The sequence below is a fragment of the Stomoxys calcitrans genome, chromosome 1, assembly GCF_963082655.1.
Source record: "Stomoxys calcitrans chromosome 1, idStoCalc2.1, whole genome shotgun sequence".
Lineage (NCBI taxonomy): Eukaryota > Metazoa > Arthropoda > Insecta > Diptera > Muscidae > Stomoxys > Stomoxys calcitrans.
The window spans coordinates 132450826-132739183 of NC_081552.1; the positions used below are offsets into that span (position 1 = coordinate 132450826).

Sequence of the window (288358 nt, forward strand, 5' to 3'; positions counted from 1 at the left end):
TATTTGGCCCCAAGCGACCTGACATATATCAATTCCAATCTGTGGCCAGCTGTTTCGGCCGCGTTGCCAACCAAATGAACATCATGATATTCACAATAGTGTCAATATGGGGACCTACTAACGCCCTGACATCGCGCACACAACAAACCCAACCATCCTGCCGATATCACTATCAAAGGATGGGAGGGAAAAAAGGTGCGATTTCTCGCAGTGTAGAAAGGTTAAAAATCCGGCTGTTTACGAATGGGCAACCCTAAAATGTGATCCGAACTGGCATCCCTATCGACTAATCGCTCAATTAGTGGAATCCGCCGTTCAATTGGTGGAATTAATCGTCGCCCTAGCTCAACTCTTTTAAGAACTTTTATTCAACACAACTCAATTCCCGGGCCGGCCTCTCACTGGAGAAGGTGTCTAGGACACGTCAACGTATACCACATTACAAGTCTTTACCTTAAATAGCTGATTTTCACAACTAAAATTTGCACTTCCATACGTGTGTCCATCCCTTTATTTTATATCGCAGCGTGTGAACCCCCTAATACGAAATGACATACGCGCTCGTCACTAGGGCCGGGCCTATGGATATCAACTCGTGATGAATGAAATGGATAGCTAAAGGCCAAAGAAGAAGAAATTACTTCATTTTGTCAATGGGACGACCGCAGCAGCACCAATGGAAACAAATGGTAAGTATTATTTGTGAAAAAAAATAAATGAAAATAAACCAGTGACCCTGCTAGGGCAAAATAAAACGTGTTCTAATAAAAAACAGGTGCGGGCGTGTTGGAAAAAAAAAATAAAAATTGCGTATAAAATCTATGAATGAAACCGGCGAGTGTGTGTGTGTGTGCGTGTGTGTGAATAAATAAAAGAAACTAAAAACCCATAAATACCTTAAAAAAAAAGATGGACAATTCAAAGAAAATGTTGGGGAAAGTTCACGGAATCTCAAAAAAAAAAACATACAACCCCAAATCAAAAAAAACTTCAACCGAAATGTTTCAGAAAACTAATTTGCCCAACCCAACAAACCACCCATTAGCCACCAGTAGCTAAGGCCACTAAGCTATACGGGGTTAATTGTGAGGGCGAAAAATAATGCAAATTGCTAAAAAGGTGACAAATAAAATAAATTAACAAATAACTTAAGAGTGCAGTGCCGAAAAAAAAACAGCGTGGGTTCCAGAAAAAAGTTGGCGTCAGTCCAATACACCCACAAGAGTTCATGCATAAAACCAACATGCACCCACCAATACCGATGGCGCTAGTGCGTAAGTGTGTAATCGTGTAGTGCAATGGTGTCAAACGCAAGTGTGCGTAACCCACTCAAATAATGAATGGGGGGTGGGGGTACGCATAATAAACGCGCCAATTAGTTTAGTGGAGTGAAACAAAAGTAAAGTGCACGCCGAACAATAAGTGAAACGCCTGAATTAAAACACCAAGTGCAATAAAAATAATGTGATGAAGTGAAAAAGGAAGATGAAAAGAAAATAGACTTCGGACGGACAGAAAATTAATGACTAGAAAATTAATCGAACTTAGTGAGTGAAATACTTAAAATAAAAAAATAAAAAAATTGGAGTGTGCAAAATAAAACAATTGGAAAATGAACTGTGTTAAAGCGAATAAAAAGAAAAACGAAGTAGGGGCCTGATAGCTGTGAAACAAAAGACAAGGTTCGAACAAAATCCAAATTGGTTTGCGACTTTGTGAGTGCCGTAAAGAGTTCAATGAACTGAGAAGTGAAAGTGTAAGAGAAAGTTAGTGCGAAAAATCAAAAAGGATTTACAAAAAAAAATAAAATGCCGAAATTATAAGTGATCGTGAATATGCGATAAAAATTATAAATTGGCCTTTAGGAAAATTTTGAAAAATAAAACAAAAAACATGAGATTGAAGCAGAAATGCAATGCCAGAATCTATGTTAAATAAAGCATTTAGTGCGAAATGGACAAACTAGAAAAAAAAGCAAAAACTTTCAAAATTTTAAACATATAAAACCATATCAGGTGAATGGTACTAAATGATAATTCCTCTTTTTCCACTTGCAGGTCCCAAGGAATACATCACAGGGATATGGACTACTACATCATCGAGGACTAAGGACAAAACCGGAGAGGATAAGACAGGACAGGATGGAAAGGCCAGGTAAGTATACATGAACTACCATAACTGATCCGCACTTACACCCCTTTACGATTCCAAACAGGTCTTCGCCCAGGGACTAATAGGAACCCCACACACAAGGAACAACCGAGTACCAGAGGAAACAGGTAAGTCCGTTTCTCCTCTTCTATTCCTTCCCAAACGCCTGTCGGCAGATAGAAAACTGCCCCTAGAATCGGGTATAACAAAAAGCTCCTGACCCATTTCGCAAAAAAAAAACAAAGAATCGGGGTTAGTTCTAGGTAAGGTCCAGGACTTGTGTGAGAATAAGACTGGAAGCACGTAGGCTGTAACGGACTCGGATTTGCTCTCAGAAAACTTAGAAATTGAGAACTTAAAAAAAAAGAAGTAAAATGAACAAGTAAAAGCGTGCTAAGTTCGGCCGGGCCGAATCTTATATACCCTCCACCATGGATCGCATTTGTCGAGTTGTTTTCCCGGCATCTCTTCTTAGGCAAAAAAGGATATAAGAAAAGAGTTGCTCTGCTATTAAAACGATATCAGGATATGGTCCGGTTCGGACCACAATTAAATTATATGTTGGAGACCTGTGTATTTCAGCCAATTCGTATAAGAATTGCGCCCATTGGGGCTCACGAAGTAAAATAGAGAGAACGGTTTATATGGGATCTGTATCGGGCTATAGACCGATTCAGACCATAATAAACACGTTTGTTGATGGTCATGAGAGGATCCGTCGTACAAAATTTCAAAAATCAGGCATATCGGATAGGAATTGCGACCTCTCGGGGTCAAGAAGTCAAGATCCCAGATCGGTTTATATGGCAGCTATATCAGGTTAGGGGCCGATTTGAACCATACTTGGCACACTTGTTGGATATCATAACAAAATACTACGTGCCAAAATGCATTCAAATTGGATAAGAATCGCGCCCTCTAGAGGCTCAAGAAGTCAAGACCCAAGATCGGTTTATATGGCAGCTATATCAAAACATGGACCGATATGGCCCATTTACAATACCAACCGACCTACACTAATAAGGGTCAAGGACCAAGGGCATGCGCCAAAGCGTACGTTTGCCTCTCTTGTGCCCACCCGGGTCAACTTCCTTGGCGGCTAACCCCCTCCCCAGACCGTTTACTTCCACCAAAAACATACGTGGTGCTCCTGACCACCAATCTGGAGATGTGCACCAGAGTCATCGTCACCGGTTACTGCGTTACCGGCTTATTCACCGCGGTGAATCTGCCCTGTGTCTTCCATCCACTGTGATTCCATCCGCTATAACCGTCCTCTGGCAGCTCATATTCCTCATTCGTCCTCCCCCCTTACTACGATGTGCATCCTAATGTCATAGTTTCGCTGGGGCACAGGGGGGTAGGCTCCGGAGGTCTATGACACGTCACAAGTTGGCCGCCCATTGACGTCCGCACACGTTGGAATCACAACCTGAGGGAGCTTCTGCGGTACTTTGGTCACGAAAACTCTGGCGTCCATCTCCAAGGTCCGGTGTAGAAGGTTCATCACTGACCTTTTGGTCGGCAAACAAAGTGGGGAAGCCGAAGTCGCCAACTGAGCCCGCTCGTGTGAAACACCGCGCTTTGCGCATGAGCCTAGGAAAATTAATTAGAAGAAATAAAAACAACAACTGAAAGAAAAAGCTAAAATAAGTGCTCAAACAAACCAAAAACTAAAACAAGTTCGCATAGTGAAGAAAAATCTGGCTCAAGCCAAAAAGAAAAGATATCGAAATTCGGATAGAATGGTTAAGACGCAAAAGAAGGAAAACAATGTAAAAAAAAAATGTTGCCAAGAGTGCTACGCCACTCTGGCTTAGGGACACTATGCTATCCCATCTTAAAATAATAGTATACCCAAAAGAAAATTCTCTATAACGACCTAATATCTATCCTAGCCTATAAAAACACAAACCGCCTACCATTTAAGGCAATTCAAACGAATAATAGAATCAATAATAATAGTAATAATAAAACAACGAAATTCATATGCCTTTCAAAGCAAAAAAAACAATTCAACTACCTAACCTAAAATCCAAAAGAAGAATGAACTTCATATACTTAACCCTAAAATCCCAAAAAGAAATAGCAATTCATATACTTAAATCTAAAACTAACGCTAGCTAGAAACTACTCAGGGCCCAAATTACTGCCTCAAGTCTTTGGCGTGAAAGACGCCCAAAGATTTCCCTTGAAGATCTTCCACTTCGTACAAAGAATTCCCTACAGGCCGCACAATTCTACACTTGAAAAACTTTTTGTTCAGCTTCGCGTTGTAGTTGTTAGAGAAACTACTTTGCCGAAAACTACGGCGAAACACTTCTTGTCCGGGCAAGAATTTAACTTTTCGGCAGCGAAGATTATAGGATTTTTCTCCCCTAAGGTAAGCTTTGTGTAGGTTTTCCTGGATGAATTTCCGGGTATGATCCATTTTCTCCGAATTAGGTACGATGTTCGCGTCGGGGTCTTCCAATACTTGGAGCTTACGCGCGATTTTGTAAACACTTCCGTGGTTAATCATGTTGACCCCAAATAAGGCGTAGTACGGCGTCACATTTGTCGCGCTATGCACCGACGAGCGCAGTGAACATTCCACCTCCGAAAGGTGCTTATCCCATTCGCGGTGGTCTTCGCCAAGGTAAGCTCTTATCGCGGCAAGTACCGACTGGTTAACGCGCTCCGACGCGTTGGCCTGTGGCGAATGGGTAGCGGTCTTCATGTGTTGCACGCCAAAATTCTTAACCAAGTCCTGGAATTCCCTACTTACGAACTGTTTGCCATTGTCGGAGACAATGACTTCTGGAGTGCCAAACTTATGGAAAACTTCTGAAATCAAAAACTTTACCACATTTTTGGCACTCGCCTTAGCCATTGCCTTCAACAGCACGTACTTAGACAGATGGTCTAAAACAATAAATATGAAGGAATTCCCCGACTTGGAGCGCGGATAGGGGCCGAGGAAATCCACGTAGATGCGCTGGAATGGTCGTTCCACTTCGAATTCTTTGCCCATGGGTGGACGTAAAGTTGTGGTTGCCAGCTTCGTCTCCTTACAAACTCGGCATTGTTTCACAAAACTTCGCACCTGCACCGCCATGTTTGGCCAGTAAAAGTACTCTTTTACACGGTGCAAAGTTTTGTGAAATCCGCCATGAGCCGAGGTAGGTGGGCAATGAGCCCTTTCAATCACTTGTTCAGTCAGCTCGGCCGGCATCCACAACTTCCATGCGAAATCCTCACGCAAAGGGTCACCGTCGTAGTGTCGCGTCCTTTTGTAGGCGATACCGTCGACAACCCGCAAGTCGGGTAAACTTGCTGCGTTCTCTTCGATATTCCGGGTAAGATCTTGATAGGCGTCAGACTTAAAGGCTGGCGAGGAGAGATCCAACAACTGTCCTAAGTCCGTAGACAGTTCGTCCATATCGTACCTAGACAAGGTATCCGGAACAATGTTCTGGGTACCCTGCCTATGTTCGATATCGAACGTAAAGGACTGAAGATGGAGACTCCACCTCGCCAGTCTCCCGCTTAAATCCTTATGGGACATCAACCATTTGAGACTGCTATGATCAGTGATGATGGTGAAAGCCATTAATTCAATATAAGGCCTGAATTTCTTTATTGCCATAACCACAGCCAAGCACTCTCTCTCCGTCACTGAATAATTCCTTTGAGCGGATGTTAACTTCTGTGAAAAATATGCAATGGGATGCTCTCCGCCCTCGTCATCCTTCTGAAATAGGACTGCTCCTATTCCCAGGTCGGAGGCATCACATTGCACATAGAAATGTTTCTCAAAGTTCGGGTGAGAGAGTACTGGGCTGGTAATCAGAGCCTGTTTCAACTGATCAAAAGCAGCCTTCGCCTGGTCGGTAAACACAAAAGTCTTACCCTTTTTAAGAGTATCGAAGATCGGGGTAGCTACCGTTGCGTAGTCGGGAATAAACCGCCTATACCAGCCGGTGGCGCCCATAAAACTTCTTACTTGCTTCGCCGTCTTTGGATAGTCAAATCGCGCTATAGTTTCAACTTTCGCTGGATCCGCCTTGAGGGTACCTCCACCAACAATATAGCCCAAGTATCGGAGCTCTTTGAAGCAAAATTTTGATTTTGCCACATTTATTGTGAGCCCCGCATTGGCTAACAATTCGGCCACACGCTTCAGCAACTCCAGGTGAGTGTCAAAATCTGGTGAAACCACCAAGAGGTCATCCAAGTAAACAAAAACACGGTCTCTTAGTGCTGCGGGAATCACTTTGTCCATTAACCGGCATAACCTCTGGGCCGCATTACACAACCCAAAAGGCATGACGGTAAAATGGTAAAGAGGCCTCCCCGGCACCGTAAAGGCTGTTTTTTCCTTACTGGCCTCATCAAGGGGTATCTGCCAGAAAGCATCCTTAAGGTCGACACTGGATATATAAAAGGTGTCACCAAGCCGGCTGAGTAGACCTTCAATATGCGGAAGAGGATAGGCGTCCTTGACGGTGAGAGCATTTAGTTTACGAGCATCAATGCATAGTCTATTTTTCTCGCCCTTGCGGACTAGGGTCACTGGATGACTCCAGGGACTATCGCTCTGCTCAATCACACCCAAGGCTAACATCCTATCCAACTCCGCATACATTAATCTCTGCACAGCTGGTGACACTGGGTAGTGCTTACTTTTAACTGGAGTTGAATCACGTGTGTCGATTGTGTGTACCTCAGACTGTGTCCTACCCAAGCCTTTCTTAGAAAAGCAAGGGAATTTCTCAATCACTTCTTCCAAGCGTTTCCGCTGGAAGTAGGACAATACATGGACTTTTCTGTCATCATTGACCCAGCCGTCAGCGTCATCACAAAGGCTGACATTGTTGGTGGACAAACTCTCAATTTGGGCAAAGAGCTGAAACTTGCGCATAAAATCTATGCCAAGAAAAAGCGACCTTCCCAAAGACGGCACCAAAAAGAAGGTTATTTCATGCGACATTTTATTAAAAGTAACCGTGGCCGTGACGCGACCTACTATTTTATGAGGGCTTTCATCCGCGGTATGTATATATGAGTGGAATGGATGTACCACTAGATTCGCACGGCCGACGAAGTCGACGCAACCTTTTCCCAAACAGGATACCGTGGCACCGCTGTCGAGCAGACCCTCTATTTCTTGACCATTAATAACTAACCGTGTATAAAAGCGAGTGTCGTCACCCTCGTAGAGCGATGCGGCCGCAATTTGTCGCCGTAGAGCTTTCCTCTTTTTGTAACGCTCGCGCGCTTTCTTTACCTTATTGGAGATCCCAAAAATCCTCGCCTTTGCCTCGTTATACTCTTGTACCCGGACATGTAAAGGCTTTAACTCTCTAAGCTTTGGGACAAGTGTAGAACTATGCTTATGCTGTTGGGAATTCCTAAGAAGGGTGATCTTTTCATCAGGGGACGGGACTGGAGTTAAACTGGCGTCGACCGCACCTCTCCAGTCTGAGGTGGGATCCTCTGTCGGTTTCCCTGACATTTAGGGCAGTTTCTGACGGTTACTCCATCATGACCACACCTGTAGCAAAAGAATTTTCTAGGCGCGGCACAATCCACCCAGCTATGACCTTCCAAACCACAATTCCAGCATTTCAGATTTGTTTTGCCTTGAATTGCATCCACTTCCATGGCCTCCGAAGGCAACTCTTCCTCCCAGGCTAATTCGTGAACGCGCTGCGGCCCTAGATTAGGGCGTTGATACTGTTGACGGTGGCTTGCAAGAAGATTTTCTGCCCTTTTGACTTCTCTGTAGAAGCTCCCCAAGTCGTCAACTCTCACTGAGAATATCATCTGTGCCAATGATGTTTTCAGGTTGCCCCTCATAATTTCCACCATCTCCGCCTCTCGATAGGGTTGCTTCTGCTGGTTTCGCAACTGAATCACCGCATTATAAAAATCTTCAAATGTTTCTTGGGGCTGCTGGCGACGATTGAGAATTTGTGTTTGAATCTGGAATTCGTTTTCAAACCGCTGGTATTGCGTCAGCAGAGCCCTCTCAATTTCTTCCCAAGATCGAAATTGGACAAACTTGCGGTGGTTCCAGTACCAGTCTAGCGCTGGTTTCTCCAAGAGCTGGTGAAACTTAGTTAGGAATTCGCCTTCCGGGCAATCATAATCTCTTTTAAGCTCTCCTACTCGAAAGATAAACTCCTGCACGTTCATGGTTTTGGAGGTGCCATCAAATTTTATACCCCACTTGGCCAAATTTAGCTTACTGGTCGACTCAGTGTGTGTGCTGCCTCCAGGCCTTCCAAACTGTGAAGAAGGACCTGGAAAATGCGCCGGTTGCAACGGCGGCTGCAAATATGGTGGTGGCTCACTTATGTTAGGCTGCTGTGGCCTCTCATTCAATGGCGTGTAAAAGTTTGGCTGGGTTGAACCCCAGGAATTTCGGTACACCGATGGCACGCTGAGACCGCCGGCCTCCGAAACTGGTGGTGCTGGCATAGATGAGTGTGGGACAGTGCTGGTGCTTGGTACAAAAGGCGGTGGTTGTGAGTATAAGGCCCCCGCCTGTTGATATGACGAGACTGGTGGAGCTACTGGCGCCTGCATATATGACAAACCCCTAGGCGGATGCGTTTGCCCCAAAGACATATGCGGTCCCTGGCCTAGTAGTGGTCTTCCAGGCTGTCCTGTTGCCAGCTGAGCCATTGGTACATTGTTCGTAGGAACGGAATTACCCACTCCTAACGATCGTTTAGTAGCCTCAACAATGGTAGGTATCAAGCTGTTGATTCTTTCCGTCTGCTCCCTCTCGAACTCTATTCGGGCTAGACCAACGGCTGAAGAGATAATTTCGCGCATGCCAATACTCATAGTCGGGTTTGCTGGAGGCGCTGGGACGTTGAGACCAGTGAGTGGGCTAAAAGTTGGAGATGATACATGCCCTTGCGAGCTGAATGTGCTATTCAATAGCCGTGACAAATCGTCCATGCCCTGTGGTAGTGGTGGAGCGACGGATGAACGCGCAGATGCGATCGGCGCATTGCTGGCTGCCATTGTGGTTGTTGTCGTTGTGGTAGTGAAAGTCACAGCTGGTTGGGTTGTGCTCACCGGAACATTCTGAGAAGTTCTTGGCTGCATCCTGGAATGGCCAGAATCTTCCCTACTTGCTGAGCGAGTGTTAACCATTAGAGTAATTTATGACTGCAAATGCTGAATGTATAGCCAAAAGGAAAACCTTTTTGCGGGTAAGAAGCTAAAAGTTCGTAAAATAAAGAAAACTCCAAAAATAAAAAAATTAAGTGTCAAACTTTAAATGACAGAAACTAATAAGAAAAACAAAATTCTCTAAATAAAAAAAACAGATTTGGTACCTCGAGATATGAGATAGATAATCTCCTGCTACTAAGGGAATAAATCTACCAAAGCAAAAACAGAAGAAAAAAAAAAAGACTACAAATTCATGTAATGGATCGGTGGTAGGTAACAAACTATCAAAAAGGTAAGTACAGGTAAAATAATGTACGTATCGTATAGTGCCAGTGTATGCATGTTCTAATATAGGTATTTATTTTGATTCCAGGGTTTCGTGAGTGTAAACGCGAAAACAAGAAAAACGATGAAACATGGAAAGCTAGCTACGGTGGACAACACGTGGAAACATAAATCTTTGTCTGGCCTTACAGCCCATGGACTAAGCCACGAATGCGTACGAAGACGAAGAAGAACGTGTATCCCGTGATAAAAAAAGGTAAGTCCACAATCAGATAGGCTATAACTAACTTTAATAATATTGACTCTAAATATGGAAAGATGTAGGCCGAAGTAGACATTTTCCTCCAAGTCCAAAGGCCTTTGATGACACTAGGTATCGCTACCACTAGTCACCAAGACCACGGACACGGAGAAAGCTGTCACTTTAATGCACATCCTGTAATCTCCAAGTATCTATCGCCTCCTTTGATGAAGCTGCTCGTCCTCCAGAGTCTCTAAACTCGACCGGGCGGGACTTCACCAAATGAGACGTCTTCTACTTGGTGATTACATAATGTGCAGGACTGATAGAAATAAATGAATGGGCTATTGTGATGAAATTAAGGATAAACTAAATTAAAATCCAAAAAGCGATTAAAAGCTTACTTCCAAGAAGCTATCACGACTTCTGGATTAAAATAATCGCACCCCAAAGGAAATTCTGTTTAGAAAAGGACTGCTTAACTTGGGTCTTAAATGTAGCAAACGCGTTAGGGACTCTTAAATGACCTAAACGGGACTCATTTCTGACTGACAAGTAAACCAAGACATTCTCTACACAAAACAAAAGCTATTGACACTAAAAGGACTTATTTCGGGCCCCACGTTGGGCGCCATTTTGTTAATGGTGGTGTTTCAAGGTTGGGATTTATCTGACGATAAAACCCCGTTTGTGGTGCCATGAATTGCCTTGCCGGTATGCTGGCGTTTAGCGCGGCTAGGGCTCGCCGGATGGGGGTGGTTCTTGCAACCATGACATCTATCACACCATAAACCAAAAAAATCATACCGGTCTTTGCGTAAGAAAGAAAGAAAAAGGTAGGCCAAAATAAGTCCATGAAAAAAAAGGAACAGGAGACAATGTCGAGAAAAAAACAAACACGTTCACTCACGAAATTAATGGACAAATAACCTACACTGCACCGGACGATACGTGGCTTGGCGGCTGGTATGCCAAGCACTTGGCCCTCCCACAGAAGCCACGATCGGGCTTCACCATGATACCTACACCATGCCCTAGGTATCCCAACATCGGTACCCCTACTTACCTCTTACATGCTCCCTACCACCTTCCTAAAATCGGCCTAAGCCAAACACATTTCTAATTCCGTATTCCAAACGTTATAAAACTGCCCTCTTTATTGTCACAAGTACAAAGAAATCTTAAATAGAATTCCAACAATGACATCCACCGTTCGCCTTCGATCCGATCATTTCTATCCGCTGAAGTAAGGTTCCCGGTTTGCTTCGGCCGGGCTGCCGCTGATGTCCGTCCGCGTATAAACGTCGGTAGTTGGTTCTGTCCGTCCGTGTTGTCTATATGAATATATTCCGCCTTTTCTGTTTTCTTTCAATCAATTCCTTTTTCTCCTTTTAGGTTTGACAAGCTAATATCCCCACCTAACGGGCAAAAGCTCCCTGATCAACGTATTGAGGACCTACCCGGATTAGAGCTCTGATCCTAGCGCCTACGGTTCCTCTAAAACGGAACTCACTAAATTTAAGTTGGGACAGATAACCCTTCTTGTCTCCCCCAGGTAAAAAAAGAAAATTAATATATATATATATATATCTAGATAGTATTGGGCACAAATATATTTATATATGTAAGTATTTACTGTAAAAAAAAAAGGTCTGTCTTTATAGGTCGTCCGTTTTGGTCCGGAGTCCGGCATTTACCCTTGCAACCCGGGGAGGTTGCAAGCATCAGGAGCTCCCACGTTGATTGGAGTGGCGATGGTGACTGGGCGTGGCTGATGACCGACGATAGGTGTATTGTAATTATTCCTTATTTTGCTTATACTTCATATATTTTCCAGACTCTCTATTTAGGCTATAAATCCAATTCAGTTTGTAGGTTAAGCCTTTTTTTTATTTGTAGGTTAAGCTCTATTTAGTTTGTAAGTTAAACTCTATTTAGTTTGTAAGTTACACTCTATTTAGTTTGTAAGTAACACTCTATTTAGTCGGTAAGTTTTAATCTCATATAGTTTTTAGGTTGTAACTTCCTGATGCACGTAGTTTTTAGGATTAATTCGCATGTAGTTTTTCAAGATTAATTGACACGTAGCTTTTAAGATTATTCGGCATGTAGATTTTAGCCTTGTGTTTTTCTTTCTTATTTGTAGTTGATTAATTAATTTAGGTTGTAGCCAAAAATGCAAATTTTCTTGAACACAAATTCACGGCAAATAAAAAACTCTTTCGCTACCACTGGTGTTTTATTTTCTCTTTTCCTTTTTTTTTTTTTCATAGCGTTTATATTAAGGTAAAAGTGGTTCACACTGCTTTGTGGCACCGGGCATTTCACTTAACCGCAGACACTTGCAGAAAAAACTTTCTTCTCCAATCTCTCGCAGACAAACTCTTTCCTCTCCATCCAGCCAGCTCCAATATCCAGATCCAAAAGAAAGGGAAAAGCCCAGGAAATCGGCCATTTTCCCTAAATTTCCTAATATGGCTTTTTCCTTTCGCTTTTTCCCTTATTTTTGATATTTGGCCCCAAGCGACCTGACATATATCAATTCCAATCTGTGGCCAGCTGTTTCGGCCGCGTTGCCAACCAAATGAACATCATGATATTCACAATAGTGTCAATATGGGGACCTACTAACGCCCTGACATCGCGCACACAACAATTGTATGGCAGATTTATAAGAGTTCGAATTCGCATCATTTTTCTCTCTCAACATCTTCTCTTGCAGAATTGAAATCACCAAAAGAAGAAACAATCTTTTTCTCATTCCATCTGGCATTTAAATTAAAATATTTTTGAAAAGAGTCATAATATGTATTATCAATATCAGATTGAGTAGGGAAACCGTCGTCAATTTCTGGATCAACTGGATCATCAGATCGTCTGGTTTTTGGAGTACCTGATGCAATGGAAGTTATCATTCGAAGCAATTAGTTCAGTGTTGTCCTTACCCAATATCTCATATGCCTTGGTAATACAAGTAAAATAGTCGTCATCCGTTTTAACTTCTTCGCCCTTTGCCTGTCGTCTGTCAAGATGGTGCTGTAAAACCCATTTACGGTCTGCACGTTGTTTTTCACCATCAGTGGCATTAAACCTAAAGAATTAACAATTTCACTACACATTGCAACTCACCTAAATTTTTTCAGTCCCAAAACAGCATAGTGGTCTTGATCTTTCCATTCTTTTGGATCCAAAGATTTAAGATAATTAACGTCGACATCAAACTCATCGAAAAGTTGTTTCTCCGATTCACTTCGTTGGATTACGAAGTGCCGTTTCTTTTTCGAACTTAAATAAGCAGGGTCAACTTTTTCGACCTTTCTACGAAAAGTTGCAAACGAACAGACTACCTCCTCGAAACCTTTCATTTCAGCCGACTTCAGATCTGTCTTATGTCTTTTATAATATTGGGTTGCCCAAAAAGTAATTGCGGATTTTCATATAGTCGGCGTTGACAAATTTTTTCACAGCTTGTGACTCTGTAATGGCATTCTTTCTTCTGTCAGTTATCAGCTGTTACTTTTAGCTTGCTTTAGAAAAAAAGTGTAAAAAAATATATTTGATTAAGGTTCATTCTAAGTTTTATTAAAAATGCATTTACTTTCTTTTAAAAAATCCGCAATTACTTTTTGGGCAACCCAATATATGATAATGACATGAACACATGTCAAGAGTATGTCAGTAGAATGAAATTGAGAGGACGAGTTCAGAAATCGAACGAAACGCTACAGGATTTCGCAACAGAGGTAGAGCGTTTTGTGTTGCTGACATACCCAGGAGAAAGCCATCCGTTGTTGGACCGTACGAAGATCGAGACTTTCGTCAACGGTATCCGGGACCCAGAAATTAAGTGTGCAGCACATGCATCGCAAAAGGCTACGTTCGCCGAAACTGTGTAATTTGCGCTTGCACAAGAGACGGCGAGAATAATTCCAAAGCCCCATATTTACAAGGTGCGTGTGTTGAATACTAATAGATTCTATCAAAGAAGAAATGAAGCAGGCAATGGACGAATAAAACCGAGAATCAAGCAAGTCCAAGATAAAATGCTACAACAGTTATAAAGTTGGGCACTTCGCCCGAGAATGTAGAGCGAGACGCAAACGTTCCAGGTCGACATCGCCACCTCCAACACAGGGTAGCAAAAAAGTAACTCAAAATTCATCAAATGAGTCGCCTTTAAACTAAATCGAGCTAGTCCACAAGAGCATGAGCTGGTTCCCATATATTATGGCCCCACAATCACCATAGCCATAGTTCAACAGGCGACAGGCGTATTTTGACGTTGGATACGGGCGCATCAATATCTCTCATTAGGTCAGATTTGGTTAAAGGAATGATATCACCTTTAATTGAAGTCAGATTGCGTAGATCAGTAGTCAGATCGCGTAGATTAGTTGAACTAGCAGAAACTAAAATACAACAACGTCTTAATAGAATGTGCTCTAGTAACGACCAACGATGAGGGATTAATCCCAGTACGAGTTTAAAACTTGTCAACCAATTATGGGAAAATTGGCGAATTCTGCGATGTTGGTAATGTACACCAGCCGAAGCAATAGTGAATTTAAAAAGCAACTCAGAAAATTCATCGTTTAAGAAGCATCTAGAGGATTATGTCAAGAGTTGGACAAGCAGACTTTCTCCTTCTGAGAAGAAAAAGGCTAAGCAATTGCTTTTTAAACACGTATCCACTTTTGCTTTACGAAAGAAAACCGAGGAAGAACTTCGGCAGTAAAACATGAAATAAATACCACAGAAGCAAGGACGACAAAACAGGTTCCAAGGAGTGTTCCCTTGGCAAAGAGGGACGAAATTCAGTGTCTTAGAACTATCATCAAGTCCATAGAAGTCGTGCTGGATATACATAGACGATACCATAGTCATGGCTAAAATCTTTGAAGACCATCTTAATATCTTGAAGGATGTTCTTCAACAACTGTCACCAGCCGGCCTGAGACTTCCAGTGAGAGGTGAAATATCTGGGACATCTTATCACGGCCAGGATTCACTAATAGAAGGTTAGGTCACATGCAAAAACACAAAGTGGATAGGCCCCATAAACATCATTAAGGATGTCAAATCTGACGATTGAAAATGTCATCATATAGGAGAAAACGTAAACAAAGAATGAATGTAATAAGAGAACAAGTTGACATCCTCAATGCCAAGTACTGCCAAATATTAAAAAAAAGTATATCGGCTGATCGCTTGGCTTAACCTTATTCAGTGAATCCTGTATCACGGCGAAGGGTATATCAACGGATAACGACAAAGTCCAGACTGTAAAAGATTGGCCGCGTTCCCGTTCCCTACACGAACTACGGAGCTTTCTTGGTCTCTGTACTTAATACAGACGATTCGTCTCAGCTGTACGTTATTTAAGCCTGAAAGAAATTACGGCGTATCGAGCAGAGAGTTGCTGGCAGTTGTAGAAGCAATAAAACACTGCCACAAGTACCATCAGGGCTAGCACTCATTGGATTGAGCGGATTCAAATCTACGACCATGCAAGATTGAATGCAGGCAATGCTCTAACGCTGAATCTAAGGAAAACATCGTTAACATCAGACTACTGACGATTGAATTTGGTGAAGATTGGGCACAAGAACAGCCAAAATATCCCATTCTGGACAAGATAGTTTTGGCAAAGGAAGCAGAGAAAAGACCGACCCCAAGGGAAATAGCACCGGAATGCCCTCTCCTGAAATCATATTGGGCCCAATGGGACAGTCTGTTTCTCATGAATGGATGTCTGTACTGAAAATGGGAAAGCGGATGGAAAGGCCAGCCGAAATCTAATTATTGTACCAGATTCCAAAATTAAGAACGTATTAGCAGAGTTCCATGATGGCCCTAGCAAAGAACACCTTGGAATAACAAAAACAGGCTAACAAGTGAAACAACGATTCTACTTGGTTGGATGTCAAAAATCTATCGCTGAATGGGTAGCCAATTGTGAAAGGTGTATGAAAGCTAAAGGTCCAAAACGGAAAAGTCGAGGTCATATGTATAATAATAGGTCACAGTATAATTCGGGAGCACCGTTTGAAAGGATAGCAATGGATGCGGCTGGACCATTCCCATTTAGCGACTCAGGAAACCGTTATGTCCTAGTGGTCATGGTCTATTTTAGCAAATGAACTGAGTTTTATACCATCCCAAATCAAGAGGCAAAGACAATTTTGGATGCTTTCTGCAGAAATTGGATATGTCACTACAATGTTCCATCAGAGATTCATTCTGATCAGGGTACAAATTTTGAATCTGCAATTTTTAATGAAATGTGTGACTCATACGGAATCAGGAAAACCAGAACAAAAGCTCCACATCCACAATCTTACGACATGGTGGAAAGGTCTAATCGAACACTGGAAGAGTACTTTCGGAAAGTGGTAGACAATGGCCAGAAAGACTGGGATGTGCACATACCGTAATTTTTGTTGTCATAAAGATCTGCGATACACAATTTATTTAAAAGGGAGTTGAAATTGCCTGGTGATTAAATATTCGGATTTATTGGGATTTATTAGTTTTAAGGTCCCTTAAGTTTAGTTTCCGTTAATTTAAATTTTAAATTGTAAGGAAATTTCTTATTGCGTCGTCACACATTGGTTCTAGTATTCCCTACAATTTTTATATTGTTCTTTGTTATCATTCTTTTATGCATAATTGTTTCTGTTTTGTTTAACACCACGCTTGGTCAATAGATATAGGTGTTTGCGCTTACTTGTCGAGTATCATGTTATGTATGTGTTTGTGTTCGTCAACGATGGTCTGAGGTTTCTGTTCAGCTTTTCAGGCGGAATGCTCCATATAAGAAACGTGTCTCCGACTTCCTCGGAGACATTGACTACGCGGATAATATATGCTCTTTGCATATCGCTTCGAGAACATAAAGGTTTCACCTGGAACGACTATATGAAAATGCTTCCAAAGTAGGCCTGATAGCCTTGATAGCCAAATCTGACACCGCTCACTATTAATCATTGAAGACGTTGACAACTTTTCATATCTTGGCAGCATTATTTTGCAAAGAACGGAGTAATAGAGGCAGACAAACGCGTACGTATCAATAAGTCTAGAAGCGCCTTTCGTAAACTCAACAAAGTTTGTAGACGGAGTGACATCTCACATAATACAGAAGTCAGGATCTTCAATAGTTGTGTGAAATCTACTTTATTATATGATTACACAACTTGGAGTTTGACGCAAACTACTACCCGCAAAGTCCAATTTTCATAAATCGCTGCCTACGACGAATACTTTGAATTTTCTGGCCAAATCCTATTTCAAATGAAGAATTGAAAATAAGAACAAACACTTCTCCTGTCGATGTAGAAATCCGGAAGAGAAATCGACTTTGTTGGGTTATATCCTACGCCGACGTCTACTTCGTAGTCTGGAACCTGCAAAGACAGCGGGAGCTTGTTAATGCCCTATGTTTACACTGAACAGTTTACTTTTGGTAATTTTTATTGTATTATATTTAATTTACTTCAATTGTAAATAAATAAATACCGTGTAAACTCCGCTTTATCAATTATCAATCAAAGAAGTATCGACATCAATTTATCGATAATGATTGCAGTCCGTCGATAATGATAACATAGGAACGCATTTTCCGGACTTTTGCCTTCTCTATATCTAAGGTTTTCTGTCATTCCCGAAGTTATTGTCCTATGTTCTATGTTGCAACATTTATTTTGTCGTGTTTTAAAATTTTGCATTTTCGGTGAAAATAAACCGTTTAAACTCTGCTTTAATTTGTGGATAGCATTACGCAAATAGTTCACACACTTAGTTTTTCGTCCTTTTAATTGGTGTTGAAAGAAATGGATTTGTACGAGGAAGATGAACAAATTATTAGCAGTGATGACGAATATAGTGAAGATGATGATGATGCTCTCATGAATGATGCTATCAGAGCCCAGCAAAGCTATAAAGCAAGGAACGTTCCTTCACTAAGTGCGAGCTGTAGAGAAAAGCCTAACTGGTGCATCGATCGAAAACAAAAGCAACTTAGCTCCCTCATACGGAGGAATAAGATTTTCATTATTTACAAGAACAAATCTATAAAATGGTAAATATTTATGTGTATGTGATCGTAAACTTACAATTAAAATATTGACAAATTTTCTTTGAAACCCATCGAATGCTTTTTTAAACCGGATACAAACTACATTCATTTATATATGATTTTGCACCAGTTCAAGAATGATTCCTAATCCTCATCAAGGTCAAGTCCTGAGTGAGCAAGATCGTTACGGTCCAAAGGACCGATCGCCACGGGAACATCATGGTCATTGGTTACTTAAAGGTGCTCAAAGATATCCCGTGCCGGGTATATGACACACATTCGCATTTGTATGGAAAAGTGGTGATCCTCGTCAAACTCGTTGTTGTTGTAGCAGTTTATTGTGTTCTATCTTTCGCCTGCTTGATTCTGATGAGTGTCAAGACCCAGGAACTGCGACTAAGATGGGGTGCGTCCACAGGGATCTGGGTCTGAGTCGAGTGGATCTGGCCGGGCAGTTAAACAGGTGACGTGTATCGTGCGGACCCTGGTTACAATCGGGACATACATCTTGCACGTCGGCATCATTCCAAGCTCTGTGGGAATTGAGGCGGCTGCATCTGCCGGAACGTAATTGAGCCAGAACCACTCTGGTTTGCCGGGGGAGGTCGATTTCTTCGGGTGCAATGGGAGGCGGTCGTTCTCCAAGGACTACATTCACCCGGTAGCCAATTACCGCATCTGCTACCGTGTCTGCATGAATTTTGTTTAGACCCGCTTGATATGCCGCTTGATCTAGAGGTTCTCTCTTGTAGCGCTGAACCTCACGCTCTAGATCGTGTAGATCTACCTTAAGGCTTCTGGGCGGTGGATATCTATCCACAAGATGATGATTTGGATGGTTTCTGCGATAACAGCCCAAAAGGTATTGCTTAGACAGCATGTAGTTATGTCTTCGCATTGGTAGGATCTTTATCTCCTGATGGAAGTGGTCCACATGAGAACTGAGGAGACAGCCCGTCGCAGTTCGGAGGGCGGCATTCTGACAGATCTGAATATTATTCTACTGCCACAAAGTTAACGAGACCACACTGGCGCTGCATAACTTACCACAGACCGGCCAATTGCTTTGTACGTGCTCAACAAGGTTTCTTTGTCTGCACCCCAAGAGCTGCCAGCGAGTGACTTGAGGACCTTGTTTCAACTTTTGACTTTATTGCAGATTACTGTGGTATGTGAGGAGAATGTGTAAGAGCTGTCAAATGTGACGCCAAGTATTTTGGGATACTTGATGGTCGGAATCATTTCTTCATCGACCATCACAGTCAGCTCAGTATTCACCTCACGCGTATTTGTAGTGAACAGTGTGGCTGAAGATTTGGTGGCCGATATCTTCAGATTTCTTGCAGCGAAATATGAGGCAAGCTCGTTGAGGTAGACGTTCAACCTATCGCAGATGTTAATAATGGGTGGGGGGCCTGATGCCATGATCGTTCAATCGTCCGCATGTGATACGATCTCTATGCCGTCTGGAGGGGGTGGAATGGAGGATAGGTAGAGGTTAAACAGTGCCGGAGATATCACACCACCTTGGGGAGCTCCCTGTTTCACTCTACGGTGTTTCGACATGGCCTGGGCTGATTGAAGCCACGGCAAATGTGTGGTGATGGCATGCAAAGCGGTTGTTGTGCTGTGCAGTCTCCGAAATCCATGTTGATGCTCGGCAAATGGAAATTTTCCTCCGAGGCTCGGAAGGAGTAATGCCTCAAGCGTCTGTACTACTGGTGAGAGAAGGAAGATCGGTCTGTACGACTCCCCTAAACTCGGGTCCTTTCCAGGCTTCAGTTGCGGGATCACTCTGCCCATTTTCCAGACATCGGGAACTATAGGAGTGTTCAGAGACTTATTGAGGACAGTAGTAAGGTACTCAACTCCAGGTTAATCCAGATTCTTCAACATCAATGTAGAGATTTCGTCGGGGCCCAACGCCTTTGGCGCCACGGATGACATTCGTAACTTCGCCCACGGTAAATTGTGATGGCTGTTCATCGGCTCGGAGACGTCGAATACGGCGAATGGCTCTCCTCGTTGCCTTGTCTCTCTCGGTATGGACAATAAATTGACGGTTGAACAACCTGGCGCATCTCTTCGGATCAGTCACGGTTATCTCGCAAAAAGTGACTGAGGTCCTGTCATCCCGTCTAGCGCGGTGCGAGAGTGACTTAACAGTGGCCCACAGTTTGCCTACACCGGTGCCTAAGTTACATTGCTCCAAGTGTTCCAGCCACAAATTCCGCTTATGTTAGTTGACTACCCTGTTTATTTCCAGATTCAGCTCGCTGATTCTGGGGTTAGCGGGGTCCATAGCACGAATCCCATCACGCTCGTCTGCGAGTACCACTGCTTGCGCCGGGAAATTGGGTCGCACTTGGGGTATTCGACCGGCTGGATAAGCGGCTGCTGCGTTAATGATGTGTCGGAATTTCCTCTCGGCCACAAGTACATCAGATGGGGGTGGCAGTTCACTGAAGCGGCGATTGGTATACTCTCTGAAACCAGTCCAATCGGCCTTCTTTAAACGTCCGGCGCTCAGAGGTTATGAAGTCGGGTGGTCAGTCGATGGTGAGAATTATGGGGAGGTGGTCTGACCCCAAAGAGATGACGGCTTGCCAGGATACGTCACTCAGGAGATCAGGGGATGCAATTGAGATGTCTGGCGAGCTGCTGCACCTCCTCGTAATCCTAGTGGGGGAATCCTCATTCACCGTGCAAAACGTGGAGCTATCTATCTGCTCTGCCAAAGCTATGCCACGCTGGTCGTTACCTAGGGGAGAATGCCATGACGTGTGATGCGCATTAAAATCCCCCAGAACCAGTCGATTATGGCCAGATTGCAACCCACTTATGTCGGGGTTGTAAGCCTGGCCATTAATCGGGACACAGCTACCAACCGGCGGTATATTCACGTTCTATCTCGGCAGTACCAGACCTGACAGCTATCCCCATACATTCCATGTAGGGGTCACTAGCGCCAAGCGCAGGCTAGATAGGTCTATACTGCACGGAATAGTGTATAACGAAGGCCAATCCCCCACCTCCATTCCTTGAGCGATCCGTACGTAGCACATTGTAACCGTGACAACTGTGCAAGATGCAGGTGTTGGTCAGCAGCGATCCAGGAATCGCTGCGACCAATATGCTATTCCGACTCATAAAGTCCACGATCTTGCCACGCAGTCCGTTGCAGTTTAACTGCAAGAACGATATACTTCCCGGCACTGGCCTGACAATAGTAGGGCTAGGATGCTGCCGTTGCGTAAATTGCCGTACGGGAGAGGTCGGGGGGTCACATAGTCCGACGACGAGGACGCCGAAGGCGACGACGACGACGCTTGTGACCCACTGCTGGCCATGTTCTCACAGCACCTTGCGACATAGCCAGTATGACTATACTCCCGTAGTAAAGTTAGGCCAGAGCAAGATCGGAAATGTACCCACTCCATGCACCGGTTACACCTCACCGACACCGACCGATGATGTATGCGGTTCTGGCAAACCGAACAGAACCAGGGTCCGGGGTTCTTTTCAATCCCGGCACCACCAGAAGGGTGCGGAGAAGGCACTGCGGGATGAGCCTCTCCCATGACGAAAAAGACAAACACGTACACTGATGCGCCAGCTCTTGCCGATGACGATTCCATCGGGTCAATCCGGTGCGTACAACCGGCTGCCATGGGATTGTGTGAGCAAGCTCGTTCCGCTCCATAGGACCGAACGCCGTGGGAAGGTTAAGACCATTGACTATTTAAAGGTGTCAATAACTTGCCTTATCGTATCGGGTATCATATGTACTCTGTGTTTAAGCCGGTAGCGGCCGGCATCACTGAGATTCTCGATACCGCTGATTGTCCGCGACTAAAGTTCCAAACCGTGTGGTGCTCATGGTCATCCCATACCTGGCCGTGCGGGTTGTTGTAGCAGTGTGTTGTACACTGGTGCGGCAGCCATTGTTGATGAAAGACTCCATCGGGCCAATCCGGTACGCACAACCGGCTGCGATGGGATTATGCGGGTTGTTGTTGTTGTAGCAGTTTGTTGTGTTCTATCTTAAGTCTGCTTGATTCTGTTGGGGTGCGTCCACAGGGATCTGGACCTGAGTCGAGTGGGTCTGCTGTCCTGTGCGGTCCCTGGTTACAGTCGGGACATACATCTTCCACGTAGGCATCAATCCTGGTCTGTAGGAGTTGAGGGGCTGCGACTGCATCTGCCGGAACGTAATTGAGCCAGAATTACTCTATATATATATAACAGCGAGACTACAGAAATTAAATAAGAGAAGAGACTACAAAAAAGTGGCTGATACGGTGGGAAAACGAAGCATATTGAAGATAGACCTCGAAACTGATCCCAAATATCAACAACTTTGTATATAGGGGACAGGGAGATGTAAACTATTACATAACGCAAATAATGTCCGAACACGGATATTTTAGGAAATATTTCAACAAAATGGGGAAGTGTAGACCGCCTTTTTGCCTCTACGAAGATGAAGAACACCTAGTTGCCGCTGAACATACATTCTTCCATTGCGAGCGATAGGAGGAACCAAGCGCGTTCCTTGAAGACCAGATAGGGTCAATAACTTCAGAAAATGTTGTAGACAAAATGATCAAAAGTATTGACAATTGCACCACAGTAGTAAGATACGGCGAAGACGTCCTTAGACGAAAGAAATCTAATCTTGACGAGGCATAAATGATCACAACGATGGGAGCTTGGAGTTAATGAATCATTTTGCGACCATCAAACGAAAAATCAATCAACGATTCACCATCGCGATTTGCTCGTAAAAGATCGTGTCTCGATTTCTCACGCTCTCGGCTCGTTTTTCTGTTATTCGTAATATGGTTTCACCTCTCTCACCCTTAAACTGTATGTCAGCGAATGCTGATGCTTATCGATTGGACACCCCAGAGCGGTCACACATAATTGGAAACCGTGGTGTACTATATCGCAGAGTATACATTCTTCGCATGGTTGGTGTGTGGATATGTGAACCAGGAGCTTCATAGTTTTCCAATTCAAGCACATCAGATGCGGTTGCTTGAAATATTGGATCAGATATTTCTGTTTCGACTAGCAAATATTCAGGTATTGTAAGAATGCGTTCGTTATGTTAATTCAACATGAATTCATGGAGTCGGTCAGGAATTTTGCCACAATTACATACCTCTACATTTAATGTGTTCCAAGTTTGTATCAATTTGTGGCAAACGTGTGGGGTGAATGCGTCGTATGACAACACCTCATTTGCGTTGCGAGCGGCCAACAAAAAACAACGTTTCAAAATGTCGCTCGTAGTTGGAAGCGAAATATTGTCTAATTTAGCTTCTAAACCGAATGCCAATACGTTTTGCGAAGGTATATGTTCTAGATTTGATGATGACGATGATGGTTCTGACTGCGTCTTGATATCCAAATTCTCTGTATTATCAGAATCCAATAGTGTGTGCATATGTTTTATATCTTAAATAAAAACAATTGTTTTTATGAGCACTGCACAGTTTATACACGAAACAAGTATTTCTAAAACTTACATTTGCGCCAGATATCTTAAAATGTGTATTTAGTTTTAAGTGTATTTGATGGTGTAATCGTTTACAATAAACTAACGAAAACGGGTCCAATGACCTGAAAACAACAGATGAATAAAAATAAGGAATAAAATAAAAAATGGAATAAAAATAAGAAAAAGAACATTTTTATGATTTGCGCTATGAATAACTGAAAATGGTAATTTATCAATATTTTCACGAAAAATTTGTACTTTCACAAGGTCAAAACTGCCTGAAGGAGTGTTCCAATGCTTTTGCGACGTACTAGAGAGTTCTAAACCTTTGTCTTGGCTATAATTTTTGTGAATAATGGATCAAAAATCTCAATGGTTTGGCTGTTATAGGCCAAAATATCCAAACATATAAATAATATATAATACGAACGATATTAATGAAATGTGTGGCAATAGTTTATGAGATAATCATTATTTCATGAATCAATAATTAATGAATTTTGTTTTGATCTCGTCAATAGTGTCAAATAAAACTAGATCTGGTCCCATCTGTAATTCTATCTTGTACTAGATATAAAAATATCGATGCCATAGACCTATTTTCCCAAGCTTGGTCAAGTGACCTTTCTGAGTAAGGTGAACAGACGTTTATAATAATTAGTTAACTCTATCCCGATCCCACTGCAAGATTTGCTATAACGTTGTTTCCGCTTTGCAACACTTCCTGCTATTTTTATTTATATTTTTCTTATTTTAAGGCTTATGAATACAATTCATTCGTCAATATATATCTTCTTTCCTTAATATGTTGTATCAAATTTTATCAAATTAGATCAAATTGGTTCAAATCTTGTTTCTTTTGTTTTAATTAAAAATAATCAAAATTATATCTGTGTTACTCGGGTTGACAGACAAAATGTATCCAACTTTATAAATATTTGTACTCGGGTTGATTCTAATCCACTATATCTTATTATTCTAAATTCAAGGGAAATAAGTTTAATATGAGACATCTTCAAATTAAAATCTTTTTTCCTTTTTAGGTTGAATAGTAAGAAACAACGAGAAAAGTATAAAGATCAAATCATCAAAAACACCAATCAAGATATGGGAAATAATACAAAAAGTTCGCAGCTACAAATAGCAAATGATTGGAAACTGGGGTCAACAAAATCAGCTGTCGAAAAGCAAAACGTTGTGCGCTTAGAAGAAGACGAAAATAATTATAACAACAACAGGAATGGGGTGAAAATTGATTCAAGCGATTTATCGATAGAAAGGAAATGCCCATCAAATCCAAACGAAGAATATTCGTCCAGTCTAATGCCTCCGAAAAAATGTTTATCCATATCTGTGACTACCCAAACTCAAGATATTCTAAAAGGAATAAAAGCAAATTGCCAATCAAGCCAGGTGAGAGAGTTAATATGTTGTGCTATAATTTATGTCATTTTGAAAGAAAATTAATTAATTTTAAAACATTAGATATTGAAAATTAATTTCATTGCGGAGAAAAAAAAATTCGAGTGTGATCTGAATCAAGAGCATGATTAAAATCAATGTCAATTTAAAGGTACTAGGTTTTGGTCCCGGCGTGAGATGGCTATGAGCACCACACGATTTGAACTGTGAGCTTCGGTTTGTGTGATGTTCATCGTCATAATGAGAAGATCAGCTGGGAGTTGTTGGATGCTTCGTGTACGCAGTAGCTGCGATTGCAGTGGCGGACAATCAACTCAGTAAGAAGTTAGGCGGCACCGGCTCTTTTGGCGGCATTAAATACCCAATAAGCTCGGCGATTGGTTCCTTGGACCGGAATGGAGCGTATTTTAAGATCTGAACTCTTCGTTAAATAATACAACATTGTATGAGGCAATTGAGGACTGACTCAAAATGATAAACACGACACCAAGTAACGAGATGAGTGAATGGATAAAATAACGCCTTTCGCAAAAAGAAAGATTGATTTGAATTTCAGTGAGTGCACGTTGTACAATGCATGTATTCGGGTGCATTTTGCTTCATATATAGCTTTCATAGTACGAAGGCAACGTGGTTGATTTGACAAAATCATGGGTAAAACAAACACACACCCCAACCTTTTTTATATGAGAAAGCAAACAGTTTGCAAACGATATGTGTCATCAGTTTATATTTTGAAAATGACAGACGCTTTCATATACAGCGTGTAATTTCTCATAACTCACTGTAGCGGCTATGAATTCGAGATAAAAATACTCCCAAGTACTGAATGATGTTTATTTTTCAAGATTATCTACTTAAAAGCAACTTGTTTTTTTTTACTCTATCTTCAGTGCCTCGCTCTTCAGTAGTCTTGAAATACAACTCTTATGGGTGCAGTGCTCACGAGTTCGGCAAAAATAGCCACCAATGAATGGTTTCGTGTTATGCTGTGACATGTATCGACGTTTTGAAAGTTTACATGGAAAAGTAACCAAACAAGAAGGGGAAATTTCAAGATCTCTTTCTTAATTTTTACCGTACGATTACTCATAAAATTTAATTTAAGTTGAACTCGTATAGTGTATTCGGCAATATTTTACTGAAAAGACAGCAAGCAATTCTTGTGAAACATTTTAACCCTCAAGCGACTCTCTAAAGATATCTTTTTGGTCCCTGTTTTTAAAAAGAGCGTTAATAACTCCCTTCAAATCGGTTCGCTATGATGATCAATGGTATCGCTATGATATACAAAAATGTTCGCTATGATATTCTGCTGTAGGTCCAGAGCAGCAAAACCCAGAACTTAACCTAAACGCTAGTTGTTGTTGTTGTTGTTGTTGTAGCAGTTTATTGTGTTCTATCTTTCGTCTGCTTGATTCTGTTGAGTGTCAAAACCCAGGAACTCCGCGACTAAGATGGTGACGTGTATCGTGCGGTCCTGGTTACAAACGGGACATACATCTTGCACGTCGGCATCAATCCTAGCTCTGTGGGAATTGAGGCGGCTGCATCTGACGGAACGTAATTGAGCCAGAACTATTCTGGTTTGCCGGGGGAGGTCGATTTCTTCGGTCGTTCTCCAGGGACTACATTCACCCGGTAGCCAATTACAGCGTCTGCTACCGTGTCTGTATGAATGTTGTTCAGACTAGCTTGATATGCCGCTTGATCTAGAGGTTCTCTCTTGTAGCGCTGAACCTCACGCTCTAGATCGTGTAGATCTACCTTAAGGCTTCTGGGCGGTGGGTATCTATCCACAAGATGATGATTTGGATGGTTTCTGCGATAACAGCCCAAAAGGTATTGCTTAGACAGCATGTAGTTATGTCTTCGCACTGGTAGGATCTTTGTCTCCTGATGGAGGTGGTCCACATGAGAACTGAGGAGACAGCCCGTCGCAGTTCGGAGGGCGGCATTCTGACAGATCTGAATATTATTCTACTGCGTGCCACAAAGTTAACGAGACCACACTGGCGCTGCATAACTTACCACAGACCGGCCAATTGCTTTGTACGTGGTCAACAAGGTTTCTTTGTCTGCACCCCAAGAGCTGCCAGCGAGTGACTTGAGGACCTTGTTTCTACTTTTGACTTTATTGCAGATTGCTGTGGCATGTGAGGAGAATGTGTAAGAGCTGTCAAATGTGACGCCAAGTATTTTGGGACACTTGATGGTCGGAATCATTTCTCCATCGACCATCACAGTCAGCTCAGTATTCACCTCACCCGTATTTGTAGTGAACAGTGTGGCTGAAGATTTGGTGGCGGATATCTTCAGATTTCTTGCAGCGAAATATGAGGCAAGCTCGTTAAGGTAGACGTTCAACCTATCGCAGATGTCATCAATGGGTGGGGGGCCTGATGCCATGATCGTACAATCGTCCGCATATGATACGATCTCTATGCCGTCTGGAAGGGGTGGAATGGAGGATAGGTAGAGGTTAAACAGTGCCGGAGATATCACCCTACCTTGGGGAACTCCCTGTTTCACTCTACGGTGTTTCGACTTCCCTAAACTCCACAAATGACTGGCGACCATACAGATAATTCGCGACCCATCGTTTCAGGCCTGGCTGGAGGGACGTGTTGGCGATGTCCTCAAATAATTTGGCATGGTTGACCGTGTCGAATGCCTTCGATAGGTCCTGCGCCACGAGGACCGTCCTATCTCATGGCCTCGGCTGATTGAAGCCACGGCAAATGTGTGTGGTAATGGCATGCAAAGCTGTTGTTGTTGTTGTTGTTGTAGCAGTTTATTGTGTACTATCTTTCGTCTGCTTGATTCTGTTGAGTGTCAAGACCCAGGAACTCCGCGACTAAGATGGGGTGCGTCCACAGGGATCTGGGTCTGAGTCGAGTGGGTCTGGCCGGGCAGTTAAACAGGTGACGTGTATCGTGCGGTCCTTGGTTACAGTCGGGACATACATCTTGCACGTCGGCATCAATCCTAGCTCTGTGGGAATTGAGGCGGCTGCATCTGCCGGAACGTAATTGAGCCAGAATCACTCTGGTTTGCCGGGGGAGGTCGATTTCTTCGGGTGCAATGGGTGGCGGTCGTACTCCAAGGACTACATTCACCCGGTAGCCAGTTAACGCGTCTGCTACCGTGTCTGCATGAATGTTGTTCAGACCCGCTTGATATGCCGCTTGATCTAGAGGTTCTCTCTTGTAGCGCTGGACCTCACGCTCTAGATCATGTAGATCTACCTTAAGGCTTCTGGGCGGTGGGTATCTATCCACAAGATGATGATTTGGATGATTTCTGCGATAACAGCCCAAAAGGTATTGCTTAGACAGCATGTAGTTATGTCTTCGCACTGGTAGGATCTTTGTCTCCTGGTGGAGGTGGTCCACATGAGAACTAAGGAGGCAGCCCGTCGCAGTTCGGAGGGCGGCATTCTGACAGATCTGAATATTATTCCACTGCGTGTCACAAAGCTGACGTGACCACACTGGCGCTGCATAACTTACCACAGACCGGCCAATTGCTTTGTACGTGGTCAACAAGGTTTCTTTGTCTGCACCCCAAGTGCTGCCAGCGAGTGACTTGAGGACCTTGTTTCTACTTTTGACTTTATTGCAGATTGCTGTGGCATGTGGGGAGAAAGTGTAGGAGCTGTCAAATGTGACGCCAAGTATTTTGGGACACTTGATGGTCGGAATCAATTCTCCATCGACCATCACAGTCAGCTCAGAATTCACCTCACGCGTATTTGTAGTGAACAGTGTGGCTGAAGATTTGGTGGCGGATATCTTCAGATTTCTTGCAGCGAAATATGAGGCAAGCTCGTTGAGGTAGACGTTCAACCTATCGCAGATGTCATCAATGGGTGGGGGGCCTGATGCCAAGATCGTACAGTCGTCCGCATATGATACGATCTCTATGCCGTCTGGAGGAGGTGGGATGGAGGAAAGGTAGAGGTTAAACAGAGCCGGAGATATCACCCCGCCTTGGGGAACTCCCTGTTTCACTCTACGGTGTTTTGACTTCTTATCCCTAAATTCCACAAATGACTGGCGGCCACACAGATAGTTCGCGACCCAACGTTTAAGGCCTGGCTGGAGGGACGTGTTGGCGATGTCCTCAAATAATTTGGCATGGCTGACCGTGTCGAATGCCTTCGATAGGTCCAATGCCACGAGGACCGTCCTATCACATGGCCTGGGTTGATTGAAGCCACGGCAAATGTGTGTGGTGATGGCATGCAAAGCTGTTGTTGTGCTGTGCAGTCTCCGAAATCCGTGTTGATGCTCGGCGAATGGAAATTCTCCTACGAGGCTCGGGAGGAGTAATGCCTCAAGCGTCTTAGCCACTGGTGAGAGAAGGGAGATCGGTCTGTACGACTCCCCCAAACTCGGGTCTTTACCAGGCTTCAGTAGCGGGATCACTCTGCCCATTTTCCAGACATCGGGAACTATAAGAGTGTTCAATGACAGGTTAAGGACAGTGGTAAGGTACTCAACTCCAGGTAAATCCAGATTCTTCAGCATCAATGTAGAGATTCCGTCGGGGCCCAACGCCTTGGAAGATTTGGCGCCACGGATGACATTCGTAACTTCGCCCACGGTTGTTGTTGTTGTTGTAGCAGTTTATTGTGTACTATCTTTCGTCTGCTTGATTCTGTTGAGTGTCAAGACCCAGGAACTCCGCGACTAAGATGGGGTGCGTCCACAGGGATCTGGGTCTGAGTCGAGTGGGTCTGGCCGGGCAGTTAAACAGGTGACGTGTATCGTGCGGTCCCTGGTTACAGTCGGGACATACATCTTGCACGTCGGCATCAATCCTAGCTCTGTGGGAATTGAGGCGGCTGCATCTGCCGGAACGTAATTGAGCCAGAATCACTCTGGTTTGCCGGGGGAGGTCGATTTCTTCGGGTGCAATGGGTGGCGGTCGTACTCCAAGGACTACATTCATCCGGTAGCCAGTTAACGCGTCTGCTACCGTGTCTGCATGAATGTTGTTCAGACCCGCTTGATATGCCGCTTGATCTAGAGGTTCTCTCTTGTAGCGCTGGACCTCACGCTCTAGATCATGTAGATCTACCTTAAGGCTTCTGGGCGGTGGGTATCTATCCACAAGATGATGATTTGGATGATTTCTGCGATAACAGCCCAAAAGGTATTGCTTAGACAGCATGTAGTTATGTCTTCGCACTGGTAGGATCTTTGTCTCCTGGTGGAGGTGGTCCACATGAGAACTAAGGAGGCAGCCCGTCGCAGTTCGGAGGGCGGCATTCTGACAGATCTGAATATTATTCCACTGCGTGTCACAAAGCTGACGTGACCACACTGGCGCTGCATAACTTACCACAGACCGGCCAATTGCTTTGTACGTGGTCAACAAGGTTTCTTTGTCTGCACCCCAAGTGCTGCCGGCGAGTGACTTGAGGACCTTGTTTCTACTTTTGACTTTATTGCAGATTGCTGTGGCATGTGGGGAGAAGGTGTAGGAGCTGTCAAATGTGACGCCAAGTATTTTGGGACACTTGATGGTCGGAATCAATTCTCCATCGACCATCACAGTCAGCTCAGAATTCACCTCACGCGTATTTGTAGTGAACAGTGTGGCTGAAGATTTGGTGGCGGATATCTTCAGATTTCTTGCAGCGAAATATGAGGCAAGCTCGTTGAGGTAGACGTTCAGCCTATCGCAGATGTCATCAATGGGTGGGGGGCCTGATGCCAAGATCGTACAGTCGTCCGCATATGATACGATCTCTATGCCGTCTGGAGGAGGTGGGATGGAGGAAAGGTAGAGGTTAAACAGAGCCGGAGATATCACCCCGCCTTGGGGAACTCCCTGTTTCACTCTACGGTGTTTTGACTTCTTATCCCTAAATTCCACAAATGACTGGCGGCCACACAGATAATTCGCGACCCAACGTTTAAGGCCTGGCTGGAGGGACGTGTTGGCGATGTCCTCAAATAATTTGGCATGGCTGACCGTGTCGAATGCCTTCGATAGGTCCAATGCCACGAGGACCGTCCTATCACATGGCCTGGGTTGATTGAAGCCACGGCAAATGTGTGTGGTGATGGCATGCAAAGCTGTTGTTGTGCTGTGCAGTCTCCGAAATCCGTGTTGATGCTCGGCGAATGGAAATTCTCCTACGAGGCTCGGGAGGAGTAATGCCTCAAGCGTCTTAGCCACTGGTGAGAGAAGGGAGATCGGTCTGTACGACTCCCCCAAGCTCGGGTCTTTACCAGGCTTCAGTAGCGGGATCACGGTAAATTGTGATGGCTGTTCATCGGCTCGGAGACCACGAATACGGCGAATGGCTCTCCTCCTTGCCCTGTCTCTCTCGGGATGCACGATAAATTGACGGTTGAACAACCTGGCGCATCTCTTCGGATCAGTCACGGTTAACTCGCCAAAAGTGACTGAGGTCCTGTCGTCCCGTCTACCGGGGTTCGAGAGAGACTTAACAGTGGCCCACAATTTGCCTGCACCGGTGCCTAAGTTACATTGCTCCAAGTGTTCCAGCCACAAATTCCGCTTATGTTCGTTGACTACCCTGTTTATTTCCAGATTCAGCTCGCTGATTCTGGGGTTAGCGGGGTCCATAGCACGAATCCCATCACGCTCGTCTGCGAGTACCACTGCTTGCGCCGGGAAATTGGGTCGCACTTGCAGCTTGCAAAGCTGTCGTTGTACTATGCAGTCTCCGAAATCCTTGTTGATGCTCGGCGAATGGAAATTCTCCTACGAGGCTCGGGAGGAGTAATGCCTCAAGCGTCTTTGCCACTGGTGAGAGAAGGGAGATCGGTCTGCACGACTCCCCCACACTCGGGTCTTTTCCAGGCTTCAGTAGCGGGATCACTCTGCCCATTTTTCAGACATCGGGAACTATAAGAGTGTTCAATGACAGGTTGAGGACAGTGGTAAGGTACTCAACTTCAGGTGAATCCAGATTCTTCAGCATCAATGTATAGATTCCGTCGGGGCCCAACGCCTTGGAAGATTTGGCGTCACGGATGTCATTCGTAACTTCGCCCACGGTAAATTGTGATGGCTGTTCATCGGCTCGGAGACCTCGAATACGGCGAATGGCTCTCCTCGTTGCCTTGTCTCTCTCGGTATGGACAATAAATTGACGGTTGAACAACCTGGCGCATTTCTTCGGATCAGTCACGGTTATTTCGCCAAAAGTGACTGAGGTCTTGTCATCCCGTCTACCGGGGTTCGACTAGTTCGACTAGTGCCTAAGTTACATTGCTCCAAGTGTTCCAGCCACAAATTCCGTTTATGTTCGTTGACTACCCTGTTTATTTCCAGATTCAGCTCGCTGATTCTGGGGTTAGCGGGGTCCATAGCACGAATCCCATCACGCTCGTCTGCGAGTACCACTGCTTGCGCCGGGAAATTGGGTCGCACTTGTGGTATTCGACCGGCTGGTATAAAGCGAGCGGCTGCTGCGTTGATGATGTCTCGGAATTTCCTCTCGGCCATAAGCAAATCAGAGGGAGGTGGCAGTTCACTGAAGCGGCGATTGGTATACTCTCTGAAGCCAGTCCATTCGGCCTTCTTATAATTGATGAACTACCGGCGCTCAGAGGTTATGAAGTCGGGTGGTCGGTCGATGGTGAGAATTATGGGGAGGTGGTCTGACCCCAAAGAGATGACGGCTTGCCAGGATACGTCACTCAGGAGATTAGGGGATGCAATTGAGATGTCTGGCGAGCTGCTGCACCTCCTCGTAATCCTAGTGGGGGCATCCTCATTCACCGTGCAAAACGTGGAACTATCTATCTGCTCTGCCAAAGCTTAGCCACGCTGGTCGTTACCTAGGGGAGAATGCCATGACGTGTGATGTGCATTAAAATCCCCCAGAACCAGACGACCATGGCCAGATAGCAACCCACTTATGTCGGGGCTGTAGGCCTGGCCATTAATCGGGACACAGCTACCAACCGGCGGTATATACACGTTGTATATCTCTATCTCGGCAGTACCAGACCTGACTGCTACCCCCATACATTCCATGTATGGGTCACTAGCGTCAAGCGCAGGCTAGATAGGTCTATACTGCACGGAATGGTGTATAATGAAGGCCAATCCCCCACCTCCATTCCTTGAGCGTTCCTTACGTAGCACATTGTAGCCGTGACAACTGTGCAAGTTGCAGGTGTTAGTCAGCTTTGTCTCCTGGATCGCTGCGACCGATATGCTCATCCGACTCATAAAATTTACGATCTCATCAATCTTGCCACGCAGTCCGTTGCAGTTTGACTGCAAGAACGATACACTTCCCGGCACTGGCCTGGCAATAGTAGGGGTAGGGTGCTGTCGTTGCATAAATTGCCGTACGGGAGAGTTCGGGGGGTCACATAGTCCGACGACGAGGACGCCCATGGCAGCCGGTTGTACGCACCGGATTGACCCGATGGAATCTTCATCGGCAAGGGCTGCCGCCTCAGTGTACGTGTTCGTCTTTTTTCGTCATGGGAGAGGCACATCCCGGAGTGCCTTCTCCGTACGCTTCTGGTCCGTGCCGGGATTGAAAAGAACCCCGGACCCTGGTTCTGTTCCGTTTGCCAGAACCGCCTTCATCATCGGTCAGTGTCGGTGAGGTGTAACCGGTGCTTGGAGTGGGTACACTTCCGTTCTTGATCTGGCCTAACTTCGCTACGGGAGTATAGTCATACTGGCTATGTCGCTAGGTGCTGTGCGAACATAGCCAGCAGTGGGTCACAAGCGTCGCCGTCGTCGCCTTCGGCGTCCTCGTCGTCGGACTATGTGACCCCCCCGTCCTCTCCCGTACGGCAATTTATGCAATGACAGCACCCTAGCCCTACTATTGCCAGGCCAGTGCCGGGAAGTGTATCGTTCTTGCAGTTAAACTGCAATGGACTGCGAGGCAAGATTGATGAGATTGTAGATTTTATGAGTCGGAAGAGCATATCGGTCGCAGCGATCCAGGAGACAAAGCTGACTAACACCTGCAGCTTGCACAGTTGTCACGGCTACAATGTGCTACGTAAGGATCGCTCAAGGAATGGAGGTGGGGGATTGGCCTTCGTTATACACCATTCCGTGCAGTATAGACCTATCTCGCCTGCGCTTGACGCTAGTGACCCATACATGGAATGTATGGGGGTAGCAGTCAGGTCTGGTACTGCCGAGATAGAGATATACAACGTGTATATACCGCCGGTTGGTAGCTGTGTCCCGATTAATGGCCAGGCCTACAGCCCCGACATAAGTGGGTTGCTATCTGGCCATGGTCGTCTGGTTCTGGGGGATTTTAATGCACATCACTCGTCATGGCATTCTCCCCTAGGTAACGACCAGCGTGGCATAGCTTTGGCAGAGCAGATAGATAGCTCCACGTTTTGCACGGTGAATGAGGATGCCCCCACTAGGATTACGAGGAGGTGCAGCAGCTCGCCAGACATCTCAATTACATCCCCTGATCTCCTGAGTGACGTATCCTGGCAAGCCGTCATCTCTTTGGGGTCAGACCATCTCCCCATAATCCTCACCATCGACCGACCACCCGACTTCATAACCTCTGAGCGCCGGACGTTCATCAATTACAAGAAGGCCAATTGGACCGGCTTCAGAGAGTATACCAATCGCCGCTTCAATGAACTGCCACCCCCCTCTGATGTGCTTGTGGCCGAGAGGAAATTCCGAGACATCATCAACGCAGCAGCCGCTCGCTTTATACCAGCCGGTCGAATACCGCAAGTGCGACCCAATTTCCCGGCGCAAGCAGTGGTACTCGCAGACGAGCGTGATGGGATTCGTGCTATGGACCCCGCTAACCCCAGAATCAGCGAGCTGAATCTGGAAATAAACAGGGTAGTCAACGAACATAAGCGGAATTTGTGGCTGGAACACTTGGAGCAATGTAACTTAGGCACCGGTGCAGGCAAACTGTGGGCCACTGTTAAGTCTCTCTCGAACCCCGGTAGACGGGACGACAGGACCTCAGTCACTTTTGGCGAGATAACCGTGACTGATCCGAAGAGATGCGCCAGGTTGTTCAACCGTCAATTTATTGTGCATCCCGAGAGAGACAGGGCAAGGAGGAGAGCCATTCGCCGTATTCGTGGTCTCCGAGCCGATGAACAGCCATCACAATTTACCGTGGGCGAAGTTACGAATGTCATCCGTGGCGCCAAATCTTCCAAGGCGTTGGGCCCCCACGGAATCTCTACATTGATGCTGAAGAATCTGGATTTACCTGGAGTTGAGTATCTTACCACTGTCCTTAACCTGTCATTGAACACTCTTATAGTTCCCGATGTCTGGAAAATGGGCAGAGTGATCCCGCTACTGAAGCCTGGTAAAGACCCGAGTTTGGGGGAGTCGTATAGACCGATCTCCCTTCTCTCACCAGTGGCTAAGACGCTTGAGGCATTACTCCTCCCGAGCCTCGTAGGAGAATTTCCATTCGCCGAGCATCAACACGGATTTCGGAGACTGCACAGCACAACAACAGCTTTGCATGCCATCACCACACACATATGCCGTGGCTTCAATCAACCCAGGCCATGTGATAGGACGGTCCTCGTGGCACTGGACCTATCGAAGGCATTCGACACGGTCAGCCATGCCAAATTATTTGAGGACATCGCCAACACGTCCCTCCAGCCAGGCCTGAAACGTTGGGTCGCGAATAATCTGAGTGGCCGCCAGTTATTTGTGGAATTGAGGGATAAGAAGTCAAAACACCGTAGAGTGAAACAGGGAGTTCCCCAAGGTGGGGTGATACATAACTACATGCTGGCTAAGCAATACCTTTTGGGCTGTTATCGCAGAAATCATCCAAATCATCATCTTGTGGATAGATACCCACCGCCCAGAAGCCTTAAGGTAGATCTACACGATCTAGAGCGTGAGGTCCAGCGCTACAAGAGAGAACCTCTAGATCAAGCGGCATATCAAGCGGGTCTGAACAACATTCATGCAGACACGGTAGCAGACGCGTTAATTGGCTACCGGGTGAATGTAGTCCTTGGAGAACGACCACCACCCATTGCACCCGAAGAAATCGACCTCCCCCGGCAAACCAGAGTGGTTCTGGCTCAATTACGTTCCGGCAGATGCAGCCGCCTCAATTCCCACAGAGCTAGGATTGATGCTGACGTGCAAGATGTATGTCCCGATTGTAACCAGGGACCGCACGATACACGTCACCTGGTTAACTGCCCGGCCAGACCCACTCGACTCAGACCCAGATCCCTGTGGACGCACCCCATCCTAGTCGTGGAGTTCCTGGGTCTTGACACTCAACAGAATCAAGCAGACGAAAGATAGTACACAATAAACTGCTACAACAACAACAACAACGAGGACGCTGAAGGCGACGACGGCGACGCTTGTGACCCACTGCTGGCTATGTTCGCACAGCACCTTGCGACATAGCCAGTATGACTATACTCCCGTAGCGAAGTTAGGCCAGAGCAAGAACGAAAATGTACCCACTCCATGCACCGGTTACACCTCACCGACACCGACCGATGATGAAGGCGGTTCTGGCAAACCGAACAGAATCCGTGCCGGGATTGAAAAGAACACCGAATAGGGTCCGGGGTTCTTTTCAATCCCGGCACGGACCAGAAGCGTACGGAGAAGGCACTCCGGGATGTGCCTCTCCCATGACGAAAAAAGACGAACACGTACACTGAGGCGGCAGCCCTTGCCGATGAAGATTCCATCGGGTCAATCCGGTGCGTACAACCGGCTGCCATGGGATTGTCTAAACGCTAGTAATCAGTTGTTGTTGTAGTAACATTTGTATGTGGAGGTGGCTATCCTCGTCAAGCTCTGATAGGTGAACTAGCTCGTTCTGGTGCATACGATCGATCGCCGCGGGAACATTATGACCTTTGGCTATTTAAAGTCGTCAGCAACTCGCCTTGTCATATCGAGCATGAAAAGGCGAGCACTCAGTATTTAAGCAAGAGCACTCAGTATTTAAGCAAGAGCACTCAGTATTTAAGCAAGAGCCTGTGCCGCCCGGCCTCTCACTGAGACTCTCCACTCGATACCGATGATTGTTCGCGGCTGCAGTTTCAGCTACTCCGTGTGGACCATCCCACTATCAGCAACCTGTGGATGGCAAAAACTTGAAAAAATTAACCAAAATACTAAAAAATCAATTTTGCGTGAACCACTGTGCGAAAACAGAAAATAGTAAGTCGATGAGATCGACCTCAAACGACACAAACTAGGCTTCCTAAGCTGTAGTTTGAGGTCTCATCAACTTACTATTTTCCATTTTAGCATAGTGAACCATTCAGTTTTACAATCTTCTATATGTTGTTAGTACACATTACAGATATTATTATTTTCTGGATCTTATTTTTGTTATTTTTGTGTTGTTTGAAATTAACTTTTCATGAACAAATAATTTTTTTAGGAATTAATTAATTGCGTGCAAAATTGCTTAACAGTGTTCTGCTAATGCCAGTGTTGTTGTTGTTGTAAGCACATTTGCGGAGGTGGCGATTCTCGCCATGCTCCTGCAGATGAGTAAGCTCTTTGCGGTCCAAAGGACCGACCTGAAACAGGGTGGCCATTGGTTATTTAAAGACGCCAATAACTCGCCTTGTCATATCGAGCACCATAAGCACTCAGTATTTATGCAAGAGCCGGTGCCGTCCGGCCTCTCACCGAGACTCTCCGCTTGATACCACTCCGTAGTGAAATGCTCCCACTATCACACCACACGGATCGGATCTCAATGTTCCAGTATGTGTGGTGACGGGGCTAATGTCAGTAACAGAGGGCTGTTAAGTTAGTGTTTTGTGTCTCCACTAGTTAAATTCGTAATTTATCTTCACTCACATCAAGTGTGAACATCTTTAGCCATCAGGGTCGGTAAGGTCGCGAACAGTCTTGGAGTGGGGCATAGTGAAGTAAGGGGGAATAAAAAAGCACATAATTTGGCAGTGAAGGCCAGAGGACTGCCGTCAATAAACTTGGCTAACCCGAAGCCTTTTATAGGAAATAATAATGGCCGACAGTTTTTTTGATTCTTCTTTACACAAGCTTTATAGAAAATAGAGAAATGACATGACACAACAATGACATTTAACAGTTGCAAGAACAAGAAAACAACGATGACGTTACTGTTAAATGTTTATATATAGATTAGTGCGTGCGCAATGTTAACTGAATGTTAATTGTAGTTCAACACTCCTCTTCATTCACTTTTAATTAGGTTAAGTTAGGTTGAAAATAGGGTGCAGATATTAATCCGCCCCATGCCACTATGGACTTACACCTAAGCCAGTAATCGGCTTGTTGTGCGCTCTAAGAACAATAAAGTAACCTCTAAAAAGAAAATTTTAAGTTAAGAATTCCGTGCTACTTACAAAATCCTTTGTTGCTTTCAGTACCACTCCCCTAAGTTGGTTCATGTCTGGTATTGTGTCGCCACCTAAGTGCCGGTATCTGTTAGACGCGAAAGCCGGGCAATGACAAAGAAAATGCTCCAACGTCCCATCATCTTCCCCGCATGCCCTACACTGTTATCACTTGCCGCACCGATTTTACATAGGTGAGCTCGTGGTCCTATGTGTCCCGTCATGATACCAATAGCTATACTGACCTCCTTCTTGCTTCCTTTTAGTAATAGTCTCGTATTCTCACGATCTGGATCCCCCCATAGGATTTTCGTCGCCCTACCGACCGTTTCGCTGTTCCACAATGTTGCATGCGCATTCGTTGCCCGCTCTCTTAACTCGGACTGCGTCGACGCGAAAGGCTTCGGGTTAACCATGCTTATTGACGGCAGTCCTCTGGCCATCACCGTCAAATCGTCTGCCCTTTCATTTTCCCTTACTCCGTTATGGCCCGGCACCCAAACGATGCGGATTTTGCCATCCTCAGAGAAAGGGTTACTGAGTGCTTCTTACACTGCAAGACTGTTCGTGACCGTACCGTCCTGGTTGTTATTGCCCTTATGACAATTTTACTGTCGGTAAAGATGTTCACACTCGACGTCCTCGCGTCAGCACCACACCACTTCACGCATTCACTGATTGCCCCGATCTCCGCCTGCAGGACCGTATCATGGTCAGGCAGTCTAAAGCAGATCACAGCCCCTGGGTCCTCAATGTAGACCCACAGGCCCACTCTGTCCTCTAGCTTTCATCCATCCGTGTAACATGATCTTCCAGATGGTAATTCTAGGGTTCCGTCAATTCAAGACTGTGACGATGGCAGCAGTGCCTCGCAGTCGACCTAATGTTTCACTTTTTCTTCATGGCAGTCCACCAAACTACTGAGGCGTAAGTAAGTGTTGGTCTAATCACGCTCCTGTAGAGCCAGTGGACTATCCACGGATTCAGGGCCCATTTCGAGCCTACACCCCGTCTACATAGTGCCCAAGATCTGTGAGCCTTCTTAGTACGCTCCTGGATGTGACACTTCCAATTCAGTTTACTGTCCAAGATCACACCAAAGTATATGACCTTGTCAGATATCGAAATCGTCTTATGCTTTAAATTGGCCCACCCAGCCCAGTTATATGCCATATGCAAGACCTTTTCGGCCATTCTGCATAGCTCGTTCGGATCCTTACCCCTTAGAAGTATTATAACATCGTTGGCGTAGCAGACGGTTTCAAATCCTTCCTCAGTCAGCATCCGTAATAGGTCATTTATGGTGGTCACCCATAGGAGTGGCGTGCCCTGTGCCCCTTTCTATTGGAAGTCGCAGTCCTCCATGAAGACTCAGGGGCCGTGCGGGCTTCCTTCGTTCCTGTTCCGACTTTGCCAACCTCCGCAGGACACTGTCTGGAGTCTCCATTGCGGGATGGCTGGCTTGGTTTTCCCAGAGTACTTGAAAGCGGGGAGCTCTTTTTCTTCTGCAGCATTTTAGCAATGTTATGCTCTTCGGGAGATCTGATTCTTTTTCCAACTTCCGTAGAAGTGCTTGGAATGTCAGTTCTATCCCTTCCCGCATCCTGCACTTTCGCCCGATTACGCTGCCGGTACATACTCCTCTGTCTCCTTCGTCGTGCACCGGAACGCTTTCTCACGTCTGCCGTCATCCCGATGCCCTCATCTCTCGATGGGCTGGGGACGAACTGTGCATCCCTATGTGTGTGAAGATAAATTCCGAATTTAACTAGCAGAGACACAAACCGCTTTGTTAACAGAGTGCGAGAAAGAGTAACAGAAGTATTAACAGAGATCCATTGAGGGGTTAGCAGAGCTCTGTAAATACTTAACAGAACCAAAAAACAAGAGAAATTAATTAAATTTCTTACTTTTTATCAATTTTTGCAAATATTTGTAAAAAAAAAATAAAACCATAACAAAATTTGGAGTAAAATATCAATGCTTTGAATCAAAAATACCAAATTAAAAATAACTATTACCGTAGTACTGAGAAAAATGAAAAATTTATAAAAAAAAATTCTGGGCAGGATTATGACCAATGGTCCTGGAGGACATCTAAGAATTCTACAAGGTACTACCATACATCGTTGGAAAAGTCACGATGTGTGCTTTCCAAAACATGTCCTTATTCGAAAATCGAGCAGTTGGTTTTCTCAAATTCCTTTCTTTTTTTAAGAATTTCTCGAAAAAAAATCTGGACAGGATTATGGCCAACGCTCCTGGAGGACATCTAAGAATTCTACAAGGTACTACCATACATCGTTGGAAAGGTGGCGATGTGTGCTTTCCAAAACATACCCTTATTCGAAAATCGAGCAGTAGGTTTTTTCAAATTCCTGCCTTTTTTAAAAAAATTCTCGAAAAAAAATCTGGACAGGATAATGGCCAATGCTCCTGGAGGACATCTAAGAATTCTACAAGGTACTACCACACATCGTTGGAAAGGTCACGATGTGTGCTTTCCAAAACATGTTCTTATTCGAAAATCGAGCAGTTGGTTTCTTCAAATTCCTGTCTTTTTTAAAAAAATTCTCGAAAAAAAATCTGGACAGGATAATGACCAATGCTCCTGGAGGACATCTAAAAATTCTACAAGGTACTACCATACATCGTTGGAAAGGTGACGATGTGTGCTTTCTAAAACATGTCCTTATTCGAAAATCGAGCAGTTGGTTTTTTCAAATTCTTGTCTTTTTTAAAAAAATTCTCGAAAAAAAATCTGGACAGGATAATGACCAATGCTCCTGGAGGACATCTAAGAATTCTACAAGGTACTACCATACATCGTTGGAAAGGTGACGATGTGTGCTTTCTAAAACATGTCCTTATTCGAAAATCGAGCAGTTGGGTTTTCAAATTCCTGTCTTTTTTAAAAAAATTCTCGAAAAAAAATCTGGACAGGATAATGACCAATGCTCCTGGAGGACATCTAAGAATTCTACAAGGTACTACCATACATCGTTGGAAAGGTGACGATGTGTGCTTTCTAAAACATGTCCTTATTCGAAAATCGAGCAGTTGGTTTTTTCAAATTCCTGCCTTTTTTAAAAAAATTCTGGAAAAAAAATCGGGACAGGATAATGGCCAATGCTCCTGGAGGACATCTAAGAATTCTACAAGGTACTACCATACATCGTTGGAAAGGTGACGATGTGTGCTTTCCAAAACATGTCTTTATTCGAAAATCGAGCAGTTGGTTTTTTCAAATTCCTGTCTTTTTTAAAAAAAATTCTGGAAAAAAATTCTGGAAAAAAAATCGGGACAGGATAATGGCCAATGCTCCTGGAGGACATCTAAGAATTCTACAAGGTACTACCATACATCGTTGGAAAGGTGACGATGTGTGCTTTCCAAAACATGTTCTTATTCGAAAATCGAGCAGTTGGTTTTTTCAAATTCCTGTCTTTTTTAAAAAAATTCTGGAAAAAAAATCTGGACAGGATAATGGCCAATGCTCCTGGAGGACATCTAAGAATTCTACAAGGTACTACCATACATCGTTGGAAAGGTGACGATGTGTGCTTTCCAAAACATGTCCTTATTCGAAAATCGAGCAGATGGTTTTTTCAAATTCCTGTCTTTTTAAAAAAATTCTGGAAAAAAAAATCGGGACAGGATAATGGCCAATGCTCCTGGAGGACATCTAAGAATTCTACAAGGTACTACCATACATCGTTGGAAAGGTGACGATGTGTGCTTTCCAAAACATGTTCTTATTCGAAAATCGAGCAGTTGGTTTTTTCAAATTCCTGTCTTTTTTAAAAAAATTCTCGAAAAAAAATCTGGACAGGATAATGGCCAATGCTCCTGGAGGACATCTAAGAATTCTACAAGGTACTACCATACATCGTTGGAAAGGTGACGATGTGTGCTTTCCAAAACATGTCCTTATTCGAAAATCGAGCAGATGGTTTTTTCAAATTCCTGTCTTTTTAAAAAAATTCTGGAAAAAAAAATCGGGACAGGATAATGGCCAATGCTCCTGGAGGACATCTAAGAATTCTACAAGGTACTACAATACATCGTTGGAAAGGTGACAATGTGTGCTTTCCAAAACATGCCCTTATTCGAAAATCGAGCAGTTGGTTTTTCCAAATTCCTGTCTTTTTTAAAAAAATTCTCGAAAAAAAATCTGGACAGGATAATGGCCAATGCTCCTGGAGGACATCTAAGAATTCTACAAGGTACTACCATACATCGTTGGAAAGGTGACGATGTGTGCTTTCCAAAACATGTCCTTATTCGAAAATCGAGCTGTTGGTTTTTTCAAATTCCTGTCTTTTTTTGAGAGAGAATGTAGTTGTCTAGCCTTTCTGTTGTGTACTCTATGTCGCTCTTTTCAGTTACAAACATTGAATGTTAGATATTAAGCTTTCTGTAAAAATGTTAATTACATGTAAACATATACATGGGAATGTATACTTTTCAACTCTATAAAATAACTAATAAGTTTTCCCATAGAGGTCGCTTGTGTTATTAGCGTACTCGCATATTGCGTCTGCGCTGTTTACTTATTCCACTTCTGTTACAAGCTTTTTTGAACTTTTGAACATAGTGTGAGGTGTCTATACTTTACTTTGTGTAGGCCGGGCATGGACATATATTTTTGGCTGTGTCCGTGAGTACAATTGTTTTGCTCCACACGCGAAATAAAACTTCAAAGCAACCAATGCCAAAATCCACTGTGTAACATTGTATCTTATATTTTTTTTATTGTTTGATAAAATGCACTAGAATGTAAACCTTTTAAACTTAACAAAAATTTTCTTATTAAAAAATTGTATATACTTCTCTCTTTTTTGGTTTACTATGTAAACCGTGTTTTTTTATAAAAGTTCAGTCTTTCATGTTTAAAACTTAATCAATAGTAGATGATTTAAATGTTGGTTTCTTACAAAATATGTAGAACAAATTGTTATGAAAATATATATTTCTAAGCTTTAAAAATATATATTTCTAAGCTGATTGAGCATTTGTCGAACGATAACCAATAAGCATTTAGCAGACAGAGAGTAATTTTGCAATCTCACTACGCGCGAGAAAGCGACGTAGAAAAATTATGTGAAACATATGTGTGTGCCAGAGAACAGCAGCGTGCCACCTCAAAAATAAATGCTAATAATAAACTTGTAGAGAATGGCATGCTTTTAGCTAGGACTACGAAAAAGAAACAAGCAACGTAACAGCAAAAGCAACCAAAAAAATCAAAATAACTTTACTTGACTTCCTAAGCACTCAGTTTAAGCATCTACACACTATCAAAGCAACATGAATGGATTTTTTTCTTTAGCTTTGACTTTTTCCTTTGGCTTTCCATAGTCAAGCAACTAAACTTCTGTAGACCTAAAGCGGACTTTTATGTAGGGAATTTTGTGCACTATCCAGCAAAGTTTTTAAAATCGGACCAAAAACCAAGCCTAATCAACCAACTTAAGGGGGCTTAACGACCACCTAGGGCCATGAAATTTTGCACATGATCTCGCTAACATCTTACCTCTAACCACTAAAAATTCAGTGAGCTATCTTTAATCATTCATAAACGGTAGATTTTTTACTATTTTTTTCGATTCTATTCTATTGAGTGGTGGTGGGTAAAGCAAAACCATTGCATCTAATCCTGGACATTCTCCTCTTGAAATCATAAAACTATTTTTCGACCTGTTGTTAGATTACAACATTTTATTTTTGTTCACAACCAAATAAAATTGTGTAAAACATTTTTTCCAGACGATTATTACAATACATACGGTATATTTAAACAATCCATACAGCTCCAATTTCATTTGTCTATTTCCGACAAAATTGTGTAGAGTTTTAATATAATGAAAGTTATAATTTTTTTTTTAATAAAGTCTTCATATAAAACACTTTTTTTCGATATTTAAAAATTGTTTTATAGAAACTTTTTTTCTCTTTTAAATCCATATAAAATAGTTTCGCACTAAGGCGAAAAAGTTTTTTTTTTTGCTCCATAATGAAACCTAACTTGACGAATGCTTTCACTAGAATGATTCTATTGGGTTGCCCAAAAAGTAATTGCGGATTTTTCATATAGTCGGCGTTGACAAATTTTTCACAGCTTGTGACTCTGTAATTGCATGCTTTCTTCTGTCAGATATCAGCTGTTACTTTTAGCTTGCTTTAGAAAAACAAGTGTAAAAAAAGTATATTTTATTAAAGTTCATTCTATGTTTTATTAAAAATGCATTTCCTTTCTTTTAAAAAATCCGCAATTACTTTTTGGGCAACCTTTATATTTCTTTTTTTACCCTCCACCATAGGATGGGGGGTATACTAATTTCGTCATTCTGTTTGTAACTACTCGAAATATTCGTCTGAGACCCCATAAAGTATATATATTCTTGATCGTCGCGACATTTTATGTCGATTTAGCCATATCCGTCCGTCTGTCTGTCGAAAGCACGCTAACTTCCGAAGGAGTAAAGCTAGCCGCTTGAAATTTTGCACAAATACTTTTTATTAGTGTAGGTTGGTTGGTATTGTAAATGGGCCATATCGGTCCATGTTTTTATATAGCTGCCATATAAACCGATCTTGGGTCTTGACTTCTCGAGCCTCTAGAGTGCGCAATTCTTATCCGATTTGAATGAATTTTTGCACGAGGTATTTTATTATGATATCCAACAACTGTGCCAAGTATGGTTCAAATCGGTTCATAACCTGATATAGCTGCCATATAAACAGATATGGGGACTTGACTTCTTGAGTTTCTAGATGGCGCAATACCTATCCGATTTGGCTGAATTCGGTTCATAACCTGATATAGCTGCCATATAAACAAATCTGGGATCTTGACTTCTTGAGCCTCTAGAGGTCGCAATTATTATCCGATTTGCCTGAAATTTTGTACGACGGATTCTCTCATGACCATCAACATACTTGTTTTGCCTAAGAAGAGATGCCGAAAAAAGAACTCGACAAATGAGATCCATGGTGGAGGGTATCCAAAGTTCGGCCCGGCCGAACTTAACGCCTTTTTACTTGTTATTTTTTGTAACAGTACTTACGTTGCAAAAGATTAACGCATGTCGCAGTTCAAAGAAGGTAATGGTGCTTCATTTCGATGAATAAACTGTACCATCCGTGTAGCCATAAAGCAGCTTTTGCAATTGGAAAGCTGCAAGAGAAATTTGCTACGCTCCAACATTTCCCCATGTTCTGCACTGACAGATCAGAGAGAGAGAGAGAGAAAGAGTTGTTTTGATTGCCGGCTTGCGAAAGGAGCATTTGTCGAACGATCGCCAATAAACATTTAGCAGACAGAGAGTAATTTTGCACTCTCACTCACGACCAATGGTCTTGCTTACATTGCATCTACTACAGTTAGAGAATTATTTCAAACTCTGAATGACCAATTGTACTCACGCACAAATAGTCAAAAAGCAGTGCCAATGCCTGTTATAGACAATGACGTGAGTACAATTGTTTTGTCTACATGCGAAATAAAATTGCAAATTGCCTAACCTGCAATATTATTCACCGAATGTTCGTGGTTTGTTTTAATTTCTGCTTGTGGAAAAAGAGCTCGCTCGTAACAAAAAAAAACTTCTCTGCTGAGAGAAAAACCACAGGGTACCGATTTGGCCCTCGCTGGCCTAGACCAGGCATGGGCAAAGGAACTCTTTTGAGCATTTGCACTTAGCAGCTTATTCTCGTTTGGTGGATACTAGCTCTCTTTATACACGTTGAAATAGAAACAAACTACGTACATTATTAATTACTGATCAGGCAACATAAACACAAATAACGACGAATGAATGAAAACTCAATTTGTTCCTTACCAGACATCTTTTGGAGATGCTTAATTTGGAAGCAAACACAGTCATGTTCAAATTGTAATGAAACATTTGCTCAATAAGTATCTATCAATAGAAAGGCTCTCATCATTAAAGCCACAAGTTCAACCCAAAAAAAAAAACTCATTTGAAATTAATTGTAAAAAAATAACTATTTTCGAACCATTTTGTCATTGTAATTTTATTTCGCGTGTAGAGCAAAACAATTGTACTCACGAACACAGCCAAAAATGTGTCCATGCCTGGCATAGATAAAGAAAAGTATAGACACCTCACACTATGTTCAAAAAAGCTTGGAACACAAGTGGAAAAAGTAAACAGCGCAGACGCAATATGCAAGTACGCTAATAACACAAGCGACCTCTATGGGAAAACTTATGAATTATTTTATAGAGTTGAAAAGTATACATTCCCATGTATATGTTTACATGTAATTAACATTTTTACAGAAAGCTTAATATCTAACATTCAATGTTTGTAACTGAAAAGAGCGACATAGAGTACACAACAGAAAGGCTAGACAACCACATTCTCTCTCAAAAAAATTTTTTTTCGATACATTTTCAAAAAGGGCAGGAATATGAAAAAACCAACTGTTCGATTTTCAAATAAGGACATGTTTTGGAAAGCACACATCGTGACCTTTCCAACGATGTATGGTAGTACCTTGTAGAATTCTTAGATGTCCTCCAGGAGCATTGGTCATTATCCTGTCCAGATTTTTTTTCCAGAATTTTTTTAAAAAAGACAGGAATTTGAAGAAACCAACTGCTCGATTTTCGAATAAGGACATGTTTTGGAAAGCACACATCGTCACCTTTCCAACGATGTATGGTAGTACCTTGTAGAATTCTTAGATGTCCTCCAGGAGCATTGGCCATTATCCTGTCCCGATTTTTTTTCCAGAATTTTTTTAAAAAAGACAGGAATTTGAAAAAACCAACTGCTCGATTTTCGAATAAGGACATGTTTTAGAAAGCACACATCGTCACCTTTCCAACGATGTATGGTAGTACCTTGTAGAATTCTTAGATGTCCTCCAGGAGCATTGGCCATTATCCTGTCCAGATTTTTTTTCCAGAATTTTTTTAAAAAAGACAGGAATTTGAAAAAACCAACTGCTCGATTTTCGAATAAGGGTATGTTTTGGAAAGCACACATCGTCACCTTTCCAACGATGTATGGTAGTACCTTGTAGAATTCTTAGATGTCCTCCGAAGCATTGGCCATTATCCTGTCCAGATTTTTTTTCCAGAATTTTTTTTAAAAAAGACAGGAATTTGAAAAAACCAACTGCTCGATTTTCGAATAAAGACATGTTTTGGAAAGCACACATCGTCACCTTTCCAACGGTGTATGGTAGTACCTTGTAGAATTCTTAGATGTCCTCCAGGAGCATTGGTCATTATCCTGTCCCGATTTTTTTTCCAGAATTTTTTTAAAAAAGACAGGAATTTGAAAAAACCAACTGCTCGATTTTCGAATAAGGGTATGTTTTGGAAAGCACACATCGTCACCTTTCCAACGATGTATGGTAGTACCTTGTAGAATTCTTAGATGTCCTCCAGGAGCATTGGCCATTATCCTGTCCAGATTTTTTTTCCAGAATTTTTTTTAAAAAAGAAGTGGAATTTGAAAAAACCAACTGCTCGATTTTCCAATAAGGACATGTTTTGGAAAGCACACATCGTCACCTTTCCAACGATGTATGGTAGTACCTTGTAGAATTCTTAGATGTCCTCCAGGAGCATTGGCCATTATCCTGTCCAGATTTTTTTTCCAGAATTTTTTTAAAAAAGACAGAAATTTGAATAAACCAACTGCTCGATTTTCGAATAAGGACATGTTTTGGAAAGCACACATCGTCACCTTTCCAACGATGTATGGTAGTACCTTGTAGAATTCTTAGATGTCCTCCAGAAGCATTGGTCATTATCCTGTCCCGATTTTTTTTCCAGAATTTTTTTAAAAAAGACAGGAATTTGAAAAAACCTACTGCTCGATTTTCGAATAAGGGTATGTTTTGGAAAGCACACATCGTCACCTTTCCAACGATGTATGGTAGTACCTTGTAGAATTCTTAGATGTCCTCCGAAGCATTGGCCATTATCCTGTCCCGATTTTTTTTCCAGAATTTTTTTAAAAAAGGCAGGAATTTGAAAAAAACCAACTGCTCGATTTTCGAATAAGGACATGTTTTAGAAAGCACACATCGTCACCTTTCCAACGATGTATGGTAGTACCTTGTAGAATTCTTAGATGTCCTCCAGGAGCATTGGCCATTATCCTGTCCAGATTTTTTTTCCAGAATTTTTTTAAAAAAGACAGGAATTTGAAAAAACCAACTGCTCGATTTTCGAATAAGGGCATGTTTTGGAAAGCACACATCGTCACCTTTCCAACGATGTATGGTAGTACCTTGTAGAATTCTTAGATGTCCTCCAGGAGCATTGGCCATTATCCTGTCCAGATTTTTTTCCAGAATTTTTTTTAAAAAAGACAGGAATTTGAAAAAACCAACTGCTCAATTTTCGAATAAAGACATGTTTTGGAAAGCACACATCGTCACCTTTCCAACGATGTATGGTAGTACCTTGTAGAATTCTTAGATGTCCTCCAGGAGCATTGGTCATTATCCTGTCCAGATTTTTTTTCGAGAATTTTTTTAAAAAAGACAGGAATTTGAAAAAACCAACTGCTCGATTTTCGAATAAGGGTATGTTTTGGAAAGCACACATCGTCACCTTTCCAACGATGTATGGTAGTACCTTGTAGAATTCTTAGATGTCCTCCAGGAGCATTGGCCATTATCCTGTCCAGATTTTTTTTCCAGAATTTTTTTAAAAAAGACAGGAATTTGAAAAAACCAACTGCTCGATTTTCGAATAAAGACATGTTTTGGAAAGCACACATCGTCACCTTTCCAACGATGTATGGTAGTACCTTGTAGAATTCTTAGATGTCCTCCAGGAGCATTGGCCATTATCCTGTCCCGATTTTTTTTCCAGAATTTTTTTAAAAAAGACAGGAATTTGAAAAAACCAACTGCTCGATTTTCGAATAAGGACATGTTTTGGAAAGCACACATCGTCACCTTTCCAACGGTGTATGGTAGTACCTTGTAGAATTCTTAGATGTCCTCCAGGAGCATTGGTCATTATCCTGTCCCGATTTTTTTTCCAGAATTTTTTTAAAAAAGACAGGAATTTGAAAAAACCAACTGCTCGATTTTCGAATAAGGGTATGTTTTGGAAAGCACACATCGTCACCTTTCCAACGATGTATGGTAGTACCTTGTAGAATTCTTAGATGTCCTCCTGGAGCGTTGGCCCTAATCCTGTCCAGATTTTTTTTTCGAGTAATTCTTAAAAAAAGGAAGGAATTTGAGAAAACCAACTGCTCGATTTTCGAATAAGGACATGTTTTGGAAAGCACACATCGTGACTTTTCCAACGATGTATGGTAGTACCTTGTAGAATTCTTAGATGTCCTCCAGGACCATTGGTCATAATCCTGCCCAGAATTTTTTTTTATAAATTTTTCATTTTTCTCAGTACTACGGTAATAGTTATTTTTAATTTGGTGTTTTTGATTAAAAGCATTGATATTTTACTCCAAATTTTGTTATGGTTTTATTTTTTTTTTACAAATATTTGCAAAAATTGATAAAAAGTAAGAAATTTAATTAATTTCTCTTGTTTTTTGGTTCTGTTAAGTATTTACAGAGCTCTGCTAACCCCTCAATGGATCTCTGTTAATACTTCTGTTACTCTTTATCGCACTCTGTTAACAAAGCGGTTTGTGTCTCTGCTAGTTAAATTCGGAATTTATCTTCACACACATGTTAAAATGGCTTTAATAGGATAAAGATACAAAGAGACCTTAATGCATTGTATGCAAACAACTTTTGATAAATCAAAAGACTCACTTGGTTCGACATGGTGCAACAAAAAACATCTCTAGAATTTTAAAAATATATATGAAAGAGAAAAAATGCAGATTGCTGATTTCTTTCCCAACCCTACAACTGCATTCGAGAAAAATGTCGCTATAGCCAAAATTAAGCTCGTGGTTCGTATGATAATGAAGGACCAATCGTTTAAATCCATGGACAAGCTTTCAAAATTTCATTGCTCGATATATATAGATTCGTCTTTAGCGAAATCGGCAAGTTAATTAACCAATATTAATCAATTCATCTTAAGACCAGGTGACACCCGGGTCTTGCCACACAGTGTGGTGCTCACATTCTGAGTGCCTATGATGCTCGCTATGACAAGGCGGGTTATTGGCGCCTTTAAATAACCGATGGGCACTTTGTTCCCGCTGTGATCGGTCCTTAGGAACGGAACGAGTTTGCTCACCTACAGGAGCTTGACGAAGAGGTCACCTCCACATGAAAATGTGGTTGCAACAACAACAACCAGTGCGGGGTCGTGGGTTCGATTCCCACCAGTGCCTCCTCTGTCGCTATTGTGGTATCACAATTGACTAAAATTGTCTAAGTGATTCTGTTTGAAATAGACTGTCACTCTTTCCTAACCTAAACATGAAATATATTGCTTAGAAATATAAATATATACAAAAGGAGACAAATTGTCGTTTCCATTATTCTCCTCTCTTCATTGTCGGGGACACGGTCTATAAAGAGTACCAAAGACAAATTAATTTACATACTTATTTGAAATGAATCGCTATAAATACCAATCTTAATGGATAAAAAACTATTAAAAAAATACTATTAATAATATTTATATGTCATATAACCACGTTTGCATTGTACAAGAGAAAAAGTGCAACGTTAAGATAGTACAACAGGTTCAGAGAACACATTGTCTTGGCATAGGCTAAGCGATTAGGACCACTCCTACTAGGGCAATGGAGACCATTCTAGATATCCGACCCATAGACATACAGATTAAGTGTGAGACAGCCATTGCGGCTGTGAGACTTAGGGCAATGGGAGAATGGATAGAAGTAGGAGCAGGTCATACCATCGCGGTATAACCGAGGTGACGATAGGAAACCTGGAAGGAATGGAAGAAGTTTCCGATCAGATACCTGAGACGACATTTGAGGTCGAGTGCGAGGCACTGCTGCCAGCGGCGAAGTAGGAACCCTAGTATGGATCAAAGCTAGAGGACAGAGTGGGCTTGGGGATCTACATTGAGAACCCAGGGACTGAGATCTGTTTAAGACTGCCTGACCATAATACGGTCCTGCAGGCGGATATCCGTGTGATCACGGAATGCGTAAGGTGGTGTGGTGTTAACTCCAGGACGTCGAGTATGAACATGCTTACGAACAGTAAACTGGCCATAAGGGCAATAACAACCAGGACGGTAAGATCACGAACAGTGTTGGAATGTAAGAAGGAGATTAACGCCTTCTCTGAGGATGGCAAAATTTGGCACTTGTTTGTGGACACAATACCAGACATGAACCAACATAGGGGCGTGACATGGAAAACAATTAAATATTTTATAAGTAGCACGGAATTCCTAACATAGATTTTATTTTTCGAGGTTACTTTTTAGTATTTATAGCGCACAACAAGCCGATTACTGCCTCAGGTGTATGTCCATAGTGGCATGGGGCGGATTAACATCTACACCCTCTTTTCAACCTAATGTTGTCTTGTGTTCGCGAGCTGTTTCGGGGTCTTATAGGTTTAAGAAGTTGAACTTTGTGCTTTTTGTTTCAATCCTTTTCACGACGGCACGGCATAGACGTAGAGTGGCCACTAAGATCATGTGGTCACTATCGATGTCGGCTCCTCGTCTAGCTTTTACTTCCATCAGCGAACTCAGAATGTTAGGTTTAAGTGGCAGTCTGCCATTAGACGTTTTCGTTCATTGTGATACGCAGTCTCCACTCCCTTTTCTGGTCTAGAAGGGATAGACGTTGAGAATTTGTGCCGACGGGACCACTTCTGCAGTATTTTCTCCTAGGCTGAAGCTAATATAACGATGATCAGAGAAGCTGTGGTCATCCGATACAAAGGTAATATCTATTGTAGTACTTCCTATCTGTTCCTGGTAATAAAGGTCCGTTTATCCTATTTATTACGAATCTTTTTGGGTCCCGTTTCGATGCCATTCCCTCCTGGCTCGATTGTGGGAGGGAGATTTTTACTCTTCTGCAATCCGCCAGACTTGTGGTCGATATTTCCTCAAGTAAGTGTTCAGCAACAACTGCTGAGTCGTCTCCTGATTTCCCAACTCCACCGCTTCTATAGATCTTCGGTTTTAACTTGTTGAATCCGTAGGCTACAACCCCTTTAGACTTTTCGAGGTCTGCGCGACAGCCGGAGATTAGTGCGAATACTGCATGTCTCCGGTCACCATCAGCCTCATCGAATCTTCCAGTCGGTGGCTGAAAGATTGGGATTACATTCCCTTAGTCTTCCAAGTATATATTCGGGATCTGAGGGCATCCTTGGTATCCAAAAATGCGCCATTGGTCGAGGAGTACCTTCCTTGTTGGCTAAATCTAGTGCTGCACGTGGCCGATACCAGCCTGCATCGTCACAAATTGGAGGATACCCAGGAAATTTCGCAAGGACGTCGGAGTATACTGATGGCAGTCCATTGACTATCCCACTCCAATTATTCCTAGGTATGCAGCCCTGTTCTTCTCCCTTATCGACAACTGTCATCACCAAACTGTCCCCAGCGACAGTTTGGTGATGGACCCATCTTACTATTGTTTGCCCTAGTTCTTTTAGGCATGGGATGCCCTCCAGTTGGCCACAGCCTTTTGGCTGACTGCGGTGCAGTTTCCGAATATAGACGTGGAGAAGCATGTGCAGCGAATCCCCGAGTCCAATTTAGGGAGTCTCTTTCCCTATTAGTAAGAGTCTTAGGATCATTCGGTTCAAGCCTCTCAATAAACCTGAGAACGATGCGTCTTCTATTTTTCCAACCTCTTAAAGAGCGTGTTGGTTTGCCAGGGAAGGCTAATGGCCTAGGCAAATTATAGGCATGCGAAGATAGAATAGGTTTGACCATGTTCTCAAGATTCGAACCAGGTGTCTTCGTCAAAAGCCTCTGCTGACCAGTCGTCTGTCGGCTAGTGGAGGTTGGAGCAGCCGCTCCACCAGTCGAGGTTTCAGTAGCAGACAACATGATACGGCCTGATACCACCACAACAGCTGTTGGGTCTTTGGAGTCCATTCAAAGCCTACTACCGGGCTTTAGATCTGCCGCTGCACTGGAAACAACGCAGAAAATTTTTCTTCCAAAAATAATGACCTATTACGAGTTACAGGAAAATTCTTGCGGAGCGAAATAACCGAACGTTCGCTCCACACAACGGTTAAAACAGTTCCACGGACATCGTTAAATGGTCTTAGAATTTTACGATGATCAAGAATATATATTTTTAAGGTCGGAAATGGATATTTTGATACGTTGTTAACAAAACGACAAAATGAATTTAGCTTCTATCCTATCCTGGTTGTAAAAATGCAAAAAAAATCTACCAAAATCAAAATGGGCCATCCATCCGACGAATCCCTTAAAGTTGAAAGTAAATCCTATCAATTTTGTTAGTAAAAGCCTGCTTGCAATGCAATGCACGGCTTTCGTCATATTTTATTTCTATGAATAATGAAAACGGCATTCAAACCGTTCTCTCGTTAGAATGTTAACAATTGTTTTGTGTGGCAGGGTTGCCATCTCCAGCACAACCTAACATAACAAAAGGTTTGGCTTGAGATCTCAAATCGGCAGATCGAGCTTAACCTCCATATAGTAAAACAAGTAAGGCAAGGCAAAATTTGAGAGGTGCCGACGTTGGGAATTGGGCGCTGTACCTATGTTCGAACCCATTTTGATGGCCTTCGGCAGAGGTTTTGCAAAAGTGTAATTAAATAATCCTTACCAAATTTAGAGCAAATCCATTCAAAATTGTAAATAAAATTCATTAACAATTTCGACAGTCATAGGATAATGATATGTGCCAATTTTCAAAATCGGTCGAAAATACATGAGGGAGCTATATCTAAACCTGAACCGATTGTGAAAAACTATTCGTCATCTCAAGTTTAAAAGTGTTTATCAAACGTGTATACAAATAATTGTTTTAGCTTTAAGTCGATACGTAGATAGATTTATTGATTTTATTGATATAGACCATTTTCAAAAATGGTCAAATATACTTTCTGTAAACTATAAATATTGTATTTTTTAGACTGAGACGCCCAAAAAAAGAGCTAGATCCTACAGTCCCATCGCCTTTGTCAATAAAGAAGAACGCGAAAACAGCGAGAAGCGATTTAAGCCTGAAAGTTCACAATTTTACAATAGAATTAATGAGCTGTTTCCTGCATTTGACGGTGTTGCTAAGAACCACATTGAACACAAAACGAATAATAATTTATTAGCAACGGAAAATGAAATGAAAATACTTTTAAATGAAATTAATGCTCTTAATGATATACTTCATACAAAAGAAGTGGACTGGAATCGAACATTGCACTTAAAAATTGTTAAAAAAGAGATATATTTGCGTTTAATGAAGAAGAAAAATATTCTGGAAATGAACGAATCTTTAAGTAAAACTTGCAGTCAAAAATCGTTGTTGGAACTTAAGGAGTTAGATATGTATTTATCTGAAAAAAATAGCACGACGAGCACAGTTAACATCCCTACCATCCAACAAATAATAGAAAACCGTGCTAATATGAATACAGAAGATTTGGAACGAGAAAAGAAAAACACTAGCAGACTCCACAGGTAAACGAATTGTTTTTGCTTATGTTATAAATGTTTTTAGTTTTAAAATATGTTAAAAGAATTTGTAAAATGCTATTATTTATCTTTGCCTATTACGGCCGGTCACGTATTTGATTACATTAGTTATTTTTTTCTCTATAAAGCGTCGAGATTGATTACCATGTAAATAATGTTAGGAGGCAAGATTTGATTGTTGATAAGTTACCTAAAAGATATCTCCTGTCCAACAGATCCTTGGACATATACATAGCAGTCAATGGTATACGTTTCGAAAGGTATATGAAAATTGGCATATGTGATGCTGAACAACCACAGAGACTAGTATCCCCAGGTAAACTACAGGCCAATGTCTCATTCATAAACTTTTTCAACCTTTCAATCTTTGCAATCGTCTAAACATAGTGAACAAGAAAGTTTAGCCTTGAATTTCGAAACGTGTACGAGTGGCAGCTATGTTTTATGTCCAAAGATATGTTTATCAGGCATTTTTCTCAGTAACTTTTTAAGCTGTGGCCATAACAGCCAACACAGAAAAAAATAAAAATCAGTTTCAATCACGAAATTAGTTGATCTAATTAATTTTTTAATTGAAAATGCTTCAATCACGAAAAAGATAATATAAATCACAGTTTTTGAAAAAGGTGACTGAAAAAATTTTCAATTAAAAAAATTGCATAATCAATTAAAAAAATGATTGAAAATTCCAATCAACTTTTTTATTGATCTAATTAAAAATATTCACCCTAATTCTCGATGTCAAAGGCGAAAATCGACAGTAGTCGAAGGCGAATTTCACATTTCATGGTATTCTGTAAATTATTCGACTTCGACAGTTTGATAATAGAAAAACATTGTGGTAAATAATAAAATATATAAAAGTAGGTTCCATACTCTTTCGACTAAAAAGCGCGATTTAGTTTAGAATGCAAATAAGTTATATCTCGATCGTTTTCGTTTAATTTGACTACCGAATTCGACCTATGTTATACCAAAAAGTTTTCGATTCAATTAAAAAATTATGGAAAGACTTACTGCCTAGATACTTACATTTGTTTCTTTTCGCAACTCATTGGAAACAGCGATTTTTAAATGTTCGAACTAGACCATTTTCAGATTTGCAGATTTGATATATAAGATTCAATTAAAAATGATAGTTTCAATAGATTCAATTAAAAATGATAGAATGAAATAATTTTTTAAATTGAAAATTGCCTAAATATCAATGACGATAACGAAAACTGAATTCAATATTTTTTTCACGTAACCAAAACGCAAGGGTTGTCCCCTATATATGCAGTGCATTGCGTTGGCAATTCGGAAAGTTAAGGGTTGGAGGGGGAAAGAGGGAACAGTGTTTATTGATATTCGTCTTTTACTTCTGAACGTCAATGTCGGTGAGAAAGACATTAGCCGGAAGTCGATTCCACATGCGAATGGTTCGGGCGAAAAATTAATTTTTTTCTGTAATGCATGGTTCGGTCGACTGGCCAATCAATTACAAACGGGTGTGAGTTCGTGGCAAGTGTTGTATTCCTGGTGAACATCCTAACGACAGGGATATGAAGACGAATATTCCTGGAACACACGACATGAAAGTAACGATAGAGCAATACAACGCTACCCACACTCCGAAGATGTTCAAGAGAAACAATGGAGTTGGATACTCTTCTGTCCCCAATAAACACCTTCGGTTTCCGTTGAACCCGGGCAAGTAGCTCCAAGGATGATTTTGGAGCTCCTGTCCATATATGAGAGTTTTATTCCATCCTCGTCCTGATGTAGGTAGTATAGATATTGAGAATATCAGAAGAGGTGAAATACTTCCTGCACCGCTTAAGAAATTAATCAAAAACCGATCGATTAAATTTGGAAATTCGAGGGAAAATATACCTTTGGGTATTGATGTTTATTTTTGTAGTTTCGTTCAGGTATTGTAATTCTTTTGATATTTCTTTTTTTTTCTTATTTCGTTATAAATTCAGGCTTGTCTTTTACAATTAAAACTTAAAAACTATAGGGTGCCCACACGAATATAGGTCGGGTTTCTTATTCTCTGGTTAGAATTCTACATTCTTCAGGTTAAAGGTTTTTTTGGTTTTCTGAACATATGCTTATCCTAATGTTAAACCTTAACCGGAAAATGGGTGCCGGTTAGTGACTTATTGTCCCTATGAGTACAGCTGTTTACCAATTACAGTGTAATATTAGGTGTGTCCGCCTACTTATCCAGTAAAAATTTGCCTGTAAAAATTTGCAGGATAGTAAGAAACTTCTGCCGGGGTAAAACCTCCAACAGAAATTTGCAACCCTTTATTTACGAAACTCTCCACATGTTTTTCACTCTTACGCTCTCTCTTATTGGAAAAAGGTACGACTTTCCGCAAACGTTTGTGCAAATTTGTAGGTACGCGAGCACTCTAATTGCTGATTGCTGCGTAATGTTGTCATATTTTCGAAATTACCCTAAAAGTGTAGGAGAAAACCAAATTTATTAACAGCAGGTTTATTCCCCCGATAAATTAATGTTAGCTAACACGAACCTAATTTTTCCTACAAGAAACCCGCCCTTAATCTGTATGTCTGGGTCGGATATCTAGAATAGTCTCCAGTGTTCTAGTGGGCCTCATCGCTCGGCCTTTGCCGAGATAACATGTTCTCTGAACCTTACCTTGCAATTTTTCTCCATCACACACCAAACTACTGAGGCGTAAGCAAGTATTGGTATTATCACGCCTGTAGAGCCAGTGGACTATCCTCGTATTCAAGCCCCATTACGAGCCTACGGCCCGTCTACTTCTCAGTACTCTCCTGAATTTTCCGAACATATTGTCACATCTAAAAGCTCTGGTTACCAATGTTAAGTGTTATTGGGTCGTTAGTATTTTGCTGGGGTTTGGCCTCGCATATTATTGTTGGTTCTACCCCACGAAATGTGGTGAGAGTTCGGATCGCACCATATTAGTAACTCATTTCCTGTCTGTTTCGCTTCCTGACCACCCGTTGCAGCTCCGATGTGTTTGGCGGTGTCGGAGAGTAGAAAGGCAGATAAAGTGATGCCAGGTATGCTCCGACGTTGACAACTATGCCGAAAAGATCTAATATAACTTTTTATGACAAATTACGCAGTTCCTCGGCCGAATACAAGAGTTGCTCTTGAGGAGAATTTTTTACATGTCATAGTACCTCATAAATGTCGCCAGCATTAGAAGGGGATAACCACCGCTGACATTTTTTATGATGATCTCGCCATCATAAACCTCTGGGCTCCAGTACAAGAACAAGAGTTAGCATAGAATAATTGGTAGTTGATATGGTTCAGGTCTATAGAGGCGGTGGGGTTGGGAAATCAGGAGACGGCTCGGCAGTTGTTGCTGAAAACTTGTTTGAGGAACTATCGACCACATCGCTAACGTCTGGTAGACTGCAGGAAACTGAAAATCCTCCTGCCACAACCGAGACAGGAGGGGAAGGCATCGGGACCCGACTAGCCCTGTATGGGTGGGTTATCCGATTGGACTGGGCTAAAGGTGTGCGCCAGCGGGGAAGCAAGGGTCTCAGAAAACACTTCGACAGCAGTAGCTAGTGAAGCACCTAAGGAGGAATCGTTCACTCCGCAAGTGTCTTGAGGAAGAGTGGTTCCACAGCTTTCTCACCTGCCTTTGGATGCGTACGGGAGCTCATCATGACAAAATCTAACAAATCTTGTGAGGATGAACTCCTGGGGGAATGAGAGGATGAGGCCAAGACAACAGTGGTGAAAGTTCTAAATCCTGACTATGGTCCAGTTTCTACAGATAAATCTCCATCATTGTAAGGCCGCTTCGGCGGCACTAAAGGTCCTCCTGATGGCAGGGGGATTTGACGAAGTACCTATCCAGGAACCATGGGTGTGTGGAGGTGTTTCGTGGACTAAGAAATCCGGAATTTAAACTACTCATGGGTACGGGAAAGATCAAGTGGTGGGAGACACCTCTAAACTTGGTGTCAGAGATTTTAGAATGAGCGCAGTAGATCGAGGCGCTTGGAACGCTATTCTATCTTTGGCTAGTGGAACAAATGTTCTGTCATAGGCAATTAAAGTAAAGTATATTTTCGTCTTTTAAAATTTTTTTCGTAAAAATGCATCGCTTCTGGAGGCCATCCAAGATTTCCTTCAGGTACTACCATACCTTGTTGGAAAATCCATTTTCAGAGCTTTTTTATTTTAAAATCGAACGGTTGTTTCTCTTTTATTCCTGTCTAAAAGAAAATTTCAGTGAGTGCACGTTGCACAATGCATGAATTCGGGTACATTTTGCTTCAGATAAAGTACTATTTTTACTGTCGTCTGCTTTCACAGTACGAAATTCGTACGAAGGCAACTTGGTTGATTTGGCAAGATCATGGGTAAACACAAACACACACGCCAAGTTTTTATATGAGCAAACGAACAATTTGCAAACGATTTGTGTCATCAGATCATATTTTGCAAATGACAGCGAGACACTTTCATATACAGCGAGTAATTTCTCATAGCTCACTGTAGCGGCTATGAATTTGAGATAAAAAATACTCCCAAGTACTGAATAGTGGTTATTTTTCAAGATTATCTACTCAACATCAACTTGTTTTTTTTTACTCTATCTTCAGTGTCTAGCTCTTCAGTAGTCTTGAAATACAACATCATATGGGTCTTTTGCAGGGCTTTGATAGACACCTCAAAAGCATTGTACCTATCAGCGATTAGTACAGGCACACACCCAAAAAATGCGTCCACCTCTAAATCAAAGTATAACACAGAGGTGGGCAAATATTTTGGACCTGTATGTTAGTTAAATTATTTAACTCAACACGCAGAACAAAATAGATATGCGACCAATGCCAAAATGGTTCAAAGCTAATTACTTAATTAACTTTAATTTATTTTTTTTACTTGTGGCTTAACTGATTAAAAACTTTTGAGAAATGTACATATATACTATAGCATCTCACTCTGTGCTCAAAAAAGCTCAAACAGAAGAGACAAAGTTAACAGCGCAGACGCTCTTATATGCTAGTGGGGAAATACGTAACACAGGACAACTTATCAGTTGCATTATTGAGTTGAATAGTACAAAGCTGTAATTGTTTTAACATTCAGAGCATGATCGAAGGGATGCTGCTAATAACATTGTTTTAACAGCTTTACTGCAATGCTATGTAAAGCTTCAGCACAATAACATTATGTTAAAACAAAAAGCTAAATGTTCATAAAAGATGAGAATGTATTCTCTCAAAACCAACATTTTTTTCACGAAAATTTTCGAGGCAATTTTTAATAAATGTAGGAATTAATAAAACCAATCGCTCAAATTTCGAGAAAAAATTTGTTTTGGAAAGCTCTAACTGGGAGCTTTCCAACAAGGTATAGTTATACTTGGAGAATTTCTTGGATAGCCTCGAGGAGCACTGCAGCAATTTTTCGAAATCATTTTTTAAAAAAGACAGGAATATATGAAAGCCAACCGTAACTGTGAGCTTTACAATAAGGAAGTACCGGGAGGAATTCTTTTATTGCCACCAGGAGCCCTGCCAATAATCCTGTCCAACATTTTTTCGAATTTTTTTTAGAAAAGACAGGAATATAGGGCAGCCAACCTACCGATTTTCGAATAAAAACATGTTCTGGAAAGCTCAAACTGTCTTTCCAACAAGGCGTGATAGTACCTGGAGAAATTCTTGGATTGCCTGCAGAAGCACTGCCCATAATCCTGTCCAGCATTTTTTTCCATTTTTTTATATAAAGACAGGAATGTAAGAAAAACAACCGTTCGATTTTCGAATAAATATATGTTCTGTAAAGCTCTAACTGTGGGCTTTCGAACAAGGTGTGATAGTTCCTGGAGGAATTCTTGGATGGCCTCCAGGAGCACTGCCCATAGTCCTGTCCAGCATTTTTCCGATTTTTTTTAAGACAGGAATATAAGAAAACTAACCAGTTGATTTTTGAAAAGAAATATGTTTTGGAAAGCTCTTAAATGTTTTGGAAAGTTCCTGGAGGAATTCTAGGATTGCCTCCAAGAGCACTGCCCTTAATCCTGTCCAGCATTTTTCGAAAATTATGTTAAAAAATACAGGAATTTAAGAAAACCAACCGTTCGACTTTTGAGTAAAAGTATGTTTTCGAAAGCTCTAACTGTCGTCTTTCCAACGAGGTGTGATAGTGCCTGGAGGAATTCTTGGATTGCTTCCACGAGCACTGCCCATAATACTGTCCAGCATTTTTTTCCAAAAATTTTATTAAAAAGACAGGAATATAAGAAAACCAACCGTTCGATTTTCGATAAAAAAATATGTTCTGGAAAACTTTAACTGTCGGCTTTCGAACATGGTGTGAACGTTCCTGGAAGAATTCTAGAATTCCCTCCAGGAGCACTGCCCATAATCCTATCCAGCATTTTTTTTTTTTCAAAAATTTTGATAAAAAATAGGAATATAAGAAAACCAACCGTTCGATTATCGAACAAAAATATGTTCTGGAAAGCTCTAACTGTGGGCTTTCGAACAAGGTGTGGTCGTTTCTGGAGGAATTCTTGGATGGCTTCTAGGAGCACTGCCCATAGTCCTGTCCAGCGTTTTTTTTCGATTTTTTTTTAAGACAGGAATATAAGAAAGCCAACTGTTTGATTTTTAATGGAAATATGTTTTAGAAAGCTCTAACTGTGGGGTTTCCAAAAAGGTATGGTAGTACTTGAAGGAATTCTTGGTTGGCCTCCAGGAGCACTGCCCATAATTCTGTCCAGCATTTTTTCGATTTTTTTTTTAAATACAGGAATATAAGAAAACCAACCGGTCGATTTTCGAATAAAAACATGTTCTGGAAAGCTTAAACTATCGTCTTTCCAACAGGGTGTGGTAGTACCTGGAGGAATTCTTGAATTGCCTCCAGGAGCACTGCCTATTATCCTGTTCCGAATATATATTTTTTTTTAATTTTGACTTTACAGCTGGAGGTACAGGTCTGAAACTTCTTTAGAACTGGAGTTGCAGGTCTGAAATTTTGTATGTAGGTACAACTAGCACAAATATGATGGGTGACTAAATTCTATTCACAATTTGTATCTTTTGGTACCAAAATTTTTACCAGTTGGTACCTTCTTACAAATGGTGCTAGAGATCTGAAATTTGGTATGTAGGTACAACTAGGAAATATATCATGGGTGACTAAATGAGTTTTCTACAATTCGTACATTTTGGCATCTTCTTTAGAGCAAGAGGTGTGAAATTTGGGTGACTAAATGACATAATTCGTACATTTTGGTACCATTTCGTACTTTTTTAGTCCTAGCTCCAGATGCAGCTAGGACTAAGAATAAGAATATGAAATTTAGCATTTAGGTACAACTAGGAAATAATTTATGGATGACTAAATGTTCAATTCAAAAAAGATTTTTTTGAAATTCGAACATTTAGGTACCAAAACGTACAAAACTGTTCTTTCTTTGCAATTTGAGCTGAAGCTCTGAGATTTGGGATAAAAGTACATCTTGACAGTATATAGCGGGCAACTGGAAGATTTTTTTTTTTAATTCGCACACTTTGGTACTAAAACGTACAAAATGGTACTTTCTTTACGTATTCAGCTAAAGCTCTTAAAATTGGAATACAGTTACATTTTGAGAGGACAAACCGGATGACTAAAATGTTTTTTTTAATTGTACATTAAGGTACTTAAACGTACAAAATGGTACTTTCCTTACAGATTGAGCTGGAGCTCTCAAAATTGTGATGCAGTTGCACTTTAAGAGTAAATATCAAGCCACTAGAGGATTTTTTTGAAATTCGTACATTAAGGTACTTAAACGTACAAAATGGTCCTTTCGTTATAGATTGAGCTAGACCTCTGAAATTGAGAATAGAGATACACCTTGAGAGTATATATAGGGCGACTAAACGAATTTTTGGAATTTCATACATTAAGGTACTAAAATGTAAAAAACAGTACTTTATTTATGGATTGAACTTTAGCTTTAACATTTGGGTTATAGGTGCACCTAAAAAATATATATTGGGCGACTAAAAGAGTTTTTTGGAATTTGCCCATTTAATTACTTGTCCAATTTGACACTTGCCTTACGAATTGAGCTAGAGGACTTAAAGCTTGGCAAAGTATATACTACGACTATGAGATATTTTTGAAATTCGTAGATTTGGCTACTAAAAACGTACAAATTTGTACTTTCTTTATGCATTGAGATAGTGTTCCGAAATTTGGGACAGAGATACACCTTGACAGTCTTTATTGGGCCACTAGAAGAGTTTTATGAAATTCGTCCATTAAGGTACTAAAACGTACAAAATAGTACTTTCTTTACCGATTGAGCTATAGCTCAGAAATTTGAGTAAGAAATGCACATTGAGAGTATTCACCATGCGACTGGAAGATTTTTTTTCTAATTTCGTACACTAAGGTACTAAAACCTACAAAATGGAACTTTCTTTACAGATTGAGCTACAACTCTCAAAATTGGCATACATTTACACCTTCAAAATGTATTCCAGACAACTATAAGATTTTGTCATAATTTGTACATTTAGGTTCTAAATCGTACAAAATGGCACTTCCTCCATAGCTTAAGCGTCTACAATTTTGGATACAATTACACCTTGACATTGGGTGTAGCATCGGGGGTAGCGAAGCGGGGTATGCTAGTTTCTATATATAAAAGAGACGCATGATTGACTGACTGACTGATCATTGTCCAGCCCAAACGGCTAAAGCTAGAATCATGAAAATTTGCACGAATACAGGTCTTGGGTCGTAGGCGCGACATAAAGCGAGATTTTGTGATATTCGTACGTTAAGTTACTTCAAAGTACCAAAAAGTGCGAAATGTTGACTTTTTATCCAGCGCGAACGGGCAGGGCTAGAAATGTGATTTTGGGCTCAAAGAGCGTCTCGAAAAAAAAGTAAAAAGGCCTTAAGTTCGGCCGGTCCGAACTTTGGATACCCACCACCTCTGATATGTAAAACACCTTTCGTCAAAATCCGGTGAAAATGCATACCTTATGCCCCATAGCAGCTATATCGAAATATGGTTCGATTTGGACCAAATACTAATAAGTACAAGCCTTTTTAATATCTATATCAAAAAAATTAACCGATTCTGAACCATATACGATCTGAGGCAAATTGAAGAAGAATGTCGAAGGACCTAGCACAACTCACTGTCCCAAATTTCGGCGACATCGGACAATAAATGCGCTTTTTATGGGCCCAAAACCTTAAATCGAGAGATCGGTCTATATGGCAGCTATATGCAAATCTTTATCGATCTACGCCAAATTGCAGAAATATGTATAATTTAAGCCTGAAAATATATATTAGGTGACATGATTTTTTGTAATTCGTACATTAAAGTACCAAAACGAACAAAATGGTACTTAATTTCGAATTTGAGCTAAAGCTATGAAGTTTGGGATATAGGTACAACTTGACAGAATGTAGTGGGCAACTGGGAGATTTTTTTCAAATTCGTACATTATGGTATCAAAATCTTCAAACTTTTTACAAATTGAGCTAAAGATCTAAAATTTCGGATACATGTACACATTGACAGTATATAGTGGACATCTAGAAGTTTATTTTTAAAATTTGTCCATTTAGGTTCTTAAATATACAAAATTGTCCTTTTTATGGTTTGGTTAAGGTACACCTTGACAGTATGTATAGCGAGACTAAACTTTTTTTTTTGTAAATCATTCATTTAAGTGCCAAAACGTATAAAATAGTACTTTCTTTTTTATATATTGAGCTAAAGCTCTCAAAATTGGGATGCATTTACAAATGGATACTATATATTGGGACCTAGGCGAGTTTTTCGAATTTCGTACCATTTATAAGGCACTAAAACGTAAAAATTAATATATATATTGCCGATTGAGCTACAGCTCTCAAAATTTGGCAGTATTTATCGGGAGACTAGAATTTTTTTGAAATACATAAATTTTGGTACGAAATTGTACAAAATAGAACTTTTATTATGGATTGAGCTAGAGCTCTGGGGCCGAATACGTGATCGAGAACATTTTTGTAACGATTGAGATTTCGTCACGTATCAGCGTTGATTTGAGCATATGTTTGTGGCTAAACAAAACAACACAAATACACAAATGAAAATTAAAATTTACCCGACTTTTGCAAAAAATGTGAATATATAAATAAAAAATGGCTACATTCCTTTTGATGTTCTTGTCGTCCTCTGATTTTGAAGAGGACAATAACATTGGCGAATTCCTGGAGAAATGATTTGCTCGATATGACTACCCTTTGTTGTTGTAGCCACATTTGTATGTGGAGGTAGCGATCCTCGTCAAGCTCGTTCCGGTCCATAAGACCGATCGACGTGGAAATATTTTGGCCATTGGTTATTAAAAAGCGACTTGTCATATCGAGTATCACTGTCACTCAGCCAGACCCTTTAAGCCAGAGCCGGTGCCTTCCGGCCATACGATACCGCTGATTGTCCGCAACTGCAACTGCAGCTACTCCATACAAAGCATTTCACAATCTGTAGTTCCCAACTGAGCTTATAGTAATGACTAACACCACACAAATCGAAGTCCAGAATTCCAAACCGTCACCCGGCACGGTGACCCGGCTTAGAGTGATAGCCTCTTGCCTTGAGCACATGATCATTCGGCCATTCTAGGTTTACACAAGTTTTATATGTCAGTGCCGCGTCTTGTTGGTAACTCCATGATTTTCGACCAAAATGTTTGCGTGTCCACGGCTCCAAAGCAGCTTCCGAATGTTTTCCTGATAGTAAGTCGCATTTAATTTGACTTTTTTGAGCTAAACTTCAAAGGGAGTCATGTCTACCGCTGTACCACCAAAGTTGCATTTGGCTTATTCTTATATAACTCCAAGATTTGACATCATTTGTTGGTGGGCTATAGAAATTTAACTGCAGAGACCATTCCTCCCATCGGTTTTTAGATGTTGCCTTTCCTGGCTACAATTCGGCAACATATTTTTGACAAACTCGAATACCCGTGAAATGGGCCATTTCATCCATTTGTCTTCCATTTATTTTGTATAAATTAGTCCTTAACACGAAAAAGTTTTATTTCCTTTTTTCATATTGTAATTACATTCCAATACTTACATCTTAACATTTGTTTAAACTATTTCTCTCAAATCGATTGCTCCTGAGCTCACGAGTGGATTTCAAAAAGCTGATACTCAATTATGCACTCGTTAACGAATGTCATAATAGCGAATTTCGATAGTGCTTATTCGTTAACGAATACGGTAATTCCATAACAAAAATTTTCGAACAATTTTACTCGTTCACGTATGGGATACAGTTACACCTTGACAGTAAGTATTGAGTGACTAGAATATATCTTTCCAAATTCGTACACTATGGTACTAAAAAGTACACGAATTGAACTAAAGCTCTTGAAATTGGGATACAGTAACACTTCAACTATGTACATAGTCGACTACAAGAATTTTTTGATATTCTTGGATTTAGGTACGCAAAATTTATTTATAGTTACACTGTTAAGTTTTCATAACATGGCATTTGAAATTTGTAGACTTTGGCAATACCACTGTAATGTTATCTCGAATACCTACCAAAGGAGTAGCGAAGCTGACCTAGCGTATGCTAGTCTTTATATATAAAAGAGTCGCATGATTGACAACGTCCAGCCAAAACGGCTATAGCAAGAATCATGCAACTTGGCACGAATGTGGACCTTGAGTCATAGGCGCGTGATAAGACGGGATTTTGTGATATTCGTACGTTTAGGAAGGAAAAGGACCAAATAGTAAGAAATGGTGAATGTTTAGCCAGCGCGAACGGAAAGGGCTAAAAGGATGTAATTGGGTTCAAGTGATAGAGCGTCTCGAAAAAATGAGATTTGAAGAAAAAAAATGATAATTTGATACATTCTTAACTGATTGAGCTAAAGCTTTCATAATTAGGACACAGTTACATCTTGACAGTATGTATTGGGAAACTAAGAGATTTTTCTTGAAATTCGTCTATTAAAGTACTAAAACCTTCAAAATTGTATTTTCTAACGAAATGAGCTAGAGTTCTGAAATTTGGGATACAGGAACACCTTGAGAGTATATTCGACCGACTAAAAGAATTTTCGAAATTCGTACATTAAGGTATTAAAACGTACAAAATGTTACTTTCCTTACGGATTGGGATGGAGCTCTGAAGTTTGGGATGCAGACACACCTTGGCAGTATATATCGAGCGAGACTTGTTTAACATTAGTACATTTGGGCAGTAAAAAGGTACAAAAGAGAACTTTCTTTACGAATGCAGTTACAATTGTCAGTATATTGGACGGCTAGGATATTATTTTGAAATTTGTACATTTAGGTACTAAAGCGTAAAAAATTTTTTCTTTCTTTACTAAATGAGCTAGAGCTCTGAAATTTGGGATAGAGGTACATCTTGAGATGCCGGCCCACTAGACTAATTTCTTAAAATTCGTACAAAAGGGAACTAAAAGGTAAAAAATGGTTCTTTCTTGGCAGATTGATCTACAGCTGTCAACTCTTTAACAGTATATTTCGGGAGACAAGGTGATTTTTCGAAATTCGTACATTTCAGTTCTAAAACGTACAAAATTTTACTTTCTGTACGGATTGAGCTAAAGCTCTTAAAATTGGGATAAAGATACACCTTGACAATATATATTAGACGACAAGAATAGTTTTTTTTTTTTTAAATTCGTCCATTCAAGTACCAAAACGCTGTCCTTGCGGTTTCCAGTCTAAGGAATTTCTCGCTATATCATCGCGCAGTCGGCACAAGATATGGCCCAACCAAGTCCATTTTCTCTTCCGGATTTCTACATCGACAGGGAAAGTGTTTTTATACCCACCATTTTGTCATTTCGTTTGCAACACATCGAAATATCCATTTCCGATCCTATAAAGTATATATATTCTTGATCAGCGTAAAAATCTAAGACGATCTAGACATGTCCGTCCGCCTGTCTGTTGAAATCACGCTACAGTCTTTAAAAATGGAGATATTGAGCTGAAATTTTGCACAGATTCTTTTTTTTGTCCATAAGCAGGTTAAGTTCGAAGATGGGCTATATCGGACTATATCTTGATATAGCCGCCATATAGACCGATCAGCCGATTTAGGGTCTTAGGCCTATAAGCCACATTTATTATCCGATTTTGCTGAAATTTACGACAGTGAGTTTTGTTAGACCCTTCGACATCCTTCGTCAATTTGGCTCAGATCGGTCCAGATTTGGATATAGCTGCCATATAGACCGATCCTCCGATTTTGGGTCTAAGGCCCATGAAAGCCACATTTATTATACGATTTTGCTGAAATTTGGGACAGTGAGTTGTGTTAGGCCCTTCGATATCCTCCGTCAATATGGCCCAGATCGGTCCAGATTTGGATATAGCTGCAATATATACCGATTCTCCGATTTAGGGTCTTAGGCCGATAAAAGCCACATTTATCATCCGATTTTGCTGAAATTTGGGACAGTGAGTTGTCTTAGGCCCCTCGACATTCTTCGACAATTTGGCTTAGATCGGTCCAGAGTTGGATATAGCTGCCATATAGACCGTTCTCTCGATTTAAGGTTTTGGGGCCATAAAAGGCACATTTATTGTACGATGTCACCGAAATTTGAGACAGTGAGTTAAATTAAGCTCCTTGATATACTTCTGCAATATGGCACAGATCGGTCCAGATTTGGATACAGCTGCCATATAGACCGATCTCTCGGTTTTATGTTTTGGGGCCATATTGTCCGATGTCGCTGAAATTTGAGACAGTGAAATGTGTTAGGCTCTTCGACATTCTTCTTCAATTTGGCCCAGATAGGTCCAGGTTTGGGTCCTTAAAAGGCGCATTTATTATTATTTATTGGGACTGTGCGTTGTGTTAGGCTCTTCGACATATTTCTGCAACTTGGCCTAAATCGGTTCAGATTTGAATAGCTGTCATGTAGACCGATATCTCGACTTTAAGTCTTGGCCCCATAAAAGGCGCATTTATAATCCGATTTCACTGAAATTTGACACAGTGACTTATGTTAGGCTTTTCGACATCCGTGTCGTATATGGTTCAGATCGGTTTATTTTTAGATATAGCTACTAAAAAGATCAATATTTTGTTATACACAATTGAACAATGACTTATTCTTATTAGTAGTTGGTCCAAATCGGAACATATTTCGATATAACTACTATGGGACATAAGGTATGCAATTTTAACCGGATTTTGATGAAAGATGGCTTACATATATACCCGAGGTGGTGGGTATCCAAAGTTCGGTCCGGCCGAACTTAACGTCTTTTTACTTGTTTTTATTTGCGATTATTCATTTGAAATACGGTTTGGACAGAAAATTCGAAGTCTTTGTGGTAGGCTGTGCAAGGCATAAGTTGTACAGCCATATAATAAAATAGATTTCACACTACTGTTGAAGATTCTAACTTTTGTATTATGTGAGATGTCACTCCAAACTTTATTGAATTTAAGAAAGGCGCTTCTAGCCTTGTTGATACGTTCACGTACGTCTGCTTTCGATCATCCATCCTTTGTTATTTTGCTGCCAAAGTTAACAACATCTTCAATGACATCACCGTTTACAGTCTTGGTCTTTGTTATGTTTATTTGCAGGCCTATTTTGGCCGCGTTTTCCAATTTTGCCTTTATGCCCATCAAAGAGTAAATATCATCCCCGTTGTCGATGTCTCCAAGGAAGCCGTTTAGGCCCCAGCGAATGCCATAGGGTGCCTTAGCATTTGTCGCCTCTAAGACGGAATCGGGTAATATTAAAAAGAGCGTTGGCGATAGGATGCACCCCTGCTTCACGTCTATATCGATCCCCAAAGGACGGCTATCTTTTTATTGAAACGGACTGAAACTTCAGCATTCCTATACAACTTCCTAATTAGCTTCACAATCTTTTCTGGGATGCAGCGTGCTCCACATAGAGCTTCGCGAAACTATGTGAAAAGCACGCTCGAAGTCGATGAATAAAAGATAAAGGTGTGTATTAAGTTCTACAGACTTTTTAACGATTATACGCAAAGAGTTGATGTAGTCGGCACAAGAACCTCCTGGCCTGTTCCTTCCGCAAAATGCTGTCAAGCGCAGGTGAAATACGCTGCAGAAGAAGACTTACCATTACTTTTTTATTGTGTTCAGTGATCCCCTCCAGTTTCTACACTGGGATAGACTAAGACGTGTGCGAACCTTTGCTGCAATATGGTAATGATCCGAATTGATGTTGAATGCCTTCCATTTATCACGATATGATCTATTTGGTTTCTCGTGTTTTGATCGGGTGACAGCCATGTGGCCGTGTGAATCCTTCGATGTTGGAATCTAGTTCTGCTAACAAAAATGGTTGTTAAATTTGAGTCGTGTAAATTTAAAATAATACTTATTTAACTGAAGAAAAATCTTAAGCAGAAAGATGAAACGAAATCAGTTTATATCAATGATTTTTTAAGCAAAGCAACAATCAATATCCTTACAACATAGGACCAAAACTGACGCATGCATGTCGCCAAAAAATAATAGCTAAAAAATTACCCTTTATCTGCGGCTCTGGTAAGTAGATTTGGTTAGGTTAGGTTGAAAAGAGGGTGCGGATAGTAATCTATGCTGCTATGGACATACGCCAGTAATCGGCTTGTTGTAACTAGAAACAGAAAATTTAAGTGACGAATTTCGTTCATGTCTGGTATTGTGTCCTCACCTAAGTGCCGGTAACTGTGAGACGCGAAAACCGGGCAATGACGTAGGAAATGCTCCAACGTCTTATCACCTACCTCGTATGCCAAGACATGCTATCACTTGCCGCATATGTTACATTTTACATCAGTGAGCTCGTAGTCCTATGTTTCCCGTTATGATACCGAAAGCTATACTGACCACCTTCTTAATTTCTTTCAGTAATAGCATCATCTTCTCACGATCTGGATCTCCCCATAGGATTTTCGCCGTCCTAGGATCTCCGCCTGCATGACCGTATTATAGTCAGGCAGTCTAAAACCGATCTCAGTCCCTGGGTTCTCAAGGTAGACCCCCAGGCCCACTCTGTCCTCTATTGATCCATCCATCCGTGCAACATGATCTTCCAAAAGACAAGACTAGGGTTCCGCAAATCCAAGACTGTGCCGCTGGGAGCAGTGTCTCGCACTCGACCTAAAGTGTCGTCCCAGGTATCCGATCGGAAACCTCGTCCGTTCCTTCCAGGTTTCCTATCGACGCTTATAAGGCTTATAGGTCGTCCTCAACCAAGTCTCCCATCGCCCTAAGTCTCATAGCCGCAGTGGCTGCCTCGCACTTAATCTGTATGTCAATGGGTCGGTTATCAAGAATAGTCTTCAGTGCCCTAGTGGGCGTGGTTGTCATCGCTCCGCCTATGCCAAGACAACATATTCTCTGAACTTGTTGTATTATCTTTACGCTGGACTTTTTCTCTATCGCAGTACACCAAATTACTGAGGCATAAGTAAGTATTGGCCTAATCAAGCTCCTGCAGATCCAGTGGACTATCCTCGGATTCAGACCCCATTTCGAGCCTGCGGCCCGTCTACATAATGCCCAACATCTGTGAGCCTTCTCAGTACGGTCCTGAATGTGACACTACCAATTCATTTCCTGTCCAAGATCACACCTAAGTATTTGACCTTGTCAGATATCGAAATCGTCTTATTGAGGAAACGTGGTACGTTAAATTGGCCCATCGTCGTCTTCCTCGTGAACTGGTATATTTCAGTCTTCTCTGGATTAACATTGAGACCTCTGGGTCTAGCCCAATTATATGTCATATGCAAGACCTTTTCGGCCCTTCTGCATAGCTCGTTCGGATCCTTACCCTTTAGAAGTATTATAACATCGTCTGCGTAGCAGGCCACCCAAGGAGTGTCATAAAATGCCCCCCTGTGGCGTGCCCTGTGCCAATTTCTCCTCATATTTATGCCATGGGACACACAATTTATCCACCTGTTCCTTAGCATATGGTTTATCCAGTCTTTAAGGACCGGGTCCACCCCGGTACTGTTCTAAGGATTGGATCACCTCGTGCAGGGCAGTCTCCACCGACCTTCCCTTGACATAGGCATGCTGTTGGTATTTGAGCAGTTCGCTGGATGCTCCACTCTTTATCATGGTCCACAATTCGTTCCATGGTTTTGAATATAATGTCGCAGGCACGCTGTGAAAATATTGGCCGGGTGGGGCGCCAGATAGTCTGCCTACTTCTGTAGTATCGCCGGAAATATTCCAACAGGTTCGGGTGACTTAAATGGTTTGCAGCTCCGTAAGCATTCCTTCACCATAAATTCTGTAATGATAAGCTTGCGATCATCATCATTATTCCAAGATTCCGGTGTCCCCGTAATTCCCGTCGTATCCTGTGGTTAATGGGTTTTCGTCAAAAGCCTCAACATATCCTCCATTGACTTTGCTCTCACTCCCATGTTGGCTACTAACGTTTTAGTTTAGACATGGGTTTTTGAGAGAAACTTTTTCATCTTGGTGGCGTCGTTAACGCTATCGATCTGTTCGCAGAAAAGCTTCCAAGAGGTACGTTTTGCCGCTCTGGTAATTTTATTGCATTCCTTGAGCCGTGTGTAATATACATCTCAATATACTTCCGGTTTTTTACGACGTGTTCTGTTAAAAAGTCTGCGAACCTCTTTCCCAATATTGCGAATCTCCCGGTGATCCAGGTTTTTCTTTGGGTTGATTTCTGTTCCCGAAGAGGACAGTGCAATCGTAATCATGATAACAGATAAAGTGATGTCAGGTATGCTCCACCGAATCTCTGTCTCACCACTGTTGCTCCCGACGTTAACAACTCTAGGGAAAATATATAATTCAAATTTCTATAAAAAATAAAGCAATTCCTTGGCCGAGTACTAGTGTTAGCATAGAATAATTGGTAGTTGATATGGTTCATTCCAGAAACTTTATTCTGGGTCGTCCATGGCTCCTGAATTAAGGCAATATGAATCTTGGCCTTGCTGATTTTTTCCATCAGAGCCTATGTAGCAGTCTCGCTCCGGTGGAGGTTCATCTGGATTACCTCAATCATTGGTCCTCCAGTAAACGGGCATCTGGGAGTAGGTGATGATCTCATCGTCTGCTCCCTGTTCTTTAGACTGCATTAACTTTCCTGTCACTGCACTGCCTGATGTCATCGTTTTAGGTTCTTTGCCTAGTTTAGTCTTCCGACTCTTTATAAAGTCGGTAATGGTTCCCTCGTCGGGTCCCTGTTCGTTAGGCTGTATTGAGTTTCCATTCCCTGTACACCCTGATGTTTCAATACTACGATCTTTGCCTATCTTAGTCTTCCAACTCTTAAGTAAATGGGCTTCATGGAAGTAGGTGATGGTTCGTTAGGCTGCATGTTCGTCGGCTCCCTGTTCGTTAGGCTGCATTGATACTCCTGTCGCTGCTCTGCCTGATGTTTTAATAAGCCTTGTTCGCGTATTGAGTCATGACTTTAGTCTTAGCCAAACTTGTGACGGAGACGTGATCAATGCCCACCACAAGGAGTCTTCCTCCTCCTTCTCCTCCCTGATGAAAGCCTCCCACTTCTCTGCGACCAAACCTTTGTTTTGCTTGCTCCAGAATCCCAACATGAGTTCCGTCGCAAATTTGCTGCCCCATCCCTGAATGAAGACAGTCGCCTTTGTGAGCTGGGGAATGTCCATCTTTCTCACCAGGTCGAGTTTAGCGCCCTGCCAGGGAGCGTGGATGCCTTCAACGGGGTCAATATATTTCGCCGACGCAAGACGCAGCGTAAAGATGTCCCCTCTATACTTGCAGCTCATCATTTATATATGAGTTCCACACATGTTTGAAAATCCCCTCGTTAACCAGATCCTCACTTGGGACCGATGATCTGGTGGAATTCTACCGGATGCCTTGCCGATATTGATGACTGCATAAGTCAGCTCATCTCTGTTATGATTCCTTGCCACTCTGGGGAAAGAGGTCGGCTCCTAACCATTTTCAGCGACCATTTTCCTCATGGCAGCCGGTTGTACGCACCGGATTGGTCCGATGGATTCCTTCATCGGTAAGGGCTGCCGCCTCAGTGTACAACGTACTGCTACAACAACAACAACCATCTTCCCCTTCCGTGTCCTCCACGAAGACTCAGAGGCCGTGCGCGTTTGTTTCGTTCCTGTTCCGACTTTGTCTACCTCCGCAGTACACTGTCTGGAGTCTCCATTGCAGGAGGGCTGGCTTGGTTTTCCCAGAGTACTTGAAAACGGGGAGCTCTTCGGGAGATCGGATTCTCTTTTCAGCTTTCGTAGAAGTGCTTGGAATGTCATTTCTATCCCTTTCAACATCCTGCACTTTCGCCCGTTTGCGCTGCCGGTACATACTTCTCTGTCTCCTTCATCGTGCCCCGGATCTCTTTCTCGGTCTGCTTGTGAGCTTAGCAAAGCCATCGCTCACTTCTGACGTCATCCCGATGCCCTCATCTTTCGATTCGGCTGCGATGACTGTTTCATTGACACTGTCGCTATCTGAATCCGAGTCGGAAACACCACCTTTACTTAAAGGCTGTGGACGAACTGTGCATCCCTCTGGTTCATCCGTCTCTTCCTCATTAATTAGTCTGACGACTAGTAGTGCGCTTGAAGCATTACTTTCGACTAAAAGTGTCAAGGCTTCCACATCTCTAGGAGGGGAGGACAACATGCTACGGTCTGACGCCGCAAACGTAGCTGTTGGGTCTTTGGAGTCCATTTTGACCCTACTCCAAAAAGTGTTTAAAATTTTTCGTATTAGGTACTACCTATTCCGAGATACGAATATTTTTTTCTTTGAGGAGCGAAATGAAAACATGTCCGTTTCACTCAATGGCAACTTTTCGCTGGCGAGTATATTCAACAGTATAGGCAGGTACTACGTTCTGTTTTGCGGAAAATTTTTCGAAAATCGTTCTTTCGGCGGTTTGAAAAGGTTACCACATTTGATTTTTTTTTTGGGTTTCTTTGGCCAAAATGTTGCCATTTACAAATAAAAATTAATATGGCATCAAACAATTTATCAGCTGTTTACGCGCATGTGTACACACAAATGTGAGTGTGTGGGTCGTACTTAAATTCTTGTTGTTCTAATTTTAACCAAAACCCACCCCTTCGTAATTAATAAATAATGAAACACAAAATAGTTTAACAAGAGACAAATGCAGCAATTATTTGTAAAGATAATTAGATTTTCTAGTATTTTCACTGTTATAAGTTAAATAAGCGCAACTTTCCAAAAGCCTTTGTTAGCATCTTGCACTTTTATCCAAATATTGTTGTTGTAATTATAGACCAAAATCACAACACATTCTTTCACAAACCTTTTTATTTCGTGCAGATTGAATATGCTGCTTAGTTTTTTTAAAATTTGACCTTAAACCAGCGCTTTCATCTGGTGGATCATAAAATTTTAATACAGAAACTGCAATATTACGGACTTGGTGAAAGTGCATTATGTTTACTAAGTGCCCTTTTTGACAAATAGGAGGCAGTATGTTGAATAGGAAATTGTAGAAGTAGTGCTAATGTAGTTGAGCATGGGGTGCTAAAGGGTAGTAGTTTAGAACCGCTACGTTTCATGATATTTTTAACCGATGTCCAGAATATAGACTTATCAGAGAAAATGTATGTGTATGCAGATGATATATGTACTCTTTATGCTTATAAGAGTGAAATAGTTTTAAAGGTATACATGGAAAGAGATGTGTCATTGCTTTGCGAGTTTATTCGCCTTTATTAACTTGTTCTCAATGCTGGTAAAACAAAACTATTAAGATTTCGGCCATTTGCATTAAATAAAAGACTTTTTAGTATTTTCGGGGATGGAAGAGAAGTTTTTGAGAGTGAGACGATAAGATAAGTAATCTTTTATGGAACACGCATATAAGAAACCTTAGGAAAAAAATTTATCTGTTTTGGGAATATTCAACAAATTTAAAAATAAATTTAATATGAATACGATAATTATCGTTTACCATTCTTTGATACACAGCCATTTAAATTACTTGCCTATTGTTTATGCATCAATGAAGAGTAATGAGTTTAAATCGCTTCAAAGGGCTCAGAATAAAGTTTAAAATTAGTTTATAACTTGCCCTTACTATACCCCACGATCTCATTGTACAGGGATGTTTTGCAGTTTGTATGTTTTCAAGTCGTTAATTTATAGAGGTCACCATACAATACAACTGGAAAGAAATTAAAATAGATTCAATACAAGAAATAACCTGAATTTGAGAACAAAACGATGCCGATTGGAGTGTACCAAGTTACTTGTAGAATACCCCGGAAGTTTTAAGTTAATTGACTCAACGCCACTCAGTTGTCTTCCTGATGATATTAAAGGCACAACCACAATTTCTGTTAAGTTGAAAGAGTATATTTTATAAGATGTACTAATACTTCTCATATAAAGGGTGATTTTTTTGAGGTTAGGATTTTCATGCATTAGTATTTGACAGATCACGTGGGATTTCAGACATGGTGTCAAAGAGAAAGATGCTCAGTATGCTTTGACATTTCATCATGAATAGACTTACTAACGAGCAACGCTTGCAAATCATTGAATTTTATTACCAAAATCAGTGTTCGGTTCGAAATGTGTTCATTCACTATGTGGCCTAATCTAGACTTGAAGGGGTCTACCGCTTTGCAGTCATTGGCTAGAACATACGTCTCAGTCACTGCGTCCGTCGTGACAGGTCACTGTCTAATTGAAAAACATGCTGACAGACTAAAGGTTGCCAGCAACGACTTTTGCAGAAGCTGTGAGGACATCGAAGAAGAAGAGACTATAGAAGATCTTCTGTGTGTGTGTGTTCCGCACTAGCAGTCAGAAGGAGTACCACTTTAGGTTCTCATTACTTTGAGAACCTGTCTGATTTAGCGGATGTGAACATTCGCAAGTTGTTGGGCTTTTTAAAGCAAACTGGATGGTTCAACGGAAGAACTAGTTGGCATCTTCCTTCTTCTGTTCCTGTGGTATCACAATGGACGAAAACGTCTAAGTGAGTCTAATGGCAGACTGCCACTTAAACCTAGCCTAACGTACAGTCGTCGACTAGCACTCATTGCAAACAGTCACTCGACCGCTATATTGAAACAATTTATGGATTTTAACTTTTCTGAGCTCTAGTGAGATCTTTAGTGAATTACTACTTTATATTATCATCTCGGTGTGTCATATATTTGAGCATCGGATAGTTTGTATGAAACTTGTGCATTATGCCCTCTGGCCCCCCCCCCCCCCCCCCCCCCCCCAATTTAGGGGACAATCAATTTGCCATTCAGGCAGAAAGTCCCCACAGAAAAAGAAAAAAACGTGACAGAGGAATTTCTTATGATTTCCCTTCACTTTCACCTAAGTCGTCGCCCAACCCAAGGTATGTAGTTGTTTCAGCTGCGAACCAAGACAAGCCTTTGGATGAATACACTTGTGTTGCTATTCGGAAAGCGCTAGATCTGATAACTAAAGTTTTTTGTTGTTGGTCAAAGATAAAAAAACTGCGGACGAAATTATTAATACTAGAGAATTGATTGGAGTATGCAAAATAACTTCTAAATTACATGAACAGTTAAATTTTACAAAGGATACTATATTTGCACCCTATCTCGATAATATCCCTGAGAAAGAGATTACAAGCGAACTGTCTGATAAAGGTGTAGTTGATATTAATAAATATGAAAGAACAATTGATGGCAAAAAAATTAAAACTAGTATAATGTTCGTGAATATTATCCAAATCCAATGATATGTAAGCAATGCCAATTGCTGGGATATACAGTAAAAGGTTGTAGAAATTTGCGTGCACTCTCCTCTCCTCCTTGCATTGTATTGTGCTAATTGCTATGAAGAACATTCAGCATCATCAAACTCATGTTCAATGAGAGAGGCAATACGTCTCTACAAAAATAAACCGATTAACGCCGTAACGAATGAAGTTTCAACTCAGCAGGAAAAGCCTATCCCAGCTGCCTCTTCTTTGACTCCAAAGTCCGATAATGAACAAAAACATCAAAAAATTAATACAATAAAATCCCCATCCAAAATCCATAACAATAAAAATTCTACCACTCCTCCTCTAATAACCTCTTAATCTCACCGCTCTTCAAATAATTCCTTCTCCGCTGGTGCAATTTCAACTACAACAACAACTACTACATTAAATTCACACAAAGCTGTTTCCAGTTTCAGTACACAATCAATTCCAAAAACTATTAACAACAATAAACCACTCTCCTCATCCAACAGATCCTCTCATCAAAGTACATTTAGTTGCAAAAAAAACTAATGGTCAAATTGATACTACAAACCGACAAACAACTGATGCCTTTGACAATGAATTGCCGTCGACCTCCTCTTAAAGGGAGAGAAGCGACATTCGTCTCTGCAGAAAAACAATTTCTCTTCGTCCGAATTTCACAATGATGTCCAAGGTGATTCTTTACCGATTGTTTTAATTGTTTTATTGTAGCCGTTAAGTGAAGCGGACGTGTTTTTATATCGCTCCTCAAAGAAAATAAATATATATATCCGTATCTCGGAATAGGTACTACCTATGACGAAAAAAATTTTAAAGCCTTTGGCTATAAATGGACTCCAAAGACTCAACATCAGCGGTGGTGGCGTCAGACCTTAGCGTTTCCCCTTCCCTCCTATAGGTGTGGGTGCTTTGGCACCTGTAGTCGAGAGTAATGCTTCAAGCGCACGACTAGTCGTCAGACTAATTAATGAGGAAGAGACAGATAAACCAGAGGGATGCACAGTTCGTCCCCAGCCTTTAGGTAAAGGTGGTGTTTCTGACCCGGATTCAGACAGCGACTGTGTGAATAAACAGTCATCGCAGCTGAATCTAGAGATGAGGGCATCGGGATGACAGCAAAAGTGAGCAATGGCTTTGCTAAGCTCACAAGCAGACCGAGAAAGCGATCCGGTGCACGACGAAGGAGACAGATGAGTTGTTGTTGTTGTTGTAGCAGTTTATTGTGTTCTATCTTTCGTCTGCTTGATTCTGTTGAGTGTCAAGACCCAGGAACTCCGCGACTAAGATGGGGTGCGTCCACAGGGATCTGGGTCTGAGTCGAGTGGGTCTGGCCGGGCAGTTAAACAGGTGACGTGTATCGTGCGGTCCCTGGTTACAATCGGGACATACATCTTGCACGTCGGCATCACTCCTAGCTCTGTGGGAATTGAGGCGGGTGCATCTTCCGGAACGTAATTGAGCCAGAACTACTCTGGTTTGCCGGGGAAGGTCGATTTCTTCAGGTGCAATGGGAGGCGGTCTTTCTCCAAGGACTTCATTCACCCGCCAATTACCGCATCTGCTACCGTGTCTGCATGAATGTTGTTCAGACCCGCTTGATATGCCGCTTGATCTAGAGGTTCTCTCTTGTAGCGCTGAACCTCACGCTCTAGATCGTGAAGATCTACCTTAAGGCTTCTGGGCGGTGTGTATCTAACCACAAGATGATGATTTGGATGGTTTCTGCGATAACAGCCCAAAAGGTATTGCTTAGACAGCATGTAGTTATGTCTTCGCATTGGTAGGATCTTTATCTCCTGATGGAAGTGGTCCACATGAGAACTGAGGAGACAGCCCGTCGCAGTTCGGAGGGCGGCATTCTGACAGATCTAAATATTATTCCACTGCGTGTCACAAAGTTGACGAGACCACACTGGCGCTGCATAACATACCACAGACCGGCCAATTGCTTTGTACGTGGTCAACAAGGTTTCTTTGTCTGCATCCCAAGTGCTGCCAGCAAGTGACTTGAGGACCTTGGGTGGGGGCCTGATGCCATGATCGTACAATCGTCCGCATATGATACGATCTCTATGCCGTCTAGAGGGGGTAGAATGGAGGATAGGTAGAGGTTAAACAGTGCCGGAGATATCACACCACCTTGGGGAACTCTCTGTTTCACTCTACGGTGTTTCGACTTCTTATGCCTAAATCCCACAAATGACTAGCGGCCACACAGATAATTCGCGACCCATCGTTTCAGGCCTGGCTGGAGGGACGTGTTGTCGATGTCCTCAAATAATTTGGCATGGCTGACCGTGTCGAATGCCTTCGATAGGTCCAGTGCCACGCGGACCGTCCTATCACATGGCCTGGGCTGATTAAAGCCACGGCAAATGCGTGCGGTAATGGCATGCAAAGCTGTTGTTGTGCTGTGCAGTCTTCGAAATCCATGTTGATGCTATCCGAATGGAAATTCTTCTACGAGGCTTGGGAGGAGTAATGCCTCAAGCGTCTTTGCCACTGGTGAGAGAAGGGTCTTTTCCAGGCTTTAGTAGCGGGATCACTCTGCCCATTTTCCAGAGATCGGGAACTATAAGAGTGTTCAATGACAGGTTGAGGACAGTGGTAAGGTACTCAACTCCAGGTGAATCCAGATTCTTCAGCATCAATGTAGAGATTCCGTCGGGGCCCAACGCCTTAGATGATTTGGCGCCACGGATGACATTCGTAACTTCGCCCACTGTAAATTGTGATGGCTGTTCATCGGCTCGGAGACCACGAATACGGCGAATGGCTCTCCTCCTTGCCCTGTCTCTCTCGGGATGCACAATAAATTGACGGTTGAACAACCTGGCGCATCTCTTCGGATCAGTCACGGTAATTTCGCCAAAAGTGACTAAGGTCCTCTCATCCCGTCTACCGGGGTTCGAGAGTGACTTAACAGTAGACCACAGTTTGCCTACACTGGTGCCTAAGTTACATTGCTCCAAGTGTTCCAGCCACAAATTCCGCTTATGTTCGTTGACTACCCTGTTTATTTCCAGATTCAGCTCGCTGATTCTGGGGTTAGCGGGGTCCATAGCACGAATCCCATCACGCTCATCTGCGAGTACCGCTGTTTGCGCCGGGAAATTGGGTCGCACTTGTGGTATTCGACCGGCTGGTATAAAGCGAGCGGCTGCTGCGTTAATGATGTCTCAGAATTTCCTCTCGGCCACAAGCACATCAGAGGGAGGTGGCAGTTCACTGAAGCGGCGATTGGTATACTCTCTGAAGCCAGTCCAATCGGCTTTCTTATGATTGATAAACGTTCGGCGCTCAGAGGTTATGAAGTCGGGTGTTCGGTCGATGGTGAGAATTATGGGGAGGTGGTCTGACCCCAAAGAGATGACGGCTTGCCAGAATACGTCACTCGGGAGATCAGGGGATGCAATGGAGATGTCTGGCGAGCTGCTGCACCTCCTCGTAATCCTAGTGGGGGCATCCTCATTCACCGTGCAAAACGTGGAGCTTTCAATCTGCTCTGGCAAAGCTATGCCACGCTGGTCGTTACCTAGGGGAGAATGCCATGAAGTGCGATGCGCATTAAAGTCCCCTAGAACCAGACGATTATGGCCAGATAGCAACCCACTTATGACGGGGTTGTAAGCCTGGCCATTAATCGGGACACATACCAACCGGCGGTATATACACGTTGTATAGCTCTATCTCGGCAGTACCAGACCTGACTGCTATCCCCATGCATTCCATGTAGGGGTCACTAGCGCCATGCGCAGGCTAGATAGGTCTATATTGCACGGAATAGTGAATAACGAAGGCCAATCCCCCCTCCATTCCTTGAGCGATCCTTACGTAGCACATTGTAACCGTGACAACTGTGCAAACTGCAGGTGTTGGTCAGCTTTGTCTCCTGGATCGCTGCGACCAATATGCTCTTCCGACTCATAAAGTCCACGATCTCATCGATCTTGTCACGAAGTCCGTTGCAGTTTAACTGCAAGAACGATACACTTCCCGGCACGGGCCTGGCAATATTTGGGCTAGGATGCTGCCGTTGCGTAAATTGCCGTACGGGAGAGTTCGGGCGTGTCACATAGTCCGACGACGAGGACGCAGAAGGCGACGACGACGACGCTTGTGACCCACTACTGGCTATGTTCTCACAGCACCTTGCGACATAGGCAGTATGACTATACACCCGTAGTGAACTGAGGCCAGAGCAAGATCGGAAATGTACCCACTCCATGCACCGGTTACATCTCACCGACACCGACCGATGATGAAGGCGGTTCTGGCAAACCGAACAGAATCCGTGCCGGGATTGAAAAGAACACCGAACAGAACCAGGGTCCGGGGTTCTTTTCAATCCCGGCACGGACCAGAAGCGTGCGGAGAAGGCACTCCGGGATGTGCCTCTCCCATGATGAAAAAAGACAAACACGTACACTGAGGCGGCAGCTCTTGCCGTTGAGGATTCCATCGGGTCAATCCGATGCGTACAACCGGCTGTCATGGGATTGAACAGGTCGAAAGAGTTAATGACGCCGCCAAGAGTAAAAAAAATGTTCTCAAAAACCCATGTTCAAACTGAAACTTTAGTAGACGACATGGGTGTGAGAGTAGAGACAACGGAGGACATGTTGAGGCTTTTGATGAAAACCCATTTTCAACAGGATACGATGGGACTCCCGGAGACACCGGAATTTTGGAATAATGACGTTGATCGAAGGGTTATAATAACGGAATTTATGGTAAAGGAATACTTGAGGAACTTCAAACCATTTAAGTCACCCGGACCTGATGGAACATTTCCGGGGTTACTACAAGAAGAGGCAGACTATCTGGCGCCTCGTCTTGCATATACTCCGTGCCTAGGACTTGCATATACTCCGAAAGCCTGGCAGGAGGCAAGGGTGGTGTTTATACCAAAGCCCGGCAAGGCAAGTTATGCGACACCAAAGGCCTTACGTCCTTTCTACTCAAGACCATAGAACATATTGTGGACACCATGATAAAGAGTATGACACCCATCGAACTGCTCAAATACAAACAGCATGCCTATGTCAAGGGAAGGTCGGTGGAGATTGCCCTGCACGAGGTTGTGCATAAAATAGAAGAATCCTTCGATGCCAAAACGTACACACTGGCGGTATGCATTGACATTGAGGGGGCTTTTAACAATTTGAGGAGCGATACACTGATCCAATCCTTAGTACCATACCGGGTGGACCCGGTCCTTAAAGACTGGATAAACCATATGCTAAGGAACAGGTGCATGTGGCATATAACTGGGCTAGACCCAGAGGTCTCAATGTTAATCCAGAGCAGAATGAAATATGCCTGTTCACGAGGAAGACGACGATGGACCAATTAAACGTACCACGTTTCCTCAAGAAGACGATTTCGATATCCGACAAGGTCAAATACTTAGGTGTAAATTTGGACAGGAAATGAATTGGTAGTGTCACATTCAGGACCGTACTGAGAAGGCTCACAGATGTTGGGCACTTTGTAGACGGGCCGCAGATTTGAAATGGGGACTGAATCCGAGGATAGTCCACTGGATCTACAGGTGCGTGGTTAGACCAATACTTACTTACGCCTCAGTAGTTTGGTGGACTGCGATAGATAAAAAAGTCTAACATAAGGCCATACAACAGGATTAGAGAACATGTTGTCTTGGCATAGGCGGAGCGATGAGGACCACGCCCACTAGGACACTGGAGAGTATTCTAGATATCCGACCCATTGACATACAGATTAAGTGTGAGGCAGCCACTGCGGCTAAGAGACTTAAGGCGATGGGAGAATGAATTGAGAATGGGAGCAGGTCATACCATCGCGGTATAATTGAGGCGACGATGGGAAACCTGGAAGAAAGGGAAGGAGGTTTCCGATCGGATACCTGAGATGAACCTTGAAGTCGAGTACGAGGCACTGTTGCCATCGGCACAGTCTTGGATTGAAGGAACCCTAGTATTGCCATCTGGAAGATCATGTTACACGGATGGATCAATAAAAATGGTTAACCCGAAGCTTTTCGGGTCGACGCAGTACGAGTTAATAGAGTGGGCGACGAATGCACATGCAACATTGTGGAACAGCGAAACGGTCGGTAGGACGGCGAAAATCCTATGGGGGATCCAGATCGTGAGAGGACGAGGCTATTACTGAAAGGAAGCAAGAATGGGGTCAGTATAGCTATTGGTATCATAACGGGACACATAGGACTACGAGTTTACTTATGTAAAATCGGTGCGGCAAGTAATTGCGCGGCTTTCGCGTCTAAAAGATATCGGTACTTAGGTGAAGACACAATACCAGACATGAACCAACTTAGGGGAGTGGTATTGAAAACAATTAAGGATTTTGTAAGTAGCACAGAATTCCTAACATAAAATTTTCTTTTTCGAGGTTACTTTATAGTTTTTAGAGCGCACAACAAGACGATTACTGGCTTAGGTGTATGTCCATAGTGTCATGGGGCGGATTAATATCTGCATTCTTTTTTCAACCTAACCTTACCGATGTACACATATACTGATTATCTATCTAATAAATAAACGACATACTTCGATATCGCATATGTAAAACCGAGAAAACGAAGTTCTTGTTTTTTTCGATTTTTGATAATGGTCCTAAAAGTTCTACAATGGAATATTAGAGGTTACACGAATAATTTCTCTAATATCCAGTTATTACTTGCTGACTCTGACCCAGATATTGTATGCTTGCAAGAGATGAAGTGCAATCATAACTAGAACCCATTTACACCTAGACGGTACATCGGCTACTTCTCAAACAGCTGTAGCTCCTCCAACCAAGAGGTTGCCATTTTTGTAAAGTAAAATATTCCACACAGGCTTATAGACATTTCCACACCATTTTGCTTTGTTAGCAACAACAGGTTGATTGGTAGAAAGTCTCACAATTTCTTCTCTTTACATTCCCCCCTAGAGACCGTAACTGATCCCTCTCTTGACTCGTTATTGATCAATGTGTCGTCCCCTGTCCTGTGATCCCTGGGGATCTTCTAATACGATAGGTCCCATGATTGAGACATTTATTGATAATTCCGATTTGGCAGTTTAGAATAACGGTTCACCCACACATCTAAGCACTCGTAATACCTTGACCATATTGATGTTGGGATTGTTTCTAATGCATTATTTCCAAAATGTTCCTGGCACACCGTTGATGATCTGTATAGTAGCGATCATTTCCCAGCAATGACGACATTGGATATTATTTCTGACACATGGGTTGATTTTCGACCAAAATACAAGAATGTGCCTTGGTGGTAACGAGATATTTAATTTTTAAAGATTGAGAAACAGGTATTACGTCTTAATCGTTTGGAGTATAGGAAGAAAAATGATATATATATATATATATATATACAGCGGTCAAAAAAAGTATTCATCATTAGCAAAATTGATAATAAATTCACTTATTTTGGGTAATTGAAGAAAATTTAAAGTAAACAAATAATGCAGTTTTATGCAATAGTTTATTTTTCGTAATATGTTTTAAAATAAATTCAAAAAATAAATTTAATTAGCGCAAAAAATGCAATTTTATATAATAACACCAAAAACAGAACAAAAAAAGTATTCATCATTGATGTGCTATCATCAAAGTCAAATTCAAATATTATTTGGGAATCCCCCTTTTCTGTTTTATTTAGTAAAGGAGGCTTTGCCCTTGACAGCAAATATTTAATTTCATTGAAAATATAGTTTTTGTCAAAATGGGTCGTAAGCAAAACGAGGTTTCTGATGAGGTAAAAGTTTTGATAATAAAACACCACAGGAATGGTTTAACTCAAAAAACTATCAGTGAAATATTAAATAGACCACGATCTACTATACAATCCATCATCAGAAAGTGGACAGAAACGAAAACTGTTGACAATAAACCAAGATCTGGTCGACCAAAAGCACTTTCAGTTGGAGATGTGCGTTGGCTAGTGCGGCAAGTTCAGAAAACTCCGAAGACAAATGCGACCATTCTTCGTAAAAACACTATGGAATATTTAGGGAAGGAAGTTACTACACAAACAATTCGAAATACACTCAAAAGGCATAGTTACAGAGGAAGAACTGCACGTAAGAAGCCCTTTATATAGTAGCGATCATTTCCCAGCAATGACGACATTGGATATTATTTCTGACACATGGGTTGATTTTCGACCAAAATACAAGAATGTGCCTTGGTGGTAACGAGATATTTAATTTTTAAAGATTGAGAAACAGGTATTACGTCTTAATCGTTTGGAGTATAGGAAGAAAAATGATATATATATATATATATATATATATACAGCGGTCAAAAAAAGTATTCATCATTAGCAAAATTGATAATAAATTCACTTATTTTGGGTAATTGAAGAAAATTTAAAGTAAACAAATAATGCAGTTTTATGCAATAGTTTATTTTTCGTAATATGTTTTAAAATAAATTCAAAAAATAAATTTAATTAGCGCAAAAAATGCAATTTTATATAATAACACCAAAAACAGAACAAAAAAAGTATTCATCATTGATGTGCTATCATCAAAGTCAAATTCAAATATTATTTGGGAATCCCCCTTTTCTGTTTTATTTAGTAAAGGAGGCTTTGCCCTTGACAGCAAATATTTAATTTCATTGAAAATATAGTTTTTGTCAAAATGGGTCGTAAGCAAAACGAGGTTTCTGATGAGGTAAAAGTTTTGATAATAAAACACCACAGGAATGGTTTAACTCAAAAAACTATCAGTGAAATATTAAATAGACCACGATCTACTATACAATCCATCATCAGAAAGTGGACAGAAACGAAAACTGTTGACAATAAACCAAGATCTGGTCGACCAAAAGCACTTTCAGTTGGAGATGTGCGTTGGCTAGTGCGGCAAGTTCAGAAAACTCCGAAGACAAATGCGACCATTCTTCGTAAAAACACTATGGAATATTTAGGGAAGGAAGTTACTACACAAACAATTCGAAATACACTCAAAAGGCATAGTTACAGAGGAAGAACTGCACGTAAGAAGCCCTTTATAAATAAAATAAACCGAGTGAAAAGGCTAAACTTCGCAAAAATGTATGTAAAACAGCCCGAATCATTTTGGAAAACAGTCATTTTTGCAGACGAGAGCAAGTTTAATCTTTTTGGGTGCGATGGAAAGGTCATAGTGTACAGAAAACCAAATACAGAGCTTGAAGAACGAAACACAGTTGCTACTGTAAAACATGGTGGAGGTGGTTTAATGGTTTGGGGGTGTATGGCGGCTTCAGGAGCGGGAAATCTTGAAATTATTAATGGAGTAATGGATCATAAGTATTACATTGACATTTTAAAGAGGAATTTAAAAGATAGTGCTGTAAAACTTGGGCTTGGTAATAACTTTCAATATTATCAAGATAATGACCCCAAACATTCTGCTTTAAATACCAAGATGTGGATGCTGTATAACTGCCCCAAAGTCATTAAAACTCCTCCTCAAAGTCCCGACTTGAACCCAATTGAACATCTTTGGGAACATCTCGAACGCAAATTGAGAACGCGCAATTTTTCGAGCAAGAGTCAAATGCAACAGGTGATAATGGAGGAATGGACTAATATAGACCAAAATATAACCGCTAAATTAGTCCAATCGATGTCAAACCGTTTAAAAGAAGTTATAAGACGCGGTGGTCGAATAACAAAGTATTAATTTTTTTAAATTATGTTATTTATTTTTTTGTTTTTTTGCAATGATGAATACTTTTTTTGTTTAATTTTTTGTGTTCAGCTGTAAAATGGCCCTTTTTGTTCCAATAAATACTATTTTTTTCTTTAAAAACAATGAAATTGTGTACATATATATCACACAAGCACTACTGCATCATTAGTTTAATATGTTTTTATTCCAATTGTCTTTTGTAGACTTATTAAAAAAAAACATTGAATGATGAATACTTTTTTTGACCGCTGTATATATATATATATATATATATATCATTTTTCTTCCTATACTCCAAACGATTACGACGTAATACCTTGTTTCTCAATCTTTAAAAATTAAATATCTCGTAACCACCAAGGCACATTCTTGCCTCTAACCTTCTTCCTAGTTGTGGTATGCAATTATTTGCTGAATTGCTAATAATCATTCTGATTTGCGCGAATTTTTTTTAACATCCTTCGGGGAAAGAAATTGCGTCTGTTCCAATGACATGTTCCTACGGAACTTATTCCAATCAGCTCTATCAGTAATGTATTTTGGTCGAAAATCAACCCATGTGTCAGAAATAATATCCAATGTCGTCATTGCTGGGAAATGATCGCTACTATACAGATCATCAACGCTACTATATATATATATATATATATATATATATATATATATATATATATATATATATATATATATATATATATATATATATATATATATATATATATATATATATATATATATATATACATATATATATATATATATATATATATATACTATTTTTATTATGTTCCATGTATAGAGTAGAGAATCCAAATTGCAAAATTGTTAATCAATAAAAACAATTCCTTCCAAGTTCCGATTTTAACAAATGTTTTAATTGAATGCATAAACTTCTTAAATTAACTCAGTTTTTCATTTTTGTGCTTTTACATTTCTCTGTATTTTACTCATTCGCACTTCTTTTCCCATTTAGGTGTGAAAATGATATAAAAATAAAATATAACAAAATAATCTTGAGCAATGCACAATTTATACCTAGGAATAAAAATTTTATTCGTTGAATTATATATATGTACCAACATAGTTAAGTTTTGTGTAATCACTTTTGACTAAACGGGTTCTGTTAAAATGCTTCCATTTATATGAAGACAGATAAATCTACAATCTTGTGGCTTCATAATCGACAGAATACTAAAAATTGCAAAATTATAAATAAATACAACAAATATCTTATTTGACCCGTCATTTTAAGTTTTCTATATGGAATTTGAACTACTTTATATTTTTTATTGTTATTACATTAACATTACATTTTATATTAATTTATAATTCTTTAGCCTACTGATGTCCCGAAATATGTTGCCAGATGTGGAGTCTGTTGAAAATAAAGTTTGCACTAACGGAGATGTTAATATAAACTGTAATGACGTAATATTAAAGTTAAATGCATATCAACGCCTTAAGAACCTACCGTTACTGGATCAAGAAGTTGCAAATTTAAGGCCAAAAATAACTAATTTAACACATGTAAGTAAATGGTTTTATGAACAAACGTGAAATCATTGTCAGTTACATGTTTCTACAGGACAAAAATATCATTCAACAATCTAAGCATATGCCTTTTTCAAACCAAGACAATTTTCCAACTCGAGAGAATGTTAAAACTACTCCAACTGGAATCTTCAAAAAAAAAGTAATTGGACAGGAGCTGCCGTATACACCTGGTAGTCTGGTAAATATTTTACATCACTTACTTACTTTAATTGGCTATGACAGAACATTTGTTCCACTAACCGAGCGCAGAATAGCGTTCCAAGCGCCTCGCTCTTCTGCGCTCATTCTAAAATCTCGAGGTGTCTCCCACCACTAGCTCTTTCCATCGAGCTTATGGTCAAAAGACTTCTTTGCTGGAGCTTCTTCATCCATTCTGACAACATGACCAAGCCAACGCAGCCGTTGTATTTTGATACGTGTAACTATACTTTCGTCGTCATACAGTTCATACAGCTCGTGGTTCATACGTCGCCTATATTCTCCATTAACGCGGTAGGTGTTGATTTTCCTTATCGAGTCTTTTCCAGCATTCTGTGTCCGTTACCAGATTTCCTTCTTTGTCTATGCAGGAGGATGTGCCTGCACCAAAGCCATCGGTTTGATGTTTAATTATTTGGTAGAATTTCCGGACTTCATTTTGACTCCTGTACATCTCAATTCGTTCACACTCACGTCTTTCCATTTTCTTTATGTTTCTGTGGAATGGACCTTTCTCCTCTCTCCTTTTCTTCGGATACCTCTCCTTCATCTGGCGCATTCTTGGCTTCAGTAGCATCTCGACACTCTGGTCGAACCATGGGTTTCTTGGAGGAGACTTCCGGTACCCAAGTACGGATTTCGCGGCATTTTCCATTGAGTGGGCAATGGTTTGCCACTGCGCCATTATATCATTGGAACAAGGAGTGCTTTCATCAAGCAGTTGGGTCGCTGCCATCTTTTGTGTTTGCACCTTTTCAAAGTCGAGCTTCCGTGCAGAGTCAGATCGTACTTTTCTCGCCTTGTTCAAACGGGTGCGAACCTTTGCTGCAACAAGATAATGATCCGGATCTATATTCGCTACACGGATCGAACGTACATCTAACACGCTGGATGAATGCCTTCCATCTATCACAGCGTGATCAATTTGGTTTCTCGTGTTTTGATCGGATGACAGCCATGTGGCTTTGTGAATATTTTTATCTTGAAATCTGTTTTTTTTCCGCGGCAAAATCTATCAGCCTCAACCCATTACTGTACTTTATCTAGTGGAGGCTAAACTTTCCGACTATTGCACCAAAGATGTCTTCCTTCCCTATCTTCGCATTTAAATCTCCCAGAACGATTTTAATATCATGAGCGGGGCAGCGGTCATATTCTCTCTCTAGGCACTCGTAGAAAATATCATTGGTCTGCTCGTCCTTGTCTTCCGTTGGGACATGGATACAATGCGGATTGTGGCTAGCCTCTCATCCACCGGAGTAAAGCTGGAAACAAGGTATTTCAGCATGCAGCTATAATACAGTTCGTCACCGTTTGGTGTTGAAGTGACGCCATTCCCAGTCAATCGCACTTCCTGTAAAGCGGTAATATATGGCTTGTTCTTGTCTAATACATCCACCAGCGTGTATACTGCACCCTCTCTATAGAGGGTGCAGACAGACAGGTTCAGGTCCGTTTTTACTATTCCTTTGTTTCTCATAGTTTTTCCGGGGCGGGTTACTGGTCCAGCGCCCCAACCGCGTGGGTTTTGTGGGATTACACATGTATCCCTCGTTGTGGCGAACCGCTTGCTCCAAGATCCTGCAGCCGCCGATTTTATTTTTTTTTTTTTCCTTTCTATTATTCACATTGCTTTCTATTATTTAGTAAGTTTTAGTTGGCAATCTAGCTGGTTCCATAGGTTATGGGCAAGTAAAACATATTTCCCAGTAGGTAAGGTTAAAAAGAGAATACCGCGACGTGCTCTGTTATAAAGTCTGCGGACCTCTTTCCCAATGTTGCGAATCTCCCCGATCCACCAGGGTTTTTCTTGGGCTGATTTTCTTTCTCGAAGAGAACAACTATCCTGTTCACAATGTCGTCAATGTTTCTATGTTTGGGAAAAAAACACGGCAACTTTAAGAACAAACAGACGTATCCATTTTATCATGAAAATCAATTTCAATAATTCGTATTTTTTTATAAATAAACCTCTTATCAGGCATCCCATTCGCAATTATTGCAAATAGAATGCCTGTCTTTTTACCCCACGTCATGGACTGCAATGTCGTTGAGGAGGAGATTCACACTTCGCAGCATCTACCGACAGCAGGTCATATCAATAATACAGGTGCGCAAACAAATGCTGGCAAAAGAAGTGTATAGAGACAGCGTCAATCCCATGGCAGTCGGTTGTACGTACCGGTTTGACCCGATGGAGTAATTCATCGGCAAGGGCTGCCCCCTTAGTGTACAACACACCTCAGTGCCGTTAAAATCCGGGAAATATTGAAGAAGCACAAACAGATGGATGACAAACCGTTTGGTATATTGAATGTTCTACATCAAATTGATTTTGCCTCAACTTCCTAAGCGGCATCGCTGGTAACTCAAACCAGCAATAGTAATAAAAGCGACAACAACATCATCGGTGAGACGACAAATGGTGTCCTCCAATTTCTATTTACAACGTCAACACTAAGACGCTAGTTGACTCTTTAGGGGGAATAATATCGAAATTTTCTTTTAAGGTAAAAAATATTAATAGGCTTGGATAGGTTAGGTGAAAAAGTGGGTGCAGATATTAATTTGCCCCATGCCACTATAGACATACATCTAAGCCAGTAATCGGCTTGTTGTGCGCTCTAAAAACTAAAAAGTAACCTCGAAAAAGAAAATTTTAAGTTAGGAATTCCTTGCTACTTACAAAATCCTTAATTTTTTTCCACGCCACTGCCCTAAGTTGGTTCATGTCTGGTATCGTGTCTCCACCTAAGTACTGGTATCTGTTAGCCGTGAAAGCCGGGCAATGATAAAGATAAAAATATTTTTTTTTTAATGAACCGTCCGTCCATTCTTCAATGATGGCACTCTTGCGCGAGAAAGACATCCATTCTTACTCGTTTACGGCCAAGGAATTGAAGCAACCATCTTTCAGAGGTTTGACTTCTAACAGTGAAACGAAAGATATAAACGCTAAATTAGACGAAATTGTCTCATTATTGCCTGGGAAAAAGATTTCTGATATCTCTAACATAAGAGGTATATAATCTCAAATTGTTTCTTGGGAAAAAGCCTAAAAGAAAGGATTCCGAAATCCAATGCTGAAGGTGCCAACGTTGGGGATACATCTCGAAGAACTGTAATTCAGCATACAATTATGTAAAATGCGATAAAAAAAAACGGGGTCCAGGCGAATGCCAACATACTAAGGAGGATTCAACGGATCCTTTCTGTAACAACTGTGGTGAGATGGGTCATACGGCGAACTGGCGGGGATGCCCAACATATAGGAAATACGTTGATTCTCGTCAATCCCATGGCAGCCGGTTGTACGTACCGGATTGACCCGATGGAATCTTCATCGGCAAGGGCTGCCGCCTCAGTGTACGTGTTCGTCTTTTTTCGTCATGGGAGAGGCACATCCCGGAGTGCCTTCTCCGTATGCTTTTGGTCCGTGCCGGGATTGAAAAGAACCCCGGACCCTTGTTCTGTTCCGTTTGCCAGAACCGCCTTCATCATCGGTCAGTGTCGGTGAGGTGTAACAGGTGCTTGGAGTGGGTACATTTCCGTTCTTGCTCTGGCCTAACTTCGCTACGGGAGTATAGTCATACTGGCTATGTCGCTAGGTGCTGTGCGAACTCAGCCAGCAGTGGGTCACAAGCGTCGCCGTCGTCGCCTTCGGCGTCCTCGTCGTCGGACTATGTGACCCCCCCGACCTCTCCCGTACGGCAATTTATGCAAAGACAGCACCCTAGCCCTACTATTGCCAGGCCAGTGTCGGGAAATGTATCGTTCCTGCAGTTAAACTGCAATGGACTGCGAGGCAAGATTGATGAGATTGTGGATTTTATGAGTCGGAAGAGCATATCGGTCGCAGCGATCCAGGAGACAAAGCTGACTAACACCTGCAGCTTGCACAGTTGTCACGGCTACAATGTGCTACGTAAGGATCGCTCAAGGAATGGAGGTGGGGGATTGGCCTTCGTTATACACCATTCCGTGCAGTATAGACCTATCTCGCCTGCGCTTGACGCTAGTGACCCATACATGGAATGTATGGGGGTAGCAGTCAGGTCTGGTACTGCCGAGATAGAGATATACAACGTGTATATACCGCCGGTTGGTAGCTGTGTCCCGATTAATGGCCAGGCCTACAGCCCCGACATAAGTGGGTTGCTATCTGGCCATGGTCGTCTGGTTCTGGGGGATTTTAATGCACATCACACGTCATGGCATTCTCCCCTAGGTAACGACCAGCGTGGCTAAGCTTTGGCAGAGCAGATAGATAGTTCCACGTTTTGCACGGTGAATGAGGATGCCCCCACTAGGATTACGAGGAGGTGCAGCAGCTCGCCAGACATCTCAATTGCATCCCCTAATCTCCTGAGTGACGTATCCTGGCAAGCCGTCATCTCTTTGGGGTCAGACCACCTCCCCATAATTCTCACCATCGACCGACCACCCGACTTCATAACCTCTGAGCGCCGGTAGTTCATCAATTATAAGAAGGCCGAATGGACTGGCTTCAGAGAGTATACCAATCGCCGCTTCAATGAACTGCCACCCCCCTCTGATGTGCTTGTGGCCGAGAGGAAATTCCGAGACATCATCAACGCAGCAGCCGCTCGCTTTATTCCAGCCGGTCGAATACCGCAAGTGCGACCCAATTTCCCGGCGCAAGCAGTGGTACTCGCAGACGAGCGTGATGGGATTCGTGCTATGGACCCCGCTAACCCCAGAATCAGCGAGCTGAATCTGGAAATAAACAGGGTAGTCAACGAACATAAGCGGAATTTGTGGCTGGAACACTTGGAGCAATGTAACTTAGGCACCGGTGCAGGCAAATTGTGGGCCACTGTTAAGTCTCTCTCGAACCCCGGTAGACGGGACGACAGGACCTCAGTCACTTTTGGCGAGTTAACCGTGACTGATCCGAAGAGATGCGCCAGGTTGTTCAACCGTCAATTTATCGTGCATCCCGAGAGAGACAGGGCAAGGAGGAGAGCCATTCGCCGTATTCGTGGTCTCCGAGCCGATGAACAGCCATCACAATTTACCGTGGGCGAAGTTACGAATGTCATCCGTGGCGCCAAATCTTCCAAGGCGTTGGGCCCCGACGGAATCTCTACATTGATGCTGAAGAACCTGGATTTACCTGGAGTTGAGTACCTTACCACTGTCCTTAACCTGTCATTGAACACTCTTATAGTTCCCGATGTCTGGAAAATGGGCAGAGTGATCCCGCTACTGAAGCCTGGTAAAGACCCGAGTTTGGGGGAGTCGTACAGACCGATCTCCCTTCTCTCACCAGTGGCTAAGACGCTTGAGGCATTACTCCTCCCGAGCCTCGTAGGAGAATTTCCATTCGCCGAGCATCAACACGGATTTCGGAGACTGCACAGCACAACAACAGCTTTGCATGCCATCACCACACACATTTGCCGTGGCTTCAATCAACCCAGGCCATGTGATAGGACGGTCCTCGTGGCATTGGACCTATCGAAGGCATTCGACACGGTCAGCCATGCCAAATTATTTGAGGACATCGCCAACACGTCCCTCCAGCCAGGCCTTAAACGTTGGGTCGCGAATTATCTGTGTGGCCGCCAGTCATTTGTGGAATTTAGGGATAAGAAGTCAAAACACCGTAGAGTGAAACAGGGAGTTCCCCAAGGCGGGGTGATATCTCCGGCTCTGTTTAACCTCTACCTTTCCTCCATCCCACCTCCTCCAGACGGCATAGAGATCGTATCATATGCGGACGACTGTACGATCTTGGCATCAGGCCCCCCACCCATTGATGACATCTGCGATAGGTTGAACGTCTACCTCAACGAGCTTGCCTCATATTTCGCTGCAAGAAATCTGAAGATATCCGCCACCAAATCTTCAGCCACACTGTTCACTACAAATACGCGTGAGGTGAATTCTGAGCTGACTGTGATGGTCGATGGAGAATTGATTCCGACCATCAAGTGTCCCAAAATACTTGGCGTCACATTTGACAGCTCCTACACTTTCTCCCCACATGCCACAGCAATCTGCAATAAAGTCAAAAGTAGAAACAAGGTCCTCAAGTCACTCGCTGGCAGCACTTGGGGTGCAGACAAAGAAACCTTGTTGACCACGTACAAAGCAATTGGCCGGTCTGTGGTAAGTTATGCAGCGCCAGTGTGGTCACGTCAGCTTTGTGACACGCAGTGGAATAATATTCAGATCTGTCAGAATGCCGCCCTCCGAACTGCGACGGGCTGCCTCCTTAGTTCTCATGTGGACCACCTCCACCAGGAGACAAAGATCCTACCAGTGCGAAGACATAACTACATGCTGTCTAAGCAATACCTTTTGGGCTGTTATCGCAGAAATCATCCAAATCATCATCTTGTGGATAGATACCCACCGCCCAGAAGCCTTAAGGTAGATCTACATGATCTAGAGCGTGAGGTCCAGCGCTACAAGAGAGAACCTCTAGATCAAGCGGCATATCAAGCGGGTCTGAACAACATTCATGCAGACACGGTAGCAGACGCGTTAACTGGCTACCGGGTGAATGTAGTCCTTGGAGTACGACCGCCACCCATTGCACCCGAAGAAATCGACCTCCCCCGGCAAACCAGAGTGATTCTGGCTCAACTACGTTCCGGCAGATGCAGCCGCCTCAATTCCCACAGAGCTAGGATTGATGCCGACGTGCAAGATGTATGTCCCGACTGTAACCAGGGACCGCACGATACACGTCACCTGTTTAACTGCCCGGCCAGACCCACTCGACTCAGACCCAGATCCCTGTGGACGCACCCCATCTTAGTCGCGGAGTTCCTGGGTCTTGACACTCAACAGAATCAAGCAGACGAAAGATAGTACACAATAAACTGCTACAACAACAACAACGTTGATTCTCGTCATCAGCGGATTTCTAAGGCCATTGAAGAGAGGGCGATTGCAAAAGTCAATGTTAATAGAGCTGTGAATATGTCTATGGTAACCCCAGGCCATACATTCTCCCAATTATTTCATACTCGTTCTACGTAACAGAATGCTCCACAACAAAAACCGCAACTTAACCATTTCTAAAACTGTCATCACTTTTCTTGGAACCGAATGAACTGACCTTAGAAGAAGGCGTTGATTTATTTCTCTCCGAGTAAGCAAATTTGCCAACTTTGGATCGAGGCCAAAGCTGAATTTTTGCGCTTATTGAATAAAGTTAGTATTAATTATAGACCATAGAATCATAAGATTATTAACTTACAATGTAAGAACTCCAGTTAATACCAGTCGTCAATTAGATTTCTACGCCGCAATAAAATTGGCATTGGCTTCATTCAGAAATGACATCTGAAGAGAAATAGAAGAGTACAGTTGGGTAAATACAATTTTATTTATGATAATTCATCGGTTGGCGTTGCCGTTGCCTTTGCCATAAAAGATTCAATATATTTAATCGTATTTTTTAAATGATGTTGGTTTTAATACAGCGCTTTTTCAAAAAGAATTTTTGAATAATGATATTCGCAAGAAATATTTACTTGGATCGATATATGTCCACTGCAACTATAAGCCTGAAAGATTTGAGCTAGATTTAGTCAAGCTTTTACAGCTCTGGCAATTTTGATAGTTTTAAATTAGAAGGGGATCTTAATTCAAAAAGTCCTGTTTGGGGTGACCATCTTGAAAATTTAAATGGAAATGATCACTTTCCTATCAAATAGAGTTTACGTGTGGATCAACCGGAAATTTTAGTGAGGACTTATACCTTCTATAAGGATACAAATTGGGATGATTTCTTCCAGGATATGGACGCTACATCTTGCCGCATTATGTCCCTTTCTACATCAAACCTTACAAATCTTGAAATTGATTCCTTGATAGATGATTTCAAATTCTCTTTTAACTCTATTCACAACGCCCACTCCAAGCAAAACCTTATTCAAGGCAATAAATTTCAATTTTCGAAAAAAACCAAAAATGTTTATAAAATTAAACATGACAAAAGGAATTGAAGAGGATTTAGCATCGAACTGGGAACCGGATAAGCAGTGAATACGTTGTATTGTCTAAACAAATATAATTGCTTAAGACGATCATTAGGGAGACGGTCAGTATGGAACAAACTAACTTTTTTAATAAAAGATTGCAAGAAAAAACTGGTCCAACAAAATACCAAATAACGGGTAAAACTAAAATGCCACTCTGTCATCAATTTGTTCGGGACAAAAATATGCCCACCAGCACCACGAAACCTTCCGCCGTCGGCTACCGATACACCCACTTGAGGATTTGCAATCGAGACTTTCAAATTTTACATGTGCTATTTCCCGACACGTCTATGCATTTGATGATGAATTTGGTGTAGTTCATAACCGGATGATTACCACTTTGCCAACCCTGAAAAAGTCAAAGCTATTAATCATGCATCAATAATAAAAAATCCAGTGGATTGGATGGAATATTGAATTTCATTCAAAAAGTTACCTGATTCAACTAAAACCTTCTCACCTTTATATTTAATCAGTGCATCAACAATGGCTACTTTCCAATTGATTGGTAAGTTGCAAAAAATATTTCAATCAAGAAGAAATCAGATTGTATGCTTCCGTCTGATTATCGTCCGATCTCCCTTGTGTCCAATGTTGGCAATATATTTGAGCACCTTCTAAAACAGAAAATTGAAACGGCTTTATTATTGAATCTTTACCAAATTTCCAGTTTGGCTTTAGAAAAGCACATGGTACTCATCATGCACTATTAAAGTTCCATATGATATCATTAACCTTCGGAATAAATCATCAACGGTAGCAATATCCCCTGATATAGAGACGGCGTTTAAATCGGTCTGACTTGCGGGTATACTATAAAAGCTTACTAGCTGACCCGGGCCCGCTTCGCTGCGCCTTTTTTTACTTTATATGGACAAAAGTTTCCTTGGAATATTTATTTTTGACAGAGCTTTTAGTGAAATACCATGCTACGAAAATAGTATATCGCTTGACTAACAGTCTGAATCCCATAATTTATTGGTCTACGAATTTAAGTTTGGATGTAAGGACATTTAGGGGTATTTTCGGGGGTGAGGTGGTCCCCCAGACACTTGGCCCTGAAAAAATATCAGCATCGTGCTCTTCTTTCAAATACAATTTTTTTTAACCCCATATTGCCATTGGTTTAGGGGAGTTTACACGATGAGGCGTCCCCCAAACACATGGCCCCAAAATAGGTTGTCAAATTCGTTTTCTAATCTCAAATACCTTTCATTTGAGCCACATATTGGCATGGTCGAAAAATGTTTACCCCTTGGGGGGTGTTTTGGGGAAGGGGCGATGCCCTAAATACATGGTCCTACATTTGGATATCAAATTCGTATTCTATTCCCAAATACCTTTATTTGAGACCCATATTGCGATGGTCAGTAAAAAATTGCTGTTTGTGGGGTATTTTGGGAAAGGAGTAGACCCCCAAAAAATTGATCCCGAAAGTGGGTATCAATTCTTGCTCTACCCCCCCCCCCCCCATACCTTTCATTTAAGCTCTAGATTGACATGTTCGGTAAATACGCCCGATTTAGGGGTGTTTTGGGGATTGGGGTGGTCTCCCAAACACTAAGCCCGGAAAATATATCAACAACGTGCCCTATTCTCAAAATTGGATATCAAATTCGTTTTCTAATCTCATTTAAACTCCTTATTGCAAAAGTCAGCAAATATGTGCGGTTTGGGGTATTGTCCCTAAAAACTATTGGGTTACCCAAAAAGTAATTGCGGATTTTTCATATAGTCAGCGTTGACAAATTTTTTCACAGCTTGTGACTCTGTAATTGCATTCTTTCTTCTGTCAGTTATCAGCTGTAACTTTTAGCTTGCTTTAGAAAAAAAGTGTAAAAAAAGTATATTTGATTAAAGTTTATTCTAAGTTTTATTAAAAATGCATTTACTTTCTTTTAAAAAATCCGCAATTACTTTTTGGGCAACCCAATATAAGTATTAAGTTCCACTCTCTTTAAGACCCAAATTGTCTTGGTGAGCAAATAATTCCTATTTGGAGGTTGTTATGGTGGTGGGACGTCCCCTGGACATTTGGTGCCTAATTTTGATATCAGATACGTGGTCTACTCCCAAATACCTTTAATTTGAGCCCCATATTTCCATAGTCAGCAAACGTGACCGGCTTGGGGGGTGTTTTGGGGGATGGGCGGCCACTCAGTGAGTTGGCCTTGAAAATATATATCAGATTCGTGTTCTACTCTAAAAACCCTCTCATTTCGACAACTGAAGAAGCGGTTGATGCGTTCAGAATGCATGTTTTGGAGATACCTCAATAAGAGTGGCAAAAGTGCTTCAACAATTGGTTCAAATGCATGCAAAAGTGAATAGATCTTAACAGGGAATATTTTGAAAAACAATGAAGCTATTTTCGATTATTAGCATTTGTTTTTGTGTACTCTTATCCCGAAATATAAAAGGCAACCTTCGTACTGTCCTTCTTCTTACTTCCTTTCAGTAATAGCCTCGTCTTTACACGTTCTGGATCCCCCATAGGATTCTCGCCGTCCTACCGGCTGTTTCGCTGTTACGCAGGCTTTCATGTGCACTCGTCGCCCACTCTCTTAACTCGGACTGCGTCGATCCGAAAAGCTTCGGGTAAACCAAGTTTATTGACGCAGTTCTGTGGACTTTACTGCCAAATCGTCTGCCCATTCATTCCGCCTTACTCTGTTATGGCCCGGCACCCAAACGTTGCAGATTTCTCCATTCTCAGAGAAGGTGTTAATCTCCTTACACTGCAAGACTGTTCGTAACCTTACCGTCCTGGTTGTTATTGCCCTTATGGCAATTTTACAGTCCGTAAAGATGTTCACATTCCTCGCGATACCTCGCGTTAACACCACACCACCGTACGCATTCTCTGATCGTTCGGATCTACGCCTGCAGGACTGTATTATGGTCAGGCAGTCTATAGCAGATATCAGTCCCTGGGGTCTCAATGTAGACCCCCAGGCCCACTTTGATCTACCCGTGTAACATGATCTTCCAGATGTTCCGTCAATCCAAGACTGTCACGCTGGCAGCTGTGTCTCGCACTCGACATTAAGGTTCATCTCAGTTCTCGATCGGAAACCTCTTCCCTTGCTTCCAGTTTTCCTATCGTCGTCTCTATTGTACCGCGATGGTATGAGCTGCTCCCATCCTCAATCCATTCTCCTATCGCCTTAAGTCTCATAGCCGCAGTGGCTGCCTTAATATGTATGTCATTGGGACGGATATCTAGAATATATATTCCTCATCTGGAATATATATTCCTTCTCGCTCCGCCTATGCCAATACAACATGTTCTCTGAACCTGTTGTATCGTCCTTTCTCCATAGCAGTTCACCAAACTACTGAGGCGTAACCAAGTATTGGTCTAATCACGCTTCTGTAGAGCGTGTGAACTGTCCTCAGATTCAGGCCCCATTTCGAGACTACGGCCCGTCTACATAGTGCCCAACATCTGTGAGACTTCTCGGTACGCTGCTGAATGGGACAATTCCAATTCAGTTTTCTATCCAAGACCACTCCTAAGTAATTGACCTTGTCAGATATCGAAATCGTTCTATTGAGGAAACATTTTGCATTAAATTGGCCCACCTTCGTCTTCCTCGTGAACAGGCATATTTCAGTCTTCTCTGGGTTAACAATGAGACCTCTGGGTCTAGCCCAGTCATATGCCGTATGCAAGACCCTTTCTGCATAGCTGGTTCGGATTCTTACCCCTTTGAAGTATTAAAATATTGTCTGCGTAACAGACGGGTTCAAATCCCTCTTCAGTCAGCATCCGTAATAGGTCATTTATGGTGGCTACCCATAGGAGTGGCGATAAAACGCAATTTATCCACCTGTTCCTTAGAATATGGTTTATCGAGTCTCTGAGGACCTCGTCCATCCGATACTCCACCGACCTTCCCTTGACATAGACATGCTGTTTGTATTTGAGCAGTTCGATGTATGTCATACTCTTAATCATGGTGTCCACAATTCGTTCCATGGTTTTGAGTATAAAGGACGTAATGCTTATAGGTCTGTAGGTCTTTGGTGTCGCGTAATATATCTTGCAGGGCTTTGGTATAAATACAAATGGTTTGAAGCTCCTTAAGGATTCGTTCACCATAAATTCTGCAATGATAAGCCTGCGATCACCATCATTATTTCAAGATTCCAGTATCTCCGTAAGGCCCGTAGTATCCTGTGGAGAATGGGTTTTCTTCAAAACGCCTTAACATATCCTCCGTTGTCGCTGCTCTCACTCCCATGTTGTCTACTAACGTTTTAGTTTGGACATGGGTTTTTGAGATAAACTTTTTCATCTTGGCGGCGTCATTAACGCTATCGACCTGTTCGCAGAAAAGTTTCCAGGAGGTACGTTTTGTTAATTTTATTGTATTCCTTGCCAATATACTTCCGTTTTTTTACGACGTGGTCTGTTAAAGTGACTGCGGACATATTTCCCAATATTGCGAATCTCCCGGTCATCCAGGGATTTTCTTGGGCTGATTTCTGAGGACAACTATCTTCGAAAGACCCCACCAGTGCAGTCGTAATCCTGTTGACATTTTCGTCGATGTCGTCAATGCTTGGACAATCTAAATTATCTTTCCCAAGACTTCGGGTGAGAGTACGCATCACCCTATTAGTACCTCGTATCCTGTTTGTTTTGATTTCCTCACCAGCCGTTGCAGCTCCCAGATATAGTGATGCCAGGTATGCTCCACCGTCTCGCTGTCTCACCACTGTTGCATCCGACGTTGACAACTCTGGGGAAAATATAAACTCAAATTTTTATGACAAATAATGCAGGTCCTCGGCCGAGTACCAGTGTTAGCATAGAATAATTGGTAGTTGATATGGGTCAGTCTAGAAACTTTGTTCTGGGTCGTCCATGGCTCCTGAATTAAGGCAATATGAATCTTGCCCTTGCTGATTTTCTCCATCAGATCGTGTGTAGCAGTCTCGGTCCGGTGGGGGTTTATCTGGATTACCTCAATCATTGGTCCTCCAGTAAATGGGCATCTTGGGAGTAGGTGATGATCTCATCGTCTGCTCCCTGTTCTTTAGACTGCAATGACATTCCTGTCACTGGACTGCCTGATGTCATCATTTTAGGTTCTTTGCCTAGTCTAGTCTTCCGACTCTTTATAAAGCCGGTAATGGTTCCGTCGTCGAGTCCCTGATCGTTAGGCTGTGTTGAGTTTCCATTCCCTGTACTGCCTGATGTTTCAATACTACGATCTTTGCCTATCTTAGTCTTCCAAAGCTGAGGTAAATGGGCTTCCTGGAAGTAGGTGATGCTACCATCATCGGCTCCCTGTTAGGCTGCATTGATGTTTTAATAAGCCTTGTTCGCGTAGTGCGTCATGACATTAGTCTTAGCCAAACTTGTCACGGAGACCTGATCAATGCCCACCACAAGGAGTGTTCCTCCCTCTTCTCCTCCCTGTGGAAAGCCTCCCACTTCTCTGCAATCAAACCTTTGTTTTGCTTGCTCCAGAATCCCAACATGCGTTCCGTCGCAAATTTACTGCCCCATCCCTTAATGAAGACAGTCGCCTTTGTGAGCTGGGGAATGTCCATCTTTCTCACCAAGTCGAGCTTTGCGCCCTGCCAGGGAGCGTGGATACCTCCAGCGTAAAGATGTCCCCTCTAAACTCGCAGCTCATAACTTATATAGGTGTACCCTTTCACACATGTTCGAAAATCCGCTCGTTAACCAGATCCTCCATTTGGGAGCGATGATCTGGTGGAATCCTACCGGATGCCTTGCCGATATTGATGATTGCATAAGTCAGCTTATCTCTGTTGTGCTATAGACATAGTGGTTAAGCGCATCACGAAGATCCTCAGTGACTCACTTGTGTCAGCATGCCCTAGTGCCAAGCCAAGGGGCAAACAGCGACCACCATGGTGGACCCCAGAGCTGTTTGGTCTAAACAAGAACTGCAGAAAACTCTTCAACAGAGCAAAAGCCACAAGAGCACCAGACGGTTGGGTCATCTATAAGGCTGAGCTAAGAAAATATAAGGACGAGCTGAGAAAGGCTTAGAAAAAATCATGCATAGAATTTTGCAGCTCCGTGGAGGATACATATGAGGCCTCTAAACTAAGGAAGATTATGTCCTCGAGACCTATTACGGTGGGGTATATTTAGAAGTAAGAGAATGTATGGACAATGTCTAGAGTGGAAACACTAGAAATACTCGTTGATACACAGTTCCCGGGAAATTCTCCAACGGACAACGTGCCGCCAGAAGATGTTGTCACTGGTATGCATTCGTCGGAGACCATTAGTGAAATTGTGACTGAGTTGAAAATAATTTGGTCGATAACAAGTTTCGACTCGTTTAAGTCGCCAGGCCCTGACGATGTATCACCGGTTGAATTACAAGCTGTGTCTGATAGACTGATTCCCTGGCTTAAGGCTGCATGTATCAGAATGTCATATATACCTGTGGGATGGAGGGACACGAACGTCGTTTTCATTCCGAAAGCACGAAAACCCTTCCACACGAAGGCGAACGATTTTCGTCCTATTAGTCTGTCATTCTTTATGCTGAAGACTCTTGAGAGGTTGATAGAAACCTATCTTAGGGTAAAGATTCCTGTAGATCGCTTGTCGCGACAGCGGCATGCATATAGTAAAGGCTAATCCACTTCACGACCTAGTCAATAATAAAAAAATTCAATAATTTGCAAGTTGTTCGTTTGTAAGACGATTCATGGTTAAATTATAGACCAAACTGAAGATGTTTGACTGTGAAACAAAACACGAAACGTGCGTGAGCTGTTTAAACCAGTGTTGCCAAAAAGATAATAGCTATTTTTAGAGCAAACTGTATCGTTGTTTGCTCCCGTCGGTGCTCCTTATATTTGGGTTGCCCTCACACCCAACATATCGTTTATTTGTGGAGTATTGACAAATTTTGGAATTTTGTTGAAAGTGGTCAAGATCGGACCATATTTGGATATAACTGCCATAAAGATCTCCCAAAATAGAGTATTGGGCCCATAAAAGAAGTATTTTTACCGGATTTCGATTAAATTTGAAACAGAGTTTTTGTAGTCCTTTACACTCCTTCGTCGAATGTGGTCCAGGTCGAACCGTTTTTTGGATAGTGCTTCCGCATAGACAAATCTGTATTCTCTATGGGTAAATGCTTTCTGAGTATTACCCAACACCTATCTTTATTTATGTGAATAGGGGCATCACACAAAAAAGTTGGTTTTGCAAAAAACGCATTTTAAGATTTCATTTTCCTTTGCTTCAAAAAAATAAGAAAATGTATAAATCTTTACTCGAAAAATTATATTTTTGTATTACGTCAAACCAAATAAATTCTGAATAGGTTTTTAAAAATAGATGTTATTTCTGCTCAATTCATGGAAAGCATTTAAGTTTTTTTTTTTAAATAAAATAAAATAATTGCTAAAAAAATGCTTGTGGAATTCGATTGTAAATTTTCTGTAATGGTCGGACGAAGAAAGCAAAAACTGCGAAGAATAGATCAAGAAATTAGGGAAACAGGAGTCCAATTATGGTACCATTGCTGACAAATAAACAGTCAGTTTAGTTTCCTAAAGGACGTATCGATTGGCTGATTAAAAAATGGAGGAACATGCAGCGCACCGACGAATGTTTAATTGTATTATATGATGGTACAGGGTCTAGACAGTCGGCCTGCCCAAACCATTATATAAACAACAATTCACAGAAAAGGGAGTCAAACATTGTAAGGCAAAAGTATTGATACGTTGGAGTTTTTTGTACAACAAGATTGAAGCTTTATTTAATTAATTTATTGTTATAAAATTTTGAGAATTGATGTGAACACAACCGTATATGTATACGTCAGACGCTTGGGTCCTTTATGGGCAACGTCTGCTTTTCCCTTTGAATCTCAAAAATTGTTAGCATGAAAAAAAAACTTTGGACGAGAAACAATGAACAACCTGAAATTGTCGGAATGTGAAAATGGAATTTAAAATATGTTTAATATATCATATTTTTTGACCATATTACATTTAGAAAAAAAAACTCCCATATATTACTGTTATTATAATACAATTGTTAACACCAACAATCACATATTGATTAAATTTAAAATAATCCCAAAAATCTCGTTTTGAGAATTGGAAACTTTGTTAGTAAAATGCCTAATACTTTAGGATAGCTAATAAAATATATTATTGGGTTGCCCAAAAAGTAATTGCGGATTTTTCAAATAGACGGCGTTGAAAAATTTTTTCACAGCTTGTGACTCTGTAATTGCATTCTTTCTTCTGTCAGTTATCAGCTGTTACTTTTAGCTTGCTTTAGAAAAAAAGTGTAAAAAAAGTATATTTGATTAAAGTTCATTCTAAGTTTTATTAAAAATGCATTTACTTTCTTTTAAAAAAATCCGCAATTACTTTTTGGGCAATCCAATATTTGCTACATAATTTAAAATAAAATATAAGCATTTATTCTCTAAAACATTGAAAGAAAAAAATTCATTCATTGGTGTTCTATAGTCTCTTCTTCTTCGATGTCCTTGCAACTTCTACAAAGGTTGTTACTGGCAACCTTCAGTCTGTCAGCATGTTTCCGATTAGACAGTGACCTGCCTGACGGTCACTATCTCGCAAGCTCGTCCCCTTTACAAATCTCTATGGCCTGGCACCCAGAACATCTGCGACAGTCGATGGCGGTTTTTGTGTTCAGAAATACGTTCTCCAGGGATTTAATGGCTGCCTGGATGTCTGAAAAGATATTTATGCCAATCGTCGTAATGACATTATATCTTAGCCATTCCACCACTTCCCTAATGCCAAGGATCTCCGCTTGACACGCACTGCAGTGGTCGGTTAACCTTTTCGATATGACAAGTTCTAGATCTTTAGAGTACACCCCAAAGCCCACATGGTCGTCTAGTTTGGAACTATCCGTATATAAGTCTATGTAACTTGTTACCAGGGATATCACAGTTCCAATTGGTTCTATCACGAATAGTGGTACAGTACTTTTTATAAAAAATATCGGCTCAGTTACGGTGTAATCCACATTGCGTGGAAAATTGGTTATTGTGTCAAGGATAACACAGTGTCCGTAGCCGCCACATGACCAATGAGAAAGCTGCCTTAACCTTACGGTAGTGGTCGCTGCAATTTGTCTAGCCACAATGTCCACAGGCATAAGATGTAGCATTAAATTCAGTGCATCTGATGGTGTCGTCCTGCAATTGTCACGTCATCAGCCTACGCGACCACTTTTACTCCTTTTTCTTCCAGAGACAATAATATATTGTGGCTTTATTCCAAAGTAGAGGAGACAGTACACCTCCCTGAGGTGTTCCTCTGCTGACCCATCTTTTTAGATCCACCGATCCCAAGCCTGTCGAAATGCATCTTTTAGTAAGTAGGTTATTAATAAACTTTCTTACGGTAGAGTTGTTGCCAAGAAACTTCAATTCCTTTGTGATTGACGTCGGTTTTACATTATTGAAAGCACCTTTAATGTCAAGAAATGCTACCATTGTATATTCCTTGACAGCGAGTGAACCCTCTATGTAGCCACTAGGTCGTGAAGGGCTGTTTTAGCGGATTTCTCTTTACTATATGCATGCTGCTGCCGCGACAGGCGATCTCTAGGAATCTTTGCCCTAAGATAGGTTTCTATCAACCTCGCAAGAGTTTTCAGCATAAAGGTAGTCTGTCATCTATAGGACGAAAATCTTTGGCGTTTGTGTGGTAGGGTTTTCCTCCTTTCGGAATGAAAATGACCTTCGTGCCCCCCATCCCACAGATATATATGACATTCTGATACAAGCTGAGTATATCTCTCTAAGCCAGGGAAACAGTCTACCAGACACAGCTTGTAATTCAATCGGTGATACATCATTAGGGCCTGGCGACTTAAAGGAGTCGAAACTTCTTATCGCCCAAAGGATTTTCGGCTCAGACACATTTTCCCTAATAACCTCCGACGAATGCATACCAATAACAACCTCTTCTGGCGCCACGTTGTCCGTTGGAGAATTTCCCGGGAAATGTATATTAACCAGTAGCTCTAGTGTTTCCTCACTAGACATTGTCCATACATTCTCTGACTTCTGAATATACCCCACCGTAATAGGTTTCGAAGACAGAATCTTCCTTAGCCTAGAGGTCTCAGATGTATACTCCACGGAGCTGCAGAATTATGCCCAGGATTCGTTCTGAGCTTTTCTCAGCTCGGCGTTATATTTTCTTAGCTCAGCCTTATAGATGTCCCAATCGCTTTTGCTCTGTTGAAAAGTTTTCTGCAGTCCTACTTTAGACCTACCAGCTCTGGGGTTCGCCATGGGATGTAATCCCAATCTTTCAAACACTGAATGGAAGATTGGATGAGGCTGCTGGTGACAAGAGACATGCAGTATTCCTACTAAAATCCGGCTGTCTCGCAGACCTAAACAAGACTGAAGGGGTTGTATCCTACGGATTCAACAAGTTGAAACTTAAGTAGTGGTTGGGGTTGGGGAATCAAGAGACTACTCGGCAGTTGTTGCTGAAAACTTGCCTGAGGAACTATCGAATACATCGCTAAAGTCTGGCGGATTGCAGGAGACTGAAAATCCCTCTTTATTCCACCTTTGGAATAAAGCCACAATATATTATTGTCTCTGGAAGAAAAAAGCGTAAAAGTGGTCGCGTAGGCTGATGACGTGACAATTGCGGTTAGGGTGGAACCTGTCTCCTTGGGAGGAGAGATTGTTCCATGTACAGAAAGCGCAAAATACCTGGGTGTTATGCTGGTCAGGAAATTTAACTTCAATTCCAACATTTTGGAAAGGGCAAGAAAGGCAACTCTTGACCTATACACCTGTAAGAAAGCCATTGGCAAAAGTTGAGGGTTTAGATCGCGTGTCATGCATTGAGAATATAGTACAGTTGTCAGACCTATAATGCTATATGCTGTTGTAGTCTGGTGGACGGCACTTCAAAAGTCCACCTACTGCTCAATACTTGTTGCTTGTTTGTGCATCACCGCCGCACTCAGGACGACACTATCTGATGCACTGAATTTAATGCTACATCTTATGCCTGTGGACATTGTGGCTAGACAAATTGCAGCGACCACTACCGTAAGGTTAAGGCAGCTTTCTCAGTGGTCATGTGGCGGCTAAAGATACTGTGTTATCCTTGATACAAAATCCGATGTTCATGCAGTGGGGTTACACCCTAGCTGAGCCCCTATTTGATAAAAATTACTGTACCACTATTTCTGCAAAAAGCGATTGGAACTACGATATCCCTGGTAACAGAAGTTACATAGACTTCTATGCGGATGGTTCCAAACAGTGTGCAGTGTGTATCAAGCGGAGGGTTCACTCACTGTCAAGGAATAAACAATTGCGATTAAGGAAGTGGTGGAATGGCTAAGATATAATGTCATAACGACGATTGGCATAAATATCTTCTCAGATCTTCTCCTGTTCCTATGGTATCACAATGGACGAAAACGTCTAAGTGATACTAATGGCAGAGCCACTTAAACCTAATCTAACCTTCCCCTAGGCTTCCAAGCATCGATTCAGGATCTGAGGGAATCCTTAGTATCCAAGCATGCGCAATTGGTCGAGAAGGAATATCTTCCTTGTTGACTAAATCTAGTGCTGCACCTGGCCGGATCTCACCAAACTTTTTTAGCGCACAACAATACATTTCAATTGAGCGTTGATCCCCGAAGGCAATTAGTCTGTATCTGTCACAAACTGGAGGAGACCCAGGGAATTGCGCAAGGACATCGGAGTATACTGATGACAGTCCTTTGACTATCCCACTCCAATTATTCCTGGGTACGTAGCTCTGCTCTTCTCCTTTGTCGACAACTGCCATTACCAAACTGTGCCTAGAGACATTAGCAAAGGTTCTTGGACCCTTCCTACTATTGTTTTCCCTATTTCTTTTGGGCATGGGATGCCCTCCAGGTGAGCACAGCCTTTTGGGGGAGTGCGGTGCAGTTTCTGAATCTAGACGTGTAGTTTTTGGGGTAGCCTGTGCAGCGAATTCCCGAGCTCAATTTAGAGTCTTTCTCCCTGTTAGTGAGAATATTAGAATCATTCGTACCAAGCCTCTTAATAAACCTGAGAGCGATGCGTCTTCTATTATTCCAACCTCTTAAAGAGCGTGCTGGTTTGCTGGGGAAGGCCGATGGCCTAGAAAAATTATAGGCATGCGAAGAAAGAATAGTTTCGGACTTGTCCTCGAACCAGGTGTCTTCGTCAAAAGCCCCTGCTGACCAGTCGTCTGTCGGCTAGTAGAGCCTGCAGAAGCCGCGCCACCAATCGAGGTTTCAGTAGCAGACAACATGCCACGGCCTGATACCACCACCGCAGTTGTTGGGTCTTTGTAGTTCATTCTAAGCCTCCTCCCGGGCTCTAGGTCTTCCGCTCCACTAGAAATAGACGCAGATCATCAACCGCCTAATGGATTGTCTGGAGTCTCCAGCCAGATGGCTGGCTTGGTTTTCCCAAAGTACTTGAAAACGGGGAGCTCTTTTTATTCTTCTGCATTTTGTCAGTGTTATGCTCTTCGGGAGATCTGATTATTTTTCCAGCTTCCCTAGAAGTGCTTGGAAGTCAGTTCTATCCTGCACTTTCGCCCGATTACGCTGCCGGTACATAGTCCTCTGTCTCCTTCGTCGTGCCCCGGATCGCTTTCTCGGTCTGCTTGTGAGCTTAGCAAAGCCTTCGCTCACTTCTGCCGTCACCCCGCTGCCCTCATCATTCGATTCGACTGCGATGACTGTTTCATTGGCACTGTCGCTATCTGAATCCGAGTCGGAAACACCACCTTTACTTTCGACTACCTACTCCAAAAAAGCTTTAAAATTTTTCGTAATAGGTAGTACCTATTCCGAGATACGGATATTTTCTCTTTGAGGAGCGAAAGAAAAACACGTCACGTCACACGTTAGTTGTAAAATATTTATTAATTTTTAGCAGACTTAATGCTCTGTAAGCAACAGCAAAGACCTCGAGCATGAAATGTTGAATTTCATTTTGTTATGATATTCATATACATATATAAACACTGTATTTGTAAGCCAGTGTCATACTCATCATGTATTAGAACGAGACAATCATAGTTCTAAATGTTAAAAAAGCAATCGATAATCACATACTCATGCAATCAGAATCGAAAAAACTCAAATAAACATAAACTTAATCACTTATATGCTTGGACAATTTAAAATATCTGGCCCAAGTCTTCTTCTGATTAGTCTTCCGAATTTTGTCTAGTTAGTTTTCAACTTATTATGGAAGCTTATCCGATTCGGCGCAGGCCATGGCTATTCTAAACCTGATGTAGCGATGGTCTGAGAAGGAATGCTCCTTGGAAACCCTCTATATATCGTCACATTTCAAATCTTCTCACTAATCCTATTAACAAAGGTAGCGGTGTTGCCAAAATTATACCACCTAATTTAGGTTGTTGGTATTCAAGATCGTTGGTATTTAAGAATTCTGCCGGGGCTTGGCCCCGCTTATTAATGTTGGTACTACATCACGAAATGTAGTGAAAGTTCGTATCCAATTAGATCTAATTGGATACAATCTGATACAATTAGATACCATGTATATTGGTTTATTATATATTTAATTGTTGTATGTACAACATTTTATCTGTTTATTATAGCGGTACAAAGGTTCTAGACATTTGTAGAGGTGGACATAGGCTTTCAGGCTGAGATACAGTGTGTCAAAATTTACCACTTTTACCTTCTCCAACTTTCTGGGAGCCATAACTTTTGATCTACTGAACCGATTTGTATGATTTAGAACTCTGGAGAAAGAGCTTGACAATGCTATGCCATCGTGTACCGCTAATGAGATATGCATTATATAATTTTAAAATATCAAAATTTTGACTTGGTTTTTCCGGTGTTTTTTTTTATACTCTCCACCATAGGATGGGGGGTGTACTAATTTCGTCATTCTGTTTGTAACTACTCGAAATATTCGTCTGAGACCCCATAAAGTATATATATTCTTGTTCGTCGCGACATTTTATGTCGATCTAGCCATGTCCGTCCGTCTGTCCGTCCGTCTGTCCGTCCGTCCGTCTGTCTGTCGAAAGCACGCTAACTTCCGAAGTAGTAAAGCTAGCCGCTTGAAATTTTTGCACAAATACTTCTTATTAGTGTAGGTCGGTTGGTATTGTAAATGGGCCATATCGGTCCATGTTTTGATATAGCTGCCATATAAACCGATCTTGGGTCTCGATTTCTTGAGCCTCTAGAGTGCGCAATTCTTATCCGATTGGGATGAAAATTTGCACGACGTGTTTTGTTATGATATCCAACAACTGTGCCAAGTATGGTTCAAATCGGTCCATAACCTGATATAGCTGCCATATAAACCGATCTTGGGTCTTGACTTCTTGAGCCTCTAGAGTGCGCAATTCTTATCCGATTGGGATGAAAATTTGCACGACGTGTTTTGTTATGATATTCAACAACTGTGCCAAGTATGGTTCAAATCGGTCCATAACCTGATATAGCTGCCATATAAACCGATCTTGGGTCTTGACTTCTTGAGCCTCTAGAGTGCGCAATTCTTATCCGATTGGGATGAAAATTTGCACGACGTGTTTTGTTATGCTATCCAACAACTGTGCCAAGTATGGTTCAAATCGGCCCATAACCTGATATAGCTGCCATATAAACCGATCTTGGGTCTTGACTGCTTGAGCGCAATTCTTATCCGATTGGGATAAAATTTTGCACGACGTGTTTTGTTATGATATCCAACAACTGTGCCAAGTATGGTTCAAATCGGTCCATAACCTGATATACAATAGCTGCCTTGTAAACAGATCTGGGGACTTGACTTCTTGAGCTTCTAGAGGGCTCAATTCTTATCCGATTTGGCTGATATTTTGTACGACGGATTCTCTTATGACCATCAACATACGTGTTTATTACGGTCTGAATCGGTCTATAGCCCGATATATAGCTCCCATATAAATCGATTTTACTTCTTGAGCCCCCAAAGGATGCAATTCTTATTCGAATTGGCTGACATTTTACACAGGTCGCCAACATATAATTTAATTGTGGTCCAAACCGGACCATATCTTAATATCGCTCTGATAGCAGAGCAAATCTTTTCTTATATCCTTTTTTGACTAAGAAGAGATGCCGGGAAAAGAACTCGACAAATGCGATCCATGGTGGAAGGTATGTATATAAGATTCGGCGCGGCCGAACTTAGCACGCTTTTACTTGTTTATTATCTCCATAAATTTTTAAGCTTTATAGTTCAAATTTCACACAAGTTGTACCAGTATATGTATGCACAGAATAAAAAAAGAATTATGTCTATATATTTAGCGGTTTACAAATGCCATTGTTTTTAATAAAAATAATTTTTTGTCAAAAATTTGCAAAATTTTTCGCATTTCCTTTTTGCAAACTTTGGCCCTCACATCATCATTTATTTCCATTTTCATAAAGCGTGTGCATTAAGACAAGTTTTAAATGCCAATTTATTTCATTTTGTTATCAAACCACCCCGTTATATTGGGATCAATATGTCCAATTTTTTTTTTACAAAATTTCAAAAGTTTTACACTAAAAAAATGTTCACGGTAATTTTTTACATTTTTTAACTTAAATTAAGTCTTGAAATCTTTCCAATAATTTTGGTATATTGTAAGATGACCTTTTTTTATTTGGACTTAGTGCTGATTTGCCAATCACCTCCGATACAGCTTCCTTCTATTGAAGATTGAAGTCGAAACTTCAATTTGATACAAAAAGCATTTAAACTTTAACGATCTACTATGCGGTTTCTTTCAATTATCTGCTTGTGCAGACTTAAATAAGATCAGAACAGGTTTAATGTAGCGGAGCACTTCTTAGCTCTTTGGAAGGTAGATAGAAGGAAGCTGTATCGGAGGTGATTTGCAGATTAAACCCCCTATCTCTCTCTTTAAATTAAGCTATCACTGTTGTCAAGAAAAAAAAAACATGGAAAGTCACAATTGTCATAGCTATATTCGAATTAGTTGTCGGTAATGCCGTTCTTATCCAAAATCAATTCGAGTGTTAGGCATTAGATACAAGAATTCAAATCATAGCACTGAGTCCAAAGTAAGAGGAAGAAAACGCGTGTCCCGTGGTATTTTCTCGTAATAGAAAATTTTGTGCCATTTTGCGCGAGGAACAGGGATCTGCACAAACGTGGATTAATTCTAACCTCCTTCAGGAGGTGCCCAAAAATTAACAATTTCCTTCTGTCGTCTCAGATAATCTCAGGTAATATTTTTTCTTGTGTGCCAATCAGGACCATTCTGTTGGATGATGTAAAATCTTTTCAATTTTTTTTTATTTAAGTCTATAGATAATAAATACCTTTACAGACTAATAACAATATATTTACAAATGTATTAACCTAAGAATTTAAAAATAATATAATTTTCCTTTTTAAACTTTCTCGATTCTCAGATAGATCTATAATATCTTTCAGTTGATTAAATTGATAACATCGAAAACGATCATTATTGGCATAGTTGGTTTTATAATAAGAAATTTTCAAAAGATCAAAATATCTGGTAGGTCTGATAGGAACGTTAAAGAAAATTCGACTCAAAAGAAAGCAGGAATCTATTTGACCATGAATTAATTTAGTCAAAAACGTAAGGTTTAGCATGGTTTTACGACTTTTTAATGTGGGAAGCTTTATAAGATTTAATCGGTACTCATACGAAGGTAATGAACTTCTGCCCCACCCATTTCGGCGGAGACAAAATAGTAGAAATTGTTTTTGAACTTATTCTTTCAAATCAGAATGAATATTGTAGTACGGATCCCATACCACTGAACCGTACTCGATATTACTTCTAACTAGCGACGTATATAAGTTTTTCGTCACAGAGAAATCATTAAGTTCTTTACTCCAGCGTTTCATGAAGCCAAGAGCATTACGTGCTTTGTTTACAACCATTGAGATGTGTTGACGGAAGTGTGAGCGTTGATCTAGAAGAAATTCAAGGTATTTAAAGCTATAGACTACTTCAAGTTGATTGGAACCCAAAAAGTAGCTAGTTTTAAGAGAGGTTATTCTTGAAAACGATATGTGTTTGCTTTTGGAAATATTAAGTTTCATAAAGTTCTGGTTGCACCATTCGTAAAGAGTATCAAGGTCATACTGAAGATAACACTGTTCATCAGAGTCTCTCGTTGATCTGAAGATCTTTACATCATCTGCATACATCAAAATATTCGAGTGCTTTAAAGTAAAAGGGAGATCGTTTATGAACAAACAAAACAGCACAGGGCCAAGGTGACTACCCTGTGGAACACCAGAAGAGACAACAATTGATTTGGGAACTGCAATACCAAATTTAACTTAAAGAAGGTTGTGGTTGACTATCAAATGCTTTACTAAAATCGGTGTATATAGTATACGTTTGGTAGCGTTCCCTAAAGCCATCGTTGACTAAACAAGTAAATTCTAAAATATTTGTTATCGTCGATTTCGATTTCCGGAACCCATGTTGGTAGGGAGACAATATAGAAAAGACTTGATGTGAAATAGTGTCAGTCAGAAATTTCTCTAATAGCTTCGGAATAGCATTAAAAATTGAAATGCCCCTGTAATTAGATACCTCATTGCGATTTCAGGCTTTAAATAACGGTCTTATATAAGATTGCTTCCACAATTCCGGCAGATATCCATGTTTTAATGAACTGTTGAAAAGTGTACAAAGGGGATACGAAAGTTCGAGAGCGCAATGCTTTAAAATGTTCGATGGAATTCCATCTGGACCGGGATTAAAAGTTATCTTTAGTGACCTTAAATTTTCGAGTACTACGTTTTCGCCAATCTCAGACACGTCTATAAAAGCTGAATTGTTGATTGTGTATGGATATGTTCCACGTAAATCATAATAATTATCTGAGTAGGTACTGCTAAAAAAGTCAGCAAAGATGTCGGCAATGCCTGAATCGTTATCAGCTACTTTAGCATTTTATCTAAGAAAATTCGGTAAACTATTACAACGGCGCTTTGAATTCACAAATTTGTAGAAGGATTTAGGATTTAATTTCAATTGATTTCTAATTTTATTCAAATAACTACCATACGCCAATTTGTTTTCTTTATTATATTCGCATCTTCTTAATGAATACATCGAAAAGTCAGACGTTAACCCTGAGCGTTTAAACCTTTTATATAATTTATACTTCTTGTTCTTCATCCTAGAAAGGTTGGTTGTATTCCATGGAGGACCAGATGCGTCGCAAAAAGTAGTTTAGGGACAGATTGAGAAATAAAGTCAAGCAGCCCAGTATAAAAAGTTGAAATCAATTCATTGATATCTTTAGATCTGAATTTCATTCCAATGAACAGATGCGAATAGTGGGTTCAGTTTGATGTAATCAGTTTTAGCAAAACTGTACACTTTTTCAATTGCTACATCTCTTTTAACTGTTAGAGTGGGATAAGGTATAAGTAATTTGAGTGTCGGATGATATCTATCCTCAGGACTTACAACCGGATCATTAGAACTTAAACATAACTCAGATGATTGATTAACGAAAACAAAATCGAGTAATTTAGAAAATGAATTGTTTATGTAATTAATTTGAAAAAGACCAAAATTTAACAATATGCCGATGCATTCATTAGATATGCCATTTGGTATCACGGGTGTTAAATCATTTGATTTGGACGAATGAATCTAGTTAATTTGAGGAAGATTAAAATCATCAAGGGCAATCAATGTGGCTCTTGGTTGAGACGACTGAAATGCTGATTGGATTGCAGATACGTGTTTTAAATAAATATCCTCAAATGAAGAGGGTGGGACGTAAGAACATGAAATAAATATTGAAACATTTTTAAAAAATATTTTTACGGCTACAAATTCAATATCCAAGGAAGATTCCACTATTATTTCTTCAGAAGGAAATTTAGTGGAGACCGCTATTAGCACACTACCGCCAGACTTTTTCATTTTATCGTTCCGATCACGCCTCGTTTACCTTATTCTGAAGCCAGGTTTCAGTAAAAGCGATGATAGTTTTGTATTTAACCCTCTAACATTTTGATATACTAGAGATATGTGATCAGCAGCAAATGATAAATTCAGTTTTTTGGCATAATTTCAGAGTTAGAATTAGTTGGGAGGCAAACAACATCAGATCGAGGCGTATCCTTAAATATATATTCTCGGATAAATGCCTTAGCGGGCCAAAAATCAGGTTTTATAACGACTTCAAAAATGTCTTCTGAAACAATGATTCGGAAAGAAGCTTTGCTACGCCTTTCGTGGTACTTAAATTTGTAAACACTCAATTCGATATCAATGTCAATCTTTGATTTTGTATAAAATAACATGTCATCAGTGGAAGTTTCAGCAGCGAATTTCGCTGCAAAAATCGCTTTCGTATTCGGGGCAACTTTTAGTGGTTTAGGAGTCGAAGTCCTTTGTCTTCTCTTATATTATCGGCAGTTCTTGCAGAAAGTTCGACGCACTTTGCGTGATAAGTCGTAAAACATAACCAGCAAGATACCATAGATTCTTCGATTTTTCCAATTGGACATTTCAATTTTGCACAGATCATGTTGAGATACACTTTTATTTCAATAAATGTTAAAAAAGTGAAGTATATTCTTAGGGATATATAGTAAATTTAGTCGCAATTATTTTGGGTCGCAATAAATGTTTGCTGAAAAGCTCTACTCATTAAAATTACAACAAGGAAACTCTCTATTTATTTGTGAGAAGATTACAGCAGTTTCACTAGACACTCTTTTATTGGTGTTATTGTTTTGTTTGTAGTCTTCTTTTTCAACTTTGCAAAAACTTTATATACACTTTTGTTTTTGATTTGTTATGTCTTCTAATGCACTTTTCAATATATTCAACGCAAGAAATGTGTCACCAGATCAAATCAAAATGGTGTTTTTATTTTTATTCGTAGTGATCACAACTGAAACTATGAAAAAATGCGTTTTAATGCGAGCTTTAAAAGAACACGTCCACTCTCAATGACAGGTTAAAACTTTTCCTTTTCCACTTAGGAGATTTTAAAATCTTTGGAATTACAAAGGGAAAGCCACATCAGGGACGAGGACCCCTTTGCCAAAAAGTCCCACATCAGTATCCAGTAATTTTCCTTAAAATGATTTTGCCAAGAGCCTAAGGAAGATTTGTATTGTATCGAAGTGATTTTGGTTAGAATTATGCTTTAATATCCACTGAAGTGCTAAAGTGTATTGTTGAAGCCAAATGAAAATCACCGTTCTTCTGTATCACCGCAGCCGAATCGCGAAATTTCTTCATTGGCCACCTAATGTTAAATTATAATTCATTTGGCGATTGAATCATATTAAGACGATTGTGACATAATCCACATTGAATTTATAGAAAAAACATCAGAAAGTTCCAGAAAATTTATTACAAATCAAGACATTGTAGAAGATATTCTAAGACTCGAAAATTCCCAGGAAATATCGTAATATTAAGTACAGATTTTATTTTTTGTAAAAATTTTTAAAAATTTTTTTTTATTCACTTTAATGGAAACACCCACATTTTTCATTCATAATAAGGTAAACGAATTTTACCAGCGCACAGTGGGCCAAATGGCAAAAAAATTGGAAATAAGTCTACAACTTTTTATCTGTTGATTTTAGCCATACAAAATGTTCTAGACATTTGTAGAGGAGGACATAGGCTTTCAGAAAAGTGCTGTTGTTGGTCCATATCTTTAATACAGGGTGAGCTACAGGGTGTCAAAGTTGACCACTTTTGACTTCTCCAAGCTTCTGGGGGCCATAACTTTTGATCTACTCAACCGATTTACATGATTTAGGACTCTAGAGAAAGAGCTTGACAAGATCTAAAAAACTTATGCATAAAGTACCATGCCATCGTGTACTGTTAAGGAGTTATGAATTGTTTAATTTTAAAATATGAAAATTTGGCCTTGGTTTTTTTCAGTGTTTTTTAAATAACTCCGTCAATTTTAAAGCTATAAACTTCATACTTCACACAAATTATGCCAGCATATGTGTGCATAAAATACAAAAGGAATCACGTGAATATCTTTGGCGGTTTAAAAATGGCATCGTTTTCAATATGAAAAATATTTTTTTTGTCAAAAAATTGCAAAATTTTTCAAAAAAGATACTCCCATTTCCTTTAAGTTTTCGCAAACTTTGGCCGTCAAAGCATTATCATTTCTTTCCATTTTCACAAAGTCGAGGTATTAAGAAAAGTTTTAAGTGCTAATTTGGCTAATTTCGATATCAAACAACACCGTTATCTTAAGACCAAAATGGCCAATTTTTTTACTAAACTTCAAAAGTTTCTCACTGGAAAAAAAGTTCCACGGGGATTTTTTCGCTTTTTTTGAACTTAAATGAAAGCTTAAAATGTTCCCAACATTTTAAGGTATGTCTCGCCATATCCTAGCCATAAATGAGATCGTAGCGATCAAAATACTGAAAAAAGTCAATTTTCAAGTAGTGCTATATTCATTGCTAAAAAACAAGTATTACGTCACATTTTATTGCAAAGATGTTAAATAAACTTTTATTTGGTAACACTTCTTCTACAAAACACAAAAAGAATCATGGAAATATCTCTATTCTATTCCATTTTATGGAACCGGCAATAAAAAAGTCAATTTTTCAAAAAAGTCGAATTTCCCAAATTTTGTTTTTGTTGTCCTAATTGCACATGACACACTATAGCCATATTTACGCAACATACCTTATCGTAAAGGAAATTTTCATACCTTTCCAACAATGTATAAAACATTTCTCAACTCGGATTCTATCTACTCTAAAATTCATTTACACTTCATTAAACTCTATATAAAAATGTCTATTTGTGAAATGGAACCTTATATGGGGCCTACACTAAAACATTGATAGATTTGCCCAGGGTTTACAATACAAATGTGTTAGAATAAAAAAAGGTCTCCTGCCAAAGTTTAAAAAAATTGGAATAAAAATATGTGTTTTAGAGCGAAAACACTTCGCATCGGCGTGCGTTTATATGTATATTAGCTACTCCCAAAATAAAAAAGCATTTTAGTTTTGTATTATTTGATTTTATTCTCTACCAAATAATCTAAGGTATCAAAATTTAAAAGCTCTTTAATTTGAATGGCATCGGGATCGTCCTTATCTATATCGTCACATATTTTTGGTAGCCATTTAGTTCTGATGCTGTATAGTACCGGATCAGACGATAACAATAAATATTGAAGTAAATCATAATTTTGGTTAAATTTGGTGCTCTTTCGGGTATTGAAAAGCCGGAACTGTTTAACATCTCTATTACGGGATTCCTGAGCTTCTTCTGTAAGTTCTCCTAACGGAAGTATGTTGTATTCCACAATTTCCTTGCCATGATGTAAGACTTTATGTACTGTCGGTGTTAAAGCTTTCCACGAATATAAATCAGATAAAATGTTTTTTGTGTCATTACTATAAGCTTCAAATTTGGTTGAATTTATCATCTTTTTGCTATTGATTACAGCCAAAATCACTTTGAATCGTCTTAGCAAGTGTTCATCAAGACCGGTTATTTTAGATGTCGATACGGGGTCCTCAAAAAACCGCCTTGCCGAGTTGCCATCATTTGTGCTTCCGTATCCGTAAAGAGGTTTATCTATTATAAGTCCCTTTTGTTTAAACTCCAACTGGATTCGATTCTTCTCTTCCTGCCTCATTTTGTGAAGATCTTGGTTGTTTCTAGCAGAGACATCGCGGTTTCCAGGGCTAGTCCGATATTTAAGGTCATACGATAAATGCAAACAATACTCCATGAATCGAATTCTACAGTGCAGGGGCGAAATACCGAAATTGAGCGCATTTTCGTTTACTAAATTTTCATCAGACTTGTCCTCGAATTGCCCATTCTTCTTGCCACAAATATTGCATCTCCAATTGGACATAACGCCAGTTAATGCGTTTGCCACCTTTCCATCGATCATAGTGAGTTGTAGTTGAAACGAAACTTTTATATTTCTTCCCAATTGGTTTATAACAATCATGGGTAATGCAGCAATTTCTTCCTTTATTTCGTTCACCAAAGATCGTGTTGTGTTCCGGTCTTCCTTTGTATACTCAAACCGAATTGGGCGACATAAATATTTTGACCCAGGTGTTCTATTTATCCATATATCTTGAAATGCATTTTCTTTCGATGATGAAGATTGGTCCTTGTACAATCTCATTCTCAATGGTACTAATGATGCCATGAAAATTGATGCGAAGTTGGTATCTATTTCTGTTTGTTGCTTATATTCGGAAAATCCAGATGATCCATCACAACCCCATTTGCTGATCAAAACCACTTCGGAATTATTACATGTGTTCAACTGTTCTTCAGTAAAATTAGAAATAATTCTAACAGCTGTATTTTCAACAAGATCAGCAAGTTTCACTCTTGCTTTTAATTCGTCCACGTATATATTTGATGGCACCATTTTCGTCCTGGTGTTGTACAATTTATGTTTTGAGGGTAAACAACCCCATCCTTTTTCACGAAGAGCCTTCCTCATTGTTGAGTATTTGTTTCTTGAGAGGCCTAGGTTCAAAATCAGGGCCAGTGCATCTTCCTCCGTGAATTCTGTAGTCGATTTTGGAGTTGGAATACTTTCTACCATTCTCTTTACCCTTTTCGGAGATGCTAATGGTAAAACATCGACAATTCGTCCAACATTTTTTGGTTGTGTTTTTAACAATGCTGTTTTGAACGTATCTTTTATTAAATTTGGCGGATGTGCCGCCAATAGTTCCTCTTGTTTTTTCTTTTTGGTTTTCTCCGTAACTTCGTCGTATGCTTTGCTAGGCCGGCCGGGAATCAGCGGTTTAATTTCAATAAGTAGATCCGATTTCAGCCACTTCTCATACATTTTGAAAAACTTGATTTTTGCGAATGAACATTCTGGCAACCTTCTCTCAAATGATTTGTAGAATTTTTCAAGTTTGTCTAAAGCGTCTTTATTTAGCCTTATTCCATATATGTGGTCCAAAGTGTAAACAAGTTCCTTAAATGACTCCGTGTATGATTTGGAATCATTTTTGATGTCCCATACAATTTTCGAAAGAGTGGAATACTTCAGTATGACTTCCATAACTTATAAATGTCCTTTACGCCTCTACAAAATATAATGAAGAAAATTTGGATTTTGTTCAAATATTTATGCAATATATTCACAATTAATGACCCATTTCAGGTATCAGACGCAATCGTAAAAAGGGGTCCAAAGTGCCTCTTTTTACTTACTCTTCTATAATTATTTACCTGGACTCGAATTTGGTTAAAAAAAATGACAATGAATTTTTTATGGGTAGGTTTTTTCACATTCATTGATACGGTGGATTTCCTGGGAATTCGACATAGCGAAACAGGTAACATTTGTCTGCATCAAATCTTAACACAAATATATATATATATGCAGGTATATTTCTAGGTTACTTTTTATTCAAAAATCATCAGCTTACATTAAAAATAGATGTAGGTACTATACAAACGCACGCCGATGCGAAGTGTTTTCGCTCTAAAACACATATTTTTATTCCAATTTTTTTAAACTTTGGCAGGAGACCTTTTTTTATTCTAACACATTTGTATTGTAAACCCTGGGCAAATCTATCAATGTTTTAGTGTAGGCCCCATATAAGGTTCCATTTCACAAATAGACATTTTTATATAGAGTTTAATGAAGTGTAAATGAATTTTAGAGTAGATAGAATCCGAGTTGAGAAATGTTTTATACATTGTTGGAAAGGTATGAAAATTTCCTTTACGATAAGGTATGTTGCGTAAATATGGCTATAGTGTGTCATGTGCAATTAGGACAACAAAAACAAAATTTGGGAAATTCGACTTTTTTGAAAAATTGACTTTTTTATTGCCGGTTCCATAAAATGGAATAGAATAGAGATATTTCCATGATTCTTTTTGTGTTTTGTAGAAGAAGTGTTACCAAATAAAAGTTTATTTAACATCTTTGCAATAAAATGTGACGTAATACTTGTTTTTTAGCAATGAATATAGCACTACTTGAAAATTGACTTTTTTCAGTATTTTGATCGCTACGATCTCATTTATGGCTAGGATATGGCGAGACATACCTTAAAATGTTGGGAACATTTTAAGCTTTCATTTAAGTTCAAAAAAAGCGAAAAAATCCCCGTGGAACTTTTTTTCCAGTGAGAAACTTTTGAAGTTTAGTAAAAAAATTGGCCATTTTGGTCTTAAGATAACGGTGTTGTTTGATATCGAAATTAGCCAAATTAGCACTTAAAACTTTTCTTAATACCTCGACTTTGTGAAAATGGAAAGAAATGATAATGCTTTGACGGCCAAAGTTTGCGAAAACTTAAAGGAAATGGGAGTATCTTTTTTGAAAAATTTTGCAATTTTTTGACAAAAAAAATATTTTTCATATTGAAAACGATGCCATTTTTAAACCGCCAAAGATATTCACGTGATTCCTTTTGTATTTTATGCACACATATGCTGGCATAATTTGTGTGAAGTATGAAGTTTATAGCTTTAAAATTGACGGAGTTATTTAAAAAACACTGAAAAAAACCAAGGCCAAATTTTCATATTTTAAAATTAAACAATTCATAACTCCTTAACAGTACACGATGGCATGGTACTTTATGCATAAGTTTTTTAGATCTTGTCAAGCTCTTTCTCTAGAGTCCTAAATCATGTAAATCGGTTGAGTAGATCAAAAGTTATGGCCCCCAGAAGCTTGGAGAAGTCAAAAGTGGTCAACTTTGACACCCTGTAGCTCACCCTGTATTAAAGATATGGACCAACAACAGCACTTTTCTGAAAGCCTATGTCCTCCTCTACAAATGTCTAGAACATTTTGTATGGCTAAAATCAACAGATAAAAAGTTGTAGACTTATTTCCAATTTTTTTGCCATTTGGCCCACTGTGCAGCGTAACATAGTAGTATGCAAAGTTAAAGCATATAAGGCACCAACAATTTTATTCCCTTCATCACTTCCAGCTCATAGCACTAGCAGTATGAAGAGGCCTCATCATTCAGCGTCCGCCGTGTGTTTTGGGTGAGTAAACTCTTTCTTGGTCTCTTAAATTGCCTTGCAAATTTAATTGCATATTTTTTTCATCATTGTCTTTTTTTAATTGTCTTGAGTTTGGTTTGTTCACTGCAATGAACATCAATCAGTAATCGATGAGGAAGCTGTTTGCCTATGCTCTTCCACTTAACTACGCTTATTTTTTTTTTTTTTTTGTTTGTAGGTTTTGTATACATCTTTGATCTTGGTATTAAATGAATGATTCCTATTGCGAGACAAACCCAAAGGTAAACTTGGGTGTTCCATTCCTTCTTTCATAAATGTGCGGGAATTTAGTTTAAGCTTTTTTTCGCCACACTAAAATCATGGTAGGGAGGGTGCAGAAGCGAAACACTGAGCACATCAGGAGTGGTTAGGTCTTTGTGCCAGGACGTCGGTCGATATTTCTTTTAGTTATTATTTAAATTGATAGACCGGGGATAGTCTCTATCAGTCTTTAGTCCATCGTTCCTCGTTTTAGGGAGTCTATATAAATTTAATAATGTTATGTACGTCAATTGTGTTGTCCACTTAGTATCAATAGACCATATTTGTTTCAACCATCGACTGCATTTTTTTTTTCGCTAAAAGCCTAACGATTGTTTTCCCCACATCCATAATGTAAGAAAACTTTTGAAATTGTTTTTAACATTTGAATTTTGTTTTTCCTGTTACGATTTAGCTGCTTTCTCAGTATTAGTTATAGTTAACTTATTTACCAATTTTGAACGTGACTCTGTTAATCCAAAATGGTAGACCAAACACCACCCTCTAGTACTTCGGCCACAGAGGCTGCAGCAATTGCAGATCCTCAATTTTTTGTCCGCTTGTGGACATTCGTTTCACCGTATATGTCTAGAACAGCATCTGTCAGAAACTCCAGCTTATCCAAACTGCAGGGAACCATGTAATTTAGCCGACATTAAGCAGGATATTTCTAGAAATACGAATAGGAATCAGGGTCGTGGTAGGTAAAGGGGTGCGATGGCTGCTTACAAAACCCTTAATTGTTTTCAATACCACTCGCCTAAGTTGGTTCATGTCTGGTATTATGTCTCCACCTAAGTACCGGTATCTGTTGTACGCGAAAGCCGGGCAATGACAAAGGAAATGTTCCAACGTCTCATCATCTTCCCCGCATGCCCTACACATGCTATCACTTGCCGCACCGATTTTACATGAGTGAGCTCGTAGTCCTATGTGTCTCGTTATGATACCAATAGCTATACTGACCTTCATCTTGCTTCCTTTCAGTAATAGCCTCGTCTTCTCACAATCTGGATCCCATAGGATTTTCTCCGTCCTACCGACCGTTTCGCTGTTCCACAGTGTTGCATGCGCATTCGTCGCCCACTCCCTTAACTCGGACTGCGTCGACCCGAAAGGCTTCGGGTTAACCAAGTTTATTGACGGCAGTCCTCTGGCCTTTACCACAAAATCGTCTGCCCTTTCATTTCCCCTTACTCCGTTGTAGCCCGGCACCCCAATGATGCGGATTTTGCCATCCTCAGAGAAAGCATTAATCTCCTTCTTACACTTTCACTGTTCGTGACCTTACCGTCCATTATTGAGCTTATGGCAATTTTACTGTCCGTAAATATGTTCACAATCGACGTCCTCGCGTTAGCACCACACCACTTCACGCATTCACTGATCGCCCGGATCTCCGCCTGCAGGACCGTATTATGATCAGGCAGTCTAAAACACATCTCTGTTCCTGGGTTCTCAATGTAAACTCCCAGGCCCACTCTATCCTTTAGCTTTGATCTATCCGTGTAACATGATCTTCCAGATGGCAATACTAGGGTTCCGTCAATCCAAGACTGTGCCGATGGCAGCAGTGCCTCGCACTCGACTTCAAGGTTCATCTCAGGTATCCGATCGGAAACCTCTTCCCTTCCTATGACTGGGAACTTAAGGCCTGAAATAAAGCACGAACATCTCTTTGTTCCGGTTTTTTCGATAGCGCATCTAAGGAAGTTTGTGCAGATGAGCGAAGGTCTGCTTAATGAAGAGCCTTTCCGTAGAGGTTTAAACCCTCGGTTTCCCCCAAACTTCGGGTAACGAAGTCAAATTTCCCAATTGGATTTGATGATGTTACCACTTGTGTCGTTGGAGAGGATTCATCCAAAGAGTTGGCAGTGGACGCTGTGCAAGCTCCCGATAGGGTAATAAAGTGCTGGAATTGCGACGGCCTAGGCCATAGGTGGGATGATTGCATTGAGGCCAGAACCATATTTTGCTATGGGTGCGGGGCTAAAGACACTTATAGGCACCCGTGTGCCACTTGTTTGGCGAGGAAGTCTCAGAAGCCAAACAACTAGTCAAATCTGAATGCACTCTGGTAGAAGAACCAGATTTGCATTCAGTGAAGAGACATTCCATAACCATGACGGATGAACGGAAAGACTTAGGAGCCAGTATTCCAATTTTGAGATCATCAAAATCTGATGCTTACTCCCGAGACATGGATAGACTTATTTACCCGATAATGCCATACCACAAAAGGTGGCAGAATTATCTGAAATGCCGTAATGCAGTTTTCGGAGATTCGCCTAAAATCTCTCCCAAAGACAGAAAACTTAAACGGTCCACCTCCAGATTACGCAGATATAATAGGATTCGCAGATCTATAGATTTATCGTGTCTTCCATTACTAATAGCCAAACGGACAGGAGATATTACGCTGCTGTAGAATTTTTGAACTTTGCGGAACTGGGCTTGCAAGATACTGGTGCCAATGTTTCTTGTATTGGTTCAGATCTTGCTACCACTGATTTTTCTGATTGTAGGGATTTCAATTACCTTAATACCTTTGTGAAAACCGCCAGCGGAGATCGATTGCGGGTTTTAGGTTATTTGGATGTTGATGTAGGGTTCAAGGATGTAAAGAAGAATATGCGAATTTTAGTCGTGCCGTCTATAAGCCATAGATTAATACCCCGTGTAGATTTTTGGAGACTATTTGATTTGGCCCCTGCTATGTTTGGAAGTATTGGTTGTAACCAATATTGATCCTCTGTAGGTATTACGCCTCATCATACGGTTCTTTCGATGGCGACCGAGAAAAATGATTTGGTTCTCTTTTAAGATTTTCCCTTGACTTGTGATCAGCGGCAACGACTTTTGGCCGTGGTCGACCATTTTCCGAACTTTGAAAATCAAGGCTTGGGAAGGACCAGCCTTATTCAACATACAACATTGATCTTAACTGCTCAAATGCAAATTTCAAATTTTGCTCATTTACATTCCACTAATGAACAGGGGCAAACTTCTCACATATCAATAAGTGCAGTCCGAATCAAGTTTAAGCTCAAAGATAAGGGGCCTTTTTATAACCGAGTCTGGACGGCGTGCCGCAGTGCGACACCACTTTGGAGAGAAGTTTTACATGACATAGTACCTCACCAATGTTGCCAGCATTAGGAGGGGAAAACCACCGCTGAAATTTTTTTCTGATGGTCTCGCCAGGATTCGAACCCAGGCGTCCAGCGTCATAGGCGGACATGCTAACCTCTGCGCTACGGTGGCCTCCGATCTTAACTGCTCTGATCGATGGCATTGGCGCAGTGTTGGTGCAGATAGATGACGCAGGGAACGAACGACCGATAGCCTTTATGTCGATAACGCAATTATAGCGTGGCCGAATGAGAGTGTTTGGCGGCTATAAAGGCTATCAGAAAGTTCAGATGTTATCTGGAACTACAAAAGTTTGAGGTCATTACTGACCACTCTTCATTGGTATGGCTCATGAGACAACCAGAGTTGACAGGCCACCTAGCACGATGAGTCTTTAAACTGCAGTCTTATCAGTTTACGATAAGCCACCGCAAGGGTAAAGATCACATCGTTTCAGATGCCCTGCCTCTGCCATCGAGCTAACTGCACCCGAAATAGATCTAAATTTCACTTGTTTCAATGACGAGGATTATCGGGCTTTAAGGAGGAAAATTTCCAATGCTCCTACGAGTATATTGAACAGAAGTCGGCTTGTTGGAAGTTGTGGGTACCCAAGAATTTTAAGGAAGATGTTATAGCTCGCACTCATGACCTTCCTGTGTCTGCTCACATGTGTCGAAGACCCTTGACTTGATAAGAAGACATTTTTACTGCTCAGGGTTAGTCGACGATGTTGGTGCATACATTCGCTCTTGTGATATTTGTAAGGCTACCAAGGCCCCGAACTATGTTATGAGGCCTGAGATGATTACTCCAGTGGTGACGACTAGACCATTTCAACGGTTATGCGTTGACATGTTAGGTTCCTATACCCGTAGAAAGCAAGGTCATATCGGTTTGTTAATAATCCTCGATCATCTAACGAAGTTCCACTGGCTGTTCCTGTTGAGGAAATTCACCTCGTCTTCTATACAAGACATCCTATAGGGACATATTTTCCATGTTTATGGAGTCCCTGAGGTCCTTGTTAATGACAATGGCTCACAATTCAAGGCCAACAAATTTCAAGCCTTTTTGACCGGTTTCGGTATTTCTCATATGTACACGGCTCTATACTCTCCACAGGCGAATGCATCGGAGAGTGTAAACAGATCCATAATCGCAGAGCCTACATGAAGGACGACCACAGCTCTCCGAAACCCGATACATCAGGCGATCCAGATGTCGCCGTATAGGGCTTGTTGGTCTAGAGATGGTAACGCATGTTAGTTCATACCCTCCCCTTAAGAACTTGAATATGTTAGAGGAACCTGGCGCTCGGATTAATCCCGAAGATGAACTTCAATTGATCAGGAAGAGTCTGGAGGAACACATAGCTAAGGCGTTTTAGACGAACAGATCCCGGTATAATTTAAGGGCGAGACCGATCGAATATGAAGTACTACAAGCCATATTAAGGGGAAACTTTGCGCAGAGCAACAAGGAGAAGAGATTCAACGCTAAACTTGCTCCCCTTTTTATAAAGGCCAGGAGTATATTGGGAAATCAGTCTATCTTCTAGAGGACTTCAATGGCAAGGAAATCGGGACATATCATGCAAAGGACATTCGGCCATAATTCCCCTTAATCCACCTGCATGATATTTGTCGGATTATGTGGTTTGTAAGGTGACCTTTTTTTATTTGGAGTCAGTGCTATGATTTGAATTCTCGTATCTAATGCCTAACGCTCGAATTGGTTTTGGATAAGAACGGCATTACCGACAATTATAACATCTTTCTAGTAGTCGTCGGATTGCTTGCAGACTAATTCGAGTATAGCTATGACAATTGTTTTCCATGTTTTTTTTTTCTTGACAACAGTGACAGCTTAATTTAAAGAGGGAAATAAGAGGTTTGATCTGCAAATCACCTCCGATACAGCTTCCTTTTATCTACCTTCCAAAGAGCTAAGAAGTGCTCCGCTAAATTAAACCAGTTCTGATCTTATTTAAAAGTCTGCACAAGCAGATAATTGGAAGAAACCGCATAGTAGATCGGAAAGTTTTAATTCTTTTTGCATCAAATTGAAGTTTCTTAGAAATGAAAGAAGAAGAAAAATGCATGTGGTATCCCGTGGTATTTTGGCCAGATTTTATTAAATTTTCTCGTAATGGAAAATTTTGTTCCATTTTGCGTAAGGAACAGGGATCTGCACAAACTTGGATTAATTCTAGCCTCCTTCTAGCCAAAAATTAACAATTTCCTTCTGTCGTCTCAGATAATATTTTTTCTGTGTGCCAATCAAGACCATTCTGTTGGATAATGTAAAATCATTCCTCTTAGGAGATTTGAAAATCTGTGGGCTTACACGTGGGATATTTGCATCAGCCACAAGTCCAAGAAAGGCTTTGCCAGTCAGGGAAAGCTACATCAGGGAAGAGGACCCCGCTGCATACCTGCATAAGGCAAAAAAATCCAAAATCAGTATCCAGTAATTTTCTTTAAAATTATTTTGCCAAGGGCCTAAGGAAGATTTGTATTGTATCGAAGTGTCTTTTTGGTTAGAATTATGCTTTAATATCCACTGAAGTGCTAAAGTGTATTGTTGAAGCCAAATGAAAATCACCGTTCTTCTGTATACTACCCAGCATCAATAGCACACGCAGCCGAATCGCGAAATTTCTTCATTGGCCACCTAATGTTAAATTATAATTCATTTGGCGATTGAATCATATTAAGAGGACTGTGACATAATCCACATTGAATTTATAGAAAAAACACCAGAAAGTTCCAGAAAATTTATTACAAATCAAGACATTGTAGAAGATATTCTAAGACTCGAAAATTCCCAGGAAATATCGTAATATTAAGTACAGATTTTATTTTTTGTAAAACATTTTTAATTTTTTATTCACTTTAATGGAAACACCCACATTTTTCATTCATAATAAGGTAAACGAATTTTACCAGCGTAACATAGTAGTATGCAAAGTTAAAGCATATAAGGCACCAACAATTTTATTCCCTTCATCACTTCCAGCTCATAGCACTAGCAGTATGAAGAGGCCTCATCATTCAGCGTCCGCCGTGTGTTTTGGGTGAGTAAACTCTTTCTTGGTCTCTTAAATTGCCTTGCAAATTACTCTTTGAATTGCATTTTTTTTCACGATTGTCTAGAGTTTGGTTTGTTCACTGCAATGAGAATCAATCATGAAATCGATGAGAAAGCTGTTTGCCTATGCTCTTCCACTTAATTACTCTTATTTTTTTCGTGTTGGTATCAGGCCGTAGCATGTTGTCTGCAACTGAAACCTCGACTGGTGGAGCGGCTCCTGCAGGCTCCACTAGCCGACAGACGACTAGTCAGCAGGGGCTTTTGACGAAGGCACCTGGTTCGAGACTAAAGGACAAGGGCGAACCTAGGCCTTCGGTCTTTCCTGTCAATCCAACACGCTCTTTAAGAGGTTGGAATAATAGAAGACGCATCGCTCTCATGTTAATTGAGAGGCTTGGTGCGAATGGGAGAGAGACTCCTTTAATTGGGCTCGGGAATTCGCTGCACAGGCTACCCCAAAGACCACAGACTAGATTCGGATACTCTACCGCAGTCACCCAAAAGGCTGTAGTCACCTGGAGGGCATCCCATGGCTAAAAGAACTAGGGCGAACAACAGTCAGATGTGTCCAAGAACCTTTGCTAATGTCGCTAGGGACAGTTTGGTAATGGCAGTTGTCGACAAGTTGTGCGCTAAAAAAGTTTGGTGAAATCTGGTCAGGTGCAGCACTAGATTTAATCAAGAAAGAAAGTCGACCAATGGCGCAGTGTTGGATACCAAGAATTCCCTCAGATCCTGAAGCTATGCTTGGAAGACTAAGGGAATGTAATCCTAATCTTTCAACCACCGACTGGAAGATTGGTAGATTGGATGAGGCTGATGGTGGCCAGAGGTATGCAGTATTCGTACTAAACTTCGTCTGTCTTGCAGACCTCAACAAGTCTGAAGGGGTTGTATCCTACGGATTCAACAAGCTGAAACTGAAGGTCTATAGAAGTGGTGGGGTTGGGGAAACAGGAGACGACACAGCAGTTGTTGCTGAACACTTGCCTGAGGAACTATCGACCACATCGCTGAAGTCTGGCGGATTGCAGGAGACTGAAAATCCCCCGCCACAATCGGAAGAGGGGATGTCATCAAAATGGGACCCGACAATACCTGTGTGGGTGGGTCACTAAGTTGAACTGGGCTCAAAGTGCGCGTCAACGGGGAAGCACGGAACTCAGAAAGTACTTCGACAGCAGCAGTTGGTGAAGAATCTAACGAAAAATCGTCCACACCGCAAGTGCCCAGTATCCTGAGGAAGAGTGGTTCCACAGCTTTCTCACCTGCCCCTGGATGCGTACGGAAGCTCATCATGACAAGTTCTAAATAATCTTGTGAGGATGAAGTCCTGGAGTCAGAAGACGAGGCTAACACAACAGTGGTGGAAGTTCTAAATCCTGATAAATCTCCACTATTCTAAGGCCGCTTCTGCGGCACTAAAGGTCCTCCTAATGGCAGGGGGATTTGACGTGGTTCTTATCTAGAAACCATTTGTGAGTGGAAGAATGGTTCGTGGACTAAGAATTCCGGAATTTAAACTTCTCAAGGGTATGGGGAATGGGAAACACAGATCCTGTATTCTTGCAAAGGGTAGTCTTAATGTTTTTCTTCTTCCGTCGCTAAGCACTGAAGATTTAGTAGTAGCCAGCCTTGAAATAAACAAGTCTCATTATTGGCTGGCTTCCCCTTTATATGGCGCACGATTCAGAGATGCCGCTTCAAACCTTTGAAGCGCTTGGCGCTTTGCTGGTTGAAGCTGCTTCATTAGCTGCAGCAGTTAGTGAAGAATCTATAGAGAAATCGTCCACACCGCAAGTGCCCAGTATCCTGAGGAAGAGTGGTTCCACAGCTTTTTCACCTGCCCCTGGATGCGTACGGAAACTCATCATGACAAGTTCTAAAGAATCTTGTGAGGATGAAGTCCTGGAGTCAGAAGACGAGGCTAACACAACAGTGGTGGAAGTTCTGAATCCTGTCTATGGTCCGGTTTCTACAGATAGTCTTAATGTTTTCTTCCGACGCTAAGCACTGAAGATTTAGTAGTAGCCAGCCTTGAAATAAACAAGTCTCATTATTGGCTGGCTCCCTATATATGGCACACGATTCAGAGATGCCGCCTTCATGCCTTAAGTTGGTGGTTGAAGCTGCTTCTTTGGGGAAGAAAAGGCTCATTGTAGGAAGTGATGCTAATGCACATCACCAGATATAGGGAAGTTCGAATGTCACCGAAAGGGGTGAACTGCTTATCGAATATATTATAAGTTGCAATCTGGCGATTTGTAATATAGGGGATAAACCGACCTTTATTACCAGGAACAGGCAGGAGGTACTAGATATTACATTTGTATCAGAAAATATAAGTGGAGGAATATGCGACTGGGACGTGTTGGATGACTACAGCTTCTCTGATCATCGTTATTTTAATTTTAGCCTTGGAGAAAATACTGATGTAGTGGTCCCTCGGCTAAACAGAGGAAAACCTGATTTGGATAAATTTCGGCACAAATTCTGCACGTTTAACCCTTCTAGACTAGAAAAGGAAGTGGAAACTATGGAGTATATAGACCTCTGTAATTGCATTCTTTCTTCTGTCAGTTATCAGCTGTTACTTTTAGCTTGCTTTAGAAAAAAAGTGTAAAAAAAGTATATTTGATTAAAGTTCATTCTAAGTTTTATTAAAAATGCATTTACTTTCTTTTAAAAAATCCGCAATTACTTTTTTGGCAATCCAATATATATACACATAGCCCATAACGTCTGCGTTCATCTGACAAACTTTTATGCTTGGTTAAAGAACACAAAATAAAATTATAAATCAAATAAACTCTTTTACATATATTTTTTCTTCACATTCCTAACATTAAAAAACAAAAACAAAATTCTAAGTTTGGTTCAGCACTTTCACTTTAGAGCGATTTAAATATGATAACAATTAAATATTGTATTTGTATTTTTATTATGATAAAACCCATACAAAAGACAGTGCCTTATATAAAGCATGGGTTAGTAAATTGTTTTCATTTAAATAGAACAATAAGTGGTACAAAATATTTAACAATTTAAGCAAAGTTACTGATACAATATTTAAGTAAAAAAAGGTTAAAACATTTTTTTAAAAAAGAAGAAAAAGAAACTTTAAAGAAAATTTAACAATTTAATCAAAGTTACTGATAAAATAAAGTAATAAATAGTTATAAAAAAACAAAAGCAAATAATTAATTAAAATGATTATAAATCCAAGATTTGAAGGTTTGAACGTCGTTCAATACTTATAATTTGAATACTATTGGGAAGATTATTCCAGAGACGTATAGCATTAACAAAGAACTGTTGTTCAGATATACGATATTGATGACGCATTTGTATTACTTGTTTACCTCCTATAGAGTTGGCAAAACGCAATACAGAAGCTAGATATGACGGTTCATTGGTATAAATTATTTTGTGAACCATTAGCAACGAGCGTATCTTAAGGAACCAGTTAAAAGAGACACCATATACTTGTCTGGCAAAGTCAGATTCCCGGTCTCTTCTACGCAAACCAAAAATGTATCTAACGACATCGTTAAAGGCCACGTGCAATTTATTCTCGCAAGAGTATAAAAGTTTCGGCAGAAATTTCCTAGCCAAGAGCATTCTTACTGAAAAAGGGGTATACTGTCGACTCATATATTAGTTTCGTAAAACGCCGTAGGTCCTGCCCACTGTCATACTGACATGATTCTTCCATGAACGTCTATCATCAAACTCCAAACAAAGGTTTCTTGCAGATGAAACAATCTCAATTGGGGCTCCAGCAATTGCCACATCAAGATTGGGCGGCATTATCACCCGATTCCTACCAATTACAAGGCACTTTGACTTTGTTGGATTTAAAAGTAGTCCGTTGGCGTTTGCCCATGTGTTTATCCTATCCAAGTCATTATTAAGTCGAAGTACGCCATCGAACAGCCTCTCCGGCGAGGAGCTCATATACAGCTGTACGTCGTCGGCATACATATGAATACCACAGTTCCTATATAAGGAAAAAAGGAGTGGGCCCAATACAGACCCCTGTGGAACACCTCTTGAGACTGGAAGATAACTAGAACACCGGCTATCAACACATACCGATTGGCTTCTATTCGAAAGATAGGAATATATAGGATCCGTTGTTCTTTCAGAAGATTTAAATAAATGTTTCAGTTTAAGGCAAAGTATATTGGGATCAACGGAATCAAATGCTTTCGAATGATCTAAAAGAACAAGAAAGGTAACTTTATCGCTGTCAATATCACTCCTTACATCTTCAACTACTTTTAAAAGTGCAGTAGTGCAACAGTGCTTTGGCCGGACACCAGATTGAAAATCTGTTAGCAACGAATTATTCGCAATATATTCTGATATTTTCCGGTTGACTAGAGTCTCAAATATCTTAGAAACGTATGAAAGTATTGCTATTAGCCTATATTCCTGGTTATTCTTTGGTATTGGGACTATCCTTTCCCGTTTCAAGACTGTGGATAGCAACTCCTTAGAATAATATTGTTAAAAAGATGGCACATATACGGAAGAATAAAGGATAGAATTATTCTAAAAAATCTTGGGTCAATACTATCAGAACCAATGGCATTAGACTTAATCGATTCTACAGCGCTAACGATATCGCTTTGTTCAAAACGCTCAAGATCAAAACGTAGGTCTGGTGAGGTGTTGTTACTACTATGGTTTACGTTACTAAATTCACTGTTGTAGAAATGTACGTTTGGCTCAGGAAAAGATATGTTAAAAAGATGGCACATATACGGAAGAATAAAGGATAGAATTGTCCTAAAAAATCTTGGGTCAATAGTAGTAGTGTAATCTTTATTGTTAATTTCTTTCGTTTTCAATTTACATATTACATTATTCGGGTTATTAAATTCTCGAAAAAAAAAACAATCAAAGATTTTACGACTATGACAAAATGTCGTCAGTCGGGAGTTCAAAATTAATAAGTTAATTATTATTATTATTATAATAATTTTACTTAAGCAAATTCAGATAATATTAATTTTCTATAGTTTAGTGCTGAGATCAAGAAGCGTGCCAAGTTCTTCCAATCTGTTTCCTGTCTTCCATCCAAGATGTTGATAACTTCGTTGTCAGCTAGCAATGGTTTATTGAAGAAACATACCCTGTATGCTCTGAGAATTGGGCATTTGCCTAGGAAATGTTGTAGTGTTTCTTTATCTTGTAAATTACATAACGTACAAGTTTCCCCTCTTGAACGATCAAAACTGTTGCCATTTAGCACTATTAAATCAGAACGAGCTTTAAAAATCCATGTTATCTCGTTTTGAGTATATGCATCCTTCACATAGAGTTGCCCTCTAGTATGGTCTAGGAATCTGTATATTCGCGATTGACTCTCCAGCGCTTTTCGAAACCGTTCATTAGCGTAAGTTGCTTCAACATGTTTTAGCAATATCTCGTTATACTCTATCCATTCATGTTCTCTTGCATCAGGATTATGTGTTACTATGCTTAGACTATCTGCCAAATCTTTTAAACCTTTGGCCCAGAATATATTTCTAGATAAAATAATTTTTGACAAAACGTGCGGTAAGCGGTTTGTTCCATATTTAAACAAGGTTTTCGTTACATAATTTAAATGCATTTCAAGCGTGTATAGGTGGCCATTTTTAATTCCAAATTCAATTTCTAAGGCATAGTTTGGTGTTGAATCCGGCAGATTCATTATTTTCTTAAGGAAATGTCGCTGAAGCATATCTACTTGATCAAAATATGTGTAACCCCAGATTTGAGATGCATATGCTTGTATTGATCTGCAGACCGCCAAAAACAGCTTCCATTTGCTTTTCAGAGTCACATTTTTTGAGCTAAGAAAATTTTGCCATGTCATATTTATGGCGCATTTTGCTTCATTATTTCTTTTTTGGATGTGCCTTGTAAAGGTCATTCGAGGAGTTAATATTACCCCTAGGTAATTATATTCGGGAACTATTTCAATGTCGTACCCTCTGAACTTCCAGTTTTCGTGCCGTCCAAGCCGGCCCCCATTTCTAAACACCATCATTTTGGATTTACTTAGATTAATATGCATATTCCACAATTGACAGTAGCTATCTAACTTTTCAATCATACTGCTCATTACTTCCGGTTCTTCCGCCAATAGCACAATGTCGTCTGCATATAACAGAACCCTGATATTGTGCCCATCAATGTTTATGCCACCCTCTATGACATCATGCAGATCATTTACATAAAGTGAAAACAAAAGAGGTGAGAGGAGACATCCCTGCTTCACTCCAGATTTTGTGTCAAAATATTCTGACAATTCTTCACCAGTCCATACTGCTGCTTTCGTGTTTTTGTATATTTCCGATATCATTTTAATAAATTTGTATGAGAGGCCAATAGTATGCAGTTTATATAATAGTGACTTTCTTGGGACCGTATCAAAAGCTGCTTTAAAGTCAACGAAGAAAGCGTACACTTTTCTTCGCTCAGCTAATTTAACGTTGACTATGGCTGACAAATTATAAATGTTGTCTGCAGTGGAGTACCTCCTTCTGAATCCAGCCTGATACTCGACAATTATTTCCTTAGCTTCAACCCACGCCTGTAACCTATCATTCAGGACTCCCATAAAAATCTTAGCCGATGAGTTCATAAATGATATTCCACGGTAGTTATTCACTTCATTTACTGGCCCCTTTTTGTAAATAGGAAAAATTATAGTTTTTTCCAGAAACTCTTCCACCTTAGCTTCAGAAAACATCTTATTGTATAAACTTGCTAGCGTTATAAAAAGTTCCTCTGTGCCATTTATGAAGAATTCATACGATATTCTGTCTTCTCCTGGTGCTTTATTCGGTTTGACTGCTCGAAGTACTTTTTTGATGTCTTCCACAGTTATATCTGCGTCCAGAAACTGATCTTGAGTCAAAAAAGGTGCGTATAATATTTCTGAACATGTTTGAGCCGGATTAAGTAATGATATAAAATAATCTTTAAATATGTTTGCCGAGATATTTGCACCTATACGAAGATCTTCGCCCCTTATTTCCTTCACTAAGCTCCACCATTCCTTGCCGTTATTAATGGTGTTTATTTTAAAGAGTAAATCGTTATTATAGTTGGTTTTGCAAATTTGACATACTTCTTTATATTTTGCTTGGTCTTTTAAATATTTGGGTCAATACTATCAGAACCAATGGCATTAGACTTAATCGATTCTACAGCGCTAACGATATCGCTTTGTTTAAAACGCTCAAGATCAAAACGTAGGTCTGGTGAGGTGTTATTACTACTATGGTTTACGTTACTAAATTCACTGTTGTAGAAATGTACGTTTGGCTCAGGAAAAGATATGTTCAAGTAACTCCTATTAATCTCATCTAAATTAAAATGTCTATGTCTTGATGCATTATCACTTCCTATTCCAATTGACTTAATATGTCTCCAAGTATCTTTTGTGTTCAATGCCTCTTGAAATTTACGACTAAAATAAGCTATTTTCTTCGTCTTTATACAAGAAATGGTCTGATTCCTCGCACGCTTGTAATCATTAAAGAGTTCAGGTGTTCTAAAACGCTTCCATCGAGAGTACGCACAATCTATTTTACGTATCAATGCTTTAATATCATTATCAAACCACTGATTCCCATTCGAAAAACAGTTCGGGTCTTCATCGGAACACATTTGTCGAAAATCTGACTCACATTACGTTGAAGAAATGCAGTCTGTTCATCTATGCAAGACATGCCATAAAGTTCCTGCCACTCAACGATGCCAATTTCACAAAGTAGTGAGTTATAATCAATGTTTCTATAGTCTCCGTACGTATATGTTATACTTGTATATTCCATTGAAACGCTATAAGTCAAAAAACATAAATCATGTTTTGAAAATAGGGGTGCCGATAATTGATCATATAACTTCACATCAGTCTTGGAACTTACGAAGAACAAGTCAATAAGATCTCTGTTGTCGTTGTATAGTGTGTGGTAGTATTGGAATTAACAACATGCAACCCTATTGATTGCATGCTCCCCGTCAAATGTGTCTCTTCAAGCACATTACTATTATTGCACTCTTTTGTTCGGACGGTATACAACCCCAACCAGAACTTTTCTACGCAAACAGTGAAGTTCGGCAAAAATATATTCAACTTTGTCTGTTGAACTAGACGAAGCAATGGGTCTGAAATCGATGTCATGTCTTATATAGATAGCAACTCCACCACCCCTGCCATCCCGATCGGATTTTAAAAACCTGTAACCATCTACGGATACCAGTCTATTCCCATAATGTGGTTGAAACCATGTCTCAGAGACCGCAATAACGTCAACACCGGATTTCTCAAATATATAGCGAAACTCATCAATTTTGTTCTTAAGGCTCTGAGCATTTATGTGCACATTTTCAGTGTTGGTTACTGTCGCGCTAGAACCCTGACCATCAGGTGTAGATTGCCTCTAGAATTTTCCCTTTCATTACGAGGGAACAACATATTGAGAAACATAGATGAAACATAGAATTGTAGACAGTACAAATCTTTGATTTTAAATTTATATATGAAAAGGCAACATTATTTTGTTTGTAAGAAAAATAAATAAAATATAGTTTAAAAGGGTTTAATTTCATGAAAAATTTAATTAAAAAGATTCTCATCATTATTGTTATAGCAAGTATCTGCTTTATGTTGTTCTCTGCTAGTTTCAGCAGAGCGAGAAAGAGTATCCAGCATATTGATGTGTTCAATGCAAATTGGGTTATCATTAACAAAGTGTTTGATATAGACCAATCCGCGATAAGTGTACGCCGAATGTACTTGATTTTGTTTCCTCAATCGAACTGCAGCTTGAAGGATCTGATAGTTGGAATGTGTTAGGTTTTCTTTAATATAAAAATTGGTTTCCGTTTGAAATCCTAAAATTGATAAGGATAGGTTTGATTTGGTGTGCCTTCTGAATTCGCTTAAGGTTTTCAAGAAATAGTTTTTGTCGTATGGAGAGAGTAGTTTGACAATAATTACAGCATCTGGGGAATAATTCTGGTTCTTATTGTTTTTGTTTTGCAGTCGGTATATGGATTTAACAACTGGTGTAGGAATGTTGATAGTTTGACATATATTTTCAAAATATTGGGTTGTCCAAAAAGTAATTGCGGATTTTTTAAAAGAAAGTACAATAAATGCATTTTTAATAAAACTTAGAATGAACTTTAATCAAATGTACTATTTTTACACTTTTTTTCTAAAGCAAGCTAAAAGTAATAGCTGATAACTGACCGAAGAAAGAATGCAATTACAGAGTCACAAGCTGTGAAAAAATTTGTCAACGCCGACTATATGAAACATCCGCAATCACTTTTTGGGCAACCCAATAGAGTGGAAGATTTTCGCCTTCAGTGTATGGAATTCCGTTAAGTCTAATATCACATGCAACCAGAGAAGTAGCTTGTTTTAGTGCTTTTATTTTTAAGTCTTTTATCTCGGTTTTGAGATTGGAAATTTCACACATAGCTGTCTCTAAATGTGATACTCTTTCAATTACATTGTTTAAGTCCACTCTCATTTCGGGTATTTTCTTATTAATTTCTGTTAATATTCTGTCATCACTTTCCTTAATCATTGCTTTTATTTCACTAGATATACTTTCTGATTGTTTTTCGAGTCAATTGTCCAGGATTTGCAAGAGGCGAAAAGAGGAATCCGCAATTATGGGAGAATTAGCCAGATTTTCCGTCAATAAGTTGTTTGTTCTTTTTGGAGCAGACATTTTTGATTAAGAATTTAATAATAAAAAAAATTGTTCTTCAATAATTGGCGATTTTATGGGATTTATTAATTTTCCGATTTTGTAATTTTATTTGACAATCTGGCAACTCGTATAAGGTATTGCCAATGTCTTTTTAGCTAGGACACGAACCTACGATCTGGCAATGCCGAGTTATAACCATTTGACATTTAGTGACTGTTTTTGTTCTTCTTTCTCTTGTTATGTTCACAAGGTTGGTATTGTTTTGTAATTATGCTTTATGTTTGTGTTTCTGTTTTTTTTTAAATGAGTACAACTGTTCTGTTTTTTGTTTGTTTGGGTTGTTTTTGTTTTAATACACTGGTACTCTTCGTGGGTATTTATAAGTTAAGTGCCTCCCTTAAAGAGAACACTTTACACTGTGGTGGAGAGAGAATGTTTTTGTTTATGTTTAAGATCTGGTGATTGGGGTGATGTTTTAAGCTGATTTGGAGTGTTATATAGAAGCCAAAGCCTAACAAACTCCGATGTATGCTTTCGATCGTTATCTTGTTGGAACCAAAATGTCGTTGCTAACCCTAGTTTAGCAGCACTTGGTTTAAAATTTTTTTCAAAATATTGAGATAACCCCATTTATCCATTTTGGACTCAATAAATTCTAATTGATCCACTCCACTAGCAGCCATACACCCCCACACCATAACTCCACCACCACCGTGCTTCACCGTTTCAACTAAATTTTGTTTTTCCAGTTCAGTCCCGGACTTGCGCCACACTATTTGCCGAATACAGAATTTGCTCTCGTCGGAGAATATAATTTGTTTCCAGAATTCAGGAGGCATGAAATCCAGCTCTATGTAATATTTTTCTGGCAGTTTCGGCACAGATGCTTTTTCAAACATTGTTTTAATATTTTCAACAATTTTGGTTAATGTTATACGAAGGTTGTTGCTTGCCATATTTATCACTTTGCGCTCTTCTCTAACGGATAATTTTTTTGGGGCCCAGGCCGAGGCTTTGAAATTATAATGCCGGTTTCTTTGTAATTATTAATTACGCACTCGACAGAAGAATACTTAGTGAACGCAGACTTTTTGGTTGTCATAATTTCTTCATATGAGACAAAAGTACCGTTAGAATAAAAAAGCAAAAGCAAAGGTGGATTTTTGTTTTTGTTTTATAATTTAAGAAATATAAAGAAACAACATATATAACAAAACTTAACTTTATTTAATTTTTTATGTTGTTTTTTAATCATTAAAAAAGAAATTGTCACTTGAACGCGGACTTTATGGACTATATATATATATATATATATGTATATATACATACATATACAATTTTTCTTTGTATATATTATGGATGTTTTGAGGACACCGATACATTGGGGACACTTATTGCTTTACGATTTTATGACTTTTTCTAGATTCTCCATAATTTTTATCACTAAAATAACACTTATTTTTCATATATACTCTTGTTTTCTATAAAAAAATAAGTGTTTTTTTAATTTTATTTTTGCTCATCGTGTTGCCAGAATGGTAACGTGTCAAACAGAAACCTACAAAATCAATCCTGTTGTTTCAATATTACCACCTCAGGGTGGTAGTTCAGAGTATTGCCGCAATGTCGCCAAATTCACTCAGATTTAATATTGGATTAGTTCGTGTACTAAAACAGAGCACTGTAATGAATTCGGCTATTTTAGTGCCACGACATCTACTTTTTACGCGGGTAAATTTATTTGGGCTCATTGTAACTTTAACATAGAAAGCAGCATCGCTCTGTATATAAAAGTCATAGTGTGTTTGCTTGTCTGTTTGTTCAAAACTCGAAAACGACCAAACCGATGTTCTTGAAATTTTCACAGATTGTGTAAAATGGTCTGGAAGGAATGATAGGCTATATAAATTTTTGATATCGAAAGCGGGTCGGTGCCTTCTCTTTACCCTAAAAATAACCACCAAAATTAAAAGTGGATCGATTGTAACAATATTGGACTCAAATTAACGGTATTTGGGAGTAGAAAATAAAACATATTAAAATTTCAAGCTAATTCGAATGGGGCTAGCCCCTCCACAAAAACCTTAAACGAACATGTAGACCGATCGAGGCAACATATAGCGGAATAGAACCGAAAAAAACGAGTAGAAAACATGCCCTATGAAAACAGATAGAGATAACTATTTTAATTTTGAAATGGTCAAGGCCCTACGAAGTGTAAGCGTTTCGCCGCAAGACCCTTAATTGGTTACAAATATGGTTTGGTGCAAAAAATTGTTTGCATGGGTTCAGGGGACATATGAAGTAAAAAAATATTTGAGCTAATGGGGATCTAGGCTTTGCATTTTCAGATCTCGAGGAGTTTTCCAATTGTTTAATAAATAAATGGCCTATCTTAAAGTAACTAAAGCACCCGTTTAGGTTGACATATTGGGTTGCCCAAAAAGTAATTGCGGATTTTCATATAGTCGGCGTTGACAAATTTTTTCACAGCTTGTGACTCTGTAATTGCATTCTTTCTTCTGTCAGTTATCAGCTGTTACTTTTAGCTTGCTTTAGAAAAAAAGTGTAAAAAAGGTATATTTGATTAAAGTTCATTCTAAGTTTTATTAAAAATGCATTTATTGTACTTTCTTTTAAAAAATCCGCAATTACTTTTTGGGCAACCCAATAGCTTGTTCAAATTTCACTTCCTCGTTACAAAAAAATATATTGGTATTTAAGCTATTTTTTCAATTAAGAATAAACAATGAAAATACTTTTTTGACCAAAAAATGCAAAAAAAACACTGCGAATTCTTTGATTTTAAAGCTGTATAGCTTTTAAACGAAGTATCGCATGTGGAAACTTTTTGCAGCAAGTCATTGCAAATCTTGTCACCAATCCAAATCAAAATTAAAATCAATCTAAAAATACCGTTTTAATGTTACTACCTCAGAGTTGATTTTTGCAATAGTTCAGAGTATCGCCGCAATGTTGCCAAAGTCATACAGATTTAATATGGGATTAGTTCATGTACTCGCCGCAATTAAACCGGAGCGCTATAATGAATTCAGCTATTTAAGTACCACGACATCTACTCTTTAACGCGGGTCAATTTTTTTGGGCCCATTATAACTATAACATAAAAAGCAACATCTATCTATATACAAAAGTCATAGTGTGTTTACTTGTCCGTTTTTTTTTTGAGATTCGGAAACGATCGAACCGATTTTCCTTAATTTTCCGCAGATTGTGTTTGATGGTCTGGAAGGAATAATAGGCTACATAATTTTTTGATATCGGAAGCGGGTCGGAACCTTGCCCCAAAAAAAAAACTACCCTAAATTAAAAGTGGATCGATTTTAATAATATTGGACTCAAATTAACGGTATTTGGGAGTAGAAAACGAAATTTATATTAAAGTTTGAAGCTAATTCGCATAGGGCTGGCCCCACCATAAAACCCCCAACGGACGTGTAGACCGATCGAGACAACAACACAGTAAAAAATATGCCATATGAGAACAGATACAGATAACTATTTGAATTTTGTAATGGTTAGAGCTGAAGTGATATCGAGGTAGTCTTCAAAATTTCAAGGCCCTAAGCGTTTCAGATCATTGTGACCCGTCAAATGTCATTAGTGGCCTGACTTCCATATTTTTTTTTTTGCTGGATAGGGCTCAAAAATTCTAAATAAAAATCAAATAGATATATCTTAATAATTTTTTTCGATATTGCGGATAAAAGTGTATTTAAAAGGCCAAAAATAAATTCTGCCCGAAACTTTTTACAGAGATACCCAAAATACCCATTTCGGACAAAAATAGTTTCCAAATCGGTATTTTTTAGTAAATTTTCTGTGGAGTCTATAAATATGGTTTAATTCAAAAAATTTTGTGCATGAGTTTAGGAGACATATGAAGTAAAAAATATTAGTCCTGTGGAACTAATTTTTTGAGAACTCGCGGGGTTTTTCTAATTGTTTTAATAAAAACTTGCCTATTTTGAGGCATATATAGCACCCGTTTAGGTTGACATATTTTGTTCAAGTTTCACTTAAAACGTATCTACAATATGCTTTTTAAATAAAGACTAATCAATGAAAATACTTTTTTGACCAAAAAAAAGCAAAAAATCACATTCTTTGATTTTAATGTTAAATCCACCAGTTCAAATCATGCATCAAAATAAAAATAAAAATAGAAATCGTACTCTAAACAACACAAATATCGCTCGTATGTCGAAACGTTCTGAGTACGTATAACCTCAAAAATGTCAAGCTTTACGATAGAGCTGTCAGTTGGGAGATTACACCACAAGGGTTGTCCAATCCCGAAATATAAAAGACAACCCTCGTATGCAACAAGTGATGGGAACGTGATCTGAAGAAAGGGCGTTTAAGTGAGTCTCTAGATGAGATATTGTTGGAATAGAATTCTGGGCGAATCGTGTAGGATTTGGAGGATAATAAACATGTACACAGGACTGATTTTGATATTTAAAAAGTACGTTCTCAGCGGTGTTATTCATTACACAATTCCAGCTTGTATGTTGTGCGATAAAGTCGCCAAAAATTAAAACATCATTATTTTTGCTATTTAACTTTATTAAGTCATCTTTAATGTTAGGCTTCTAATGTGGGGTATAAGCAGATGTTATTATAACATTGTTCCCATTAATTAAATGTATCTTTAGCCAAAAAATTATGTTCGACAGCTTTTCTAATTCCAATGAACACACAGCCACCATGAGTTCACCGATCATTACTGTATTTTGTAGCCTTCCATCTCGAATTTATGATGAGGTTTGAGAAATGTTTCATTTAAGAGAAAAAACATATGATTTTGTTGTAAAAAGCTAAAATTTAGCAAATTCAGCTGCATAATTGCTGAATTTTGTCGTTATGCCTTGGCAATTCCAGTGTATAACATGAATCTGATTTATGTTGAATGAATTATAAAGCATGACGCAACATCATTCCTAAAACTCTGAATTTAGCATACCTATTCTGCACTGTTGTAGGCGATCAATAGCTTCAAAGTAAATATCATCATAACAAATTCATCATCGTTAAGTCGTCTGCATCGTCTACCTGACTGCCTTGACTTGTAACGTTAGAGTATAGGTTGCAATTGCCAAATGGTTTAGTACTAAAATTTCTAGCTTATTGACGACCAGCTGTTTGAACATATGGGGTTCTTAACCCACTATAATTGAACTACCCTGTGTTCTAGATTAACATGTTGGATTCAACATATCAACATATATCAACAGCTGATCGAGAAGACAAACCTTTGTTTTTGTAACCAGCTTGAGGGAAATCATCTGGTTCTATGTAATATTCATACACACATCGTGTACCACAGGAAATTTTGTTTGTAACTCGATTACGCATTTGCATGTAATATTGTCTACATTGACATTTTGGATCATCAGCCTTATGGTTCACATTATTTAGGTTTCTCTTGGAACAGTTAAAATATTTGTACACAAATATGCTGATTCCATATCTATATCTATATCTATATATATCTATATCGAGCGCTTGATATCGATTGGTCGAATCGAGAACTGTAGCATTTCTTAGATATTTGAAAGGCGTTCGTTGGAAACAAACGCAACTCTACGTTTATTATTTTTTAGAAATAACATAATATTTGGAAAAACATTTTTAGCGCAGAAAAATTTACATGTGGTATCAGCTGATTACCACAAAGGACTGTGATATTTTCATTTAAAATTCAGATAATTTATCTGAAATTAAGATATTCGACTTGAAATTCAGATATTCCATTTGAATTTCAGAATACCTCACTTTCAAGTGTAATTAAGAAAATACCAATTGAAATTTAGAATTCCGTTTGTAATTCAGAAATTTCATTTGAAATTCAGAAATTTCATTTGAAATTCAGAAATTTCATTTGAAATTCAGAAATTTCATTTGAAATTCAGAATTTTTTTTAAATATAAAATATTTAAATTGAAATTCAGATACTTTATATGAAATTCAGAAAATGTCAATTAAAATTCCGAAACTTTCAATTGAAATTTAGAATATTTCAATTGAAATTCAGACTGCCACTTTCAAGAGTAATTCAAAAACTAACAATTGAAATTCAGAAATTCCATTTATAATTCAGAAATTTTATTTTAAATTCAAATATTTTATTTGTAATTTAGAAATATTCTTTATATTCAGATATTCCATTTAAAATTTGGAATATTCCAATTGAAATTCAGAGTACTTCAATTGAGATTCAGAATATTTCATTTGCAATTCAGACTACTCCACTTTCAAGTATAATTCAGAAAACACCATTTGAAGTTGAGAAATTCCATTTATAATGCAGACATTTCATTTGAAATTCATATATTCTATTTGAAATTCAGATATTCCATTTGAAATTCAAACCACTCCACTTTCAAGTGTAATTCAGATATTCCAAGTACCAACTGCAATTCAGAAATTTCATTTGTAATTCAGAAATTTCATTTGAAATTCAGATATTATATTTCAAAATTAAAAATTTCATTTGATATTCAGAAAGTCCATATAAAATTCGGAGTATTTGAATTAAAATTCAGTATTTGAATTAAAATTCAGATACTCCATCCGACATTCAGATATTCTATCAAAAATTCAGATATTTTATTTGAAATTCAGAATATGTTTTTTTGAAATTCAGAATATTTCAATTGAATTTCAGAATATTTGAATTAAAATTAATAATATTTCAACAGAAATTCAGCTTCAGTGTAATTCATAAAATACCAATTGAAATGCAGAAACTCCATTTCTTATTCAGAAAATTAATTTAAAATTCAGATATTTTATTTGAAACTCAGAAATTCTATGTGATGTTCATACACTCCATTTCAAATTCAGAATATTTATTGTTATAAGGGGCGATGTTTTAAAAGCTGTGGGAAAGTTCAGAAAAATGCATTAAATCTTTACTTGGGTCGATAGAACGGTCCATATAATTTATTTCATGCAAACCTTGACCGTGGCTGCGCCTCAAATGGTTCATCCGCTTAGTCTAATTTTGGCATACTCTTTCCAACATTTCGGCCGGTATCTCACGAATTATTTATTTAATGTTGTCTTAAAATGCGTAAATTGAAGCGGGCCTGTCTGTATAGACATGAGCTTCAACATAGAGACACAAAAAAGTCTAGAGACGTTAAATCGCACGATATAGGCTGCCAATTGACCGGTCCCGAACGTGAAATAAAGTCCTCACCTAACTTGCCTCTCAATAAGTCAATTGTTACGCGTGCATGTGGCATGTGGCACCATCTTGTTGAAACCATATGTCATGCAAGTCAAGCTCTTGTATTTTGGGCATAAAATGTTAGATATCGTCTCACGGTAGCGTTCACTATTCACATGTACGTTGCGATTCGCATCATCTTTGAAGAAGTACGATCCAATGATGCCACCAGCCCATAAACCGCACCAAATTGTGACTTTTTCTGGATGCATCGATAGCTCTTGCAATGCTTCTGGCTGATCTTCACTCCAAAATCGACAATTCTGCTTATTAACTTTTTTAATAGATACCTTTTTTTTGATAATAAAATTAAATAATTTGCAAGCGTTGTTTGTTTGCAAGACGATTCATGGTTAAATTGTAGACCAATCTGAAGATGTTTGACCGTGAAACAAAACACGAAACGTGCGTGAGCAGTGAAAACCAGTGTTGTCGAAAAGATAATAGCTAAAAAATCACCATTTATTATATGAACTTCAAAATATTTCGATTAAAATTCAGATATTTTGAATTTCAAAATAAATTAATTGAAATTCAGATATTCCATATGAAATTCTATTCCAGATATTATATTTTATATTTAATAGTTTCAATTAAGATTGCGATAGTTTTTTTTTTTTGAAATTCAGAATTTGTTTATTAAAATTCAGACATTCCATTTGAAATTTTAATTAGAATTCAGAATATATCAATTGAAATTCAGACTCCATAAAATACCAATTGAAATTAAGAAATTCAATCTGTAATTCAGACTGGTGTAACTTTCAAATGTTATTCAGATTAAACCTATTGAAATTGATAAATTCCGTTTAAATTAAGAATTTCATTTAAAATTCAGGTAGTAAATTTGAATTTCAGAAATTCCGTATGATATTCAGATATTTTATTTGAACTTCAGATACTTTATTTGAAGATCAGATATTTTATTTGCTTTTCATAAATTCCATTTGAAATATTAAAATTTTTCAATTGAAAATTAAATATTCCATTCGAAGTTCAATTATAATTCAGAAGATTCCAATTGGAATTCCGACTACACCACTTTTAAAAGTATTTCAGAAAATATCAATTTAAAAATTAGAAATTCCATGTGGTGTTCAGATATTCCATTTGAAATGCAGAATATTTTATTTTCAATTCAGTCACCCCATGTGAAATTCATATATTTTATTCGAAATTCAGATATTGCATTTGAAATTCAGATATTTTATTTGAAATTCAGAAATTTTATTTGAATTTCAGAATATGTAAAATGCAATTTAGATCCATTTGAAATTCATAATATTTCAATTAAAATTAAGAATTTTTCAATTGAAAATCAGACTACACCACTTTTAAATATAATTCAGATATTCCAAGTACTAATTGAAATTCAGAAATTCTTTTTACAATTCAGAAATTTCATTGAAATTCAGATATTTTTTTTGAAATTCATTTGATATTCAGATATTTCTGTTGAAATTCAGAATACTTCTTTTGAAATTCATATACTTCATATGAAATTCGGAATATTTCAATAGAAATTCACTTATTTCATTTGAAATTTTAAATATGCTAATTAAAATTTAATATTCCATTTGAAATTCATCATATTTCAATTTAGAATATTTGAGTTGAAATTCAGAATATTGCAACGAAATGGTGTGGTCTGACACAATTTTCAAGTGTAAGTCCGAAGAAACCAAATATAATTAAGAAACCGCATTTATTATTCAGAAATGTCATTTGAAAGTTAGATATTGTTTTTGAAAGTCAAAAATTCCGTTTTATATTCAGATATTCCACTTGAAATTCAGAATATTTAATTTGAAATTCGGACACACCATTTGAAATTCAGAATATTTCAATTGAAATTCAAATATTTAAATTGAAATTCAGATTATCTATTTGAAATACAGAATATCTATTTGAAATTCAAAATATTTTAATTTGACCTCACATATTTTATTTGAAGTACAGAATATGTTGATTGATATTCAGACATTTTATATAAAATTCAGCAAATTCAGAATACTTATTTTGAGACTCAGAATATTTTAATTGAAATTCAGACTACACCAATTTCAAGTGTAAGTCGGAAGAAACCAATTGAAATTCAGAAATTCCATTGGTAGTTTAGAAATCTTATTTGAAATTTAGATATTTAATTTGAAATTCAGAAATTCCATTTTATATTCAGATATTCCATTTGAAGTTCATATACTCCGTTTGAAATTCAGAAATTTCAACTGAAATTCAGATATTCCATATATCTTAATTCGGAATATTTACATTGGAATTTATAATATATCATTTGAAATTCAGTTCAAATGTTTCTATTGAAATTCAGACTACACCACTTTCAAGCGTTTTTTTGAAAATACCAATTGAAATTCAGAAACTCCATAAATTCTGAATAATTTGTTGGGAAAATTCATGCATGCAAGATGAAACGCGTCCCATAGTGGTTGGTGTGTGTTGCTATCTTTGGCTTTCCTTTTCCACTTTCAATATCCGATCATTGAGCTCGTCTCGAAAGAGAAACAACAAAAAATTTCTTTTAAAATTCAGATATTCCATTTGAAACTCAAAAAATTTCAATTGAAATTCAAAAATTCCATTTGATTTTCAGAATATGTTAATTAAAAAATCTTAACTCAAGACCTAAATCTGGCGTTGATTTTAATGCAACTTATTGTGCTAAATTTCAGCGAAATTTACCAATAAATGCGGCTTTTTGAGCAAAATACCTTTAATATGGAGATCAGTCTCTTTGGGCGCTATAGTGAGATACAGTCTGACTTAAACCATACTCAGTAAGGAAATCGAAGATTGCATCGCAACTCACTGCGTGTGTGAAATCAATGCTGCTTTTATGTAAGGCCTTAAATCGGGAGATCGGTCTACATCAAGATATAAGTAGTCCTTCATCGAAGTCTCCTGTAGTAAAAAAGATACTATTCAAACTAATATAAATGTAAAATCTATATACCGGTCTTAATGGCAGCTATATTCAAAAGGCTACACAATGTTGGAGATGTCGAAAGAGACAAAATTTGACACGCTGTATCTCTACCTATATTAAAGTTTTTGGCCAACAATAGCCTGTTCCTGAAAGCTAAGGTCCTCATCTACAAATGTCTAGAACATATCGTATACTTTAACAAATAGATAAAAGGTTGAGAATTTATTTCATTTTGTTTAAATACAACGCACAGTGGGATAAGCGGCGAAAAAAATGGAAACAAGTTCACAACTCTTTTCCTGTTGATCTGAGCAGCAAAAAAATTCATTCAAATACAAAATACGCATTTTATAAGCCTTAGATTTTTAATTTGGAGAATGCTTTATATGGCAGCAATGCCAATCTAAATAATCGTAAGCTTATAAAACGCGTTTTTTCTTTATCCGGTTTGGATGAAATTTGGAACCGCGAGACCTATCTACAACTGTGCCGAATAAGGTCCAGATCGGTCCAACCTCTCCAAAAAAAGATTTTAACACCGAGTTTAGTTAAGTTTCGAAGCTTGGGAACGATTTATACATCCATTAAAATAAGGTCTATTGCGTAAATAATGCGGTCGGTTTTTATGTGTAATGATGACGGCAACAAAAAAAAAATTGGAAAATTTTACGTTTTTCAAAAATTGACTTTTGTGTCGCCAGTTACATAAAATCGGATAGGATAGAGATATATTCATGATTCTAGAAGAAGTGATGCAGAATTAAATTTCCTTACATATGTATAAAGGGTGATTTTTTAGCATTATCTTTTTGGCAACACTGGTTTAAACAGCTCACGCACGTTTCGTGTTTTGTTTCACTGTCAAACATCTTCAGTTTGGTCTATAATTTAACCATGAACCGTCTTACAAAGGAACAACGCTAGCAAATTATAGAATTTTATTATCCATGCTCTATTAAGAAGGTTCATCGTGCGCTTCTTCCATTGAGCGACGAAGATAATTTTTGGCTCAATGGGTACGTAAATAAGCAGAATTGTCGATTTTGGAGTGAAGGTCATCCAAAAGCATTGCAAGTGCTACCAATGCATCCAGAAAAAGTTTATGGGCTGGTGGCATCATTGGACCGTACTTCTTCAAAGATGAAGCGCATTGTAACGCAACTATGAAAGGTGAGCGCTACTGTGAGGTGATACCCAACTTTTTTGACCAGAAATGCATGAGCTTGACTTGCATGACATGTGGTTTCAACAAGACGGTTCCACATGCCACACAGCACGGGTAACAATGGACTTATTGAGAGGCTATTCGGTGATTTGGCGGCGATTGGCCGCCTATTTCGTGCTATTTTACGCCTTTAGACTATTTTTTGTGGGGTTATGTTCAATTGACGGAATGGAAGATAACATAGAAGCATTTATTAGTGAGATACCGGTCGAAATGTTGGAAAGAGTATGCCAAAATTGGACTAAGCGGATGGTCTATTTGAAGCGCGGTCATGAGCGACATTTACATGAAATAATCTTCAAACATTAAATTATATGGATCGTACTATTGATTCAAATAAAGATTTCAAGAATTTTTCTGAATTTTATGTTTTTGTTTTTTTTTTTTTAACTATAGCTCTTAAAAAATCACCCTTTATGTGCAATAAAATGTGACGTAGTACTTGGTTTTTAGCAGTGACAATTTATTTATAATTTTTTTTGGTTACCACGACCTCATTTATGGCTGGGTTATGGCGAGACATTTCTTAAATTGTTGGAAACATATTAACATTCAAGTTAAAATACAAAAATTACCGTGAAACTTTTGCAAACTTTTGAAGAGTAGTAAAAACAAGTAAGGACGGTCTAAAGTCGGGCAAAAACGACTTTTTGATACCATACACCACATGGGGTATGCAATATAGGCGAAGTCTTCGAAATTTAAATTTGTTTACAATTGAAGTGACGAATTTCGACCAAACTTTTGTTTGGAAATCGGTTCATAAATGCGCTTGCAGCGGCCCAAAAACTGAAAGTGAGGAGATATATATAAATGGCACATATATCTAAATCTGAACCGATTGTTATTATATTTACTAGTAATCCGAAGAGTTGCAATTAACACAAATAATCGAATTATTGCAGTATAAGTCAAGATTGGACAAAACTTTATATGGGAGCTATGCCTAAATCTAAATCGAACAAAATCGGCACACATATTAAAAAACAGTCATAAAAGTATGCATTGTGCCAAATTTTGAAAAAATCTGTCAAGAAATACACTGACCATGGCCTTAAAGGTAAAAATCACCTCAATGAGCATTACCCACTCCCAAGAAGCCCATCTAATGGAGGACCAATGATTGATAAATATATATGTTAACTATATCTAAATCTGAACCGATTTATTTAAAACACAACAACAATGTCAGGAGTTATAAGGAAAAACTACTTGCCAACATTTTGGGAAAATCGTATAACAAATGACCACATTATTGCAACATCATTCCAAATCGGACGAACGGATTTTAATAAATTAACATGCATGGATGGACATAGCTAAATCGAATCAGAACGTGATTCTGGGTCGATCAGTATGCTTATCAATGGGTCTATCTCTATTCCTTCTTGGTGTTACAAACAAATTCACTAAGATATAATACCCTGTACCATAGTAGTGGTGTAAGGTATAAAAAATGGCCATATTGCCTTTAAGATAAAGGGGTGGTTTGATTTTGAAAAGAGTCAAATAAGCATTTAAAACTTTTCTGATTGGCTCCGCTTTATGAAAATGGAAAAAAATGTTAATGATTTGATAACCAACGTTTACGAAAACTTAAAGTAAATAGGAGTTTCTTTTATGGAAAATTTTGCTAGTTTTAGAAAAACAAAATGTTTTTCATGTTGAAAACTATGCCATATTTAAACCGCTAAATATATTGGAATGATTTTTTTTTTATTTTATCTATACTATACTGGCACAATTTGGGTGAAACTTTCAGTATATAGCTAAGAAATTGACGGAGTTATAAAGAAACAACACTGAAGAAACCAATGCAAAACTTTGACATTTTAAAACTAAACAGTTCACAGTAAACGATAGCATAGGACTTTATGCATGCTTTTTTAGATCTCGGCAAGCTCTTTCTCCAGAGTCAAGCGGATTGCATTCGCTATTACTTTCATCAATAAGCCTCCTGAATCCTGGAAACAAATTATTTTCTCCGACGAGAGCAAATTCTGTATTTTTGCATTAAAGGTCGGCAAATAGTGTGGCGCAAATCCGGGAGTGAGCTGGAAAAACAACTATCCCACTAAAGAACACAAAATAAATTTATAAATCAAATCAACTCTTTTACATATATTTTTCTTCATATACCTAACATTAAAAAACAAATTTCTAAGTTCAAAGCCTAACAACCTCCGTTGTGTGCTTCGGATCGTTATCTTGTTGGAACCAAAATGTCGTTGCTAACCCTAGTTTAGCTGCACTTGGTTTCCAATTTTTTTTCAAAATATTGAGATAACCCCATTTATCCATTTTGGACTCAATAAATTCTATTTGATCCACTCCATTTGCAACCATTCACCTCCACACCATAACTCCACCACCACCGTGCTTCACCGTTACAACTAAACAAATAATTAATTAAAATGATTATAAATCAAAGATTTAAACTGTCGTTCAATACTAATAATTTGAATACTATTGGGAAGATTATACCAGAGACGTATAGTATTAACAAAGAACTATGTGTATATATATATGGACTATGGACTATGTGTATGTATATTGGGTTGCCCAAAAAGTAATTGCGGATTTTTCATATAGTCGGCGTTGACAAATTTTTTCACAGCTTGTGACTCTGTAATTGCATTCTTTCTTCTGTCAGTTATCAGCTGTTACTTTTAGCTTGCTTTAGAGAAAAGTGTGAAAAAGTATATTTGATTAAAGTTCATTCAAGTTTTATTAAAAATGCATTTACTTTCTTTTAAAAAATCCGCAATTACTTTTTGGGCAACCCAATATATATGTATGAAGGGTTGATGCCATCCAGAGATGAGTGTAGACACAAAGGCAAAAACACGCAGGCCATCCTAAAGGTGAAAACAAAGGGAGCGATCAGCTCAATATAAGATGCTACAATTGCGGGCGGACAGCCACGGCATTTTGCAGACAAATTTAAACAGCCATAGACGAAAGACGGAAATACCTTCTTATTTAATAACACATACTCGCATTTAGCAAAAAAAAGCAACAACGACATAAGCAAGTGGTTCGTCGACAGCGGAGCAACAGCTGATTTCTGTTGTGAGCGAGAGCCCAAGACAAAAAAGGATGAAACGTGTTATAGTGTTTCGAACAATGATGCAATAAAGTGGCAAAATAGATACGGCCACATTGATTTTACTTGCAAGAAAGACTTAATTAATAATGAAAAGGTGCGTGGGATTAGGATTAAAAATATGCCAGATTCATTGGCATTGCATGCGCAAAGTAAAAATCTCCGTGAAACCCTTTCCTAAAATGTCAGCACCCTTTCTCAAACCGGTCACGGAATTGTTGCAATTAATTCACAGTGACGTATGCGGACCTATTAACAAAGTGTCGATTGATGGTGCACAATATATCGTGACTTCTATAGATGACTTTTCGAGTAATGTAACCGTTTATTTTTTAAAATCCAAAGATGGTGTTTTACAGGCTTTTAAGGACTAAAAGCAAGCGAACAAACAAATAAAATGTTTAAGACCAGACAATTGCCGCGTGTATGTCAACAACGACTTTGACGAAATGTTACGAACAAATGGTATAAAAAGACAAATGACGGTCCCGTATACACCGCAACAAAATGGTGTCGCCGAATGGGCTAACAGAACATTGGTAGAAATGACGAGAACTGTGTTTATTCATTCTGAGTCGTTTTGGGCCGAGGCTGTTGGAACGTCGGCATACATCAGAAATCGTACATCGTACAAATCGTTGCCAGAAGTATGGCATAAATTATATCGAAACTTTCTCGACTAAAGTCCGCTACGAAAATATACGACTAGTCATTGGTTACGCGGTCGAGTAAGGGATTCACCTCAATGAGCATTACCCACTCCCAAGAAGCCCATCTAATGGAGGACCAATGATTGAAGCCATCCAGATAAACATCCACAGGTGTGAAATAGCTACTCACCCTCTAATGGAGAAAATCAGCAAGAGCAAGATTCACATTGTCTTAATTCAGGAGCCATGGACGACACGGAACAATGTTTCTGGACTGGTCCGAGCACCTGCGTTATTTGTCATAAGAATTTAAAAATATGTGTTAGTGGGATAGTGGTTGTTAGTTTAAACGATGCGGCAAAACTATCACTATTTCCTTTCTTGAGTTTCTGAACCTCTTCTCCTAGCACTTGTTACTGGTAGAAAAATGGGCAAGAAATAACACCTGGGGTTGTTTTAATAGATTGCCAAATGGCCTTTATTTTGTTTACGCTTATTTACTCTTACAATTAATAATGAGCTTAAAGATAAATGCTTATTAATACAAAAGTTATATCAAAACAAGTAAAGGCAAATTCAAGAACTAAATGCAGTTATGCAGACGCATGCAGATTTAAATTGAGTTGATTGACTCTACGTATGTGCTCTGCAAATGCATTTGCATATCTGCTGAGTTGCCGAAAATGGTCAATGATTCGATTTGTCCATTGACCTATATTGACGCATTTATTAAAATGTTTGTTTCAATTGATGGCATACATTTTGTTCCTATGTTCTAAACATTCTCTCCCACGTTGAACAGCGTTCAACAAATGTATGTCTATCACAGGACATATATATGGTGTATATAAAGATGAACTACATATATTAGAATTTATATGTTTTCTCATATAACAGTTTAGTTGAAGCAATTATAATTTCTTTCTAATGTAAAAAATTAAAGCTTTTACTTGATATGATATTGTTATTTAATGCTAAATATTAATAATGTAGGTTCATTTCCATATTAATTTTTATTGAATATTTCATAAAATGAGAGTAAGTTTACAAATTCTAGTCTAATTGAATTCTGTAGAGTCTTACAAATGTTTATAATTTCCATAACACCATAACATCTGCATAAATACTGATTGATCACATCACATTTGTGTTATTGTGCTGGCGCAACTGGAAAAATAATGTCTTTGGATTACAAATATTTATTACTGCTAACGAGTCACCTATCTGGTTGAGTACTAGAATAAGGTGAAATAGCTTTAAATCATCAGTTTCTACCAAGGGTGCGTTATAGTAAACACTACATGATCATTGGTTAGTCCACCCTTTATTTTCATCAACTTGTATATATCCAATAAATCGTCATCAGAAACGGGCAGCCTTAATGACTTTGGTATGTGAGTTTTAATCTGTTTCATCTCGGCCTGAAGTTGCGTTGGAGTTAGTAAAAGCGGATTGATCTTCCCATGATGAACATCAGTTAAAGCATCGAAAATACATTTTTGCATCTGTTAAATTCTGCCAGTGACCACTGAGAACCGCATCATGTTTAGATTGATGGCTTGAAGTAGTTTAAGTTGGTCTAATTAGGCACTTAGCGAATTTTCTTCCTTGCTTATTTCGTCAATACTCTACTGAATTTCTTTAAAACTGTGTTTGGTCAAAGTTGTACTGTGTTTCACAACATTTATAGTGGAATTAATGATAGAAGTTTGATCTTTAAGGAGGTTCAATAGAAAGGAGTCCTCGTCTTTCATGGTTTTTATAGTAGATGACATATGTTCGGCGTATTCTGTGTCAAAAATACCAAAAATTGAGTTCGCAATAATTCCAATTACGTTTATGGCTCCTCTTCTTTTTCGTGATTTCTCCAGTAATCTATTTTCTAAAACCAGATATTCTTTGGTTTGTTGCAGGTCTTCTACAAGACAAGACTTATTCATTTTCACCATGCTGCATGTGTGTTGTTGATCCCGCCAGATAAAAACCTTGTATCTGCCCAGAACACCAGTCCAGTCTGCCAGTCATAGTATACAACAAGAATCCATTGACTTGTCACAATTCTCGTGGTTCCAATTTGTTCGAAGTGTTTCCGAATCCTGTAATATCTATTTGATTTGCAGAAATGATGGGAAGTATTAACAACAGTGCTAAAAGGGTCGTGAATAGGTGTTTTCAAGGTAATCTGATTCTTTTCGGTTCAGGTTCGTTGTTATCAATTTCATCGGCACAATCATAGTCAGATGTAGAGATCTGTTTCTGCTCAGCGTTATCGGTACAATCATTTTCGGATTCAGTGATATTCTCAATCGGCAACAGTGCAAGTCGATGAATTGGTCGTTTGAACTCTCCAGTAGCAGTTTTTACTTCAGCAACTCTAACTGTTCCATCATCACCAGAGTGGACATGACAAATTCTCCCCAATGGCCACTTCATTACAGGTAGATTATCGTCTTTAATGATGACCATATCTCCAACTTTCACATTGGGAGCCCTTGTTATCCATTTGTGCCGTTGTTGGACTTCATTTAAATATTCTGAGGACCATCTTCTCCAAAAATATTGTTTTAAGTGGGACGCCAGCTTCCAATGGGTTAACGCTGAAAGTTTCATTGTTTCCGCACGGCTGTCGACTTGGGATGTCAGTGCCTCACCAATGAGAAAATGACCAGGGGTATATGCTTCGAGGTCATTTGGAATGTTCGAAATGTGTGTCAACGGGCGTGAATTCAGTATAGCTTATATTTCCTCAATTACTGTCTCTAATTCTTCGTGGGTTAAAGATTCGGTGGAAACGCCGCGTACCAACAATTATTTGGCGGACTTCACATAATCCCCCAAAGTGAGGGGCTCTGGGTGGAATAAAAGGAAAACATATTTCTTTTGAACTGGATGCGGAACTAATGGTTTCTCTTGCCTTGTCTGAATATATGTTCTCGCCTAGTTCCGCCAATTGGTTCTTGGCTGGTTGGTTGCATAATCTGAATATATATTTTGGCAGTGACCTCGGCGAGCAATGAATCTTTTAAGTGCACAAATGAATGACTCTGTGCAGATCAGATACCAACTTTAGATGCACATCCTTTGTTGCAAAACAGCAAAACACTGCGATGTAAGCTTTTGTGGGTTTTTTACCTCTTTTCGTGTGATGAATCCAAAAGGGTTCGCAGTAGTCTACTCCTGATGAATGGTCGAGCAGGAACTATTCGGGTCTGTGGAAGGTTGCCCATGACTTGTTGACACAGTTTTGGTTGCGTTCTTGTGCATCGGACACATTTTTGCAGAACTGATCGTGCTGTTATTTTTCCTCTGATTGGCCAAAATCGTTGCCTAATAGCATTCAGCAACGCTTGAGGTCCACAGTGCCCGTTCTCTTCATGAATTTTAATAAAAAGTAATTTGACAATTGGGTCATTATAAGGCAGTATCATTGGATGCTTGGCATCTGTCTGCAAATACGAGTTTACCAAGCGACCTCCAACTCGCATGATTCAATTATTATCCAAATATGGCTTGAGCCCGATCACTGTGCTGCTCATGTCGATTTCACCATTTTCTTTAAGTTGTTTGACATCGGTGGGAAAGTCTTATCCTGTAGTTTGCGAACTATAACAGTCAATGCATCATCCAATTCCTCCGGCGTAAGTGAGGTTTGTGTGGGTCTTAAATGTTTCCCAATCCTTGAGTTTTTCCCAAATCTGATGGCATATTCAAGAATTCCTTGTATCTGAATGCCACTTTATGCGGAATTCTGTAAATCAGGGTATCATCTTCAACTGCAGCTGCCGTAATTGTCGCCACCTTCTACCTCTCAATGCCACTTGTAATGGCCAACCTTGAGTCAACCTTCTGTGGCCATAATGATGCATCCCCATGAAGAAATAGTGGGCCATGGAACCACATGTGACATTTCGGCAAGTTGGCTGCATGTAGCCCACAAGACAGTATATAAGCTGGATTGTCCTTCGACCTTACATGGCGCCTTTGTTCAGGTATGCTTAGCGATTGAATAGCAGATATTTTGCTGGCCACGAATGTCTTGTAGGACGAAGACTGTGCATTGATCCAGTGTAAGACAATCTCAGAGTCGGTCCGAATGTATATTGAGTTCTTTCGCATATTGAGCTCTCCCTTTATCTTGACTGTCCGAACTTCGTTCAGTCTCACCTTGATGCAGAAGTCATTTTGAGGCAACCAAAACAGTCCTAATGTTTTGACAGTATCGGAGTTATTGAAATCAACTTAAAAAGCTTATTTGTTGGTCAGCCTTCGGTACGTCTTTCAATAGACTCGGATGGTTTGCGCACCACATTTTTAAATTGAACCCATGTTTTTTCAAAATCTGCACCAGCTGCTTTCTGAGTCCCAATTACGGTTGTTGTTGTTGTTGTAGCAGTTTATTGTGTACTATCTTTCGTCTGCTTGGTTCTGTTGAGTGTCAAGACCCAGGAACTCCGCGACTAAGATGGGGTGCGTCCACAGGGATCTGGGTCTGAGTCGAGTGGGTCTGGCCGGGCAGTTAAACAGGTGACGTGTATCGTGCGGTCCCTGGTTACAGTCGGGACATACATCTTGCACGTCGGCATCAATCCTAGCTCTGTGGGAATTGAGGCGGCTGCATCTGCCGGAACGTAATTGAGCCAGAATCACTCTGGTTTGCCGGGGGAGGTCGATTTCTTCGGGTGCAATGGGTGGCGGTCGTTCTCCAAGGACTACATTCACCCGGTAGCCAGTTAACGCGTCTGCTACCGTGTCTGCATGAATGTTGTTCAGACCCGCTTGATATGCCGCTTGATCTAGAGGTTCTCTCTTGTAGCGCTGGACCTCACGCTCTAGATCATGTAGATCTACCTTAAGGCTTCTGGGCGGTGGGTATCTATCCACAAGATGATGATTTGGATGATTTCTGCGATAACAGCCCAAGAGGTATTGCTTAGACAGCATGTAGTTATGTCTTCGCACTGGTAGGATCTTTGTCTCCTGGTGGAGGTGGTCCACATGAGAACTAAGGAGGCAGCCCGTCGCAGTTCGGAGGGCGGCATTCTGACAGATCTGAATATTATTCCACTGCGTGTCACAAAGCTGACGTGACCACACTGGCGCTGCATAACTTACCACAGACCGGCCAATTGCTTTGTACGTGGTCAACAAGGTTTCTTTGTCTGCACCCCAAGTGCTGCCAGCGAGTGACTTGAGGACCTTGTTACTACTTTTGACTTTATTGCAGATTGCTGTGGCATGTGGGGAGAAAGTGTAGGAGCTGTCAAATGTGACGCCTAGTATTTTGGGACACTTGATGGTCGGAATCAATTCTCCATCGGCCATCACAGTCAGCTCAGAATTCACCTCACGCGTATTTGTAGTGAACAGTGTGGCTGAAGATTTGGTGGCGGATATCTTCAGATTTCTTGCAGCGAAATATGAGGCAAGCTCGTTGAGGTAGGCGTTCAACCTATCGCAGATGTCATCAATGGGTGGGGGGCCTGATGCCAAGATCGTACAGTCGTCCGCATATGATACGATCTCTATGCCGTCTGGAGGAGGTGGGATGGAGGAAAGGTAGAGGTTAAACAGAGCCGGAGATATCACCCCGCCTTGGGGAACTCCCTGTTTCACTCTACGGTGTTTTGACTTCTTATCCCTAAATTCCACAAATGACTGGCGGCCACACAGATAATTCGCGACCCAACGTTTAAGGCCTGGCTGGAGGGAAGTGTTGGCGATGTCCTCAAATAATTTGGCATGGCTGACCGTGTCGAATGCCTTCGATAGGTCCAATGCCACGAGGACCGTCCTATCACATGGCCTGGGTTGATTGAAGCCACGGCAAATGTGTGTGGTGATGGCATGCAAAGCTGTTGTTGTGCTGTGCAGTCTCCGAAATCCGTGTTGATGCTCGGCGAATGGAAATTCTCCTACGAGGCTCGGGAGGAGTAATGCCTCAAGCGTCTTAGCCACTGGTGAGAGAAGGGAGATCGGTCTGTACGACTCCCCCAAACTCGGGTCTTTACCAGGCTTCAGTAGCGGGATCACTCTGCCCATTTTCCAGACATCGGGAACTATAAGAGTGTTCAATGACAGGTTAAGGACAGTGGTAAGGTACTCAACTCCAGGTAAATCCAGGTTCTTCAGCATCAATGTAGAGATTCCGTCGGGGCCCAACGCCTTGGAAGATTTGGCGCCACGGATGACATTCGTAACTTCGCCCACGGTAAATTGTGATGGCTGTTCATCGGCTCGGAGACCACGAATACGGCGAATGGCTCTCCTCCTTGCCCTGTCTCTCTCGGGATGCACGATAAATTGACGGTTGAACAACCTGGCGCATCTCTTCGGATCAGTCACGGTTAACTCGCCAAAAGTGACTGAGGTCCTGTCGTCCCGTCTACCGGGGTTCGAGAGAGACTTAACAGTGGCCCACAATTTGCCTGCACCGGTGCCTAAGTTACATTGCTCCAAGTGTTCCAGCCACAAATTCCGCTTATGTTCGTTGACTACCCTGTTTATTTCCAGATTCAGCTCGCTGATTCTGGGGTTAGCGGGGTCCATAGCACGAATCCCATCACGCTCGTCTGCGAGTACCACTGCTTGCGCCGGGAAATTGGGTCGCACTTGCGGTATTCGACCGGCTGGAATAAAGCGAGCGGCTGCTGCGTTGATGATGTCTCGGAATTTCCTCTCGGCCACAAGCACATCAGAGGGGGGTGGCAGTTCATTGAAGCGGCGATTGGTATACTCTCTGAAGCCAGTCCAATTGGCCTTCTTGTAGTTGATGAACGTTCGGCGCTTAGAGGTTATGAAGTCGGGTGGTCGGTCGATGGTGAGGATTATGGGGAGGTGGTCTGACCCCAAAGAGATGACGGCTTGCCAGGAGACGTCACTCAGGAGATCAGGGGATGCGATTGAGATGTCTGGCGAGCTGCTGCACCTCCTCGTAATCCTAGTGGGGGCATCCTCATTCACCGTGCAAAACGTGGAGCTATCTATCTGCTCTGCCAAAGCTATGCCACGCTGGTCGTTGCCTAGGGGAGAATGCCATGACGAGTGATGTGCATTGAAATCCCCCAGAACCAGACGACTATGGCCAGATAGCAACCCACTTATGGCGGGGTTGTAGGCCTGGCCATTAATCGGGACACAGCTGCCAACCGGCGGTATATACACGTTGTATATCTCTATCTCGGCAGTACCAGACTTGACTGCTACCCCCATACATTCCATGTATAGGTCACTAGCGTCAAGCGCAGGCGAGATAGGTCTATACTGCACGGAATGGTGTATAACGAAGGCCAATCCCCCACCTCCATTCCTTGAGCGATCCTTACGTAGCACATTGTAGCCGTGACAACTGTGCAAGCTGCAGGTGTTAGTCAGCTTTGTCTCCTGGATCGCTGCGACCGATATGCTCTTCCGACTCATAAAATCCACAATCTCATCAATCTTGCCTCGCAGTCCATTGCAGTTTAACTGCAAGAACGATACACTTCCCGGCACTGGCCTGGCAATAGTAGGGCTAGGGTGCTGTCTTTGCATAAATTGCCGTACGGGAGAGGTCGGGGGGGTCACATAGTCCGACGACGAGGACGCCGAAGGCGACGCTTGTGACCCACTGCTGGCTATGTTCGCACAGCACCTAGCGACATAGCCAGTATGACTATACTCCCGTAGCGAAGTTAGGCCAGAGCAAGAACGGAAATGTACCCACTCCAAGCACCTGTTACACCTCACCGACACTGACCGATGATGAAGGCGGTTCTGGCAAACGGAACAGAACCAGGGTCCGGGGTTCTTTTCAATCCCGGCACGGACCAAAAGCATACGGAGAAGGCACTCCGGGATGTGCCTCTCCCATGACGAAAAAAGACGAACACGTATTGTGTTCGTATTGTGTTTTGTGTATTGTTCCAATTACGGTGTTCATGTTGTCTGATCCGCCGAGACCATCATCAACATAAAAATTAAGGATAATTTTTATTTTTTTTTAGCATCGTTTAACCAGGCGGATAATTAGTGATGTTGTCATCTGCAATTTTCTGCAAACATTTGGTAGCGAGGTATGGAGCACGTAGTAATTAATCGGCATAGCTAGATCTTCCCTCCAAATTATCGGTTGATATTGGTGATTGGTGAAATCTAGTAGTATCTGCATATACATATATATTTTTTCGATGTCAGTCGTGACGATGAATCTCGGCAACCGGAACTTGAGTAGGATTGAGAACAGATCGCTTTGCACGACTGGCCCAGTGTACATAATGTCGTTTAAGGATAATCCAGTTGATGTTTTAGCTGATACGTCGAACACCACTCTAAATTTTGTTGTAGTGGAGTCGAGTTTCAGCACGCAAGGATGTGGTCTAGTTCAACTTTTCGCATAAGGACCAAGTCTTAATATTCGCGCATAAAACGTACGTATTGTGTACGTATCTGCGGGTTCTTTTGCAATCGTCTCTCAAGGCTGATGAATCGATTGTAGGCTAAATTTTGCGACTGACCCAATGCCTGAGGATTTTCGCGAAATGGAAGGCTGATGATGAATCTGTTGTCTACGCTAGTCTGCACATGATGCACAAAATGAGATTCACATTGATCTTCTGCTGGAGATAATACCTTTTCATTGGATTCGACCCCATCCATTTTCCAAAGATGTTCAAATGAAGCTTCTAGGGATGTTTCACTATCAAATATTGCAATCGTTGTTGCTGTTGACTGACTGGCAATGCTGTGTTGTCGGATTTGTTCACCAACGATCCAGCCAAGTAAAGTATTTTGAAGTATTGAAAGATCATCAGTAAGTCTTTTAGTTCCAGGTTGCGTGAGAGTAAAGTAAAATTCAGCACCAAGTAAAATATCTATTTTTTCTTGTTTATGGGTTCTGGGGTCTGCCAGATGAATGTTCTTTGGAATGTTCCACGTGGAAACGTCGACGTTCTGGTTTGGTTGTGCTGAAATGATAGTTGGTAAGACGAAGGCTTCCAAGTTTGCAGAGAAACAGTGATCTCTTGATGTCATTTGAACGTTTATGCGATGAGTTGCTCTTTTCTGGACCTTTCCAACCCCATCGATACATAGCAATGCTTCCGCTGGTGAGAGAGATAACTTTCGAATGAGCCTTTCCGTCACAATATTCACTTGAGAGCCAGAGTCCAGTACTGCCCGGAATTCATATGAAGCACAATTTGCAGCCCCAAGCAACTGCAACAACATAAAATTCCAACGTTCTACGATCATGGGGGCCTTCTTATTGTTGGCTATGGATTTTTCAATCTCCTATGCCTTCTCCCTCTGCTGGGCCATGAATTGTTGAAGATTGGATATCGTGCTACCTTCTGGACTGAGTTCCGTTAGTTGATGTGGAATTGATTTTTAGACCACTGACTTGAGTTATGTCTTTTTAAATGTAAAACGTTGACGTAGACTGTCCAAATGTTACAAATGTGTGGTGCAGTTAATGCGTGTCCAATACGGACTGGGGTCACCAAATGCTATTGGTGCCTGTTGATGGAGGTGGTCACCAAATGTATGGTGCCTGAATATTAGTGAAAATGTTCGTTCGTCCGATGAAGTTTAAAGCATTTAGGAGTTCCTTACCACTGGTGCGGGGAAACTCAAAAATGCCTATAACTTTGGTTTGGGGGTCACCAAAATTCTATTGGTGTCTGTTGGTTGGAGCGTCGCTGCGTATTCCGTATTATAGCATTTAACGTCCCTTACCTCTGGTGGGGGAAACTCAAATGTCTATAACCTATTGTCAGGGAGCCACCAAAATGTTGTTTGTGCCTGTTGGTTGGAGCGTCGGTGCGTGTTCCGAATTATAGCATTTCCCTTCCCTCTGGTGGGTGGCAAGCAATAACACCTGAGGTTGTTTTAATAGATTGCCAAATGGCCTTTATTTTGTTTACGCTTATATACTCTTACAATTAATAATGGGCTTAAAGATAAATGCTTATTTATACGAAAGTTATATCAAAACAAGTAAAGGCAAATTCAATAACTAAATGTAGATTTTTATTGAGTAGATTGACTCCACGTATGTGCTATGCAAATGCATTTGCATAACTGTTGAGTTGCCGAAAATGGTCAATGACTCGATTTGTCCATTGATCTATATTGACGAATTTATTAAAATGTTTGTTTCAATTGATGGTATACATTTTGTTTCTATGTTCTTAACAATATATTTTCCCCAGAGTTATCAACGTGGGACGCAAAAGTGATGAGACAGGGAGACGGTGGAGTATACATGGCATCACTTTATGTGCCCTTCGACTCTCCGACCCCGCCACCCACATCGGAGCTACAACGGATGGTGAGGACAGCAAAACAGACAGGAAATGAGGTTCGATGAGAACTCTCACCACATTTCGTGGGGTGGTACCAGCATTACATGACTGAATTCTGATAACACTTAATAACACTGTTACCTTTGTCAATTATAAAAGGCAGGAGGTTTTAAAAGTGGCCATATGTTCGGAAATATGTGGTCGATGAGGTTCAGGATTGGCGGGTATTCAAGGAGCACTTCTTCTCTGACCATCCCTACACTAGGTTTAGAATAGCACGGCCAGCGGCAATCCCGATAAGTTGAAAGCTAACTGGCCAAAATTCGAAAGACTGCTCTGAAGAAGACTAAGATAAGCAAGATAATTTAGATTGTCCAAGCGGTGATCGCTTGACGACAGTGTTAACAGAACTAAGACTGCAATAGTGGGGTCTTTAAAATATATTTGTCCTTTTCGAGAATGGAAATCAACCCAAGAAAAACCCTGGATGACCGAGGTGATTTGCAACATTGGGAAAGAGGTCCGCAGACTTTAACACAGAGCACGTCGTAAAATAGCGGAAGTTTACTGGGATGTGTATTTCACACGGCTCAAGGAATAAAATAAGATTACCAGAGCGACAAAACGTGCCTCCCGGAAGTTTTTCTGCGAACAGGTGGATAGCGTTAACAACGCCGCCAAGATAAAAAAGTTTCTCTCAAAAACCATGTCCAAACTAAAACGTTTGAAGACAACATGGGAGTGAACGCAGAGACAACGGAGGATATGTTGGAATAATGAGGTTTGTGGAATTCTTATCATAACGAAATTTATGGTGAAGGAAGCCTTGAGAAGCTTTAAACCATTTAAGTCACACGGGCCTGATGGAATATTTCCGACGTTACTACATAAGGAGGCTGACTATCCGGCGCCCCATCGGGCCATTACTTTCACAGCGTGCGTGAGGCTTTCATATACTCCGAAAGCCTGGTGAGGCAAGGGTGGTATTTTTTCCAAGCTCGCCAAGGCAAGTTATGCGGCACCAAAGGCCTACAGATTTATATGCCTTACGTCCTTTCTACTCAAAACCATGAAACGTATTGTAGATGCCATGATAAAGAGTCCAGCGAACTGCTCAAATACATACAGAAACCAATACTTACTTACAGATTACTTCCTCATCCTCTTTTCAACCCAACCTATCTCTGCAAACTAGGCGTTTGACCAGCGAGGCGGAGACGCGATATGCAGTCCTGGCTGTAGTTTTTGTTACACTTGATTTTGCCAGTAGCATTCCCCTATATTTTCGTTGCTTATCCATGGTTTTTGGGATCGTGGATATGTGGCCGTTTTCGTACATGCTTCTGTTATGTCGGTCCATATATGGGTGTTATATTGCAGCTTTTCCGTTAATCTTGTCTTGTATTCGCGAGCTGTTTCGGAGTCTTTTAGGTTTAATAGGTTGAACTTTGTGCTTTCTGTTTGGGTCCTTTTCACGACGGCTGGGCGTAGACGTAGAGTAGTCACTAAGAGCATGGGGTCACTATGGATATCGGCTCCTCGTATAGTTTTTCCATCCATCAGTGAACCCAGAAAGAGTTTGCTGTTAAGTACTTGGTCGATTTGATTACGAGTGTTTCCATCTGGTGATTCCCAAGTACATATGTGTATATTTTTATGGGGAATTTTGTGCCTCCAATAAAGAGCTGTTTCCTTGCGCAGAAATGAACCAATCTGTCGCCATTGTCTTTCCTGGTATCGCAAAGTCTCCCACTCTGCATTCCCATGATTGATTGTAGATTATTGTTGTTATTGCCCACCTTGGCATTAAAATCTCCCACAACAACTTTAATGTCTCGTTTTGGTAGAGAGCGTGTCACTGAGTCGAGTTGGGAATAGAATTGATTCTTTGTTTCGCTTCATTTCGTTCGGTTGGCGCGTATCATTGTACAATAGATAATTGTCGAATTTTTAATTTAATCTTGCCGTAGCGGTGCGTTCAGATATAATATTGTATGAGAGAAGAGCTCGATTTGCTTTCGGCGACAGTAAAAGACCGACCCCATTTATTCGGTGGATTTCATTGCCAAAAAAAGTGAAGATCCATACGCTCATAGAAATTTTTAAGTATAAACAGCAAAAATGTTTGCTGAAATAACAAAAAGTCTGCTGAAAACGGGACAGCAGTAATTTGTTGCTAAAATAGCAAACATTTTCTACTGTTTTCAAATTTAGAAAAAGCTCTAAATGTTGTAAAAAAATGTTGAATGGATTTATTCAAAAGTTTAAAATTTTTATTTTAATGTCATCGGACAGTGTCTCCTAATATCAGCAGACTAATTTTTCTGGGTGTAGTTCCGAATTTCGGCCATCGAACTTCACTTAAACACAAGATGTCAAGATTGCAGTTTGACATTTTTTATCTGGACTTGGTAAAGACTCTATGAGTCTGAGAGAGTTCTACCGTTCCTTGTTCCGATCATGAACCGTGTTTTTTGAATCCATAGGTCGTCATCGGAGGGTTTTTAGTTCCATTATTTTTTGTTGATGTTTCTGTAATCGAAATTTTCTTGAATTATATTAAAAAACATTAATTAGTTTTATTCGACCTTTTATTGGTATCTTTTTGGTGAATAATTAGGCTCGAGGTCAATGTTGTTTGTTTTTTATTTATTTATTTAAGCAATATTTGGCATCATCAGGTTAGACACTAAGCAATAAAGCATATAATTTAATTAAACACAAATTCACACATATTTCACATAAACAAAAGCTCACAGAGTTACAATAATCAAACGTCTTACAAACACATTTTTATATTGAACTAACAAATCATTTTTCTCTTATTTATAATATACATATAGCTAGACGCACAGTTCTTTATATCAGTCTTAAAGTTTATTTTCTTTTCTTGCGGTAAGCATTTCTAGTGTGAAACGCTTGCTATAGTTGTCCTCTCTTTGTAATGTCTCCGCATTATCCAAGTTAGGTGTGTGTTGTGTCTCCGCACAGTGGCTCGCTAATGCTGTTTTTTGAGTTGAATTGTTGTGGCTTGATTTCAAATCAGATTTGTGTCCCGCTAACCTTGTTTTAAGTTTGTTTTTCGTTATTCCTACATAACTTTGATGACAGCTATCACTTTCATTTCCCGTGCAGTTAATTTTGTAAATAACGTTAGATGTTTACTTTTTGTGTTAGAGAGCAACGTCTTTAGTGTGTTTGGCGGTTTTTGCGCTAGATTATATTTTTCTTTATCGCAAATTTGCGATTGTTTTTATCTTTCTGATATTCCCGGCGTATATATTATTGACTTGTACGCGATATGTTGTTTATCATTCGCTTGTCCATAAGGTCTTTGTTTCATAAGATTTTCTATGACATTTTTCGGAAATGAATTTTGCGTCTTTATTACATCTTTATCTTTCTGGTGTATTCTTTATCACATGTTTCGAAAACGCATCGGATAAAATTGCTCGCTGTTATTTATCATATTTTTGGATGGCTCGAATAGAAATTTATTAAACGCCCCGAGGCAGTTGGCTTGCGCAACCAGTCCGTTTTAATTACAGTCCCCTTTCTGACGACCAAGGTATCTAAATATGGTAGGCGTCCATCGTTCCCCTCTTCTACCGTGAACTTAATCTGTTTGTGAAAGCTATTAAGTGTTTGTAATTTTCTCTCTATTGCATAAGTTTTTACAATAGGTCGTCTGCGTATTTGATCAAAACTCTAGGTTTGTTGTCCAGTCCTTCGATACATTGGTCAAGTAATTCTTCCATTACTATATCCGCGATAATGAGTGAGGCCGGTGATTCCATGGGTAATCCTCTGGATTGTCTATAGATCCTGTCGTTATATTTAAAATACCTGTTGTCCTTGATTCAAATTTTTAAAGTATTAAAAATTAGCGCTTTTGGGATTTCCGTAAGTTTTTCTATTTCAGCCCACTTTTTTGTTATCGCTTCGATTGCAAAGTCCACTGGTATACTTGGGAATAAGGATACTACATTGAAAGAAATAAGTTTCTCGTCGTCATCTATTGCACTGTTGTTAACCTTATTTCTTAATTGCTCCGAATCCCTTACGTTATATTGAGAATTTAAATTAAGTTTTTTCAAAATGTTGGTCAGAAACTTGTATAGCTCGGCTGAAGGGTAATTAATAAAAGCGCATATTGGTCGTAGAGGTAAACCTTCTTTATGAATTTTCGGTAATCCATAAATTCTTGGAGCTGTATATGTATGTGCAGATATAATAATGCACTCATAAAGTTCATCGACTAATTCGTTGTTGCGTCTTTGTAATGATGATGTAGGGTCTCGTCATGATGTCTTACAATATTGCACATACGTTTATCATAGTAGGTTTTGTCCATAGCCAGTGTGACATTGCCGTTGTCAGCGTTGAGTATCAAATTGTTTTCGTTTCTATTAAGAAACATTTTGCTCTCTTTAACTGTGCTCAATTTAAAACGATTTCTAATGCTTAATCTCTATTTGTTGATGTGGTTCTCAACCCTTGACGTGAATTCTTGCTGTATCTTGTTCTTCTTTGCCTTGTAAAGTCTGTATGCAGTCCTCGCCATCAGTAATGTATTTACTTAAACGACGAGAATTTTTGTTTTTGCGTGGGTATTGCATGTTTATGTCCTAGCGACAACAACCACTGAGTGTAGTGTGGAATTTCTGTTGTTTTTGTATTAACAAACCACTTGTCGTTCTTTACAATGTTAAGTTCTCTTTTCTGTCTGTCTAAATATCTCCAAAATGTGTAAAATGCTTGTCGACGACTGAACAAATGCAATCGATTTCTTTTTTATTAGTGGAAATTTGTATACCCTACACCACAACTGTAGTACAGGTTATAACAAACTGTTCGTTTGTTTCTTAACAAAATAGCCTTTATGGATCTGAATTTTTAATCTTGCTCGCCGGAGAGCCTCTAATATGTTTCTGAGACTACATTTATGCTCCTGTAATGAGCTATTAAAGACAAAAATATCGTCCATGTATATGACGCATATTCTGCTAATGTGTTCCTTGAGAACAATATTCGTTAGTCTCTGGAATGTAGATGGGGCCTTCTTTAGTCAAAAGGCATTGGAATGTCCAGAATGGGTAGATAACGCTGTCTTAGCTCTGACCTCCTCCCTAACTGGGATCTGATGGACGGGCTGTTTCCTCAGTTCTCATGTGGACCACCTCCATCAGAAGACAAAGATTCTACCAGTGCGAAAAGATAACTACATGCTGTCTATACCTTTTGGTCTGTAATCGCAGAGACCATCTGAATCATCATCTTGTGGATTGATACCCACCGCCCAGAAGCCTTAAGGTAGATCTACATGATCTAGAACGTGAGATTCAGCGCTACGAGAGAGAACCTCTAGATCAAACGGCATATCAAGCGGGTCTAGACAACATTCATCTAGACACGGTAACAGATGCGGTAAATAGCTACCGGGTGAATATAGTCCTTGGAGAACGAACTCCTCCCATTGCACCTGAAGAAATTGACCTCCCCAGCAAACCAGAGTAGTTCTGGCTCAATTACGTTTCGGCAGATGCAGCCGACTCAACTCCTACAGATCAAGGATTGATGCCGACGTGCAAGATGTATGTCCCGATTGTAGGACCAGGACCGCACGATACACGTCATCTGTTTAACTGCCCAACCAGATCCATTCGACTAAGACCCAGATCACCGTGGACGAACCCCATCTTAGTCGCAAGGTTCCTGGATCTTTACACTCAATAGAATCAACCAGACGAAAGATAGAACACAAAAAACTTATACAACAACAACTGTGCACTGATATTCAATCTAGAACATCTGACTGTACTTGATAGGACTAAATAAAACACAGCAAATATGTTATGACATAAAAAAAGTCGTAAGAATCTACATTTTTAAAAATAACGGAAATTAAATTAATGGGCCCATTAAACTAATAATACCCAATTGCAACAACATAGTGAGACCTTTGTCTTCGTAGATGTTTATTAATATTTTAGTTTCAATGTTTTATTTAAATACTTTATGAGGTTCCTGAATTTATTTACCTACCTAAATTTCTTTGATATTTTAGCACGATCAGTATAACGTCTTTGTGGAGGAAAGCAATATTAAGAGGGATGGAAAACGAGTTGCTATTAGTTCACCAAAAACTATTCAATACCCATATTGTCAACAATGTAACATTCATGAATCTCGTTTTGTTTGCGCAGGATGTGGCAACCAGTGGTATTGCAGTAAAGAATGTCAGGTAACATTTTGATAATTTAAGATATGACCTGATTATCTTACTTGTTCTTTTCTACACCCTAACAAAGATTTCTGCATGGGATAAGCACTCCGAGATTTGCACAGAATGAACACCCGAACACCCCGTGTAATTGGGATAAATGGAATCGATCAATTCTATCGAATTGTATTACATAGTTTTATTATTTAGTAAGTTTAAATATAAAAAATGCTAGCACCGTTGTTCACAAAACTTAATGCAGCCTTAAAATAGTTGTATTTTACAGATTTCCTTTATAGAACTGTCCAATAAACTTACTTTAAAGCTGTATCATGTTTCGCGTATACGGCCGTAAATATAAAACAGCCTTTATAAAAATGAGGCTTGCGTATTACATTTTTTGTATTATTGTTGAAGTGATTCACATACTTCAAGTAAAGTCTACATAAAATGGGTGGGTACAAACCAGGATCGTCCCTGCGATAGCAGCCCAGAAGTTATTGCTTAGACAGCTGGTGGAGGTGGTCCACGTGAGAACTGAGGAGACATCTCGTCGCAGATCGACGAGCAGCATTCTGACAGATCTGAATATTAGTCCACTGCGTGTCACATAGCTGACGACCGCAGACCGGGCAATTGTTTTGTACGTGGTCAACAAGCTTTCTTTGTCGGCACCTCAAGTGCTGCAGCAGATGAGCCAAAATAAAAAGGCCAACGGTGGCGCTCGCAGATTTTCAGAAGATTCACCATAAAGAAAACCCGGCCTGGAGGGTCGTTGGCAGCCCCTGCAATAGGTACCAACGCGATAGCCCAATCCGCCATCCATCTAAAAATCACGATTACGGAAACATCAACGAGAAATAATGGAACTGACAATCACCCGATGTCGACCTATGGATTCAGAACACGGTTTATGATTGGAACATGTAACGTTAGAACTCTCTCGAGACTTTACCAAGTCCATTGCTCGACGATCCCAAAAACCATGGAAAAGCAACGAAACTATAGAGACAATAAAACACCGGAAACGTCTACGCAACGCTCTGCAACGGGCAAAATCAAGTGTAGCAAAAACCGCTGCCAGGACTAGTTCGCAGAAATAAACAAATATATTTTAATATGCTGGCAGAGCAAGCCGAAAATGCAACTAATATTGGAAACATGCTTGGTGTTAACGAGTAAAAGAAAATGAACGGCAACAATAATATAAGGCCAACGTCAATAATAAAAGGTGAGGACGGATCGGAATTAACAACACCCGAACAGCAATAAGAGCGATGGCGCGGTTTCTTCAGCTCCGAAGGGCCAACATCAGACGACTCAAGCTGCGAGCCTCTTAATCCCTTTGACTACCGAAACCCAAGCAGGGATATATATATAGCTCCATCCACCTCATAGCTCAAGCGATCACCCAATGTACCTCTGACCTCACCCAATGTAAAAACTGAAGGGGGATAACATCTCTAAACGCAATAAATAAAGTGATAGCAAATCTCTTTCTGCAGCGTATTTCGCCTGCACTTGACAGCATTTTGAGGAAGGAACACACAGGCTTTTGACCAGGACACTCTTGTGCCGAAGTCGACTTTCAATGATTAAAGTCGAATAAAACACTGCAGAGAGATACAAGTTTGGCTTTGCTTGTCTTGCTGCTAGTTAGTGATGCGTTGTAAAAAATCGAGTTCATTAATAAAGAAATGTTTCCAATTTTTCTGACATGCATTTGGGCACTTATTCTGAAATAGCATTAATATATTTTCTAAATTGAAAAGTGAATTAAACGTAATGAAAAATTTGGTAATATCATTACATGGTTGAATCGATTTGATGAAATTCAGCAGCGGTATTCAGATGAGTAATAATAAGTCGTGCTGAGGTTTGTGCATATCTTGGCTTGGATTACGTCCTTATTAGTGTAAGATTCATTTAATAGTTTTATGTTTATTTTTTTTAATTCATATTTATTAATACTTTTTATCTTACATAGATATTTACATTAAGCTTAAGCTGTTTACCCAGTGGCAAACCCATCTATTGGTATCTTCAGTCAAGACACCCATTTACATTTTACATATTATCGTTTCAGTTTATTTGATTGCTTCCATCTACGGAGTATGCAGAAGCAGATCTTGCGGGGCCCTCCTCTTAAGCATTGTAAAAGAATTCATATTTGTCATTAGACATGTTGCGAGTTGATTCGGATGTTGTTGAATTCTTTGTTTGTAATTTTGAAGTTGTGATAACATTTCCTCTTTTATCGTTGTTTACGTTTAGTTCTGTTAGTTAGTTATATATTGGGGCGCTCGGGCTATTTAACGCAATGTTTTTGACTGCAACTGTTGCAAAACTTTTATGTTCGTATTACAGGCTGTTCCCAATAGTTGGATGCCGTATGTCCAAAAGATTTGATTATGCATTTGTAAATCAGTAATTTCTTTTCCAGCGATATTTTTGAATTAGTACCAAGGTGAAACTTCATCTTATTGGCTTGTATGTCTAGAGCCTTTCTTTTTGTCTTTATATGTGTTTTCCAATTTAGTTTTAAATCCAGGTATAAACCTAGGTACTTAGCTTTATTTGCCTGTGGAATTTGGATTTGGTTCATTTCTACAGGTGGACATATTCCTTGATTCAGGGTGAATGTAACATGGGTTGACTTCGTCTCATTCGCTTTTATACGCCAATGTTTTAACCAAATACAAAGGTCATTGAGATAGTTTTGCAGCGATCTGCTTGCCAATATAGGTTATCTATCTACAGCCATCACAGCTGTGTCATCAGCGAACGTTCCAATGACGGTCGTTTCGAATTGGGGGAGATCGGATGTGAATAAGAGATATAACACTGGGTCCATGCGCTGGGGAACACCAGCTCTTATACAGTTTAATTTACTTATTTCATCTAATTTTTGAACATAGAATGTAAGTATGATTTGATAAACAGGTAATAGTTGATTGGAAGAAGATTTAGGATTTTATATCTTAGACCCTCATGCCACACTAAATTAAAAGATTGTGATATATCTAGAAATTCTGAAGCGCAATATTGTTTTAACTCAATGGCATGATTGATCGTTTCAACCAATCGATGTACTTGCTCGATCGTCCCAGATTCTTACGGAATCCTTGATGATCTGATTTCAATCAAAGGAATTAATCTCTTAAGATACTGTTGATAGAATTGAGAGCAGACTTATCGGGCGATATGATTTTACTTGATCCACCGGCTTGCCAGATTTTTCGACCATTAATATCTGTGCCACTATCCATTGTGGTGGTATAAAAATGTGCATTAATCAAGCGTTGAAAATAAATTTAATGCAATCAATCAAAGGAAGGCTCCTTTGTGAGTTCTTTGAGTATTTTCGGTGAAATAAGATCGTAGCCTGGGGCTTTTCCTAATTTCAGATATTTTATCGCCATAGCGACTTCGGATTTAGTAATCTTCTTGATTGGCAAGTCCAGCTGGTGAGTTTGGTTTAATAAGTGTGTATTTGGTTTATGGTTTCCTCAGTATTATTTGGAGAGAAAACATCGAATAGGTGGTTTGCAAATGTAGCTGCTTTTTAAGAGTTGGATTTCGTCCAGGAATTGTCTATCTTCCGAATAGGATAGCTAATATTTGGTTGCTGTTTTACTTTCTTTGTAATTTTCGACACCGAATAATCTGTGGAAATGGAAATAGATTTTGGATCTCTCTTTCAATTTGGCTTTCGTTTAAATGTTTTAAAAGTTTTTGGAGTTCGGATGTCGCCTTATTTAGTTTTCGTTTATCTTCAGACGATTTACTTATCTGCCACTGCATTTTTGTGGTAGGATATATTGGGGGATTGTAAAAGCTTTTCTCAGCCGTGAAGTTCCATGAGGCGTGTTGTATAGTGCAGACTAGGTGCTCTACAGCTTCTGTCATTTAGTCAGCAGTTCTTAATGAAAGTTTAGGGTTAATGGTATTGCTGATTTGGTGTAGGAAATATATCCACTTAGTTTTTTGTTGTACAGTTTAAATTTTACTTCTTGTAGGGTATACTTTGCATATATAGTTAGGGAAACTAGTGAGCGGTCAGAAGACAGATCATTGCCTGTCACACACTTCGCAGAACTAACCGCAATGCCTTTGGAGTTGCAAAATCTATAAGGTCGGGAGTCTTGTTTAAATCAGAAGGCTAATAGGCCTGGGCCTTGTCAGATGGTTGCATGACATGGTAAGTCAATTGAGGAATATTAAAATGAGTTTATAGATGAAATGAGTTTCCGATATAAAGAGGATATCAATTTGGTTGCTTACGAGGAAATTTTTGACTTCAAGCGTGTGTTGTGCCAAACCATTGGTATTCCAGAATACAATTCTAAGACAATCCCATGGCAGCGGGTTGTACACACCGGATTGACCCGATGGAATCCTCATCGGCAAGGGCTGCCGCCTCAGTGTACGTGTTCGTCTTTTTTCGTCATGCGAGAGGCACATCCCGGAGTGCCTTCTCCGCACGCTTCTGGTCCGTGCCGGGATTGAAGAGAACCCCGGACCATGTTCGGTTTTCCAGAACCGCCTTCATCATCGGTCGGTGTCGGTGAGGTGTAACCGGTGCATGGAGTGGGTACATTTCCGTTCTTGCTCTGGCCTAACTTCACTACGGGAGTATAGTCATACTGGCTATGTCGCAAGGTGCTGTGCGAACAAAGCCAGCATTGGGTCACAAGCGTCGTCGTCGTCGCCTTCGGCGTCCTCGTCGTCGGACTATGTGAACCCAGGAGACAAGCTGACCAACACCTGCAGCTTGCACAGTTGTCACGGTTACAATGTGCTACGTAAGGATCGCTCAAGGAATGGAGGTGTGGGATTGGCCTTCGTTATACACCATTCCGTGCAGTATAGACCTATCTCGCCTGCGCTTGACGCTAGTGACCCCTACATGCAATATATGGGGATAGCAGTCAGGTCTGGTACTGCCGAGATAGAGATATACAACGTGTATATACCGCCGGTTGGTAGCTGTATCCCGATTAATGGCCAGGCCTACAGCCCCGACATAAGTGGGTTGCTATCTGGCCATAATCGTCTGGTTCTAGGGGATTTTAATGCGCATCACACGTCATGGCATTCTCCCCTAGGTAACGACCAGCGTGGCATAGCTTTGGCAGAGCAGATAGATAGCTCCACGTTTTGCACGGTGAATGAGGATGTCCCCACTAGGATTACGAGGAGGTGCAGCAGCTCGCTAGACATCTCAATTCCCTGATCTCTTGAGTGACGTATCCTGGCAAGCCGTCATCTCTTTGGGGTCAGACCACCTCCCATTAATTCTCACCATCTACCGACCATCCGACTTCATAAACTCTGAGCGCCGGACGTTTATCAATTATAAGAAGGCCGATTGGACTGGCTTCAGAGAGTATACCAATCGCCGCTTCAGTGAACTGCCACCCCCCTCTGATATGCTTGTGGCCGAGAGGAAATTCTGAGACATCGTTAACGCAGCAGCCGCTCGCTTTATACCAGCCGGTCGATTACCCCAAGTGCGACCCAATTTCCCGGCGCAAGCAGTGGTACTCGCAGACGAGCGTGATGGGATTCGTGGTATGGACCCCGCTAACCCCAGAACCAGCGAGCTGAATCTGGAAATAAACAGGGTAGTCAACGAACATAAGCGGAATTTGTGGCTGGAACACTTGGAGCAATGTAACTTAGGCACCGGTGTAGGCAAACTGTGGTCTACTGTTAAGTCACTCTCGAACCCCGGTAGACGGGATGAGAGGACCTTAGTCACTTTTGGCGAAATTACCGTGACTGATCCGAAGAGATGCGCCAGGTTGTTCAACCGTCAATTTATTGTGCATCCCGAGAGAGACAGGGCAAGGAGGAGAGCCATTCGCCGTATTCGTGGTCTCCGAGCCGATGAACAGCCATCACAATTTACCGTGGGCGAAGTTACGAATGTCATCCGTGGCGCTAAATCCGACCATCAAGTGTCCCAAAATAATTGGCGTCACATTTGACGGCTCTTACATATTCTCCCCACAAGCCACAGCAATCTGCGATAAAGTCAAAAGTAGAAACAAGGTCGTCAAGTCACTTGCTGGCAGCACTTGGGGTGCAGGCAAAGAAACCTTGTTGACCACGTACAAAGCAATTGGCCGGTGTGGTCACGTCAACTTTGTAACACGCAGTGGAATAATATTCAGATCTGTCAGAATGCCTCCGAACTGCGACGGGCTGTCTCCTCAGTTCTCATGTGGACCACCTCCATCAGTAGACAAAGATCCTACCAGTGCGAAGACATAACTACATGCTGTCCAAGCAATACCTTTTGGGATGTTATCGCAGAAACCATCCAAATCATCATCTTGTTGATGGATATCCACCGCCCAGAAGCCTTAAGGTAGATCTACATGATCTAGAGCGTTAGATTCAGCGCTACAAGAGAGAACCTCTAGATCAAGCGGCATATCAAGCGGGTCTAAACAACATTCATGCAGACACGGTAGCAGATGCGGTAATTGGCTACCGGGTGAATGTAGCCCTTGAAGAACGACCGCCACCCATTGCACCTGAAGAAATCGACCTTCCTCGGCAAACCAGTGTAGTTCTGGCTCAATTACGTTCCGTTACAGATGCAACCGCCTCAATTCCTACAGAGCGAGGATCGATGCCGACGTGCAAGATGTATGTCCCGATTGTAACCAGGGACCGCACGATACACGTCACCTGTTTAACTGCCCGGCCAGACCCACTCGACTCAGACCCAGATCCCTGTGGACGCACCCCATCTTAGTCGCAGAGTTCCTGGGTCTTGATACTCAACAGAATCAAGCAGACAAAAGATAGAACAAAATGAACTGCTACAACAACAACGTCTAAGTGAGTCTGATGGCAGACTGCCACTCAAACCTAATCTAACCTAGGTGTTAAGTTCATTAAAAGACTTGCCATTTGTTGCATTCGTTGATTTAGATTGTTTAGCATGTATCTAAGATGCCTGTGGTATTAAATTGTTATGGAAATGTTCTGGATGGATAAGTTGTATCTGGGGTTAAGGATCTTGTATAATTGCTTGGATATTTCTAGCAGTGTTTGAGTAAGAGACACCATTTATGCGTTGGGATGGATTGTCCAAAGGCTGAGGTGCAGCTACTTGTGGTTCTCTACCAGATCTGAAGGGAGGGTAATGCTGTGTGCATATTTGTTTGTAGATAGTACACCCTTTGTAGTTTCCTGGATGGTTACCATTGCAAATGGCGCACTATACTTCATTTGTCCATTTTTTGCGTTCGCATGTCTTAGATGCATGATTTCCTGCACACTTAATGCATACTGGTACTTTTCTGCAATAGGACCTCGTATGTCAGTACTGCTGACAATTTGAGCATTGAGGTAGAATTTTTTTTCGGTTGAGGAGGTTCAAATTTGACAATACTGGACATTAATTTATTTACTGAGTTTATTTTCTTGTTATTTTGTGTTGGAGTTAGCACTACTTCGAAGAGCCGAAGTGGCTCCTTTGTGCCACGACTTCTTATGTTCCAGATATTTGTAGCTTCATGCCCAAGCTGTGCGAGATCTTCTTTTAGCAGTTCTATATCAACTGCAAAGTGCATGTTTCCCAATATGATTTTTAATTTCCTTTCATACTTAGGCTTGTGTGCATAAAATTCGGTGTTTTTTCCTCCAACTTGCCTATTATCTTCTTGTAGGCTTCCTGGGTCTTTGGGGTATTTTGGCCTGTTTATTTCGTAGGGTTTTGATTTCGAAATTTTCAGGGACTGATTTCGTTAGGAGTGTTAGCAGAGGTTGAATATTTTTTTAATTTTTCTACGAAAATAGGTGGTAGCTTAACCAATATGCGGTATTAGTAGCAGGCTTTTTTGTGGCATCTTGTGTTGTGGACTTTCATTAAAACGTTTTCTTCGGCTTCCCGTTTGCCAACCATTTGGTGATTTTCTTCCATAGTTTTCGTTATTGGGTGAGTTTGGAGATTATTCGTCAAACGGGCCAACTTTTTGTTGCAGTTCCTCCTCATCTGTTTCGAACGATTCAGTCTGACTCTTTAGATGTGTTTTCAAAAGGTGTACGTCCTTTTGTATTTGGAGGCATAACCTTCCGTATTTTTCCTTTTTTTTTCTTTAAGTTTATTGTTAGTCTTATCTAATTCTTGAAGTTTATTTATACAGAAAAATCCTATGCTGTTCCATGGTGTGTCTTCTCGTTAGTCCATAATACACTTGACTTATCACTGGGTGTCTTAGTCGATAACGCAGTGCCCAGTGAATATCAAGAACACACACTATGCATGTACCACATTACCCAAATCAAATCTCGTGTATTATCTTTGCGACACAACTATGTTTTTCAAATGCTGGAATGTGCAACTGTCAGCCATTATTTTGAAAGAAACGGCCATCTGGTACTGTTTATATTACAAACAGACTATTCAATTGGTAGCTAGTGCTGTCCGTCTCTATCGTTTATTTCTAAGTTTTCCAATTGTTATTTTGTGTTTTGTGCACTTTAATTGATAGATTGCAAGCCTCTCACCGCGCTTCAACTCGAGTGAAGGGATGTTCTTGAGGAAAACAGCTCCAATTCAACTACCATCCAGAAACCGTAAAGCGCTCGTAACAGTGAGAATGCTCAGTAAGTCACTACACTACCAGGTCATTTTGCCACAAATGTATTTTTATCCATTAAGCGTTCAAGTTGGAGGATAAGCTGTATAGGACTATATGTTTTTATTGCCCCCGCATAGACTGAACTCCAGATTTGAAATCATCAGCTCCTAAGAAGCGTATTTAATGCTCGATTTTGCTGAAATTTGGACAAGTTTGTTATAATATACTCATCCCAGTCCATATTTTGATATGGCTACCATATAGATCGATATCCAGATTAAACACCTTAAGCCTATAAAATGCGAATAGGTTTAGGTCCCATACTAATGTACTCTCAATTTTGGGTATTTTTGGAAATTTCTGGCGGAAGTATATTCCAATTCATGGACGGGTATATTTCAAGAGATGTTTGCACCGAATTTAGCAATGTTTGGATAGAATTTAAAATAGATAGACTCAAATATCTTGGTAGCAAAATAACAAAGGACAGAAGAACGGAAGCAGACAAATGCTTACGTATTAACAAGCCTAGAAGCGATTTTCTTGAACTAAGTTGACCAGGCGATTGAATTCTATGCAAAGGTTCCATACACAATCAACAATTCAGCTTTTATAGACGTGTCTGAGATTGGCGAAAACGTAGTACTCGAAAATTTAAGGTCACTAAAGATAACTTTTAATCCCGGTCCATATGGAATTCCATCGAACATTTTAAAGCATTGCGCTCTCGAACTTGCGTATCCCCTTTGTACACTTTTCAACAGTTTATTAAAACATGGATATCTGCCGGAAATGTGGAAGCAATCTTATATAAAACCATTATTTAAAGCCGGAAATAGCAATGAGGTATCTAATTACAGGGGCATTTCAATTTTGAATGCTATTCCGAAGCTATTAGAGAAAATACTGACTGACACTATTTCACATCAAGTCTCTTCTATAATGTCTCCCTACCAACATGGGTTCCGGAAATCGAAATCGAAGATAACAAATATTTTAGAATTTACTTGTTTGGTCAACGATGGCTTTAGGGAGCGCTACCAAACGGACGCTATGTATACCGATTTTAGTAAAGCATTTGATAAAGTCAAACACAACCTTCTTAAAGTTAAATTTGATACTGTAGTGTCCAAATCAGTTGTGGTCTCTTCTGGTGTTCCACAGGGTAGTCACCTTGGCCCTGTGCTGTTTTTTTTGTTCATAAACGATCTCCCTTTTACTTTAAAGCACTCGAATATTTTGATGTATGCAGATGATGTAAAGATCTTCAGATCAACGAGAGACTCTGATGAACAGTGTTATCTTCAGTATGACCTTGATACACTTTACGAATGGTGCAACCAGAACTTTATGGAACTTAATATTTCCAAATGCAAACACATATCAGAATAACCTCTTTTAAAACTAGCTACTTTTTGGGTTTCAATCAACTTGAAGTAGTCTATAGCTTTAAATACCTTGGATTTCTTCTAGATCAACGCTCACACTTCCGTCAACACATCTCAATGGTTGTAAACAAAGCACGTTATGCTCTTGGCTTCTGGAGTGAAGAACTTAATGATTTCTCTGTGACGAAAAACTTATATACGTCGCTAGTTAGAAATAATCTCGAGTACGGTTCAGTGGTATGGGATCCGTACTACAATATTCATTCTGATTTGATAGAATTTACTATTGGGTTGCCTAAAAAGTTATTGCGGATTTTTTAAAAGAAAGTAAATGCATTTGTAATAAAACTTAGAATGAACTTTAATCAAATATATAATTGCCATTTTGTTCGATAACCTTTTGCCATCTTCCTGGCAAATTTAGTATTCCACGCTCATAGAACTTCTGGCCTTTATCTGCAAAAAACTGAACCAAGTGCAAGTGCAAGCCCATCTAGTGGAGGACCAATGATTGAGGTCATCCGGGGCCAAACCCTGGCAGAATTCTTGAATAATAACACTTAATATTGGTAACACCGCTACCTGGAGGTTTTAGATGTGACAATATGTTCGAAAAATCTAATCGATACGGTTCAAGATTGGATAGTATCCATGGAGCATTCCTTCTCAGACCATCGGTACATCAGTAATAAGTTGAAAGCAACTGGCCAAAATTCGGAAGTCTACTCAGAAGAAAACTTGGGCAAGATAATTTAGATTGTCACAAGGGAGGACATGTTAAGTCTTTCGATAAAACGCATTTTCCACAGGATACGACGGGACTCGTGAAGGCACCGAAATATTGGAGTAATGATCTTGATCGAAGGCTTGTGATAATAGAATATATTGTCAAGGAAGCTTTGAGGGGCTTCAAACTATTTAAGTCCCCCGGAACTGATGGAATATTTCCGGCGTTACTACAGAAGGAGGCAGACTATCTGGCGCTTCACCTCATCTGGCCACTATTTTAACAGCGTGCCTGGGACTTGCATATACCCTGAAATCCTGGCAGGAGGAAAGAACGGTATTTATACCCCAGCAAGGCAAGGCAAGTTATGCGATACCAAAGGCCTACAGCCCAAAAGCCTTAGTCCTTTCTACTCAAAACCATGGAACGTATTGTGGACACCATGATAAATAGTAGAACATCCAGCGAGCTGCCTAAATACAAACAGCCTGCCTATGTCAAGGGAAGGTTGGTGGAAATTGCCCTACACGAGGTTGTGCATAAAACAGAAGAATCCTTCGATGCCAAGACGTACACATTGACCAAACCTTAGTCCAGTATCTGGTGGACCGGTTACTTAGAGATTGGATAAACCATATGCTAAGGAACAGGTGGATAAATTGCGGGTATCACGACATAAATATAAGGGAGAAAGTGGTACAGGACACGCCACAGGTGACATTTTATCGTCACTCCTTTGGGGACCACCATAAATGTCCTATTACGGATGATATGGCATATGACTGGGCTAGACCCAGGGGTCTCAATGTTAACCCAGAGAAGACTGAAATATGCCTGTTCACTAGGAAGACGAAGGTGGGCCAATTTGCCGCGCCACGTTTCCTCAACAAAACGATTTCGATATCTGACAAGGTCAAATACTTAGGAGTGATATTGGGTAGGAAACTTAATTGGAAGTGTCACATTCAGGGGCGTACTGAGAAGGCTCACAGATATTGGGCACTATGTAGACGGATCGTAGGCTCGAAATGGGGCCTCAATCCAAGGATAGTCCACTGTCTCTACAGGACCATGATTAGACCAATACTTTCTTACGCCTTAGTAGATTGGTGGACTGCTAGGAGAAAGAGTGCAACAATAGGACCATACAACAAGTTCAGAGAACATGTTGTTTAAGCATAGGCGGAGCAATGAGGACCACGCCCACTAGGGCACTGGAGACTATTCTAGATAACCGACCCATTGACATAAAGATTAAGTGCTGGGCGGCTATGAGACTCAAGGCTATGCGGCTATGAGACTTAAGGCGATGGGAGAATGGATTGAGGATGGAAACAGCTTATACCATCGCGGTATAATCGAGACGACGATAGGAAATTTGGAAGGAAGAGAAGAGGTTTCCGATCGGATACTTGTGACGACACTTGAGGTCGAGTGCGAGGCACTGCTGCCAGCCGCACAGTCTAGGACTGACGGAATCCTAGTTATTGCCATCTGGAAGATCATGTTACACAGATGGATCAAAGCTGGGGAACAGGATGGACCTCGGAGTATACATTGAGAACCCAGGGACTGAGTTCTGATTTAGACTGCCTGACTATAATACAGTCCTGGAGGCGGAGATCCGGGCGATCATGGAATGTGTGAGGTGGTGTGGTGCTGACGCGAGGACTCGTGTGTGAACATCGTTACGGACATTAAAATGGCCATAAGGGCAATAACAACCAGGACGGTAAGGTCACGAACAGTCTTCCAGTGTAATGTCTGGTATTCTATTCTGCTTTCGGAATCCGTTAAAATTTTTAATTATTTCGCGAGCGAAATTTGACATCAATCAAACGTTTTTGTTTCCATACCAAATCACGTTTCTTTAACTGCATTTATTGTTTTCTCTAATTTATATACCTTTTCTCAAATAAATAAGGAAAAACGAACCACTGAAACTAATAAAACAAACAAAAATGATGCCAGCAATAGTTTCAAGTGTTGCCACTATAATAGTTTTTTGCCAATTTCCTCACTATATATAGAGTACTACTTTTCCGCCTATTTTTAGGCAACGTTTCGCCGATGTTTTTTTTATATGGAGTTTGACAGCATTCCGCCTGAAAAGCTAAACAGAATACTCAGCTTAAGAAGGAGATTAACGCCTTCTCTGAGGAGGGCACAATCCGCATCGTTTGGGAGTCGGGCCATAACGGAGTAAGGGGCAATGAAAGAGCAGACGATTTGACAGTGAAGGCTAGTGCAAGTGATAGCATGTGTAGGGCATGTTGGGACGTTGGAGCATTTCCTATGCCATTGCCCGGCTTTCGCGGCTAACAGACACCGGTACTTAAGTAGGGATACGATACCAGACATGAACAAACTTTGGGGAGTGGATTAAGGATTTTGAAAGTAGCACGGAATTTCTAACTAAAAATTTTCTTTTTCGAGTTTACTTTTTAATTTTGAGAGTTCACAACAAGCCGATTACTTGCTTAGGTGTATGTCCATTGTGGCATGGGGCGGATTAATATCTGCACCCTTTTTTTATTCTAACTTAACCTATGTGGTGTTCAAATGAGCCCGCCGTTCTCGAAGGCGACTGGGTTTCATTGTGTACTGTTTCTTAAATTTCATGATGGTACAGAAATTACAAAAAATATATTGGGCTCATTTGAGATCCCAACAGTGATGACTTTATTTTTTGTGCAACCCCATTAAAAACATTCTTGTATTTGGTCTGATTCGATGGTAGTACTATCATGGCTTCGAGAACTACCATCATACTTTAATATTTTCGTCTCGACTATAGTTTCTTGGATTTTGACACTCGAAATCACAATGTCATGGCGCCATGTTCCAACGTAACTTAGCCCAGCTGACATTTTTAGTGAGTAACATAATTTATTTCCAAAAATTCAAGGAACATTTGCGTACATAGCTAAATTTATACTTTTTGAATTAAGAGGCCTTCTGAAATGTCAAACCCAGTTGACATCAAATCTGGAACCAACTTTTTATTTAAAAATAGTCATCAAGTTTGCTTCTCAGCGAAGTATAGGGCATTGAAAGCAAACAAAAGTATTCCTTCATCCAGCAAATTATCCTCACTTACGGTATTGGCTTAATTCGAGTTGGAAGTCGCCTTCAATGCTTAAATTTAGAGTTTGATGCACTTCATCCCATTTACTACCTAAAAACCATCAACTTATAATATGTTTAGTGATTCATCAACAATTTTGGTCCATCGGTGGAAAAACTGGTATGCTCTATAATATCTTGTATGCTCTATAATATCCAAATGTGTTCGATACGTTAGAATGAGGCCAAAGCTAATCTAACACGTTATAGGCAATTTACCCTCGGGTAGAGTTAGACCGAATTAAGCTTTCCACACAACTGATGTTGATTTTTCTTCTACAAATCGGAAGTCAAGTAAAATGCTACGTTTGTATCTTCTTCTTCAACGAAGGCAACACATCTTGAGGTCACACAAGACTTATCAACGCCTTAATTTTTATGCGCTCTTCGACGGTTTGTTTCCATTAGAGAAAGCCAAGCATAATATGGTCAGACAATACAACATATCTCGCCGGTGCTACGGATCTAAAGTAAAATTGAAATATGGTCCCGATCGGACCCCATTAAGATAAAGTTACCATACAGACCGTTCTCTTGATATAGGATCTTAAATCCAAAACAAGTGCATGGATTACCCGATTTCGGTGAAATTTGAAACAGCGAGTTGTATTGAACCTTCCGATATCCGAACTGAATATGGCTCAGATCGGACCCTATTTAGATATAGCTGTCATATAGACCGATCTTGCTCTTAAGCCAGAAATATATAACATTTCTGGGTATCTAAGCCAAATATGATCCAAATAGGCCCATATTTGTATATAACTATGGATATAGTGAAAACAATAGGATAAAAAATTATCCATAAAAAACTTATCCATATCCATGCAAAAGTCGACACGGCCAAACTTACATAGTTTTTACTTGTTTTAATTATTTTTATACGGAGGGCGCAATTTTTAAACCAATTGTTATCACTTTTGTTTGTTACTCTAATACCTTTTATTTGAGTCCCATAGTCGCGATCAATGTCCATATCCATTTGGTGGGGCTTTGGGGGTGCGAACCCTAGGCACCCCACCAGTGCAACAACTTTTAGTTTGCTGGACCACCCATCTCTGAGATCTGGCGTTTTCGAAAATTAGAATAATAAGGAGTTCTTTTTGGGAGTCATTTCGCCTTGAAGATTGTCATAAAATTCGTTCTCTTCTCCCAAATAATTTTAATGCATGGTTTGGCGGTATTATGGAACGCCCAAACACTTGAACCCAATATTTAATATATGATTCGTGTTCTACTCTCAAATACTTTTTTTATTACCATATTGAGGTGATTTGAATAGGTAAAGCGCCACCTAGATACTTGGACACAAATTTTAAAATCGTTTTCGTAATATATCCATGATCATCTAATATACATATTTGAAGGGATTTTCGGAGGTGGGGCGTCCCCCTATTACTTGGACTAGACTCTTATGCTATCTATCTACTCTCAATACCTTTCATTTGAGCCTCATATTGACATGAACTCCAATATGTCTGTTTGATGGAGGGTTGAGATTGGAGCGACCCCCTGGGTACTTAAACTCATATTTTAATATCTTATTCGTCTTTTAATCTTCAATTCCTTTCATTTGATACCCATAATCTCCCGTAGATCTACTTTTGATTTTGGGTGGCGTTTTTGGTTTTTTTTTTACTTTTTTCTATGAGTGCAATTATTTTTCCTTGTAAAAACAATTTTGTAACTATTGCAACCAAAGCTAAAAAAATTGTCGAAGCATTCGGCGTTAAAAATCGAAAAATAAACAACAAAAGTCGACTTCGACTTTTCCACACATAAAGTCCATTAATCGATTAGTCTTAGCTTGACTTTTAGATCCCTAGTCGGTGCCAAAAATGAGCTCAATGAACTGAAGGAAATGTTCTTGAGGCTGTCACATTTAAACGCAGTCCATGAACAGTGCCTCGATGATGGTATTGAATGGAAATTAATTCCATCCAGACACCTTCACATCGGAGGGCTCTGGGAAGCAGCTGTAAGTTCCACGAATTTTAATTTTTCAGAGCTGTGGGACTCAACACTTTAACATTTGATAACCTAAAGACTATAGTATGCCAAATATCAACCATCTTAAATTCTTACACATTGTGACCTCCTACAGAACATCCAATTGATTTGGATGTACAATGTACATGCACATATTGACACCTGGACACTTTTTAGTGGACGATCTACTAATTTCGGCCTTCTCAATAGCTGGCAAAAGGTCTCTGAACTTCAAAATTTTTTTTGGTGAAGATGGACTAGCTCTTACCTTTTTTGCAAGAGCGAATGAAAGGGCAAGTAAGGCATTTCCCTAGGAAGTTTGGTGCTCATTGAAGATGACAATTCACCTACACTTAAATGGCGATAGGGACAAGTCATGGAAATTATTAGAGGAGAAGATGGAGTTGCTCGAGTGGCGAATTTACGAACTAGCTTTAGCATAAGCGGTAACAAACTTGGCTCCTATTGGTTCTTCATTGAAGCCCCATGTACTTCAACGAGGGTAGAACGTTAGCCGCATATTTTCACTAAGCCCTTTTGTACATAAACCTTTTTCATGGTAAATGCATTTTCTTATTTTTTGAGAACATTTTTCCATTGAATTTTTATACTATTCGTAGAAAAGAAGCCGTCGAATAAAGTCCATATCGGAGCTTTTATACATTAAAACTTTTTTATATTTGCAAAAATAGCATTTAAAAAAGATTATAGGCTCAAACATGCCTAATTTTAGCCATTTCTAATAAAAGTTTGGAGTTGGAGAATAAGCCAAGAAGCAAAATGAAAACATAGGCTTATATGGGAGCTATATTTAAACATAAACGTATACGGCTTATAATCAGTTTTCAATTAACTGCTCCTTCAAAAATCTGAATATTTACAGATCTCTTTCCTTTCATGATATTAAGTTACAATTTCACGACGGACGGGCAGTTAAATCAGAATAGTCTATATCACAGCCAAAACGCAAAAAGTAAACAAATCCTTTTTCTATATGATAAAGAATTATTTGCTTACTTACTACTTAATGGTAGGTGATGCTAAGCGATAACAGGTAAGTATATTAAATTTTATTTGAAATATCTGAGTAAAAAAAGGGGTTTGAAAAAACATTTTGGAATAAGAGAGTTCAATATGTGCTCCATGCTGATGCTGGGCAAATGGAAATTCTCTAATGAGGCTTGGGAGGGGTAGCCCTTCATCTGTCTTCGCTACTGGTAAAAAATTGCAAATTTGCCCATTAATATTGCAATAAGGAATAGGGGCAAAATTCTCAGTCCCCTTTTTACAGCCGAGACTGAACGGCGTGTCATAATGCGACACCTCTTTAGGAATAACCACCGCGGACATTTTTTTTATAATGTTCTCGTCAGGATTGGTGGGGGCCTAGATACTGGCGATTATGGCCAGACAGTAGGCAATTCATGTCTACTAGCGATACCTCTATGGTAAAAGTTTCCCGCCAACCGCCATGAAACCAACAACAACAAACCGAATATGATCGATTTATCGGGGGAAGTGCTGGTAAGATCACCAAGGTGGTTTCTTTACGTCCGATTAGTCCGTCCGCAAGAAAAAAATTTCAACGGTATACGCCCTACCCTGTCCGTGGCTCGCCTATCATATAATGTGAATTCGGCTTCACTCGAACTCGCAACCTTGTCTGACGAGGATCTGGAAACCATAGTGATTTGAGGCGCCTCCTCGGAGGAGATAGGACTGAAGTATCCAACAAATTCGGAACCCTCTCCGTCTGTACCACTCAATGAACCGACCTGGAGGCTATCCAGCGATCTAAAGTCGGGGGCTTTGGGCTAACGATACAGTTTGCCAGTGATCTCGAGACGTCGAGTGAGATACACCGCCAAATAGGCAGGAGCCTAAACCCAAGAATTCAATAGCCTACAATCGAGCTTGCTATTATCTACAGAGATGCGTGGGCAAGAACAAGAGCGACGTTGCACCGATGGAGAGGGGGCTCATTAACCTCAACTGGAAAACACCGCAGACGCACACTTTGAGCCCAGCCCAACTGGATGACCCACCCACATAGTGCTTGTCGGGTCCCGTCTCGATGCCTTCATTCTCGATTGTGGCAGGGGGATTTTCAGTCTCCTGTAATCCGTCATACTTTACCAATGCGGTCGATAGTACCTCAGGCAAGTGTTTAGCAACAGCTGCTGAGTAGTCTCCTGATTTCGCAACCCCACCTCTTGTATAGATCTTCAGTTTCAACTTGTTGAATCCGTAGGACACAACCCCTTCAGACTTGTTGATGTCTTTAGTACTTGTACGAATACTGCATGTCTTTGGTCACCATCAGGCTCATCCAATCTACCAATCTTCCAGTCGGTGGTTGAAAGATTGGGATTACATTCCCTTAGTCTTCCAAGTATCGATTCAAGATCAGAGGGAATCATTGGTATCCGATACATTTCAATCCCCGAAGGCAATTAGACTTATCGGCCCCGATAGCAGCCTGCATCGTCACAAACTGAAGGAGCCCCAGGACGTTCCGCAAGAACATAGGAGTTTTCTGATGACAGTCTATTGACTTGTCCCACTCCAATTAGTCCTAGGTATGCAACTGTCCCTAGCGACATTAGCAAAGGTTCTTAAACAATCTTACTATCTGGATACCTATCCAAAAGATGATGATTTGGATGGCCTCTGCGATAACAGCCCAAAATGTATGGCTTAAACATCATGTATTTATGTCTTCGCACTGGTAGGATCTTTGTCTTCTGATGAAGGTGGTCCACATGAGAACTGAGGAGACAACCTGTCGCCGTTCAAAGGGCGGCATTCTGACAGATCTGAATATTATTCCACTGACGAGACCACACCACACACAAAGCTGACGACACCACAATGGCGCTGCATAACTTACTACCGACCGGCTTCTTTGTAAGTGGTGAATACGGTTTCTTTGTCTGCACCCCAAGTGCTGCCGACAGGTAACTTGAGGGCCTTGTTTCTATTTTGAGTTTATCGCAGATTGCTGTATTGCTGCATTTGGGGAGAATGTGTAAGAGCTGTCAAGGGTGACGCCAAGTATTTTGGGACACTTCATAGTAGGAAACATTTCTCCACCGGCCATCACAGTCAGCTTGGCATTCACCTCACGAGTATTTGTAGTGAACAATGTGGCTGAAGATTTGGTGGTAGATATCTTTAGATTTTTTGCGGCGAAATATGAGGCAAGTTCGTTGAGGTAAACATTCAGCCTATCGTAGATGTCAACAATGGGTGGGGGTCCTGATGCCATGACCGTACAATCGTTCGCATATGATACGACCTCTATGCCGTCTGGAGATATCACCCCACCTTGGGGAACTGTTTCACTCTACAGTGATTCGACTTCTTATCCCTAAATTCCACAAATGACTGGCCACCACACAGATAATTTGCGACCCAGCTTTTCAGGCCTGGCTGGAGGGACGTGTTGCCGACGTCCTCAAATAATGTGGCATGGCTGACCGTGTCGAATGCCTTCGATAGGTCCAGTGCCACGAGGACCGTCCTATCACATGGCCTGGGCTTATTGAAGCCACGGCAAATGTGTGCGGTAATGGCATGCAAAGCTGTTGTTATGCTATGCAGTCTTCGGAATCCATTTTGATGCTCGACTAATGGAAATTCTTCTACGAGGCTGGGAGGAGTAATGCCTCAAGTGTCTGTACTACTAGTGAGTGAAGGGAGATTGGTCTGTACACTCCCCCAAACACGGGTTCTTTCCAGGCTCAGTAGCGGAAACACTCTGTCCATTTTCCAGACATCGGGAACTATAAGAGTGTTCAGAGACAGAATGAGGACAGTAGCAAGGTACTCAACTCCAGATGAATCCTGATTCTTCAACATCAATGTAGAGATTCTGTCGGGGCCCAACGCCCACCGCCGCACTTGGGGTTTTCGACCGACTGGTATAAAGCGAGCGGCTGCTGCGTTAATGATGTCTTGGAATTTCCTCTCGGCCACTGGCACATCCGAGGTGGGTGACAGTTCACTGAAGCTGCGATTGTTATACTATCTGAAGCCAGCCCAACCGGCCTTCTTCTGATTGATAAACGTCCGGCGCTCACAGGTTATGAAGTCGGGTAGTAGGTCGATGGTGAGAATTATGGTGAGGTGGTTTGACCCCAAAGAGGTGACGACTTGTCAGGATACGTCACTCAGGAGATCAGGGGATGCAATGGAGATGTCTGGCGAGCTGCTGCACCTCCTCATAATCTTAGTGGGGGCATCCTCATTCACCGTGCAAAACGTGGAGCTTTCAATCTGCTCTGCCACGCTGGTCGTTACCTAGGGGAAAATGCCATGAAGTGTGATGCGCATTAAAGTCCCCTAGAACCAGACGCTTATGGCCAGATAGGTACCCACTTATGTCGGGGTTATATGGTTGGCCATTAATCGGGGCACAGCTACCAACCGGCGATATGTACATATTGTATTGCTCTATCTCTGCTGTAACGAACCTGACTGCTATCCCCATGCACTCCATGTAGGGCTCATTAGCACCAGGTGCAGGCGAGATTGGTCTATATTGCACGGAATGGTGTATCACGAAGGCCAATCCCCCACCTCCAATCCTTGAGCGATCTTTTCGTAGCACATTGTATCCGTGACAACTGTGCAAGCTGCAGGTGTTGGTCACCTTTGTCTCCTGGATCGCTGCGACCACTATGTCTTTTCGACTCATGAAATCTACAATATCATCGATCTTGTAACGGATTCCGTTGCAGTTTAGCAGCAAAAATTTTACATTTCCCGGCACTGGCCTGGCAATATTTGAGCTAGGATGCTGCCGTTGCGTATATTGCCGTACGGGAGAGTTGGGGGCGTCACATAGTCCGACGAGATGGACGCAGAAGACGACGCTTGTGACCCACTGCTGGTTATGTTCGCACAACACCTTGCGACATAACCAGTATGACTATACTCCCGTAATGAAGTGAGGCCAGAGCAAGATCGGAAATATATCCACTCCATGCACCGGTTACACCTCACCGACACCGACCGATGATGGAGGCGGTTCTGGCAAACCGAACAGAACCAGGGTCCGGGGTTCTCTTCAATCCCGGCACGGACCAGAAGCGTGCGGAGAAGGCACACCGGGATGTGCCTCTCCCATGACGAAAAAAGACGAACACGTACACTGAGGCAGCAGCCCTTGTCGATGAGTGTTCCATCGGGTCAATCCGGTGCGAACAACCGGTTGCCATGGGATTGCTGACCTACAATGCTATATGGTTGTTGTTGTTGTAGCAGTGTGTTATACACTGAGGCGGCAGTCCTTGCCGATGAAGTACTCCATCGGGTCTATTCGGTACATACAACCGGCTGCCATGGGATTGGATGCTATATGGTGTTGCGGTCTGGTGGACGGCGTTTCAAAAGTCCACCAACAGCTCAATACGTAACCTGATCCAAAGGATGACTTGTTTGTGCATCACAGGACGACACCATCTGTTGCACTGATGCCTCTGGACATTGTGGCTACTCAAATTGCAGTGACCTCTGCCGTGAGGTTAAGGGAGCTTTCTCATTGGTCATTTGGCTGCTACGGACACTGTGTTATCCTTGACACAATATCCGATGTTCCAGGCAATGTGGATTACACCCTACCTGAGCCGCTTTTTGATAAAAAGTACTGTACCACTATTCCTGATAGAACCAATTGGAACTACGATATCAATGGTAACAGAAGTTACATAGACTTCTATACGGATGGTTGCAAACTAAACGAACAGGTGGGGTTTGGGTTAAGATCTATCTGGTCATACCGAAAAGATTACCCGGCCACTGCAGTGTGTATCAAGCGGAGATCCTTGCAATTAAGAAAAGTGGTGAAATGGCAAAGATATAACCATGTGTGTTCTGGGTTTCACTTTTCTCTAAAATGAATTGCTTATTATCATGTTAATAAAGTTTTAAAATGTCCCAAATTTTCATCATGATATTTCTTAGATAAAACCAAAAAAGGATATCACAACAAATAATTAATTTGCCCTTTTCGTTTGTCTGATAATAACAAATTTATTTGAGGAGAATGTCATTACAACGATTGGCATTAATATCTGCTCAGACAGCCATTAAATCCCTGGAGAACGTCTTTGAGAACAAGATGCCAGTTCTGACATGACATCTTGTTGACGAGTGGCGGATTGCACCATGATTTGTGCTTAATGTGCAAATGAGACCACCTGTAATTGTTTCGCCATGAAAATTTCGCTTGCACGTATGCAGCTCAAATGAAATTTTCTTTGCGTAACAGGGTGAGATAATAGTCATTGGAGAATTTTTTCTTGCAATTACTAATTGAACAAACCTAGTATTTGTCCAATATATTAATACAAAACTTTTAGTCTTTTAGTAAATAACTTATTCGCTTTAACTTCTCAGTGTTCCTTCCTTCTCTCCATAGTCGATTCCGAGGGTGTCCTTCATGAGCAAGCTCCAAAAGCCTAAGTCGGAGCAACTTCGGAACTACCAGACGGTTACCTCGTAACAGTATGTCGCCGACGGCGGATAGCTCGTAACGAAAAGGATAATAGCAAATAGTCGAATCGGCTGGCCACAAATTGCTCTTAATAATTCACTTATTCAAACTCTTATCAGATTAAAAAGTAATAAAATATTTCCACAGAACAAACAAGTGCTAAACCCTCTTTTTCAGTTTGGGAATATCTTTCTTCAAAATCCGATAGACTTTTACTGGCAAACGATATATGTGGTTCTCCCTTAGATTCGTATTAAAGAAGCACGGCACCCAACGAAACTAGGCTGGCGTCAGCTATGACCCTAGTTCTGTTCCGTATTGCAAAATAAGCGAGTTTCGGGATGGTAGCTAATGATTTTTTTAGGTCTTCAAATGACTGGTGCTGTTCTCGCCCCCACATAAATTTATTCTCGCCTTTCAGCAAATTTCGTAATATTGTTTTAATTTTATCTGGATCTGGAGCTATCCCTGCACCTGAGATGACATGCCCAAAGATCTTCAACTTTATCACTCGCCAGATACATTAATAATCGTTAATCAATTTGTTATTGGTCTTAAAAATATCTAATACCTGTCGTACAGTTTGATCATGATAATTTGTTGTCGGAAAAAATTGGCGATGCAGATAAGGCATCAAAAGCGATAGACTACATCATGGATGCAAAGCACAAAAGAGACACACACAGTAGCTCCGTGATACAGCGAGTGGTCCAAAGTAAAGATCGCTCCTCCTTGGACCTGGTGTGAGTGGTAACGCCTTGAGTTTGTAGACTTCCAACTGGATATAAAGAATAAAATTGCAGCTTCTGTAAAGACGAAGAAACAAGGAAATTATAACAAAAACGCCATCACAGATAATATACATCCAATATAAACTCGGCTTGATAATGAAAGAGGCGAGTGATTCATATAGAACATGGTTCTTCGTCTTTAGAATATCCTTTACATTTGTGTAATGATTAAAAAAAAACATATTCTCTTCTGAGCTCATCGTACTTCACACAATCAAAAATGGCATGGTGCGCTGTTCCTGGGCACCAGCACCGATCACATCCATCCCTGGGATGGGATGGATTTGTCGTAGGTATGACCGCATAAAAGGCGATTTAACACCTTAGTCTCAACCGGACCCAGCTTTAATTTGAAGGACCAGGGCCTGAAACACACATTTTCATTTATTTCAAAAAAGAATTTTTCCTTCTCCTCAGAGGTGATATTAAACATTGTGTCCAAAGTCTATTCTTGATACTATTTAGAGCTTCATCATATGACAACTTGACATCTATGGGTGCACCACAATCAGTGGCCAATCTGGCTAGTTCATCAACTGTTTCATTGTGAGAAATCGCACAATGACCAGGAATCCAGACAAACCTCAATGTTAGATGTATTGAGTTTGTCATGAAATAGAGATGCAATATAGTTGTTAGTGCTTTTGTTCGCCAGTACCTTGCACGCATCGAGGCTATCAGTGAAAAATACGCACTTGTCATAGGAGTCTTCGACAGCAATTTGTATAGAGCCCACAGCTCACCAAACATGGACGAGGCTCTAAAGTTGAATCTGAATAAGAATTTGTGGTCCATGGCCGGTATGTAAATACCACATCCTGTGGTATGATCAGCAATAGATGCATGCGTAGCAAAAATCATGAAGTCTTCCTTCTTATACCACTCAAACTCATTAAGGTTAAACGCTCTCAATACCTAAATGGGTATATTGTTTTTGGAATCTGATAATCAGTTGAGTTTCACTGAGATCTTATGTGAGCCAAAAGAACAAGAGACATGCCCTACATTGTCAAAAATATCTTTAAAATTATAATATACATAACTGTAGCTCGATTTCACCATTGGATTATGCGCTACAATATCATACAGGTTGTAATTGTGTTTCCTGACGTTCAAAAGTTCTTAGCTGCCAGAAAAGTTGCCCTTTGCTCCGGAGGCAACTCATGAGCCAAGGCATACAGCACCTATTCATGTGCTGTATGATCTGGACATACCCAGACATCTACGCAACATCCCGTTCTGAAGTATCTCAATCCTCTTGTTTATATATTTTGGAGAATGGGCAGTGGTGGTCCTAGAGTACTCCACCTTGGAACGTACCAGGCCCTTATAACAAGTCAGAGCTACCTTGGGATGTAGCCCTCCATTTATAGACGTGACACATTTCAACATGTTCATCCTATTTTGTACATCACCCGAGATTGTCTCATAGTGGTCTCTGACAGAAAGAGAGGATGAAACAATTCTACCCAGAAACTTCATCTTTTTGACCTGCTGCACGTTGTTACCATCAATGGATAACACAATAGTCCTGTAGCTAGACCTCGCAAAATATTGTACATAGACTGACATTTGGCCGGGTTGAAGGACAAGTTAAGTTTACCACACTCCTCTCTAAATCGGTACATTTTCCTTTTAAGATTCTTCAAAGTCAAGGTCATAAGACATAATGATAAAATCATCCGCATACTGAAAAATCTGGGTTTTTCCATCCTCCAACCCATGAAGACCAGCCGTATAAAGATTGAAAAGAAGTGGGGACAAGCAGTCTTTAATGACAACTTCCTCATTGCCCAATTTCAGAGTTCTCTCAGACAAGAAGTTGTGAATCCAATCACAATAAGCAACCTCAAAGCCCATCTTGCGCATAATATCATGCAGTAGATCAATATTGACAAAGTTATAGGCATTGCTTATGTCCAGGGGCAGTAAAAGGACTTTATATTTGTTGGCTTTCAATATAGCAATTCTATGTAAGAGTTCTTTCAGGCATGTGTTGGTGGATTTATTCTTCATGTAGGCAAATGACCTTGAGGGAACCAGATTCTTATGAACAATGTGTGACATCAATCTTTCCTTAATCATAAGATTAATGCACTTCAAGAAACCCGATATCAGCGAAATAGGTCTGAAGTTGTTAATGTCAGAACGATCCTTGTTAGGCTTAGGAATATGGATGACCTTGATAATCCTCCAGCTGGAACACAATGAGTTTTCAAAGAAGGTATTGTTTTTCGCTGTCAAAAGAGCTCTTTTCAAAATACCAGGAAGGCCCCTCAGCATATCATAGGTGACTCCATCATGGCCACCAGCAGATCGCATTCTTTTACCACATAAACAATTTTCAAACCTTCTGTCCTCAATCGAGCAGCTCCACAAAATCCTTGTTCTTTTCCTCATTCCACATGGGTTTCGGGGGATTGCATCTACCCCTAACATTGTTAATGAATCTCTAGGCACTTCTTGTATTTGGTGCTTGATTAATCTCATAAATTTTATACAAAAAACAGCTCTTCTTGGCCTCGGCAACCTTCTTTTTCCATATTTCACACTGAGTTCTCGCGTACTCAAGAAGGTCCTTCCTTGCCGCAAGTTGCATGCGAAAATATTTGCTCAAATCCTCCGACCACCAAAACTTGGGCGCTTTAGCCCAATCAATGTTCCTTGTCGCACAAGCAACCTCATCCGAAAAGGTCGTCTCAATGACCTCAAAGTCCGGCTCCAGCTCAATGCCACCCAACGACTTCATTAATATCTTCTTGAATAGGAATCTACTTTTTCTCACACCAACTTCATCCAATATCACTGTTATGGGGAAATGTTTGCTACCCCCAAGATAGCCTTGACCAACATCGAAAAAGCCATTCAAATGTGAACTAACAGAGAATAAATCCAGCACAGAGCCCATTGATTGTTCATTACATCATTTATGATAATCTCCAGCTCCTTGCCCTTCCTGCTAGAGAAGGAGTCGCCCCAAGTAATATTTCGTGCTAAAATCGCCCATCAGAACGACATTATCAAATCTATCCAAGAACACTACAAGCTTGCCAATCTCAGATACCATAAAATCCATAGTTTTAGATGGAGGTAGATAAACAGAGGCAATCACCAAATTTCTCCTTAAATTAGTGTTCCTAGTAATAAGGATATCCAGATCCGACTCAAACAAATTATCGTATACTTAATCTTTTTTTAAGGCCAGTGGCCACACCACCATAGCCATCAGGCCTAAAGCTCTGCACCAAATTAAAATTCATAAACTTACTTCTCCTGAAGGGGTTCTCAGAAAAGATTTCGGAGAGGCAAACAATGTCATAGTTGTAATTATTAAGGTAATATTTGACAAAATCTCTTAATAAACGACTGAATATTATACTGTAAAATTTTGACCATGTTGACTATTACAGGGGCTAGAAGGGCTGCTTTTAGAAATATTAGAATTGACTCCACACTTTCTAGTCGAGACATGAAATTATCCATAGCATTTAAGGCAGAGGAATTGCCGGTCATCTTCATAAAATCAATCATATACTTCAGCATTTCTCTCTTAATTTTCTCAAGCTCCGAGACCCTTAGAGCATCCGTCATATATACAGGGGAAGTAGGCTGCGATTCTGCAATCATCCTTGGCTGCATTTGTACAGCAGGTGCATGCACAAACGTCTTTTTCGGCAACTTGGCAACAGAGTTAAAAGTAAAGGGGGTGAAGAATCCTTTTCACCTCTACATCCCTGTTGCTGTCCACACTTTCCTGAGCTTTCCTACCACCTCTACGCACGGCAAGCTCTGGAAACTGATCACTGTCAGCCAATAAGTCAAAACGATTCTGATTGCTATATAGTTCAAAAATCTCCCTTTTGGACATCTTCTTCCTCGTCATGATCTTGTTTGTTTCTACTCCTTTCTGCCACTTGGGGCAGATATCTCTCTCAATCCCCAGATGACCTTTAACATTACATAAAATGCATCTCATCTTTTACCACCATAAATTCCTCCACATGCAATATCGTTGCTACCACATTTAACACATCTTTTTTTGGACCTGCGCCCTAGCGTGGTGTGTCCCAAACGTCCACAATTATGGCACTGTCTTATAGACGGGTAAAAGGTTGTAACATCAAAACAGTCTTTTCGAAAATGATCCACTTGGAATGATCATCCCCCGCAAAGCCCACCTTGATCGTCTTAGTGGGGTGAAAACATTGGAATCATTCTCATCTCTTCTCGAAAATCTCTTAACCGAAATGATCTTGTTAGCAGAAGTCGCATTTTTCAAAATATCATCTGCGGACTAACATAAGGGCACGTCTCTTGTCACACCAAAAGTCTCTACAAAGTTTCTTGGGACAAAAGCCCTCAACTTCCTCAACTCATCATTATCAAGAGACCTATTCGCAGAAATGTTGTCCTCAAAGGTGGGTCACCCCTATAGCCGCCACCTTCTTGATTTTGGCAAATTTCTCAGACTTTAAGTTTTTAATTTTGGGGATAAAATATAGGCCGTTTTTTATTTTTCTATTTTCATGTTATCAAACTCTGACGTATGAACAAGAACTTTGAACTCACCTGCATGATCAGCAGTGTATCTCACCTCAGAATTAACAACCCTCCTTTTCTTGGGTTCTTGCAAATCATTATCATCTATTCTCCTGACAAATCTCACCGCATCACCAGACTCAGCATTTTCTGTTATCCATTTTCAACAGTCGTAGCACCATTCACATCATTATTGTCAAAACGCACTCTGCCATCAATCATAACATCACTCATGCCATTTGAAATCACATTATTTTCCTTTATGGAACACGTCATATTATCATCAGCATTTTTCATTCTAGTTTCTATGCGACACACAATTAGCGACTCCGAGGGCTCAGCCCTCTCATCCACTCCACTCATTCCAGCCTCCACGCTGGCCACAGCACAAACTCCACACACTCACACCAGAAAAACACAGCAAAATTTTGAAATAATCCAAAAAAAAAAAAAAAAAAAAACAAGAAAATACAGCTCACAGCTGAATCAGGAGCACTTTAGGCGTCCAAAGATGAAAATTTCACGGGTTAAATTGTTAAAAAAACAGCACGATGCTTCTACACAGCAAACAACCACTCTCTGCCAAACGTCAAAAGGAAGTGCATTTCAAATCTAATCTGGAAAATAATTTTGGTCATAAACACTTTGAATGCGGGTAACGGATAATTCTCACGAAGTACCTCTTTTTTTGCCCTCAAAGATCGCAACTACTTCCAACAGCTGATTCGCAGCATATGCCTTAAATTGATTGGCCAAGGAGGTTAAAACGTGAGCCAGATTCGATAATCATTGAAAGCCCATATCCACCTACATATATGTCATTTAATAATTTTATCCGTTGATATCTCCGAACATCGTTTGTTTTGTTATCATTTTCTTCTATGCATCTCACCCTTGACGTTGTGTATCTCCATTGTTTCGAATTTGGTTGTTCGTATGTTTCCCCTTATGTTTGGAATCTTTGGTTTTGCACTTCCTGGGGAAATGGCGTTGTCATCAAGCTGATCGAAGTTTTGCCAACACACACGAAAAAATTTGTGTGAGTGTGTGTATACGTGTGCGTACATGAGCAGAGATTATGCGATAAAGAAGATAACAACTAAGAGAATGCAAACAAAAATCTGTTATCTTAATACCTTCAAACCTAGTCGGCTCTTCGCGTGAGACCACCTTTTCAAAGCCACCTTGGGTGGCGACATAAATGTCTTGGCTGCGATCGATAATTTCGATAGAGGTGCACACCCTGCTGACTAACCTGCGTGAAATTCGCGACGTCGCTAACTTTCGATAACACAAAAGTTTCATAAATTACAGAATAACACAACGTAATAAAAAAATGTGTGGAAATTATCAACGGTTTTTAGCTTTGGTCGCCAGAAAATGAAGTTGTGAGTTATCTACTTCCTCCTGGAGGCCAGGAACGGGCTTTTAAAATAAAAAGATGTATACCAAATACCTTTCATTTGGTATAGCATACTTAAGGCCAAAACAGAATGAGCGTTTTGAGCCAAGATATATTCATTTACAGGTAGTGGCAGTTGCCCAACAACAAAATATTGAGTACACTATCTGTCAAAATCAGTGAATAGTGCAACTCTGATTTTGAGTATGTTACTAGTTCGCGCCATTTTTCGTTGTTTGTGTGTGTTGTGATTCTTAACTATAATACGCACACACAACCCAATCTCGTTGACAGGTAGTGCACTTTGGTACGGAACTGTCGGAACGGTACGCCACCTGGTAATTATGACATGCTTTGAGCTTTGTTGTTGCGTTAAAAAATGCAGCTCTGCAAACAAATCCCACAAAAGCAATACGCAAAAATTAAAGAGTTTTCAACTTTGACGACGGAAATCGAGCGACATTCTGCATTGCCATACGTGAAGTAGTCCTTTAAGGCTTAAAAGTTAAAACTTTGTTAACTTTTTAAAGTTTCTTTCGTGGGATTTGTTTACAGAGTTGCATTTTTCGGCGCAACGCTTAAAAACAAAGTTCAACGCGGTCATTCTGTTTTGGCCTTTACACAGAACTGTTTTACGTATAATAAACCTTCCAGATTTCTGTTTAGAAACTGGAGGGCAGGACACATAATTCAGTTTATAAAAAGGGGTATACCGTTTTTCGTATAACAATCCGCGTTTACCAAAACTTTGCGTTATTTTGTAGAAATAAATCCATTACGTGTCGAAAAAAAGTATCAAAGCAATAGACTTCTTGCAATGAAAACAAAAATATTCAATGCTTTCGATGTCACCTAGAAAACAATCAAATCGAAAATTTCGCTTAGGATATGGTACTGCATTTCTTATGGCAGCGAAAATTGATAAAACAACATATACAGTTGAACCTCGATTATCCGGTCCTCTATTAATCGATTACCCCTGTTAACCGGCATGTTGTGCTGCCTTGGTTTTGGAACTCTATCATCTCATTTGTACAACAACATAAAAACTATATGGTGAAATCGCCAAGCTGATCGACATTTTGCCAACACAAACTAAGAAATTTGTTTGCGTTTGTGTGTACGTGTGCATAAGGTGTGCACACATGAGCAGAGAATATATAAGAAAGGAGAAGTGAATCTATGGATAAATTGAAAAAAAAAAATTGAAGTAAGACAACATATACAAAGCATTGGCTTCGATAAAGATTACAAAGTGTAAGCACAGCCAAATGTAATTGTTCTGTATCAAATTTCATGAACACAAATGTGTTCCAAACTGGAATTAATGTCCTTTAAGGTCATAGTATTAGAAACAAGGTGACAAAGTATTAGCGAAATTTTCAGCTTGCTTTGTGTTAAAGGGTGACTTTGTTACGCGCCGTTTTTCACTCCAAATTGTTATATCGTTTCATTATACATTTGCAGCAGATCACAAGTAATGGCTGGTACTGTTCATTTTTCACCGTTGAAAACTCATTTTTTCGCGATAACTTTTTTGAGACACTACAAAAATAACAATGATAAAATAACACTTTTATTAAAATTTTACCATAAGTAATGAGGGAATTTCCATCTGAATGAAATTAGCAAGTGTTTTTACTTTAAAATATATTATTTAAAAATATCGCGAAAAGCGAATATAGTACCAGTCTTAAGTTTGCATGTTACGTTGTATATTTCTCTTGCTAGCTCCACAAAAATACTAGATTCTCAACCCGTAATTTTATTTATTTATTAAAAGTTATAAAAGATCATCGTTCAAAAATTTCGAACGTTTATTTACCACTGTATTAACATATCATCTGTTGTTCCTTTATAAAATTACCTGACGAGGGCCTTAAATCCAGTTTTAATGAGCAGTGTAAACGGGATCACTACCATGACATAATTACCAGGTAGTGTAACGTAAACAGCTGAGTTCTTTTTTTCTCGCGAAGTGTACTATCTGTCAACGAGTTTTGGTTGTGTGTGTTGAACTAATCACTGATTTTGGTAGATAGTGCACTAAATATTTTGCTGTTGGGCATGTTGCGTGGCCTAATTGGACATATTGTCCCCACTTTCCGGACGCAAGGAGAATAGAAAGAATGGGGGAAAAAATTTTGCGTGGAAAGGCCTTACGGGTGGGCCTTTACGCCTTCGTGGCGGCCTCGAACCACGCATGATCCCCAGCCCGTATTCTCATGGGGTCGCTGGAGGGGTTCTGGGGGAGATATTTAGAGACCCCAGTGGCTGGACCATATTCTTTCATGTCGGCAGGTCCGCCGTGCCCAAATCGATGATTGTTGTTTTTTTTTTTTTTTTTTTGTTTTGCATGTATAGTTTGTTGCGGAGCCAAGTGCACCCTGAAGTTCGGAGCGATTGTGAGGGCAAACTATCCATTCCCGTGGGATAGTTTCTCCTCAAAATCGTAGTGGAACAAGAGAGGCACTTGGATCCATATAGATGTACTGTCTTTTTGTGCCCCATTTGGGCAGTATTGTTTCTTTTTAAGTCGCACATGGCGGGAGGTTTTTTCTGCAGTGCCGTATGAGTTTTTTTTTGCCTCCCCGCCATATGTTTATGTAGAGGTGTATGTTCTATGCATGCCACTGAATGAACAAAGCCACCTGCGAATGTGCGAAATAGAAAATCTTGCCCAAGGATTTTTTGATTTCGCGCAGACGACCAGTGGGAATGTCCAGTCAGTGCCCTGCGTAGAAAGTATGCCTGGAAGAGAAGGAAAATTTTGAAATATTAATTAAGGATATACGAAATGGAAAGAGTAAAGGAAATATTGGCAGAGGGAAAAGAAGAAATTGAAAAGTCTGTACTCCCTGACGGCTGCGTGTTAATGAGAGTCAGGTTGGCATTATTCACATTTGACAGCAAGACACGGTGTTATCGGCCGATATTGCCACTCATTACTACTCGTAGTAAGTTGTTGGTAGTTAGTGGGATCCGTAGAGTACGGTTGATAATGACGTGTAGTAGGTTGATTCATTCATAAATTCGTAGCGGTTATGAGAGAAAATTATTCGAAACCGAGGTGAATTGTTAGAAAAGGCCAAATATAACGATAATTGTGAGAATATTTAGTAAAAATGTCGGACAGCGTCCAATATGTCGTGTCTGGAAATACGCCATTGCATCAACTCTGGCCTATAAAAAGGCATAGAAAGGGGAAAAAACGCCATTAGTGTGAAGAAAGTGGTGCTGAGCAGGCACAGAATATTAGTGATCTATAGTGAGTGTTGAAAAAAAGTGACAGTAATATGAAAGAGTAAATTTAAAGATAAAGATGTTTTTTTTAGTGTCGTTTTTGGTTATTAATTGGAGGATAGAGCTTAAAGACAATTTTAATTAAATAATTAATGCCCCTGTGATTGCTAAAGGTAATTTTATTTGGGTTAGTTTTTTTTTGTGTGCTCCAAATTGAAAATGTTCCCTGTTTTCAGGCGGCGTCATAAATCTAGTTGAAAAGTTGTCTAGGAGAATATTGGTATTGCTTCCTACACCGTGGTAGCCCGGAAATCCACGTCGCAACGAGCGGTTGTTGCAGGGATAAGGTAGGAACATTCCACTCAATTTTTTTTATTATTTTCTGTGGCCGAGAATTTAAATAAAAGGAAATAGAAAGTCCGTCCTTCCTATGGTTCACCATTACCGACGCTGAGCATTGGAGCAACTCCATCTAGACGTCACCACTTCTTCAATTTGTCTTTTTGCTGTAACGAAGTGGTTGAACCACCTATACATGGACGTCCGTGAGAGCAAAAGCTCAGCACCACAACAAAATTGAATTCCAAAAATTCTACCAGCCTTGTTTTTGTTGTTCTTTTGTGCTTTATGGTCATCCACAGACGCATATATATCATCTTATGTGTCATCGTTTTGGTACTCACACACACATTTACCCTCAGGCACCAACTTCGACATCCAACTATATTTGTTGTTTTAGTGTCGATCGCATCGCTCCATTAATATTGTCTCGCATGATACAAGTAGCCAACGAGACTGATGCGACAAAAATCTTGGCATTAACAAAACGAGCCACACCATATAACAAAAAGATCTATAATTATCATGACCAATATTATTAATATTTAAGTTTATTTATTTATATTTATGTTATTTTTCTGATCAAGAATGTAGTTTGTTTAATTTATTTATTTTATTTGCTATATTTGATTTACCTGTTATTTTTACCTTTTTTAATTATCATTTTACTCTGACCTACCTTTTTTTTATTTATACACTGAAAGAAATTGGGTGATAGGGCCCCCAAAGAGTTTTTTTGTGGTTTTAAACATGATTACTAGTTACCTTTTTTTGGGTGAAAAAAATACTTACCCTTAGAACCTACCTAAGCGAGCTCCTTTAGGCCAGGAGGGGAATTTAATTAAAAGACGTTTAATTGGACTAATTAGTCAGAAATAATTTATTAAGACTTTGAGGGTTCTACGATCGTTAAATTTTAGGTTCAAAAGACCGATCGTTTTATTTATAATCATTTTTATCTATTCTTTTTTTATTTTTGGTACTTTGACCGAACAAAAATAATAACCAAATAGATATTAGAAGAGATACATATATTTATGTTAGTGTTAGTTTTATTTCAATAAATATGTCAATAATGTCTTGAATTATAATCATGATGCGTTAAAGTTTGAATGTATATCGTTTTTTTTTTATTGTCTACGGGCCTAGGGCGAGGATATAGGGTTGGGACCTCCCCAGAGATGTCGACGAAGTTAGCCGGTGCCCGGAAAATATCCCCAAGCTGCAATAGGCACGCGTAACAATATGGCGCCCAAGTTTTAAATGTATGACGGTTCGTAAGATCGTTATCAGAAAGTAGGAGTGTAGATCACCTAAACACTCTGCAATAGAACACTAGATGAGTGCAATAGCCCAACGTTTATATTCATGACTAAGAGTAGGCGAGTTTCAGGGTTTCGTAACCATTCTTATGACTATATATAGAACAGTTGTACGAGATTCTATAACTCAATTATTTGGAGTTAGAATAGAAACGACCAATACAAGAGATGAGGCGCGGAGTGACATATGAGCTTTTATATATTTATAATATGAAGTCGTATTTGCAAACGTTATTCGGAATTAGAAGTTATAATTAACATAGTTTCAGCTTGGAGTTTGAAGTGACCCTGGTTCGGACCAGAGGGATAACCGCTTTAGATTATATCTAGAGGTCAGTTGTATACCAAGGAGAAGAATCAGGAATTGATAGGGTCACGAAGATGGCGTATCATAGCACTACCCAAACCATTTTTTTTATTTTTCCATTTTGTTTAGTAATTGTCGTCTTTCACATTCCATTAGGTAGAGCCGAATAAAAAAATACCCCACACATCACATCCCGCTTTACAATCCCCTCATGTATATCGAAATTGTTGAGAGTTTTTGCGTTAAATATTAATTTTTGTGTATTCTTGAATGCCAGAGTTTTTGCGTCTGAGGTGTTTGTAGTGTCCAGTGTTGCAAGAAGAATATTCGTGTTTTCCATTGGTACTTAACGGCAAGTTATGAGCATTGAGACTCGAGCGCAGGCTAAAAATAAGAAAAGAAATAGGCCTGAGATATTTGATTTAAATAGATCATTGCAAATTGAAGGAAAGAGACCGAAACAGAGTACCGAGATGAATGTAGCGCCCGGTAATGTAGACCGAACGGGTCAAATTATGGACATGTCTCAGACAATAAACGCACAATCGCCAGGAACCAACTCAGGGGCTGGATCTCAGGTACAGGTTGCAGGGGCACAACAGCCGACAACGTCCCAGGATAGAGATCAGATACAGGGTGAGGCGTTAGCTTATCAACGGGTTGTCGAAGGTCGTTTTCATGTCGTGCGGTCAGAAATGAATGAGATAAGGAAGGTTATTGGCGAATTGTCAAAAGCAGTCACCCGTCTGTCTCAGGTATCTGAAGATCAAGGTAGAAATGAGAACGCCATTACTAACGCCCCGGATATGGCACCAGGACGTCCACCTAGTTCCGAAAGTGCAGGAGATAAAACCCCAGCACACAATAATGTACCCGCAGCACTTGAGATTCAGAGAAGGGAGAATAATATAATTAGAATCAATAAATTAGGCCTAATGTTTGATGGAACCACTAATGGCTTAGGAGTAGAGGAATTTGTCTATAGGCTAGAGTATTTTCAATGGCAGTATAGAATTCCATGGGCCGAAGTTATTCGAGATTTTCCCCTTTTGATGACTGGTCGTGCTGAGTCATGGTATTGGCTATTTCAAAAGACTCACAAGTTTCATAATTGGGATGACTTGAAACACAGCTTGCTTAGCCAATACCAATCGTCTCGTTCAAATTTTGAGATTTTAACCGATTTAGCCCAACGTAAACAAGAAATGAATGAATCAATCGACACTTTTTTCCACGTCATGGGGCAAATCAGGGCCAAATTAGTACAGCCCATATCTGAGTTCGACATGATAAAGATCATGAAGAAGAATGTGAAGGAGAGTATTGGAAGAATCGTGTACCCGATACAGGTCTCATCTGTCGAACAGCTCAGAATGGAATGTAATGAGGCCGAGAAGAATTTCCCCAGACGTGATAATAGGAATGTACACCATCCTTTGCGTCCCACTAGACATGTCAACGATATTTGCATGGATTTGACGGAGATAGGTTCTGAGGAAGAATATGACTGCCCCAGGGTGCAAGATGTGGCTGCCGTCCATTATGAGGCACCAATGACATGTTGGAACTGTCGGCAGCAAGGACACTCTTTTCGAGATTGTGAGGAGGCGGTTAGGACCTTGTTTTGTTACAAGTGTGGTAATCCTGGTACAACCACGCCAAGATGTAATGTTTGCCAGCAGGGAAACTGGAACAAAGGCGTGGAGAATGCGGGGGGGCCACGTCCGTTAGAGAACCCCTTCAGAAAGTGAAATCTAACCCTTCACAGAAATTAAATATATCTAAGCGTTTGTTAACGTCGAATAATAAAGATGTCCGTCCTGAAACTAGACATTATGTACCCATAGATATAAGGCAAGAAAATTATGATAGAGTAAGAGAGAGAATATTTGGAGAAGACAATAATAAAGATAATGCAACCAAAACTATACCCAAAGTACGGCAAAAATTCAAGAACAAAAGGAAGGAAATGAAAATTTTGTTGGAGGCCATTTTTAGAGCTAGTGACCAATCAGATCCTAGAGTATATGCCGAAGTCAAATTGCAAGATATTGACGTAAGAGGGTTACTAGATACTGGAGCATCTGTGAGTATTCTAGGAAAAGGTTGTAGGGAATTGATGGACCAATTGGAAATGTCGATTAGACCAATATTTTCCCAGGCGAAAACCGCTGGAGGTCAGGTCCATACAATTCTAGGCAAGGTTAAGCTAAGAATACAATACAAAGATCAGATTAAAGAGATGGATTTTTATTTATGCCCTGATCTAGAGCAACAATTGTACCTTGGAATAGATTTTTGGAGGTTGTTTGGATTGGCTCCTGATATCATTGATGTTAATGAATTCAATATTGAGAAGATAGCTAAGGATATGAAGATGAGAAATATAAATTGAACCCGCATGAATTGACTCCAATACAGCAAGAGAAATTGCAGAAAGCGATTCAAAGCTTTGATACTTTTGAAGATAAAGGTTTAGAAAAACATACGATCACCTTAGTTGATGGCGCGGTTCCCGTAAAGGACCGTCATTAGCCGATCTCACCAGCAGAACAGGCCATAGTATACGAGGAGATTGATAACATGCTCAGGCTAGGGGTGATAGAAGAGAGTGAAAGTTCTTGGAGCAACAGAACTACGGTCGTTAGGAAGCCAGGGAAGAACCGATTCTGCCTAGATGCCCGAAAATTGAACAAATTGACGGTGAAGGACGCGTACCCGCTCCAAAATATAGACGGCATCTTGAGCAGAATCGATGAAACTTACTACATAAGCAGTGTGGACTTGAAATTTGCTTTTTGGCAGATCGAACTCGATGCCGAAAGCAAGGCTTACACCGCGTTTACAGTGCCAGGGCGTCCCCTGTATCAATTTAGGGTGATGCCATTCGGTCTCTGTAACGCTGCACAACGCTTATGCAGGTTGATGGACCGTGTAGTACCTCGGCACCTGAAAGAGAATGTTTTCATCTACTTGGATGATTTGTTGGCGATTTCCAGCGACTTTGATGAACACATCCGATTGTTAGAGGAAGTTGCGAAGTGCCTGAGAGATGCCAACCTTACGATCGGCTTGAAAAAGTCGCAGTTTTGCTTTCGCGAATTGAAGTACTTGGGGTTCATCATCGGCAACGGTAAATTGAAGACTGATCCGGATAAAATTAAGGCCATTCGAGATATAAAGGTACCCCGAAACCCACGGGAAGTTAGAAGCTTCCTGGGAACCGCTGGGTGGTACAGGCGCTTTATTAAAGACTTTGCCTCAATTTCGGCCCCACTCACGGATACATTGAAGAAGGCGAAGAAGTTTGGGATGACAAATGAGGCCATACAATCATTTGAGGGTCTTAAGCGGGCCTTAACCTCGGCGCCTGTACTACGCCACGCCGATTTCTCGAAGCGGTTCTTCATACAGTGTGATGCCAGTGAGTATGGGATAGGAGCGGTGCTGTTCCAGTTGAATGACCGGGGAGAGGAACACCCCATTGCCTTTTATTCACAGAAGATGAATACCGGTCAGCGCAATTATAGTGTAACAGAGAAAGAATGTTTGGCTGCGGTGATGGCGATTAAGAAGTTCCTTTTACTGTCATCACAGACCACGCCTCTCTCAAATGGCTAATGTCATTGAAGGATTTAACAGGGAGATTGGCTCGTTGGTCTTTACAATTGCAGGCATTTCATTTTGATATTGAGCACCGCAAAGGATCTGACAATGTTGTCGCCGACATGTTGTCTAGAGCTCCCACCTCCTTTGGCATTGAAGAGATCACAAGAGATGATTTATTGGATTTTGAAACGAATGAGTTTGAAAGCGAGGAATACTTGGAGTTGGTTCAGAACATAAAAGCTAACCAGGATAAATTGCCTGACCTAAAAATTGAGAATGGTATGATATTCAAGAAGACCCTATTTGATCAAGAACTGGAGGAGGAATTCATATGGAAACTTTGGTTGCCAACTAGTCTCACTCATGAAATCATCGAAAAAGCCCATAAATCTCTCACTTGCGCTCATGGTGGAATGGCCAAAACCCTGGAACGGGTTAAACGATTTTTCTATTGGCCTCGGATGACGTTACAAGTTCAACAATATGTGAAGAATTGCCAAAGCTGCCAAGAGGCCAAGTCAACTAATCAGAAAATGATGCCCGGGATAGGTCAGGAGGTAATAACTCAAAGACCTTTCCAAAGACCTGCCAAGAGGCCAAGTCAACTAATCAGAAAATGATGCCCGGGATAGGTCAGGAGGTAATAACTCAAAGACCTTTCCAGAAATTATACATTGATTTTTTGGGAAAATACCCCCGCTCAAGAGGGGAAATGCCTACATCTTCTTAAAGCTATGAAAGAGGCCACGGCTACAAATGTGATAAAGTTTCTAGTGGAGGAAGCTTTTCATAAATTTGGGGTACCGGAGGTGATCCACAGCGATAATGGCGTACAGTTCGTTTCAAAGGCCTTTCAGGAGATGACAGATGCCTACAGGATAACTCACATGAAGACTGCGGTCTATTCACCACAATCCAACGCCTCGGAGAGGGTTAATCAGTCGGTGATCACAGCGATCAGGACCTATCTGGATGAAGATCATAGGGACTGGGACGCATACCTCTCTGAGATTGAATGCGCGTTGAGGACCTCAGTGCATTCGGCCACCGGTGTTACGCCTTTCTTCGCACTATTCGGATACCACATGTTTTCAAATGGAGCGGATTACAAGCTGGCCCGTAAACTTATGTCAATGTCTGATCACGAGCTAAAGGATTTGACGAGATCAGATAAGTTGGAGATGATCAGATCCCGGATTGCCGATAACTTGCATAAGGCATACCAACGGAGCGCCGAGAGGTATAACCGAAGGGCTCGTTGCGTAAAGTTTGTACCTGGCCAGGAAGTTTATAGGCGGAACCTTATACAGTCTGACTTTTCGAGGAATGTAAACTCTAAGTTTTGTAAGAAATTCTTGAAATGTCGAATTTTGAGGCCTGTTGGCGATAATATGTATGAATTGGAGACGATACAGGGTAGACCAATAGGCGTATACCACATGAAAGATATTAAAATGTAGTGCAATATAGAATTAGAGTGTGATTTTCTCCAAGTGCAATATTAGGATAAGTATGTGTTAGTGCTTGTCCTAATATTTATAAGAGACATCTAAATCTATAGTGCAATATATGATACATATCTGTGATATTTTTTCAATCTCTTATGACGAGGTATTTTTTTTTCGACTGATACTTGTATCTGTTGTGTTTTGTCCTAATTATACACCTATCCTGTGATTAGACACCTATCGAGCGATTATACACCCACCTTGTGATTATACACCTTTCCTGTTATTATACAATCTTGACCAAAGCATTTCAGTTGTGTCATCCTATTTAGACCTGCACGGTCTTGTCTTCTATTGCTCACAAGGTAAAATTTTTTTTGCAATTACTTGTCATGTCTTTGAATGCGTTTGTTCTCTGACATACCTGCACACTTCGAGGAGTAGGTATTCCGATATACAGCGTAGGGCCTGGACCTGGAAGGGGAAGATTGGTATACACAAAGTATCTATTCTCTTTTATGGATTATGGTATACAACTACTTCCCTAATGGCATACTGCAGGGTTGCCCAGCTTGATCTCAGGGTGTGGGAGTTCCCGACGTTGGGTCTCTTTGGTCACAAACCCGCCTTTGAGGACATACTCGCCCATCGCACACCATTCCTGACGTCTTGTCATTCTCAGGCTTAGAGTTTTGTTGCGTGGTCTAATTGGACATATTGTCCCCACTTTCCGGACGCAAGGAGAATAGAAAGAATGGGGGAAAAAATTTTGCGTGGAAAGGCCTTACGGGTGGGCCTTTACGCCTTCGTGGCGGCCTCGAACCACGCATGATCCCCAGCCCATATTCTCATGGGGTCGCTGGAGGGGTTCTGGGGGAGATATTTAGAGACCCGAGTGGCTGGACCATATTCTTTCATGTCGGCTGGTCCGCCGTGCCCAAATGGATGATTGTTGTTTTTTTTTTTGTTTTGTTTTGCATGTATAGTTTGTTGCGGAGCCAAGTGCACCCTGAAGTTCGGAGCGATTGTGAGGGCAAACTATCCATTCCCGTGGGATAGTTTCTCCTCAAAATCGTAGTGGAACAAGAGAGGCACTTGGATCCATATAGATGTACTGTCTTTTTGTGCCCCATTTGGGCAGTATTGTTTCTTTTTAAGTCGCACATGGCGGGAGGTTTTTTCTGCAGTGCCGTATGAGTTTTTTTTTGCCTCCCCGCCATATGTTTATGTAGAGGTGTATGTTCTATGCATGCCACTGAATGAACAAAGCCACCTGCGAATGTGCGAAATAGAAAATCTTGCCCAAGGATTTTTTGATTTCGCGCAGACGACCAGTGGGAATGTCCAGTCAGTGCCCTGCGTAGAAAGTATGCCTGGAAGAGAAGGAAAATTTTGAAATATTAATTAAGGATATACGAAATGGAAAGAGTAAAGGAAATATTGGCAGAGGGAAAAGAAGAAATTGAAAAGTCTGTACTCCCTGACGGCTGCGTGTTAATGAGAGTCAGGTTGGCATTATTCACATTTGACAGCAAGACACGGTGTTATCGGCCGATATTGCCACTCATTACTACTCGTAGTAAGTTGTTGGTAGTTAGTGGGATCCGTAGAGTACGGTTGATAATGACGTGTAGTAGGTTGATTCATTCATAAATTCGTAGCGGTTATGAGAGAAAATTATTCGAAACCGAGGTGAATTGTTAGAAAAGGCCAAATATAACGATAATTGTGAGAATATTTAGTAAAAATGTCGGACAGCGTCCAATATGTCGTGTCTGGAAATACGCCATTGCATCAACTCTGGCCTATAAAAAGGCATAGAAAGGGGAAAAAACGCCATTAGTGTGAAGAAAGTGGTGCTGAGCAGGCACAGAATATTAGTGATCTATAGTGAGTGTTGAAAAAAAGTGACAGTAATATGAAAGAGTAAATTTAAAGATAAAGATGTTTTTTTTTAGTGTCGTTTTTGGTTATTAATTGGAGGATAGAGCTTAAAGACAATTTTAATTAAATAATTAATGCCCCTGTGATTGCTAAAGGTAATTTTATTTGGGTTAGTTTTTTTTTGTGTGCTCCAAATTGAAAATGTTCCCTGTTTTCAGGCGGCGTCATAAATCTAGTTGAAAAGTTGTCTAGGAGAATATTGGTATTGCTTCCTACACCGTGGTAGCCCGGAAATCCACGTCGCAACGAGCGGTTGTTGCAGGGATAAGGTAGGAACATTCCACTCAATTTTTTTTTATTATTTTCTGTGGCCGAGAATTTAAATAAAAGGAAATAGAAAGTCCGTCCTTCCTATGGTTCACCATTACCGACGCTGAGCATTGGAGCAACTCCATCTAGACGTCACCACTTCTTCAATTTGTCTTTTTGCTGTAACGAAGTGGTTGAACCACCTATACATGGACGTCCGTGAGAGCAAAAGCTCAGCACCACAACAAAATTGAATTCCAAAAATTCTACCAGCCTTGTTTTTGTTGTTCTTTTGTGCTTTATGGTCATCCACAGACGCATATATATCATCTTATGTGTCATCGTTTTGGTACTCACACACACATTTACCCTCAGGCACCAACTTCGACATCCAACTATATTTGTTGTTTTAGTGTCGATCGCATCGCTCCATTAATATTGTCTCGCATGATACAAGTAGCCAACGAGACTGATGCGACAAAAATCTTGGCATTAACAAAACGAGCCACACCATATAACAAAAAGATCTATAATTATCATGACCAATATTATTAATATTTAAGTTTATTTATTTATATTTATGTTATTTTTCTGATCAAGAATGTAGTTTGTTTAATTTATTTATTTTATTTGCTATATTTGATTTACCTGTTATTTTTACCTTTTTTAATTATCATTTTACTCTGACCTACCTTTTTTTTATTTATACACTGAAAGAAATTGGGTGATAGGGCCCCCAAAGAGTTTTTTTGTGGTTTTAAACATGATTACTAGTTACCTTTTTTTGGGTGAAAAAAATACTTACCCTTAGAACCTACCTAAGCGAGCTCCTTTAGGCCAGGAGGGGAATTTAATTAAAAGACGTTTAATTGGACTAATTAGTCAGAAATAATTTATTAAGACTTTGAGGGTTCTACGATCGTTAAATTTTAGGTTCAAAAGACCGATCGTTTTATTTATAATCATTTTTATCTATTCTTTTTTTATTTTTGGTACTTTGACCGAACAAAAATAATAACCAAATAGATATTAGAAGAGATACATATATTTATGTTAGTGTTAGTTTTATTTCAATAAATATGTCAATAATGTCTTGAATTATAATCATGATGCGTTAAAGTTTGAATGTATATCGTTTTTTTTTTATTGTCTACGGGCCTAGGGCGAGGATATAGGGTTGGGACCTCCCCAGAGATGTCGACGAAGTTAGCCGGTGCCCGGAAAATATCCCCAAGCTGCAATAGGCACGCGTAACAATATGGCGCCCAAGTTTTAAATGTATGACGGTTCGTAAGATCGTTATCAGAAAGTAGGAGTGTAGATCACCTAAACACTCTGCAATAGAACACTAGATGAGTGCAATAGCCCAACGTTTATATTCATGACTAAGAGTAGGCGAGTTTCAGGGTTTCGTAACCATTCTTATGACTATATATAGAACAGTTGTACGAGATTCTATAACTCAATTATTTGGAGTTAGAATAGAAACGACCAATACAAGAGATGAGGCGCGGAGTGACATATGAGCTTTTATATATTTATAATATGAAGTCGTATTTGCACACGTTATTCGGAATTAGAAGTTATAATTAACATAGTTTCAGCTTGGAGTTTGAAGTGACCCTGGTTCGGACCAGAGGGATAACCGCTTTAGATTATATCTAGAGGTCAGTTGTATACCAAGGAGAAGAATCAGGAATTGATAGGGTCACGAAGATGGCGTATCATAGCACTACCCAAACCATTTTTTTTATTTTTCCATTTTGTTTAGTAATTGTCGTCTTTCACATTCCATTAGGTAGAGCCGAATAAAAAAATACCCCACACATCACATCCCGCTTTACAATCCCCTCATGTATATCGAAATTGTTGAGAGTTTTTGCGTTAAATATTAATTTTTGTGTATTCTTGAATGCCAGAGTTTTTGCGTCTGAGGTGTTTGTAGTGTCCAGTGTTGCAAGAAGAATATTCGTGTTTTCCATTGGTACTTAACGGCAAGTTATGAGCATTGAGACTCGAGCGCAGGCTAAAAATAAGAAAAGAAATAGGCCTGAGATATTTGATTTAAATAGATCATTGCAAATTGAAGGAAAGAGACCGAAACAGAGTACCGAGATGAATGTAGCGCCCGGTAATGTAGACCGAACGGGTCAAATTATGGACATGTCTCAGACAATAAACGCACAATCGCCAGGAACCAACTCAGGGGCTGGATCTCAGGTACAGGTTGCAGGGGCACAACAGCCGACAACGTCCCAGGATAGAGATCAGATACAGGGTGAGGCGTTAGCTTATCAACGGGTTGTCGAAGGTCGTTTTCATGTCGTGCGGTCAGAAATGAATGAGATAAGGAAGGTTATTGGCGAATTGTCAAAAGCAGTCACCCGTCTGTCTCAGGTATCTGAAGATCAAGGTAGAAATGAGAACGCCATTACTAACGCCCCGGATATGGCACCAGGACGTCCACCTAGTTCCGAAAGTGCAGGAGATAAAACCCCAGCACACAATAATGTACCCGCAGCACTTGAGATTCAGAGAAGGGAGAATAATATAATTAGAATCAATAAATTAGGCCTAATGTTTGATGGAACCACTAATGGCTTAGGAGTAGAGGAATTTGTCTATAGGCTAGAGTATTTTCAATGGCAGTATAGAATTCCATGGGCCGAAGTTATTCGAGATTTTCCCCTTTTGATGACTGGTCGTGCTGAGTCATGGTATTGGCTATTTCAAAAGACTCACAAGTTTCATAATTGGGATGACTTGAAACACAGCTTGCTTAGCCAATACCAATCGTCTCGTTCAAATTTTGAGATTTTAACCGATTTAGCCCAACGTAAACAAGAAATGAATGAATCAATCGACACTTTTTTCCACGTCATGGGGCAAATCAGGGCCAAATTAGTACAGCCCATATCTGAGTTCGACATGATAAAGATCATGAAGAAGAATGTGAAGGAGAGTATTGGAAGAATCGTGTACCCGATACAGGTCTCATCTGTCGAACAGCTCAGAATGGAATGTAATGAGGCCGAGAAGAATTTCCCCAGACGTGATAATAGGAATGTACACCATCCTTTGCGTCCCACTAGACATGTCAACGATATTTGCATGGATTTGACGGAGATAGGTTCTGAGGAAGAATATGACTGCCCCAGGGTGCAAGATGTGGCTGCCGTCCATTATGAGGCACCAATGACATGTTGGAACTGTCGGCAGCAAGGACACTCTTTTCGAGATTGTGAGGAGGCGGTTAGGACCTTGTTTTGTTACAAGTGTGGTAATCCTGGTACAACCACGCCAAGATGTAATGTTTGCCAGCAGGGAAACTGGAACAAAGGCGTGGAGAATGCGGGGGGGCCACGTCCGTTAGAGAACCCCTTCAGAAAGTGAAATCTAACCCTTCACAGAAATTAAATATATCTAAGCGTTTGTTAACGTCGAATAATAAAGATGTCCGTCCTGAAACTAGACATTATGTACCCATAGATATAAGGCAAGAAAATTATGATAGAGTAAGAGAGAGAATATTTGGAGAAGACAATAATAAAGATAATGCAACCAAAACTATACCCAAAGTACGGCAAAAATTCAAGAACAAAAGGAAGGAAATGAAAATTTTGTTGGAGGCCATTTTTAGAGCTAGTGACCAATCAGATCCTAGAGTATATGCCGAAGTCAAATTGCAAGATATTGACGTAAGAGGGTTACTAGATACTGGAGCATCTGTGAGTATTCTAGGAAAAGGTTGTAGGGAATTGATGGACCAATTGGAAATGTCGATTAGACCAATATTTTCCCAGGCGAAAACCGCTGGAGGTCAGGTCCATACAATTCTAGGCAAGGTTAAGCTAAGAATACAATACAAAGATCAGATTAAAGAGATGGATTTTTATTTATGCCCTGATCTAGAGCAACAATTGTACCTTGGAATAGATTTTTGGAGGTTGTTTGGATTGGCTCCTGATATCATTGATGTTAATGAATTCAATATTGAGAAGATAGCTAAGGATATGAAGATGAGAAATATAAATTGAACCCGCATGAATTGACTCCAATACAGCAAGAGAAATTGCAGAAAGCGATTCAAAGCTTTGATACTTTTGAAGATAAAGGTTTAGAAAAACATACGATCACCTTAGTTGATGGCGCGGTTCCCGTAAAGGACCGTCATTAGCCGATCTCACCAGCAGAACAGGCCATAGTATACGAGGAGATTGATAACATGCTCAGGCTAGGGGTGATAGAAGAGAGTGAAAGTTCTTGGAGCAACAGAACTACGGTCGTTAGGAAGCCAGGGAAGAACCGATTCTGCCTAGATGCCCGAAAATTGAACAAATTGACGGTGAAGGACGCGTAGCCGCTCCAAAATATAGACGGCATCTTGAGCAGAATCGATGAAACTTACTACATAAGCAGTGTGGACTTGAAATTTGCTTTTTGGCAGATCGAACTCGATGCCGAAAGCAAGGCTTACACCGCGTTTACAGTGCCAGGGCGTCCCCTGTATCAATTTAGGGTGATGCCATTCGGTCTCTGTAACGCTGCACAACGCTTATGCAGGTTGATGGACCGTGTAGTACCTCGGCACCTGAAAGAGAATGTTTTCATCTACTTGGATGATTTGTTGGCGATTTCCAGCGACTTTGATGAACACATCCGATTGTTAGAGGAAGTTGCGAAGTGCCTGAGAGATGCCAACCTTACGATCGGCTTGAAAAAGTCGCAGTTTTGCTTTCGCGAATTGAAGTACTTGGGGTTCATCATCGGCAACGGTAAATTGAAGACTGATCCGGATAAAATTAAGGTCATTCGAGATATAAAGGTACCCCGAAACCCACGGGAAGTTAGAAGCTTCCTGGGAACCGCTGGGTGGTACAGGCGCTTTATTAAAGACTTTGCCTCAATTTCGGCCCCACTCACGGATACATTGAAGAAGGCGAAGAAGTTTGGGATGACAAATGAGGCCATACAATCATTTGAGGGTCTTAAGCGGGCCTTAACCTCGGCGCCTGTACTACGCCACGCCGATTTCTCGAAGCGGTTCTTCATACAGTGTGATGCCAGTGAGTATGGGATAGGAGCGGTGCTGTTCCAGTTGAATGACCGGGGAGAGGAACACCCCATTGCCTTTTATTCACAGAAGATGAATACCGGTCAGCGCAATTATAGTGTAACAGAGAAAGAATGTTTGGCTGCGGTGATGGCGATTAAGAAGTTCCTTTTACTGTCATCACAGACCACGCCTCTCTCAAATGGCTAATGTCATTGAAGGATTTAACAGGGAGATTGGCTCGTTGGTCTTTACAATTGCAGGCATTTCATTTTGATATTGAGCACCGCAAAGGATCTGACAATGTTGTCGCCGACATGTTGTCTAGAGCTCCCACCTCCTTTGGCATTGAAGAGATCACAAGAGATGATTTATTGGATTTTGAAACGAATGAGTTTGAAAGCGAGGAATACTTGGAGTTGGTTCAGAACATAAAAGCTAACCAGGATAAATTGCCTGACCTTAAAATTGAGAATGGTATGATATTCAAGAAGACCCTATTTGATCAAGAACTGGAGGAGGAATTCATATGGAAACTTTGGTTGCCAACTAGTCTCACTCATGAAATCATCGAAAAAGCCCATAAATCTCTCACTTGCGCTCATGGTGGAATGGCCAAAACCCTGGAACGGGTTAAACGATTTTTCTATTGGCCTCGGATGACGTTACAAGTTCAACAATATGTGAAGAATTGCCAAAGCTGCCAAGAGGCCAAGTCAACTAATCAGAAAATGATGCCCGGGATAGGTCAGGAGGTAATAACTCAAAGACCTTTCCAAAGACCTGCCAAGAGGCCAAGTCAACTAATCAGAAAATGATGCCCGGGATAGGTCAGGAGGTAATAACTCAAAGACCTTTCCAGAAATTATACATTGATTTTTTGGGAAAATACCCCCGCTCAAAGAGGGGAAATGCCTACATCTTTATTGTTGTGGATCACTTCTCCAAATTTACCCTTCTTAAAGCTATGAAAGAGGCCACGGCTACAAATGTGATAAAGTTTCTAGTGGAGGAAGCTTTTCATAAATTTGGGGTACCGGAGGTGATCCACAGCGATAATGGCGTACAGTTCGTTTCAAAGGCCTTTCAGGAGATGACAGATGCCTACAGGATAACTCACATGAAGACTGCGGTCTATTCACCACAATCCAACGCCTCGGAGAGGGTTAATCAGTCGGTGATCACAGCGATCAGGACCTATCTGGATGAAGATCATAGGGACTGGGACGCATACCTCTCTGAGATTGAATGCGCGTTGAGGACCTCAGTGCATTCGGCCACCGGTGTTACGCCTTTCTTCGCACTATTCGGATACCACATGTTTTCAAATGGAGCGGATTACAAGCTGGCCCGTAAACTTATGTCAATGTCTGATCACGAGCTAAAGGATTTGACGAGATCAGATAAGTTGGAGATGATCAGATCCCGGATTGCCGATAACTTGCATAAGGCATACCAACGGAGCGCCGAGAGGTATAACCGAAGGGCTCGTTGCGTAAAGTTTGTACCTGGCCAGGAAGTTTATAGGCGGAACCTTATACAGTCTGACTTTTCGAGGAATGTAAACTCTAAGTTTTGTAAGAAATTCTTGAAATGTCGAATTTTGAGGCCTGTTGGCGATAATATGTATGAATTGGAGACGATACAGGGTAGACCAATAGGCGTATACCACATGAAAGATATTAAAATGTAGTGCAATATAGAATTAGAGTGTGATTTTCTCCAAGTGCAATATTAGGATAAGTATGTGTTAGTGCTTGTCCTAATATTTATAAGAGACATCTAAATCTATAGTGCAATATATGATACATATCTGTGATATTTTTTCAATCTCTTATGACGAGGTATTTTTTTTTCGACTGATACTTGTATCTGTTGTGTTTTGTCCTAATTATACACCTATCCTGTGATTAGACACCTATCGAGCGATTATACACCCACCTTGTGATTATACACCTTTCCTGTTATTATACAATCTTGACCAAAGCATTTCAGTTGTGTCATCCTATTTAGACCTGCACGGTCTTGTCTTCTATTGCTCACAAGGTAAAATTTTTTTTGCAATTACTTGTCATGTCTTTGAATGCGTTTGTTCTCTGACATACCTGCACACTTCGAGGAGTAGGTATTCCGATATACAGCGTAGGGCCTGGACCTGGAAGGGGAAGATTGGTATACACAAAGTATCTATTCTCTTTTATGGATTATGGTATACAACTACTTCCCTAATGGCATACTGCAGGGTTGCCCAGCTTGATCTCAGGGTGTGGGAGTTCCCGACGTTGGGTCTCTTTGGTCACAAACCCGCCTTTGAGGACATACTCGCCCATCGCACACCATTCCTGACGTCTTGTCATTCTCAGGCTTAGAGTTTTGTTGCGTGGTCTAATTGGACATATTGTCCCCACTTTCCGGACGCAAGGAGAATAGAAAGAATGGGGGAAAAAATTTTGCGTGGAAAGGCCTTACGGGTGGGCCTTTACGCCTTCGTGGCGGCCTCGAACCACGCATGATCCCCAGCCCATATTCTCATGGGGTCGCTGGAGGGGTTCTGGGGGAGATATTTAGAGACCCGAGTGGCTGGACCATATTCTTTCATGTCGGCTGGTCCGCCGTGCCCAAATGGATGATTGTTGTTTTTTTTTTTGTTTTGTTTTGCATGTATAGTTTGTTGCGGAGCCAAGTGCACCCTGAAGTTCGGAGCGATTGTGAGGGCAAACTATCCATTCCCGTGGGATAGTTTCTCCTCAAAATCGTAGTGGAACAACAGAGGCACTTGGATCCATATAGATATACTGTCTTTTTGTGCCCCATTTGGGCAGTATTGTTTCTTTTTAAGTCGCACATGGCGGGAGGTTTTTTCTGTAGTGCCGTATGAGTTTTTTTTTTGCCTCCCCGCCATATGTTTATGTAGAGGTGTATGTTCTATGCATGCCACTGAATGAACAAAGCCACCTGCGAATGTGCGAAATAGAAAATCTTGCCCAAGGATTTTTCGATTTCGCGCAGACGACCAGTGGGAATGTCCAGTCAGTGCCCTGCGTAGAAAGTATGCCTGGAAGAGAAGGAAAATTTTGAAATATTAATTAAGGATATACGAAATGGAAAGAGTAAAGGAAATATTGGCAGAGGGAAAAGAAGAAATTGAAAAGTCTGTACTCCCTGACGGCTGCGTGTTAATGAGAGTCAGGTTGGCATTATTCACATTTGACAGCAGGACACGGTGTTATCGGCCGATATTGCCACTCATTACTACTCGTAGTAAGTTGTTGGTAGTTAGTGGGATCCGTAGAGTACGGTTGATAATGACGTGTAGTAGGTTGATTCATTCATAAATTCGTAGCGGTTCTGAGAGAAAATTATTCGAAACCGAGGTGAATTGTTAGAAAAGGCCAACTATAACGATAATTGTGAGAATATTTAGTAAAAATGTCGGACAGCGTCCAATATGTCGTGTCTGGAAATACGCCATTGCATCAACTCTGGCCTATAAAAAGGCATAGAAAGGGGAAAAAACGCCATTAGTGTGAAGAAAGTGGTGCTGAGCAGGCACAGAATATTAGTGATCTATAGTGAGTGTTGAAAAAAAGTGACAGTAATATGAAAGAGTAAATTTAAAGATAAAGATGTTTTTTTTAGTGTCGTTTTTGGTTATTAATTGGAGGATAGAGCTTAAAGACAATTTTATTTAAATAATTAATGCCCCTGTGATTGCTAAAGGTAATTTTATTTGGGTTAGTTTTTTTTTGTGTGCTCCAAATTGAAAATGTTCCCTGTTTTCAGGCGGCGTCATAAATCTAGTTGAAAAGTTGTCTAGGAGAATATTGGTATTGCTTCCTACACCGTGGTAGCCCGGAAATCCACGTCGCAACGAGCGGTTGTTGCAGGGATAAGGTAGGAACATTCCACTCAATTTTTTTTTATTATTTTCTGTGGCCGAGAATTTAAATAAAAGGAAATAGAAAGTCCGTCCTTCCTATGGTTCACCATTACCGACGCTGAGCATTGGAGCAACTCCATCTAGACGTCACCACTTCTTCAATTTGTCTTTTTGCTGTAACGAAGTGGTTGAACCACCTATACATGGACGTCCGTGAGAGCAAAAGCTCAGCACCACAACAAAATTGAATTCCAAAAATTCTACCAGCCTTGTTTTTGTTGTTCTTTTGTGCTTTATGGTCATCCACAGACGCATATATATCATCTTATGTGTCATCGTTTTGGTACTCACACACACATTTACCCTCAGGCACCAACTTCGACATCCAACTATATTTGTTGTTTTAGTGTCGATCGCATCGCTCCATTAATATTGTCTCGCATGATACAAGTAGCCAACGAGACTGATGCGACAATAATCTTGGCATTAACAAAACGAGCCACACCATATAACAAAAAGATCTATAATTATCATGACCAATATTATTAATATTTAAGTTTATTTATTTATATTTATGTTATTTTTCTGATCAAGAATGTAGTTTGTTTAATTTATTTATTTTATTTGCTATATTTGATTTACCTGTTATTTTTAACTTTTTTAATTATCATTTTACTCTGACCTACCTTTTTTTTATACACTGAAAGAAATTGGGTGATAGGGCCCCCAAAGAGTTTTTTTGTGGTTTTAAACATGATTACTAGTTACCTTTTTTTTGGGTGAAAAAAATACTTACCCTTAGAACCTACCTAAGCGAGCTCCTTTAGGCCAGGAGGGGAATTTAATTAAAAGACGTTTAATTGGACTAATTAGTCAGAAATAATTTATTAAGACTTTGAGGGTTCTACGATCGTTAAATTTTAGGTTCAAAAGACCGATCGTTTTATTTATAATCATTTTTATCTATTCTTTTTTTATTTTTGGTACTTTGACCGAACAAAAATAATAACCAAATAGATATTAGAAGAGATACATATATTTATGTTAGTGTTAGTTTTATTTCAATAAATATGTTAATAATGTCTTGAATTATAATCATGATGCGTTAAAGTTAATTGGTGAGGGGGATGTAAAGTGGTAAGTTAGGTGATGTGGGCGGGTTGGTGGGGTCACATGAATATGATGGAATGTTGACCAAGGTAGGGCGGGCGGCCGGAGGTCATAGGACGATCTCTCAAAACAAATGGAATGTGAAAGTTCAGGTGTAAGTAACGTTTTTTTTTGTGTTTGAATGTATATCGTTTTTTTTTATTGTCTACGGGCCTAGGGCGAGGATATAGGGTTGGGACCTCCCCAGAGATGTCGACGAAGTTAGCCGGTGCCCGGAAAATATCCCCAAGCTGCAATAGGCACACGTAACAGGCAACTACCTCTACTTGTAAATGAATGTATCTAGGTCACTACAGCTGGACATACCAGACCCGTTCAAGGTAAGGCTGGTACTATTTTAGTTTTTCACAGTTGAAAACACATGTTTTTCGCGATTACTTTTTTGAAACACTACAAAAATCACAAGTACGTCATAATAATAAAGGGTGATTCTTAAAAAGCTATAGGAAAGTCTTAAAAAACACATAATTCAGAAAAATGCATGAAATCTTTATTTGAATCGATAGTACAATCCACATAATTTTATGTTTGAAGATTGTTTCATGCAAATGTTGACCGTGACTGCACCTTAAATGGTCCATCCGTTTAGACCAATTCTGGCGTATTATTTCCAAAGATTCGGCCGATATCTCACGAATAGACATAATAATAGACATAACTAACAGGTAGTATACCGTAAACGGCTGAGTACAATTTTTTCTCGCGAAGTGCACTATCTGTCAATGAGTTTTGGTTGTGTGTGTGTATTATAGTTAAGAACCATAGCACAAACAACGAAAAATGGCGCAAACTAATAAGAAGGGCGCAATTCTTGTCCGATTTGACTGAGATTTTGCATGAGGTGTTTTGGTATCGGTCTATGTTTTGATATAGCTGCCACTCTGGAGCCTCTAGAGGGCGCAATTCTCGTCCGATTTGACTGAAATTTTGCACGTAATGTTTTGGTATCACTTCCAACAACTGTGTTAAGTATGATTCAAATCGGTTCATAGTCTGGTGTAGCTGTCATATAAACCGATCTTGGATCTTGACTTCTTGAGCCAATAGAGCGCGCAATTCTCATCCGATTTGGTTGAACTTTTGCATGAGGTGGTTTGTTATAACTTCCAGTAACTGTGCTAAGTATGGCGCAAATCGGTTCATAACCTGATATAGCTGCCACATAAACCTATCTGGGATCTTGACTTCTTGAGCCTCTGGAGGGCGCAATTCTCATCCGATTTGGAAGTATGTTACCTTCAACATACGTGTCTAATATGGTCTGAGTCGATCATTAGCTTGATAAAGCTCCCATATAAACCGATCTCCCGATTTTGCTTCTTGAGCCCCTACAAGGCGCAATTCTTATCCGAATGGACTGAAATATTACACAATGACTTCTACAATGTTCAACATTCATTTATGGTCCGAATCGGACTATAACTTGATATAGCTCCAATAGCACAACAGTTCTTATTCAATATTCTTTATTTGCATAAAAAGAGATACTTGTTCACAATTTGTTTAGGCTATAAAAAGTATTAGTGGCTAAAGCCTAGTTCTGACTTTGACTTTTCATACGAACAACTGCCAAAAGGCACTATAAAATAATGGTGCCGAAGATAATGTGAACACATTCCGTACAAGTGGTACTGAGTTCCATGAGCAAAATGGTAGCCACATGTCGCTGCATCAGGATAAATATCGCACAATTTAATTGCAAATGTAAATGTAAAACGAAATGGACCGAATCAATTCTGTTTCCATACTGTAGTTTGTTGTTGTTTGATTTTTGTTTGTTTTCTAACAAAGAAATGAGTCCGTCGGATTTCGAAATAATTTAATAGGCATTTTCACTGTGAATGAAGTCAGTACTAGGTTTAAAGGCGAATACTTAACGGCGAGGACTAGAGCGGCACTCGGAAATACGGACCAAAGCAGGTAAGGGCTACGGCAAGGTCAAGATTTGGAGGCCGGGAACGGAACACTCTGAGCTGTGGTTCGAGTCAGCGGAGCAGATCGGTGGCTGAGCGGTTCAAGAGGACGAAGCGGAGGGCCTGGTACGACTTTCTACACGGGCGCTAGGGTTAATACTAGGCTGGGCTTAACGGGAAGTGTTTGTTTGCGTGGGAGGCCTGGAACAGCACTACCAAGCGAGATCGTGGCGTTGCGGGGATGATGTAAGTGTACCGGGCTGGCGTTGACTCGGCGGGGGTTTTGCGATGTAGTGAAAGTTGCAGTTTTTTGAGCTTTTACGGTGCAGTTACCACAAAAGTACGCTGTTTAGCTAAAGTACAGCGGCGAAACTGTGATGCAGTGCCCTCGAAAGTACACTGTTGATGGAATACAAACATTGCGGATGTACTACGCTTTTACGGTGCAGTAACCATTAAAAGTACGCCGTTTTGCTAAGGTACAGCGGCGAAAATATGATGCAGTGACCTCGAAAGTACACTGTTGACGGACTACAAACGATGCGATGCTGGCTGACTAACGAACAATAACAGCCCTTTGCCTACGCAACACCAATGTGTGTGCGTTTGTTTGCTGTTATTGTTAGCTACCAAACGCGTGGAGTCGTTGAGTCTGGCTGTTGTGCATATCATTGCCATTGGCAATGATATTTGTTGGTGGCTCTACAGTAACTTCTTTTGATCACTTTCAAATACAAGTTGTGAACAACTATAGGGGCCACTCACTCGCTTGAGAAACCACTGCCTGCTTGGATAAAAATTCAAATATAAATATATATATAGTTAGGTTAGGTTTAAGCGGCAGTCTGCCATCAGACTCACTTAGACTTTTCGTTCATTGTGATACCACAGGAACAGAAGAGGGAAGATGCCTTCTAGTCCTACCGGTGTACCATCCACATCGTTCTAAAAAGCCCAATAACTTGCGAATGTTCACATCCGCTAAATCAGACAGGTTCTCAAAGAAATGAGAACCTAAAGTGGAACTCCTTTTGACTGCTAGTGCGGGCCACACAAACAGAAGGTGTTCTATAGTCTTTTCTTCTTCGATGACATCAAAGCTGTAGACCTCTTCAAGGAATGCTCACAGCCCCCTCTTTATGACCACCTATCATTCGTTGTCTTTCGGGCTTGGTCCTGAAAACGTAGTTCCTAGTCTCACAAGCTCGTCCGATTTACAATTCCCCCTGTGGCCCGGCACCCAGAACTAGTGAATTTGGAACTGTTCAGCCATCCCGTAGAGAGATCTGCGACAATCGAGGGCGGTTTTTGTGTTCAGAAATACGTTCTCCAGGGATTTAATGGCTGTCTGAAAAGATATTTATGCCAATCGTCGTTATGACATTATATCTAAGCCATTCCATCACTTTCTTAAAAGCAAGGATCTCTGCTTGATGCACACTGCAGTGGTCGGGTAACCTTTTCGATATGACCAGTTTTAGATCTTTAGAGTACACCCCAAAGCCCACCTGTTCGTTTAGTTTGCAACCACCCGTATAGAAGTCTATGTAACTTCTGTTACCAGGGATATCGTAATTCCAATCGGATCTATCAGGAATAGTGGTACAGTCTTTTTTATCAAAAAGCGGCTCAGGTAGGGTGTAATCCACACTGCCTGGAACGTCGAGTATTGTATCAAGGATAACACAGTGTCCGTACCCACCTCATGACTAATGAGAAAGCTCTCCCTACGGTTCTGACACACTTTCCCCAATAACCTCCGACGAATGTATACCAGTGACAACCTCTTCTGGCGCCACCTTATCCGTTGGAGAATTTTCCGGGAAATGTGCAGTGTTTCCTCACAAGTCATTGTCAATACATTCTCTGACTTCTGAATATACCCCACCGTAATAGGTCTCGAGGACAGAATCTTCCTGAGCCTAGAGGCCTCAGATGTATGCTCCACGGAGCTGCAGAATTCTACCCAGGATTTTTTCTAAGCCTTTCTCAGCTCGTCCTTATATATTCTTAGCTCAGCCTTATAGATGTCCCAATCGTGTGGTGCTCTTGTGGCTTTTGCTCTGTTGAAGAGTTTTCAGCTGTCCTTCCTTAGACCAACTAGCTCTGGGTCCACCATGGCGGTCGCTGTTTGCCCCTTGGCTTGGCACTACGGCATGCTGACACAAGCGTAATCCGCTTGACCACTATATCTATATCCTAAGTAGTTTCCACTTCCTTTTCTGGTCTAGAAGGGAATTTGTGCCGAAATTTATCCCAATCTGCCTTTTTTCTGATTAGCCGAGGGACCACTTCTGCAGTATTTTCTCAAAGGCTGGTGGTCATCCAACACATCCCAGTCGCATATTCATCCACTTAAATCTTCCGATACAAAGGTAATAAAGGTCGGTTTATCCCCTTTATTACAAATCGCCAGATTGCATCTTATAATATATTCAATAAGCAGCTCACCCCTTTCGTTGACATCCGAACTTCCCCTTATCTGGTGATGTGCAATAGCATCACTTCCTACAATTAGGCTCTTCTTCCCTACAGAAGCGGCTTCATCCAGCGACTTAAGGTTTGAAGGCGGCACCACTGAATCGTATGCCATATATAGGGAAGCCAGTCAGTATTGAGACTTGTTTATTTGAAGGGTGGCTACTATTAAATCTTCTGTGCTTAGCGACGGAAGATAAAAAACTAGAATACAAGCTCTGTGTCTCCCATTTCTCGTACCCTTGAGAAGTTCAAATCCCGGAATTCTTTATCCACGAACCACACACACCCATTGTTCCTGGATAAGAACCTCGTCAAATCCCCTGCCATCAGAAGGACGTTAAGTGCTGCCGAAGCGGCCTTACAATAAATATATAGGTCTATATAACGACTTGGTGGCACACTTGGAGAAAAAGAGAAGTGGTGGTAATCCAAAAACACCGTGAAAAATAATTCATTTGCAGTTAAAGAAATACACTGAAAAAAACAATTCCTCGTTGAAAGAATAACGTACACAGCGGAAAGTATTGAAATTAAATAATTGCACTGAGCAAAATAATTTGAAGTATAATTCATTAATTAGTAAAAAACGTAATAAACTTAAATAAAAGGCAACAATTCAATTCATCAAAAATTCAAAATTCATTCGCAATTCAATAAAAATTCAACAAAAATGGGAACAACACTGGATTAACGCAAATGGGACATCACTGATTGTGGTCGGAAACGACCCGGCGACTTCCGTAGTCACACTGCTCTCCTCCTCCGGGATGTGCTGGTTTAACGGGGCATCATAATCACCTTCCCCTGCCGGTTAGCCGTGATACGGTAGCGACGACCCCAAATCTCAACTACCTTCTTGCACTTCCCCTGCCGGTAGACCGTGATACGATAGCGACGACCGCAAATCTCACCTTCTTGCACTAGGTATGAGGCTCATGACAGGCTAGAGACACCGGATGTGACGTTGGAGCGCAGTACCCCGCCCTGGCCAATTGCGCTGGTGGCGGGGTGGTGTCTCGGGTCGCAGCCATGCGTGGGTTCTCCCTTGAAACCAGCATTTCGGTTTCTGAGGCGGTAAATTCGGCATACTTGGGGGATGTGGAACCAGCCGGTAAAGGTTCCAATACGCCTAAGCCTTCTGTGTCGGAGTCGTCAGAAATAATGACGGACACCGTCGGTGATGGTGTAGGTGGGTTTGACAGGGCAAACCTAAATAGGTGCTGTCGATGGCCCCTCAGAGTCCGATGATAGGACGATGGTGTCCCAGGCGGGTGATGTGGCTAGCCTTCTGTTTCGTAACGATGGTGGAGTCGGTCCATGCATTGGTCGGTGGCGTGGTTGACCTCCGCATTGTACCGACATCACAGCTGGCCCTGCTGCTGATAGTAAGCTTTGGTTCGCAAAGGTGTATGCTCAGGGTTCATGGCTTGTGACGCTAGAGGTCAAGTATCTAGAGACGTTAGAGAAGAAATTGGAGAGGTAATATTTAAGCAATGTTCTACCGCTTTGTTGGAGTTAATGGGTTGGTCAATTGTGTCCGCTGTAGTGAAGGGTTTTATTTCGCTGAGATGGGCTTTTACGTCCACGCACACTGACTATTACTGGGATCAGAACGTCGTACGGGCCGTTGTATTTTGGGGCGAGCTTCGCTGCAAAGCTATCGATGGCCTTTAATAGCGGGTGTTGTCGGACTTATATAAGGTCAGCTACCGCTCGTTTCCACCATTTTCGCCTCTGGTTGTAGTGCTTTCTTTGATATTTCCCCGATCCCCCCAGCTGGTTGCGTATGATTTTCAGGCCGACGCAGTCCGAGTTAAGAGCGCATGCAACATTGTGGAACAGCGAAACAGGCGGTAGAACGGCGAAAATCTTATGGGGGGATCCAGATCGTGAGAAGACGAGGATATTACTGAAAGGAAGCAAGAAGGAGTTCAGTATATCTATTGGTATCATAACGGGACACATAGGACTACGAGCTCATCTATGTAAAATCAGTGCGGCATGTGATAGCATGTGTAGGACATGCGAGGAAGATGATGAGACGTTGGAACATTTCCTTTGCCATTGCCCGGCTTTCGCGTCTAACAGATACCGGCACTTAGGTGGAGACACAATACCAGACATGAACGAACTTAGGGGAGAGGTATTGAAAACAACTAAGGATTTTGTACGTAGCATGGAATTCCTAACTTAAAATTTTCTTTTTTGAGGTTACTTTATAGTTTTTAGAGCGCACAACAAGCCGACTACTGGCTTAGGTGTGTGCCCATAGTGATATGGGGCGGATTAATTTTTTTACAAGTGCGTTGAGCTGGTTCCGAACCCTCTTTTCAACCTAACCTAGTCTTCACGGTGCTAGTGACTCGATCTGTGGGGTCTCCCGCGGTGTGTATGGTGCGGTAAATTGTCTTCGCATCCCGATCTCTTGCGCGTATTTATCCAGGATTCGGCTGGTAAACTGACTGCCATTGTCTGTTATAAAGACTTTTGGAGTACTAAACCTGCTAAGGATTCGCTCTTGGAACGCTTTGACCACTCCCTCGGCAGTGGCTTTTCGTATCCCAGAAGACACGTGGGCAACCGTGTGCGCCGATTTGTTGGCCCGCTTCCGAGAACTTAGCACGGGAACACGATGTTGCTGTTGTTTATTGACCGATTTTACAAGTGCGTTGAGCTGGTTCCGAACCCTCTTTTCAACCTAACCTAGTCTTCACGGTGCTAGTGACTCGATCTGTGGGGTCTCCCGCGGTGTGTATGGTGCGGTAAATTGTCTTCGCATCCCGATCTCTTGCGCGTATTTATCCAGGATTCGGCTGGTAAACTGACTGCCATTGTCTGTTATAAAGACTTTTGGAGTACTAAACCTGCTAAGGATTCGCTCTTGGAACGCTTTGACCACTCCCTCGGCAGTGGCTTTTCGTATCCCAGAAGACCCGTGGGCAACCGTGTGCGCCGATTTGTTGGCCCGCTTCCGAGAACTTAGCACGGGAACACGATGTTGCTGTTGTTTATTGACCGATTTTACAAGTGCGTTGAGCTGGTTCCGAACCCTCTTTTCAACCTAACCTAGTCTTCACGGTGCTAGTGACTCGATCTGTGGGGTCTCCCGCGGTGTGTATGGTGCGGTAAATTGTCTTCGCATCCCGATCTCTTGCGCGTATTTATCCAGGATTCGGCTGGTAAACTGACTGCCATTGTCTGTTATAAAGACTTTTGGAGTACTAAACCTGCTAAGGATTCGCTCTTGGAACGCTTTGACCACTCCCTCGGCAGTGGCTTTTCGTATCCCAGAAGACCCGTGGGCAACCGTGTGCGCCGATTTGTTGGCCCGCTTCCGAGAACTTAGCACGGGAACACGATGTTGCTGTTGTTTATTGACCGATTTTACATGTGCGTTGAGCTGGTTCCGAACCCTCTTTTCAACCTAACCTAGTCTTCACGGTGCTAGTGACTCGATCTGTGGGGTCTCCCGCGGTGTGTATGGTGCGGTAAATTGTCTTCGCATCCCGATCTCTTGCGCGTATTTATCCAGGATTCGGCTGGTAAACTGACTGCCATTGTCTGTTATAAAGACTTTTGGAGTACTAAACCTGCTAAGGATTCGCTCTTGGAACGCTTTGACCACTCCCTCGGCAGTGGCTTTTCGTATCCCAGAAGACCCGTGGGCAACCGTGTGCGCCGATTTGTTGGCCCGCTTCCGAGAACTTAGCACGGGAACACGATGTTGCTGTTGTTTATTGACCGATTTTACAAGTGCGTTGAGCTGGTTCCGAACCCACTTGGAAAATCGATCAATAAACACCAACAACATCGTGTTCCCGTGCTTAGTTCTCGGAAGAGGGCCAACAAAATCGGCGCACACGGTTGCCCACGGGTCTTCTGGGATACTCAGCAACATTTTTGCTACAGGTGATCGCAGGATTCACAGCTTTGGATGAATTTCGATATATCTCGCAGCATTCCCGGCAGCAAGTACCGGCTACAAACCCGGTTTGTTGCAGTCCACCCAGATGACCTGCGGCTGGCTGAATATGACTCTCGTGGGCACACAGGATCGTAGAGGAGTTGGGACGCAGAGTTTCCAATCGCCATCCTAACGATGTGTGCAATCCACATCGGTCGAAAGTCGGGTGATATGCCGATAGAGTTTGCCACCAACATGGGCGAGTTCTTTTGTATTTGTATTTTGTATTTATTTTTATTGTGATAATACCCATACAAAAGACTAGGTCTTATATAAAGTATGGGTCAGGTAATCGTACAGTTTTGATTTGCAACTTAGTTATTAAGTAAAAATTAAGTAATATATTTTAATTTTAACAAATTGAAGGCAGCAATGAAAATTCAGAGATCAAATTAATAAAAGAGAAAGAAAAAAATTATAAATTGTATAAAATAACTATATAGTAAATTTTAAATACATATGCATTTTCGCATTTTAACAATGTATATTTACAAAGGGGTTAAATTAAATAAATAAATAAATAAATTTGCTCAAATTTTTGTTTAACTTACATAACAAATGTTTAAACTAATTACAATTGTTCATAAATTGTTTAGAAAAAGATTGAATATGTTAAAAAGATTAAAAATGATTAAAAATCTAAAATTTAAACTGTTTTTCGTTACTTAAAGTTTGGATATTTTTGGGAAGAGTATTCCAGAGGCGTATTGCACTGATAAAAAAAACTGTTGCTCCGAAATGCGATATTGGTGTCGTATTTGAATCACTTGTCTGCCTCTACTAGAATTAGCATAACGAAGTATAGCAGACAAATAAGACGGCTTATTTGTGAGTATTATTTTGTGCAGTGAAATCAGCGAACGTATTTTAAGGTATGAATCGAAAGTGACACTATATAACTATTTGGGAAAGTCCAATATCCGATCTCACCTACGCAAACCAAAAACATCATTAAAGGCAACATGTAATTTATTTTTAAGAACTGCATCACAATTTGAAAAAATTTCACGAGAATATATAAGTTTTGGCAGGATATATGTTTTTGCCAAGAGCATTCTTATTTCTATGGGAGTATACGAGCGACTCATATATAAAGTCCTCAATACACCATACGTCTTGCCAACTGCCGAGTTAATATGATTCGCCCATGATAATTTATCATCAAAAACTACGCCAAGATTACTCGCTGAGGTCACCATTTCGATTGCAGAACCATTAATTACAATATTAATATTTAGAGGCAATATTGTGCGATTTCTTGAAATGGCTATGCATTTTGACTTCGAGGGATTCAATTGAATGCCATTCGCATTCGCCCACGCATTAATATTGTTAAGGTCGTTATTTAGACGATCTATGGTATCATTTATTATCTCAGCTGACGTGCTTATATACAGTTGAACATCATCGGCATACATATTTATACTACAACTCTGCAACTGTTTGGGAAGGTCATTGCTGTATAAAGAAAAAAGGAGAGGGCCTAATATCGAACCTTGTGGGATACCTCGTGAAACTGGAAAGCATCTAGAATTACGATTTCCAACTTTAAAAAAATGTTTAAGTTTAAGACAGAAAATTTTGGTGTCAACAGAGTCAAACGTCTTAGAATGATCTAAAAGAATCAGAAAACTAATTTTGTTGCGATCAATATTACTTCTTATATCTTCAACAACTTTCAAAAGTGCGGTAGTGCAACTGTGCTTCGGCCGGAATCCTGATTGGAGGTTGGTTAAAAGTGGATTGTGGATAGCAGCTCCTTAATATAATATTGTTAAAGAAATAACAAATGTAAGGCTGAATATGGGGAAATATTATTTTTAAAAATTTTGGATCAATTAGATCAGATCCTACAGCATTAGATTTAATTGATTTGACGGCATCGATGATGACATATGGTTCAAAGTGTCCGAAATCAAAAAGCTGATTCGGAGTAATATCATAGTAAATATTACTTAATAAATTCCCATAAAAGTTAATACTGGGCCTTGGTAGAGACATATTTAAAAAACTTTCATTAATTGCATCCAAATCCACATTATCATTAACTGCTATATTATCTCCCCCTATTCCAATTGACTTAATATGCCTCCAGGTATCTTTTGTATTTAATACCTCCTGAAATTTCCTGCTAAATATATTAAAATATATTAAATATCCTAACACTTTAACTTCGTTATCGAACCATGGGCTTCCACTACTCTGAATAGTTTTTGTCCTTATTGGGACACATTTGCCAAATAATTTTTTTATATTTTGCTGAAAAAAGTTTGCTCTTCGTCAAAAGAGGACATGGTATAGATCTGATGCCACCCAACAGATCCAATCTCCCACAATAGCAAGTTGTAGTCAATGTTCTTAAAATTTCTGTAAGTAAACGTCTTCTTATAAGACTCCATTGGAATACCGAATGTTAAAAAACATAAGTCATGCTTCGAAAATAAGTGTGCCGACAACTGATAAAGTTCCACATCAGATCTTAAACTTACAAAAACAAAGTCTATAAGAGTTTCTTTTGTTGTTGAATAGTGCGTAGGAGTGTTGGAATTAACAATATATAACCCAATTGTTGCTTTTCTTTTCTTCGTGAACCGATGAATAAACGTCTCACACCAGTTGGCCTTCCAAAATAATAAAACTGAAGTATGGCTTTATGTTTGAATATATATGGATATATTTTTTTTTGCTTGATATGTGTTTTGTATTTTAAATATAAGGGTTGTACATTTGATGTGTGTGTGTGTGTGTTTAAGGTGTGAGATTACGTTAATGTGTTGTTTATTCACTATTAATAAATAAAGATTCAAGTTAAAATTTACATTTAACACTTTAAAACTTTAACAAGTTCAATAAAAATTACAACAAAAAATGCAAAGCACGACTTACATGTTTTTTTGGTATCACGAATAGAAAAGAACAAGTATTTGCCAGAAGGGCCTATTTATACAAAAAAATTGGCTTAAAAATAAACAAAAACAATGAACAAAATGAAGATATGTTGCAAATTGGCTTGGGATATTTCAGCCATTGTACTTCATTGCTGTCAGTTGCACCAGCATTTTGCAACGACAGGGTTACCGTCGAGCAGGGTTGCCCTCAAACGACACCAATCGATGCCATGCTCATAGCAAGCCTGTTTCTTCGTCAATTTTGCAGTTAAAATTCCCAGTGAGTACAATATCACTGTAACGAGGTATAATTTCTCCAAGGTTTTCTAGGAAGGCATCGTATTTTACCCTTGTACTAGGTTGGTATACTACACCAACTAGTAGCTTTCATATACATACATGTTATTTCCGATAAAATATATTCTACTTTCTCTTCAGAACGCGAAGATGCAATTAATTTGCACGAAACTCCTTGCCTTATATACAAAGCCACACCACCCTCTCTTCTGTCTCGATTCGATCTAACAATTTTGTAGCCATTCACCGATAGCAACTTATTTTGTTTATTTCGGCAAGTCGTGCCTTATTCCAGGAGCAGTCTTCAGCGGTTGCCGCCACAGCTCTGTGAAGAGTTTCAATGAGTTGACGAGAAAGGGCATCTGTGACCACGTTGAGACCCCCTTTACGGTACTTGATAGTATACACGTATTGCTGTAGCTCCAAAGCCCATCTAGCAATCAGCCTGTGGAGTTGTCAGTGGAATTCAGCCATTTCAGCACAAGAGGGCCCATTAGTACCTTAAACTGGTATCCCTACAGATATGGCCTTATTTTCCTTATTCCCCACACAATGGTAAGCATTCTTTCTCCGGGGATGAGTAGTTCTTATCGGCCGCATTCAGGGTTCGACAGGTATATGCAATAACCCGCCCCATCTCGCAACCTTGGGTGAGCACTGCGTCAAGGCCGTAGTCGCTCGCATCTGTCTGCAGGAGGAACGTTCGCCCGAAATATGGACACGCTAACACCGGGATCTGGATTAATTGAGCTTTCATAAGTAACACCGTTTGTTGTTCCTCACTCCATTTCCAGTGTTCACTTTTCTTCAAGACTGACGTCAGAGGATGTGCGGTCGTGGCAATCTCGGGGGCGAATCGTCTGTACAACGAGACTACGCCCAGGAATCGTCGCAAGTCTTTTAGGGTCGTGGGCGCTATTGTATTCCAGCTACCTTGTCTGGATGTATTCCAGCTACCTTGTCTTGTCTGGATGGGTGTGTATGTTCTGTCCGCTGACAACGTTTCCAAGATACTTCGTTTCTCGCTTAAAAACTCGCATTTCTCTGGATTAATGCACAGATTGCCCGCCCGAAATCGGCGAAAAACTTCTTGTAATTCCCAAGGTGCTCCTCCAGTGTCCTTGACAATAATAACGTCTAAGTAGACGAAGGCAAAGGGTTAGAAGGCAGGTCCGATCACGCTGTCGAGGGCTCGTTGAAACGTTGCGTGCGCAGAAGGCTACTGACATACCTGGATTCACGCAAGCGGTCAGGAGTTTAGGTGATACGTGGAATCGGGTATGTATCCGGATCGGACCTGTTCAGATGGCGAAAGTTCATGCAGAGACGTCAGCTACCATTCTTCTTCTGGGCTAATGTAATAGGCGAACTATAGGCACTTCTGGACATTTTGATGAACCCACTGGCCTGGAGTTCATTAATCTTCGCAATAATTATCGCCGAAACGCTGCGGGCGCAGAATGTAGGCCAAATGGCATTACTCGCCATTGGAATAAGCCACGCCCCGCGACAGTAAAGGCCGCATATTTCTTGCTGTCCTCGTCGAAGGGTATTGCCTATCCCGCCATCCCGTTGTCATTCTTCATCTAAGAATGATTGGGTTCTTCTTTGTCGTGATCGATATGTTCGCTCACCTGTCTAGGCATTTGGCTTGATGGGCTTTCGGAGTTTCGCTGATATAACGATTTTGTCGGCGGTAGGGGGAGTATCTAGTTCTGAGGTCAGGGCGGATAATATACAGGACATGCCGGGTAGGGGGAAGCGCTCCAATTTTGGCGAGAAAGTCCAACCCGATGATAACTTCCTCGGTGGCATCCTTTCGACCTTTTGTTCCTCCGCGTAGTTTGTATGCCTCATAAGGTTTTGCATGCTGAGTGAGAAGTTTTTAAACGAATCCCTTTGCTTTTGTTATCGCTTGCGTATATCGTCATCTAGTTGCTCAAAGAACCGAACTGGGAAGAAAAACCTTTAGAAATCCTCTTAAAAAACTTTCCAGCTGCACCATGACCGATTATTATTCCGGTACTATACCAGCGCTTTGTTTGTCAAAATCTAGAGCATCATCTTCAGAAGGAAATTAAAATCTTTGTCGTACATCTGTGAAAGCTCCTATATTCACCCAATAAATCCTAAGGGCTCCTTTTTCCCATCAAAACGTACGGTCCATTTCCGCACTTGGTCCGCGACAACACGAATATCAACGGGTGGTATCGGTGTCTGGGGCAATGGATGCGTTCTTGGATTCGATGTCTTGGGCCGCGGAGGTGTTCTTGCGTAAGATGTCTGGGGATGCGAATGTGTTTCTGCGTTAGCTGACTGGTACCGTAAATATGACTCTCCGCTGGAACCACCATGTTCCGGTGTAGCACTAGGCAAAGTGTGCCTGTTTGTTTGGGCTCTAGTCTGTTTCACGTCGGTTCCCTCTGTTATCACAATTACTGGCTTCGGTGATGGGGCGGTATCCGTTTTTTGTCCCGTTTGGAAGATGTGGCCTCATGGGTTTCTTGCGGCTCCAGAAGTCCCTTTAGGGTGCAGTGACCATGAAAGTACACCATTTAGCTAAGGTACAGCAGCGAAACTATGATGCAGTGGCCTCGAAAGTACACTGTTGACGGTATACAAACGATGCGGGTTTACCAAGCCTTTACGGTGCAGTGTCCACGAAAGTACACTGTTGACGGAAAACAGACGATGCGGATTTACGAAGCTTCCATGATGCGGTGACCAAGAAAGTACATTGTTTAGCGGAGGCACAACAACGGAACTATGGCGCAGTGACCTCGAAGATACAATATTTACCGGCGATCGCATTACAGAACTTGTCCGGATCTTGATTCTACAGTAATCACGAAAGTGACCACGCTGATAACCAGTTGAAAACCAAAGGTTGCACGGAGTTTTATGGCTGAGTGACCACGAAAATACACTGGCGCACACTGTCACTTTTGTCTTCGCACTCTGCCTATGTCACTTTTTTATTCTACTCACCGATATTTTTTCTGCTTCCCGATGTCTGCCTTGACTCCGACGTTTGACTTCTGCTCCTCTTTGCCTGTCCTTGCCTTGCTTTTATTGGTTCATACTCATCGCTTACAAGTATTGGCAGTTGCCCACAAACAAAATATTGAGTACACTATCTGTAAAAATCAGTGACTAACGCAACTCTGATTTTGTGTATGTTACTAGTTCGCGCCATTTTTCGTTGTTTGTGTGTGTAATGGTTCCTAACTATAATACACATACACAAACAAAACTCGTTGACAGATAGTGCACTTCGCGAGAAAAAATTGTACTCAGCTGTTTACGGTACACTACCTAGTAATTATGTCATGCCAACAAACAAGCACAGCCTTTTGCCTACTCAATACCAATGTGTGTGCGTTCGTTTGCTGTCGTTATTGGCTACCTACCAAACGCGTGGAGTCGTTGAGTCTGTTGACGGGGTTCAAATTGACTGTGATATTTGTTGGTGGCGCTACGGTAACTTGATTTGATCACTTCCAATTACAAGTTGTAAACAAGTATGAGGGCCACTCACTTGTTCGGGAAACCACTGCCTGCTTGGATAAAAGTTCGTTTAAGGTATATGGGCAAAATTTAATAAATAAGTATATGTATATAGGTCCACATGAACGGCTTGGACGCACACTTAGAGAAAAAATAGAAGTGGTTGTGATACTACACCGTGAAAAATTATTCATTTGTAGTTAAAGAAATAAAGCGAGACAACAATTCATCGTTGAAAGAATAACGTACACTGCGAAAAATATTGAAATTAAAGAAATACATTGAGCGTAATACAATAATTTAAAGTATTTTTTATTATTTAATAAAAGACGTAATAAACTTACATAAAAGGCAGCAATTCAATTCAGTTCATCAAAAATTTAACAAAAATGGGGACAACACTGGATTAACACAAATGGGACATCACTGAGTGTGGACGGAAACGAGTCGGCGACTTCCGCCGTCACACAATGATGTCACCAGCCCATAAACTATACCAAACTGTGACTTTTGCTGAAAGCATTTGTAGCTCTTACAATGCTTCTGGCTGATCTTCACTCCAAAATCGGGCAGTTCTGCTTATTTACTTAACCATTGAAACAAAATGAAGTTTCGTCCAAGCGATACACCAACTTAAAAGTGTTGATCTCCCCTTTAATTCGGTATACGCACTTTCTTGATCGAGATCATTTATGGTCTTCAGACTGAATTTTGTTTCCTGCCCTTAATTAAATGTGTTGATCTCCCCTTTAATTTGGTATACGCGCTTTTTTAAACGAAGTCCACTAATGGCCTCCACACTGATTTTTATGCCCTGCTCTCTAGTTTCAAAACAAAAATCTGGAAGATTTGTTCAACAAAAAACAGTTCTAGGGCAAGCGTGATAAATTAAAGGTAGCGATCTCCCCTTTAAATTGGTATATGTACTGTTATGAACGAAATCCGTCTCTATCCTTCAGGCTGAAAGTAGCTAACTCACAGATTAATTTCGGCGAACGAAGCTAACAACTGTTGATCATTTCCGTACTATTTGATTTTTGTATTACTTAGTGTCACCCTGTGTTTTTAGAAATTTTTGTGTTATCGAAAATTAGCAACGTCGCCAACTTCACGCTAGTTAATTTTCTGCAGTTGCTAACGACAGAAGATTGTTGATTATTTCCGTACTTATTGATTTTTGTAACCACTTTGTGTCACCCTGTGAAGTTGGAACACATTAGTTATCGAAAATCAGCGACGTCGTTTACTTCACCTGCGTGAAGTTCCCAACGATAACCACCAACGAAAACTCGCAAAATGTTAGTAAGACAGGGTGACACTAAAACAAAAATCTCAGCATGTACGGAAATTATTAACATTTACAGCTGCTGGCGCCAAAATATTATGCTGTGAACAAACTAATTCCATTCTGGAGGACGAAATTGGAGGGCAGGACACAAAATTCATTCTGGAGACCATAAATGTGCCTAAACCAAAATAAAGAGAAGATCAACACATATAATTTGGTATACCTTACTTACCACAGAATTGTTTTTCGTAGAACAAACCTTACAGATTTCTGTTTAGAAACTGGAGGGCAAGACACTATATCACGGGTGGAATCTATAAATGGACTTCGTTAAAAAAATGGGATCATCGGCTTTAATTTGGTATACCGTGGTATACATAATTAATTTGGTATACTGTTTTTCGCAAAACATGCCTTCGAGGTTTCTGTTCCGAAACCGGAGGGCAGGACACAAAATTCAGTCTGAAGACCATATCATCAAGAAAGTGCGTATACCAAATTAAAGGGAAGATCAGTACCTTTAATATTGTATACCACACATACCCCAGAACTGTTTTTCGCAGAACAAAACTTCAAGATTTTTGTTTCGAAACTGGAGAGCAGGACACTAAATCCAGTCCCGAACCCGTAAATGGACTTAAGGCGGAGATGAAAACCTTTAATTTGGTGTACCAAACATACCCAGAACTGTTTTTCGTAAAACAATCCTTCTAGATTTCGATTTTGAAACCGGAGGGCAGGACAAAAAATCCAGTCTGGATGACATAAATAGACTTCTTTCAAAAAAGCGCGTATGCCATTTAGAGGAGAGATCATCACCTTTAATTTGGTGTACCACACATATCCCAGAACTGTTTTGTTTAGAACAATCCTTCGGGATTTCCATATTGGGACTGGAGGGCGAGACACTAAATCACGTGTGGAAGCCATAAATGGACTTCGTTCAAAAAAATGCGTAGTCCAAGTTAAAGGGAAGATCAGTATCTTCACTTTGGTGTACCACACATATCCCAGAAATGTTTTTCATAGAACAATCATTCCGGATTTTTATTTGGAAACTGGTGGGCAACACAAATGCGGTTGGTGGTAACATTGATGATAGCCATTTTCTGTACAAATCAAATAAAAAAATTATTTATGTGAAATAAAAAACGTGAAAACATTGGATATTTATTCAATGAAGTCGATATAAATCTCCAATGCGTACAATATGTACCCGCCGTTTTTCATTCCAAACTGAAATATCGTTTCTTCATAAATTTACGGAAGATCACAAACGAAAATTTTGTTATCGAAAGTCAGCGACTGTGGTGTACATGTTTTACTTTGATATTTCCAGCCTATTAGTGAACTCTCATATACCTAATTTCTGAACTTTACGTTTATTGTTTGCTGGGACAGAACTGTTCCCAGTTTGATGATGTTGATTATCATTGATCTGCTGTTACAGTGTAACAACCAGCGTATACAATTAACAATTTAGACGACTTGTGTTATCGAAGTGGCATGACCTAGAGCGAGTGTGCTAGCTTTGGATGCCAGGGACCCGGGTTCGATTCACGGCTCGGGCAGTGCGTTTTTTGTAATTTTTTTTTAATTTTTGTATATGCTGGTTACTGTTAGTATTTTGTTCTTAGGCATGAGATAACAGTGACCTTGAATCGTTTGGATCCATTCCAAGAGAGGAAATGCCGTTGGATTAGTTAGCCATGTAAATTAATAGCTGAATTGCTATCAACCAATCCGGTTCAAATCCTTTTCAATCAATTATGCTATCGCATATATATTTTTTTTTTGTTTGATTTTTCACTCAATCCAACGATTTGGCTTATGTTTGAGAGTTTGCCTGGGAACCAACATGATTTGATCTTTCTTTCTCATTTTTGAACTCATAAGGAACGCATCCAAGTGAATGCTAAGTGAAAGTGTAAAGTGTGCTTTATTTTATTGGAGTCTGATTATAATCAGACATTTGGTTTCATTTTGATATACTACAAATTTATCACTACATAAAAAGGTACGTTTTCTTGACAAGACAGGTTCTTGGAATTCTTGTGCTAATGAATGCTTTAATTTAGCACCAGAATACCGTCCGTACAGCATTGGCTAGATCTCGCAAAATTGAGAATTTTGCCTTGTGCACTTATTTTGAAATATCCAGAAGTCGAACATAGGGTTTGAACGCGCGAATTCCTCATTTGCGGGGACCTAAAGTTACCTGTAAATGAGGAGATTTTTTTTTCTTTTTGCTAAACCCTTTTTTCCTGGATATATATTCCATGGTCGTACAGCAACCCTGCTTTTAACCACCATTTCCCGGATATAGAAACACCAGCCTAGAAAAAAAAAACATAATTACCGACATTCGATATACATCCATGTCCACCTAAGGGATTGCTGGGTGTTCCCCTTTATGTTTGTGGGCCACCAATCAGAGCCAAGCATCGAATGTTAATCCAGACTACAGTGCTTTGTTAAATTGTCTACATATAAGACCGCTGTACGGCACTCATATCAACTCTAGTGCCAATTAAGCTGAATCAGTTCCAACAACCACATTGGCTAAGTGGGCAGAGCGGCGGTGGTAACAACGAGCGTTTATGACTAAAGAAGCCGGTTCGATTCCTACCATCGGCTTATATGGAAACTTTTTAATTATGATTTTAGATAGGATTTCAACATGAGCAAGTAACGAGAAATACTGAATTTGTATCAGATAACAAAAAGCGTATAGTATAAAATCTTTGAAATTTTTATCCATAATTAAATATGCAAAATTTTAACAAAAAACATCTCAGTGCTAGCAAAACAAAGAAAGCTCCAAGCAAAACATCAACACAGACCACATCATCACACTTAAGAATTTACTTCCCAAATATTGAATTTAAAACATCATTGTCAACACCAGGAGGATATGCTCCTGAGGCCTCGGCGAACATTATCATCGGTGGGCAAAAAGGATAAAATCGTTGTGTAAGGATGTGCAAATTTTAAGTCATAAATTATTTATATTTTTTTCCCTTATAAATATTAAAATTTCGCATATTGAACAAGTTATAATTTCTTAAACTTGAAATCCCAATTTGGTCTTTAAATGTCCATATTTTTTTGAATCAGCTTTAAGAAAGAATAATCTTTAAATATACCGAATTTTTTGATATCTAAACTCCTTTCGGGATTAACTTCCTAGATAGAATTGGTAGTGAATTTATATGAGATTGTATACTGTACGAAATTCCAAAAAAAGTTTAACATGAACTCTAAAACTTTAAATTAATTTTTGTTTATTAATGCCCACCCCTAAATTTTCTGTCATTTCCCTATAAGAAATCCGTCAAATTTTGATAAATTCATTGCAAGAAGATTGCAGATGTTTGGAGTTATGTTCTATCACGAACCTTGTGTATTGTTATGAATATTAGGCATATTTGTCATAATAATTTATATTTAATGCAAATGAATTTTGTTTTAAATATGTATTTATTCTTTAAAATGTGTTGGTAAACGACTTTTTACGTTGGTGATTTAAAGGTAAAGTAGGTGCAGAATTTGGGGTTTTAGTTCAAATGCACCCACTAAAACCATGGTTGGGTTAAGAGGCAATGGATTCCGAAACATCCTGGAATCCGTAAATTAAGATGATGCTATAATTCTTCTCCATAGGTTTCTTTCTTAGACTAATCATAGGGGTCATGTCGTCGTGATTAGTTCCAGTCCAGTCGAGCTCAGTTAATTTTCATTTATTTGTGTTTACAACTTAGGGAATCTGGAATAACTTTTTGTTTATGTCCGGATGTAAGGATTGAGAGATCAAAGTAGAACTGAACCCCCTCCCGACTGAAGCTAGTTGTTAAACGGCTCCCTCTCTACTTTGTTCTCCACAATTTCAACACCAGTACTACCATCTTGAGGCACCCGAATACAGCGAAATCCGTCAGGGAACCCTGGATCCATGAAACCTTTGAAAGATAGTAAACATTTGTACATTACACGACGTCAATCACTTCACGGAGGTAATTTTCTGCCATCGACAGAAAGTGGTTGAAAATGTCCGTACTTTTTATATTTTTTGCCACTTTGTGTCACCCTGTGAAGTTAGAATAATTTTTGTCATCAAAATTTATGGAACAAAGAACTACCCCTAAAGAAACTACCTTTATTGGCTAATGCCGTAAATGTATATGTCAAAGTGGTTTTAGAAATAAACGCTGTTTTACAATTAATCTTTTCTAAACGTGTATTTTCATCATCATAACACTTTTTTGTTGCTTATGTATGAAATATCGGATCAAATAAAACATCTTTTTAAGATCTAAGAATAAAATCACAGCTGTGTTATCAAGCGTTTGACATATATATTTAATGCAAAATAAAAACATTGTACACGGCTGTTCGCATTATCTCACCTTATAAGTGCATCCTACACACTACATGTTCTTGTCCCATTATATGTCACTTTGGTATTTCATTATGTGTGCCGAAATTGCCAATTTTGCATACGATTCATCATTTTTGCTACCACAATAGTATGTTAGTTTTGTATGATATAACCTGAAAATGTGAGCAAAAATTGATTTTTTATGGCTACAAATTGTTAAAGTTGTGAAAACAATTTAATTTGCGGTTTCTTTCATTCAACTTACAACAACAACAGCAGATGTCCTTATGTTTTTATCAGAAGGTGAACGGAAAAAATAACAGAGCGATTTTCATGTTATATTTTTATTCGTATCACAACTTTTATTGGTATATCAACTTTAACAAGACAAGAACATGTAGTATGATGGCACCTTTAGCGACGTCGTTAACTTCACACAGGTATAAGAGTTGGTTTTCTATTCGGCTTTCACGTGAACCCCATAAAAAACGTATAAAGGCTGGTACTATATTCGATTTTCCCAATATTTTCTCCGATTACTTTTTCAGATAATAGGTTTTAAAACAAAACAACTTGCTGATTTCATTCAGCAAGACATTCCCTCATTACTAACGGTAAAATTTCAATAAAATTGTTATTGTATCATTGTTATTTGTGTAGTGTTTCAAAAAGTAATTCCGAAAAACATGGGTTTTCAACAGTAAACAATTAACATAGTACCAGCCATTAGCTAAAAACATGTGAAATATATAAATACCTTTTTAAAGCTAATGACATAAAAGGAGCACTTAAAAACAATTAATCCTAGGGTTATATGAATGTAAGATTGAGTTAGTACAAACAAATTTAATGTAATTATGTTTAAAAAATTATGATATTTTGTAGTTTTTCGCAAAAATTCCAAAAGCTGAACAGAATACTCTGCTTAAAGGTGAGTGTGCAACTCTAGCAAAATTTTCGGTCGTAGCCAAGACATTTATGTCGCCACTGAAAAATAATTGTGTAGAACACAGGATGCTTATTTTTGTATTGATTTTGCAATAAATCTAAATGACAAAGGCTTATTAACACAACTGTTATTTTTCTAAAATATTAAAAGTAGGTTCGATCTGATCCGATATTCCACACATAAGCAACAAAACAGTATTAAAATGTCAGATTTTTGTTTCTGACATATCTTCTTTCTCGCATATTTCTGCTCATACGACGTATACACACACGCACTTAAATTTCTCTGTGTGTGTTGGCAAAACTTCGATCAGCTTGATGACAAGTTGGCGAATTGCATCATATGATTTGTGGTTGTTGTACAAATGAGACCACCTTTAATTGTTTCGCCATGATAAGTTGTAAAACAAAGTTTTTTCTACAACCACTTTGACATTTCAATTTACTGCATTTGACACTCAAGGTGGTTTCGTTGTGGGTAGAAGTTTGTTGTTGTGCTAATGACACTACCTCTTAATTGTACCATGTGTAGAATGCAAGATGGCGACAAACATCGATTTGTAATGTTGGCCGAATTTTAATCCTTTTTGGCTAATGAAGAACATATACGCTGTAATTAATCATTTTTATTTGCAAACAACTTTATTTCATGTAACATCGAGCTATAAAACATAAATTTTCATTCGTAGTTGCAGGAAAAAGATTCTCCCTTGCCTATTATGTTACGCACGCTTACACAAAGAAAATTTTATTTGAGCTGCGTACCTGTAAACGAAATTTTCAATAAAGGTTGGTATTATTTTCTGCTTTCGGATTTTTTGCCGAAATTTTTAACTGCCCCGCAAGCCGAGTGTGACTGCAATCAAATGTTTTTGTTTCCATAACAAAACACATTTTTTTATCTGCAATTATTATTTTCTCTATTAAAAGTCTGGTACTATTCTCTTTCCACGATATTTTTCGCCGATTACTTTTTTTAGATAAAAGATTTTAAAGCAAACAAACTTGCTGATTTCATTCAGTAAGACATTTGTTACCATTGTTATTTTCATAGTACCTACCATAAATAAAGAAATATGAACCAATGAAATCGATAAAACATACAAAAATTATACCGGCAATGGTTTCAAGTGTTGCCACTTTGCTTTTTTGTCATTTTCCTCACGATAAGCAGAGTAATGCTATTTTTAGCCAACGTTTGACAGCATTCCGCTTGAAAAGCTGAACACAATACTCAGCTTAGTAGATTGGTAACAAAAATTTCGGTTATGTCAATACATTTCTTATGGTAACGAAAACCTTGCCAAAGGTGTATACTGCGCCTAAAGGCTGATACTATATACGCTTTTCGCGATATTTTTCGCTGATTACTTTTTTCAAATAGTATATTTTAAAGCAAAGCAACTTGCTGATTTCATTCAGTAGGACATTCCCCCATTACTTATGCTGACTTCAATAAAAATTTTATTTTATCATTGTTATTTGTGAAGTGTTTCAAAAGAGTAATAATGAAAAGTCCGTGAAAACGAACATAACCAGCCATAAGCTAAAAACATGTAAAATAAATAAATGGCGTTTTTAAGCTAATAGCTGGTACTATGTTCGTTTTTCACCGTTGAAAACCCTTTTTCGCGATTACCTTTTTGAAACATTACGATAATAACAATGATAAAATAATAATTTTATTAGTATTGAGGGAATCACCTACTAAATGAAAGCAGCAGTTTTTTTTGCTTAAAAATATATTATCTAAAAAAAAGTAATCGGCGAAAAATAGCGCGAAAAATTAATATAGTACCAGCCTTATAGCATGGTACAAAAACTGAAAGGTATGGTCATGCGAACCGCTGAGTAAAATTTTTTTAATTTGACAAATTTCCTAATGTCAAACATTGAGTGTATGTGTGTTGTTTACAAGAAAAAGAAATGCTGAGCGTTGGTTGTATTTTTTTTTAAATTCAGGTTTAGTTGTTGCAAATTAAAACATTTTCGAGAAATTGAAAAAAGGAAGAATGAATGGTCGTTTTCATGGCAATAACAAATCATTTGCTTGGAAGATTTGATATTTTCACCATCACAATTTTCAAATGTGTATTTTATTGTTTCCATAAATGATTCGGCTTCTATTTCTTGATAAAAGGTCTCGTTTATGAAAGGAAGTGTTAGTATACGCTTTTCTCTTAACATTGCTTTGGGCTCTCATCGGTGGGCGAATAAAACAATACCTTATGAATTGCTCTGGGCCAGAAAAATTATTAAATTTTTTCTTTTTCTAACCTCGGCCGACATACTGCTGCCCAGCCGGTATTTGACGAGTTGTAGACAATCCAAAAGGGTTGCACAGAAAAAGGTTGTTTTGGGCAAATGACCAAGATATATTTATTTACAGGTAGTGGCAGTTGCCCAAGAACAAAATATTGAGTTCGCTATCTGTCAAAATCAGTGATAAGTGCAGTTTTGAGTATGTTATCTTGTTGACAGATAGTGCACTAGCCGAGAAAAATTGTACGCCACTGTTAACGGTACTCTACCTGGTAATTATGTCGTGCAAATGACGCTACCTTCTAAGCTCTTGAACCATGTATAGGATGCACTTATAAGATGAGGTCATGGGAACAGCTGAGTAAAATAAAACAGTGTTATAATGATGAAAATGCAAATATGGACATTTGAAGAAGATAAATTGTAAATTTGTTTCTAAAAACACTTTGAAATTTCAATTTGTGGCATTTGTTGCTCAAGGTAGTTTCTTTGGTGGTAAATTTTTGTTGTTGTGCTAATGACGCTACCTCTTAATTGTCCATGAACCATGCTTAATGGCTTAAGACTCTATTACACGGCATGTAGTTGTCTTATGAAATTTTAAATTTAGCACATGTTGAGTTGTACATACCGAAACTAATACATGACAATCAGTATTCAAAATGGCACATGTATTTTTCGATCTTTTTTTTTTTAGCACATGTATTTTTCGATTAGAGCGAGCTCTATTACTACTGACAAAAACATTAAGAAATCAGCTGTTTTTGTTGTCAGTCGAATGAAAGCCACCCCAAATTAAATTGTTTTTATAAATTTATGATTTAGACAGCTTTCTCACAACTTTAACAATTATTACGCATAAAAAATCAGCTATTTCGAAAGCTAAACTGAATAATCTGATTTAAGCTGAGTATTCTATTCAGTATTCAAAGTTCATATAAAACAAAGTCGGCGAAATGTTGGCTGAAAATAGGCGGAAAAGTACTACTCTGTCTATGGTGATGAAAATGGCAAAAAAAAAACTATTATAGTGACAACACTTGAAACTATTGCCGGCATCATTTTTGTTTGGTTCGTTTTTCTTTTTTATTTGAGAAGAAATATGTAAAATAGAGAAAAACAATAGGTGCAGATAAAAAAAACATGTTTTGGTATGGAAATTAAAACATTTGATGGCTGTCAAATTCCGCTCGCGGAACAAATACAAATTTCAGCGGATATTCTGAAAGCAGAATAGAATACCAACCCTTAGGAGGGGTTACCCCAAGACATACTAACCCAGGTAGTGTACAGCAAACAGCTGAGTACAATTTTTTCTCGCGAAGTGTACTGTCAACGAGTTTTGGTTGAGTGGGTGTATTATAGTTAAGAACCTTAGCACACGCAACCACCGAAAAATGCCGCGAACTATTGGGTTGCCCAAAAAATAATTGCGGATTTTTCATATAGTCGGCGTTGACAAATTTTTTCACAGCTTGTGACTCTGTAATTGCATTCTTTCTTCTGTCAGTTATCAGCTGTTACTTTTAGCTTGCTTTAGAAAAAAAGTTTAAAAAAAGTATATTTGATTAAAGTTCATCCTAAGTTTTATTACAAATGCATCTACTTTCTTTTAAAAAATCCGCAATTACTTTGTGGGCAACCCACTCTCAATATTTTGTTGTTGGGCAACTGGTCCTACTTCGAAATTAATATATCTTGGGGTTAACCACCGCTGAATTTTTTTTCTGATTTTCTCGTCAAGATTCGAACTCAGGCGTTCGGCATCATACACGGACGTGCAAAGCTCCTTTTACACAATCAGACATGTCATATGAGCTGTCACTTTCTATATTCATAAGACTTGTCTTATGTACGCCATATACGAATAGAGAGCATTCTAATCGGCACGAATTCTATAAATTGTACTTTTATCATAGACGTATGTCTACTTGTATATTTTATCAAATAAAAGCTAAATTTAATCGAAAAAGTTGCAAATTTATTCGAATATCTATTTGCTATATTAAATTTTTCATAAGTAAGTATCACACGATGTGTATGTACAATTCCGTGGCAGCCGGTTGTAAGGTATGTATTACGAATTGATTTTCTGACATTTATTGCATAGTTGCATTTCTTCACCGCAAAGCTAAAAAACTCAGCGCGCTCATTCTGTTTGGGACTGATTCTATGTCAACGTCAAGACGCTAAACTCTGACGTTTTGCTTTCCCCTATAAAAAGCACCATGATTCACTAAATAGGGTTGTGTCTGCGATCAGCCCACATAAATTTTTTTAATTTATGAAAGTACTTGCGATTGAAGTTTCCATCATCTTCTCATTTACATTTATTTTTTGTTTGCGTTTTCACTTTTATGTGTCATTTTAATCGGCACATTTTGACATCCCTTATGTTCATGGGATCTTTTCTACAAGTGACCTTATCTTCTATTATTCAGTCATGAAAAAGCTTGTAAAACAACTTGATTCTGACCATTGACTTTTTGATTAACCCAGTAGTGGAGTTCAGTAAAGTGTTTAAACGAAAATCGTTTAGTTAAAGAGCGATAACATAAAAGTTCACTAATGAATGAATGAACGCTTTTATTGAGACTTCCTACTTTGTCAAAATACATTAGACATGCATATCGAATGGTTAACATATTAAACCTTAGAACTATTTATGTCTTGTTCTAAACTTCTTTGTCACTGAATATAAGTTACTTGCTATATGGGATTGATAATGTGTTAGAGACACTAAGGGAACGAAAGAGACAAGGCTTGCTCACAGCCGGTTGTATACAGAGCAATTTGTCAGTTAAAAAATAAATAAACAACTAATACTACCAAAACGCTTAAAAATAGATAACAAAACGAACTGTTAACAGTAACAGTGATGTAGGAAACATATAAACCGTAATTATAAGGCCATTGAATGAATGTGAAAAACATATTTGTATCACAGAGGATTTCATGTAAGTATTAAATTTATAAAAAAATACTATTATATTAATACGATATAATTGTTCATTTAACAGGTACATAAGTTTCATTCTGTACAAAGCTTACGAAGTGAGTATTACTCTTATATATTTTTTACATATAAATATTTTTAGGTGATGGAATGCATATTTACAAAAAGGCTGGATGTCTGCGGCTTCATAATTGTGTGCGTTAGAAAATTTCTTGATGGGGTTTTCATAGTGTTTGTTCACGCATTTTCGAAGAACTTTGCGCTCGAAGACTTCCAGTTCATTGGCAACAGTTGGGGAAAAGGAGAACTAAATTATGAATCCGTACATTAAAATGGATCTGACGGCTACTTTGCAAAGCAACAGTTTTGTATTTTGAGGGAAGTTTCTGTTGTTAAGAAGATATGCGAATGAGCCAGCTACTTTTTTTGCCTTTTGCAGTGCCTGTCTTGCGTGTGTGTTAAATTCAAACAATTGGTTGAAATTTATCCACAGGTATTTGATGGACGCAGGTATTTGCTTTCAGGTACTACGCCTCTCGGGCCTTTCCCTGAAGGATTTCTGAAACAAATCGCTTTTGATTTTGACGCGTTGATTTTAATGCCCGATTCTATGTAGTGTGAATGGTGAGAATAGATCATGCAGTCATCAGATTAGAGAATAGCCTGGGAATACCCTTGAGTGTGCGGAAAGTCATAGAGAAGCAAATTGAATAAAAATGGTGCTAGCACGCTGCCCTAAGGAACACCACAATGAACCACACCTAATACTGGATTTGAACTACAAACTGACGGTTTAAAAAAAAAAAAAACTGTATACGATTTTAGCCAAATAAGAATCAATTCCAGTTTCCACCATTTTAAACAGTCATTGTGTCATTGCGAGATGCAGAGTCGAACGCCTTCTCTATATCAAGGGCAATAGCCACTGTGTAGCGTTGTTCACTGAGGTGGTCTGAGACGTCTGAATAGAATTTCAAGAGTGCGTGCTGAGTTAAATGCGAATTTTTATTTTTTTTTTTAAATTTTAAAAATTTTAAACTGGTAATTAGAAATGGGATCGATAATAAACAATTCTTTCATTTTCTCTTTAAGTGCATTTTCGTAGATTTTGCCAATATTTAATATTTTGCCAGATTTACTATCAAGTTTCTTCTTTATCGGCATGATTCTTGCAATTTTCCATGCTGAAGGGAAATAGCCGGCGTTAATGCAGTTGTTGAAAATGCATTCAAGCAGCTTCCAAGCGGATGGAGGTGATTTTCGTAAGATAAAATTAGAAATTCCATCGAGACCACCTGATTTTTTGTTGTTTGAATTGCAGATGATGCTGTGTATTTTCATTGAGCTTGTAAAATGAAATGTATCAGGGTTTTTTACAGCAGAGAAGTTATCGCAAAACGTGTAAATGTTCCTCTGTAATGGAGCAATATAATTTGACACCCATGTTTCAAAATCATCGAAGGGGTTTTGGAGAGTGGACTGTTAAAAAAAGTCGTCTAGGAAGCTTGAAACTGCTCGGCTTTATCATATTAGTTAGATATTATTGTATTATTACTTAAGATATTGCTAACAGGAGACGACTTATTTCTTCCAACTATTTTATACACCTCTCTGAAAGCAGTTGGACCTGGTTTGGTATTTAGAATTTTTTTGTTGAAATCCTGAGCATGTTCTAAATTTACAAGATTTTTAATTATTACTTAAAGGAGTTGTGTTTGTTTGGACAGTATTTTGTAATCCGTACTTTGCCTATTACCCTCTCGATGGAAAATTTTTTCATTTCGACGCTAAAAAATTTTATACATTTTTCTGAAACTGGGAATTCCTCATGCCTCAAAACTATTTTCTGCGAATGTGCTTCATGAATCGATGATAGGGAGTTGTTAAACTCGGAGGTGATTTCATTCATTTCATTGGTTTTAAGATTTCTATCAATTGCCGGCACCATCCTTAAAAACGCAGATTCCAATTCATCACGGAAGTTTGCCCAGTTGGTATTCTTGTATGAGGTGTATACATGTGGCGCCGTTATTAACTCTGTATGATTCAATTTCAATTCTAGTTTTATTGGGAAATGATCATAGAAGGATGGTATGCTTTCAACAGAATAATTCCTGTTTACTTGATCTAGGAGGTTCAGGTTTATTAGGTAATGGTCCAGAAAGGAAGATCCATTTGGGTAGAAGAGTAGAGTCGCAAAGTCTTGTAACTTCTACGGTATGGTCCAGAAGCCATTGTTTAAGTATTTTGCCATTTGAATTTTCCGATAAAACGCCCCAGGAAGGACTTTTGGCATTTAAATTCCCGCCAATGATAAAGCCATCAAAACCACCAATTAAGTCCAAAAGCTAATTTAGATCCGTATTAAACCTTTGTGACACATAGCTGCACGAAATATATAATGACCCAACTAAGATTTTTTTCTGGTACCATTAGATATCATATCTAATTGTACAAAACTAGTTCTTTTAGCTTATATTGTTTTTTATTGTAATCGCTACGCCAGGGGGTGAGCTGTGGTAAATAAAGTTGTAAGCAGAAAATTTTAAGTTCCTGCATCTGCACAAATGGCTTTCTTGGATTAAACCAATATCAATCTTGTTGTTAACGAATTTGGTAATTGGCTTTTTGGTGAAAAGTGGCTTCGGTTTATTTTTGGTTAAAAGTGGCTTCTTTTAACGATTATTGACGTCGGTAAAATCAACTATTTTCGCTAACGAATTTCTATTCGTTAGCTAAACGACGCACAATTCTTTGGTGTTTACTTTAACGAAATAAATAAAGATGGTTTTTGGGTTTTTTTTCTCTGGTTTTTTTTAATACATTAGCGTGTGTTTCTTAATATAAAAAAAATGTCCGCAAAAGTTCTCTACGAATAAATTGGCATTAATAACACTTTTCCTAAATAATTGTGTACATTTTATTTAAATTTTTGATGTTTTTAAGTAAATAAAAGCAGGATTTCAGGCTATTATTATTTTGCCGATTCCTTTTTGTGTTTTTCGTTTTTTGGGTAGAGTTGCCAGACAGAAAATAGATAACGATTTCTTTTAACGAGGAATTAGAGAGTAACACAATCGTTAGTGCAAACGATTTTTAGTCGACATTTTTAACCAAACGATGTTCGTTATAAGGGCTGGTGCTATACTCGTTTTTCACAGTTGGAAACACAAATTTTTCACGGTTTCTTTTTTGAAACACTACAAAAATCTCATGAAACCATAATACTTTTATGACGATATTTTCAAATCAGCATGTTTTTTGCTTCGAATTCTATTATCTAAAAATAGTAATCACAAAAAAATTTTGCGAAAAACGAACATAGTACCAGCCCATAGCGTAACAATTAAAGGTGGTCTCATTTGTACAACAACCACAAATCATATGGTGCAATCCGCATTTTGCCATCAAGCTAATCGACGGTTTGCCAAACACACATAGAAATTTGTGTGCATACGTTCGCGTACATCAGCAGAGAATATGCGAGAAAGAAGATGACAACAAAGAGAATGCAAACAAAAATCTGTCATTCTAATACTGTCAAACCTGGTCAACTGTTAACGGCTGGTCGCGTGGGACCACCTTTTAAAATCCACCTTGGGTACCAGCCATAAGTTAAGCTGAGTATTCCGTTCAGCTTTTCATACGGATATCCCAGGTAGTGTACAGTAAAAAGCTGAGTGCAATTTTTTCTCGCGAATTGCATGATCTCTCAACAAGTTTTGGTTGTGTGTGTGCGTAATATATTTAAAAAACATAACACACGCAAACAACAAGAAATGGCGCGAACTAGTAACATACTCAAAATCAGCGTTGCACTAATCACTGATTTTGTCGCCAACTGCTCCTACCTGTAAATGAATATATCTTGGGCGGAATACTGCCAAACTCCATATGAAAAAAACGTCGGCGAAACGCTGGAGGAAAATAGGCGAAAAAATAGTACTCTGTTTATAGTGAGGAAAATGGCAAAAAGAAATTTGAGTAACAACACTTGGCATCATTTTTGTTTCAATGGTTCTCTTTTTTGTTATTTTATTTATTTGCGAAAAAATAATGAAACCATAATTGCAGATAAAAAACGCCTTTTGGTACGAAAATAAAAACAAAACATAACTGTTAAATTTCGCTAACGGAACAATTAAAAATTTCCGCAACTATTCCCGTTTTCGCCCATTGTGATACCTCAGACACAGAAGAAGGAAGATACCTTCAAGTCCCTACCGTTGAACCATCCAGATCGCTTTAAAAAGCCCAATAACTTGCGAATGTTCACATCCGCTTAATCAGGCAGGTTCTGAAAGAAAAGAGAACCTATAGTGAAACTCCTTCTGACTGCTAGTGCGGGACATACAAACAGAATGTGTTCTATAGTCTCTTCTTTTCGATGTCCTCACAGCTTCTGCCAAATTCGTTGCTGGCAACCTTCAGTCTATCAGCATGTTTTCCGATTAGACAGTGACCTGTCATGATGGACACAATGACTGAAAAGTCTGTTCTAGCCAATGGCAGCAAAGCGGTAGACCTCTTCAAATCTAGATTAGACCACATAGTTTTGGAATGCTTCAGCCCCATATTTGTGACCATCTATCATTCGTTGTCCTTCAGGGCTGCTTCTGAAAACCATACCCACAGATTCTTGTATCCCTGGCATGTGGAGGGTAGTTCCTAGCCTCGCACGCTCGTCCGCTTTACAATTCCCTGGGGTATCTCTGTGGCCCGGCACCAGAACAGGTGAATTTTGAACTGTTCAGGAATAGTGGCACAGTACTTTTTATTAAACTGCGGCTCAGGTAGGGTGTAATCCACACAGCCTGGAACATAGGATATTGTATCAAGGATAACACAGCGTCTTATGGTGGCTACCATAAGACCAATGAGAAAGCTCCCTTAACTCACGGCAGTGGTCGCTGTAATTTGGGTAGCCACAATATCCAGAGGCATAAAATGTAGCATTAAATTCCGTACATCAGATGGTGTCGTCCTCAGTGCAGCTGTGTTGCACAAACAAGTAATCCTTTGGATTCGGTTATGTATTGAGCAGTAGGTAGACTTTTGAAGCGCCGTCCATCAGACCACAACACCATATAGCATTATAGGTCTGACAACTGCAGTATATACCCAATGCATGACACGCGGTCTAAACCCATAACTTTTGCCAATGGCTCTCTTGCAGGTGTATATGCAAGGGTCGCCTTTCTTGCACTTTCCAAAATGTTGGATTTGAAGTTAAATTTCCTGTCCAGCAAAACACCCAGGTATTTTGCGCTTTTTGTGAATGGAACATCCTCTCCTTCCAAGGAGAGAGGTTCCACTGTAGGCAACTTGTATCTAATGCTGAAAAGAACTTCTTCTGTCTTGCTCGGATTTATACCTAGACCACTTTCGCTAGCCCACTTCGCTGTTGCGCATAGAGCTTCTTGAAGTATATCTCTAAGAGTGCTGGGAATCTTTCCCCAAACCGCAATTGCCACGTCATCAGCATACGCGACCGCTTTTACACCTTTTTCTTCCAGAGACAATAATATATTGTAAATGGCTATATTCCAAAGTAGAGGAAACAGTAAACTATCTTAAGGAATTTCTCTGCTGACCCATCTTTTTAGACCCACAGATCCCAAACCTGCCGTAATGCATCTTTTAGTAAGTTATTAATAAACTTTCTTACAGTAGAGTTGATGCCTAGAAACTTCAACTCCTTCATAATTGACGTCGGCTTTACATTTTTAAAAGCAATTTCAATCTCAAGAAATGCTGCCATTGTATATTCCTTGACAGCGAGAGTACACTCTATGTAGCCGACTAGGTCGTGAAGGGCTGTTTCAGTGGATTTGCCTTTACTATATGCATGCTGCTGCCGCTACAGGCGGTTTCCAGGGATCTTTGCCCTAAGATATGTTTCTATCAATCTCTCAAGAGTCTTCAACATAAAGGATGACTGACTAATAGGATGAAAATCTCTCGCCTTCGTGTCTTAAGGTTTTCAGCTTTCGGAATGAAAATTACCTCCCTGTCCCTCCATCCCACAGGTATATATGATATTCTGACACAAGCACGCTAGGGAACCAGTGCATCAGACACAGCTTGTAATTCAGCCTGTGATGCATCATCAGGGCCTGGCGACTTAAAGGAGTCGAAACTTCTTATCGCCCAAAGGATTTTCGGCTCAAGCACAATTTCCCTAATAGCCTCCGACGATTGCATACCAGTGACAACCTCTTCTGACGCCACGTTGTCCGTTGGAGAATTTCCCGGGAGTAACACGAGTAACTCTAGTGTTTCCTTACTAGACATTGTCCATACATTCTCTGACTTCTGAATACACCCCACCGTAATAGGTCTCAAGCACAGAATCTTCCTTAGTCTAGAGACCTCAGATGTATATTTCACGGCGCAGAATTCTATCCAGGATTTGTTCTGGGCCTTTCTCAGATCGACCTTATATATTCTTAGCTCTGCCTTATAGATGTCCCAATCTTATAGTGCTCTTGTGCAGCCCACCCCTTTCGTTGACATCCGAACTTCCCTATATCTGGTGATGTGCATTTGCATCACTTCCCACAAAAAGGCTCTTCGTCCCTACAGAAGCGGCTTCAACCATCGACTTAAGGTTTGAAGGCGGTATCTCTGAATCGTTTGCCATATATAGGGAAGCCAGCCAGTATTGAGACTTGTTTATTTCAAGACAGGCTTCTACTAAATCTTCAGTGCTTAGCGACGGAAGGAGAAAAAAATTGAGACTGCTCTTCTGTGTCTCCCTACTGCACAGCAAACAACTGAGTACATTTTTTTCTCGCCAAGTGTACTATTTGTCAATGCATTCCCATAGCGTTCGGTTGTGAGTGTGTGTGCTTTATAGTTACAAAAATATAACGTGCGCAAACTTCCTCACACGTTCACACACGCACACAAATTTCTTTGTTTGTGTTGGCAAAACGTCGAAAGATGACGATTTCACCGTGTGGTTTTTATGTTGTTGTACTAATGAGACAACCTTTAATATAATTCAGCCATGGCATATAACACACAAACAACGAAGAATGGACGAAATCAAAATTGCACTATTTACTTATTTTGACAAATAGAGCATCCAATTTTTTGTTGTTGGGCAATTGCTACTAACAGTTAAATTTAGCTTGGGTTTAGCCTCTAAGAGTCATATTAATCCGCCCCATGCCACTAATGACATACACCTAAGCCAGTAATCGGCTTGTTGTGCGCTCTAAAAACTATAAAGTAACCTCTAAAAAGAAAATTTTAAGTTAGGAATTCCGTGCTAACTACAAAATCCTTAATTGTTTTCAATACCACTCCCCTAAGTTGGTTCATGTCTGGTATTGCGTCTCCACGTAAGAGCCTGTATCTATTAGAAGCGAAGGCCGGGCAATGACAAAGGAAATGCTCCAACGTCTCATTATCATCCTCCCATGCCCTACACATGCAATCACTTGCCGCACCGATGTTACATAAGTGAGCTCGTAGTCCTATGTGTCTCGTTATGATACCAAAAGCTATACTGACCTCCTTTTTGCTTTCTTTCAGTAATCGCCCCGTCTTCTCACGATCTGGATCCCCCCATAGGATTTTTGCCATCCTACCGACCGTTCCGTTGTTCCACAATGCTGCATGCGCATTCGTCGCCCACTCCCTTAACTCGGACTGCGTCGACCCGAAAGGCTTCGGGTTAACCATGCTTATTGACGGCAGTCCTCTGGCCTTCACCGCCAAATCGTCTGCCCTTTTATTTCTCCTTTCTCCGTTGTGGCCCGGCAACCAAACGATGCAGATTTTGCCATCCTCAGAGACGGCGTTAATCTCCTTCTTACACTGGAAGACTGTTCGTGACCAAACCGTCCTGGTTGTTATTGCCCTTATGGCAATTTTACTGTCGGTAAAGATGTTCACACTCGACGTCCTCGCGTTAGCACCACACCACTTAACGCATTCCGTGATCGCCCGAATCTCCGCCTGCAGGACCGTATCAGGCAGGCAGTCTAAAACAGATCTGTCCCTCGGTTCTCAATGTAAACCTTCAGGCCCACTCTGTCCTCTAGCTTTGATCCATCCGTGTAACATGATCTTCCAGATGGCAATACTAGGGTTCCGTCAATCCAAGACTGTGCCGATGACAGCAGTGCCTCGCACTCGACTTCTAGGTTCATCTCGGGTATCCGATCGGAAACCTCTCCACTTCCTTCCAGGTTTCCCATCGTCGCCTCGATTATACCGCGATGGTATGAGCTGCTCCCATCCTCAATCCATTCTCCCATCGCCTTAAGTCTCATAGCCGCAGTGGCTGCCTCACACTTAATCTGCATGTCCATGGGTCGGAAATCTAGGATAGTCTCCAGTGCCATAGTGGGCGTGGTCATCATCGCTCCGCCTATGCAAAGGCAACATGTTCTCTGAACCTGTTGTATGGTCCACATGTTAAACTTTTTCTCCATAGCAGTCCACCAAACTACTGAGGCGTAAGTAAGTATTGGTCTAATCACGCTCCTGTAGAGCCAGTGGACTATCCTCAGATTCAGGCCCTATTTCGAAACTACGGCCCTTCTATAAGGTGCCCAACATCTGTGAGCCTTCTCAGTACGCTTCGGAATGTGACACTTCCTGTCCAAGATCACACCTTAGTATTTGACCTTGTCAGATATCGAAATCGTCTTTTTGAGGAAACTTGGTGCGTTAAATTCGCCCACCTTCGTCTTCCTCGTGAACAGGCATATTTCGGTCTTCTCTGGGTTAACATTGAGACCTCTGGGTCTAGCCCAATCATATGCCACATGCAAGATCCTTTCGGCCCTTCTGCATAGCTCGTTCGGATCCTTACCCCTTAGAAGTATTGTAACATCGTCCGCGTAGCAGACGGGTTCAGATCCCTCCTCAGTCGGCATCATTTATGGTGGTGGCGTGCCCTGTGCCATTTTTACCCTTATATTTATGCCATGAGACACACAATTTATCCACCTTAACATATGGTTTATCCAGTCTCAAAGGACCGGGTCCACCCGGTACTGGGCTAAGGATTGGATCAGTTTGTCGGTTCGCACATTGTTAAAAGTCCCCTCGATGTCAATGCATACCGCCAGTGTGTACGTTTTGGCATCGAAGGATTCTTCTATTTGATGTACAACCTCGTGCAGGGCAGTCTCCACCGACCTTCCTTTGACATAGGCATGCTGTTTGTATTTGAGCAGTTCGCTGGATGTCCTACTCTTTATCATGGTGTCCACAATACGTTCATGGTTTTGAGTAGAAAGGATGTAAGGCTTATGGGTCTGTAGGAGTTTGGTGTCGCATAACATGCCTTGTCGGGATTGGGTATAAACACCACCAGTATATGCAAGTCCTAGGCAAGCAGTGAAAATTTTGGCCAGACGAGGCGCCAGATCGTCTGCCTCTTTCTGTAGTAACGCCGGAAATATTCCATGGGGTCCAGGTGCCGTAAATGCTTTGAAGCTCCTCAAGGATCTCTTCACCATAAATTCCGTAATTATAAACCTTCGATCAACGTCATTACACCAAGATTCCGGTGTCTCCTAGAGCCCCTAAGTATGTGGAAAATAGGATTTCATCAAAGGCCTCAACATGTCCTACGTTGTCTCTGCTCATGGGTTTTTGAGAGAAACCTTTTTATCTTGGCGGCGTCATTAACGCTATCTATCTGTTCGCAAAAAAGCTTCCAGGAGGCCCGTTTTGCCGCTCTGGTAATCTTATTATATTCTATGAGCCGTGTGTAATACACATTCTAATAAACTTCCGATTTTTTTACGAGGTGCTCTGTTAAAAAGTCTGCGGACCTCTTTCCCAATATTGCGAATCTCTCCGGTCATCCAGGGGGTTTCTTGGGCTGATTTCCTTTCTCGAAGAGGACAACTATCTTCGAAGGACCCACCTGAGTAGCCTTCCGAATTTTAACCAGTTGGTTTTCAACTTATTCTGAAAGGTTATCGGATTCGGCGCTGGCCGTGCTATTCTAAACCTAATGTAGCGATGGTCAGAGTGTGTTCCATAGAGACACTCCAATCCTGAACATCATCGATTAGATTTTCCGAACATCTAATACCTCTCCCTAATCCTATTAACAAAGGTAACAAAAGTGTTACCAATATTAAGTTTTATTAGGTCATTAAAATTCAAGAACTCTGCCAAAGCTTGGCCCCGCTTATTAGTATTGGTACTACCCTACGAAATGTGGTGAGAGTTCGCATCGCACCCTATTAGTACCTCGTTTCCTGTCTGTTCTGCTTTCCTCACCAGCCATTCCAGCTCCGACGTGGGTGGCGGTGTCGGAGAGTCGAAAGGCAGATAAAGTGATGCCAGGTATGTTCCACCGTCTCTCTGTCTCACCACTGTTGCATCCGACGTTGACAACAACTCTGGGGAAATTAATAATTCAAATTTTTATGACAAATAATGCAGGTCCTCGGCCGAGTACCAGCATTAGCATAGAATAAAAGATAGTTGATATGATTCAGTCCAGAAACTTTGTTCCGGGTTGTCCATGGCTCCTGAATTAAGACAATATGAATCTTGGCCTTGCTGATTTTTTTCCATCAGAGCGTGTGTAGCAGTCTCGCTCCCGTGGAAGTTGATCTGGATTACCTCAATCATTGGTCTTCCAGTAAATGGGCATCTTGGGTGTAGGTGATGATCTCATCGTCTGCTCCCTGTTCTTTAGGCTGCATTAACTTTCCTGTCACTGCACTGCCTGATGTCATCGTTTTAGGTTCTTTGCCTAGTCTAGTCATCCGACTCTTTATAAAGTCGGTAATGGTTCCATCGTCGGGTGCCTGTTCGTTAAGCTGTATTGGGTTTCCATTCCCTATACTGTACTGATGTTTCAATACTAGGATCTTTGCCTATCTTAGCCTTCCAAATCTTAAGTAAATGGGCTTCGTAGGAGTAGGTGATGGTACCATCATCGGCTCCCTGTTCGTTGGGTTGTATGATGATATGTATGATCAATATTAGGATCTTTACCAATCCCAGTAATCCGAATCTTTAAGTCGGTGATGGGTCTGTCGTCGGGTTCCTGCTTGTTAGGCTGTTTTGTGTCTCTCGCCACTGCACTGATGTTCCAGAATGAAAATTTCTGCCTATCCTCGTCTTCCCAATCTTGAAAAAGACAGCTTTGCTCCCATAGCGCGCCATGCCTTTAGTCTTAGCCAAACTTGTCACGGAGACTTGATCAATGCCAACCACAAAGAGAGTTCCTTCCTCCTTCTCCTCCCTGTGGAAGACCTCCCACTTCTCTGCGGCCAAACCTTCGGTTTGCTTGCCCAAGAATTCCAACATGCGTTCCGTCGCAAATTTGCTGCCCGTCCCTTGATGAAGACCATCGCCTTTTTGAGCTGGGGGATATCCATTTTTCTCCTCAGGTCGAGCTTTGCGCCCTCCCAGCGTGACGAGCTGTTTGACGGTATCAATACATTCCGCCGACACAATACGCAGCGTATAGATGTCCTGTCTAAACTCGCAACTCATTATTTGTATGGGTGGACCCTATACAGAGTTCCACACATATACAAAAATCCAATCGTTAACCAGATCCTCCACTTGGGACCGATGATATGGTGGAATCCTACCGGATGCACAGCCGATATTGATGACTGCATAAGTCAGCTCATCTCTGTTGTGCTTCCTTGCCACTCTGGCGTAAGAGGGCAGCTCCTTACCATTCTCAGCGGCCATCTTCCCCTTTCGTGATGACTGTGGCCTCAGTTTGGAAGTCACAGTCCTCCATGGAAACTCAGGGGCCGTGTGCGCTTCCTTCGTTCCTGTTTCAACTTTGTCTACCTCCACAGGACACTGTCTGGAGTCTCCATTGCGGGATGGCTGGCTTGGTTTTTCGAGAGTACTTGAAAGCGGGGAGCTCTTTTTCTTCTTCAGTATTTTAGCAGTGTTATGTTCTTCGGGAAATCTGATTCTTTTTCCAGCTTCCGTAGAAGTGCTTGGAATGTCAGTTCTATCCCTTCCAGCATCCTACATCTACAATGTGTGGGCATAGCAGTCAAATAAAATTTATTGAGATTTGTGCACGCAATTCTATAACTATTCACTATTTACAGTAGAGGTTTTTCTGTAAGCGGCCAAACTTATTTGTTAGAAACATATCATGGCAATCCTGAAAACAGATGTTTAAGATAGGTTAGGTTTGATTTTAATGGCACTCTGCCATCAGTCTCACTTAGACGTTTTAGTCCATTGTGATACCACAGAAACAGAAGGAGGAAGATGCTTTAAAAAGCCCAATAACTTGCGAATGTTCACATTTGCTAAATCAGACAGGTTCTCAAAGTAATGAGAACCTAAAGTGGTACTCCTTCAAACTGCTAGGTGCGGGACACAGAAACAGAAGATGTTCTATAGTCTCTTCTTCTTCAATGTCCTCACAGCTTCTGCAAAAGTTGCTGGCAACCTTTAGTCTGTCAGCATGTTTTCCGATTAGAGACGTCGGTTCTTGCCAATGACTGCAAAGCGGTAGACCTCTTCAAGTCTACATTAGGCCACAAAGTTTTGAAATACTCATAGCCCCCTCTTTGTGAACCCGCCTGCTACTTTATAACACTTTTAAGGGTAAGGATCAGAGCCTGCTATGCAGAAGAACCGAAAGGGTCTTGCAGGTGGCATACGACTGGGCTGGACCTAGGGGTCTCAATGTTAACCCAGGGAAGACTGCAATCTGCCTGTTCAGGAGGAAGACGAAGACGTTCCTCAATCGAACGATCTTGGACAGAAAACTGAATTGGAAGTGTCACATTCAGGAATGAACCGAGAAGGCTCACAGCAGCTGAGCACTATGTAGACGGGCCGTAGGCACGAAATGGGGCCTGAATCCGAGGATAATCCACTCGCTCTACAGGAGCCTGATACGACCAATACTTACTAATGCCTCAGTAGTTTGGTGGACTGTGATGTAGAAAAAATGCAACGTAGGGATTATACAACAGGTTCAGAGAATATGTTGTCATGCCATAGGCGGAGCGATGATGACCACGCCCACTAGGGCACTGGGGACTATGTTTGATATCCGACCCATTGACATAGATATTAAGTGTGATGCAGTCAATGCGGCTATGAGACTTAAGGCGATGGGAGAATTGATAGAGGATAGGAGCAGGCCATACCATCGCGCTATAATCGAGGCGACGATAGGAAACCTGAAAGGAAGGGAAGAGGTTTCCGATCGGATACCTCGGATGACGTTTGTGGTTGAGCGTGAGGCACTGCTACCAGTTACACAGTCTTGGAAAGGCGGAACCCTAGTATTGCCATCTGGAAGATCATGCTACACAGATGGATCAAAGCTAGGGAACAGGGTGGGCCTGGGAGTCTACATTGAGAACCCTGTGACTGAGATCTCTTTTAGACTGTGCTTACCATAATACGGTCATGCAGGCGGAGATTTGGACGATCACGCATTCCGTGATCGCCCGTGAGGACGGTGAGGTCACGAACAGTCTTGGAGTGCAAGAATATTAACGTTTTATGTTGTTGTTGTAGCCACATTGCATGTGGAGGTAGCGAAAACTCGCATTGTTATATCGTGCATCATAAGCACTCATTATTTAAGCCGGAGCTCTCCAATCGATACCGCTGATTGTCCGCGACTGCAGTTGCAGTTGCGAAGCAACCCACTATCCATAACCTGTGGACGCCCACGGTAGCTCTCAGCTAAACTTCACCCGATAACTACATATCGGAGCTCAAAGTTCCAGCCTGTGCAGTGTTCATAGTTATCCCGTGCCTTCTCTGAGGATGGCACGACCTGTATTGTTTGGTTGCCGGGGCATAGTTGAGCAAAGGGGAATGAAAGACCAGATGATTTGACAGTGAAGGCCAAAGGACTGCCGTCAATAAACTTGGTTAACCGGAAGCCTTTCAGTATAGCTTTCGGTATTATAACGGGACACATTGAACTACGAGCCAGTTAGTATAACACAAAATCGGATGAAATAGAGATACATAGGTTAGGTTAGGTTTAAGTGGCAGTCTGCCATCAGACTCACTTAGACGCTTTCGTCCATTGTGATACCACAGGAACAGAAGAAGAAAGATAGCTTCTAGTTCCTACCGTTGATCCATCCAGTTCGCTTTAGAAAGCCCAATAACTTGCGAATGATCACATCCTCTAAATCAGACAGGTTCTTAAAGAAATGAGAACCTAAAGCGGAACTCCTTTTAACTGCTAGTGCAGGACACACACACAGAAGGTGTTCTATAGTCTCTCCTTCTTCGATGTCCTCACAGCTTTTGCAACCTTCAGTCTGTCACCATGTTTTCCGATTAGATAGTGACCTGTCATAATGGACACAATGACTGAGACGTCTGTTCCAGCCAATGACAGCAAAGCAGTAGACCTCTTCAAATCTAGACATACATAGTCTTGGAATGCTCACAGCCCCCTCTTTGTGAACATCCATCATTCCTTGTCCTTCGGGCCTGGTCCTGAAGATTTAGGTTACATGTCGCTAGAGGCATACCCACAGATTCCAGTATCCCTGGAATGTGTAGGGTAGTTGCTAGTCTCGCAAACTCGCCCGCTTTATAATTCCCTGGGATATCTCTGTGGCCCGGCACCCAGAACAAGTGGATTTTGAACTGTTCAGCCATCTCGTTGAGAGATCTGCGACATTCGAGGGTTGTTTTTGTGTTCAGAAATACGTTCTCCAGGGATTTAATGGCTGCCTGACTGTCTGAGAAGATGGCTTATTTATCTAAGCCATTCCATCACTTTCTTAATAGCAAGAATCTCCGCTTGATACACACTGCAGTGGTCGGGTAACCTTTTCGATATGACCTGTTCTAGATATTTAGAGTACACCCCAAAGGCCACCTGTTCGTTTAGTTTGCAACCACCCGTATAGAAGTCTATGTAACTTCTGTTACCAGGGATATCGTAGTTCCAATCGGTTCTTTAAGGAACAGTGGTACAGTACCTTTTATTAAACAGCGGCTCAGGTAGTGTGTCAACCACACTGCCTGGAACATCGTATATTGTATCAAGAACAAAACAGTGTCCATAGCCGCCACATGACCAATGAGAAAGCTCTCCCTCACGGTAGTGGTCGCTGCAATTTGGGTATCCACAATGTCCGAAGGCATAACGTTTAGCATTAAATTCATATCTTGTTTGAACTCTTTTCTGATCTTGCTCTGGCCTCACTTCACTAGGGGAGTATAGTCATACTGGCTATGTCGCAAGATGCTGTGCTAACATAGCCAGCTGTGGGTCACAAGCATCGTCGTCATCGCCTTCTGCGTCCTTGTCGTCGGTCTATATGACCCCCCGACCTCTCCCGAGCAGCAATATAGGCAACAGCAGCACCCCAGCACCAATATTGTCAGCCTAGCGCCGGGAAATGTATCATTTTTGCAACTAAACTGCAACGGTCTCCAAGATCGATGAGATTGTAGATTTCATGAGGCGGAAAAATATACCGGCCGCAGCGATCCAGGAGACAAAGCTGACCAACACCTGCAGCTTGCACAGTTGTCACGGATGCAATGTGCTACGTAAGGATCGCCCAAGGAATGGAGGTGGGGGATTGGGCTTCGTGATGCACCATTCCGTGCAATATAGACCCATCTCGCCTGCGCCTGGCGCTAGTGACCCCTACATGGAAAGCATGGGAATAGCATTCTGGCCCAGTACTGCCGAGATAGAGCTATACAACGTGTACATACCGAAGGTTGGTAGCTGTGTTCCGATTAATGGCCATGCCGACATAAGTGGGCTCCTATCTGGCCATAATCGTCTGGTTCTAGGGGACTTTAACGCGCATTACACATCATGTCATTTTCGCCTAGGTAACGACCATCGTGGCATAGCATTAGCAAAGCAGATTGAAAGCTCCACGTTTTGCACGGTGATTAGGAGGAGGTGCCGCAGCTCGCCATATATTTTTGTCGCATCCCCTGATCTCCTAAGTGACGTATCCTGGCAAGCAGTCAACTTTTTGGGGTCAGGTCACTTCCCCGTAATTCTCACCATCGACCGACCACCCGACTTCATAACCTCTGATCGTCCGACGTTCATCAATCTGAAGAAGGCTGATTGGGCTGGCTTCAGAAAGTATACCAATCGCCGCTTCAGTGAACTACCACCCCCCTCCGACGTGCTAGTGGCCGAGAGGGAATTCCGCGACATCATTAACGCAGCAGCCGCTCGCTTTATACCAGCCGGTCGAATACCCCAAGTGCGGCCCAATTTCCCGGCGCAGGCAGTGGTACTCGTAGACGAGCGTGATGGGAATCATTGTATGGACCCCACTAACCCCAGAATCAGCGAGCTGAATTTAAAAATAAACAGGATAGTCAACGAACATAAGCGGAATTTGTGGCTGGAACACTTGGAGCAATGTATCTTAGGCACGGGTTTAGACAAGCTGTGGTTTACTTTTAAGTCACTACCGAAGCCCGGTAGACGGGATGACAGGACCTCTTTTGGCGAAGTAACCGTGACTGAACCGAAGAGATGCCTCGAGTGACAGGTCAAGGAGGAGAGCCATTCGCCGTATTCGTGGTTTCCGAGCCGATAGCCACAATTTACCGTGGGCGAAGTTACGAATGTCATCCGTCGTGCCAAATCATCTAAGGCGTTGGGCCCCGACGAAATCTCTACATTGATGATGAAGAATCTGGATTTACCTGGAGTTGAGTACCTTACTACTGTCCTCAACCTGTCTTTGAACACTCTTATAGTTCCCGATGTCTGAAAAATGGGAAGAGTGAACCCGCTACTGACGCCTGGAGAGGACCCGAGTTTGGGGGAGTCGTACAGACCGATCTCCCATCTCTTACCAGTGACAAAGACGCTTGAGGCATTACTCCTCCCGAGCCTCGTAGGAGATTTTCCATTCGCCGAGCATCAACATGGATTTCGAAGACTGCATAGCATGCCAACAGCTTTGCATGCCATCACCGCAAACACTTGCCGTGGCTTCAATCAGCCCAGGCCATGTGATAGGACGGTCCTCGTGGCGCTGGACCTATCGATTGAGGCATTCGAAATGGTCAGCCATGCCAAATTATTTGAGACAATCGCCAACACGTCCCTCCCGCCAGGCCTGAAACACTGGGTCGCGAATTATCTGTGTGGTCGCCAGTCATTTGTGGAATTTAGAGATAAGAAGTCGAAGTCCCAAGGTGGGGTGATATCTCCGGCACTATTTCACCTCTGCCTATCCACCATTCCACCCCCTCCAGACGACATAGAGATCTATAATATACGGACGATTGTACAATCATGGCATCCGTCGCAGTTCGGAGAGCGGCGTTCTGACAGATCTGAATATTATTCCACTGCGTGTCATGGCGACTGGTTAGAGTGAGTAGTGACTAAAAGTTAAAGTGAAAGTGAAATAAGTGATTTTTTTGGGAGCGATTGTTTTGACCAATTTTAGACTGTTTAGACGGAGGAGTTGTTTCAAGTCTGGATAGGATTTGTAAAGTGATAGTGAAGAGAACGAAGGGGAAGAAGGGGAGTGTAGGAGGTGGGGGACGTCAGATGGTGGTATTTGTAACGATTCGTCGGTGGCCCGTGCTGAACGGGAAGAGGGTAATCAATTATGCTGGCCAGTATGAGGAGCTCGATTAAAGGGAGGTTAAGGAAAGGAGGCGATTAAGGGGAGGTTGTCGGCGTAAGAAAGCGATGGCTGCTCGCGGCGCGTTGGTGGGTGTAGGTGGCGTGGGTGGGCGTCCGGCTGTTTCACAATCGGTGCCTGTCGCCCCCGTCGCTGTCACTGCCGTCCCGTCTGTGTTGGTTGCGAAGCCGGCGGAGACGTGGTCAGTGGTGGTGAAGGGCAAGTGGAAGGCGATAACAACTTCCGCAGAGGTTGTTAAGAAGGTGGGCCCCACACTTGGTGTGAGGGTTCACGGGGTGCGACCGACTCTAGATGGCGGAGCGGTTATCCGCACCACCTAGGTGGCTGCGAGGGACCGCATTACAGCGAATGGTAAATTTGAGGAAGTGGATGTCCACGAGAAGCTAGGCCTGATGAGTTCATGGCAGAGTTGTCTCCCTCAACTTGAATCATCGATCGGTGCGCCTGGCTTCCGCGCCTTGGATGCCGGAAAGTGGCGCTGCCAATGCCACCCTGGAGTGCACTCCGAAGGTGGCGGATAAGTTGTGCGAGGAGGGGGTGTACGTGAAGTGGTTCCGCTTTACCGCCCGGATGCAGGATGCGGTCTTCGCATGCCATCGGTGCATGGGTTTCGACCACAGAGTAAGGGATTGCCGCGTATAGGGTATTGTTTGTCGCCGTTGTGGATTGGGCGGACATGTGGCTTTGGCCAGTCCGAACCCCGTTCACTGTAGGAATTGACCCAGCGCTCGCTTGGTCATGAGAACTCTCTCTGACGTAGTTACTTCTGTGGTAGAAGAGCTTGCGTTGTTGGTGCTAGCGATATGGTTTGGAAGGATTTTCAGCGTGACTGCCCACAGGGGTTCATCTGTGCTCCTTATATATGAAACCTCATCATGGATCCCCAGCTGGGACGTCTCGCTGAGTCCTTCAAAATCAATGCACATCACCTGCTTATCCTGGTGCAAAATCACCTGCTTATCCTGGTTGAAGGAGATTCCAGACTAGCTCTGGAAACTCGCGGGGAGCTTGCCATGGGCATTGTGCGCGAATGGAGCCATCGTGTTGGTGTTGACGTCGCGCAGGACAAAACCGTGACAATGTTCCTCGAGGGCATCTTGTCGCAGAATCGTCCACCCCCGATTCGATCTGGTGAAGCTAGCATCAGGAACGTAGCGCTCGTAAAATATCTGGGAATGACTGTTTCAGAGAGAATGGGTTTCCTGGTCCATTTGGATCGGGTCAAAGAGAACATGACTGGAGTAGCCGGTATGGTTAAGCGTGTTCTGAGAAGCGATTGGGGTCTTAGACGTCGCGCTGTTCGGTCCATATATGATGGTCTATTTGTTGATTGCGCAAGTTATGGAGCGCCTGTATGGCACGGAATTGCTGCGGCAGTCTTAGGATGAAAGAAGATCCTCTTTTGTCAGAGGGTGGCAATGCTGGCTTGCTTGCCTATGTGTAGGACTTTTTTGACAGATGTACTACAGGTATTGCTTGGCGCGCCCCCGCTTGGTTTACTCGTGGGTTACATGGTCGTTCTGTATAGTGTGAAAAAGGCAATTCCATTAGTGCGTGAGGATTGGCTCACCGCTTCTGAGCTTGCAGTTGCCGATGTTAGGCGGCTAAAGGCACTTCTCTTGAAGCGTCTTAAAGATAGGTGGAAAACTAGAGGGACGAACAGCGACAATGGTCGGGTGATTTACAAATTTATTCGTGACGCGACGTTTGTACGAGACTGCCAGGACTTTGGTCTGGGCTTCATACCAACGGGACATGGTTCCTTTAATGCATTTTTGATTCAGAGGAATTTATCCGCGAAGGATAGGGCCCTTGAAGACGAAACGACTGTTGTAAGGCTGGCCAACTTTTCCCGGCAAGTATTTCTTTGGAGACGGACAAGACTTAGTGGGGGGATGAATACACGCTAGTTATCCATAACGAGGTGTTGCTGTACTGGCACAACTAGTGATTTGGTGCTGCGCATGGCATGGCCTGGCACCTGCCTTGCCCATGTTGATGCAGCGGCGTTTGGCCATAGTTTGGTTCCCGTAGCTTTCGTGTTTGGTCATCCGTGAGGGTGGCCGCATTGACTGTGAGTCCCACGTTGAAGCATATATGTATGGTGTAGCCCGTGAGGGCTGCAGTGTCCTGTTTGTTTATATCGTCCTGTTGTATGTTGTTTCGGGCGATTAATTTCTTCCATGTGTCCAAACCGGAAATGCTTGGGGTTCAACTGGTAGTAGTCTTCTAAGGCTACGAAATCTGACCGGATACTTTAATCTGGTACCACAGGTGTCAGGAGCCCCTGGAACTTCGGCTCCAGCCCGGCAATGGTAAGGCTCCAGTGGGGAGCAACGTGGTGGCCGTGGTTTGCACTAAATTGCGGGTAGAGCATATGCTCGGCATAGAGTTGCGTTTTCAACAGGGTGCCGTGACACCTAGATCTACTTGTTTGCACTTACAACTTGCTAACTGCTGTTTGCTGATACGTTTTTAATATGCGCTTTCAGATAAGACTGACTCGTGTTGCGTTACGCCAATGCGTTATATACCACTTCCTGGCCACATCGATGTTTCGAGAATACCAAATCTGGTAATTTCGCGATCTCTGCCAAAGCTGACCAGCATTGACACACATACAGAACATGACACTTGACAGACAAACACATACACTTACATCTATTGAACATTTCAGTTAGGGTGCAACCAAACAAAAGAAACCCAACAGACATTATTAAGATTAAGAGATTAACAACAAAGAATAATATAGAAATTCCAGGGAATACTAGAAACAATATGTGATGAAGTAATAAGAAAACACCCGGCAAACCAGAGTAGTTCTGGCTAAATTACGTTCCGGTAGATGCAGCCGCTTCAACTCCTACAGAGCAAGGATTGATGCCGACATTGAAGATGTATGACCCAGATCCCTGTGGACGCTCCCCATCTTAGTCGCAGAGTTCCTGAGTCTTGACACTCAACAGAAGCAATCAGACGAAAGATAAAGTACTACAAACTGCTACAACAACAACAACAACCAAATATGGGAAAGCTCGTGTGTCAACCAAAGAGCTGAGCTCCTTATCGAATATATTCTAAGTTGCAATCTGGCGATTTGTAATAAAGGGGATAAACCCACTTTTATTACCAGGAACAGACAGGAGGTACTAGATATTACCTTTGTATGGAAAGATATAAGTGGAAGAATATGCGACTGGGATGTGTTGGATGACCACAGCTTCTCTGATCATCGTTATATTAGTTTAAGCCTTGGCGAAAATACTGCAGAAGTGGTCCCTCGGCTAAACAGAAGAAAAGATGATTGGGATAAATTTCGGCACAAAATTTTCACGTCTATCCCTTCTAGACCAGAAAAGGAAGTGAAAACTAGATAGACGTAACGGTCAAGCGGATCACGAAGGCACTGAATGACTCGCTTGTGTCAGCATGTCCTAGAACCAGGCCAAGGGGCAAACAGCGATCTAAGGAAGGACTGCAGAAAACCCTTGAACAGAGCAAAAGCCACAAGTGCACCACACGATTGGGACACCTATAAGACTGAGCAAGGAAAATAAAAAATTATTACAAATCCTGGGCAGAATTCTGCAGATACATCTGAGGCCTCAAGGCCAAGGAAAAATCTGTCCTCGAGACTATTACCGTGGGGTATATTCAGAAGTCTGAGAATGTATGGACAATGTCTAATGAGTAAACACTAGAGCTACTCGTTTATAAACATTTCCCGGAATTTCTTCAACGGACAATGTGGCGCCAGAAGAGGTTGTTACTGGTATGCATTCGTCGGCAGGCCAGGCTAGTCGCCAGGCCCTGATGATGTATAACCGGCTGAATTACAAGCTGTGTCTGATAGTCTGATTCCCTGCCCTAGGGATAGGGACACGAAGGTCATTTTCATTCCGAAAGCAGGAAAAGCCTACCACACAAAGGCGAATGGTTTACGTCCTATTATTCTGTCATCCTTTATGCTGAAGGCTTTTGAGAGGATGATAGAAAGACATTGGTACGGTTTTTACTGTAGATGTTTTTCTTCCAATTAAAACCCAGTTCGTTTACAATTACTTTACTTCACAATGATTTATTGATCTACTTATTTGCTTTACAACTTGCTAACTGCTGTTTGCTGATACGTTTTCAATACGCGCTTTCAGATAAGGGTTGGTATTCTATTCTGCTTTCGGAATAGCTCCTGAAATTGTTAATTGTTCCGCTAGCGGAATTTGACAGCAAGCAAATGTTGTTATTTCCATACCAAAAGGCGTTTCTTTATCTGCACTAATTGTTTTCATTATTTTATATAAATTTTCTCTAATAAATAAAGAAAAACGAACCATTGAAACCAATAAAACAAGCAAAAATGATACCGGCAATAGTTTCAAGTGTTGCCACTATAATAGTTTTTGGCCATTTTCCTCAACGTTTCGCCGACGTTTTTTTATATGGAGTTTGACAACATTCCGCTTGGAAAGCTGAACAGAATACTCAGCTTAAAACTGACTCGTGTTGCTTTACGCCACTGCGTTATATACCTCTTGCTGCCCACATCGATGTTTCGAGAATACCAAATCTGGTAACTTCGCGATAGGTCCCCTCTTGATCTCTGCTAAAGCTGACCAGCATTGACACACATACAGAACATGACACAGACAAACACATACACTTACATCTATTTAACGTTTAAGTTAGGGGTGCAACCAAACAAAAGAAACACAACAGACATGATTAACAGTAAGAGATTAACAACAAAGAATTATATAGAAATTCCAGGGAATACTAGAAACAATATGTGAAGGAGTTGGAGTTTTTAGGCATAAGAAAATTTATTAATAACCTACATACTACAAGATGCATTACGGCAGGATTGGGATCTTCGGATCTAAAAAAGATGGGTCGGTAGAGGTACACCTCAAGGAGGTGTACTGTCTCCACTACTTTGGAATACAGCCATTTACAATATAAAGGGTGATTTTTTTGAGGTTAGGATTTTCATGCATTAGTATTTGACAGATCACGTGGGATTTCAGACATGGTGTCAAAGAGAAAGATGCTCAGTATGCTTTGACATTTCATCATGAATAGACTTACTAACGAGCAACGCTTGCAAATCATTGAATTTTATTACCAAAATCAGTGTTCGGTTCGAAATGTGTTCATTCACCGTAACGTTGCGTCCAACAGCATCTTTGAAAAAATACGGTCCAATGATTCCACCAGCGTACAAACCACACCAAACAGTGCATTTTTCGGGATGCATGGGCAGTTCTTGAACGGCTTCTGGTTGCTCTTCACTCCAAATGCGGCAATTTTGCTTATTTACGTAGCCATTCAACCAGAAATGAGCCTCATCGCTGAACAAAATTTGTCAAAATTTGAACACATTTCGAACCGAACACTGATTTTGGTAATAAAATTCAATGATTTGCAAGCGTTGCTCGTTAGTAAGTCTATTCATGATGAAATGTCAAAGCATACTGAGCATCTTTCTCTTTGACACCATGTCTGAAATCCCACGTGATCTGTCAAATACTAATGCATAAAAATCCTAACCTCAAAAAAAACACCCTTTATTATTGTTTCTGGAAGAAAAAGGTGTAAAAGTGGTTGCGTATGCTGGTGACGTGGCAGTTGCGGTTAGGGGAAAGTTTCCCAGCACTCTAAGAGATATATTGGGTTGCCCAAAAAGTAATTGCGGATTTTTCATATAGTCGGCGTTGACAAATTTTTTCGCAGCTTGTGACTCTGTAATTGCATTCTTTCTTCAGTCAGTTATCCGCTGTTACTTTTAGCTTGCTTTAGAAAAAAAGTGTAAAAAAAGTATATTTGATTAAAGTTCATTCTAAGTTTTATTAAAAATGCATTTACTTTCTTTTAAAAAATCCGTAATTACTTTTTGGGCAACCCAATACTTCAGGAAGCTCTACGTACAACAGCAAAGTGGGCTACCGAAAGTGGTCTAGGTATAAATCCGTGCAAGACAGAATTAGTTATTTTCACACGAGATACAAGATGAATACAGTGGAACCTGTCTCCTTGGGTGGAGAGAATGTTCCATTTACGGAAAGCGCAAAATACCTGGGTGTTTTGCTGGACAGGAAATTGAAATCCCAAATTTTGGAAAGGGCCAGAAAGGCACTCTTGTCCTATACAAGAGAGCCATTGGCAAAAGTTGGGGGTTTAGACCGCGTGTCATATACTGCGTGGGTATATACTGCAGTTGTCAGACCTATAATGCTATGTTGCTATAATGGTGTTGTGGTCTGATGGACGGCGCTTTAAAGGTCCACCTACTGCTCAATACATAACCGGATCCAAAGGATTGCTTGTTTGTGCATCACAGCCGCACTGAGGACGACATGATCTGATGCACTGAATTTAATGTTCTACATAAGCCTGAACTGGTAAATTATTGACAACTTCGTTGTCCTGGGTAGATATAATTTTCATTCAAATTTCATTGCACTGCACTGTTCTGCACTAAAATAAAACACGGCTTATGTTATCTAATTATACACTTTTTATAACTTCGAAGTACACGAAAATGCATTTAAACTGTATTGCAATTTTATCATTACCAAACATTTTTATATTTTTTGTAAATTTAGCACACAAACATCTGCAATTTTGTTAACATGTAAGTATTTTCATGCACGGTTCCCATATTTTTATTTAAAATCTTTGAAAATTATTGGCAACGTAACGAATTTTCATGAAATCAAAGAGTCGGCGTCAAGTTGTTTTCACATGCTTTTCATTGGGAAAGCATAAAACCGTTGGCAGCGTAACGAATTGTCATGAAAATGTGGCAACTTTTTCAGAGAAATGTGCTGAGAGAAGAAAACATTGAGAGCGACTCTACCAAAATAGAATAGAATCTATTTCAGCGTCATGACGCTAGACTCTGACTCTTGCGGCAGTTTTTTGCTTTAACCCATAAAATGTATGTAAAATAATTCAAGGCTGACTCTTGACTCTTTGATTGGGTTTAAACTCTATGAAGATGCACATAGCGGCGGCACGGATGAAGCAAAAATATTCGGCGCCGGCGGTTGCCATCGTGTCGGCTTCGTACATTGCCACTGACATACTCTTGACATGTGCACATGTCATTATCATATATTATAAAAGATATAAGACAGATCTGAAGTCGGTTGAAATGAAAGGTTTCGAGGAGGTAGTCTGTTCGTTTGCAACTTTTCGTAGAAAGGTCGAAAAAGTTGGCCCTGCTTATTTAAGTTCGAAAAAGAAACAGCAGTTCGTAATCGAACGCAGTGAATCAGAGGAGGAACTTTTCGACGAGTTTGATGTCGATGTTAATTATCTTAAATCTTTAGATCCAAAAGAATGGAAAGATCAAGACCACTATGCTGTTTTGGGACTGAAGAAATTAAGGTGAGTTGCAATGTGCATTTCCCCGTAAGTGTATTGAAATTGTTAATTCATTAGGTTTAATGCCACTGATGATGAAATACGACGTGCATACCGTAAAATGGTTTTACAGCACCATCCTGACAAACGAAAGGCAAAGGGCGAAGAAGTTAAAACGGATGACGACTATTTTACTTGTATTACCAAGGCATATGAGATATTGGGTAAGGACAACACTGAACTAATTGCTTCAATTGATAACTTCCGTTGCTCCAGGTACTCCAAAAACCAGACGCTCCTATGATTCAGTTGATCCAGAATTTGACGACGGTTTCCCAACTCAATCTGATATTGATAATAGATATTATGACTCTTTTCAAAAATATTTTAATTTGAATGCCAGATGGAGTGAGAAAAAGATTGTTCCTTCTTTTGGTGATATCAATTCTGCAAGAGAAGATGTTGAGCGGTTCTACAGTTTTTGGTACGACTTTAAATCGTGGCGAGAATTCAGTTATTTGGATGAAGAAGACAAAGAAAAGGGACAGGACAGAGACGAACGTCGGTGGATAGAAAAAGAAAATAAAGTCGCTCGAATTAAGCGGAAAAAGGAAGAAATGATGCGAATTCGAGCTCTTGTAGATCTGGCATACAATAATGATAAGCGCATTCAAAAGTTTAAGAATGAGGAAAAGGAGAAAAAACTTGCAGCAAAAAAAGCTAAGATGGATGCAGCGCAAGCACAAAAAGCTGAACAAGAAAGGATAATGCGAGAAGCTCTACTTGCAAAGGAAAGAGCGGAGAAAGCCGAACAAAAAAGAATAGAACAAATCAGAATGGAAAGAGAGCAAGTAAAAAAGGCAATAAAAAAGGAAAGGAAACTTCTTAGAGATAAAGCCAAAGATAACAAATACTTTGGAAATAATGAAAAAGAATCTCTTAAAAATATGGAGGGCGTTGAAAAGATTTGTGAAACTTTTTCGCTCTCAGAACTACAAGAACTTAATAAAAAAATGGAAAAATCATCTAAAGATGTTTTTTACGCTGCACTTAAGACCGCAGATATAAAAATAAAAGCAGATATAGCAGAAATTAACCAATCGCAAAATAAAAGTAAATTCAATACAAAAGTGGAGGGCGTAATTAAAGAAGTAAATAAGACGGAGAATTGGTGCAATGAAAATGTGCAACTACTCATTAAAGCAGTTAACCTATTTCCAGCTGGTACATCCCAACGATGGGATGTAATTGCTTCGTTTATTAACCAACACTCGGTAGTTGATGCGACTGTTACGGCTCGAGATGTTCTTAATAAAGCCAAAGCGCTACAAAATAGTGACTTTTCAAAAAACACACTTAAAACTCAAGCCAATGCAAGCGCCTTTGAAAGCTTTGAAAAATCCAAGAAAGAAGTGGTAACGTCGTCTGATATTACTTTGAATACTGAATTGTCATCCGAAGCCAATTGTAATTATGAATCCAAAGAGAATCAGTCTTCTAATCCTTCAAATACAAGTGGTAAACAATTAAAGTCTTCCGCTACTGCTCCAACAAAGGCATGGACTAAGGAGGAACAAGCTTTATTGGAACAAGCTATAAAAACGTTTCCCATATCAACAACAGATCGATGGGACCGTATTGCTGAATGTATTCCCAATAGGTCCAAAAAAGATTGCTTGCGAAGGGTAAAAGAGTTAGTTGAGTTGGTCAATTCTAAAAAAGAAGCACAACAATCGGTAAAATGATTTCAGGAAAATTACAACTTTATTACTCAAAATGGATTGAAATAAATTAAATGCAAATCATACAATACCTAAAATTTGCTTTTATTAGATATTCATTTAAACTGGATTTGTTTTAATAGTAAGTAAACGGATTTTCACATTATTTTCATTTTCTTCAATTGTATTGAGAAAATCCTTGCGAATGAAGGACTTTGTTGGGTTAATTCGGTTCGTACACAGAAAAAAATCAGTTCAATCACGAAATTAATTGACCCATCTAATTTATAAAATGAACTTCCTTCAATCACGAAAATGATAATATCAATAACAGTTTAAAAAGTAATTGAAAAAATTCAGTTAAGCAAATTGTACATTTAATTAAAAAATAACTGCAATTTTTAAATATTTTTTACTTGGTCCTATTAAAATATTGACATTTTTTGAAAATTCCAACTAATTTTTATACCATAAAATAGATCACTCAATTTTGAATATATTTGAGAAAAAAAACCCAAAGAAAAGAAGAAAGAATACCAACACATGTTGGCATCAGACGTCTCTTGACACAAACTTAGTTGTTTTTGTTTTCGTTGATCGACCACTATCACAACACAACAACAAGGAATAGCTGTTTACCTTTTCTTTTTACTTGATGCAAGCACTTCACTTTTCATCTGTAGTGTTAATTAAAAAAAGACTATTACTAAATTGAATAACTTACAATATGGGTGGAGAAGGGAAAACTCCTCCGCCACAACCAGTTCCTCCCCCCGCTGAAAAAAGGAAAGCTCAAATCTTGGCAAGGGAATAAAAAGTTTAAAAGACACCAACGGTTATCCAAATTTCTGTAGACAACATTCTGTCCACTTCCATACAAAATAAAATATCTGCAAATTACCAAGTTCAAGTTGAAAAGTCAAGTCTGCAAATGTAAAACAGTCTCAAAATCCAAATAATAACATGAATCCAAATCAAATAGAACATGCCGCAATAGTTCAGCAAATACCACAATAAACCCTAAACCCTACCCATCTTTGTTCTTCTCACCTCCGACCCACCCATACCCTGCCCATACTTTGTTCTTCTCACCTCCGACCCACCATTTAGTTCAAGAAGGAAAATTTGCGAACTTCACTTGTACGCTCGATTTCAAAAAAATTCCAAATAACTGTGTGAGTAAAAACAGCATGTAATACATTCTGTTTAAGCTTCGACAATTCAAACGCTGCTAACACATTTGCAGAACACCCCAAGCTTGTTGAAATAGGGCTGAAAGCGGAAATCCCTGATAGATTTGTACAAAGGTTTTATGTCGCCAAAAATGTCTCCATCTCCATAGATGAGGAGTTTCGGGATTCGATTGAAACTAATACCGCCATGGACGTTCTTTCTGTATATTGCTTTATGTGAAAAAATGACAAAACACTGATGTCACAACTGAAACGGTAAAAATTGGAATCATTTATGATGGTGCCCCTTCAGAAATTTTTATGAGCAGCGCCGGAATTATCCCCGAACTGTATGTAGCTGTATGTGGAATATTGCAAGTCGTTGTCGCTCCATAGGATAATAACTGGGGTGAAATATGGCGTAATTGGCGCTCCTGAAGCCAAGAGAATCCATCAAGTCGCTAGTAATTTGAAAACCGAACCGGCTATGCCAATATACAGCCATTCCAAATTCATCAAGGTCTACGATCTGGAAAAACCCGTATCTGAATTAGCCAACCAAATGTTTAAAGTACTCACCTTATTAAATAGCTCAGAAGGTTTCGACATCCCCCAGCGCTTTCGAAAAAGCCATAAATCCAGATTCACGCGCAAGCCATAAAACTTCAACAAAAAACAATGTTTGGAACCTCCAATCTTCACAGAAAAAATATAGATCTAAATTTGACCGATTAAATATGTATTGACTTATAAAAATCTTTTCAAATATGGTGTTAATTGCTATTATTATTTTTGATATTTTTTGTTTCACGGCAAAGGATTGATAAAGAATTCATACGCTAAATAAACATTTAAATCCCTTTTACATTGCTCATTAAATCCGGATTTAAAGTTCTCGTCAGCTGATTTTATAAAGGGATAACAGATGATAGAGCCATTAAATTCGGATTTAAAGGGAATTGTAAACGGCGTTTTAATTGTACTAATCAAATTGTTATTTAATATAATAAATTGTGTATTAACCGATATTATATTGTGTACCCTTTCCCGTTTATGAAACGCGAAAAGAATCATATATATACAGAGGCAAAGTAGCGTGGCTAAAAAAAAAAAATCAAGGAAATTAGAAGTGTAGCTATCCCTACACGGATAGCTGTGAGCACCACACAGGCTGTTACGTGTGCCTATTGCAGCTTGGGGATATTTTCCGGGCACCGGCTAGCTTCGTTGACATCTCTGGGGAGGTCCCAACCCTATATCCTCGCCCTAGGCCCGTAGACAATAAAAAAAACGATATACATTCAAACACAAAAAAAAACGTTACTTACACCTGAACTTTCACATTCCATTTGTTTTGGGAGATCGTCCTATGACCTCCGGCCGCCCGCCCTACCTTGGTCAACATTCCATCATATTCATGTGACCCCACAAACCCGCCCACATCACCTAACTTACCACTTTACATCCAATTAACTTTAACGCATCATGATTATAATTCAAGACATTATTAACATATTTATTGAAATAAAACTAACACTAACATAAATATATGTATCTCTTCTAATATCTATTTGGTTATTATTTTTGTTCGGTCAAAGTACCAAAAATAAAAAAGAATAGATAAAAATGATTATAAATAAAACGATCGGTCTTTTGAACCTAAAATTTAACGATCGTAGAACCCTCAAAGTCTTAATAAATTATTTCTGACTAATTAGTCCAATTAAACGTCTTTTAATTAAATTCCCCTCCTGGCCTAAAGGAGCTCGCTTAGGTAGGTTCTAAGGGTAAGTATTTTTTTCACCCAAAAAAAGGTAACTAGTAATCATGTTTAAAACCACAAAAAAAACTCTTTGGGGGCCCTATCACCCAATTTCTTTCAGTGTATAAATAAAAAAAAAGGTAGGTCAGAGTAAAATGATAATTAAAAAAGGTAAAAATAACAGGTAAATCAAATATAGCAAATAAAATAAATAAATTAAACAAACTACATTCTTGATCAGAAAAATAACATAAATATAAATAAATAAACTTAAATATTAATAATATTGGTCATGATAATTATAGATCTTTTTGTTATATGGTGTGGCTCGTTTTGTTAATGCCAAGATTTTTGTCGCATCAGTCTCGTTGGCTACTTGTATCATGCGAGACAATATTAATGGAGCGATGCGATCGAAACTAAAACAACAAGTGTAGTGGATGTCGAAGTTGGTGCCTGAGGGTAAATGTGTGCGTGAGTACCAAAACGATGACACACAAGATTATATATATGCGTCTGTGGATGACAATAAAGCACAAAAGAACAACAAAAACAAAGCTGGTAGAATTGTGGAATTCAATTTTTGTTGTGGTGCTGAGCTTTTGCTCTCACGGACGTCCATGTATAGGTGGTTTAACCACTTCGTTACAGCAAAAGACAAATTGAAGAAGTGGTGACGTCTAGATGGAGTTGCTGTAATGGTGAACCATAGGAAGGACGGACTTTCTATTTCTTTTTATTTAAATTCTCGGCCACAGAAAATAATAAAAAAAATTGAGTGGAATGTTCTTACCTTATCCCTGCAACAACCGCTCGTTGCGACGTGGATTTTCGGGCTACCACGGTGTAGGAAGCAATGCCAATATTCTCTTAGACAATTTTTCAACTAGATTTATAACGCCGCCTGAAAACAGGGAACATTTTCACTTTGGAGCACACAAAAAAAACTAACCCAAATAAAATTACCTTTAGCAATCACAGGGGCATTAATTATTTAAATAAAAATTGTCTTTAAGCTCTATCCTCCAATTAATAACCAAAAACGACACTAAAAAAAACATCTTTATCTTTAAATTTACTCTTTCATATTACTGTCACTTTTTTTCAACACTCACTATAGATCACTAATATTCTGTGCCTGCTCAGCACCACTTTCTTCACACTAATGGCGTTTTTCCCCTTTCTATGCCTTTTTATAGGCCAGAGTTGATGCAATGGCGTATTTCCAGACACGACATATTGGACGCTGTCCGACATTTTTACTAAATATTCTCACAATTATCGTTATATTTGGCCTTTTCTAACAATTCATCTCGGTTTCGAATAATTTTCTCTCATAACCGCTACGAATTTATGAATGAATCAACCTACTACACGTCATTATCAACCGTACTCTACGGATCCCACTAACTACCAACAACTTACTACGAGTAGTAATGAGTGGCAATATCGGCCGATAACACCGTGTCCTGCTGTCAAATGTGAATAATGCCAACCTGACTCTCATTAACACGCAGCCGTCAGGGAGTACAGAAGCCGTCAGGGAGTACACGAAGGCCTAAAGGCCCACCCGAAAGGCCTTTCCACGCAAAATTTTTTTCCCCCATTCTTTCTATTCTCCTTGCGTCCCGAAAGTGGGGACAATATGTCCAATTAGGCCACGCAACAAGGCTGGGACATTGAGCTCCAATTTGTGTGGTGTTCATTGCTATCACGACAAGCTAAGCTGCAAGCTACCGGGCGCGTCCACAGGTTGCGGATAGTGGAATGCTCCATACGAAGTAGCTGCAACGGCAGTCGCGGACAATCAGCGGTATCGATCGGAGTCTCAGTGAGAGGCCGGACGGCACCGTCTCTTGTACAAATACTGAGTGCCTTTGATGCGCAATATGACAAGGCGAATAATTGGCGTGTTTAAATAACCAATGTCCACCCTGATCCCGCGGCGATCGGTCCTTTGGACCGAAACGAGCTTGCTCATCTAGAGGAGCTTGACGAGGATCGCCACCTCCACATTAAAATGTGGCTACAACAACAATAACCCTACATAAAATTAATTTTTTCTATTACATTTATTAAAGTAAAATAAATGTATTTTGAAAAATGTTGCGGTAAAATAGTGTATTGCAGAAAAATGTCAGATGTTTACAAATAGAATGAGTAAATTGGAGGACATTGTAGAATGTAAACGTGGTATTTATAAATACAAATTATTATTATTATCTTATTTTAATATTTTATTATTCATATATAGATTATATAAACTTGGGCGCTGAAGATGGAAGATAACACATGTGAATATAATTTTCTTTTTTAATTGAATGTACAAATTTCCTTATTGAACATAGTACTATGGTACTATGTTTGTTTTTTACCGCTGAAACCCCATTTTTTCGCGGTTACTTCTTTAAAACACTACACAAATAACAGTGATAAAATAATAATTTTATTAAAATTTGACCATAAGTAATGGGGGAATGTCCTACTGAATGAAATCAACAAGTTATTTTACTTTAAAATCTATTATCTAAAAAAGTAATAGGCGAAAAATATCCCGAAAAGCGAATATAGTACCAGCCTTTAAGCGCAGTATGAACCTCTGGCGAAATTTTCGTTGCCGGTACCGTTAAGAAAATTTCGCTTGCAGGTACGCAGCTCAAGTGAAAATTTCTTGGCGCAACAGGGTGACATAATAGGCATTGCTGAATTTTTTCTTGCAACAACGAATGAAAATGTATGTTTTAATAGCTTCATGCAGCATAAAGTAAAGTTATTTGCAAATAAAAACGATTAACTACAGCACATATGTAAAGTACATACAGTAGTATTTAATCAATCCGAACCCAAGTAGGTTGTATGTTGATAGAAATTTAAACAAAATAGTGATTAATACATCTTTGCATGATACTTGAATATATAATTATTAAAAAAGAAAGATCTAAGACCCAAAACAATTGAAATAAAAAAAACACAAAATTAAATTAAAACGTAAACCCTAAGACCCCAACGCACATTCTATTAACAATAATAAAATATATGTTTATGAAACGTAAAGGTGATTTTGGTAATTGTCAATGAAAATGGATTCTTTAATAGGTTAATTATTTTAAATTTAATTATTTTAAAAGTTTGAAATTAGTATTTTTTTATGTGCTAGACCATACTGAAACCTATTTTATATCAGCATGTAGATTATTCTAGAGCCTTGCAATGCGAATTACAAAAGCTTTTTCGAAAATATTGTGGGTAAAATTCTCCACAAGAAGTTGAGAGTTTCTAGTAGTATTTAAAAATTAAAGTGCGAAAAAAGATAGGAGGGCTGGCGGCGTTTAATAACGTTAAAAAAGTGACATCTAGTATTCAAAAACTGTTCAAAGGTAATACCGAGAAATTCCTTGGTAAAATTAAGGTAGTCACGTCTACAGCTTTTTCCATAAACATACCGATGTTAGAACGATTTGATCCCATGCATTCGGCACCATATAAAATATGACGCATGAGTAAGGATTTATTAGCCAAATATGATTTAAATTCGGCCAAAATTAAAAATCGATGTTTGGCGCCATCTTGTATTGTACACAACTATTTCTCAGTGGCGGCATAAATGTCTTGGATGCAACCATGACATAATTACCAGGTAACGCACCGTAAACAGCTGTATACCAATTTTTCTCGCGACGTGCACTATCTGTCAACGAGTTTTGGTTGTGTGTGTATTATAGTTAAGAACCATGGCACACACAAACAACGAAAAATGGCGCGAACTAGTTACATACACTAAATCAGAGTTGCACTAATCACTGATTTTGACCTGTAAATTAATATATCTAGGTTGTAGCGCATCTGACTAGCAAACGCCAAATCCCACTGGCGGCAAAAAGTAAAGGTAAAACCTATATGGAAAAATTGTAAAATAAAAGAGTTTAATTAAAAACAAGTAAAAGCGTGCTAAGTTCGGCCAGCCCGAATCTTATATAACCTGCACCATGGATCGGATTTGTCGAGTTCTTTTCCCGGCATCTCTTCTTAGACAAAAAAGGATATAAGAAAAGATTTGCTTTGCTATAAGAGCGATATCAAGATATGGTCCGGTTTGGACCACAATTAAATTATATGTTGGAGATCTGTGCAAAATGTCAGCCAATTCGAATAAGAATTGCGACCTTTGGGGGCTCAAGAAATAAAATAAAGAGGTCGATTTATATGGGAGCTGTATTGGGCTATAGACCGATTCAGATCATAATTAACACGTGTGTTGATGGTCATGAGAGCATCCGTCCTACAAAATTTCAGGCAAATCGGATAATAATTGACACAGGATATCATAACAAAACACGTCGTGCAATAACTCATTCAAATTGGATAAGAATTGCGCCCTCTAGAGGCTCAAGAAGTCGAGACCCAAGATCGGTTTATATGACAGCTATATCAGGTTATGGACCGATATGGCCCATTTACAATACCAACCGACCTACACTAATAAGAAGTATTTGTGCAAAAGTTCAAGCGGCTAGCTTTACTCCTTCGGAAGTTAGCGTGCTTTTGACAGACAGACGGACGCTAGATCGACATAAAATGTCGAGACGATCAAGAATATATATACTTTATGGGATCTCATACGAATATTTCGAGTAGTTACAAACATAATGACGAAATTAGTATACCCCCCATCCTATGGTGGAGGGTATAACAACAACATTTAGATGTAAAATAAGCAGAAAAGAACAAAAGCAATTCTTTTTTCGAATTTAAGATTGAAGATCCCATTAGATATTATTATAAATATATAATTGAATCTAATTATATCTGGGACAAATTCGAGATCTAATTGTATCCAGTTAGATCTTATTTGATACAATTAGGTCCAATTATATATAACCATTTTTCGGATCTGATGCCAGATATAAATGGATCTGACCACATCAATTTTTTTCTCGGGAAGTGCAAAAATAAACTTACACACAGTAAGATAGCAATGAAAAAATGTTAAGAAAATCTGCCGTTTGAGAACGGGTAATGATAACTCTTTGAAATTTTGAATGGTTATAGCTGAGGTGTTAGCGAGCACGTCTTGCCAAGCCTTAAAAAAACAAAAATAAAAACTAACCGAACTTTTTCCCTAAAATGACCATTGCGGGCAAAGAAGGATTTAAAATCGTAATTTTTTAGTAAATTGGCTTTGAAAGCCATGTGTACTGGCAAACAGATAATGCTTTGGATTAAACAAGCAGTTTAGAAACAAGGCCACTTCTCGACAGACTAAGATTACACTATAATACAAGACACTGATACCATCCGTGTTGTTATATGCTTCTGAGGCATGGGTACTTGTGAAAGTAGACGAGGCAGTGCTTGGAGTGTTTGAGAGAAAGATTCTTTCTAAAATATATGAACCAGTTTGCGTTAATGGAGAATATAGGCGTCGTATGAACCACGAGCTGTATGACGACGACACGACACGTATACAACGGCTGCGTTGGCTAGGTCATGTTGTCAGAATGGATGAAGAAGCTCCAGCAAAGAAGTCTTCTGAAGGCAAACACCGTGGTACCCGCAAACCGAGACGAAAGATCAATGAGCACAGAAGATCGGGGCACTTGGAACGTTATTCTACGTTCAGCTAGTGGAACAAATGTTCTGTAATAGCCAATTAATGTAATGCAAGGCTATGAAGAAGGCTACAAATATTGTTTGGTGCAAAAAATTTTATAGGAAATAAAGTCGAAAATCCCCGAGACCAAATGAGATACACTCTTCTATAGGGATTTTTTAGCATTTTCCAGTTTGGTAATCGGACCACAAATTAAGATTTAGAAATGCTGAGGTGACCAACTTCAGTAGCCTACTGAGAGGCGCGCGGATGAATTGCAGCTTTGAAAATTTGAACATAATCCCGTTAAGTCTCTACCCGTCATCAAACGATAGATTTTTTACATGTTTTTTCGATTCTAACCCACTTAATGTTCTGAGGTATCAGAGGCATCAGATTAATTATTCTGATGCTATATATAATTATATCTGGTAGTAAATATAATTGGATATGGGATATAATTATATCCAAAGAGATATGCTATATATAACTATATCTGGGCTTGGACATAATTATATTTGGCTTTAGATATAGTTATATCTTGAGCTATATTTATGTCTATACAGCGCTACAAATATCAGAATTTTGTTCTTTCAGTGTTTTAAGGTAGAGATGCTTAACTTTTATTTGAATTTACTTAGGAAAAAACATATTTATTGGGTTGCCCAAAAAGTAATTGCGGATTTTTCATATAGTCGGCGTTGACAAATTTTTTCACAGCTTGTGACTCTGTAATTGCATTCTTTTTTCTGTCAGTTATCAGCTGTTACTTTTAGCTTGCTTTAGAAAAAATGTGTAAAAAGTTTCATTTCCCCTTAATCCGTTATGGCCCGGCACGCGAACGATGCGGATTTTTCCATCCTCAGAGAAGGCGTTAAACTCCTTCTTACACGGCAAGACTGTTCGTGACCTTACCTTCCTCGTTGTTATTGGCTATGGCCATTTTACTGTCCGTGAAGATGTTCATACTCGACGTCCTCGCGTTAGCACCACACCACTTCAAGCATTTCGTGATCGCCCGTATCTCCGCTCCTGAATGTGACACATCAAATTCTGTTTCCTGTCCACGATCGCAAAAAATCATCTTATAGAAGAAACGTGGTCCGTTAAATTGGTCCACTTTCGTCTTCCTCGTGAACAGGCATATTTCAGTATTCTCTGGGTTAATATTGAGACCTCTGGGTCTAGCCCAGTCATATACCATATGTAAGACCCTTTCGGCCTTTCTGCATAGCTGGTTTGGATCCTTACCCCTAAGAAGCATCGTCTGGGACACATAATTTATCCACCTGTTCCTTAGCATATGGTTTATCCAGTCTGTAAGGACCGGGTCCACCCGGTACTGGTCTAAGGATTGGATCAGTGTGTCGGTCCGCACATTGTTAAAAGTCCCCTCGATGTCAATGCATACCGCCAGGGTGTACGTCTTGACATCGAAGGATTATTCTATTTTTTTCACAACTTCGTGCAGGGCAGACACCACCGACCTTCCCTTGACATAGTCATGCTGTTTGTATTTGAGCAGTGCGCTGGTGTTCTACTCATTATCATGGTGTCCACAATACGTTCCATGGTTTTGGGTAGAAAAGACGTAAGGCTAATAGGTCTGTAAGCCTTTGTTGTCGCATAACTTGCCTCTTTCTGTAGTAACGTCGGAAATATTCCATCAGGTCCGGGTGACTTAGGTTAGGTTAGGTTAAGATGAAAAGAGGGTCAGATATTAATCCGTCCCATGCCACTATGGACATACACCTAAGCCAATAATCGGCTTGTTGTGCGCTCTAAAAACTATAAAGTAAAGTAAAAGAAAATTTTAAGTTAGGAATTCCGTGCTACTTACAAAATCCTTAATTGTTTTCAATGCCACTCCCCTAAGTTGGTTCATGTCTGATATTGTGTCTCCACCTAAGTACCAGTATCTGTTGGACGCGAAAGACGGGCAATGGCAAAGGAAATGCTCCAACGTCTCATCATCTTTTCCGCATGCACTACACAAGCTATCACTTGCCGCACCGATTTTACATAAGTGAGCTCGTAAGATCCACCCTAGTAAAAAAAGTTGATTTGGTCAGATCCAATTATATCTGGCATCAGATATAATTGGATCCGAAAATGGTTATATGTAATTGTAGCAAATTAGATCTAATTGGATACAATTAGATACAATTGTATCTTGAATTTGTTCGAGGTACAATTAGATCCAATTATATATAATAGCTAGCGTCCCGGTGGTCCGTTTCGCTAGCCCTGTTTTTGATACCCCTTTTTAAACAGTACCAAGAATACGTCGAAAAATCATAAAGTCGTCCAATATGTACTGTCAAGGTTTAAATGAATTCCAATTTTAATCGCTTTAGCTAAATTTGTAAAGATGGTACCATTTTTGTATGTTTTAGTACTTTTTTGCACTTTATGGTACAAAAATTTACGAATTTTGAATGGATCATTTATTCACCCATTATATATTTCTTAATTGTACCTACATGCCAAGTTTCAGACCTTAAGCTCCATCTGCAGAAAAGTACCAAATTGTACCAATTTAGGTACCAAAATTTATACATTTTGAATAGATAACCAGCTATACAATATTTACTTCTAAGTTGTACCTACATGTCAAATTTCGGACCTCTAGCTCGAACTATGAACAAAGTACCAAATAGTACCAATTTTGGTACCAAAATGTTGGAATTGTGAAAACAATCATTTAGTTGCCCTTAATATATTTACCTACATGCCAAATTTAAGACCTCTAGCTCTAACTGCACAGAATGTACCAAATCGTGCCAATATTAATTCCAAAACGTGCGAATGTAAAAGGATCATAGTTACAGACCATTTCATAGTTGTACCTGCATGCCACATTTCAGACCTCAAGCTCCATCTGTAAAGAAAGTACCAAATGGTATCAACTTTGGTATCAAAATGTACGAATTTTGAATAGATTATTTAGTCACCCATCATATATATCCTAGTTGTACCTACATGCCAAATTTCAGACCTCTAGCTCCATCTATAAGCAAAGTACCAAACGGTACCAATTGCGATATTAAACGTACGTTTTCTTTCGTTACCAATAGTAACTTGCCATTTTTTCTTTTTATCCTCAGCCTTTTGCACCAAATATCTTTTAAGTCAAATTTCAAAATTCTACTTCTTTTCATCCGCCTTGTAGAAAGTTATCCAATTTCTTACCTTTTTGGTACTTTTTTAGTACCTAAATATACAAATTTCCAAAAAGTCTTATAGTCACCCAATTATGGTTGCCATTATGTACCTATTCCAAAATTGAGAACTCTAGTTCAATTTACAAAGAGAGTGTCATGTAGTACCAATTGCGGTGCTAAATGTACTATTTCTCCCACTTTCGGTACAATTTTCCAAAATTTTTTTCCACCATACCTTATTTTTTCAAGAAGCTCTTTAATTTGAGTCTAAGAATATAATTCTAGCCCTTTCCGTTCGCGCTGGGCAAATATATACCATTTCGTACTTTTTAGTACCTAAACGTACGAATATCACCAAATCCAGCCTTATCCCGTGCCTATGACCCAAATCCA

The 288358-nt window shown here is 40.2% G+C and overlaps 2 protein-coding genes and 4 long non-coding RNA genes across 8 annotated transcripts; 4 read left to right on the forward strand and 2 right to left on the reverse strand.

The window, feature by feature from the left end:
- Nucleotides 1–10220: 10220 nt before the first annotated feature.
- LOC131994278 (uncharacterized) lies at nucleotides 10221–12435 on the forward strand. Its single transcript, XR_009396590.1, has 2 exons — nucleotides 10221–11405; nucleotides 11515–12435. It is a non-coding gene; the product is annotated as an uncharacterized LOC131994278 (long non-coding RNA).
- Nucleotides 12436–17485: 5050 nt separating this feature from the next.
- Nucleotides 17486–171466, forward strand: LOC106094538 (uncharacterized). Of its 3 annotated transcripts, XR_009398766.1 has the most exons (8): nucleotides 17486–17930; nucleotides 24477–24846; nucleotides 54269–54813; nucleotides 88640–88829; nucleotides 88888–89034; nucleotides 170917–171093; nucleotides 171161–171281; nucleotides 171346–171466. XR_009398766.1 is itself a non-coding variant. In XM_059370884.1 (7 exons), exons 1-7 carry the CDS (start codon nucleotides 17683–17685, stop codon nucleotides 171200–171202), a joined length of 1719 nt encoding a protein of 572 aa, XP_059226867.1. In that variant the 5' UTR covers nucleotides 17486–17682; the 3' UTR covers nucleotides 171203–171466. The 3 variants fall into 3 exon arrangements, 2 of the variants coding, with proteins under 2 accessions (XP_059226867.1, XP_059226868.1); XM_059370884.1 differs by having other exon boundaries at nucleotides 171161–171466; XM_059370885.1 differs by lacking the exons at nucleotides 170917–171093; nucleotides 171161–171281; nucleotides 171346–171466 and adding an exon at nucleotides 123088–123145.
- Nucleotides 171467–184684: 13218 nt separating this feature from the next.
- LOC106092142 (uncharacterized) lies at nucleotides 184685–193668 on the forward strand. The gene is made up of 3 exons (XR_001222109.2): nucleotides 184685–185037; nucleotides 187789–187959; nucleotides 193330–193668. It is a non-coding gene; the product is annotated as an uncharacterized LOC106092142 (long non-coding RNA).
- Nucleotides 193669–242499: 48831 nt separating this feature from the next.
- LOC106092136 (uncharacterized) lies at nucleotides 242500–244126 on the reverse strand. The gene is made up of 3 exons (XR_001222104.2): nucleotides 243682–244126; nucleotides 243445–243589; nucleotides 242500–243125 (listed from the first exon to the last, which is right to left on the reverse strand). It is a non-coding gene; the product is annotated as an uncharacterized LOC106092136 (long non-coding RNA).
- A 30149-nt stretch (nucleotides 244127–274275) lies between these two features.
- On the forward strand, nucleotides 274276–276375 carry LOC106092141 (dnaJ homolog subfamily C member 2). The gene is made up of 3 exons (XM_013258912.2): nucleotides 274276–274580; nucleotides 274635–274780; nucleotides 274833–276375. The coding sequence occupies exons 1-3, from the start codon at nucleotides 274345–274347 to the stop codon at nucleotides 276299–276301; spliced, it is 1851 nt and encodes a 616-aa protein (XP_013114366.2). The 5' UTR covers nucleotides 274276–274344; the 3' UTR covers nucleotides 276302–276375.
- Nucleotides 276376–279439: 3064 nt separating this feature from the next.
- Nucleotides 279440–281238, reverse strand: LOC131998530 (uncharacterized). The gene is made up of 4 exons (XR_009398767.1): nucleotides 280327–281238; nucleotides 280178–280259; nucleotides 280005–280115; nucleotides 279440–279937 (listed from the first exon to the last, which is right to left on the reverse strand). It is a non-coding gene; the product is annotated as an uncharacterized LOC131998530 (long non-coding RNA).
- Nucleotides 281239–288358: the final 7120 nt, after the last annotated feature.

Coding starts and splice junctions, on each gene's coding strand:
- LOC106094538 (XM_059370884.1), top strand. CDS start 17,683: ATGGATTTGTACGAGGAAGATGAACAAATTATTAGCAGTGATGACGAA. Junction 88,830..88,887: donor AAATAACTAATTTAACACAT/GTAAGTAAATGG, acceptor ATGTTTCTACAG/GACAAAAATATCATTCAACA. Junction 89,035..170,916: donor CGTATACACCTGGTAGTCTG/GTAAATATTTTA, acceptor TTGATATTTTAG/CACGATCAGTATAACGTCTT.
- LOC106092141 (XM_013258912.2), top strand. CDS start 274,345: ATGAAAGGTTTCGAGGAGGTAGTCTGTTCGTTTGCAACTTTTCGTAGA. Junction 274,581..274,634: donor TTGGGACTGAAGAAATTAAG/GTGAGTTGCAAT, acceptor TTAATTCATTAG/GTTTAATGCCACTGATGATG. Junction 274,781..274,832: donor CAAGGCATATGAGATATTGG/GTAAGGACAACA, acceptor CCGTTGCTCCAG/GTACTCCAAAAACCAGACGC.